Below are 259207 nucleotides of genomic sequence, written 5' to 3' on the forward strand. Positions count from 1 at the left end.
AAGTGCCTGCTCTGGAGACCCGGGAGGCAGAACTCAGCAGCAAACCTCCTGACAGGTTTCTCCCAGTGGGAAGGTTTGCTGGTGTCCATGAGGAATCCTCACAGACAAGCCGTTTTTTCACATTACTAAAAAAAAAACAATCATGAGAGCATCAGAAGCAGTAATGTATAAATTCCAGGTTTAAACCCTCCTGTAAACGGTGAAGACTTACTGCTTGGGTTGTTGCATTTTTCCTGGGATGACATAGTAAGTAAACTGAAGATGACACACACGTGCCTCACTTCACAACCAGATGATGCTCACTTCTGCGGAGCGTGGCACGCTGCCTGGGTCACTGGGCGAGCACACGTGGCACGATGTCTGCAAAACGCTCTACTCAGATTGGACCCACTTGGTAGGAGGGACTGAGAATTCTTCCTTCCCTCAAAATGTCCTCACCTCGCTTGCTTCTACCTGCCGGACCAATATATTAGCACTAGGTTCAGAAACTTTCCATGTGTCCCCTACAGCAATTGTGGACGATCTGTCTGCTCAGTGCCACCAGTCAGACGCTCACCATGCCTGGTGTCACAGTGTCCTTCACAGAACTGGGGTCTGCGGCTGCACCCAATTGCACCTGAGGGCCCTGAGGCTTCTACATGTAATAACAGGCAGGAAAATAAACGGCAGCTCTGAATGACATGGGTCAGCACCCCTCTTTGGACAAGTCCAGGAGAGGAGAGGTCCCCAAGGTAAGGGAAGAGGTCCACAAAAGCCCTCACCCGCTCCCAGTGCCCTGGCATCTCCACAGTCCCTTTTCTTCAGGTCCAACTCCTTTTCCTGCACTGATGTGGGATAGAGTGCACCCTCAGCAAGTTCGCCAACGACACCAAGTTGTGTGGTGCCGTCGACACGCTGGAAGGGAGGGATGCCATCCAGAGGGACCTTGACAGGCTGGAGAGGTGGGCCCGTGCCAACCTCATGAAGTTCAACCAGGCCAAGTGCAAGGTCCTGCACGTGGGTTGGGGCAATCCCAGGCACAAATCCAGGCTGGGCGGGGAATGGATTGAGAGCAGCCCTGAGGAGAAGGACTTGGGAGTGCTGGTGGATGAGAAGCTCAACATGAGCCGGCAATGCGCCCTTGCTGCCCAGAAGGCCAACCGCATCCTGGGCTGCATCAAGAGAAGCGTGGCCAGTAGGTCGAGGGAGGTGATTCTCCCCCTCTACTCTGCCCTGGTGAGACCCCACCTGGAGTACTGTGTCCAGTTCTGGAGCCCCCAGCACAAGAAGGACATGGACCAGTTGGAGAAGGTCCAGAGGAGGGCCACGAAGATGATAAAAGGGCTGGAGCACCTCTCTTATGAGCACAGGCTGAGAGAGTTGGGGCTGTTCAGCCTGGAGAAGAGGAGGCTCCGGGGAGACCTGATAGCGGTCTTCCAGTACCTCAAGGGGGCCTACAAGAAAGATGGGGATAGGCTGTTTAGTAGGGCCTGTTGCGATAGGACGAGAGGTAATGGTTTTAAAAGAGAGGGGGGTAGATTTAGATTAGAAATTAGGAAAAAATTTTTTACCATGCGGGTTATAGAACACTGGAACAGGTTGCCCAGAAAGGTGGTGGAGGCCCCATCTCCGGAAGCGTTCAAGGCCAGGCTGGATGAGGCTCTGAGCAACCTGACCTAGTCAGGGATGTCCCTGCTCCTTGCAGGGGGGTTGGACTAGATGACCTTTGAAGGTCCCTTCCAACCCTAACCATTCTATGATTCTATGATTCTATGTTGGGGCAATTCATGTATCACCTATACACGAGGTGATGCATGCAGCACACTTAGCTGTCCACACATGCCCTCAGGTCGGGCCAGGACAGATCCCATCCTGGAGATCTCCATGACTCTTGCTCTGGAAATGCTGGCGACGCTCCTTTCCAGAGATGTCTAAGGATGACAGAGCCTCAAGAGCCTGAGCTCCCTGGGTCTCTCCTCCAGGGTCAACATCCTTGCGTGGTGGAGGAATCCATGCTTCACGGAACAGCAAGGATCCTCTCTGCAGCACTCAGGACTGGGCAGCAGTGCTGGCTAGAAGAGCACTCCTGGTCTCAGCTGCTCGGTGTTTAGCAGGAGGCACCTCAGCTCAGGTCAGCTCAGATTTCAGGGTGACATTTTTTCTTCATTAGCTGAGGTCTTGACTGTACTTTAGTTGTTAGTGAGAGTTCAATAGCTGGAGCTTGCTACATGTAAATGGAAGGGACAATGCCGAATGTCTCACAGCTCCCAGCTCATGTCCAGCCGTCCCTGCAGGAAGCCTGGGACACAGGAATGCTTCAGACTCCTCCACGGCAGGGGACTAAAGGAACAGGGACTGGTGCTTACAGGAAGTAGAGACGGTGCTTGGAGGAAAAGCTGTGCCATGTAGCCAACAAGCACAGCGCCTGTCCCCAGGAGGCAGAGCAGAATGGATGCTGCGCAAGATCCCCTGCCCTGGGAGCACAGCAGCTCTGAGGGTACAAGAAATGTGGCCACAGCCTCCCTCGTGGGAACAGATGGAAGGAGGCACAGACCTGCTCTGGCTGGAGCTTTGCAGCTCCCCAGGCGTGGTCTGAGCCTTGGGACATCAGTGGAACCTGTGGCTCAGTGGTGATTGCTGATGGGGAAGGTGCAGAGCAACATTCAGACCTGCTGAGTCTGAATGAGACTTTCTGTTAGACCCACGGACTTCTGATCTCATCTCTGGGCGAGATCTGAAATGGAGAGGCCTGGTTCTCAGCAGGGTCCCCTGAAGAGACCCGAGCAGCCACGTTATGTCCCAAGCAGAGGAAGGAGCGGTGCCAGAACAGCAGAGTGTCTGCCCTGCCTGAGCCAGGTATGGTCTCAGCTTCAGTCCTCCACCACCGTTACCCTGGGTTTCTTGCTGTGTGCCTACATCCGCCACAACAGGCTGATAAAATTGGCTAATATTCATAACTCAGAAACAGAAATCAGCACTCGCCCTTGCTTTCCCACAGAGGAATTCTGGCAGACTTTGACCAGAGGTTTGGGTGGGTTTGAAGTCCATGTGCTCTCCATGAGCATGCACGACAGGTACAGGGTGCAGCCAAAAAGTGACAGCAAAGGAAGGGAGAACAAAGAAAAAGATATCATTCTGCAAATCTGTACATCCACTGAGCATTTCAAATACTGTGCATGGCTCTGGTCAGATCATCTCCAAGGCAGAAATAGAAAAAGCAGAGAAAAAGGCACCAGTGCAGACTGCAAAATGGAGCAGACTCCGCTTGGAGGAGGCTGAACAGGGCTGGCCCTGTCAGCTTGGAAAGGGCGGCTGAGGTAGATGTGATACCAGTCTGTAAAGCTGGAGTGACAAGCAGGGATTGGCCTCTCAGTGTGTTTCACAAGGAGTAGGGGCTGTCACGGAGCAACAAGACGGCAGACTTCAGAAAAAAAAGAGATTTAGGTACAACAGGTCTTTAACTGGTGCGACTCAGGGCCACGGGATGCTGAGGAAGATATAGAGACTTTAAAAAGAGATCAGACAAATACAGAGGGTAGGAATATTGATTGTGATTGAAACTGTAGTCCAGCACCATATGCAGAGAGGCAAGGCTGTTGGTGAGCACGGCTCTGGGACAGCTGGGACAACAGAGAGATCCCTCACTGGGATGCTCCATTTTCCCTTGCCCTTTCGAAGGAGTCTCAGCCAGTCACAGGGGTGCGGGGTCGTGGTGCCAGGCTGTTCAAACTCCGCTTCGCCTGTGCCGTGGTGCTCATGGTCCGTGCTACCAGCACTTCAACCAGCATGAAATTCTCCTCTGAAAAACGGTGACTGCAAGAGACAGCACATCCTGCCTGGCCCACACGCTCTATAAACCAGGAGCTCTACACACACTAATAGCTCTGCTGGGAGATTTACAGGCAGCTGAATCCCATTACGGCCTCCCATTCCCACCAGTGCCTGCAGTCTGATTAGGAGATGCTGGGTTACCTGTTGGATGATTGCCTCCCATGGACATCACGCTGCTTCGCGGCTGCATGGGTGAGCTGGGTGGCCCTTGGGGTGATGGACATGGTACGCAGATGTGTGCAGGCAATAGTTCGACATGCGGATAGAGGCAGTGCGTGTGTACAGTAAATGACTGTGTGTGTGTGTTTGCACAAGCAGGCTTCGTGCAGAGCCGGTAGCAAGCTGAACGTTATAAATCCTAGAAGGAGTTCACACAATTAATGATTTTCATGAGATGCAATTTATAGACCTCTCCCTTGATGTTTTAGGAGGATGTAAATATAGGAAAACAGCCCATAACTTAAAGGCAGGAATGTGCTAATTAAGTGTGCAAAAGGAATGCTAATTAGGAGACGGTGAGCAGGAAGGGCACAGCCATGGTGTGACCTAGGAAGCCTCCCTGAGTCCCTCCATCCTGCCCGGGAGATGCGGTCGCTGCCTGGGGCAGCTGCTCCAGGGGGCTCCAAAGCCGGTTCACCACCGGGCTGCTCCAGTCCTACTCAGGACTCCTCTCCAGCAATTGCAACTTGCAAGGACAGAAGCTCCATTTGGGGAGAGGGAGCGGGGAACGCTGTGGTACATACTTGGCCTTTGCAAATCCAGAAGATGGGTCCCTTCCTTAGGGTCATGGGGATTGCACTGCTGTGGGTTAAGCCACATCCCCACAAGCAGCACCAGCTTCACCCTCACCAGCTGTGGTAGGATGCTGGAGAGCTGGTGCAGCTTGTCATGGTAGGAGAAGAAAAAAGTGGGTAGACGGAGGGACTCCTTGGGTGCTGCGCTCGCAGCTGGCCTCAAAGCGATGTCACCCAGGGCAGGGCATCATTGAGCTTTGTCCCAGGGGAACGGCTGTCTGAGGGACGGGGCTGGCAAAATGAGGGTGGATAATGCTAGCCACAGCCCAAAATGTCTTCCCAGTCTGACCCTCTCACCCTGAGTTCTCTCAGGTCAACCAGGATTTACTCCTTTATTCTGGACAAACAGACCGAGGGGCTTTTCCCTCATTACATACAGGGAGTCTGTCCCGGAGGAAGGCAATTAGCGCTGGTGGCTGCTCATCCCCACAGCAGCTCAAGGAGGAGGCGACATCCCCTTGCCGGAGAGAGGAGATGCGAGGCCAGAGCAGGCACCGCAGCCGTCCCCGGGCTGGTCCTGGCTTGTTAAAAGAGGGAAGCGCAGAGCTGCATGAGCACTTGGCTGCCTGCTGATTGCACCAGGCTCCCCATCCTCTCGCTAATTACCAAATAAAGCTGGCGATGGTGAGGCATCCACAAGCTGAGCTGCAAGAGCTGATTGCAGCCTGGCTCTGTTAAAGTAAAGGGAATAAATGTCAGGGGGAGGTTCAGTTTCCCAGGATCTCAGAAGTGCTGTTTTTCCTTCTATTACAATGTGTGAACAATGGTCAAGAGTCTCGCTTCTCCATCCACAGCCCTCCCAAACGAAAGGGATTACAAGTGTATCTTTAATATCACAGTGACCTGGCAGCAAATCGACAGATTTAATTTGGTGACAAGATGAGTGGCACCAGAATTCTCCCATCTCCCCAGAAAATGAAAAATAGTTTCTGCCTGCTACTAGTAAATATTGCTAGTAAGTGAATAAAAATTCAGAAGGGAAAAAGCAATTTTCCTTCTGCTCATATTGTGCTTAGTTCTCAATACACTTCATGTGAGAGGCTCCCTTGGCTGATGGATTCCTCCTAGATTATATCATGCCTTTAAATTTATATGCCCCAGCTCTTTAAAAGACTGTTTGCCAAGGCCTTTGCATTCCATGTTAGTCTGGTAACTGCTGACATTTGAAAGATGCCCTCGAAGACAAATCCAAAATATTTTTTTAAGTAAGAAAAGGAGACAGACCTAGCAGGTAGAGGGAGATTAAAGATTTAGTCAACAGCTGAAATCAAAGTTTTCTTGAAGTGGTAATGTCAGAAAAAGTTTACAAGGCCTAATAGAGGGCTCGCGTGTCATGAAAACCCAAATTAAGTTTGTTTTTTTTCCTCCTAGAACTTCACATGAATTTTTCAGGGCTCTGTCTTCTCTCAAACAGCATAGCAGCCAGCCAACACACATCCCAGCGAGAGCCGGCAAAGGCAGTGGCTCTGCCAGGATTGGATGTAGCGGTCAGGAGGAAGCCTGCTTGAGCTAAAATCCCCATCCCTCCAACGAACAAAGGAAAGTCCCACATGTGGCCGCTGAATTTGTATTAATTATCTGCTTAGAAAGGCTGTTATCTACCATCAAACACGGGAAAGGCACAGCAAATTGTCAGCGCTCCTCATGCTTTGAGTCAACGTCTTTGTAGCCCAAGGCTGCAGTCCCACAAACCATCTTTTGCCGTTGTCATCTCTGGTGCGGGGCTCCAGCACTGAAATCAGATTACGCTTCGCCCCAGGAGCTTTTATGTTAAAGGATGGAGACAACCAGGACTCAAAACCACCTCCCACGACCTCTGCTGAGCCTGTCGGGCAGGCCAGGCAGACAGCAGGGGCAGCACCCTCGCCCTGCCACCAAGGGATGCTGCACGTCCCCTGGCACCGCTCGCGTGGCTCTGCAGGCAGGGCAACAGCACGAGAGGCGACACATGGGACAACAGGGTAAATGTACGTGCTGCTCTCGCTGGGCCGAGGGCATGGGCCTGCTGGCAATGAGGGGAAGGGCTGGTCACCCATCTGCTGAGGGGAGCTGGGCTAAGCCTGCCCTCATGAGCGGTTCTGTGGGCAGCTGAGATACTGGTGTGCTGGTGTGTCCTTGGGCGTGCAGCTGGAAGATGGATGTGACCCTGAGTCTGTGCTGCCTGCTTCCAGCAGTGGGTGATGTTCAGTCTAGGCTGCCCCTGCGATACCCCTCTGCTGTGGGCCAGCCCCATTACCAGAACCATAGTAGAGCTCTGCCTCACCTCCTGCACAGAGCATCTCTGCACATGTGGTCCCATCCCTTGGAGACACCAGCACTTCACTCACCCCCTTAGACCACCGACCATGGTCTCCATACACCCAACACAACCGTGGCCACAGGACACCCAAACTTTGGCTCATTCCTCATCTCTCCTCTGCAGCAAAGCTCTGCCTTCCCAGTGCACCACACCCTGGTCACCTCCTTCTCCCACCCCATCCGGTTTGCTGGTCCCACAGCAAGAGGGAGTCCGTGGAGGGTTGAGCGTCAACGAGCAGCACCAGGCTGTGCGGTGTCATGGGGCTGCCATACAAACACGCCCCCGGACAGCAGCAGAGAAGAGAAATTGAGTCTGTGTCTTCACCTACTTAATAAAGAGATATAAAAAGCAAATCAGGAGCTTTTCACACCTGTGATCTCTATGCTGAAAATTGCCACCAGAAGGTGTGCTTCTAACCCTTGACTAAAAACCTCATTAGCAGCAGTGCTTAATTACTGTTGCTCTCCTGCCTTGGCCTGAGCTGTCCAGTAGAAAATGTGAAAGGTTTTTCTACTCAAGATGAATGAATCTAATCCAAAAATTACAGTTTAAGGAGAAATTCCAAATCTGAGTAACGTGTCCTGACCTGGATCTCCATGACAATTTGACCAATTTTAGTCAAACTTTGCAAGAAACTTCTAATTAGCTTCCAGAGGCACACTCATTAGTATTTAGAGCAATGCAGTTGGGTGAAAAGCTAAAAATAAGACCTCCATGGAAACATCTTTTAGCCCTTGTGGTGAAGGGACATGACACTGGTATTGCATGTCATATTCTGCTGCATGGGGTCTATTGGGCAGGGTGGTGGATGTCATGGCAAAAACTGGTGTGAGACAATATTCTAAACACAAGGTTACCCGAGCCCACCACTGGATCTGTCTGCCCAACCAAGAGGCTCTGATCCCTGCAAAGCCAGGTACCACTTGAACCCCTGGCATGAGTCCTACAGGTCCCACTGCGCATCCTCTTCTCCGAAAGGGAACATCTGCCCTTCAGGTATGGTGACACTTGCCTCTGACATGTGCTGAGCTCTGCCTTGGGGCTGGGGGAGAGGTTTCCTCCACAGGTTTCCTCCCACCTTCCTGCACCCATCCCCTCCAGATGATGAATTCCCGCTCACAGCAGTTATCACCATCCTGGGTGTTCACTTAAAAGCAAAAGATCAAGAGAACAGCTCGTTGCCAGCATGGAGAGATCAGTGCTGCCATGCTCTAAGCAAAGGCATTGGGCAATCAGCACTCTCCCACATAAGAGGTGCTGTGAATTGGTTTTAGTTTCTGTATTCATTTGTTGGTATTTATTTCAGAAGGGAAATAATTGTGTTACTTGACTAGGAAGTCACAGGATGGCAAACTCATGTCTGCCCTGAGCAGGAGACAGCTGTGGTGCTGACGAGCAGTACCTGATCCTAACTACTTTTAACAAAGCCATTACTTTTAAAACTCAGCAAGCCTATTCGTGTAATTCCCTATTATGCTCAAAGGGCTGACACTCCCAGGGTTGGATGATGTCCACTGAGGGCTGCTGCCTAGTCAGCACTTGTCTTCCACAATTGTCAGAAGGATAGGAAAATTTTGGTATGGCCTTTGGGGCGAGCAGCTTGCCATCCCCACCTTCCCCAGGCCCTTGGTATCAGGACCTCCAGCCCAAGGACATTCAGAGCAGTGATTTACTGCAGGCTGTGGAAGTTTATTCATCACCTGCCCTCCAGCCTCCCTGAACCACTTGTTTCCAGATTATAGTGTTCCCACTCTCAGTCTGTGGTGTTTAAATCAGTGGCAATGTTCACTGCAGACATGGAGATCCATCCAGAGGGATCGGGTGGCCTTTCCCCCAAGCACCTCAGTCTGCAGAAGAACCCGCCTTTCATCTCCAAACAAACACCTCTAGTGCAGTCTGCACTGTATTGCTATCAGATACAGAATCACAGAATGGTTTGGGTTGGAAGGGACCTTCAAAAGTCATCTAGTCCAACCCCCCTGCAAGCAGCAGGGACATCTCCAACCAGATCAGGTTGCTCAGAGCCCTGGCCAACCTGGCCTGGAATGTTTCCAGGGATGGGGCATCCACCACCTCTCTGGGCAACCTGGGCCAGTGTGCCACCAACTTCAGTTTAAATTTTTTTCCTAATATCTAGTCTAAATCTCTCTCCCTCTATTTTAAAACCATTACCCCTTGTCGTGTCACAACAGGCCCTGCTGAAGAGTCTCTCCCCACCTTTCCTGCAGCCCCCTTTGGGCACTGGAAGGCCACTCTCAGGTCTCCCCGGAGCCTCCTCTTCTCCAGGCTGAACAGCCCCAGCTCTCCCAGCCTGGCCTCACAGCAGAGCTGCTCCAGCCCTCTCAGCATCTGTGTGGCCTCCTCTGGACCCTCTCCAACTGGTCCATGTCTTTCTGATGTTGGGGGCTCCAGAGCTGGATGCAGTGCTGCAGGGGGAGTCTCACCAGAGCAGAGCAGAGGGGCAGAATCCCCTCCCTCAACGTGCTGGCCACGCTGCTGGGGATGCAGCCCAGGATGCAGTTGGCTTTCTGGGCCACAAGCACACATTGCCGGCTCATGTTGAGCTTCTCATCTACCAGCACTCCCAAGTCCTTCTCCTCAGGGCTGGTCTCGATCCATCTGACCCTGCAGAAGAGACAGGCCTTTGCTACTTGGTAAAGGTGCAGAATAGCCCTAGGAGAGGGACAGGGGCAGAGTCCAAACTAGAAAACACGTGGGACAGCCAAGTCGGGGTCACAGAACGCCAGAAGTAACCCCATGAGCTGTGCACCCAAGGGCACCTTTCACCTGCTCACAGCACTCCGCAGGATGGGTGCCCTTGACCAGACACATGCCAAGCCCAGAGGACACTTCATTCCAGCAAAGCCAGAACCAGCCACATCAGGGTTAGAAACAGGAGGCTTGAATAGAAGACTTCAGGAGTGCTGCATCTCCAGCCCCAGTTGCATGCTGGACCTGCCAGCAATTTGACTGGGAGATGATGTGCCGGGCTCATGCACAATCAGATAGCCTCTTGCTGCTACCCTGAACCTCTTTCACTGGCACCATGGAGTGGACCATGTTGTCCTCACCACATCAAAGGCAGTGGCAGGCAGCTGAGTGTGGCCAAGGCTGCACTAGCTGAACTTCTGACAAACAATTTTTGGTGCCACCTAGTCGTTTCTCTGCCAGCAACCCCAACCCTCCTCCTTCCAGTTTCTTTTGGGCTGGTGAAATGGAGCTGCCCCACTGCCGTTTCTTTCTTTCTGCAGCTGGGTAATTGCCAGTGACATTTTTTAAATCACTTCAGGGTGGTTTGATGAAACAAAGTAGATGGAAATCAAATTTCAAGTAACTGGTAGGAAATTGAAAAGAAAAATGTTTATGGAACAATTTTCTTTGCTTCCTCAAATGGTGGAAATTGTTACTGCCACTCATAAGTTATTGATTTCAATTTGCCCTGTTCTCTTTTCAGGGTTGCAGGCTCTTGAGGAGCAGGGGCTCTCAGTGGAGGCATGACCCAGAAGTGCTCCGGCTTGCTGGCGATGGACAGCAATTCTCCCGGCATCAGGAAATCCTCTGCCTTTGGGAGGTGTTCAGTCCTTCCACATCGGTCCAAGGGGGCTTTTGTCTGGACGCTCTGATATAGTCAGTCCCATGAAAAGGATTTATTGATGGGAAAAACGCACACAGGGTGGGAACAGGTTGGTCATGGGATGTGTAGTGACTGGTTAGCTCGGATGTGAGGTACCCAGCAGGAGGGTGGTAGGGACGGTAATTACCAGAAAGTGGCTCAAGGACTTAGTTACAGAAGGAGAACATCTCCAGCAGGGAAGCGAATTGCAAGCAGAATTGGATGGTAAGAACAAAAAAAAATTGACAGAAAAATGGCAGCGAAAACAGGGATTTTTTTAATTAGAGGGCATAATTCCATAATCAAGTATGAGGACATGTTTGGCCAGATGCCCATCCTCTTCTGTGATGCAGTGGAGGCAGCTATTAGAAGTAAAAAAACCCGATAGATAGCAAAATTAAGTGTAGGGGGGGAAACAGATAACCATTGATTTTGAATTAGAAGTTATGAAGTACAGAAAATTGATATGAGGAGCTACACTCATCAGTTAAAAGTGCGTGACTGACTGAGTGAATGAATGAGAGTGAGAAGGCAACTGAAATGCTCTGTGAACAAGAAATAAGTGCTGCAGAATTTTTCTTTATAGACATGTCCAAACTCTTGATAGAGCAGAAATGCAATAAAAGTTCGGGGCTGTCCTTGTGTCTGTATCACAAGAGGACGCTGAAAAACTCACCAGCATTTTTAAGATGAAGGATGGCATTAAACGGCATGGAATGGGGATATCGGGAGAAGCTCAGGAGCATCCCCAGCAAATTTTTGACCATTGGGAAAGCTGCAGCTGGGTGAGTCTTCTTCTGAGCATCAGACATGGACAAAGCCAAGGGAACCTGATACAGGAGTCGCTTGAAAGGAAGGTAGAGAACTAATGCAAATCAATATGGGTTTATGGAAAACAGGTCTTGTCAGCCTTCATTTCATTCACAGAGGAGATTACGTGTGTGGATGATAAAAGTAACTGAATAGAGGTGATATACTCCAGCTTGGGGAACGCGCCTGGCTTGGTGCTGCATGGCTGATTAAGAACGAGCACTCAGCTGCGTCAGGGAGAAACACGTGCAACAGACTGAGGCTCGGGTGAGAGCTCAGACAGCAGTTGCTGATGGGGAGCTGTCATTAAATCTGTGTTTCTCATAATGTTTTGTAGCAGGAGGCTTAAAGTAGTCAATATTTTCATCAATGACTTGAACATACATATTAAAAATTCATTCATAAAAAATCTGTGGCTGACGCAAAGAATGGAGAGATTGATAAATCACATCTTGGCAGGGTTGGAGAGGGACTAGGACTGCCCAGGAAACTGGACCCTCTCTCCTAAATCAAGGGGTCCTACAGGTCTGCACATAGGGCTCTGCAGATCGCCTGGGGATGGTCATGAGCATGTGCAGGGCCCCCTGTACTGTTCTTGCGTCAGCTTGGGGATGGAGAGAGGAGGGCGGTGGTTTCACCTCTGAGCCCAGTACAGCCAAAAGCGATGTGCGTGTGTTCTGGTTTTGTTAGTGAGGGGGGGCCTAAGGTGGTAGCTTCTGTAGGAAACTGCTAGAAGTCGCTCCCCTTTGTTCAGTGGACTCGGCCGGGCCTAGGGCGGACCCGCTGCTGGCCAAGGCCGAGCCAATTGGTAGCAGAATGTCCCGTGATAACGCCTCTGCGATAACGTATTTAAGTAGGGGAAAACAGGAAAAAGAGGAGAGGAGAAGATGTGACGCAGCTGAGCGGGGGGCAGAGAGGGGGAGGCGCGAGCCTCATGGGCCTTGCAGGCCTCACCCTCTGGCCTCCTGCCGGGCAGCCGACTGGGCCCAACTCGGCCCGGCCTGGCTGCAAGAAGTGGAGAGGAGATGAGAAGTGAATAAGATGTAAAAAGGATCCTGAGAGGCGTATGCCAGCCTGTTGTGAGGAACGGCTGCAGACGCCAAGGTCAGTTCAGAAGGAGGGGGAGGAGTAATATGGCTCCTGGCCAAGATTCCTCTGCAACTCGTGGTGAAGACCATGGTGGAGCGGGTTGTCCCCCTGCAGCCCATGGAGGTCCACGGAGGGGCAGAGATCCACCTGCAGCTCGTGGAGGACCCCACGCCAGAGCAGGTGGAGGCCTGAAGGAGGCTGTGGCCCGTGGAGGGCCCGCTGGGACAGCTGTTCTAGAGGGACTGCACCCCGTGGAAGAGATGACCCACGCCGGAGCAGTTTCACGAAGGACTGTGGCCCGTGGGAGGGACCCCACGCTGGAGCAGAGGAGGAATGCGAGGAGTTCTTCCCCTGACGATGATACAGCGGCGTAAAACAACGCGTGATGAACTGACCGCGACCCCCATTCCCTTCCCCCCCCCCCGTGCCGCTCGGGAGGGGAAGGTAGTAGAGATAATGTTAAGCCCGGGAAGAGGGAGGGGTGGGGGGAGGTTATCTTGTTCCCTGTCTCATTCTCCTGCTAATTTTAGAAAATAAATGAATAGTTTTCCCCAAGTCGAGTCTGTTTTGCCCGTGACGGTAACTTTAAGGATTTCTCCCCGTCCTTATCTCAAACCTTGAGCCGTTTTTCTTATATCATCTCCCCCTGTTCTCTCGGAGGGTGGGGGGAGCGGGAGAGAGACTGCGTAGTCTGGTCCTGATCAGGGCTGAACTACGACAGCGTGTCACACCCAGCCTGCCTGTGTGGACTGGAGGCCAGCCAGTGATGAGATGGATGGGGAAATGAGGGGCTTGAAAGAGTTCAACACATCTGTCTTGACAAATAAGTATTCTGCAGGCTGATTTAATCATCCCACATAAGCACCTTCCTGTGGAGAAAACACTTGGTGCTGGAAAGAGCTTTAACTAGAGAGAAATGTCCTGGTGAGCAGGGAGAGGTGGTAGGTGCTCACATCCCCATGGGGAGCGCTGCCTTCCTCAGGTCTCCACGTCTCCTGGACTAGGATGATGTCCTGGGGATGCTTGAACTGAAGGCAAGTGACACATCTCCGTACGAGGTGACATGTGACCCATACGAGCTGTGATGTGCTGAGACTGGAGACCAGGCAGCTACAAGGATCCTTGGTTGGACTTTTTTGTCACTTGTTTCTTCTTTTAGGTCAGGGATCTGTTGGGTCAAAAGCAATACCTGGAGGGGACACCTGGGAGAGCTCGAGAGCAGCAGGATCTCTGGGACCACCACATCTCTCTGCAAGCCGGTCAGCATCCTAAAGGCCCATGACGTGAGGCTGCGTCGGTCTCAGGCTGGGCTGAGAGTGTCAGCTTGCGACTGTCATCTCCAGATAGACATGACAAACAGGATTTCCCTGACAACCTGGAAAACAATCTCTCCGTTATGGACAGGGCATGCTGGTGGCCCCTGTTCAGAGGGAGAGAAATGCACTTGCCAAATATTTGCAGAAAGCACTGCTAGCAGGGCACTTTCTATCTTTTCAGCTCCCAGCAGCCTTGTCTCCTACAGCAAACAGTGAGCATTCAGAAAAATAGCTCTGCTGCAGCCTCCTTCAGGGAGCAGTACCGGCATGCAACAGGTCTTCCTGCTCTTCACAGGCCCAGCTTCCCTGCAAGGGTGGAAGGATGACATGGGAGGCTGGTCCCCACCTTCCCGTGGGGCAGCATCTCTGGCAGCATCCACGCTGGAGGTCTGCCCAGGCCCATCTCTGGGTATGCTCAACAGATCTCGCCGCTCCTCCCAGCAGTATCACACCAGCCAGGGATTTAAACCTGGTGCTCCTTGAGAGCAGCAGCCTCTCCAGACGTCCCATTCCAGCCAAGGAGCCTGAGCTTCCCTGGGCATTTTGGGGATGTTCCAGCCATGTAAGCCAAGAAACCTCCCAGCTGTCCCCAGCACCTTCCTTGAAGCATTTATCAAAGCAGCAAAACAGACTGTGGAAGCTTGTGGTCAGAGGGATTTCTACTGGGAAAAAAAAACCCTTCCACAGCCCTCAGACCCTCTGAACTTCACAGTGAAAGCTGGAAAGGTTGACCTTTGGAAGTAGACTCCAGGTGGACTTGGACAAGGCTACAGAAAAAAGACAACAAAACATATTTAGGCACAGTCAGTGCTGGTATCACTTCTTGTGACGACACACTGATGGGATCGAAGAGGTGTTTGGCCTTTAGACAACCACATTCAGAAAACAGGAGTCCTGCAGCAAGGGTACCTCTGCCACGAAGGAAACTGCATGCCCCTCCATGCTCTGACAGCAAACATGGATTGTTGAAAACTTCCATTGTGGTTTAAACCAGACAAATGGAGCCACTAGAGGAAAGTGGCTGAGCTTAGCTCATTCTGGAGAACGCCAGGCTAAGACAGGAGCCTGGAGCAGCTCAGCCGTGAAGAGAGGCCGGACAGCCTGGGGGTTGCCTCTCCCTTCTTGGGAGAGGCAACTCTTGCCTTTGGAGAAGGGAGAGGCAAGAGGGACATGGTGATATGATAAATGATCTCGAAAATATCAGTTGGCAGCATCTGTTCTTCCTGCCTCGTGATCCAGGGATTTCCAGTGAAACTGGAAATCAGCAGCTCCCATGGGAAGAGGCAACACTGCTGCAGGAGGTGCATGTGGGCCTCCTCAGTACCAGAAGACAGTTTGGTCTTGGAATTTAGCAAGACTGAAGCCGATTTTGTACATTTACACAGATAACGAGATTATTCACGTGCTGCTGAGCACAGTGATTCCGGCAGAGACTTTTTGCTTGGTACCTTGGGAGGAAGCCAGCCGCCAGCTCTTAGAAACCAGAGTCATTCCACATGTGCGACCCCTGATGCTGCATCTTCTCCTGCAGGGTCTGGTGGTGCCCCTGTCAGCTCTGGAGATGATGAGATCTGACCAGTCCACGCTCTGATGTGTGCAATGACCGGTCAGGATGTACACCACCTGCAAAGCAACCAGGGTGAGAGGCGTCCTGCGCGCCATGGAACACACCAAGCCTGCCTCTGGGTCCAGGCTCTCACTGGATTTTGGGTCAAAGGCTCCATTCAGCTGAAGCATTTTAGAGCAGAGGCTCGGATGTGAACGATGAGACTTGCTCCTTTGGCAATTAGAAAGCCGTGTGGCACCAGAGATGACCCCACCTGTAGACGGCTTCTGTATAACGGTCTCCTCACAGCCAAGCCCAGCAACTCCCATCCACAGGCACCAAGCCTCTGGGGTTTGCTCCAGGCTGGCCAGGAGAAGCAGGAGGAGCACGCAACTGTCAGCAGCGTCTCCCGGGCACTGCGCTGATTGCTCCCAGACTGTGACAAACAAGTCAATAAACTCAAATTAAATTATAAAGCCGTAACAAACAGCAGGGTCAGTGCCTGCTCTCGCAGACATGGGGTGGGTTAATGGAGGTTCCCATCCCCCGAGCCCAGCGGCAAGGAGACCTGCCACCAATCGGCATTACCTTTCAGAAAAAAAAGGTGAGAGACAAACCCAGTGTGCCGTGCACTGGAGCACAGGGCACCAAAATGCCCTTCAGGCTCCTGAGGAGCAGAGATGGCATTTGCAGGAGGGGAATGCTCAAACTTTGTCACACAGAGCCAGCTGGAGCTGGAGCTACCATAACCCTCCCCGGCAGGATGGGCCACAGGCAGGGCCGTGCAAAGGGCTCAGGGTGCTCCAGAAGTGTGGATGGAGAGTGGCCACCCTCCTTCTGCTCCACTCCCCTCCACAGAGAACAGGGAGACTCCTGAGTAATAAACTTCTTTTATGATAAAATGCCAGTTTGTTGCTTCACCTGGAGCATCTTTGGCTTAAGGGTTTGTTATTCTGGTCCCTCCTGGCCAAGAATGTTTGTTCTTGGTCTTGACTGATCTCTTTTTTCCCTACGAGCATTAAGACCTCCAGCAGCAGTGGCCAGATGGCTGCTGGTGATGTCTAATTCCTCAAGCTGGTCTGTGCCTGTTCTGGTTTTGTTAGTGAGGGGGGGCCTAAGGTGGCAGCTTCTGTAGGAAACTGCTAGAAGTCGCTCCCCTTTGTTCAGTGGACTCGGCCGGGCCTAGGGCAGACCCGCTGCTGGCCAAGGCCAAGCCAATTGGTAGCAGAATGTCCCATGATAACGCCTCTGCGATAACGTATTTAAGTAGGGGAAAACAGGAAAAAAAGGAGGAGAAGATGTGAAGCAGCTGAGCGGGGGGCAGAGAGGGGGAAGCGCGAGCCTTGTGGGCCTTGCAGGCCTCACCCTCTGGCCTCCCGCCGGGCAGCCGACTGGGCCCAACTCGGCCCGGCCTGGCTGCGAGAAGTGGAGAGGAGATGAGAAGTGAATAAGATGTAAAAAGGATCCTGAGAGACGTCTGCCAGCCTGTTGTGAGGAACGGCTGCAGGCACCGAGGTCAGTGCAGAAGGAGGGGGAGGAGTAACATGGCTCCTGGCCAAGATTCCTCTGCAACTCGTGGTGACGACCATGGTGGAGCGGGTTGTCCCCCTGCAGCCCATGGAGGTCCACGGAGGGGCAGAGATCCACCTGCAGCCTGTGGAGGACCCCACGCCGGAGCAGGTGGAGGCCTGAAGGAGGCTGTGGCCCATGGAGGGCCCGCTGGGACAGCTGTTCTAGAGGGACTGCACCCCGTGGAAGAGATGACCCACGCCGGAGCAGTTTCACAAAGGACTGTGGCCCGTGGGAGGGACCCCACGCTGGAGCAGAGGAGGAATGCGAGGAGTTCTTCCCCTGACGATGATACAGCGGCGTAAAACAACGCGTGATGAACTGACCGCAACCCCCATTCCCTTTTCCCCCCCCTGTGCTGCTCGGGAGGGGAAGGTAGTAGAGATAATGTTAGGGCCGGGAAGAGGGAGGGGTGGGGGGAGGTTATCTTGTTCCCTGTCTCATTCTCCTGCTAGTTTTAGAAATAAATGAATAGTTTTCCCCAAGTCGAGTCTGTTTTGCCCATGACGGTAACTTTAAGGATTTCTCCCCCTCCTTATCTCAAACCTTGAGCTGTTTTTCTTATATCATCTCCTCCTATTCTCTCGGAGGGTGGGGGGAGCGAGAGACAGACTGTGTAGTCTCGTCCTGACCGGGCCTGAACTATGACAGTGCCCAAGGTTATATTTATGCCTGCTGACGTTTGAGACGTTCCTGAGCCCATCAGGACTCCTGGGAAGCAGCTGACCTGTGCCTGCACAGCCCCAGCTCCGAGGCAGGTTTCCCAGCCAGGCTGGACCATGATGATCCGGAAGTCTCCAGCCCTGGGGGTTGACCCCTTGTGGGACGTGCTGGAGCGTGGCTGTGTCCAGTCCCATGGAAAAAAATGCCCCTTTCATGAGTTTGCCTGCCCATGGTTATGGCTCCCAGAGTCAGTTTTGTTGAAGACTTCAGGATCCTTGGCCCCTCCACCCCCATACATGGTTCTCCTACTCCATCCTTGCCTCCAGCCCAGCTCTGCCATAATCTTCATCATCTCTGTCTAGTGTCAGTCCCGTTTTTGTCCTCCTGCAGTGTCCCCCTTTCTCACTCCCTTCTGCCTTTAGTCTGACCTGTAGTTCTGGAGCTGCGTTTAGGCAGTTCTGTGTCAGCAACTGCCCTGGCCTGGCGGGTCACAGGTACACCGCTGGAGCTAAATCCAGCACCGCCAAAAGCCGCTGAGACCAAGGCACACACATGGGCAACCTGCTCCCTTGTGTGGTTGCTCAGACTCTCTTGGGCTACTGGCAAGTTTTATTTTCTAGTTCAGTAGCATCTAACGCACGTCTAGTTCTCCTCCCAGGTGGAACCTCGTTGCCTGCTGTGCAGTAATTTACATGCTAATGCACGGGTGCATACACAGCTTCCTCATTGCCTGAGTCCCAGCTCTGACAGTCCGGTGTTTTGCTTGCCTCTCCCTGTTTCAAGAGCAAGGAGAGGAATTTGCTCTGAGGCCTGGGGCCGGTTTGGGCTACACCGCATTTGAAGCTGCGAAGTCCAAGCCATGCCTGCATCACATCTCTGCCTCACACACCTCACGCACCCCGCCTGGGCACCGTGTGAATAACTCATCGCGTGCACTGGTCCTCCTCCCTTTCTGTTCTCGAATTAGCCATGAGCAGATTGCGCCTTTCTCGAATGAATTTGTTACTTGGAGCCGTTCCTGCGAACAGTTCTTCGGCTGTAGTTCGTTTGCAAGCAGCAAATAGCTACAAATACAAATGCCGTTTCGCTGGCCTCACTGCACTCACTCCAGCTCCGAGGCTGCAGCTGAGGGACGTCACACCTTCCCACCCATAGGATGCTGCCCCAGGAGATGCTGCTCCTGCTCCTGCACCTTGGGCTCAGACCAGTGCTGGGGACACGCAGAGAGGAGCATCCCCCGCAGTGCTGCTGCGCTTTCAGTCAAAGGATCATGGGCAGCATAAATCCACTAACGAGCCTCCAAACACCATGCCAGCTTGACAAGCCTTCTCAGCCCACTCCCAGATGGGCGCATTCAAGGAAAGTGCGTTTATGGGCAGGGAATGGAGTGCCAGTGCATCCCGCTGGGTGCAGAGCGACGGCAGAGGGTGTCCAGAGGTGCTGCTCAGGGGTGCCTTGCCTGCAAAGTGCCTAAACCCAGCAGACCTCATCAGAGATCTCAGGTAGGCTCATCGCTGATGAAGTGGGGCTTCATTTTTTCCTCCCCGTGCACCAAACAACAGCAGTTACACCTTTCGTGAAAGTTCGGGGAAAAGGAATATCCGCTTGTCCCTCTGCATCGCCTTTTTACAAGCAGGATATGCTGGCCATGCCTGGGTCCCGTGCAATGGCGTCCTGCACGACTGTGGGCAGGAGGTGAAGCTGCCCCGGAGAGCCGCAGACGAGGGGTCCCCAGTTGGGGTGCAGGCTGCTGCTGAGCATGCTGTGAGGCTACACACCTTCTGCTGCACCGGTGGGTGATAAAATTAATCTTTTCTCAATATAATGTGTTTTCTTCATGACTCACTAAAGGAGCAAAAACCATCGTCATAATAATGCACTAACCTGTATATTTATTTCCGATATCTGACCTATCAGGCAACCGCTGAATTACTTCTCTAATTAGTTTTCCCATTCGTGAAGGATATGACCTTACTCTCCGGAGAGAAACATACAAATGAGAAACTATTTCTTGAAGGCAATACCATGAAAGTAACAGTCATATCAAGGATAAACAGAGATACAAAGTTCTGTTACTACAGCAGAAATAAAAACATTTGCTTTCAAGACTTAACAAATTTTCTCCATTTCCAAAATGGGAAAAATATAAAAAAGAATATGAATATAGTGTGCTCTCACTCCCAGTCTGGGCTATGTAAGTCAGTGTGGTCAAGAGGGAGTACTTAACTGCGACTTCTTTCACAAATGCGTTTCTTAAATGCAAAGAAATCCCCAAATTGCATGTCCCACTCATATCTTGCAGCTTGAAGTTGTTTGGGCTCAGCCGTGTGGCAGGACCATGCGGCAGGGCCGTGCCAGCACCAGCAGCGGTCCCCACCCCAACAGGCACCCTCCTGGTTGCTGTGGCTGACCTCGAGGGACAACCAGAGAAAACTTCTGAAGGCAAAGACTCACACAGACCGCTTTCCCCTTCTCCCGCAATGAACATCTCGCTTTCCAGGCCTGCTGAGCACCCACACACCTCATGTTACCGGGTCTTCCGCTCTACAGACAGGTTGCAGCATCTCTTCTGCAGGGGGACCTGGAGGAGACCGCTCCCTGAGTGGCTGCACCAGCACAGGTACCGCGTGTGACGGGGCAGCACTTCTTCACCCCTTCCCTTGAACCATCCTCACATCAGATGTTATTTTGTGCCAGGTAGCAAGGCACTGCAGTGGGAATGGCTGTGCACCTGGGAGGATGGGGACCGGGACACCACGACTGCTTCCTGTGAATATTCGGGTGTTTGTTACTCTTGGGACAGCTTTATCAAGGAGTCTCCGAACAGGCTCCATCATAGAATCATAGAATCATAGAATCATAGAACGGTTTGGGTTGGAAGGGACCTTCAAAGATCATCTAGTCCAACCCCGCTGCAAGGAGCAGGGACATCCCCAACTAGATAAAGTTGCTCATCCCTCACCCAATCTGTGCTGCAGCACAGAGCTTTCTTGAATGGGGAAAGGGGAGAGCACTGCCTCCATTTGCTGTCTGGGACCTGCTCTCACCCAGCCCCCAGAGCTCGGGGACGTTTGCAGAGGTACAAAAAGCCTCTGCTCCCACGTGACGACATGGGGAGGACCAAGCTGGCACTCACATGGTCTGCCGGGAGGGCAGAGTGTCAGCCTCCCTTTTCCACACTGAGAAAATAACGCCTTTGCTGAGGAGACAGGACAAACCCCTTCCCCAGCCGGGTTGTCCCCTCACTCCTCCCAGCAAGGATGCCTGCACCATGTCATGCGCCACGGCCATCAGCAGCAGAAGGCATTCACTGTCCAGCTTTGAGACACAGCCACTGTGGGGGTGAATTTGTGTTTCCATGGGAGCTGGACATCACAGGGAAGCCATCTCCGGAGAAGAGGCAGGAATAGGGTCTATTCGTTTGTGCCTGAGAGCAGGCTCATTGCCAAGGCAGCAGTGTCACGGCTGGGGTCAATTATTCAGTCTGCTTCTGCACCATGGTCCCATGCTCCATCCGTGAACCGCACAGGGAAATCGCAGTGTCCAGCATCTTGCAGGAAGGGCCCCATGGGAGCACCATGGATGCTCAACCCAGGTCTGTCCTTTCCGCTTTGCATTGCTTCTGCCAGCCAAGGAATTTCCCAGAAAGTGGATAGACTTCCGCTGGACCTTGCAGAGAACCAAAACCCAACTTTTCCCTGATGCTTCTCAGGACACGAGACACAACTGGGACCTGCAGCCCCAACATAACAGCAGGAGCACCCAGCCCCTCTCTGGATCGTCCCTTGTGTCACAGATGCCCCATCAACTCGCAGGTTGGCACCCTCTGACAGCTCCAGCAGACAGACATCATCAGCTGCATTTTTTTCAGGGAAGCAGGCTCAGCAGAGCCACGTGGCTTCAGCACAGCACATCAGCTGAGGATGCTGTCAGGATGCGGTCACCCGCCTTTGTCTTTCTTGTGCCTTCCCAGTCCTGTCCCTCGTGGCACGTTTGCTTAGTGTTTAGATTCACCTTTCCATGGGCCTGCAGGGATGTGTGGAGACCCTTTTGTGGAGGATGCTCTCCAGAGAAAGCCCTGTACTCATCATAGATGAAGAAATTCAAGCCTGCTCCCACCTCCTGCCTACATGTCTGGTGTGTGTCCTGTCATGTCATGTCATGCCATGTCATGTGTCTCCCATGTCAGGAGCAAAGGCACCATGAGATCTGTCTCTGGGACAACCTGCAGGTACCACAGGAGATGAGGACTCTCTCCTACCTGGTAGCCCTCAAAGCAATGATCCTAGGACCCGTCCCAGCTTCCCCAGGCTCCCTTACTCCCCTGGCAGCCCAGTACCACTCAGCTCATCATCTTCCCTCACCGCCCTGCCCAGCGTGACCTGGGATAACTCCCTGCTGAAGGACCCGGATGATGCCATAAGCGAGACCCAAACCCAGAGAGCTGGCACGTCCCCACTTCTCCTTCCCTCCAGCAATCTGCATGCCCTCAGGGTCTGCCAAGGGCAGGGGTCTGGAGGGATTTTCCACACAGCTCTCCAGAGACCAAAACGCCATGTGTGGGCTGAGTGAGGAGAGCACAGTCCAGGCACCTGAAACTAAACTGAGAGCATCAGGGTGAGCAGATGAGCATCAGTAGCGCGATGGGGGATGGCTGGGTGAGTAGCACGCAGCAGAGGTGCAAAGGAGCCGGCCCAGCTCCAGACCACACAGCTCGCTGCCCTCTCTGCTTTTGCGAGCTCTGACATCCCTGCCGGGTAGCGTTTTATTGAGGTGTAAATAAAACAGTCCTGCAGCCTAGACACACGGCTGTTCTGATGCCACCTTTGAACCTTTCTTAGTGGCATGGCCTGGTAGCCCCTGCTTCTACCGGGAAGATATTGCGCAGGCTGGAACATGTTCCAAGCGCTGTAATTGCCCAATAAAATGATGTTTCTTCACCATCCAGTTGAATTAGTGTCTGCAATATGTTTGAAAGCTTTATAGCCCGGTTAATTGTAAGGCAGTAACAGGAAGGGGCATTATGGCTTTAGAGAACACAAGTTGCATCTGTATTTAATGATATTAAACCATAAGAAGCCTCCGTTCGAACAAAGCGATGGCTGCTGTAGTGCCTATAAAAGCGACAATCACCATGCTCAGCAGAGACGCTGAGCCAGGGTGCAGCAGGAGCAGGGACACTGGTGGCTGGGGCAAGGACATGGCACGGCTCCTGTGGCCATTCCCGGCGCGTGCGGCTGAGAGCACGCGTCCCTGCGCCCCAAAGACCTACCAGGCGTGCCACACCACTCGCCTGCTCCAGCAGCCTGTTTCATCACACAGGCTGTTACCGCACAATCCCTCAGCCAAAGATGCTCCATGGCCCACCACCCCCATCCTGGCCACCAGACAGCTCCCACCCTCGCTGCAGGCTCTTGCCATCACCCTGCCTATGCAGGGACCTGGGTCCTCCCCACTGCTGGAAACAGTGGGCTCCAGACTTCATCTCACGGCCTGGTGAGGCTGCAGTAGCTGCTCTGTGAGTGGGAACTAAGGCGTGAGTATTCCTGAGTGAGGTGTGGGCTCTTTGCTTTGGTTAGGAGGATGGGGAGGGTCCAGGGCAGCAGAGCACTGAAAACAGCCCATGATGTTTCTCATGGGCTCAGCAAGGTCCTCACTTGGCGCCTGCAGATAGCGCTTCTTGGGAACCTCTCCTTTCTCCAGTCACATTTCAGCCAAGGTCAGGAGGATCTGGGTAACCTCTGGACCCCAGGCCATTTCCCAGCTCCCCAGCTGAGGATGAAGAAACATCTCCTGGAGTCAGCATCAGACGACATGAGGGTCTTGAGGGGCTTTACAGCTTCTCCCATCCCCCAGAGGCTGTCTGGAGAAATATCTGGTCTCATTCTTGTGCTAGCAGGCAGAGATTTTATCTGGATCATGGATCCTCCCATCATGGATCCCTGCACCAGAGAGTACAGTTCACCAGGCAGGGCCACAGATCCAGCACAGCTCCTGATGACAAGGACAGCCCTAGTCAGGGGCAGGTGGGGCAGAAGGACCCACCAAGCAGGGCAGCAGTGTCTATGGCTGATGGCAGACAATACGTGGTCACTTCATTGGGTCTTGACAATCCGTCCCATCCTGCTGTACACACCTGGGTGTGCACCCACCTGTCCAGCCACCGTGCACCCCAGCGCTTGGACACACTGGGGTCCTACCAGAGCAGGAGGGCCTGGGAGCTGTCTCAGGACCTGTGGTGGCCTGCTCCTCTACAGGCTTGACCGTTGCTGGAGGAAGCATGAGGCTTTGGACACCCGCAGGTTGCTGTGGTGTCCCAGAGACCAGAACCTGCTGATGGTGTCTATTTGTGATAAGCCTGGCTCACCTGGCCTGAATCATGAGCTTTCCTCCAACAGGACTTCAACAAGCAGAGGACCAAGAGCCAAGAGTCAAGGTCTGGCCAAGAGCATCGACTGGATGGAAACCCAGGAGAGCACCAGTCTCTGCAGAGCAAAAGCATTGTCGTCTTTCTTTGGGTGCAAAGGGTGAGTATTCAGCACCTGCACAAACAAGCGACACACAGGTGACAATCCTGTGACTCCATCAGCTTTTGTGTTTGCAGGGATGTTGGCCGTCGAGATTAATTCAACATGCAGGCAGGGAAGTGAGATGCCAGTGGCTTCATTTAGAATTAGATATGCAATCAATGGAAAATTAATATAATTAAGTTTCAAATTGTCATTTAATAAAACACCTTTTTGCAAGTGGAATGTTAAGCGGGCATAAACGCCGAGACGCTGCTCGAACGCGCTGCTTCCGGCCTGGGAAGCGTTTGCACCCGGGAAGTGCACACACATCCCCACCTTCACCACTGCAATTCGTTAGGCAGATTCTAATTATGTATTTATAGTTTACAGAAGTTTCAGCTAATTACATGATGCCACTCAGAAACCTGCTGCAAGGCCTTGTGTGCTGTTAATGAGGCATTGGTTGTTACCGAATTACCCGCAGCTGTGTTTCGGAGAGCGTTTAGCGGATCTGCTGAGGAGCGCAAGCCTCAAATCTCCTCGCCTGACATGTTAACGGCACACAGGGACGTTTCCATTTACAGCACCGCCAGAAAGTGGAATGGAAAAGATCCTGATTGCTGGTTTATGTCATGGATTTGGAGAGAAACTGCCCCGATTTTCCAAAGCGAGGTGCATAGGCTGAGGCCGGAGCCCAGCAATGAGAGGACAGAGATGGAACACCACCAGAGCCTAAGTGCTCCCCAAACTGCTACGTGACCCATTCCCAGAGGGTTTCCTCGGGCCGTGGAGCAAGTGCTGGCATTTTGGATGAGTGGGCACCACGGGGGATGTGCAGGAGGAGGCTGGAGGTGGACGGGGGCACGCAGCTTCAAGGGGATGAGGACACAGGTGCAGGCGAGGGCAGGGGATGCAGAGGAACGGCTGTGGCCCCAGCAGTCCCCATGCAACCCAAACACAGGGTTTAGGTCACATCACTGGCTCTCCACTGATGCAGCGGGGCAGAGACCCAAGGCTCCCCAACAGCTCCCCAGCAGAAGATTGTCCAGGACACCAAATCTGCCAGACTGAGCTGTTCTTGCTCTTTTTGTTGTTTCTGGTCTGATTCATCCCAGTGTCTGCTTCCACCAGTGGCTCTTCTCTAAGTGCTGTCCTGCTTATCCAAATACCTGTCTCTTACCAGCACCCTTCTCCCAAAACCAGGACTCCTGCACCACAGGTGGGTCACCTTGCAACCTGTCCCCTTACCTCAAAGCGTAAGGCAGGTTTTTCAGCTACTCTGCCCTTCCTGCAGCTCTTTTCTGCTCATCTTCCAGTTGATCAACACCCATACCAAAGCAGGGATGCTGTCCTTGGCTGGAGGATCCAGACACCTGCTCGTTAGAGAGGAATATGGCCGAACGCGGTAACGGACTTTGCATGGAGCTGAGCAGCTGCACAGTGAGGAAGTGAAGTTAATGAGCAGTAATTGGTTGCTTGGAAAAATGCAATATTGGATGTCTCTTGCACAGAATGTGCATGGCCCTGAGCTGACGGGAAGGCACCTCAGAGCATGCGAGTAGGAACATAAACCCGCAGGGGTCCTGGCAGAGGGGGATCGGTGCCGTAACGCAGTCAGTGTTTCTGAGATACGTGATTCAGAGCCCCGTTTGGAGCCCGTCTACGCATCACACACCCCCGGCCCCGCTGCGTGCCGTGGGACCCAGCGGCAGCAGGAACCGGGCCCTCAGCAGCTTCCAGAAGGGCAACGAAAACAGAAACTGAGACTCGGGGAAGCATCACCATTGCTGTGGGTTCATTGTCCTGATCCCAGAAAGAGTTGCAGATGAACATGTTATTAGGTTAAATAAGAACAAAATTAATTCCAGAAAATGTTTTTAAATTTACCACATAATTAAGCTATTAATTCAATGGTCTGTATTATCTGGGTCGGAAATTCATGTGGGTCCTCACCTCATTCCCTTTATCGAACAACGCGCTCATCATACGCAGTCATTATGCATTTTCATAAACATTTGATGAACAATAACTGTGAGAAACATAAAATATTGGTTTTGTCCTTCAGCTGCAATGACCATATGGAGACGCGTTTTGCACTGGAGTCAGCAGTTGCAGTACGTCCCCGCTGATAACAGCTCTTGCTGTTTTTACTGTTTACAGCACAAATGCAGCCCTTTATGGGCGGAAGAAGGATTTAATCCGCAGGGTCTTTGCAATGATTTGTAAGAGATGCTGTGCCCACATTCCTCTGTGATTCAGTGCGAGCTATAATTACTCAGTATTCTGGACAGCTCTCTTACAAGATGTCAATTTATGTGTAATCGGAGCAAACGCGGCTGCTGGGGACGTCTCAGGCCTCTCCCCATACGCACACGTGCGCGGTTTCCTTAGATTTGGAAAGAAAATATTTTACAAGGTGAAGGAGTGAGGTCTCGCCCTGGAAGCACAGCTGCTGGAGGGCTAGTGGCCGAACGAGCACGCGGTCTCATTGGTGCCCAAGGCATCCGTCACGTAAGTTGCTGACTTGCACAAGCACCTCGTTCTGCTTGTGCAGGATGGGGACCGAGATGTTCTCTTGGCGTCCCCTCACTTCAGCTGCCCTGTGTTTGTTCCTGCTCCTTGACTGACGTGGAAGGGACGCTGGTCGTGCACTGGTGAGGAGGGGAGGTTTGTGTTGTGGTGGGTGATTGCCATCACGCAGCAAGGCTGGTGCACATACAGGGTGCTGCAGGATGGCTGTTGGCCCCAGGAGGGGTGGCCAGCTCTGGTTTCTTCTGGCAGCAGGCTCAGCTCAGGGTTGCATCAGGCTGGGCAGTCCCAGTGCTGGGGGCTGCTTGGGGTCCATCCCAGCTTCTCCAGTCCCCTGCTGCAGTTCAGCTCCCGCTGCCCCAGGATGTCCCGGGGCAGGGACACTCTTTTGCTGCCCGTAGCACCCTCCACTCCAGCTGGGTTTTACCGCAAGCCTGAAGCACAGAGCTGGGAGCCTTCCCCAGCGGTCTCCTGTGGCAGCAGTGCCAGGACCCACTGTCTGCAGAAGCACTTGAAAAGATAACAGCCTCAAATAACAGCCGTCCCTTGAAGGGGCTTTTCCCCATGTCCCAGAGCATCCCAGGGTCTGAGGCAGAGCAGCTTCATCTAGAGGACCAGACTGGACCCAACACCTCCATTCTCTTCCGAGCCTGAGGAGGGATGCAGTTTGCACCAGAGCTGCTGCATGAAGCAGGGGAGGCAGGAGGGTAACCGAAATCACAGCCAAATGTGCCACCACCTGTCCCCCCTCTCAACAAAATGCCCAGCTCTCCTGCCCAAAGGAGACTCGGGAGCAGAAAATCACGCGGCAGGAGCACCAGGCTGCAGCAGAAGTGCCTGCAAAATTCAGAGATGGATGTCCCAGGGCTTGGATGCGTCTGGCTCATCCTGTGAAGCATTAATAAAGTTTCTCCCAGGGCAGGACACAGATTCAGACACAACACTTCCCCTTCAGCGCCGAGTCCCAGGCCGATGTCGGCCCCGCATGGATTTATGGCTCCCTGCACTCATAAATGTCGGCACCGCCGGTGATGGATGTGGGAGCTGGGAAGCGCTCCCCCCTCAACTTCAGGAGATTTCTTTTTTTTTTTTACAACAGCTATAAACCAGCTGCTGATTAGTGACGGGTCTTAAAACTTTAGGCAAAAGCTGTTGAAATCAGCTTTCAGTGCTAAGCTTCTCTGAAAGAAGAGCAGCTTAGCTTTTCCCTTTTGAGGTCACAGCTGTGACGTGTGGCACTCCAAGCCAGAGCCATCGCAACGGCAGGTCTGGGCAGCCCTCGCAGCCCCCCGGGTCAGGGAGTGACCCTGCCCTGTGCTACCCTCCCTGATGGCACAAGCAGATGTCCCCAAATGGGGCCATGCCTGTGGCCTCAGGTTATCGCTCTGGGCTGGCATGATCCCCATCAGGATTGGCCATTGCTCCCTAGCCCCGACCCAGTGGTCCCCGATGATGGGCAGCACCAGCAAGGATGTGGGGTGAGAAGGGTGGTGCTGGGAGGACCTTCCCACTAGGATAGTCCTGACGGCCCCAAGGACATGACAGGGCCAGCGGTGGCCATTGTTTCTGGCTGTGTCAGTTCAGTGAGCGGGTTGTTCCCATTGTTTTTCCTCATGAGTTCATTGAGTACCATTGACTGCAGAGGCCACAACTTTGTTTCCTGTTGATACAGAACATGGCTTCACGTTTTGGGATAAGAAATTGTCTTCTGGTGCCTCTGACTCCTCACCACTCCTGGCTTCCTTCCATCTTACAGCCACTAGGTGACTCCTTGTCATCCATCACCATTGATCTTTTCATGACTGCTAGCATGGTGCTGCACCCGCAGCCTCAGCCGGGCTGCCACAGCCCCTTCAGACCTGTCTTGGTTTGTGCACCTCTGCCTCCTTGACTTAAAAGGTTTTGCAGAATATATAGTACTCCCCACCTGCTGCGTCCAGCTCTGGATCCCCCAACATCAGAAGGATGTGGACCTGTGGGAGCAAGTCCAGAGGAGACCACGGAGATGATCAGAGGGCTGGAGCAGCTCTGCTGTGAGGCCAGGCTGAGAGAGCTGGGGCTGTTCAGCCTGGAGAAGAGGAGGCTCTGGGGAGACCTGAGAGCGGCCTCCCAGTACCTACAGGAAAGATGGGGAGAAACTCTTCAGCAGGGCCTGGTGTGACAGGATGAGGGGTGATGGTTTTAAAATAGAAGGAAGCAGATTCAGACTGGACATAAGGAAGAAATTTCTTACACTGAGGGTGGTGGAGCACTGGCCCAGGTTGCCCAGAGAGGTGGTGGATGCCCCATCCCTGGAAACGTTCAAGGCCAGGCTGGACGGGGCTCTGAGCAACCTGATCTGGTTGGAGATGTCCCTGCTCCTGGCAGGGGGTTGAACTGGAAGGGCTTTAAAGGTCCCTTCCCACCCAAACCATTCTGTGAGTCTACGACAGTCTCTTTTCCCACATTACATTGTTAAAGGTAGCAGATGGATGGATGGATGGATGGAAGGATGGACAGACTGAGTCTGGCTAGAAGGCAAATTGGCATTTTGGGCACACTTCTTCTAGGTTATAACCAGTCTGCAACCCACCTCTCTTCCATTCATAGAATCATAGAATCTTTATGTTTGGAAAAGACCGCCAAGATTATCAAGTCCAACCATCAGCCTAACACCACCATGCCTACTAAACCATGTCCTGGAGTGCAACGTCTACACATTCTTTGAACACCTAAATTCTCATTCCCCCTTCCCGTCACCCTTCAGGGCTGAGCAGACCATGGGGAAGGCACTCGTGCTCAGACCTGGGAGGTCCCCACCGCTCTCTCCAGCAGGAAGGAGGCTCCATTTTCCCGCAGGATTGCTGCACGGACCATCTGTCCCACACCAGGGCTGGGCACGTTCCCTCCCTGTCTGCTGCTTCTCTCAGGAACAGAAGTCAGTGAAGATTTATCACAGCACTAAACCTCAAATTGAGCACATTTGAAAGAAGAACAATTTATTCATCAAAAATATAGCTTCATTTTATCTGCAATTATCCTCAAGTTAAGGCCTCATTCAGCAAGCCGTTGGCTGAATAAACAGCAACTTTTTATATCTAAACCATTTCATTTTGACATTCCACCACAAAAATAAATACAGGAGGACATAGCCTACCCAGAGAACATTTGGAAAGTTCCCTGGTGGTTTTTTCTGCCAGAGAGTGGTGGGACTGGGGAGGTGGCGGCGGTGGAGGGGGCAGAACTTGCAGTCTTGCTTCTGACCGATATGGAAGAACGGGTTGGGCGTCATGTGGGGGACAGCAGTCACAAACAGCGTGGTTCGTTGGTTTTGACACTAAAAGAAAGAGAGCATCCAAAACAAAGACAGTTGGCTGCACAAACACAAACTCAATGAACTCGTGGGGATCCTTCACCACCAGCAAGAGCCCTTGGGGAAGGCATCCTAAGGAAAAAAAAGAAATAAAGGAGTGTGGAAAGTCACTAAAAGAGAGTATATTAGGTGCACAGCAACTAAACATCCTGATGCAGAGGAACCACGGGACAACAGTAAAAAACCAATATTGCTGCATCAGGGCTGCTTTAGTGTTCTGAAAATCAAAAAGGAATCCTATAAAAATGGGAATGAGGGCGTAAGGATGAGTGTAAAGGGAAAGCCCAAGCGCAGGGGAGAAAGGCTAAGGAGCCAAGTGGGTTACAGCCAGTGAGAGGTATAAAAAGCAACAAAAGAAGTTCCAGAAATACACTGGAAGTGTAATGGAGAGAAAAGAGAGTCGGCACTCATGTCTTGTGATGGAGAAAAGAAGAAAAGAGATTACACAGAGAAACAAACGGTGCTTTCCTCACCACGGTTTTTGCAGCGTAAGGCTGTAACCGGTGTCTAGGGCAATAATTGTGAGCAAGGGGGTAGGAGCTGGGGTCAGCATCAGGAAGGAAGCAGTTACGGGATGCAGAGATAAGCTCAACGGATATGAGCAGTCAGAGGTCAAGAGAAATTACTCCGGAAAATTTAAGCAATCTCCGAACTATTAGCAGTAGTTGGTGACAAATTTTGAAGGCTCGAGAGATTCCAGAGAAGCACAGAAGTCTATCTGTAAAAGAAAAAAATAGAAAAAAAAAATTTTAAAGGAGGTGAAGAAGTTGGGGAGTTACAGATCAGCCAGCCTGGCTTCAGTTCCTTGAAAAATTTTGGAATAAATTATTGAGCAATCCATTTTTTAACACCTAGAGGACAATAATATGATAAAAATAAAGAGTAAAACCCAGGCAACACAGTTTTATTGAGAACGAATTTTGTCAGGGCGATCTAATTTCCCTTTCTGCCAGGGTAATTGGTCTGGCGGAGGAGGAGGCAGCAGTGGATGTGGTGTATCTTAGGCAAAGCCTCCGGTGCTGTCCTGTGTGGCGTTCTCATAAACAAGGCGGGGAAATACAACCTGAGCGAGATCCCCGGGCGGGGGGCAAAGCTGACTGCAAATTGATGCTCGAAGCGAAGTCAGCCGCATTTTACCAGCGGGCTGCGAGGGGCTGGCTGGGTCCGGCCCGCGGTGGGCTGGGCACCTCTTCTCTCCCGCAGCACGGCCAGTGGGCACATCAACACCTGGGTGGGTCCCCAGAGCCACCGGGGATCCCCAGTCCCCAGCAGGCACTCGGCAGTGCCCTGTTAAATATAGATATAGATATATAAATTCAGATGGAAATAATCTAGTATTATTTTTTAATTATGGTTCTTGCACTAAATTAAAAATTCAGTTCTCCCTTCAGCCTCACTCGCAATGGCTTTTAAGCAATGATTGGCGACAGCTTGAACTCCGTCTGCCAGCTCAGCCCTGGGGCAGCATGCGAGGACCCGCTCTCCGCGGCAGTGTTGGTGCTACAACCCCAAGCAAAGACAGGTGATGCTGCGTGGTGGACCTCCCAGTTTAAACCTGTCTGACACAAAACAACAGGAACCATCCACCCCCACAGGGAGCTGAGGGTGAGCTCCAGCCCCGTCGCCTCATCAGGCAGGTGCTTTCCAGAAGGACCCCCAAAAGCTCTTCTCTGGGCAGCCCCAACCAACAAGTGTTCGAGTCCACCCTGCAAACTTTGCTTCCCTGTCTCCACCACCACTGAAAATACTCCCTTCTCAGAACAAAATTTTGAAAAAAAAACAAAATTACACAATCTTGGAGTTTAGCATCGTGCATGCAGCCCCTCCACTTGAAGAGGCTTGACAGTTTGGACCAGGAGGAAGGTGTGATGCTGCAATGTTTCTTTGAAGGGGGAAAAAAAAAAAAAGGAAAGAAAAAAGGATGGCTTCTATTTTTAGAGGTTTTAGCAGCCAAATTGTGTCAGGCCGTCTGTGCTCTGCTGAGGAACACACAGCATTGGGCACAGCCAAGAAGAGTTTTCTCACAGAGCAAAATGTCACAATAAAACCAGGCTTAACCAGAATCCCAGCACCCTTCACAGAAAAAATGCCAAATTTTGGACAATGTGTGTATTGTGTATCATCTTTTTTGTTACCGTAATCCAGTAATGGGTGGAGAAATGTGGCACAGGTCCTGAACAGTTGTTTTCTTTGGGAACATGCCACGTTCCCCGTTGATGCCCTCTGGTGAGGCTGAACAGCCAAAAGGAGGTCTGGGGGACCAACCCCCACCACCACCCGGTTTGGGCCTTCATTGCTGTCCATGCTCTGCAACTGGAAATGCTTTCAAAACAAAAAAAAAAACCACCAAAAAAAAAAAAAACAAAAACAAAAACAAAGAAAGGGTGTGGAACCATCTTCTTATTTCTCTCTGTTTCCTGGTCTTGGACATCTGCCGCATCTTTCCAGGGCGCAGCAGTCTCATTACCGACTCACAGAACCACTGAGGCCGGAGGAGACAGCCAAGGGCAACCCCCTGCTCAGGCAGGATGACCTAGGGCAGGCTGCTCAGAGCCGTGTTCCATTGGGTTTTTAACGTCTCCAAGGATGGAGAGCGCTGCTTCTCTCACTGCAAGCTCCAATGGCTGAATCATCTTCACAGCTCTTCGTTGGACTCAGTCCAGCACACTGACATCTGTCTTGTACTGAGGAGCCCACAAGTGGGTGCAGCACTCCAGATGTCACCTCACTGGTCTTTAAAATAAAACTAGTTCTCCAATAATTGTTTGCATCAGAGGGCAAGGCTGTGGGAGCTGCACTTGTCCTGGAGAGAAGCTCATAACCACAGCTGTCTCTGCCTCTGCCCGGCCATCAGCACGGGGCCAGGCTGGCCGATTGGCACACTGTGGCGTGGCCAAGGGGACCCTTGACCCTGGAAAAAGGCAGCACCCTCAGCCTGGGCCAGCCCAAGAGTGGTCCTGTGGGCACAAGGAGGGAGCAGGCGACAAGCACGGGCTGCGCAGTGCCAGCCGGCAGCTGCTGTGCAAGGCACATGGTGCCTGCGGAGGTTTTGCCAAGCCTGTCCTTGGTATCGACTCCCAGGCATATCCCGCGGAGAATTTATTGCTTCAGATCCCTCATAAATGCCAAGTCTATGTGTGATGGATGGGCTGGGAGCTCCTCCCAGGACTGCTCTCCGCAGCAGCTTCAGTGACTGTCCTCAGAAGCAGCAATAAAATGCCATTTCTGCTTGGGACGAGACGAGGCACACAGAGAGGGGCCTGGCAAGGGGCACTTTGGGGGGTGCCCTGTGTCAGCCAGATACCCCAAGGCCATCACAGCTTGTCCCCAGGTGCAGGGCTGATCGATTAATCTTGGTCTTGCTGGGCACTGCCCCAAAAACATCACAGCCACCTTCTCCAGACCTCCACCATGAACACTCCCCAACAAACACCCCTCACCCTGTGAGTATCCCTCACACACACTCCCATGGGTAAACGCGCACACACACACTCTTGCGCACAGCCCCACACCTCGCACACCCACGCACATAACGACGCTGGTGGAGCTGGCTGATGACGTGCTGGGGAGGGGGCTTGTTCACTTAGCTGGATGTGAACAGGGACGGACCTGGGTGCCCCAGCCCGCCTCCCCTCTCCCAGCACCCTGCAGGAGCCCCGCGTGCCACCCAGCGAGGAAGAGTAGCTGAGGAGCAGATACAGCCACCACAGGGCAGCCTGGCATCTCGGTGGCACCTGGTACACCTCCATTTAGGGCTTCTTGGGGTGTCTGCTGAGTCCCTGCCACCTCGCGACCGCAGGCCGGGGTGGAAGGAGAATTTTGCCTCTGGGAGAGCCAAACGCACCATCGCCCCGTGCTGCAGGGCAGCGCTCTGGCTGGAGGACCGGACACCCGGATGCCTTGGATGGAGCACAGCTGGAGCAGAGATGAGTTTTTGAGGAGAATCGGAGGGCCCGCAGTGCTGTACTAGGGAGAGGGGAGGGACAGCTGAGACAGGGACTGGAGGAGCCTGAGGGATGAATTCATGGGAGCAACCACTTCAAGAGCAGCCCAGTGCCTGGGCTGGGGGATGAAGGCCACGGAGAGAAAGTGGAACAGGGAGCAGGACCAGCCCCGCGGTGGCTGCCTGAGCACGGGATGGCCGCACGTCCCGGCGGCCGGAGCCCCCGCAGCCTTCGGTAAAGCACCCAGCGAGTCTCCGGCAAGGAACCCGGGCCCTGCCCCGGGCGGGCGGAGCGGCCAGCCTTGCCCGGCGGGAGTCACCCGGCAGGGAAACGGGAGTGGAACCGGCGGGCACGGGGGTCTGCGCGGGGCCGTGCCCGGCGGGAGAGCAGGGGATGCTGCGGGGAGCCGGGCGGCGCTGCCGCATCCCCGCCACCCCCGGTACCGGCACCGGCACCGGCACCGCCGCCACTGGGCGGAGCCGCAGCGCCACCTAGCGGCGGCGAGGCGCTACAGCCGGCCCCCCGCCCCCCCCCCCCCCCCCCAATCCCAGCACCCCCCGGCCCGCCCCGCCGGCCAGGACCCCTGCCGTTCCCGTGCGCTGCCCCAAAGCCGTGCCCAAACGCGTCCTGCGGGCGGTGGGACCCACGGGCGCCAGGAACACCGACCGATGGCCACGGCTGCCTGGCCGTTCCACCGTCTCTGCTCCCTGCGTTCACCTCGCGATGGGTGAGCAGCTCTGAGCAGCACTTTTCTGGCCAGACGCAGGCCCTGGTGCAGCTTTGGCATCTGGGCATCCCCTGGATGAAGGAAGTGGGCCGGCGGAGCAGGGAACAAGAGACCTTCACAGGCAGATTCATGGAATCACAGAATGGTTTGGGTGGGAAGGGACCTTTAACGGCCACCCAGTCCAACCCCCCTGCCAGGAGCAGGGACATCTGCAACCAGATCAGGTTGCTCAGAGCCCTGGCCAACCTGGCCTTGAACGTTTCCAGGGATGGGGCATCCACCACCTCTCTGGGCAACCTGGGCCAGTGTTCCACCAACCTCAGTGGAAAACATCTCTTCCTGATGTCCAGTCTGAATCTACTCTCTTTTGGTTTAAAACCATCACCCTTCGTCCTGTCACACCAGGCCCTGCTGAAAAGTCTGTCCCCACCTTTCCTGCAGCCCCCTTTGGGCACTGGGAGCCGCTCTCAGGTCTCCCCAGAGCCTCCTCTTCTCCAGGCTGAACAGCCCCAGCTCTCTCAGCCTGGCCTCACAGCAGAGCTGCTCCAGCCCTCTCAGCATCTGCGTGGCCTCCTCTGGACCCTCTCCAACAGCTCCACGTCCTTCTGATGTTGGGGGCTCCAGAGCTGGACGCAGTGCTGCGGGCGGGGTCTCACCAGGGCAGAGTAGAGGAGCAGAATCCCCTCCCTCGACCTGCTGGCCACACTGCTTTGGGTGCAGCCCAGGATGCGGTTGGCCTTCTGGACTGCAAGTCCTCATGGCAGGCTCATGTTGAGCTTCTCGTCCACCATCACTCCCCAGTCCCTCTCCTCAGGGCTGCTCTCGATCCAAGGTTGTTGGCGCTGTATTTCTGTTTCTGGGTAAGCAACACAAACTTGTTCTCTCCAAGATCCAGGGGAAAGGAGGTGCCGTGATGCTCACTGGAGGAAAGGAGCTGAGAGCAATCCCACACGAGATGTGCTGATGGCAACCCCAAACTTACCTTAGAGCAGTTTCATCTCTCATCTTCAGTCTGCTTTTTCTCACCTTGAACTAGCTGCCTTGCACGTAAAATAAATCAAATAAAAACATATTTTTAGCAATGCAAAAAAGGCTTAAATGCTTGCAATGGCCCAGGTCCAATTTCCTTTCACAGCTGCTCCTCTGAGGGTGAATTTGGTCTGCCTTTGGCCCCAGCAGCTGGACTTTTCATGGAGGAGGTGACTCGGTCACTGTGGAGTTCTGTGGGTTCCCTTCTGCCGCACAGGAACCAGCACAGCCCATGAAGGTCCTTCTGCAGAGCTCCTCAAGCCTTGCAGGGATCGGCTGCCTTCTTCTCTTGGCAAGACCTGAGTGCAAGAAGACACAGGAGAGAGATGCAGTCACACCAGTTTTCCGGCGTGTACCTTGCTAAAAGCAACCTCACCTGCATCCAAGAGCCAGCTTGCAATGCACGGATGTGTTGAGTGGTGCTTTGCTTTTAACTGTCCGTAACCAGAGCTTGCAATGAGATCCCAGCACCCCGTTTCCACCGGGCGGTTTGTCTGAGCTGTGTCCGGGTTGATCTCATGCAGCGATGGACGGACACCATCACCTGTGCACAAGCAGCCAGAGGAGCAAAGCCCGCCGGCCACCCGTGCGCTGGTGAGGGAGTAGGGCGGGGTGATGGGACAGCCATCCCTAGGAGACACAAGGTTGCTGCAATGTCTGTTTCTGGAATATCCACAGCTCCAGGAACGAGAAAACCTGGAAAAGCCCAGAGAAAGTAATCTGTTGTGGTGGTAACATCACCTCTTACACTGGCAGAACATGACCAGCCAGAGCAGAGCTGCAGAGTGGCTCTCCGAAGCACAGGAGCAAAAACGTCAGCAAGAGGAACAAACTTTGCTGGCTCTGTTTGCCAAATCCTGCCTGGATTTTGTCCAACTTTGCACTTTAGGGCTGCAATTTTCCATCATTGAGCCTTTTTCGTTCCAAGTTTCAGCGCAAGCAGTCACAGCCAGAGGGACGAGGAGCGCTGAAGCTGGGGTAGCCAGAGGAAAGCTGGGGAGGCGCGGTGCCCTTCGTCAGAGCAGCAGATGAGCCTTCAGCGAGCTCACTTTTTCCAGCTGTATCAGCAACTCTAATGAAAGAAAATGACTTTGTTTGGCCTGCACTAAGAAAAAAAAAAAAAAGAAAAAAACATCAGTCACTCCAGTGGAAAGCTGTCACGTCACCAGCTTGTGGAATAGGGACTTGGAGTGTTGCCTTCTCCTGTCCCCAGGAAAAATTATTCCAGTTCTCATACAGCCAGAGTGTGAGTTTTGGTGGTGGCTGCCAGCACTGTTGTCCTGGGTCTGGTGTCCTCTCACCATCCCCGGTGGGAGCATCCTCCAGACCCCTGGGGTGGGCTCCATGCTGGGGTCTCCCTCGTCCTGCGGCCCTGGGGTGGCTGTCACAGCTGCGGGACAACGGGAACGGGACTCAGGGGTGGCAGAGCCCTGGGGGTCTCTGGCATCTCCAGGTCAGCCTCCCCCTTGGAGGAGCATTAGATCAAGCCGCAGTTTGAATGCCTCCAAGGATGAATGCTCCCTTCAATGCTTCCTCGAGAAAAAAAAATAAGAAATTACGTATAAAAATCCAACCAGAAGTAATTTGAGTGTGCAACCACCAGAGTGAAAGATGGGATTCAGCCTTGGAAAAAGCAGCACTTTGGGGCAGTAAAATGCATCTTGAAGTGACACCAGCCATGTAGCCTGTTTTTCACAGGCCACGTTCATCACATGGGACGGGCAGAGCAGGGGGGCGTCAGGCTGGGGGGGAAGGATGCCATCATCCACACACTTTGCTCCATCTGGTGCCAAAACCTGAAGGCAGGCATCAAGTGAGGTAAGGGAAAGAGGCAGAGAAATGTCGCCCTGGAGGCACACCTCAGTTCTGCCCTTGCTCTCCTGGGGGCTGCAAAAGCAAATTGCAAGAGTACCCCTCTGGGAAGCAAAGAGCTGGTTGGAGAGAGGGGCACAGATGTGATGGCTACGTAGAAGGTGTAAAGGATGAAAAAAAAGTATGAGTAGCACCTATGGATTACTATCTCCAACACCTACGGGTGTGAGAGATGCAGAAGTGGATGAACCCTCTTTGAGCATCCCCTGGCCCTGCAGTGCTGGGATCGCAGAAGAGGAGGACCGGAGACAACGGCGGGTACAGAGTCTGGGCGGGAGCGGATGGGGACGGAGCGCAGTGCCTGGCTGATCTGCCAGATGATGAGCGGCTTGCACGCTGCTGCTGGCTGCGCTGGCTGGGGAGGGAGGCAGGCACAGCCAGCGTTGGCAGCCAGCAGCCTCGGTCACTTTTCCCTTTTTCTCCTTAATTTGTCCCAAAAGGCTCCTGGCCTCCCCTTCTCTGGCTGTGTCTGGATGTCAGAGAGGGCGCAGTGCTGGTAGGAGGACAGGGGACCTCAGGGCTTGGCAAGCCACTCACTCCTGGCGCAGGAGGCTGAGCCCAGAGAGGTGAAACGACCCCAGAAAAGTCAATCTGTTTTAAATTCTTTCTTTTTTTTTTTTTTTTCTATTTTCAGCCTTTATTTTCTTGCATTTGGAGGGGAGCATCAGCCCCTTTCCCTGGGTGCTCTGCGTCTTGGGGCAAACAGCTTGGTGCTTCCCTAGGACAGAAGAATTAGGAAAAGCGTGACATTTCCTACAAAGTATTTGCCTGTGAAAAGGAGGAAGGCAGGAAAACAATACAAAAATAAAGAAAACAGAACAAATTTTCCCCTTTCCCTACGGACATCTCAGGAGCACAAGAGGAAAAGGAACATTTTTCCTTCCACTTTGTTCCACTGGAAGAGAAGTCTGCATGCCACTCAGTGTTACCTGCTCTCAATGAAATAATGGGGTGGTTTAGCCCTCGTCATCACACAGTTGCTCGCTCACCCTCCCCCTCCCCAGAGGGATGGGGGAGAGAAATTGGGAAGAAAGGAAAACTCATGGATTGAGATAAAAACAGTTTACTAAAATAGCAAAGAAAAACTACAGTAATAACAGAATATAAGGATATTAAAATATACAAAATATACAACATGAACAATGTACAATTTCTCACCACCCCATGTCCCAATGACCGATACAGCCCGTCCCGAGCAGCGATCGCAGAAACGACACCGAGCAGCAAGCAAAGGAGCAAAAGCGAGCCAGCAAGGCAGGGGGAATGATGGCAGCAAGCAAGAGAGAGAGAAAGGTGGAATATGGATGCAAAGGATGTGTGCCAAGGATGGAAAAAGATGCCCGAATGGATGCCCTCTCCCATGAGCAACCCCCACTTCTATACTGAGCGTGACATTCATGGCATGGAATGCTCTCTTTGGCCAGTTTGGGTCAATTATTCTGTCTGTCTTTCACCCAGCTTCCTGCATCTGCACGTTAACGAGACTTCAATGAGACTTGGAAAGTCAGACAGTGTCCCTGGTCTCATTAACAACAACTCGTATCATCAGTGTGTTCATCAACATTCTTCACTCATGAAATCCCAAACACACCGGCTACGGAGAGGAAAATTAACTCCATCCCTGCTGACACCAGGACAAATACACAGAGAGGTAAGAAGTAAAAATAAGTGATGCTTGGAAAAAGACAAGTACCAATGGGGTGCTGCAAGCTGGGAATCGACCCGTCCCCCACACAAGCCCGACACCCGCCTGCGGAGCGGAGCCGGCTCCGGGCAGCGGACAGCAAGACTCTGCAGCCAGAGGGGTTTCGCTGGGGCTGCAGCAGCCCTCAGATCGATGAGATTGTGCTGCAAGATATCTCTGCTTCCCGAGGCACAATAATTAAGAGCTTATTTTAGAAGGATGAGCCACAGCATTAATCAATAAGGAACAGCCAGGTTCTCAAGGGTAAGGGAGCTTGAGTTGATCTGCCTCAGCCATGAGAGCACTGCTGGTCCCGAATCTGCTGATGTCTGGTTGCCTTCACATCGCTGCAGGGAGCCCTGCCCCGAGCCCCCGGCACATCGGGCTCCCGCCCCTGGGGATCTTCGGCTCAGCTCAGGGTGGGGACCCCGGCTCCGTGGGCCTGGCCAGGGGATGCTCCTTGCAGGCAAGGAGGAGTAGAGGGGCTCCCTAGCAGCATCACCTGGGAGGAAGCTGAGAGGTTTGGGAAGATGCTCGCTGGTGAGCTGTCATCGGAGGCAACCGGCCCCAGGGGCTGGCAGCCCTGGGCACACATCTCCCTGGGTTCACCTCTCAGCAGCAGCTCTTGATGGGAGTCAGGAGAGGCTCCCGCTCTCCCTGCCCAGGGCTTCACCCGTCTCCTGGGGTCTCGCACCCCTGTTTGGCCAGGGAAGCAGAGCTGAGCAGCCCCTTCCTGCTGCCCAGCCCTGCCTCTGCCCCAGAGCGCTCCTCTCCCTCGCCCTCCCCTCCCCGCTGCTTTCCCAGGAACGCTCACCCAGCACGAGGTGTTTAAATCATTCACAAAGGGCTAAAATAGAACTGGCTCCCTTCCAGGCACTCTGGCATCCAGGCTCCGTAAACAACCCACCCGCCAAGGGAGGCAGCTTGGAAAAAAAGGCTTTTTATGTCTATTCCCTAGACCCCACTTCCACAGAAACCTTCCGGCGTGATCCTTTCTCAGCTCTAAGTGCAGCAAAATCGTTTCAAGCATTCACTGACCTTCCTTTTCCCCAGGCGCGCTCTCTGGGAACGTCTCACATGACCCACTTCTACTCGTGGGTGGAAAACCAGAGGGATCCTCTGCACAAAAAAAAAAAAAAAGATTTGATGTGGGAAGTCTGATGTCCCTTTTCCTGCCTTGGATATTTCCTAGGTGCCCTTTCAGAGGCAACCTCCTTTTTTTATAGCTGTGACCTTTACAGGGATAAGAATTCACTGGGGTGTTTTCTCACGGCTGCTGAGCCACACCAGGGCTGCAGGAGCTCAGAGGGGAGAGCCAAGAGCACATTTATTTCTCAGGCTGCAAGAGATTCACTGAAAATCATTTGGATGCAAATGGAAAATGCCAGGGATTGCAGCCCAGCCCAGCTTCCGGAATCCTGACCGCGCTGGAGGAGCAAGGTCGGAAATGGCCAGATCGGCTGCAAGCGGAGCCCCCAGCCCGCAGCATCTCTTCCACCGGCGGTGCCTGTGGCAGATCTCCCTGCTCTCGCCGGGGCTCCAGACCTGCAGAGACACCCCAGGAGGGTGAGAAGCACTGTCCCCACTTCCACCTTCTCGCAGGTTTTGCTGGTGGATCGGCGGCAGACAGCTGCCCCTGATCCAGGGAGGGCTGTGGCACCCAGCCTGCTCCAAGGGCCGCAGAACCGGATGCCAGCTGAGGGTCCACATGGTTCCCCACACCCCACCCACGGGCTGGGAGAGGGGCAGATGTCCCTCCCTGGCCATGGGTGGAAGCGGTTTGGTGGCACTGGTGCTGGGCATGAGCTGGGCGTATGATCAGCACAGAAAATAGCCAACGGAGGAGGATCTGAATCAGCCCTCTCCAGGGAAACCGCAGAGGATGGGTGCTGGGAGCAAAGGGCGGCTGGTGCGGCGGGGGCTGCTGGAGCAGGCAGGGCTCAAGGGCTGGCAGAGCCAGGGGACAGTGAGGATCAGGCCTCAGTCCCAAGGATGGAGCTGGGCTGGAGGAAGACAATCCCTGCGTCCCAGCACAGCGCAGCAGCCCTCTGGCCCCATGCCTGTGCCCGCTTCTGCCGAAAGGCGGGAGGAGCGGTTTTCTTCTCACAGCTCTCCCTCCCAGATGCCGTGAGCGGCTGCTGTTGCTTGTTGCCATCTGTTATTTTCACCGTGTCAAAAACGTCTCTCTGCCGAGCGCTGGCCCATGAAATACGCGTGCTGTGGCCTCCCTCTTTCCAAACTGCCATCTCCTCCCGCGCTAAATCCCCCTCTCCCCTGTTCGTCTCGTATTCAGATTTGTTTCTTTACATCTCATGGCTTCCCAAGCCATTGGTAACAGCCTCTCCCAGCGGCGTGGGTACATTCATGATGTGAGCCCCTGTGCCGTGGGCTGGACCGGGCTTCCCACGTTACGCATGGGCCAGCTGTGGCATCTACTTGGACGTGGTGGGGTACAGGGACAGTGACCTAAAGGGGATAAAGTCCCACGCCACAGGGCAGGGTTTGTCACGGTCCCCTCAGCAGCCTCCAGCATCCCTCGGTGGTCTCCCAGCCATCAGCGGGTTGCCAGCTCAGGGATCCCCTCTGCTTTGGGAGCCACCATCCCAAGACAAACACCACCAGATCTCGCTCCTACCAAAATGTGGCTTTTTTACTTGTCATCTTTGTGTTCAGATCTGAGACTACAGTTTCTCTGGAAACTCAGACCTGGTTGTACACCACAAATCCCCCGTCCCAGCCTGGGGGCTCCACCGATGTCACAGGGCCACCAGCTCTGCCGGCGCAACACGCAATGCTTGGAAGCTTTCCCCTGCTAAAGGCAGGTGAATATTTCCTGGGAGTGACTGGTGCTGTTAGAGCCTTTCCAGGGAATTTTCTCTGTGGCACCCGGGTGAGAAACGAGCTCCTTGCCACGGCAGGAGGATCTGGTTGTGACCATTGATTAACAGTGGCACCACTAAGGCTTAAAAAGGAGCAAAAGTTTTAGCTGATTACAAGTTTTTAATTGCAGCAAGTAGCATCTGCTCCTCAGGCTTTAATGCGACTCGGTGCAACGCTGGCTTTTTTGTCTTCAACGAGAGTTTCAGCTGCAGCCTGAGCCTTCATGTGTGCCAGCTCATCGCAGCAAGGAACTTCGGAAGGATTATTTCATTCTGAAGAGCATGAAGGAATTCATGTGGAGCAGGAAATATTTTGAAGGAAATGGATGCTTTTTCATAGCCCACTTTTTACCCAGCTCTGTTAAGGGCCCATGCCACTGCCTGGCTTTCACCATGGAAGGACAGGACATCCCAGAAGGAAACCTTGCAAACGAGCTCAAGCATGCTCTGCGGTCTCGCCACTAATTGCAGCAATGCCAATCCTGGTGTGCAGGGAAAAAATATTTTCTGTAACTGATTTTTCCTGTACCCATGGCCCTGTGGCAGATGTACCTCATCCGGATGGGGTGAGATTTTTGCGGTGGTTACAGTTTGCTGGACTGGGGGTTGCTTTGGAAAATAAAAATTTTTCATGGCAGCTGCTGGAGCCGTCTCAAAGCTGCGGGCTCTTCCTCTCCAACCCACTCAGGACGCGGTTTCCCACCTCAGCACACCCCGCGGGCCTCTGGCCGCCTGCTCCACCCCTGCCCAAACCGGCGCTGCCTGCGCTGAGCATCCCCGGGCGCGAGGTGTCACTGGGGAGCTGGGACTGGGCGGGTCCGCGCCAGGGCAGAGCCGCTGCAGCGGCGGGGCTGGGAAAGGGGGCATGGGGGGGGACAGGGTCACGGGGAGGGCATGGTGCCATCCAGAGGCACCTGGACAGGCTGGAGAGGTGGGCCCGTGCAAACATCATGGAGTTCAACCAGGCCAAGGGCAAGGTCCTGCACGTGGGTCGGGACAATCCCAGGCACAAATCCAGGCTGGGGGAGAATGGACTGGGGGGTGCTGGTGGACGAGAAGCTCAACATGAGCTGACAATTTGTGGTCACAGCCGAGAAGGCCAACCGCACCCTGGGCTGCATCCCCAGCAGCGTGGCCAGCAGGTCGAGGGAGGGGATTCTGCTCCTCTACTCTGCCCTGGTGAGACCCCACCTGCAGCGCTGTGTCCAGCTCTGGAGCCCCCAACATCAGAAGGACGTGGAGCTGTTGGAGAGGGTCCAGAGGAGGCCATGCAGATGCTGACAGGGCTGGAGCAGCTCTGCTGTGAGGCCGGGCTGAGAGAGCTGGGGCTGTTCAGCCTGGAGAAGAAGAGGCTCTGGGGAGACCTGAGAGCGGCTCCCAGTGCCCAAAGGGGGCTGCAGGAAAGGTGGGGACAGACTCTTCAGCAGGGCCTGGTGTGACAGGATGAGGGGTGATGGTTTTAAAATAGAGGGAGGTAGAGTCAAATTGGATATTAGGAAAAAAAGTTTTATGCTGAGGGTGGTGGAACCCTGGCAGAGGTTGCCCAGAGAGGAGGTGGATGCCCCATCCCTGGAAACATTCCAGGCCAGGTTGGCCGGGGCTCTGAGCAACCTGATCTGGTTGGAGATGTCCCTGCTCCGTGCAGGAGGGTTGGACTGGATGGCTGTTAAAGGTCCCTTCCCACCCAAACCATTCCATGATTCTGTGTGGGCATGGAGCAGGGATGCAGCCATGGTCCTCGCTACTGCAAAATGGAAGGGAGGTCCCTGCTCTCTGCTCCCCGGGCCAAGAGTCGGGAGCATACCTGGCTGCAGGGTGCCAGGGAGGTGCTGGGTGATCTCTGGAGTTCAATCCTGGGTGTGCCTGTCAGGAACAGCTCAGGCCGGGAACCTCCCACGGCTCTGCCCGCCCTCTCCACGGCGGGGGTCCACGGGGCAGGCAAAGCCCACCTGCCCCAGCCCACACCGAGGGGGCTGGTCCGCTGGCTCCAGCCTCCCCAAGCACCCGCCGCCCTGACCGAGCGGGTGAGGAGTCAGCTGAAACCCCCAAACCGTCTGTGCGCAGACCGCGAGGACCGAGCACAGGGGCTTCCAACAACATCTCTCCCATAACAGGTCCCGAGGGTCTGAGACGGGTCCCCCAAGGGTTTCCCGGCTCTGTGGGCCGGACACGCCACAGCCTGCCCCAGAGCTGGCCACGCGGGGACAGGGACCCTTTGGGGGTTCCCTTTGAGGCTGCTCTGAGAGGTCAGGGACCCTTTGGCCCTCTAGAGTTGTCCCGGGTGCTCCCCTCAGGGCCCTTCTGGTGGGACGGGGACCACTTCAGCGCCCCCTTGAGGGGGCCCCCATGGGGGTCCCCAAACGGCGTGGGGCTCCCTTCGCTCCCCCCTCCCAGAATTGCTCCAAGGGGATAGGGTGCCTTTCAAGCCCCACCCGGGGCTCCCTTCGGGGTATCCCCGCCCCGTCCCCGGGATGGGATGCGCCCCCCCCAGGGTGGGTTGGCACCCGAGGGGGTGGAGGAATGGCACCAGACTGGGGGGGTGGGTGCTGCGCCGGGGTGGGTGGTCCCGGAGCCGGGGCGGAGCGGCGGCTGTTTCGGCGGGGAGAGCCCGGCGGGGCGGTACCGGACGGGCGCTATTTAAAGCGGGGTGTGGGGGCAGCGCGGAAGGGGCGGCCCCGTCGTGGCCATGGCTCCGCTGAGCGCGGCCCGGGCGCTGCGCGCCGCTGCCGCCCTCCCCTCCTCCCGCCTGGGCCCCCCCAGCTCCGCGCCCCGCGGGACCGCTCCACCGCCGGCCGCGGGCAGAGGGGCCCGGCCGGTGCTTCCTCCGCGGGGAGGGGGGCCGCCGCCGCCCCCCCGTCCTCCTCCTCCTCCCGCCGTGGACTTCGGGGACCCGCGGGAGGCGTTCCGCAGCAAGAGCAGCGGCGAGCTGCTGCGTGGGCTGCTGGTGCTGGGGCTCTGCGCCGTGGGGCCGCTGGTGGAGCACAACCGGGAGGTGGGTGCGGGGGGGGGGGCACCGGGGCCGGGGTCCTGGGCAGGGAGGGTCTCACTCCGGATGGGGTCCCGGGGGGCCTGCCCGCTCTGGGGGGTACCGGTCCTGGGTACGGGGGGTTCGCTCCGGGGGTGCCGGTCCCGGGAGAGGCATGTCTGCTCCGGGGGATGCTGGGGCCGGGCGGGGAGGGGGGGGTTTCGCTCCAGAGGGTGCCGGTCCCGGAGGGGTGCCCACTCCTGGCGGGGTCCCGGACCAGGGGGAGCTGCCTGCTCCAGAGGGTCCCGGTCCTGCGGAGGGGTGGGTCCCGCTCCGGGTGAGGGTGCCGGGCAGGGGGGCGTCTCACTCCGGGTGGAGTCCCGGTCCTGGACCGCGGGGAGCTGCCCGCTCCAGGGGGTATCGGTCCCGGGCAGCTGGGGTCCCGAGCCTGGGGGGTGGGTGCTGCCGGCGGAGCCCTGAGTCGCCGCTGTCCCGCAGCTGCTGCAGCTGTGCCAGCGGGTGCTGGGGCAGGCGCTGTTCGAGCGGCTGATGAAGATGACCTTCTACGGGCAGTTCGTGGCCGGGGAGGACCAGGAGGCCATCAAACCCCTCATCCAGCGGAACCAGGCGTTCGGCGTGGGCGCCGTGCTGGATTACAGCGTGGAGAAGGACCTCACCGCCGAGGAGGCCGAGCGCAAGCAGCTGGAGTGAGCGCGGGGCTGGGCCGCGCCGTGCGGGGCGGTGGGAGGGCGCGGCGGGCGGTGGCGGGCCTTGGCCGCTCTGCTATTGGCTGCGCCTGCCCGGCCCCCCGCGCCCATTGGCTGCGGAGCCGGTGTTGCGCTGTGTCACGGCCCCGCCTCCCGCGGAGGCGCTTCACTCCCCCCTCCCCCATCCGCCCGGGCGTCCCCACTTCCCCCCTCGCCCACACAGGGGTGCTGCCCCCCATTTCCCCTGCCGGGGTGCTGCCCCTCCCCACTCCCCTGTATACATTGGTTTTAGCCCCCCCTTATTCCTCCTTCCCCATGGGGTGCTGCCCCTCCATCCCACTTTCCCTTTCTCCCTCCCCACTGGGCTGCTGCCCCTCTCCACCCCTCTGCACCCACTGGGCTGCTGTCCCCCCATTCTTCCTTCACTCCCACACTGGGGTGCCGCCCCCCCCATTCCTCCCCCGGGATGCTGCCCCCTCAATCCCCACACCCCACTATGCCCACATTGGGGTGCTGCCCCCCCGGGTCGCACAGCCTTCCTGCATTTCCCTCCCCTCCTCCCCCACCATCCCGGGCAGCCTTCCCTGCCTCCCACCTGCTGCCAAGAGCAGGCCTGTGCCCAAAGCCACCGGTAACTTTCCACTCTCGGAGCTCCAGCTTGGATCGATGGGCTGCTGGCCGGCGCTCCGCAGTCACCGGGGTGGGTGGCGTGTATGTGACCCCCATCCAGGACAAGGGTGGTCTTGCTGGAGGGCGCAGGCTGGGGATGCAGCACTGCATGGGGCAAAGCTGTGACAGCCCCGTGTCCCTGCCTGCAGCTGGGGACGCAGGCCAGCTGTCACGCGCTTGTCAGGCAGTGTTGAAAATGCTGTGGAAATGGCTTTTTGGGGTGATTTGCAAGTGGGGTTTCGGGTGGGTGCAGTGATGCAGGTGCTGCTGCTGGAGTCCTCCTAGCCAGCGCCCGGAGCCTTATCTCCACTCTCCACCCCACCCAGGCGCTGCTTATCAGGGTGCCCCTGCTCACCGCGCCGGGGTGACACCGCTGCTGGAAATCCCCGTCGGCACGAAGGGCCTGCCTGGGAGTGCTGGTGTGGGAGCTGCATCCCAGCCCCTGGCAGATCGAGCTGCAAACTGTTTTTTTTTGTTGTTGTTGTTTTTTAACGTAAAAGCTTCTAAACACCCTCCTTGCAGCCCATGGGGTGGTGGCTCTTTTGAAGGTGCGGAGCAGGGGTGGTTTTGGAGTGGCTGGTTTCTTCCCTGGGCACGCAGCTGTGGGCCAGGGACGTTGCTCAGCATCCCCGTGGGGCTGAGCTGGCGGGGCTGGCGCTCCTGGGCCGGCCTTGCTGCCTTCCTTGGGCTGGCTGCGCCTGTGCCAAGCCTTGCCAAGTGCCAAGGGTTTTTTGGCTCTGCCTGCACCTCTGTCCTGCCTGCTCACGGTGCTTTGTGAGCTCTAGATCACTCAAGGATGTCCCGGAGCGGGGACAAGGCCCAGGGCTGGCATCGGAGGGGATGTATGGGAGCCAAGCGCTGCTTCAGGTCTGTTTGGGGCAAAACCCCAAATGATCAGTGCTTCTGCCAGGGACTGTGCGTGGGTGAGGGGTGGGCGGTGCAGGGCTTGCGGCTGCTGGACTTGGGAGCTGCTTCCCTCTCTGGTGCAAGTGCTTCAGGGGAAGCAGAGGTACAAACCACATGCAGCTGATGAGTTTGGTGGTGGTTTTTTGTGGATGTTTTGTTGGTGAGCAGGGAAATGCCCTTTCCTTCCCAGCAACGGGCCATGGCCGCTCCTCGTCACAGGTTTTTTCTGGTTGGGAGCAGCAATGCAAAGCAGGCGCTGGCTTATCCTGCCGGCTGCAGGCTCAGCCCTGCCCGGGCTGGTGTTCCGCGCTCTGCCAGCTTGTCCCAAGGCTGAAGGCTGCTGGCTGCTGCCAGCTCGCAGGGACACGGCTGGAGAAAGGCATCCTGCTGGCCGCAGAACCTGGATGTCACTCCGCTCCCAGGGCAGTGCCGGGGCTGAGGGTTTTGGGATGGGTGCAGCCCTGGGTGGGCTGTGAGGAGGAGGCAGCACTGTGGCTGGGCAGGGGCTTCTACTCCCTGTGGGTTGAAACAAGGACCCCCCCCCATAGTAGAGGTGGTTGTGGTCCCATGGTAGCCTCAGGGCCATTGCTGGCCCATGGGCATCCCAAGCCAGGAGATGGGGATGGCCAATCCTGCCCCAATTGCTGTCAGACCCCCTGAATGGCTCTGCCATGTGGCACATCAGCTTCGCTATCTCTGGAGATCTGTCGTGTGGACAGCCAGTTTCTGCCCCAGCGTGGGATGACCATTCAGACTTCCAGAGCCCCCGCCTCCCCTCCTTCTGCTGCCACCCATGCCCGGTGCTCTGGCTGCATGTCCCCGGCATCACGGCAGGGTTTCTCTTCAGTGTGAAGCTGTGTCCTGAGGCCCTGCGGTGGCCCTGGGCTGCTGCGTGTTGGCAGCTTGCACATGGGGCAAGCATGAAGGACGCTCTTCTGCTGAGAGCTTTGCTTTGCTCCTACCTGCAGGGTTTTAAGCACCACCCATAGCTCTGGTCCGGGCTTCACATGGCCATGTGAAAGATGATCAGAGGGCTGGAGCAGCTCTCCTGTGAGGCCAGGCTGAGAGAGCTGGGGCTGTTCAGCCTGGAGAAGAGGAGGCTCCGGGGAGACCTTAGAGCAGCCTCCCAGTGCCTAAATAGGGCCTACAAGAAAGATGGGGAGGGACTGTTTAGTAGGGCCTGGTGTGACAGGAGGAGGAGTAGCAGTTTCAAAATGGAGGTAGATTTAGATTAGATACCAGGAAAAAATTTTTTACACTGAGGTTGGTGGAACACAGGAGCAGGTTGCCCAGAGAGGCAGTGGATGCCCCATCCCTAGAAACATCCCAGGCCAGGTTGGACGAGGCTCTGAGCAACCTGATGTGGTTGGAGATGTCCCTGCACCTTGCAGGGGGGGTTGGAGTGGATGGGCTTTGAAGGTCCCTTCCCACCCAAACCGTTCTGTGATTCCATGAGTTTTTCCTGGGCTGTGGTAGTTCAGGAAGAGCTTCTTGCTGGTGTTCCCTCATCCCGTGTGCTGATGAGAAAAGCAAACGCACTTGCAGCACCCTCCAGGGTAAGATGGATTATTGCCTACTTATTTCTGACAGAGGGACCTTTCCTTCTCATGAGGCGGTTTATCAAAAACTTCCCAAAAAGCCCAGTCTGCCGCATCAGCTGGATCACCCTTCCCAGCAATCCAGTGAGCTGGGTTAAGTGGCGCTTGGCGTAGGAATGGCCTTGCTGGCCAGGACTGATACTGTGAAGAAAGCAGGTGATGTGCAGGAAGCGCATTTCTTCAGCTGGAAGGAGCTTCCTTCATCTCGCTTGCTGCAGAAGAGTAATGCCAGCGCCATGGCACTGCTTCGAACGCCCCGGGGAGGATGGGCTCCGTGCAGTCATGCAGCAGGAATGCTGCTGGAAAGGGCGTGTTTGTCTTTGGGAGCACAAACAGCTTTGAGCTGAAGGGTGCCGTGCGCTGGTTTGGGTCCCGTGCTTTGGCTGTGCCCTGGCCTCTCGGCGGTAGGATGCGAGGCGTGCGGTGGGGCTCAGAGCTGGCCTGCGGTGGGGGCCTGCCCGCCCGACCTGTCTCTCTCAACGTGTCCTCGGAGTCGCAGCAGCGTGTGCAGCTGCGGCCTCCCCCTGCGCCATGCTGCCTGCTCTGAGGAGACCTTCCATCCCGTGCAGGCTTTGCTGTCACGGCCTGTCCTGGGCTGTACGCTGTCTCCTCCTTCCTTTCCTCTACCCTCTGTACTCGGGGCGGAAACCTTCCTGAGCTGTTCTCAGGGGAGCAAAAGCGCAGAGCAGAGCCTGCCCAGCATGGTGCCTGCTGCTCCTGCCCCGGCTCACGCCAGCCTTTGCTGCGCTTTGAGCAACGGGAGGCCGTTCCTGGCTCCGGGGAGCGGGAGGGAAGGGCTTGTCTCCACTTGTTTGTACTTCCAGCAGCCCCTAATCCCTGTCACAGGGTTTCTGTGGAGGACAACGTGTCCTGGGACTGCACCACGTGCCCCTCCGCTCTCTTGCGTGCGATTCCGGGTGGCTTTGCTGCTTTCCTCGCAGCATGCCTTCCCCATGGTTGGCACGGCCAGCGCTGGGACAGTGGCTCCAAGGCAGGGATGTCCCAGAGGAGGAGGTGGCTCTGCCGTCACCCGTGGCTGTTCTCCGGGGGCTGGCAGTCCTGGGTGAGACCCCGGGTGGGGGGCTGGATTCAGGGTGTCGGCAGGAAGGCTTATTGCTCCAGCTGAAGGAGGATCTCGTGACTTGGCTGGCATCCCCAGGCCATGAGAGCCCCGTTATCTGTGTGGCAAAGAACTCGGGCTTGAAATTACATCCGTGGTAAGCCCGGGCTTCAGCTCCGGTTGTGTTTGTAAGTTGTTGGCTAACAGCAGGGGGCAGCCAAGCTGCAGCAGGGCATCCTGCGGCGTGAGGGGCCCGGGGCCTGGGCCTGGCCCGAACGCCAGCGGCCTTGCTTGGCATTCTGGCCGCTCGTGCCTGCGAGGTAGGGGATGGCGTTGGGTGAGGCTTGGTGCTGCCGCTGCGAGGGCTGTGGGCTGGCGCGGTGTGAGAGAGGGCACCCAGCCCCACCAGGGCTGAGCTCGTCCTTGCCGTGGGGCGAGCTGTCGGAGAGCGGCTGGGACAGAGCATTGTCCCTGCGCTGCCTCAAGGGCTCCAGGTAGCACTTGCACCTGGACATGGAAAGGCCATTGCCTTCCACGAGTGGGCTTGGGGCGTCTGACCTGCCGGCGGAGCTCGTGCTGAGCAGCATTTGATCCGTTGGTGATGGGATGGTGAGGGAAGAGCAGGGTCCAGCGCCAGGCTGGCAGTGGGGGAGCCTCAGAGCTGCCCTGGTCACCAGCGTGGGGTTGCAGGGGGTTGCTGACCTGGCCCTTATCTTCCCTGTTTCTCTTCTTAGCTCCTGCACCTCTGCAGCCGAGAAGGAGACGGGAGGTGAGTGACCCAGCCTCTCCTGCTGACAGGAGACAGCCACAAGGTCCAGCTGATCCAGGCACTGCAGGCCTGGCCTGGGGGAAGGACCCAGCTCCCACAGCCTCAAAACACGAGCTGGAGGAGGAACCACCTTGGTTCCTGGCCAACCCTGCTCCTTGGCAAAGGCTCAGCCTCTGCTCGGGCAACGCAGCAAGCAGGGCGCCATGCAGCCCTTGGGGGCTCTTTTGAGGTCCAAGATGGAGCCCCGCTCCCCTGCACCTGCAGCAGAAGCTCCTGGGGAGGCTTGCAGGAGCCCGACAGGATGGCCTGGCCCATCTCTGTCCTCTTCTACTCCAGGAGCAGAACAAAGGGAGAAGCAATACCGAGCTCATCAGGAATTTGCGGATCGCCACGGTGGGGTCATCAGCGCCCGCACGTATTTCTACGCTGACGAGGCCAAGTGCGACCAGCACATGGAGACTTTCCTCCGCTGCATCGACGCCTCAAGTAAGTGTTCTGTGCGTCCTGCGCAGCCCCACTGCACCTGGGGGCTGCGGGGACCCTGCAGCACACCACCACACCTCGGGTCCCTCCCTTCTGCCTGTCGGGCTAGCTCTGTCTGTGTGGCTCCATCCAGGTGGCAGCTCGGAGGACGGCTTCTCAGCCATCAAGCTGACTGCGCTGGGCAGACCTCAGTTCCTGGTGAGTGCCGGGGCTGTGACCAGGGTGAGGTGGGTCAGAGCCAGGGCCATGGGTAAGGCATCCGCGGGGGCTTTGGGGGGCCAGGCTTGCTTGCAGTGACGTTTCTGCTGATGGCACACCAACCCTGTGTGCCCAAGACCACCCTGGAGACCTTGCCTCAACTTTTGGGGGTGCATGAAGAGCTCAGAAGTTTAAAAGTCCCAGCATGAGGGTGTTGGGGCTCTGTGCTGTTGGCTTGGCCCCTGCTTGGCCAAGGAGCCCCACTATAGGGTCAGGGTCTCCCTCAGGTGGGTATGGTCTTGCAAAGCTCCGAGCCGGCTGATCTGCAGCCCGGGTGTCTCATCTCGAGATCTGTCCCCACAGCTGCAGTTCTCAGATGTGCTGGTGAAGTGGCGGAGGTTCTTCCACCAAATGGCCGCGGAGCAGGGCCAGGCTGAGCGGGCAGTGCTGGAGATGAAGCTGGAGGCGGAGAAGCTGCAGGTGAGGGAGGAGGCTGTGCTACCGGGCGATGTGCCACTGCAGGTGGCCATAGAGCTCTTGGAGCAGCAAGACCCCTGCAGCCCCTTGGTGCTGATGCTCCTTTTGGTGGCAGGAGGCCCTGGCCAACCTCGGCATTGCAACCAAGGTGGAGAGCCAGCACTGGTTCACGGGCGAAGACCTGGGCATGAGAGGGTAAGCTGCCTGTGACCAAGGGGTGCTGCGGGATGTGATGCTGGGGGACCTTTTCCCTGTTCCTGGGCAGCAGCAAGGGAAGGTCTCCAAAGGCAGCACTGGCTCAGCACAGCGACCTAGCACAGGGGAGACTGGGGTGGAGGTGACATGACAGGTCAGGGTGGTACATGCCATGTGCCCCGCTTGCTGGTGGGGGTCAGGAGCTGGTGAAGACCCCCCTGCCTATGCAAGGCACCAGTACAGACCTGGATCTCTGCTCCCAGCACTGTGGACCTGTTGGACTGGAACAGCCTGATCAACAGCCACACCAAGCTCTCCAAGCTGCTGCTGGTCCCCAATATGCAGGTGGGTACCCATCCGTGCTACCTCCAGAGTGGCCCTGCAGGGAGGACACTGGGAGTCTGGAGGAGCAGGGTGTAGGTCCACTGCCCCGGGCCCTGCCCAGTAGCTTGCTGGTGGCTGTGGTGCGGGGCTGGCATCTGTGCTGCCGCAGCCTGACTGTGCTGTGAACCTACTGTGGGCAGCTGCCAAGCTGGCGGGGTGGGCGCTCTGCACATGCCGTGCTGCCCAGTGGATGGAGGGGAGCTGGGGTGGGCAGCAGCCCTCGGGATGGGCTTCCCTCAGGGGGTGTTTCTGTCTCCCGTGGGCAGGGCTGGCCGCAGGCAGGGTGACACAAGCTTTTCTTGTTTCAGACTGGGCAGCTTGAGCCCCTCCTCTCCCGCTTTACCGAGGAGGAGGACCTGCAGATGAAGCGGATGCTGCAGCGGATGGATGTCCTTGCCAAGGTAAGGGGGCGCTGGGGCTGGGGGAGCCAGGCATAGGCACTGCTGCGAGGGGGCAGACGCGTAGCAGGTGGCTCCGTGAGCCCACCATGCGCATCATTCACCCTTCAGAGAGCCACGGAGAAGGGCGTCAGGCTGATGGTGGACGCAGAGCAGAGCTACTTCCAGCCAGCCATCAGCCGCCTCACCCTGGAGATGCAGCGCCGCTTCAACAGGGATCGCGCGATCATCTTCAACACCTATCAGTGCTACCTGAAGGTGAGGTCTGGCAGAAGGCTGGGCAGGAGGGACCTGCTGGAGCAGCTGGACAGAGACGTTGGCTCCTCGAGCCATGGCGATGCAATGGCACAGCTCTGGGGCTGGCTGCCTGAAGGTGCAGGGCAGAGGTGGCACTGGTGCAGTGACCTTGTGCCATCTCTTTTGTCTGGTCCCAGGAGGCTTACGACAATGTGACGGTGGATGTAGAGCTGTCACGCCGGGAGGGCTGGCACTTTGGCACCAAGCTGGTCCGTGGCGCCTACATGGAGCAGGAGCGGAAGAGGGCAGCCCAGATTGGCTACGAGGATCCCATCAACCCCACCTATGAGAAGACCAACGAGATGTACCACAAGTAGGGGACAGCCTCAGCCACACTCCTCCCTCCCGCCCCAGTGGGCACAGGCTTGAGCGGCCTTGCCATGTGGCCCTGTACTGTCTTGCAGGTGCCTGAACTATATCCTGGAGGAGATCAAGCACAACCGGAAGGCCAGCATGATGGTGGCATCTCACAATGAGGACACAGTGAAGTTCACCCTCCGCAGGTGGGTGCCGGGGAGGCAGTGGGGCATGGCAGGGACTGGGGGCCCAGCAGAGCTGCCCTGAGATGTGCTGTGGCTTGTCAGGCATCCTCTGTGCTGACCTGGTGGGATCCCAGCTCCCATCCGGTTCTCAGGGGCCCATGGTAGCCCACAGCTGCAGAGCTGGTCCAGTTTCCCCAATCCAGAGGCCATTTGGAAAACAAATCCTTCAAGGCCTCGCATCCCAGTGTCTGTGTGGGACGTGGTCAGTGCCATGCTCTCATACTCAGAGATGATCCCAGCTCCTCTGGTGGGATGCGCTGCCTCTGTTTCAGCTCTTCCCTAATGCTGGGGCTTGGCTCACAGGATGGCGGAGCTTGGGATCCATCCCTCGGAGAAGAAGGTGTGCTTCGGTCAGCTGCTGGGCATGTGTGACCAGATCACCTTCCCCCTGGGTGAGTGCTGGGAGCAGGGTGGGGGGCTTAGCAAATGTGCTCCTGCCCCACCTGGACACATGGGGTCCCCCCGAGGGGCTGCTCTGGGGGCTGAGGGACGGATGGAGCCAGGCTGGGGCTCTGCGGGAGCAGTACTGGCCGAGAACGATGCCTTGCCACCTCTTCCTGAGCTGCGTGGAGCACTGTGACCTCGCGTGGGGCTCGGTGAGGATGTAGATGAGCCCAGCTCAGGTCAGGGACTGATTCCCCCTTCCCACGCCGGTATCCAGAGCAGAGACCTGAGGCCAGGAGAGCAGCAGGAAGCAGACCGGGCAGTTGTCCAGCGTGGACACTGCTCTGTCCTGGAGTTCCCCTTGCAAGCGGGGTTTGGCTGCCTGTCTGCAACCTCCCCTGGTCATGCTGGAAAAATGTGTTAACTTGATGTTTCTGGTTGAATGCTTCTCAGATTGGCCTGCCCCTGGCTGCCGACACTCCCAGGGCTCCTGGTGATCTCGGCCTGTTCCCCCTGGCATGTTCCCAAGCTTCCAGTGCTGAGCTGGGGCGGGATGCGATGCCCCTTCCTCTGCCCGGGGAAGGGTCAGCCTCATCCGGCCAGGGCTGCTCCCAGGCTTCCCCTCCCTGGCGCTCGGCTGCAGCCTCAGCCATGGAAGCCCTCCTGTCTGCCATCCCTTGCTCCGTCGGCACAGCCAAGGGTTGTGGGAGAGCTGGGACGAAAGGGAGGCTTTTTTTCCTCCCTCCTCCCCCACTTTTTCTTTTTTCTTTCTCTTCTTCTCTTTTTCCTCTCTTCTGGTTTGTTTTTTTTTTCTCTTCTTTCTTTTTATTTTTTTATTTTCCTTTCTGCATACTTTTCTGATCAGCCTCTCTCCTTCCAGGCCAAGCCGGCTTCCCCGTCTACAAGTACGTGCCTTATGGCCCTGTGAAGGAGGTGCTGCCCTACCTGTCCCGAAGGGCCCAGGAGAACAGGGGCTTCATGCAGAGGGTGAACCAGGAGCGGGACCTTCTCTGGAGGGAGGTCAAGAGGCGGCTCCTCACAGGGACCCTCTTCAGCCCCAACCACTAACCCCAACCTGGCATCCGGCCCAGGGAGCTCCTGTGCCTTCAGCTGTCGCCACTACTGCCGTTCTCCGTCCCAGATCTGCTGCAGTTTTCCCCCCACCCCACACCCTTTGCCCTGGGAGGGGATGTGCTCTTGTTGCTGTTTGAACCACATGCACCTTTCGGAGGTCACTGCTGTAGGGTGCCCCTGGCACTGCCCAGAGTGATGTCCCTCTGCTGTCCTGGGGCCTCGGAGCCGTGCTTGCCCTGGGCTGGCTTGGGGGAGATGCTGGGGGTCCGCTGCTGGCCCCTCCCCGTGCCTTGGTGAACGCAGCCCTGGGGTTTTCCCCTTGCAGGATTGCACGGGGAACTTTGGCCGCCTGCGTTGTGCGGTGGGCTCGGGTCCGGGGCTGGCTGGGCGGCCTGGGGACAAGCTGGCCTCTGCCAGGGCTGAGGCTTGGTCTCGTCTGGCTCTGTGGAGGCAGAGGCCCCTGTGAGCCACTACCTGGCTGCTTACCAGCTTTGCATGGGCTGGGGCTGTGCAGGATCAGGTTCTCCTCCCGTCCCACCCGAGTATGGGGTTGTCCACCCTGGGGCACACGTCCAGCGGGGCAGAAGCGCTGAAGGGAGCTGGCCGGCTCCCTCCCCGCACTGTTCCTCCCTCACCCATGGACCAGGTCTGCGCCCGACCACGGCTCGTCTCAGCTCTACACTGGATTTGCAGAGAACGGTGATAATTAAATCGTCGCTGTTCGTGCTCCCGTCTCTCTCTTGGAGTTACTGGGCAGCTGGCTCTCCCCTGGCTGGTGCTTCGCTGCCCTGGTCTCAAAGCGGGGGTCAGTGCCTGCTCTCGGCCCCCTCTGCCCACTCGCTTTGGCTTGAGTCAGGGCTTGGGGAAGGAGTAAGGCCAGGCTTCCCTGGGCCTGGAGAAGGTGTGAGCTGTCTGGGATGGGCTGGGAGATCTGGGAGCCCTGCAGCATCCTGCGATGTGGGGTGTAGCAGCTGTAGGAGAGCCTCTCTCCACCCCAGATTCTGCTGTTAGGGGATTTAAAAGCGGTGCTGGTGCAGGCTGCAGCCGGGCTCCTGGTATTCCAGGGAGGAGAGACGATGTGTTCTGGCACCAGGCTGCCTTTCCAGCCACGCGAGATGCTGCGGTGAGGGCCTGGGCTCTGCTGAGGCTGGACCCAGGGCTGCAGCATTCCACAAAGAAGGCTGTTGTTGCGGGAGCAGATGTTGCAACCTCCATGCCACAGCTTCATGCAGAAAGGATGGCTCTGTGGGGTGTCTCTGCAGCACGTGTGCCCCCATTTGTGGGGGCTGCGTAAGGGATCAGGGTGGGGGGTGTTGCCTCCAGGGCCCTGGCTGCCCTTGAAATCCTCCAAATCTCTGTGTTCCCAGCAACTCTTACCCACGCGCAGCCAGAAAACGGCAACCCCTCCTTTCATTTCTGGGTGCATTGACCCAAACAAAGCCTCTTGACATCTCAGGCTTTCCCTGCTGTCCTCCACTTTTAGCTCTTGCTGCCGGAAGCTGCTTGTCCCGAAGGAAGAGGAGGTGTGAAACGGTGGCAGGGACGCTGGTGGCTGGGGCTGCAGCGCGCTTGCTGCTTGCGAGGACGCTGGCTGCAGCAGCAGGGCGAGTTGGAAGGGGAAAGCACCCGCATCCTCGCAGCAACTGTCTTGGCAGCCTTGTGCTCCGTGGCCACGAGCAGCCCCAGTGCGTGTGTGAGAGGAGGCAGGATGGGGGCGAGCCCCTCGTATTGTATGACTTCCCCCCCCTGGACCTTGTCCTGCCATGCAGTCCTGCCTGCTGAAACAGCTGCAGGGAGTTTTGAACCATTGACAAAACAACATATTTTACAGAGCACTGCAAATCCTCCCCACAGCATCCTCGGCAGCCTTCTCCCGCCTTCTCTTCCAAAGGACCGGCTTATCTCCCAGGCTACAGCCCAACCCCTGCCCTGGCGTGGGCCGGACCTCGTGGACCAGCACAGGAGATGCTGTCCTCAGAAAGAGAAAACTATTTGCAGAAGGCAAGGAAATGGCTGAAAAAGCAAACACGGCCTTGCCCAAAGCCATGGCGTGGGAAAGGTGTGGCAGTGCAAGCCTGTCCTGGTGCATTGGCAGCGGGGTAGAGGAGCACCAGTGGGGCAGTGATAGAGAGAGCGGGATGGGAAGGGAATGCTGGGTGTGGAAGCAGCTGGAGCAAAGCCACAGCTTCAGGTGGGTACGGCTGCCAGGGGAGGTGTGGGGATGCCACCACCAAGCCCAGCTTCCTGCCTAACTTTGGATTTATCCCCCTTTCCCAGACAGACAGGGATGCTGAGCTCAGCCCAGGCTGAGGGTTGTCCCAAGGGAGCTCCTCGCACCTCGGCCAGGCTGCCATGGCCTTCGCGTTCCCGCCCCAGCCATGGAGGCACCCTCCAGACGAGTCCTGTGAGCAGGGGGGGAAAGGGGGGGGACAGGGATGTAGAGGCAGTGGTAACTGGGCAAGAAATGCTGCTGGTGAACACCTCAAGGGAACTGGGAACACTGGAAAGGTGCCAGGGCTACCCAGTGGTCACAAGCCCATTTGGAAGCTCAGGTCCAAAAAGGAACATCTGTGGGTCATTCTGGGTGAAGCCCTGGATCTTTCCTCTGCGCCAAGGATGCTGCCACTGGGACGTTGGCCACAACCTGCTGACGCAGGGAACGGGCAAAAGGCTATCTCGGGCCCAGTCACTGCCATCTGAGTCTCGCCAGCCCGATGCCAACATCACTCAGCGGGAAGGAGGAATGTGCTTGGCTTTGCCTTCGTGCCGCAGAGGGTCCCGGCTGCTCTCCGCTGCTCCTTCACGTGTGCGAGAGCCCCGGGGCACCTGGGCTCACTGGACCAGGGCGTTATCAGCCAGGACTGCCGAAACAGCAGGTTGTCAGTGGCTTCCGGGGTGCTCTCCAAAAGCTGGTACACAGAACGCACGCTTGCAGGGTGCAGTCCTGTGAATTCAAAACCGCCTGTGCGCTTTGCACAAGCCACTGCCTGTGGCTGGGCACTGGGAGGTCATTGAGATGCTTGCAGTCACGTTTATGTTATGGAGATGTAACTGTAAAAAAGAATAATTCCCACCGGTAAGGCCACCAGGGACTTCCCATTGGCAATCTCTTCTCTGAGCAGGAGAGAAACCTTTCCTGCACATCAGCTACCTGTACTGCAACACCAAAGGATGCTGGCGGTGAGAACCCACCACATTAATTTGTTCTTTGCTCGGTGAAAGGATCCCAGGGCTGGGAAGGTGCTCTGTACACCACCTAGGACTCCTGAATCCTCTCCAGAAGGACGCTGGCCCAGCTCCTGCCTGGCCCAGCTCCTGCCTGCTGTGATGGAGGCTCCACGTCCACAGGAAACCCCTGGAGGTGTGTGGCCCTCAGACCCAGCTCCATGGGAGATGCGCGCTGTCCCTATGCCCTTCCACGGCTCCTTGGATGCAGCCAGCGCTCGGCAGGAAACTGATGCAACTGTTGAGCTGCATTTCTGCTGTTTGGGTGTCCTCCATCCGTGCTTTCACTATACAGTTATTGGATGTCCCCAGACCTCAGATAAGCTTGAGCCATCTCTTGCAGTGACCACTAAGCCAAAAAGCCAGCAGACACAGATTGGTGGCCAAGGAGGCCCTGGGCCTATTCAGTATCGCTGCAGTGTCAGGCTGAGAACGCTTATCAACCTAATTGTCCCATGGGGCTTGAGGTGTGGGACCGCTGTGTGGGACCAGTGTGTACTGCTAATTCCCAGCTGTGTCCTTGTGGTGGGTTAACCAGCAGCTCCTTGTCCAGGCTCTGCTACCTCATGGACCACTTGGCTCTCACGGGGCCCCGTGCAGGTCCCAACAGGTTGGCCCAGGGGCTGTTGGGCACTTGGGACTGCTGGACACACGGAGATGCCAGACCACCAGGACAGCCAGACCACCAGCATAGCTGGAGCTCAGGACTCTCACACGCCTGGGGCTGCCAGACCCCCAGGACAGATGGAGCCTGGGGCTGCTGGACCTGTAAGACAGCCCAACCCAGCTTTTGGAGACCCAGGGCTGTTCAGCTCCTGGAGCTGCTGGACCCCTGGGACAGCCATGCTAGGCTGCCAGGGATTCCCAGAGGACCTAGAGCTGCCAAATCATGATGACAGCCAAAGCCTGGTGCTGCCAGACGCCAGGATCATTCAAACAGGCAGTGCACCCTTGCAGCCCAGAAGGCCAACCATATCGTGGGCTGTATCCAAAGCAGCGTGGCCAGCAGGTCGAGGGAGGGGATCCTGCCCCTCTGCTCTGCCCTGGTGAGACCCCCCTGCAGTGCTGCGTCCATCTCTGGAGCCCCCAACACAAGAAGGACATGGACCAGTTGGAGAGGGTCCAGAGGAGGCCACGCAGATGCTGAGAGGGCTGGAGCAGCTCTGTTGTGAGGCCAGGCTGAGAGAGCTGGGGCTGTTCAGCCTGGAGAAGAGGAGGCTCCAGGGAGACCTGAGAGCGGCTCCCAGTGCCCAAAGGGGGCTGCAGGAAAGGTGGGGACAGACTCTTCAGCAGGGCCTGGTGTGAAAGAACGAGGGGTGATGGTTTTAAAATAGAGGGAGGCAGATTCAGACTGGACATCAGGAAGAGATGTTTTACACTGAGGGTGGTGGAGCACTGGCCCAGGTTGCCCAGAGAGGCGGTGGATGCCCCATCCCTGGAAACGTTCCAGGCCAGGTTGGCCGGGGCTCTGAGCAACCTGATCAGGTTGGAGATGTCCCTGCTCCTGGCAGGGGGGTTGGACTGGGTGGCCGTTACAGGTCCCTTCCAACCCAAACCGTTCCGTGATTCCATGCCAAACCCCAGAGCCATTGGACCCCCGGGCTGAACTGGAAGCCAGGCTGCCTTTCCCCCCCGCCTCCCCGGTTCGGCGGGGCTGCCCGCTCGGTAGAGACCCCCGGGACCGGTGGGGCGGAGCTGGCCCACGGCTGGGGGGGGGCGTGGGGGGCGGTGGGCCCCGCCGCCAGCCAGGAAATTCCGGCTCGGTTCCCCTGACGGCGGGGCCCCTCCCGCAGTTGCCGAAAGGGGCGCGGGGGAGGCGGCGAAACGATCGTCCCGAAGCTTCCGCCCGCCGAGCAGCGGCCGGGGCAGGGCGGGTACCGGGCACGGCGGAGCCGGGAGGGGGATAGGGAGGGCGGCCGGCCCCGTATGGGATGGGCCGGGTTAAGCCGGGCCCCGCCGCTCCGACGGCCATGGCGGCCCGTGGGTTGCGACCGCCCCGCCGCGCCCGGGCCGGAGCCGCCGTGCTGCTGCCGGTACCGGTGCTGCTGCTGCTGCTGAGCCGCGGAGCCGGGCAGGAGCTGAGCCCCCGCGGCCGGAACGTCTGCAGGGCCGGCGGGTAAAGGAACAGCGGGGCGGGCAGGTGTGGAGGGGCGGGACGGGACCCCCTAGCCCACGGGACGGGGGGCGGTGGGGGGGGGACACGACACGGGGACACGGACACGCGAGACGCGCCGCTCCCCTCCCGGGCCAGCCGCCAAGACAAAGTCGGGCTTGTGCGGGGCTAAGGCGGGGCGAGGAGGGGGGAGCTGAGCACGGGGGAAGGGACACGGAGCGAGGCCCGAACGGGACCGGGGTTGGGGGGTCCGGTCCCGATGCCCGGGTGCGTTGCGGGGAGCCGGTCCTGGGCACAGCGGGGCCGGTTCTGTTGTGAGAAGCCGGTCCTGCACCCCCCGGGACCGGTTCTGTTGCGGGGAACCGGTGCTCGGTGGCTCCGGGAATCGGGTTGCACTGTGGGGGGCGGGGGGGGGGGGCAATCCTGCACCCCACCCCGGGGCCGGTCCCGCCACCCGGCCTGGGCTGGCAGGATGCAGGATGCTCCGGGTATCCTGATGGAGCCGCCCCGGGCTTCTTGGGATGGGGGAGCTGGGCAAGGAACCTCGAGTTTGGCTGCAGAAAGGTGGGTGCTGGCACTGCCCCGAGTGTGGGAGGGTCACATCCTGCCTGCCCGACTCGGGGCAGGGCCCCGGGAGCTGACACTGCCTTGTCCCCGCTCCCAGCGCTCGCCGTGAAACTTTGCAGAGCATCACCTGGGGCCAAGCTTCTCCGCAGCACTCGGGCTTGGTCTTGGCCAGGCTGACCCCAGGAAAAAGGGGTGAGGGGGGAGTGGAGAGCACCCACAGCCGCTCCCTCCCGGATCCCCTGGCCTCGGTGGGGGGCCCAGGCCATCAATGCACCTTTACATCTTGCCCCTGTGAGGTCAGACGAGTCCACAAGGAAAACGTGCTGACAGCGAGAGGGGCTGCATAATGGCTCCATTCAGCAGGGCCGCAGGGCGCTGGTGCCCCCTCCTCAAATTACAGGCTGAGTTTTCCAGAGGAGGCATTTCATGAGCCAGAGCGGCCGCAGCTCCCGGCCCTGGGCTGTTCCTTGGCAGGGGAGGACACGGGAAGCGATCCCTCCTCGACTGCCCGTGAGCCGTCGAGCTGCTTCCCAGCAAAACTGCCACCACATCCGTGGGGGTGGCAGAAGGGACGCGAGCAGCGTGTCCCCCTTGCCCCATTCCCAGCATTCTGCCCCGTATGCTGGTGCTGGGGTGCCTGGGTGCTCCCCCTCACACAGCACCCACCCCCCCGCTCTCCCCACTGGATGGAGACGGGGGGACACTGTGCCTGGCGCCGCAGGGCTCAGGCTCACTCCCGGTGCCACCTGTGGGGAGAGACTGGCAACAGGACGGGGTGGGCAGGTGGTGGTGGCCGTCCACCCGAGGTGGCCTGGGAGCCAGACAAGGCGGGGAGGGGATGCTCCTTAGAAAGCTGAGATGATGTTTGCATCATTTTCCATCCCTCACCTTTCTGCAAACCCTTCTTCCCTTCCCACCTGCGCGCCTGGTACCCACCCCGTCTTTACCACGCTGCTCCCCTCAGTGTGGAGGGGATGTCCATGTGTCACTGTCCAAACCCACCTTGGTGGCCCCAAAAACCCCAGGGATGCCAGCTGCGGGTTTCAGAGGGCTGAAGAGGAGGATTCTGCTTCCTGCAACCTCCTGAGACCCGGCTAGCAAGCAGCAATAGAAGGAACTCTTTAGGGCAGAAGAAAAGGGCATATGTGGGGCTATTTGGGGGCTATTTGGTGTTATTTGTGTACTGAAATGCAGCTTGCTCCTGAATTTGAGGCTCTTTTATAACCAGTTACAATTGGCACGTCCCTCTGCGAAGCTGCCCTTCTGGATGCAGGCTGAGCACCCTGTGCGGGTGGCATTGCTTTGTCTCTCTCCTGCTCTCACCAGTGCTCTCTTTTGGTAATCTTGGGGTTTTTAACTTCTTTTTCTTTTCTTTCTCTACCTGAAGGGTTTCCAGTTAGGTACGTGATCCTACTCCTGCCTGCGCCAGGGCATCTCTGCCTTTGCCCACACCCCGAGGCTGGGGTCGGGTGCCGGTGGTCCCAACAGCCCCATGTGCCGCACAGGGGGAGCCAGGTGGCACTGAGTGACAGGGGACATGGAGGAAGCAGGAGCTGCACGCTGGGTGATGCTGGGGAGGAGCAGCGGGATGGGGAGCACTGGGGGTGGCTGGGGAAGGTGACGGCAATGCTCTGGGCACTGTGTGCCCGCAGGCCTCCTCTGTGGCTCTGTCCGGCGGGCTGACAGCGGGGAGGTCTCGCGTGAGACCAAGGGCAGCAGCTCCCACCCCAGCCCCAGGGTCTCTCTCCTCCTTTTGGGGTTGTGAGCCCTCTCCTCATTGTTTGGGGGGGGGGCTGCATTGGTCTGGATGGGGCAGCCATCCCTCCTGCCTCAGGAGCCCTCCCCATAGCCATAGGTAAAGGGGACGTGCGTCAGGGAGCAATTCGGGATATTAATCCCACAAGAAAAATATTCTGCCTCCGTAGAAACCCCCAGAGCGTTTGCAGAGGTCCCACTGATGCTCGGTGTGAGTGGGCTGTGGCCATGTGCTTGGGGCAGTGCTGGCGTCGAGTGCTTATCCCTGCGGATCGTGGCTCTGCCCGCATCCCTGCTCCTTTTCCTCCACATCAGCAAGGCTCCCAAGCCCCGGCCGCATCTTGGAGGCAGCTTTTCTTTCTTCCTTTTCCCAGTGTTTGTCATGCTTTGAAGAAAAGAAAAAGAAAGAGAAGATGTATTTGCACTGTGCATGTCTGCAGTGGCGTGTCCGCATGGGTTGGGAGCGAGCTTTTAAGCAGGTCTCCCAGTTACCCCAGTTCCAGTGGTTGCACGGCACGTGGAGCAAGCCCTCTCTGAAGGAGCTGAGACCATGGCACATGTTTTAGACCCGCACCCTGATGGGTGCCTGTCACCTCTGGGGCCAGCACTGGCCCTATGCGGGGCTGGCTGCGCTCCGGTACCAGTCCATGTGCCACACTGGAAGCACCAGTTACCCAGTGCCGCATCCCAGCTGCCTCTCCCTGCAATGGCAGCAAGTTGCTTTGCTGTCAAAGCCGCTGATGAACGAGGCCAGGGCTGAGCGGAGGGGCACGGGACGCCGTGGTGGGCAGAGTGAAAGAGAGATTAGCTATGCGCCCTTGCGGCCCAGAAGGCCAACCGCATCCTGGGCTGCATCAAGAGGAGCGTGGCCAGCAGGTCGAGGGAGGTGATTCTGCCCCTCTACTCTGCCCTGGTGAGACCCCACCTGGAGTACTGTGTCCAGTTCTGGAGTCCCCAACACAAGAAGGACATGGACCAGTTGGAGAAGGTCCAGAGGAGGGCCACGAAGATGATCAGAGGGCTGGAGCACCTCTCCTATGAGGACAGGCTGAGAGAGTTGGGGCTGTTCAGCCTGGAGAAGAGGAGGCTCCAGGGAGACCTGATAGCGGTCTTCCAATACCTCAAGGGGGCCTACAAGAAAGATGGGGAGAAGCTGTTCAGTAGGGCCTGTTGTGATAGAACAAGGGGTAATGGGTTTAAATTAGAAGGAGGTAGGTTTAGATTAGATATTAGAAAAAAATTTTTTACAATGAGAGTTGTAGAGCACTGGAACAGGTTGCCCAGAGAGGTGGTGGATGCCCCATCCCTGGAATCGTTCAAGGCCAGGCTGGATGAGGCTCTGAGCAACCTGATCTAGTCAGGGATGTCCCTGCTTCTTGCAGTGGGGTTGGACTAGATGACCGTTGAAGGTCCCTTCCAACTCTAACTATTCTATGATTCTATCAGGGGAAAGATAAGCACGAATCCTGCATTCGGCGAGGCAGTGGGTGGGCCGGGGTCCCGGATGGCTTGTAGCAGGGGAAGGATTTTTCCCTCCTGTCGCCATGGTTCAGCCGTTCCCAGCTCCTTGCTGTCAGCTCAGGGCTTTCGTCACGGGTGATGCCCATTTTGGTGGCCAGACAAAGCTGTTCAAGGGAGAAGGTTTCCCATTGCAAACCTGCCGTGGTTTCATCTAAAAACCACCAAACGTTGCACTTCTAAAGGGCGGAGCGGTGAAAGCAACCCCAGGTGGGACAGTGGTGGCTTTCACCACGCTGTGGTGGGGGTCAGGGCACCGCAGACCCTTCCCCACCTGCGCCCGAGCATACCAGCACAGCTGGCGAGGCTTTTTGGGGAGGGCAGAAAAGCCTTGTCCCCAGCCCACCTGGTCCTCGGGGAGGTGTGCTGGTGGTTGACCCCCCCACCTTTGCCGCTAACACCATGCATCCCCTTGCGCGCTTGGCCAGAGCAGAGCCCCTCACTTGAGCCCCGGGGGTCCCCGCACGGGGGGTTACACGCCGGCTGCCATCACAGCGTCTTGCAGCCGCTTCGGCGGGCTGAATAGATGGAGCTATTTCGGGCTCCGGCTGCAAGGCATTTTTTCCAGGCCTCGAATCATTTTTGTGGTTCTTTTCTGCCTCCTTTCCAATTTTTCACCATCCACTGCAAAAAGGGGGACGCAACGCTCCCGGCTCGGCCGTGCGGGTGCTGCTGGCCGAGGGGCCACGGCAGGAGCTGCATCCAGACTCCGCGGTACCCGCGTTTGGCCAGGGGGCTGCTGGCAGCTCCCTCCCCGGCCCCAGGACAAGGCAGTCTGGCAGCCAGACGCGGTCCTGTGACTGCGCTGGGTTTCGAGCGAATACTTCCTTGCTGTCTCCTCCTCCTCTTCTGCATTTGTTACATATAAAGAGGAAAATAGGAAAAAAAAAAAAAAAAAGAACAAGAAAAATGCATTCCAGGCTGCACTGCTGGACCAGCCCGTGTGAAGTTTTCCTTGACTGCGGAGTCCGCTCGGGCTGTTTGTGACCCTCCAGCATCGCTCCTGTTGCCAGCGGGGTGCGGGTGGTGCGGGTCACCCCAGGCATGAGTGCGTCGCTCCAGGGATGAGCAGGGTTCCCCTGCTGCAGGGGTTCCTGCGGGCATTGCCCACATCTGGGTTGCAGCATCACTTGGGGGGAGTCATCGAACAAGGGCGGGTGAGGTGTCCCTGCTTAGCCCCCGTGTGTCCCATCACAGTGGGGCGTTGAGCGTCTCTGGCTGAGCCTCTGAGGAGGTGTGAGACCCCATGCTGGAATTGGGCAGGGTCAAACTTGGGCCAAAATCCACTTTGGCTGGTGATCCCGTGCGTGGTGCTCCCTTGGAGGTGCTGGCACTCCAGGACACCTGAGGGTCAGGGGCGCATCCCAGCCACCTGCGGTTGGCATTGCCCGGGTCCGGGGTGGGGGATGTCCTGCGGGAGCTGGCTGTGCTCCAGCCATCCCGGTGGGATGGTTCCAGCTGCCTTTAGGGTGTCGGAGGCCACCGAACCTTTCAGGCCGTGTTCGGTCTTTCCGCAGCAGCCAGCCGGACCCCTGTAACATTCAGAGCCTTCCCTTTTTATCCAGCTTTTGGGGGTCTTTGGGATTTTTTTTTTTTTTTACAATAACGGTTTCAAATATGACTTCCGTTGTTTCATCGCTCCGGATTAACGAGAAGAACGGGTCCCGTCCTTGCTCCCGGCATCGCCTCGCCTGGCTGGCAGGGCATCTCAGGCTGGTGCCCGTAGGAGCCCCCCGCAAATCTGTGCTCCCTGCGCAGCGGAGGAAGAGCCAACAGCTCTCCTTGCCCCGTGGGAGCCCAGCAGCTCCCGTCCAGGGTTCGACTGCCCAGAGTGAGACCTCTCCCCGTCATGGCATCAGTACTTCCGGCAGCTTTTTGGGAAGGACCAGGACTTTCTAAGGGATTTAACTGTTTGTGGTGTTTCCTTTTTTTTTTTCCCCCTGCAGCTCTATGATGCTCGTGTGCTGCCCGGGATGGAAGCAACAAGGGAGCGAGTGTTTGATAGGTAAGCACAGGGGTTTCGCTTCGTTGGATGCTGCTCATCTGCCCATCGTTTGCTGAGCCCTCCTGGCCTCACCGCCGCTGTCAGGGGCAACCCAGATGTGCCCTGTGGCCGGGACCCTCCAACCCGGGACCTCTGCCCACAGCCGGGCTCCCCGCGGATGCTGGAGGGCATCTTGCTTCCCTGCAGTGCTGGAACAGGTGCTCGGCCCCAGTGTTGGGGTGCTGGGGTACCCTCTGCCCCCACAGTGATGCCCCAGGGATGCCCCAGCCCCCAGTGGGCTCCTCCATGGGGAACATCGCCCGTGCTCCCAGGCTGGGGGGAGGTTTCTCTCTGTGCCGGTCAGATTTGGGTCTAGGAATTTGGGGGTGCTGCTCTGGGAGCCAAGGGATAGTGAGGTGTCCCCCAGGGTGAAGCGCGGGGACAGGGAAGGTGCAGCAGCAGGGATGGGACCCAGAGAGCTCCCAAGCGTGGGGAGCCAAGCCAGGACCGCCGGCGGAGGAGAAGCTGCCGGGACCAGGCGCGTGTCTGTCGTGGGGACGTGGTTCGGGAGAGGCTGCTGGGGCAGGGGCTGCCGAGCCGGCAGGCAGGGCAACCACACCAGGCGTTACAGCTCTTACCGGCAGCCACGGCACGCCCGACATGGATGCTCAGTGTGAAGCCCAGCTGACGCCGCGCTGCGGGTGGCTGTCGGGGGTCCTGCCCTGCTCCTCACAGCAGACTTGCCTTGCCCCAGGAGAGCCGGAGGAGCTCTGCCTGCCGGGCCGGGGCGCCAGCAGTTTGCAGCCGACGGCGAACACCACGTAACCAACTAACCCACCGTGCATGAGCTCTCGTAACCGCTCGCTGCATGCGTTGGGAACAGGACGCGGTCCCTTCGGCGTGCTGGCAGGACAGGGTCTGCCAGAACAGCACGGGGAAGGATGGTCCCACCAGCGAGCTGGCCCTGTCTCCTCGCCCCACCCGAGCCCCCCGACCTGCTCTAACCCTTAGACTCACTGCTCCTAACCTGTGTAATCTGTCTATTTTAGGGGTTTCTATAGTATCCATCACCGTAGGTCTAAGAACTCCCAGGTAAGGTGGATGGGGTGGGTGGTCTGCTCTCCCTCTCTCGATGGCTAAGGAGGCTTGTCCAGGGCCACACGGGATCTGCCTGCGCCTGCTGCCCCGCCGTGCCGCCTGCCCCGCTCCGTGAACTGGCCCCAGTGACCGGGTCCCCTCAGCAGGAGAGGGGCTAGTGGCCTTTGGGGGCTGGTGGCCCACGTGGGAGAGGCGGTGGTGGGGGTGGTGGTGGTAAGGAGGGGGACCGTGCTCATGGCCGCCTGCGATTCCCCTGCCCCACGTCCCCGTTCTTCTCCACCGGTGCCTGCACGCAGCCCCTGCCTGGAGCTGCCTCTGTGGCGATGCGGAGCTGAGCGAGGGGTGCAGCCGGGGGCCGGGCCGGGGATGGGCTGGGCGGCAGGAGGCTGGTGGCATTTTTCCGGCGAGGATCCCACTCGGCCTGCCCGGCTGCCTGCCAGGCCGGTGTCAGTGCCACAGCTCGGCAGCGCCCAGAGCGTCACCCTGCTGTGTGGAGCTGGGAGGGTTTTGTGGGGGAGCAGGGACGAGCCCGCTGCCCCTCGCGCTGATGCCTGCCATCTGTCCATCTGTCCAGCCCTGTGCGAAGGGAACTTCACCTGCAAGGAGAACGAGGTGTGCGTTAGGCCCGGCGAGTGCCGTTGCCGCCATGGCTACTTCGGCGCCAACTGCGACACCAGTGAGTACCGGCGGGCGCCCGGGGGTGCGCCGGGGCGGTCCTGGGGTGCTGGCTCGTCTTGGGGTGACTTTCCGGAAGCAGAGTGTCAGGGATGGGGCTGCAGATGCTCCTGCTCTGCCCTTGCCTGTCCCCCTGGTTTGTCCCCAGGGCATTGTCCCTTTGGAGGGCTCTCGTATGAGATCCGGGGCGCTGGGAGGAGCGGGGGGAGCGGTTGTCCAGAGGTGCTGTTGGGACTGGGGGGGTCTCCACCAGTGCCGGGTGCTGGGGCTGACGGCTCTGCCCGCAGAGTGTCCCCGGCAGTTCTGGGGTCCCGACTGCAAGGAGATGTGCAGCTGCCACCCCAACGGGCAGTGCGAGGACGTGACGGGCCAGTGTACCTGCAACCCCAACCGCTGGGGTCCCAAATGCGAAAACATCTGCCTCTGCAAGCACGGCAAGTGCGACCAGAAGACGGGCAAATGCACCTGCGAGCCCAACTGGTGGGGACCCCAGTGCTCCAGCTCCTGCTATTGCAGCCACAACTCCCAGTGCGACCAGCAGACGGGCAACTGCCTGTGCCAGCCCGGCTGGTGGGGCCGCGGGTGCAACAACCAGTGTTCCTGCAACAACTCGCCCTGCGAGCAGTTCACGGGGCGCTGCCAGTGCCGGGAGCGGACGTTTGGTCTCCGCTGCGACCGTTACTGCCAGTGCTACAAGGGCAAGTGCAACCAGGTGGATGGGACCTGCACGTGCGAGCCGGGCTATCGGGGGAAGTACTGCCGTGAGCCGTGCCCGGCTGGCTTCTACGGCCAAGGCTGCAGGAGACGGTGAGTGGCCAGACCCTGCTGGGCCTGATCCGGCACCGTGGGCTCAGTCGGAGACGGTGACGGGCTTTTTGAGGATGCTGCATTGGGTGACGGGTGCCTCCTCACCCCTCGCAGGTGCGGGCAGTGCAAGAGCCTGCAGCCGTGCACGGTGGTGGACGGGCGCTGCCTGACCTGCGAGGCGGGCTGGAACGGCACCAAGTGCGACCAGCCCTGCTCGCCCGGCTTCTACGGAGAGGGCTGCGAGAAGCTCTGTCCCCCCTGCAAGGATGGCCACACCTGCAACCACATCAACGGCAAATGCTCCCATTGCAACCCGGGCTGGATTGGAGACCGGTGAGCGTGGCTGGCTGCAGGCTGGGGCCCCGGCCGAGCCATGCCCAGCCTCCCTGCACCGGGGACCAGGGGTGGCTGTGGGTTTCTGCAGCCAAGAGGGGAGGGCAGGGATGGGCTGAGGCCGCTGGCATGGCCATGGGACCAGAGGGAGCCTGCGGGACCCCTGCCCCATGCTGGGTGCTGGCGGTGGGGCTCAGCTCTCAAGCTGGGATGCTTTCCCGCGGGCTTTTGTGCCTGGGATTGGTTCTGGGGCTTTGCAGCACCCAAACGGGGCTGGGAACACCCGGGCCCATCTCCCTGCCTGCGGGCAGAGGGGCGGGGGGGTGCCAGAGCTCCCCAGGAGCCGTGGGTGCTCCAGCCCTGCCCTCATCCCTCCTCAGGTGTGAAACCAAGTGCCGGAACGGGACGTACGGGGAAAACTGCGCCTTCGTCTGCAGCGACTGCGTCAACGGCCAGTGCCACTTTGAGACCGGACGGTGCCTCTGCCACCCTGGCTCCCACGGCACCTAGTAAGTGAGCCAGAATTCGGGGCGCACTCGGGGCATGGGTGCTGCTCGGGCACCTCCAGCCCCCTTGGGTCCTACGCAGTTCCCAGCCGGGAGGTTTCCTGCGGTGGAAGTGCCCGCAGGCAATAATTCGGATGATTTTGGGAGTGGAGGGGGAAGGATACACTTGTGGAGCCGTTAATGGTGAGGTAACACTGCGAGAGAGGGGTTTTGCTTTAGGAAATGCCTATTTGGCAAAAACAAATGCCGTCGACAAAATGGTGGTTTGGTTTTGTTTAAGTGCGGGGTGGAATTTCTAGCCGAAAGGAGAGAGAAAACCACATCCCAGAATAGCAGATAGCCTCACGGGCATGGCATCCACGGGGTGCTCCTGCTGCGAGCTGCGGCTCCGGCCGGGGTCTTCCTCACCCCTGGGGTCTTCCTCTCCCTTTCCCCCAGCCCAGGGAAGGGGCACGAGGGATGTCGACGTCCTGCTCGCATGCCCTGGTGGCTTTTTCCCCATGTGGGATTGAAATGCTGTCGGAAAGGCGAGGAAAGCGTTTCCCACCCAGCGCGGGTGTGTGACCGGTCCCCCAAACCCTGCCCAGATTTTCCCAGCAGCGAGCTGTGAGGGCGATGGCAGTGACCGGGTGGCGGAGCCAGCATCCTGCCCGCACCAGCCTTTCGCTCCGGCCGTGTAACAGGGAACGCTTGCCCTTCAAGCGGAGTTTTTTGGGGGGGGCTTTACCAAGTGCTCATGCTGCCGGAACAGCCAGCTGGGCACCAGCACCGGCTCAGGATGTCCGGCCTGGGCATTGCTGCCACCTTCGGTAGCGAAGTTCTGGTGTGGTGACGCCTTCAGCCTGGTGCCGGAGGGCAGCGTGTGAATTAAACTGTTCCGAGGCCCCAGCGCGACACGTGTGCCGTACGGGTGCACGCTGGGTGGGACGGGGATTTTATGCTCAGGCAGATCCCTGTGGCTATGTGCAAACCAGTGTTTTTGCTAGCAGCGTATAATTTTGCTAAAAAGGGGTTGGTTTCTGGGAGGAAGGCAGGAGTGATGTCGTCGCTGTGCAGGGGCGTCCTCTTGGCTCTGCGTCGGGAGGGTGCTAAAGGGAAGACTTGTAAAACGTTTGTGGTGTGCACAAAGCAGTTTGTCTCCTCACCGTTCCCAGAGGTGTCGGGGCCCTCTTGGAAAAAAAAAAACCCACTCCCTCCCACTCTCCAAAAGTCCCAGCCTAGGGCAGAAACGTGGGTCTAAATATTGGGATGAGGGGTTTGGGTTGCTGGGAGAATATTGCAGCTCCTGTCCCGCTGCGTGTGCTGCCCCGGCACAGCTGCTCGCAGCAGGGGCTCAGCGCCCATCCCGGCGGGCACGCGGCGTCTGGCGGGCACGTGGCCAGGCCGCGGCGGCTCTTTGCAAGTTGGCGGAGCGTTAAATGGGCTGAGCCGCCTCCAGGCACGCTGCTGAGGGCTGGGGGCAGCTGCGTTCCCGGGGGAGCGGGTTTGGGCTGAGGCCCGCTGTCTCCTTACGGCTGCAGCCGCTCTGGCCGGGATGCTGCCGCCGGTGAGCAGCTGGTACAGGGTTTGGTGCCCAGCAGCATCACTGGCATCCCTCAAATCCAGTTGGGTCCTGCACCGCCGCGCCCGTCCTGCCACTGGTCCCACTGCCACCAGCTGCTTTGGCGTCTGCCCGGTGCGCGTTTTCTGTGCTCGAGCCCTTGACACTTGTGGGCCGGTGCCTGTTCGTGCGTGCGCCCATCTCCTTGACGCTGGGCTTAGCCGAACCGCGAGTGTCTGCCCTGACGGAGCGGATGCCTCAGGGCTGCTCAGTTAAGATTTTTTTCTTCTTGGAGGTCAAAAAAAATAGAAATAAAATCAATCTGGGCACTTTCCCAGCTCGTGGCTGCCATGGAGGGGCCCAGGGTGCCACGTCACGTCACTGCTGAGCTGAGCTGGAAATCCTGCACGTGATGCTGGGGTGTCGTTAGATGTGACTGCTGGGTTAATGACCTTTCCTAATTGCTGTGCCTAATTGCGAAGCCCCAAAAGCATCCGAGCTCCACCTGGGCCAAATCCACTGAGCGACGGGTGAAGGCTTTTGCTCCCTGGGATTAGGGGGTCCCGCAAGGTGCGAGGCGGCCGTGTTGGAGCAGCCTGAGGAAGCATCCCCCACTTTTCTCCTAAGCACAGAGGCTTTGGGAGCAGGCGGCAGCTAGGGTGGTGAGGGCTCTCACGGGGTCCCTTCCCTCCAGCTGTAACCTGACGTGCCCGCCCGGCCGCTACGGAGCCAACTGCGCCGAAGCCTGCAGCTGCCACGATGGCGCCTGCGACCCGCTGACAGGGGCCTGCCACATGGGTGAGTGCCAGCGGGCATGGGTTGGGGTGCGGGGCTCTGGCGTGGGGTGGCCGGGGTTGACCGCAGGTTTTGCCTTGCAGAGGCCAACCAGCGGATGGGGGTGATCGGGGCAGGAGCCCTCCTGGCGCTGCTGCTCATCCTCCTGCTCTCCCTGCTCTGCTGCTGCTGCGTCTGCCGCAAGAAGGACGAAGCCCGTGGGTGAGTGCCAGCGGCAGGCGGGCTCTCGCTGGGCTCTGCCGCGAAGCCAGAACAGAGCGGGGAGCTGCCAGTGTGGGGGCGGCTGGGGACATCGGTGCCCAGTGCGGGGCTGGGACCAGTGAGGGGGATGCAGGGACTGCAGCAGGGCAGCGGCGCTGTGGGGAAACTGAGGCAGAGCAGTGCTGCCTGCCTCGCACCGTGTGCCCTGCAGGTCCCCAGGGTCTGAGTGGGTCCCGCTGCAGCCTCAGGGCAGCACCCAGCTGGGGGGCTGATAGAGGGGCTGGGTGTGAGCCCTGCCTGTGGACCCTCTTCTCCCACCTCTCTTTCGTGATCCATCGCTTCGTGAAGTCCCACCAGGTTGCCTCCAGTCTCTGAGGAGCTGGAGCTGCTCTGCAAAGGGAACCCTCAAATGGGGGGGCATCGAGACATGGCTAGGACCCCTAAAACAGCCCCTGGGCCACGGGATGGGGAGGGGTGATGGGCTGTGGCACTGCCAGCTGTCCCACGTGGGGACATTCGGGCCAGGGAGGGTGAGTTCCTGCAGCAAGGTCGGGATGCCAACAGTGTTTTGGCAGCTCCGGGTGACATCTCACCAGGGGAACAGGGATGGGGACAGCCCCATTGCAGGGGAGACGAAGGCTTGTGCCGCTCAGCAAGGGAAGAGTGGGCGGCAGGAGCTCCTCCGGCTGCGGAGAAAGCCTACCCTTGTGCCACCAGCTGCTGCACGGGAATTTTCCGGAAGCCTCCCCTTGCAGCCCTGCCAGCTCAATCCCAGCCCGGCACATCTGGCGTGGAGAGCCCAGGGGCTGCGTGTAATTATCCCGCGGATAAAAGCACAAACGCAGCCTCACGTGGTGAGGAGAGGGTGGGAAATAGCTCCAAATGGATTCCTCTCTGCCAGCATGCCTGGACCCCCTCAATGTCCCCGAACAGCTGGGCCACTCGCGGTGCCATCCCAGAAGTGGTCCCTTGCTGGAGCAGCCCGAGGGACCACAGTGGCAGTGGGCATGTCACAGATTGCTTGGCATTGCGCACGCTGCTCGCTGCTGTGGCTGCAGATAATTGCTTGAACCCTCGGCCCCGGGAGGCTTCAAAACCAGAGAACAAATAAAGAGAAGCCACGTGTTTGTTTTGGGGTTGGGATGATTTTTTTTTTTTTTTTTTTTTTAAAGGTTTGGGGTCTTGGCCTGGCATTGCAGGCATTTTGGGGCCGGGCTGGCAATGGCTGTGGCTGGAGCTGGTCCTACTGCTATCCCCTGGCACTGCTCTGCATCCCAGCACGGTGCGAGCTGGTGCCCAGGGCTGGCACCAGCCTCCGTGGATCCCTGACCCTCCAGACCCTGGGCATCCCCTGCCCCAAGCTGCCCCAGCCTCTGCCCCGTGGCGTTTGCAGCACCCCCGAGCACCTGACTCTCTCTCGCCCCATGAAGGCCGTGCCCACCGCGGGGCAGGTGTGGGTGCCTCTCTGATGGGACCGTCGCCTTCTCTTGCAGCTCCTGCCAGGACCCAGCAGCAGCCAAGAAGCCACCAAGACGCTTGTGTGGGCGTTTCAGTCGGATCGGCATGAAGCTCCCACGCATCCCCCTGCGCCGCCAGAAGCTGCCCAAGGTCGTGGGTAAGGTGCTGGGGTTTGGGTTTGCAGGGGGCTGCTGACACCTGGCAAAGCCCCCGACCTGGAGCTGGCAGGGTGTTGGGGACCCCCTGCGTCCAGGCAGCTGTGGGGTGCTGTCCCCTGCACGCTGCAAACCTTCCCTGCGCTCATCCCGGCATGAGGAGCTGGGGACGTGCTGCCTCGGAGAGGACCATGTTGAGTAAACCAGGGGGCAAAGGCAGTGCTCCCCACCCTGCACCGGCGTGGGACTCAGCCCCATGCCCTCCTTTCCTGAGCCCAGCTCCCTGGGCGTGCGATGCTGGGGGGGTGCCCCGAGCGGCCACATCCTGCTGCGCAGTGGCTCGGCGTGAGGCCAAATTCCCCATCCCGGGTGAGACATGGAGGTGGCCCCTGTCCCTACGTCCCGTGCCCAAGCTCCAGCGTCACAGCGAGGGGGCCAACGCCTCGCTTTGTGGGGCACAGAGAGGCCCTGCCCTAGAGCAGCATGCGCCCGGGCCAGAGAAACATTCCTGCTGCAAGGATAACAGAGGCCGTGTTTGTGTAAGGGGCCGGGCAGGGCTCGGGGAGGACAGAGGGTGGCTGTGTGCGCGAGGGCAGGGGCGGCTCAAGGAGGCTCCCTGCGCCTTCGCAGCGCCGGCCTGGAGGCGGCTGGCACCCACCCAGCGGCTCTGTGTAAACAGGGCCCCGGGAAGGGCTGAAGATGCGGCACCAGTGCTGGAGGGATGCTTGGAAGGGGCTCGGGCCGTGGTGGGGTTGGTGCTGTTTCCTGCGCCTGGTTGTGGGGTGTTATTTCGCCGGGGGGAAAGGCTTTGGTTGGGGTTTGCCTTGCATTCATCGTGATACCATGCGCAGCAGAGCAGCGTGGGTTTCAGCAGCTCCCAGTCACTCTGGTGCATGGTCCGGCCGTGCCTCCAGCCCCCACTGGGTCTGGGGACCCCCGGGCGAGAGAGGCCTGCCAGGGCTGCACCTGCGGCAGCTGCATCCCCATCACGCCTGGTGACCGCGGTGCCGCGCCAGCGCCCAGCTCCACCTGGAAGCCATGGTGGCACAAGCCTGCCTGTTCCCCGTGGTGGTCCTGCCCCAGCGGGAGGGTCCAGGGGTGTGAAATGCCTCATCCCAAGTGCCAGGTCAGCGCAGGAGGTGGGGGGATGTTGCGGTGAAGCTATTGCTGGCTGAAGCCAAGGGCGCCCAGTAGATGGTTGCTGTGGATCTGCTTGCGTGCCTGCAGAGCTGTCGCCTTTGGCCACGCGCTCACTGGCACCGGGGGGGTTTTCCCCTCTGGGCTCAAACGTGATCATGGTCACCACTGGTGAGCACAAGCCCACACATGGTAGCCCCTTCCCAGATGGGAAAGCAGGTCTTGGAGCCCCACCAATGCTCATTGGGTGCCTAGACCCCCAGGTGCCCCTCCTTGAAAGCTGCTTCCCAACCTTGGCGCCAGCTCCAGATCCGCAGCGTCTCCCCGGGGCTTGCACCCAAGAAATCCAGGGATTGCGCCCAAGCCGGCAGCCCGCGCGGCTGCATGCTGGGCTGACACGAGCGGGCGTGGTGCCGGGGTTTGGGCATCCCTCTGTGCGTGGGTTTCGGAGGGTGTGCTCTCGGGTTGTCAGCGGTACCAGTGTGGGTCTCAGTCGCGTGTCGTCCTGCGATGCCAGGGCCAACTCGAGTTCCGCACTGTGCCCCAGCGCCAGGAGCTCGGGATGAGCGAGAGGGGACTGCCGGGGGGCTCTGGGGCCCTTCTGCCACTCGTCACTGCTTCATCCGGGCTGTTGGTGAGCCGCTGCGCAGGCAGGGCTGGGGTTGGCACCTTGACGCTGTGGCCCCGGGAGGTTTCGGGGAGTAGCAGCAGGAGGGGACCCGTGGGAAGCATCCACGTTTTACCAAGCCCAGTCAGCCCATGGGCCGGGAGAGGTAAATGCCGGGGGATCACGCAGGAGCCCCCGAGCCCAGCTCCAGGTGCACTGCACCTCCTCTTTTTCTCCTTTGGCCGTGTCCTGGGTCTCAGTCAAGTCCCAGCGATGCCTTGTAGCCGTGAGTCCCAGCCGCTTGTCACGCCTCCGCTCAGGAAGCGTCTCCCTTCATCCGCTTCCAGCCAGCTGCTTCTAATTTTCCCTTTTTGGTTTTTATCACAAGGCAAGCCATGTTGAAACTGCTGCTTCCTCCTCTCCAGGCCGTTTGCTCTTTAAATATTGCTGCTTTTTTTTTTTTTTTTTTTCCCCTTTCTCCAAGAAGCCAAACTATGCAAGGGAGGGCAAGCGTGCGTCGCTGCCGTTGTTTTAATGACCCTGCATCTCTGGAGCCGGATTCCCTAATAAAGAATAAACGTTCCGGTGAGCATCCCAGTAACACGCAGTTATTTTCTCATAAAACAGGGACGTGGTGCAAGAATCAAACAGTCCAAGCAGGAAATTGCAGTGCGGCTCAGATGCTGGGGACGTACAGGCAAAGACTACAGATACCTGGAAATAGCGATGTGCAGCTGCTGTGCAGGGGGGCTGCAGCCTCTCCCAGTCCAGACTTCATTGCACAGCATTTTTTTTCTTTTTTCTTTTTTTTTTTAACTGTTGAAACTGAAAACATTTGTAACTTCCTCTCTGGTGTTTTTTCTCTTGCACTCGGCTTCTCTGCGGGCGGCCCCTGCGGCGGAGGAGGCAGCGGCGGGGCGAGGGGGGATGCTGCTCCTCAGCGTTGGGACGGAAGAAGCTGGCAAAGGGACTGAAAAGTGGCAGAATTGGGGAAAAAAAGGGTGATGCGCATCCCCCTGCCATAGGCATCGCTCCTTCCTCTTCCTTTTGAAAAGCAGAAGGAAAAGGAAAATGCGAACAGTGATGCTGAAATTAGGGCAATTAAAGCCAGCATTTCTTTTCCTGGGACAGAGACAGACACAGCGCCGGGATTTTCTTTGCAGGGTAGCCGGGCAGGATTGCGAGGCTCAGGTATGAGCACCGGGACGCTCGCCAGGTCCTCCTGGGACCCAGAGTTGTGGATGGCTCATCCCTCTGCTGTGTGCATCCTTGATTTGGGAGCTGGAGCCCCGCCGTGGAGAGGGGGGACAGATGGGGGTGTGAGGCTTGTGCAGACTGCGCTGTCTGCAGCCACTCGTCCCCACGCACGGGGGGGATGCTGGGCACCACCAGCCCGGGTGAGCACTGACAGCCGTTCCCTGCCCTCGCAGTGGCCCACCACGACCTGGAGAACACCCTGAACTGCAGCTTCATTGAGCCCCCGTCTGTGGTGGAGCAGCCTTCACCATCCTGGTCATCCCGCGGTTCCTTCTCCTCCTTCGACACGACGGACGAGGGGCCAGTGTACTGCGTCCCCCATGAAGGTGAGCAGGGGGACAGGGTGCTTCCCTGGGGGACTTTGGGGTCTGCTTGGTGGAGAGGCATCACCTTTGGGCGGTGAGGACCATGTTACCTCGGCTCCTCATGCCCCAGGATAGGATGTGGGGTGAAGCGGGTGGGACACCATGCCACCGCGCTGTGGGAGCATCTCAGGCCTTCGGTCCCTGGGCACCTCATCTTGGTCCCTGGGCACGTATCTGCCTGACGCTCCTGTGCTCTCTTCCCACAGAGAGCATGGGTGACAACAGGGACAGGGGGACACCTGCCAGCCCTGGGGACAAGCTGATGGCCCTGGCCGGCGGGGAGGAAGCAGGCGAGTACACCTTCCTGAAGGAGACGGGCTCTGTCCGAGCCTTCCCAGCTGACAGCAGTGAGATGCCCCTACTCAAGTCCTCAGACAGCGAGCGCTCCTCCTGCGGCTCGGGCTCAGCCGGTGCTGTGCTCTACGCCCGGGTCGCCCGACTCTCCAAGCAGTCCAAGGAGGAGGAGGATGCCACCACAGAGCCCCGCAGCCCTGGGAAGCCGCCATCTCCGGAGAGGACCAAACCCCGTCCCCCAGACCCAGCCACGAAACCCAAAGTCTCCTGGATCCACGGCAGGTACAATTCCAGCCAGTCCAATTCCCTGCCAGCACCCAGCCGCTCCCCGGAGCGAGCGGCCGCCCAGTCCAGCAGCCCCGAGCAAGGCCAGGGCTTGGCCAAGAGGAAGAGGAGCCCGAGCGAGACGTCAGCTGGCGTGCAGGGCAGAGCAGAGGAGAAGGGCGGCATGCGGGGCAAGGAGAAGGTGCAGAAGCAACCCAAGGAACCTGGTGTCCCTGAGGGCAAAGCCAGCCTCCCCGGGGAGCCCCAGTCGCCCTCCAAGCCCAAGCAGAGGAACAAAGCTGGCTCGGAGCCAACGGAGAGCATCAATGGGGCGGTGCAGAACGCCTTCCGAAAGATGGGCGCCTTCCAGCCGGAGCGACGGGCAGGGGACAACAGGGATGCTCCCCGCAGCCCCAGTGCCAGCAAAGCCCGCTCTGAACCCCTCCATCCCCAGCTGGCCTCCGAGCTGGCCGCCCAGCTGAAGGAAAAGACTCAGAGCCTCAACAAGGGGGACGGAGGCAACCGGGCAAATGGGGTGGGCACCCAGCGGGAGAAGCCCACCCCTCCGCAGAAAGCCAAGCGCTCGGCGGCCGCCAGTGGCCAGAAGACCAGCAAGCCCTTGCTGCCCACCTCTCCTCACCTGCAAAAACTGATCCCTGGGGCGGCCGAGCCGGTGGCTGGAGAGCCCAGGCGGGTGGAGAAGCCAAGCACCGTCAGCTGCCAGGACCAGGCTCTCCCCAACGAGCAGGCGGCCAAGAAAACCCCCATTAAAAAGCCTCCCAGGAAGAAGAGCCGAGAAGCCAACCTGGAGCCGCACAGAGCAGCTGCTGTGCCTGCTCAGGCAGTGCAGTGACCGGGAGCCGGGCACCAGCCCCGCGCCAGCTGACCACGCACCGGAAGGAAGGACGTTTGCCGGCACGGCCAGTGGATGTGGAAGCCTGGCCTGGGCAGGGGGCACTGGAAGAGCCTCGAGCCTCCATTTTCCCTGCCTCCATCTCTCTCATCCCCCTTTTTCCTTTAGCCTCCCCCACTTCAGGACCTGGTCCTCCCCATCCATGCCCTGCTGCCTGCTCCCTGCCCAGGTCTGGCAGCTGGCCCTCCCCGCACGGGGCAGGACCACAGCGAGCCAGCCCAGCCACCAGCCCAGGGGCCTGTGCGTGGCGTATCTCCCCTACTTTTTTGTAGCAGTATTATCGATCGCATAAGCAGCGCTTGTTGTACTAGACGTACCCACGGTATATTCTGCAGTAACGGAGCCGCTCACTTCCTGTGCCCCACTCTGGTCTGTCGGGCTCGCGGTGCGTGGGAGAGGGAGGGTGCTGATGCTCGGCGCCCAGGGCATTGCCAGGGACGTGCCCCGCATCCGTCACGGGCAGAAAACCCCATGCCCCAGCGCCCTGGGCTCCAGGCACGGTTCTCCATTGCCAGTCCTGCCACAGCCGTGCTCGGCATGGAGTCGAGCTGGTTTCGACCAATGCCACCCTCCCCTCCGCCCTGGGGTTGCTTCTGGCCAGGACGAAAGCACTATTTATGGCCGGAGCCGGACGCCCTTCAGGCTCCCTCGTCCCATCCAGCGAAGTTGGAGGGATTAGTTGGTACGACAGAGCCTGGCACCTCTGCAGAGCGCTTTCCTAATAAAAATGTATTTCTTCCGTAGCTGGGTGCCGTCTCTCTGTGCCCCAGGCTCCCCGTGGGCAGGCAACGTGCTGGACATCGCCTGATCTTTCTCGGGTGCGTGGTCCTGTCCTGAGCAGGATGCAGTGGGGAGATGGATGACCTTGCAGCAGGTACGAGCAAGTACCTGGAGGAGCCGGAGAGGGGCCCACAGGAGCCAAAAGCGCTGGTGCCTGCTGTTGAGCCATCTTGAGCTCTACCCACGATATGGGTGATGGTGGCCCAGGAGAGGGCCTCCGGACCAAAAGGCCAACTGCAGGACAGTCTCTGAGGTGACGGGGGCAACTGGTGGACACCAGGATGGGATGAGACCACCTGGAACCAGGACTGCAGCCAGCCCAGCACGGCACGTGTGAGTGGATGAGGCTCCAGCACGCTCCCTGGCATCACTCAGCAGCACGGAGCTGGAGACAGTGCAGCATCTGATACTGGCTGGAGAAGCATCATCTGAAGAAAAAAAAGGATTTGGACATCACACTTATCAGTGTTGCTTACCAGACTCCTGGCCACCTTTCAAAGTTCCATCATGCTCCCGCCTCTTTCCTTCAGGTTTTACTTAGGAAGATGAAGGATGATGGCTAAAACTGCTCCTGGGACATCACACAGTGCAGTAATGAGAGGTGATGAATCAGCTCCATGTCACCAAAGCCAAAACAGACAAAATCAGTAGAAAAATGGGTGCAGTGAGCCTCTGAGACGTGGGATAGCATGGAAGACCTGCTCTTTCCACCACAGAGGCCACTGGAGAAGCAGAAGAGGCTTCCAAGGGGCTCAGAAAGGTCTGGGAGAAGGAAAGGAGTCAAATTCCGATGATAAAAATGCAAAAATAAACACAATTAGAGAGGAAAGAAGTTGCCACAGACGTGACATGGCCCTGTATGAATCTCTTCACATCAGCGCTAAAGAGCATTTGGGGACAACCAGCTGTGACGCTCACGATGGGGACGCAGGAGAGTGAATTTGGGAATAGCCCCAGCCTCCTCTCGGGACACTTCCTCACTGGTGCTGGCAGCAAAGCTGGGACTGGTTCCCCAGGAAGGCTGGGCACTGTAAGCTCACCCATGTCCCCAGGCTGTCCTGGGACAGCAGAGCTTCACCCAGGCATGAGCCCATCCGCAGGCTCTGACCACAGCCCCAGCGAGCCAGAGGAGAGCTTGCACGTGAGCAGCCTTACAGGTAAACGCAGAAATCCCACGTCACAGGCACTGGCGCGCATCCTGGCAGTCACACGTCACGTCAGAGTGGCCGTGCTGTTATCTGGCTGAGCCTTGAGACCTTCCAAGGATGGAGATTTCCCCAGCTCCTGGTGACTGCCCCAGGGCTGTGCCGCTCTCCTGGGGAAGAATTTTCTTCTGAGGTCAAACCTGACCCTCCCAAGCTGCAGTTGGTGGCAGTTGTCCCCCATCATATCATCTGGCACCGCCAAGAAGGGTTCAACTCCATCATCTTTGTTGATGGCTGCTTTCGGTCTCCCTTCACCTCCCCATGGCCAGGCTAACCCAGCCCTCTCCACCTATCCTGGCACCATGTGCACCAGCTCCATGACCATGTTGGTAGCCCATCTCCGGGCCTCTCCAGTTTCTTTGCATCCTCCTTGAACTGAGAGGTGCACATCAGGACCACACTGCGTGGAGAGGCAGCAGCTTCCTTCAGGTGGCTGCCCATGCCCTTCCCAGTGTCTCCCACTATGGGTTTTGCCTTACTGTGGAGGAGAGCAACGACAAGCTGATGTTCAACCTGAGGTCCACCGTAGCCTCCAGGTTCTTTTCAGCAGGGTCCTTCCAGCTCAGATGGGTCAGGTTCTTCTCCAAAAAATGTCCTATGATGCCACAGGCCATCACTATCACAATGGATGAGGCACTGCGACACCTAAGCATCGTGAAGGGCTGACTTCTCTGCATAATGTGACGATAAATCTCTTTTCTAAGCATCCTGCCAGGGCCGGAAGGCTTTACTCCCACCACTGCACTGTGGTTATCTCTGACTGACGGCACCCTGTGAGTCCCACCAGTCAGTGGACTTTGTTTAGGTGTCCACAAATCTCTAAACAGGGGCCAAGGAGAAGCAGTGCATGAGGCTGACAGGAGATGCTGTGATGGAGCAGGACCTGCCAGCGGCCACCATCCCTCCTCTCCATCGGGACCTTGTCCAGGGGAAGCAGAAGAGCAGGGAGGCCCTCGTGGCCTCCACCAACACTGTAACACTGGTCTTCTTCCCATTTCATCCCAATTTCCCGAACCGAAGAAGGAGCCGTTGGGTTGGACAACAGCGCGTTTGTTTTGGCTTGGCTGGTGAACAGCGATAAAAGCGAATTCATTGCCAACAATTCATTTCCTATTTCAGGCCCTACCAAAAATAAACTCGGAAGGGAAACTCCAATGAGAATGAAACACGCATAAGACAACAGGCTCCCAAAATTATAGAAGGAAATTTCTCTCTCAGTGCTCTCTGGGAGGGGGAATGGCGGTGCCAGGGATGTTTCATGCTGGAGGGGGACCCACCAGCACTGCTGCACAAGCAAGGGTAAGCGACAGGGGTGTAAATATACACTCAGCTATGCTTAACGTAGGGTCTTTGCGTGGGTACATGCCACGTATGGGGAGATTCCTCCTTTGCCCCCAGAAGTGGGTGTCACGGTCCCCGGCTGCCTTTCCTGGGGACAGCTGGATCCAGGGACAGCCATCAATGTATGTATATACTCCAGGAGTGTGTGTGTGTATATATATATATATATATGTAAAAAAATATAATATATATACACACATACACACAAAAATATATACTCCAGGAGTCTATACGTGTATATGTATATATTTTACTACATATATATATACACTCACACACACACAAAAGAATACATTTATATATATGTGCACATGTACACACACTCCAGGAGTAAAATTTTTTAATATGTGTGTATATATATATTTATTTTCATATATATACACGCACTGTCTCCTATATCCTTCTGGAGTACACAGTATATAGACTTATAAATATATAAGTACACATATGTACGCTTACATATTTTATATATATACACACTTAGATACTTTATATACTTCTATTTATTTTATATACGTCCATGCAGAACGGTGTGTGTACACATATACACACAGATGTCTGTGAGCCCCAGGAGCTGAGGGTGAGCGTGGCCGGGCTGGGTGAGCCTGCCCCAGCCCGCAGCACGCAGGTGCTGCCCCGTCACCGCCAGCCACCCGCCCACCCCCCGCACCCTGTCCGCAGCGCAGGCCTTTGCAACGTTGAATGCGACCAGTGCTGTGCTGGGTGTCTGCCATGTTGTCCCCACTGATGGGCACCTGAGGCTGGGTGCAGTCACGCTCCTCCGCCCCGTCCTCTGCAGTGGCGCGTCTCCTGGGCTGAGCCAGAGGGTGGCCTTTGAACTGGAGCCGTGCCCTCAGCTCCTCGGGGTCTCCAGGGGACCCTCCGCAAGCCCCTGGCCCTCCGACCCGAGGGACGGCGGTACAGGTGAATGCACCGTTTTAGCAGGACGTCGGCTCCATTTTAAGACTCTCCCTCACGCAGTGGAGTGGCAGAAGCACTTGCGTGTGATCTGGGCACCAGTGAATCCCCGGCCGTGATGAATCGCACAGAGCAAAGGGACGAGACTTGGCGGCTGCAGCACTGGGCCACAAATGCATTTCTAGCACACAGAGCCATATCGAAGCAGATCCCAGAGCTTGACCCTTTATTCCAGCCTCTAGAGCTTTTGGGAAAAAAAAAAAAATCCCTATTTTTGCCTTACGGAAAGAACACGTACACTCACATCGAGCAGGAGAGGAAGGTTAATTAGGCAGAAGAACGGCAGAGGTATCCGCAGAGCCGCTGCCTCGTTTACCCTGCGCCTGTGTGGGCCTGGCCATGCGCTGTGATGCGCCCGGCCTGTTCAGTCTGCGCACGAGCGCAAGTCATGGCCGAATGTCATCGCTGCACCGGGCTCCGGGTGTCGTGAGGAGCCCCGTGATCGGCCTGGCTGCGGCAGCGGAGACCGGCCACACACCGCAGAGCCGCACGGGGTGCAGGGGCGACGGGTCAGGGCGCAGGGTGGAACAGGCGCCTTGTCCGCAGGCGGGGAGCAGCAGCCGCCTCGGAGGTGCTGGGGTTCAGCCCCCTGGGGTGTTTGAGGAGCCTGAAAATCTCCTTCGGGGAAGAGAGAGAGGCCCGAAGCGGCCCCCTGCTAGCGTGATGACTGCGGGGCACAGCAAGATGGACGCCCCAGAGCAGCTCTTAGCCCAGAAGACCCCACAAGTTTTGGTCACCACCCTCCCCAAAAGTCAGGCTGCTGAAACAGAGGGGGCACAGCTAGCAAACGGGCAGCCCCAGGCCGAGGGATGGAGGGGGCTGGCTGCAGCCTGCTGCGTGCATCCGCTGCACCCCTTGCATCCTGCTGTACCCTTGCATGCTTTACAATCCGTGCATTCCATGCAACCCTTGCATCCATTGCAACCTCTGCAGCCCGCTGCATCCCACTGCATCTCTTCCAGCCTACTGCAACTCTTGCATTCCTTGCATTCTTTGCAGCCCACTGCATCCTTTGCATCCCACTGTACCCCTGCCTGCTTTGCATCCCTTGCAGGCCTTGCATCCACTGCAACCCTTGCATCCTTTGCAACCCACTGCAACCATTACATCCTTCGCAGCCTGCTGCATCCCTTGCAGCCTACTGCAACCTTTGCATCCCTTGCATTCACTGCATTCCTTGCACCCTTTGCATCCCTTGCAGCCTTTCACCCCTTGCAGGCTGTGGCCTCTGCCTATAACTCCCAGCCAAGCCCACCTCTTTCTCCTCTCCCTTGCCTCCGTCCCCGGTATGAAGCACCGTGCAGTGACCTGAGAGCACCCGCCGCAGCCAGCTGGGAGCCCCTCCAGCCGCGTACAGGGGAAGCAGCTCCTGTCCCTCGCTCAGAGCGAGCCCGGGGCGGCGCAGGCAGGACCAGGGTGTCCGCGGGGTGGCATAGACCTATGGCCCCATGTCAAACAGACCTTCTGGCAATTCTGCCCTGGGGGAAGTGGGGACACAGGGAGCTCCTGGGCTGCTGAGCCACAGATGTGAATTTGCCCTTGCTGAGCATCTGCCTCTCGTCCTGGGGCAGGACGTGCAGTCAGGACTCACGTGGGCCGTGTCTCCTCCAAGTCCCTATGGATGCTCAGCTCAGCCAGTGGAAGCCCAGCCATGTTTTCCGACGTGTTTCCGATCATGCATCCTCCTCCCAGCAGGTCAAAGCCAGCTTTGCCCGCTCGGTAGCCCTTGCGCTGCTGGCTACCTCAGCGGTCAGTCGGCGGTCAGTCAGGAAGAGGACACGGAGGTTTCGCCCAGCACCGCCGAGAACTGGTGGCCACCTCACTCCAGATCTTATTTTAGCTGCAGCTCAGGAGTGAAATTCCCATTCATGTATTCAGCTCTGGAGGCCAGAGCAGGGGAGACACATTTACTCCGCAGTGTTTAAATTGGAATAAATCTGGTGGGCCCGAGGCTGTCAGGCTCCAGCGGTCCCAGCCTCATGCTCCCCTCGCCCAACGTGCGCGAGGCTGAGGTCAGACACAAGGGTTAAAGTGGCCCAAAAAAGGAGGGGAGGAGGCTGGGGACATGCGATGAGGCCACCGTGGTGGGTGCCCACGCACCCAGTGCATGACCGAGAGAGGGGACTGGTGCTGGACTCCCTTCCCCAGGGTCGCAGCTGGGCTGGTGCAGCTCTTGGAAATTCCAAGGAGGAGCTGGAGGAGACTCGAGGAAACCATCCAAACCGAGCCGGGTGAGGGCAGGATCTGGCCCCAAGGAGAGGAGCCACCCCAAGACCCAGACCCATGGGGAAACTGGGTGCTCTGAGAGCACCCTGGCTCCATCCCTTGCCCCAGTACCGCCATAAGCACTGGCTCCGGCACGGCTGACCCAATCTTCAGCCACGTCGCTGAGAGCAGAGCTCTCCGGCAGGATGCACTCGGGCTCCGGTCCAAGCCCCAGAGGATCCTGCCTTGTCCCTGGCCCCGCGGTAAAAGCAATAAATCCACATTTGGTGCAAAAGCTGCTATGCATCAGCCTCTTTCGGTGACAGCTGGCTGTCTGGTGAAACCACGCTCGCCAAAGACTGAGCCGCCAACCAGGGAAGCTCCCGGCTCCAGAGTGGTGACTCAGAGCCATGGTGACGTGGCGGCCATCTCACAGGGACACCAGGCTCGGGCAGCTGTCTCCTGCGGATGGGTTTGTGCTCGGGTTTCTCTGGGGAATTATTCCTCATCGCAATGCGCTCCGGTTGCAAAAACAAGCTGTCCTGCTCTGTGCACGCGGGCATCCAGCTCCTGCTGCCACCTCTGCTCGACTCAGGGTCCAGCAAGGCCATAAAAATGCTGGTTTTCCAGCATTTCTGTACGTGCAAGCATGCCCTTTGGGGGGAAAGTAACATCCAGGCTTTGCTTCCCTAAATGTGCACTGGACACCTTTGCAAACCTCTCCATCCTGGGAGAAATTTTCCCTGCAAGTGAGTGCAAGAAGCCAGAACCCCATGGGGAACCCTTCGCTCAGGGGCAAAGCGAGCAGCTTCGGTTGGAAACGGAGTCCCTTTGGCCCTTTGGATGTCCCTTCACGTCCCACACTGGGCCACGGGCTCTGTCCTGCAGCGTATGCTTGTCCCCCTGCTTCTCACCACCCAGCAGCGTGAGGAGAGGAAAGCCCCATGGTTGGTTTTGGGAGGCTTGAGAAGCAGCAACGGGCCAGGATCGGCCCCTGGGTTTCCTCTGTGGTGACACAAGGAGCATCCTCCTCTCCCGGTACAGAGCCCCACAACCATGAGCACCCAAATGTGGCCTTATCCTGCCCGGGCGGGCGCATGAGCCAGTTGCAGCCAGAGCAGGATGATGTGGTAGGATCCGAGCCCCTCTCACCCAGACAAGATCCACGGTGGGGTGACAGGGTGGGGAAGGAGCTTTCTCACTCCGTTTGTCCCTCCGTCGTTCAATCCAGGCCAGGTGAAGGCTCTTCCTGGACATCAGAGCCAGCTGCGGGGCTGTTTCTGCTCTTAGGTCCCCGTGTCCAGGCGCTGTGATTTCCTGGGTGCTCGCAGGTCCTGGGGAGCGCAGGAAGGGCTGTGCTCCCTGCGCCTGTGCTGCGCCACCTGAGCTGCTCGTGGCACTGCTGTGGGAACTGTCACCCGGGCACGTACTCCCCACACCCCAGGAGCCTTCTGCACGTTCCAGCTCAGGTGTGCTCCCTGCCTGCACCGTCTGGGCCCGTACGGAGCATGGGACACAGCCCCGACCCCATGCCTGCCACCCACCCACCTCCCCCACGCTTGCAGGCCCAGCCTGGCCTTGCAGGCTGTCCCCAGCAATTCAGTTCGCTCAGCCCAAAGCACCGGCGTGCCCCTCGCCCCTCTGTCCCCACAGCACTCACGGGGTCCCAGCAGGGAGCCCCATCCCCCAGCTCCAGCTCCATCCTCCGCGGCCAGCTCACCCCGCATCCCCCCCAGCATCCCAGCCCAGCAATGGAGGTGGTGCAAGGCCCACACAAACCAGGGCCAGCCACCTCATGGCACACACGCCAGCTTGGATAGCTGCGCCAGATACCCCAAAACGCCCAACCTCTGTGGGCCCCAGCCCGCCAGCCTGCGGAAGGCAGCGCCCGGAGCTGCCCAGGCTAATGAGAAGCGCATGGGACCCACATCTGGTAGCGATTGAGCGGGGACCAGCGCTGGGAAGGGAGGAAGCGCAGACTTCCTGCAGCACAAAGGAAGGTAGAGGAATGTCCGTGATGGAGCGGAGGCCCCTGTGTCCCCCCTCCCTCCATCAGCTCAGCCGTGACACTTTTGGTAGAGGTGCAAAGGCACCGGATTGGGCCTTGCTCCTTTGCCAGCACCTCTGGAGCTTGTGCTGGGGAATGTGCCCGGACTGACCCCTTCCCTCTCCCTGGCTGCCCCCCTTTCCGCTCGCAGCTCCCCGCGGGCGCTGCACAGGGCTCACAGCCGTGCCGGCTCTCCAAGCCCCAGGCATGGTCTTCTCCACTCCAGTCTGCTGCTGCGCAGGGTCAAGGTCAAGACCCTGCTGCTCAGTGTCTGGGGTCAAGACCACCCTCCCTGTGCCCTGACAACGCCACGCTTGAACTCCCCCTGGAAACGGCCTTGGGAAGAGAGCAGGAGCCCCAGCAAGGCAGCGGAGGTGGCAGGGTCAAGGCTCCGTGCCGTGGCATGGGGATGTGACGCTCAGAGGGGCCGAGGCGGGTTGCACCGCGCTCCTGGCCAGTGCAGGCAGCCGTATCGGGGTCAGGCAGCTTGCCAGGTCCTGTGCCAGCACAGGTGAAGCCTTGGCCACAGTACACGAGCGTCCATGGCCGCCGAAGGGATTTCGGGTTGGAATGCCCTGGGACAGCGAAACCCTGGGACAGCGAAACCCTGGCTTCAGGTGACACCAGGATAAAGATTTATGAAAAGCTGCTGTCAAATCTTCAAGCCAGAGGATGGCAAAACGTCGGGGATGTTTTTTTCCTGGTCTTCCGTATCGCTCCAGCCGGAGCTGAGCAGCACAGCTAATAGTTTTTAACAAAAAGCCCCTTTTTTTCTGTTCCCCAGCAGCTCAGCAGGCTGCAGCCGCCCAGGCTCTGCCTTTGGCAGCTCCAGCGGGGCAAAGGCCTCACGGCAGCTCCCAGGGATGGGGCTGGGGTGATTCGCCTGGTCAAAAGACGGAGCGGCCATTGCACAGGGACACTGCCGCCAGAAGCAGGCGGGGGTGGGCAGGACGGACAGACACGGCAGGGTTAACGCTGCAAGGCAGCAGCCTGAGCAGCCCAGAGGCAGAGGGATCTTCGAGCAGCCATTTGGGATTTGGGGATCCTTGGGTGGAAATCCAAGGCAACAAACAAGGCGGGGAAAAAAAGGGGCAATTTATATTCAGGGATGCTTTGGGGTGCAATGATATTGATATTGATATTGATATTGATATTCAGGGATGCTTTGGGGATGCCCCATTTGCCAGGGATGCTCCATCTCCTTCTCCAGCGTGGCCATTTCCACTCCCTCCGAGCCAGCAGTGTGGCGTTTGCAGGCTTTGAAGCCATGTTAAAACCGGTACTTTTATGGCGGTTTTTTTTAATATATTTGGGTGGATCTTTTATGGCATTTTTTAATACATTTTGGTGGCTCTTTCGTTTTGCTCATTCAAGCCAGAAGCCGTTTCACACCTGCCACAGACACGAATCCGTGCCTCGGGCCCCGCTGAACGCCACCCGCCGGACCCCCGCCCCTGGGACCCCCGCCCCTGGGACCCCCGCCCCTGGGACCCCTGCCCGGGACACCTCGGCCCCGCAGGGCGGGGCGAAAAGGGGCGGGGACATGGGCGGGGCGGTGTGGAGGGCGTGGCTATGCGGAAGGGGCGGGGCTACCGCGGCGAGGGGAAGCGAGGCGGGGCCAGGGCGCGCAGGCGCATGCGCGCGGCGCGGCGGGGCCATGGAGCGGTTCGGTGGCGGGGCCGGGGGGTACGAGGCGGCGGCGGCGGCGGAGCAGCTGTCCCGGCAGCAGGAGCGGCACTACCGGCTGCTGTCCGAGCTGCAGGCGCTGGTGAAGGCGCTGCCCAGGTGAGCGAAGCGCGGTGGGGTGGAGCGGGGCGGGGAGCGGGGAGGAAGGCCCGGCGGCGGGGCCGGGAGCGGCGCTGACCGGTGCGGTCTCCGGTGCCGGCAGCCCCTGCCAGCAGCGCCTCTCCTACACGACGCTGAGCGACCTGGCGCTGGCGCTGCTGGACGGAACCGTCTTCGAGATCGTGCAGGGCCTGCTGGAGATCCAGCACCTCACCGAGAAGAACCTCTACAGCCAGCGCCTGCAGCTGCACAGCGAGCACCGCGGTGCGCCGGCGGGCCCGGGGCGGGGCAGGCCCGGGGCGGCACGGAGGGTGGACAGGGCTGGGGGGGAGCGGGACAGGGCTGGGGTCACCGAGTGGCGACAGGGCCTGGGGTGGGGGGGGACAGGACCCGGGGGCGGGAGGTCAGGGCTGGGGGCGGATCGAGGGGGAGGCCAGGACGCGGGACGGGGGGATGGCAGGCCCGGGAGGGGGACACGGCTTGGGGGGGGCACCGGGGGAGGGCAGGCCTGAAGCACCGGGGAGAGGTGGGGAGGGCGGCTGGAAGTGGGTATTGGGATTGCGGGGAGCAGGCCTGGAGCACCGTGGGGGGGGGGCGAATAGGCCCAGGACACCGAAGGGGAGGGACACACGGAGGGGGCACAGCCCAGGAGCACCCCTGGGACACTGGGGGAGGTGGTGGGGACACTGTGGGGGAGCAGATTTTGGGGGCGCTGGGGCGGAGGTGGGGTGGGCACTGGAGGTGGTGGGGACACTGCGGAGGGGAGGCAGGAGGGTGATGCTGCGGGGGCAGGTTGTGGGGACAGGGATGGAGGGGCTGTGGAAGCGGCGTGCCCTGACCCACAGCCTGTCCCCGTCACAGGGCTGAAGCAGGAGCTCTTCCACCGGCACAAAGAGGCCCAGCAGTGCTGCAGGCCCCACAACCTGCCACTCCTCTGTGCCGCCCAGCAGCGGGAGATGGAGGTGAGGGAGAAAGGGGGGTGTCCTCTGGTGTGGAGGTTGTGTCCCCTCCCCAAGGGGTTCACAGCCCTTTGCTGCAGGACCCCTGTTGCATCGCGTGAGCGTTACAGAGGGTTTTATTTCCGCGCTGCCGCAGCCTTGGAAGCTGCCAGCCATTCTGTCTGGTCTTGCTAGCACAGCCCTAGGTTCCCCACCCCAACTTGGGGGTCTCCTTCTCTAACTGTGCCCCTTGTCCCCGCAAAGAGTCAGGGGCCCAAGCTCTTGCCATCTAGGATAGCTGGGCTCCAGGTGTGGTCTGGGAATCGTGGGAAGTTCAAGAGCCCACTCCAGAAGAGTGATGCCTTCCACAGTGCTTTAACGATTCTTCATTATACGATGGGCTGAAGCCTGTAGACAGATAGAGAGCAAGCGATACAAAACGTATCGTAGAAGGTACGTGAAATCTGCCGTTACTTCATAGCAAGCAGAAAGCAGAGAATGCTCAAAAAATGACATTTTACTTTGTAGCACTAATAAGGAGCACATACCTTGAGATACGTGAGCATGGAAATAGTTTCTGCAAGCATTCCAAGGCATTTGGAGAGAGGCGCTTCAGCAGGAGCGGCAGGTTCAGTCCCAAAGGACTTATCTGTATGGTAGTGGCAAGATAGAGGCGGTTTTATAAGGTAAAGGAAAAGTTACCTTTATTGATGGAGTTTAAATGTAGGGGGAAAGTTACTTTACTCCACGTAGGGCAAACAGATAACTGTTTAAATACAGGCTCCTTCCTGACCTTTACCCCAACAAACACCGCGTCAGTACTTGCTGTTGGATCTTTTGTATTTCCAAATCCCTTGTTCCCTATCGAGGTGAAGGCCAAGCTGAACCTCCTGTGAGCTGTCCCTCTTGCTTCTGTCTCTCAGTAACTTCCACCTGCAGCAGGTAATGAGCTACACTGCCTGTTTTAAAGGGTTGCCAATATTGTTTTCACTCATTTAGTAGACCACATGTCATTTCTCCCTGTCTTACATGATGTGCAGCTTCTTCCTACTTCCTTCCCCCTTTCCTCTGTCTTTCTCTTCTCTGTTCCCCTGCTGGGTGTTACGTGAGTTACTTCTTCCCTTTTTTATCCTCTGATATTTCTGCTGCAGAGCATTTTGGGAATCGATCAGTCATCTCTGTGATGATTGGTACATGTCTAATCGAAGCTCCCGTCTGTCGTTAAAGGTCTCAAAGAGAGAGCTTGGGACTGGGCTCCCAGCAGAGGTAATACAAGATGCAGTTTTTTAGCTGCCTGGCTTCCTATTGGAACCCATAGCATTTCAAAAAGCTTTGCCCATCATACAGAGTTGTGAGTCACCAGAGCTGAAGCAGAAGCTTGTGTTTCAGCCTTACTTTTCTCCAAGATTTTGGCACTTTTCTGTAGCCCAGAATTAGATGTCAACCCTAAACAGTATGTAGGCACTCTAATTTCTCCCCCCTCCCACCCCACAAAGGAAGTCACTCCTCCAGCATAGTAAGTGGAGGAGACAATGGTGTGGTGCCTCCTCCCTCCCCCAGGGCAGCCAGGAGGAAGGAAAGCCTTTGGGGAAGGAGAGATTTGAATCCTTCATGTCTTCCACAAAGAGCATGAACCTCTAGACTGAAGGAACGTGTAAGGACAGAGCTTCCTTAGGTTCGTTAGCATCCCATAGTGAAGGAGGCAATTAGCCCTTCTGCCTCGCCTTTCATTGAGGCTTAAGTTGTCTTGACTTTCTTCACATTTATTCTAATAAGGTGCTGCCCCAAGCATTATCTGTGAGCAGCTGACGTACGGTAATCTTTTGGTGGATCACAGTCCTGCATCCTCCTCAATAGCTTGTAGTTCTGCAAAGCTTTCCCAAGCCTAGGGACATAATTAAAAATGTAAGATGCTAATTGACTACTGTACATCCAAGAAAGGTAACATGCAGTGGCTCCTGCTCCATGTGAGTAAGAATTGCTCTTGGTTTCAGTCAGGCCTTTTGCGGGCACCTGCTCATATGTCTGTGCTGCAGACAAACCTCGGCTCTCTTCCAGACTGTTCAGGATTGAGACCTCTGTCATTCAAATTCTAGCTTTTCCCCAGGACTTGTAGCAGTGCACAGGCTTTCGGCTCCCCTCTCGAACTGATCTGCACCGGCCCTGTACACCACCAGCCGCTGGTGTAGGAAATCCCCGACTTTGCGAGTTCTCCCTTTCTGCGCAGCGAGGATAACTTACCCCGTGAATATCTCCGGCTACGTGCCCGCCTCTGTTGACTGTGTTACAAAGTCAAATGTCACTACTTGTGCCATTTATTTATCACAAGAGAAGGAGCTTTCCTTTCTATTTAGATGGGATTTGGTGCTTCCAGACTCCCTGTGGCTCACAAGAGAAGTCTGTTGCTCAGTGTGGGTTGTACTGCCTGAGCGTGGCCACCACTTCTGATTTCCAGCGTGCCTTTGTCATAGCAGATTGCCGTCGTGCTCCATGTCTCCTCCTGAGGCCATGCAGAGGTTTCTCAGTCGAGCTCTAGGCAGGTGTTGGCAAGGCAGGAGGGACTGTGTTCTCCTGGCTGGCCCCAGTTTGCCAAGTCCTCATCTGGTAATGTTCCCAGTCTGCCAAAACTGAGCCCCAGCACGCTGGTCACAAGCAAGACTTCAGCTTTTGTTGTCAGTACAAAATAAACTGGCTTTCCAGTTGCAAAGTTAGGGGTTTGAGGAGTTTCCCTTCTTTGGTGAATAAATGGAATCTGGCTGTGATTTATTTACAGCTCTAGCTCTGTGTGGTAGTGTCCAGGGAACGTGGAGGCGCAGGGAGGCGTCCGAGCTGGCAGCTGGGTGAGCTTCAGTGGCTGGTGTTACTCCTCCAAGTCTTTCTCCAGCCTCACCAGTGCTGTGAGGGGTGTGCGGTTCTTGGACCGCTGCGTTTTGAGCCCATGCTGCTGGAGTTCTCGGCCGTAGCCCGCTGCTCAGACATTGGCTCCTTGGGAAGAGTCATTCAGATATTGAGCTGTTGCCTGTGGAAGGCAGACTTTCCACTTTTTTTTTTTCCATCGACTGTTATCTTTTTCAGGCTGTGGAGCAACGAATTCGAGAGGAGCAGCGAATGATGGACGAGAAGATAGTCTTGGAGCTGGACCAAAAAGTGATAGACCAGCAGAGCACTCTGGAGAAGGCTGGGGTGTCTGGTTTCTACATCACCACCAACCCCCAGGTTGGTGTTTAGGCAGGGAGTATAAGATCTGACAGTACTCTCGTGATAATATCTTTATTTAAAAAAAAAAAAATGCCCTTAATGAGTTCTGAATCACTAGGCCAGAAAGAATGATCTGTCCTTTGTCTCGTCAGCTGATGGCTTATGTGCCCTGGGCAGACTAATACCGGGTTTGTAATGAAGGAGCAGAAACTCATTAGACAGGGCAACATCCCCAGCTTTCTGCAATGTTTTTCCCAGTGTGGAGGGAAGGAACGCTTTGCCAACAGCCTGCAGTCCTGTGACTCTTGAAGGGGTCTGAATAATACTGAAATAAGTGGCTGCGTAGGTTTATCGCTTTTGTGCCTAGCTTAGCTGTACAGATTGCCTTCAAGAAGTCTCTTTGTTAGGTGTCTCGTTAATTTTTGCATGTGACTTACTGGAGATGATTATCTCAGACTGTGATTAGAAAATTGTTCTTGGTTTCCCCAGTGCACCCGTTCTTAAAACTTGTGAGCAATTGCCTGGGTTTTTCTCTGTTGTCTTAACACCACCACAGGAATGAACAAATACAACTTCCAAAGTCACATTGTAACGTCACGGAAGTTTGCAGAGAATGCAGAAACAGGCTTTTCTTCACTCTGTTTTTTCAGCTGATTAAATTTCACTTTGATAAAGACCTACTAGTGAGAAAAGACAGCTTAAAGCAAGTTAAACAGGCGTTTTCTGAACCCCGTACGATTCCTGGTTGGTAGCCTTGAACAAGCCTGTTGTTTTTCCTGTTCTGCTGTTCCTCATCTGTGTGATGCAAGCAGCTCTTTCTCTCCCCTCCTGCCCCTGCCTGTTAGGTTATTTTTGTAAGCAGTGACTCTTAACGGGGTTCCTATTTGCGGGTGTTTATTTATGTTTGCCTTTACAATAGCTGGCAAACCAGAGCCAGACCTTGGCTTGTACCTCTGAACGCCACCATCATGTAAGAAATCACTGCTGGAATCTGTTCTCCATGTTTCCCATCAGCTGATGTCTTTCCCCCCAGTCTGTTGTGTAAAACGCCTGCTTATGCAGTTGATACATTTTTACCAAAGCAGATTTATTTTTTTAATTTCCATAATGTAATGTCTGCAAGCCTGAGTCACGGAACGGGGTTCGCTGAATTAGCTACTCCACCATGTAGTCTGTGCTAAATGCCTTGGGAGCCAAGTGTGAGTAAAGAACAAGCAGATGGTAAAGAAACCATGAGCTGATGGTGGTGACTGCAGCAGGCTGTGGTCTCCACTTGATTGCCGTCATGGACAAGGGAGGTTTTGAAGGGGAATGAGGTACCTGGAGGGACTTTGATGCGCCCACACAGCAGTGTGTGGCACGTGCCTTCGAGAGCACCCAGGGCGATCCCTCCTGCGTCCTGCCCTTCTGTGCTGGAAAAGGACCCGAGCGCTGGAGATGCTGCTGAAGGACGAGAGGAGGGAGCCGTGCCGACCCGGAGCAGCTCCTCCAGGCCGTGTGGCTGTGCCCGCACGAGGGGCCGCTGCTGCCCTGCTCTCAGAGGCTGCTCCCGAGGGGAAACCCGCAGAACTGGCTGGCCTTGCTGCGTTCATCGCTAAAGCACAGTCAAGGAGAGCAAACCTTTCTGAATCCTTAAGGAATCGTAAAGCCCTGGGATTCTTAAGCCAGCTACCGTTTGCAGCAGATCTCCAGATGGTAGTGCCTTGTATTTTATAGACGCGCTTAAACAGGATGAAGCCTTTGTTTCATAGCTGCATGTTTTTTCTTTTGTTCCCTGAAGATTAGTAGCTCTTGAGTGGGTGGTACAAACCAGTCCTTTCTGCTTCCTGCAGCAGGGAATGGGATCATCTTCTCACAAAAACGTTCTCTCTTCCTTTGCAGGAACTGACTTTACAGATGAATTTACTGGAACTGATTCGGAAGTTACAACAGAAGGAATCTGAGTCCGAGAAGGCTTTTTCCTGAATGAGCGTATTTGCTGTTTACTCTCCAGAGTTTTCTCCTGAATCCCTCTAAAGAATTGACTGTTAATGTGTTTGCATTATATTGTGTCAGGAGGAGGCTCCTGGCCGTAGAAGAAATAGCTGAGGCCCTTAGATAACCCTAGAGCTGGGAGAAGCAGAGCCCTGGAGCAGGGAGGTGGTTGGGGAGCATCAGACTGCCTCTGCAGTCCTCAGAGCAAGGTGCGTTCTACATGTCTTGCTAAGACGAGAGATGGCAGCGTTTATCTGCCGCGTTCAGCCCGCGGTGGTGGTGGGGCCGTTTACTAAGCCGGGGAAGACAGGACCAGGCACCGAGGCGGCAAACCCAACCCAGCCGTATACAGGTGAGCCCTGTGTTCAGGTGAATCCAGCTGAGTGGTGAGCAGTGTGATCTCCTCTTCCAGTTCGAGAGGTGGAGCCAGCATCTCTGCCAGGGAATGGGAGAGGCGAGCAGCTGCCGGATCGGACAGGGCAGAAAAGTGGACTCTGCGTTGGGTGCTGCCCCGCTGTGGCAGATGGTTGGCAGGTGGGGAGAAAAGGTCCAAGAAGGCGTTTCTGTGTGTGTTGAGGCAGAAGGAGCCTCTTAAACAGGCAGATCCTTCCCAGAGAGACCTCTAGACAGGTAACGGCATTTGCTTTAGTAAAGGAATATTTCAGACCTCTGCCCCCTGTCGCTGGACTGTGACGTTGGCAGTCCCACCCAACTTGGATAGCAGAGAAGGCTTGACAGCTTTTGCTTTGTTAACTTTACACCAGTTCCTAAATTGAGAGAAATAAAATATTCTGTCCTGCTTTCCATGGCTGCCGCTTTCTAAACATCAGTGATTGGTGTTGCGGTTGTGTCTCTGCTTGATGAGCATGAGGGGTGCTCTAGATTAAAGCTGGGGGCAGGGGGGGACACCTTGAGCGTTTCAGACCTTTCAGGGCTGAGCTGATGACCCCAGGAGCCCAAGTCACACCCCTCAGACTCGGGATGTAGGAGTGGGGGCATTTGCTGAGAACTTGGCGAAAGCTTGCTTCAGGTGTGTAAGAAATATGTTGGTGCCGGGAGGTGCGCAGCGCTGGCTGCCTGGGATGCAGGATGGTGCGAGGCGGAGTCTGTAACCTGCTGTGTTCCTCACGGCTGAAATTCAAGCAGGAGAAGCTGTTGGGGATGGCTCAAAGACTGGGGCCATCGTGTGTTGAAGGCCTTTAATTACACCAGGTCACTGTTAAGGGCTTTCTGGCATTCCCAGAGCAAGCCTTGTGTTTGGGAGACATCTGCGTGTTCCTGTTTGCTCTTGTCCGCTGTTACTGCAGCGATCTCTTCACGCCAGAAGGACAGCACAGCATTAGAACACTCAGTATGCTGTTAATTACTGAGGCTGGGAAATGGGTCATAAGATCACAGCATCACAGAACAGTTTGGGCGGGAAGGGAGCATTAAAGGCCATCCAGTCCAACCCCCCTGCCAGGAGCAGGGACATCTCCAACCAGATCAGGTTGCTCAGAGCCCCGTCCAACCTGGCCTGGAATGTTTCCAGGGATGGGGCACCCACCATCTTCTGATGTTGGGGGCTCCAGAGCTGGACGCAGTACTGCGGGGGGTTCAGTACCCCTTGCCCAAGGTACTGGGAGCCCAGTTCACACGAAAGCCGATCACTGAAGTGAGAGTGAGCACCAGCTGTAGAGTTGGAGAACCAGCGAAAGTAAGGAAAGCAGCAGAAGTGTTGGAGGAGCTTGTGGGTGGCCTTTTGGTGGGGCAAGGTGGTGGTAGAATAGTTGCCTGTTACTGTAGACAAACACAGATCAGCAGCTACAAGGACCAGGGACTTTGCAAATTCAGGGCTGAGGCACACCCCAGTTTCCAACATGAGTGGGTTTTTCCTCCCCATGCGCTACTGTGGTTCGGCAGCTGGAGACAAGAGGTTCGGCTTTTGTGGGATCTCCACCTCCTGCAGGAAAATCCCCAGCTGGAAAGTGGGCTGCTGTGGGCCCTGCCCCACTGCAGGATCCCCTGAACCACCTTGAATTGTGTTGCCACTTGACCTTCAGCTGGGAGCCCTGCACTCGACTCCCAAAATGGCCAGGAGCAGAGTGGGCAACGTTCACCTCTGGAGACACCTTCATCCTGCCTGTGAGGAGATGTGCAGATGCAGTAGGCTCTGGTGCTGACCGGGTGAAGGAGGGATCCGTGTTCCTCTGTGCAGCCAGAGCTGTTAGGAAATTGCTTCCTGAGGTGATTGTGAGGAAGGTAGGGATGAATGATGGGCCCTGTTGCAGGAAAGGAGACCAACTGCCTGGTAACGCTGCCTCCCAGAAGGACCCCCCTTCTTCGACACGAGCTCTCTTGCACAGCTGGAGCAGTGGCAGAGCCAGCGTGGGGCTGGGGACGCTCAGGGCCACCCGTGGGCAGCAAATGCAGCAGCTCAGGATTGCTGCCGGTGGGTTCAGCCCTGCTTTGCTGCCCTGTGCTGCAGAGTGGAGCCCACCTTGGTCCAGAGCTTCCCAGGAGCTGCTCACTGGCGTCTCTGGTGGGGGCAGCTGGTGCCAGGGACCATGGTGGGCTGCTCCAGCACTGCGATGACAACAACTTCCCGCTCCTGCCATCTGCTTGCAGATGGCTCTGCCAGGCAGCTATCCAAGCTGAAATTTTCCGTGCCTGCCGTCAGGTTGTGTTTCAGAGAGGCTTTCTGCACGAGGTGGAGAGTGGGAGGGGGGTCAGACGGGGTTAACTGGTGGAAAAGGTTGTTTTCAGGGAATAAAATGCCTGGAGTAGCTCACCATCCGGAGCATTTGGTCAGCACGACTTCAGTGGAGGAAAACTTGCTCAGCCCCCTCACGAAGCTGGGTGGTACGGCACTGCGCACACACGGATATTTTTCCAAGCAGGTGCCTTTGTGTCACTAGAGGGTGACGCCTTCCTACAGAGCTGGCTGTGCCCGTGCCACTGCAGCGGTGGTCTTGCTGGTGACGGCCAGGCTGGGGTCAGACGTGGTGGTCCAAAGGAGCTGTGAAGGATTCCTGTATCTCAGCTGGCTCAGCTCCTTGGTTCGCCCAGCTGCACAGCCCCCATGCTCTCGACCGGTGCCCCAGGAAAGCCTGGTTGGCCTTCGCTCAGAAGTGATGTTTGGGCTGATGACTGCTGGGCCCAGCTTCAGCGCTCAGTAGCCATCAGAAAACCGAATGAGGTGTTAGGAAAGGAGCAGGTAAGAAAATTGAAAACGTTTTGCTGTTGTGACGTCGCTGGTGTACCAGTACCCAAACACAGGTCCCTTCAGCCTGAGAAGGGTGGCAGCAGGAACGGGCTCTGCAAAGGCCCTGGGGACATCAGAGGTCTGGACTCCTCTGTCTGAAAATGAGGTGTCTGAGAGGGGACACGGTAGAGATAAAACGTAGTGAGGGACTGCGCTCCTGTCAAATACAAGAGCTGGGATGTTACAGAAAGCCCCCCCACCTGTAAAAGGCAGGTTTGGGGAGGGGGGGGGGGCAGGCAGCAGGTGACTGTTTGGGCAACTCCTTGCTACAGAGGGGGCTGGAGAAGGAGGAGGTTTCTGTTGGATCAAGAGATGCCGAGGCACTTCTGGAAAAGAAACACCTTTCGACTTGACGATGGCAAGAGGTGACTCCCCTTCCCCAAGCTGCAGGTGCTCGGAGCCAGGCGGAAGCAGGACGCACCTCTGCTCAGGTTTTGAGCTCTTGCCCAGGCACCAGCTTTCTAGGTTGCCCAGAGAGGCGGTGGATGCCCCATCCCTGGAAACGTTCCAGGCCAGGTTGGCTGGGGCTCTGAGCAACCTGATCTGGTTGGAGATGTCCCTGCTCCTGGCAGGGGGGTTGGGCTGGGTGGCCGTTAAAAGTCCCTTCCCACTCAAACTGCTCTGTGATTCTTTGCTCCTGGGCGGCAGGACGGGAGCTGGACAGGCCCATTGAGGAGCTCACCTTCATCCAGCTGCTTTCCCCTGCACCTCTGCTTCCTCGTGACAAACACCTGAGCACGGAGAAGGTCCCTGTGCCTCACAGCGTAGGAGGCAGAGGCAGATTTCCCCTTGGAAGAGCCCAGGAGGAGAGGAGGGGGCTCTCAGCCCTTGGCTCCATCCAGAGCTGCGTCCAGTGGCCAAGATTCGGGTACCTGCTCCATCTTCCACTGGTCCCTTCGGGCGTGGCAGGGCTGCGGCGCCCGAGCCCAGCACCTCGACACCGTGGGGGCCCAGTGGGGTGGGGGGATCCAGCTTCCAGCGACGAGGCCGTGGGGACCGCGACCAACCGGCCACATTGCCAAAAAAATCCGTCACCCCCTCCGCGGGGCCCGGGGGAGGCCCCCGTGTTAACCCCGACTTTTTGCTCCCGGCTCCGGCGGGGAAGGGCAGCGGCCGGGGCTTCCTTTGCGGCACAACCGTCTGCCGCTCCCCGCAGCCGCTGCACCGGGCCCCCGCCCTTCCGCCGGGGCCTGGGAGGCGGAGCCGGGCCGGGAGGCGGTGGCGGCGCGGAGCAGGTGGGGGCCGGGGCCGGGGACGGGTCCAGGAGCGGGGACGGGTCCAGAAGCGGGGCCGCTGGCGGAGCCCGCGGCTGCGCCCACGCAGGTGAGCGGGGCCCGACCGGAGCGGGGCCGGGACCGGGGCGTGGGATGCTCCCACTCGGGGGAACTGGAGCTGGTCGTCCCCGTCCCCCTCCCCCCCCGCGAGAACCGGCATCGCAGTGGGGCCGAGCAGGGGTGAAACTTTCCCCTCTCCCCACGCAGGGATGGATCCGAAGGCTGAACACCCTGGCCCGGGGGTCCCCACCCGTGACCACCTCCTCCAGCACCCCAAACTGGGATGGGATACTCGGTTGCTTGGTGGGCGTCGAGCTCCACGCCCTGCCCGGCTGGTGGGTGCGTGGGGTCGGGAACCCCGATACTGGGACAGTGATGCAGGCGGTGATCGGGGCTGGGGTCGGGGGGTGGGCTCCACCAGCACGCTTGGTGCCAGCAGGCCTGTTGTCCCCCATGGGCCAGCATCATGTCAGCTCGCAGAGGCTTTTCCAGGACCTTTTGACCTCCGAGAGGGATGGACCCCAGCAGCAGGCTGTGCCGAGTGGCAGGAGCCCTCTGAGCAGGACCCGTGGTTTGGGGATGCAGGGAGACACTGGCATGGGGAGGAAGGGGAGAGCATCCCCAAAATGGCAGACCGTGAGGCAGCACCTGATGGTTCCCAGAGCTGGTTCTCTGGCTCTCCTGGCAGCCGGGGCTTGGTCCCAGGGCGCTGGATGTGTTTCCGTCTGCCCGGGGATGCCCACGTCCTCACTGGAGCCGCTCTGGCCTTCCTGCCGCACACCTCCGCGCCACTCCTGGGCTTTCCCGGGGAAGCAGCAAGATGCTGGGAGCGGGGAGATGCTGCCTGGCCCCTTGGTGGGCTCCCGGCACTCCCTGGAGAAGGTCAGGTGGATGTTGAGTAAGGTGGAGGGGAAGCAGCAGACACCTTCCGCAGGGACAGGGCAGCCTGGTTTGGGCTTTAACGCAGCTCTGTTTTACAAAGGAGAACCTGGGAGACGTTGCCTCCCGCCTGGTGCACAAGGACAGGCCCCTGCGCAGGGTGGCTGGCTGTCCCGTGCCACCGCCCTGGACGAGGACGCGCTCCGGCGCTGAGCCCCACAATGGCTGAGGAGCAAGGGACACCTTGAACGTGCCCCGGTGGCTTTTCCAGCCTGTCCCCACTGCCCAATACCTCCCTGCAGCAGGGGATGCTCACATTTTCCTGCTCCTCTGCCAGGGCTCTGGGCAGGGTCTTGCCGCTGTGGACCCCTCACCCTGCCAGAGGGCAGGGCCCACTGTCTCCAGGATGGCAAGATGGCTGCCTCGCTCTGCCGACCTGACCCGCTTCTGCCAGAAACTCAACCGGGTGAAGACCTTGGAGGATGACATGATGGAGACGTCCTTCAACAGATGCCTTTCCACCATCGACTTGACACTGCTGGGCATCGGGGGCATGGTGGGCTCCGGGCTGTACGTCCTCACGGGCACCGTGGCCAAGGAGATCGCCGGCCCCGCCGTCATCATCTCCTTCATCATTGCTGGCTTTGCCTCGCTCCTGGCTGCTCTCTGCTATGCCGAGTTTGGAGCTCGTGTACCCAAGACAGGCTCTGCCTACATGTTCACCTACGTGTCCGTGGGTGAGATCTGGGCCTTCCTCATCGGCTGGAACGTGCTGCTGGAGTACGTGATCGGGGGAGCTGCGGTGGCCAGGGCCTGGAGTGGCTACCTGGACTCCATCTTCAACCACAAGATAAAGAACTTCACCGAGACCCACGTGGGCAGCTGGCAGGTGCCGTTCCTGGCCCGCTACCCTGACTTTCTGGCAGCTGCCATCCTGCTGGTAGCCACCGCCTTCATCTCCTTTGGGGCCAAAGTGTCTTCCTGGCTCAACCACGTCTTCTCGGCCATCAGCATGGGTGTCATCCTCTTCATTCTCGTCATGGGCTTTGTCCTCGCGCAGCCCAAGAACTGGAGTGCCCAGGAGGGTGGCTTTGCCCCATACGGGCTGTCAGGCATCATGGCCGGCACAGCCACCTGCTTCTATGCCTTCGTGGGCTTCGACGTCATCGCAGCCTCCAGTGAAGAGGCCAGGAACCCGCAGCGGGCTGTCCCCAGGGCCATCGCTTTCTCCCTGGGGCTGGCCACCGGGGCCTACATCCTGGTGTCGGTGGTGCTGACGCTGATGGTGCCCTGGCACACACTGGACCCCGACTCTGCCCTGGCAGATGCGTTTTACAGGAGGGGCTACGCCTGGGCGGGGTTCCTGGTGGCAGCTGGCTCCATCTGTGGTGAGTTCAGGCAGTGGTGGTGGGAGCTGCCTGCACTGCTCGCGACGGGGGCTGGGAACCGGGGTGGTTTGGGTCTGATGTGATCCTCCTTCTTCTTCCTCATCCCTCAGCGATGAACACAGTCCTGCTGAGCAACCTCTTTTCCCTGCCGCGCATCGTCTACGCCATGGCGGAGGACGGGCTCTTCTTCCAAGTCTTCTCCCGAGTCCATCCCCGCACACAAGTGCCTGTTGTTGGCATTGTGGTCTTTGGGCTGCTCATGGCCCTGTTAGCCCTTGTCTTTGACCTGGAGGCTCTGGTGCAGTTCCTGTCCATCGGCACACTGCTGGCCTACACCTTTGTGGCCGCAAGCATCATTGTCCTGCGCTTCCAGCAGCAGAAGGTGGACGCCCCTGCGCCAGTGGCTGGTGGCCGGCCCAGCCCCGAGCCCCATGAGGGTCCGTCCACCGGTGAGCTGAAGGAGTATGAGTCCTTCTCCGACAAGCTTCAGCTGGTGGACAGGGACAAGAGCAAAGAGCACCGAGAGCCGGGGCAGCTGAAGGCAGCTTTTGAGCCCTACCTGGAGTTCCTCAGTGACTTCTACCCAGGCGAGGTGGTCACGGTGGCTGTGGTGACCCTGATGGTGTCCGCCATCTGCCTCTGCTCCATCTTGGTGTTCGGCAACACCCACCTCCACCTGCCCACCTGGAGCTACTCCCTGCTGGTGGTCCTCTTCAGCCTGGGCTTCCTGCTCAGCCTCCTCCTCATCTGGGCACACGAGCAGCAGCGTGGCACGCAGACCTTCCAGGTATGCCCAGGGGCCAAGTCCCTCTGCCAGGGTCGGTGGGGTGGGAGCAGCTCTGATGGACCATGGGAGGCCCCAGTCACCCTGGCCTGATGACAGCACTGCAACTGCTGAAGGAGAAGGAGGAGGAAGAGGTGTCAGCAGGCACTGGGTGTGGGGAGGTGCTGGTTCACGTGGTGTCGCTCTGCACAGTCATCGGTCCCTGGGAGAGGACATCCCCAGCAGCTGTCTCCATCCCGCAGGATTGCTCCTGCCCGCCCTGGGCTCCCTCCTCCACATCCCCACAGCCCCCGCTCCCCTCCTGCCTTTGGTCTGCTCTCCAGCTGTGTGGTGGAGCTCTCTTCTTCAGTCTCCAAATCACTTTTGTGCCCTTCCTGCTCCCCCCTCTCTGGTTTCCAGCCCACCCATGCCGCGGTGCGGCTGTGTGGACGGTAACACCGGTGGTCACAACACCTTCCTGCCATGCCCCTGCCCGGGCTCCTCCAGTGAGGACCACGTTGGCCCTGGTTGCGCTGGGGGCTTGTTTGCTCCCTATGACGGTGCCTCTGGGCTGTTTGCAGAGCCCATGCCCACCCTGCCCGCCTGGCTCCCAGCTCCCCAAACTGGCCATTTTTCCTTTTGACTGTCTTTGTCCTGGTGAAGAAAAGGTCGTCTTCAGAAAGCCCAGGGTGAAAGGCACTTTGTCCCTCGTGTTTACCAGTGCTGGCTTTCGTCTCTGTGGTTTTGGGAACGGTCTCACCACCCCCCGGCTCTGTTTCTCCCGCAGATCCCCCTGGTGCCCCTCTCCCCAGCGCTGAGTATCATCCTCAACATCTATCTGATGCTGAAGCTCAGCTCCATGACGTGGCTCCGCTTCGCCGTCTGGCTGCTCGTAGGTGAGTGCTCCCTGGGAAGGCGGCGGCTGCTGCGGGCAGAGGGGCACCGGGCCGGCCTCAGCACCAGCCGGCGGCTTTGGCAGCTCTTTTTCCCCAGTGATGGGTTTATAAACACGTCGCACCCCTTTCTGCCTCCGATTCCCCTTCAGAGATGCGAGCTGAGGTCTCCCAGTGTCTCCCTGGCCCTCTCTCATTCCCAGAGGGTTTTGGTCCTTGAGGAGGGGCACTGGGGGCCGGGGTTGCCCCTTTTGCTCTTTAACATGCTGCAGGATCCTTTTCCACCTGCACGCAGCTGGTTTCCGCCCGGTGAGGTGGCTTGCGCTGCTCCGCTGGGATGCCAGCGCAGCGGTGCCAGCCGCCAGCCCCTGCCCCAGCCGCTGCTCCCCTGTGCCCCGCTGCAGGCCTGCTCGTCTACTTTGGTTACGGCATCTGGCACAGCAAGGAGAACCTGCGGGAGCCTGGGCCGCAGCGCGTCACTGCTCGCTACGTGGTGTTCCCCAGCGGCAGCCTGGAGGAGAGGGTGCAGGCCGTCCAGCCCAGCTCGCAGCCCGCCGCCGGGCTGCCGGATGCCGACACCGAAGATTGCAAGAGATGACACCGCGGGGGGACGGGGGCACCTGGCTGTGGGAGCGTCTGCCTCCCTCCCCATGGCGAGGCCAGAAACCCCCTCTCCTCCTCCCAGTCTCTTCAGCCACAGGGCTGCCAGAGATGTCGAGGATGCTCGCTGTCCCCCACCACCTCCCCGCAGAGCGTGGCGGGGGCTGGCTCCATCCCTTCCTGTCCCCAGCGCTCAGAACCGTGTCTCAGCCCAGCGCCTGGCCTGCTCGCCGGGAGCCACGTCCTCGCCGCCTTCCCCTGGCACACCTGGGCACCGAGCAGCGGATCTCCTTTCTGCTGGCCCGGCCACACAGCCAGGGACGCAGAGGGGTGCAGTGGGGTGCAGAGGGTCCCCAGGGACTGGGGCAGGCAGCCCAGCACTGTTCACCCTGGCTGCAGCCCTGCCTGCAGAAGGAGGCAGCGGCCAAACGTGCGTTTCCGCCGGCATCCCTGCCATCCCGGGGCTGCTCTCTGAACGGCTGGGGCTGAGCAGGGGGCTGAGAGGGGGCTGGGAACAGGACACGAAGAAAGGCTCCTAGCGAATGGCTAGGCAGGTCCCCTGGGAACGCCGGTGGGCGCTGGCACAGCAGAAGCCCAACCACATCTTCCTCGTCGCTGGCATCAGCTCTTTTGGAGGGGCTGGGGGCCGTGCCTGGCTGCAAGGTCCTGTGTGGTCCCACTGGGGCCAGGCTCTTGCCCCAGCCCGTGCTCAGGACCCCAGATTTGTTGCCTTGTTACCCAGAGGTCCCCAGCAGCATCCCCAGACTGGGCTGCCAGGAGCCGGCCCTCCCCCACGCTGCACCCCCGCAGCACAGCCCCAGGGTGAGGGGCTCAGGTGCTCCCATGGTGCCCATCCCAGGCTCTCAGCAACCGAGGACGGGCTCTGCGGGTGCTTTTCGGTGTCCCCTCCCCAGCAAGCATCCTCATGCTCTGTGGCGTCCTGGTGGGGGTCCCCAGCAGCACCGCTGTTGCCCATGGGTAGCCTGAAGTGGAAAGGAAAGTTGTTTTGGTAAGTTTGGAAGAAATACACGGAAAGCAATCAGGTGAGCTCGAGGTTGCTGAACTGCCAGGCTTTGCAGTGTGGACACCCTGCTCCCCGCAGCTGCGCTGGATGCAACGCCGTCCGCATCCTGCGAGGAGCCGGGGACCATGGGCAGGCCAGACCCATTGCTTCTCACTGGCCAGGCCGTGGGGTGGCCCGGAGGGTCCATGGTGGGGTCTCTGTACGACACGCAAGCTCCCCGGTGAACCCCTCTGTCTGCCAGCACTGCTCCGCATCCCGCCTCGCCCCTGCGCTGCGCCGCCGCCGCCTGAGCGGCACGTCCCCGCCGTGCTGTGGCCCTGCTTGACACCTCTGTGTAGTGGCTTGTGAGCGACGGGCTGACTTGGTCACCCGCATAAATACTGGTTCTGTGATGGCTCTGGGTGTCTGTGCTGTGTGTCCCCGTGGGGAAGGTGCTCACTGAGCTGATGCTTGGAAAAGCCCGGAGAGCTTGGGGACAGGGAGAGCTGTGCCACCCGCTGCCACCCTGCAGCCACGTTCCTCCCGCGCTTTGCCAGCGCAGCAGAGCGCAGTGCCCGTGGCGCACAGACCCTGCCGGGGCCGCTCCCGGGCATCCATGCTGGTAGCCCTGCTTCCCAGCCACCAACGCGTGCTTCTGGGGCTGGGCTGGCGCAGCGCCTGGCCGGGGCCACCAGGCAGCACCAAGAGTGGCTTTGCTCCGCTGGTACGGGCATTTCGGTCACGAGGCCGGGCTCCAGACAGGCCCACCGAAACTGGGAGCCCCCCAGGGGCCTGCAGAGCTGTGCAAAGGCAGCCTGGAGCTCGAGCTTTACGGCTACATAAAATAGTCACCAAGACGGGCCTGACCCTTTGTCAAAGCAAGGCTGATGCTGAGCAGCGCGGGGACAGGTTCCCACAGCTGCCGAGGGTACGAGCTGAATGCAGGGAGAACTTGTGAACCAGGGCAAACAATGGGAATTACAGCGTGAGTCACTTGAGGTAACCCGCAGCCACCTCCGGCCACGCTGCTGTCACTCGCTAGGGAAGTCTCCTTCCCGTGATAACCATGTCAGTCTTTATTTTAAAAATTAACCATTCCAGAGCTAGCTGGGGAGGCAGGCAGACTTAACTCTCCTTCTCGACTGTTGGCTTTTAACTTCTGGTATAAGCCCGTTGGCAGCAGCAGAAATGCGAGCAGAAAGAACCACAGTGAGGTATCAGAAGTGAAGGAGCCCAGCGCAGGGCTGGGGAGGAGCAGTCGAAGTCCTGACGGAGCAGGGACAGGGTGAGGTTCCAGACCCTCTTCTGGTCTCCTTGGGAAGAAAGGCAACAGAAACTGCATCGCAAAATACGCCACAGCCCAGCGAGGGCTCTCGGTCAGCATTTTAAACTGGCAAAGACCTAAGAGTTGTCAAATGCAGCTCATAACCATAGACATTTAATCTATTTAAAATGTTAATTTGTAAAAAAAAAAAAAAATGCAGAAGAATTACTGCTGGGCTGCACCATAAAAAGCAACCGTGGATACGGGGCACCCCCAGCACCAGCCTGGGAGAGGCAGGGAGCGATGGGGATGCAGCTGGCAGGGAATTAAAGGATTGAAACATAATTAACGGCAGCCTGGGAAGCAAGCATGCCCTTGCAAGCACGTGTGTGCGTTGTTTTTCTGTTTGGTTTTTTTTTTTTTTTTTTTTTAAATAGGATTATAAATTGGTCTGCTCATCTGTGCCATACACCAGCCTATTGCAGGGACGTGCCCTGCGCAAGCGCAGACCATGTATGAATTGATTTTAAATTGTCTGCCGTTAAGGCACACACAAAAAAAATGGGTTTCTGAGCAGCCATTGCCACCAAGGGAGCCTGCCTACAAGGATTTGTTCCTGAAAAGTGTATCAGCAGGGAAAAAAAATATCCAAACCAAACACCGTCAGCAGTGCTTTAAGATGGCAGCCTGTAATTGTAGGAGAAAAAAAAAATTTAAAAAAAAAAAACAAACCCACCCGTTCCCCTCTCTGTACCCTTCCAGACACCCCGTGTGCAGCTGACAAAACCGCGTTCCGTGGTGGGCAGGGAGGCAGGGAGGCAGCAGCTTGCTGCTTTACCACAGCCGATATTGCACCGATCTGCCATAGGAGCATCTTTCTCCAAATTAGTTTAAAAAAAAAAAAAAATCTTATTTTCTGGGGGCACATGGAAATGGTCTAATCAGCCCAGCGGGACCACGTGGAAATCGCTGTAATTAAAACACATCGGTGAGGTATGTAGCTCAGCGGCATGACGCCGGCACGGGGGCGCCGGGAGCCTGGACGGGCTTTAGGGGCCACGGGGCCTGAGCAGCCCCAGCACACATGTTCTCGGCTGGGCTGAGAGGGTTAGCGGGATTCCTGGCGGATAATCCCCCACTCACAACCTGGGAGCGGGCAGGCAGCAGCCAGGGACAGCGAGAGCCTCAGCAGCGATGCTGCTGGACTGGGAGGACTGGTAGAGGAGCTGGTTTGCTGTGCCCCGGGAGGACAGTTCCCACAAGGCGGGTGCAAGGGGACAAGGAGAAACGCAACAGAAGACCGGGAATAACACGGGATTTGTAGTAGGGAGCAAATCGATGCTACCCACCATCATTTCGACAGTCGAGACGCCAAAGCAGCCTGTGTCCCTTCTCCCCTAGCCCCCAGCCCCAGCTCAGGGAGGGGGTGCACCCAGCCCAGCCCCAGAGGTGGCCAAATGGGACCAAGCCTATTTGAGGCTTCAGGGATGGGCAGGCTCTTGCACGGCAAAGCACAGGGGCGTGGGAGTCGCAGCTGCATCCCGACACGCCCTCAGAGACAGTTTAATCACGGATGCTAGGCTGAAATAAGCAGGCACTGACCCACGGGAGTACTTGAGCCCTGTCAATGCTCCAGGGAGAAAAGGGAAGCCCTGAGCACTGGAAGAGAGCAGTGGGGCTGGCGCCCAGGGGAGAGCAGCTCAATGGCCTAATTAAATCTCTTCCCAGCCTCGTCTTTCTAAATTATCCCTCCTCCTCCCCACCCCAGCTCTGAAAGCAGCACAGAGGAGCTGCAGGGCTCATGTCAGGCTGGCTGTAAGTAATCCTCTCATTATCCCCTGCAATGCGCCCCTCCTCCTCCTGCAGCTACAGCCGGAGGATGAGGAAAGCACCACGCTTCGTCCCCGAGGCGCCCGCAGTGGGGTTTCTGCCCCTTCTGCCAGCCAGAGAAGGGCAGGGCTTTAAAAGATGGCACACACGCTGGGTGCCGGTGTCCCCTCGGAGAGCCGAGTGCCGAGCACAGGGGTATCCAAAGCGTTACAGGAGCGCTCCTGCTCGCGTTTCAGAAGGATTTCAGCAGCCTGTGTCTCAGCCATCCCTGCAACCAGGCTGCTTTGGTCCACAGCTCTTCCCTGTCTCGCCACATGGTGCAGACATTTTCTACCGAGTTGTAGAAGCATTTGCAGGAAGGATGCGGTCCCACCCCAGCAGCAGAGGCTTCCTTCTGACAGCAGACAGGCCAGGCTCCCACCACCTAGCCACAACAGTAAGGAGGATAAATGCCCACCACATATGCAGGAGACAAGGCGAGAAGCAATGGACCTAAACCGTCACGAGGGAGGTTTAGGCAAGAGACTAGAAACCCTTCCTCACAGCGGTGACAGCTTTGCCTGAGAGGTTATGAAACGTCTGTCAGAGGCTGTTGGGAATGGGCTGCAGTGAGCTGCTACTCGTCTGGAGCAAGGATAGCTGGTTTCTCATGGTCCCACCCGCCCGGGCTTCCCTCGCTGGACTGGAAGCAGTTCAGGGCAGCACCAAACCCCGTGGGCCCCGAGCCTGGCTGGGACAAGAGCCAAGACACGTTTGTGCACAGCAGCACGCTCAATATTGTAAAAGGGATGAAAGTGTTCATGAAAAACTTGTGTCGGGCGTGGGGGGAAAGCTAAGAGTTATGCCGCAGGCTCCGCAGCCCAGCCCTGCCTCCAAATAATAATTAGTAGTTACGGTAGCTAAACCTTTTGTGGTCACCTACGTAACTCACACCAGCAGAGTTTCACATGAGATCAGGCCATGAGCTTCCCTGGAGCGTCAATGCTCGTTTTTCAGAAACAATCAGGCAACTGGAGAAGTCCCAGAGCACTGCAGGAAAACAAGCTGGCCGATCCTTCAAAAAGGTGAAGGGGTGCGAGGAAGTTCCAGGCCTCAAAAGGACACTGATCAAAATGAGATCTGCTCAAGACTGAAGGAAAAAAATACCATCAGTGGCAATGAACGCAGATTTGTGTAACCGCTGTGCTTTGGCAGGGTCACGAGCTTGGAAAGGGCCAGCAGTGCTGCTATACTATAGCGCCTTCCGCAAGGCATCCAACCCTACCTGGCAGTTTAGTAATGAAACCAAAAAGGACCAATGTTGAAATAACAATCAGACCAAAAAAAAAAAAACAACAACAAAAAAAGGCTCAGTACTGGAAATGACACCATGAACAGGGACTCAGCAAATCTTCTGACGAGTTATTCCAAGATTAGTTCCTAACCTGTAAGAAAACACAACTGAGTCTGGAGGAAAGAGGAAGAGTGATACCAGCTGGGGAGGCTGTCAGGGAAATAGGGCGTAACTGATATTTCAGTGTAACGGGACTACAGCTCCAGTAGAACTCTCCATGTGTTAATTCCTCATAACCTTTCGTAGCAGCTGTCAAAGCACAACAAATTCCTACAACTCTGCACACAAAACGTCCTGCAGGCTAGCTCCAGCTGCTTTCCCCCCCCTGCTCCTGAAGCTCCCTGGGAGGGCAAATCACAGAATCACAGAACAGTTTGGGTGAGAAGGGACCTGTAACGACCACCCAGTCCAACCCCCCTGCCAGGAGCAGGGACATCTCCAACCAGATCAGGTTGCTCACAGCCCCGGCCAACCTGGCCTGGAATGTTTCCAGGGATGGGGCATCCACCGCCTCTCTGGGCGACCTGTGCCAGTGCTCCACCACCCTCAGTGCAAAACAGCCCTTCCTTATGTCCAGTCTGAATCTACCTCCCTCTATTTTAAAACCATCACCCCTTGTCCTGTCACACCAGGCCCTGCTCAAGAGTCTCTCCCCACCTTTCCTGCAGCCCCCTTTAGGCACTGGGAGCTGCTCTAAGGTCTCCCCAGAGCCTCTTCTTCTCCAGGCTGAGCAGCCCCAGCTCTCCCAGCCTGGCCTCACAGCAGAGCTGCTCCAGCCCTCTCAGCATCTGCGTGGCCTCCTCTGGACCCTCTCCAACTGGTCCATGTCCTTCTGATGTTGGGGGCTCCAGAACTGGACACAGTACTCCAGGTGTGGAGTCTCACCAGAGCAGAGCAGAGGGGCAGAATCCCCTCCCTCGACCTGCTGGCCACGCTGCTGGGGATGCAGCCCAGGACGTGGTTGGCCTTCTGGGCTGTAAGCACCCATTTCTGGCTCATGTTGAGCTTCTCATCCACCAGCACCCCAAGTCCTTCTCCTCAGGGCTGCTCTCAATCCATTCTCCACCCAGCCTGGATTTGTGCCTGGGATTGCCCCAACCCACGTGCAGGACCTTGCACTTGGCCTGGTTGAACTTCATGAGGTTCACCTCATCAAATCCTGCCTGCGCAATCCCAGCTGCGCACAGAGCAGGCCAGTGCTCAGTTTTCCTCATGCTCCCACCAAACTCGCCAGACAAGTGAATTTTCAACACATATATCCCAGTTACATTACCCCATAACACACTGCTGGCTCACCTGGTATTTTCAGGTTCCCAAATGGTACATCAATACATTTATTAAGCTTAATTCTCACAAGAAAAAAAACCACCTAGCTCTGAACTCCAGTGACTAAAGTATCAGCGTATGTGTCAAGGCAGTGGCAAATGGATCTTCTCCAGTAACACCTGCAGGTGAATAAGGACAGACTTGGTGTATAAGAATTCTTCACTCACCTTATTTTTAATGCAATTTTAACTTGCATCTCTTCTTTGCAGATCACAGAAAAGACTACAGGCAAAGAATGTAACAGAAACAATAAGTGGTGACTAAATATTTTTAAATGTCAGTACTTACACTGATTTAAATTAAGCCCCGTAACAGTTTCTGTGTTCGATGCATGAACTTTTCATTTAGAGATCGAGGGGGTGTCAGGATGGTCCTGAAATTTCCAGAAACAACCCATATTTACAGACCTTACAACATGCAAGAGACCTCTTCAAATGGTGTGAACAGACAGGCATGAGTGCAAGGCACAGACATCATTTATTAGATACACAACCGTTAAATAATTTGCACATTTCTAGGACAGACTCCATTAGGTAAGTGATCATTGCATAGACTTATTTTCAAACAAAGTGGCGAAGCCTCATCTTCTGCTGAGAACCAACACTAAGTACAATTTCACTGGGAGGCACATTTATTAGGTAAATGAAATACAAAAGTGAGGAAGGGGATTATAACGCTTCTGTTCTAGAAAAAAAAGCGTAAGGCAAAACGCAGGGCACCAGCCAGCTACTCTGGAAGGAGACTGGCAGAAGGTGTCTTAGATTTTGGCCCCCGCCTTCACAAGCTGCCTCCTCGGAGAGGTGTCACCACTGCCTTACAGGAGAGCACTGCCTGGATATCCCCAGCCCTTATCAGCTGGTGCGTCAGTGAAAGAGGAGATCAAAATCAGCACCCACTGACAAGGCAGGGACAGACCAGGCTCGCCTGGCTGGAGCCACAGCAGCCACGGCACGTGACGTTCCACCAGACAAATGTCCCTGCACACAAAGATGCTGATTAAAAAGGAGCCCCTGGACTCTCATCCATGGGGATGCTCTTGCATGTGCTGGAAGAGACTCAGAGCTGGTCGCAGCAGAAATCTTAATGCAAAAAGACAGAAAAACTTCCAAGTGTCAGCAACAACCAAGTTGCCAATGTTTGCACAGCTCCTGCCTTAGTGCTGCGCTGGCACGTCCTTGTGTCATGGCCTTGGTGAGTGGTTCTGGGGCGTTGGGCAGAGGTGCTGAAGAAGCAGCCCCAAAGAGACTCATGTTAAGCCACTGCGTCCTAAGGAGTTACCCACCACTCTGGGCTGAGTCCAAAGCTCAGCCTTCGACTGACTTTTCGTCTGCAACTTTGTGTTTCCACCATGTCTGAGAAGAAGATTTGGGAAAAGTGTTTTCACAGCATCACACAGCTCTGCAAGGTCTTTGTTCACAGGAATGTCTTACAGGGCAAAATCACTACAGGTAAGTAAGCATGAGGTAGGATTTACCATCCCACAGGAAAGAGGTATTGCAACATATTCTGTGCTCTCTCAACCCAAACACAGAATTCTCACACAAGATTGGCAGATCCAGGGCTGTTAGCCAATGCCACCATGTTATAGGCAGGTATGAGATTCAACAAGCAGCAGCACCCTGCTGCCACGGCAAGAAGCAAAAGAGCTAAAGTGGTGGTGAAGCAACACAGAAATCAAAGGAACTTACGGGTTTTCATGCAAGCTCCTCACTGCACTGCCAAAAGACAGCGAGCTAAAGTGCATAAAGGTGGAAAATGCCCTGTCAAAAACAAGCAAACAAAGACCTGGAGAGAAATTCAGGACAATGCCAGGATGGACAGTAAGCCCAGAAGAACAATCTACAGGAAGAGAAGTTAAAACAGCTGGGGAGGAAGAGGTACAAGGGACAGGCACTGAATGACAGAGGGAGGCTCAACACTTCAGGGATCATCAGCTCTCTCTTGAAGGCAGATGTCTGGATGGTTCGTGGCAAAAGGTCATAAAGAAGAATATCCACCGATTCAACGCTGGTTCCTACAAGACAACCCTTTCCGCTGAGCTCACCATCACAGCCTCCCTACATAGTCCACGGTGACACAGCCAATCCAGAGCGGTGCAAGCCTCCCCATCCTAAAGCAGACCTGTACGCTTCAGTGTGTTCATTTTGCCTTAAATACTATCGATTAAACCTCCACCTTCTGTGAGCAGATCTTGTGCAATCACCTCAGCCATAGTCACTGACATTGTATAAGAGCTAGGCAAGACAAACCCCTCCTCAACAAACAGCTCTGAGTAACTGTCTTCTCTTTTTAGAAATTAAAAGTAGTTGCTAGCTGATTGATCCACACAGAATTAGGTGGAGACAGAGCCTCTGTTCCAGAAGTGATGCTTTTTGGCAGGCCGAGACCTGCCTGGTGACAGAGGGCTGCCTTCTCAGATCTGGCCCTGCTCACAAATGGGGTAGATGTTCCCATGGAAGTTTTTGTACCACGTAAGGGCCATGTAGTTTAATCAGAAACGGGACAGAAATCTTTCCAAAACTATGTGTATTGTCAAAGCAGAGAGCTCAAGCTTCCCAGGGTATTTCCAAATTCACAGGTGGACAGATTCTTCCCAGTGCTCAGCACCTTTGCACTGAGAGCTGAGCCCTTCTTTCTCCACGCTCTGCTGCTGCTCGAAGCTGAGCAACGGCCAGCTCCATGCATTCATGCACCCTGGTGCTGCCGCAAACACACAAAGCGGGGCCTGGGACGGGCATACAGACATATCTGTGTTTTGAAGTTAGGGACCGTTCCCTGTCCTCACCGGGCAGCAACGCCAGAGCCAGAATCCCTCTGGCAGCCCTTTGTCATTCATACACCACACACACAACCTCCTCCCTCCCTTCCCCCTCCTTTCTGGTGTAACACTTACTGGCAAGCCCAGGATCTCTACGCCAGTGCCAGAATTTGCCTGCAGAGCTTTCAGGACCCCGCAGCAGCCTTTGCTCTGCACGGGATTACTGCTCATCTGCAGTCAGAAAAGAAACAGCAGGAGGGTATGTGACATGGGGTTTTTTTTTGTATGATCCTTGATGGTACCAGTGGTCCCCAGTGAGTGAGATACCAGCGCAGTTTACGTCAAGTATCAGCAGCTGCTCTCAAGCAGCCAGCCCAGCACCACGCGCTGTGCCGAGCTGGATGCCACTGCTGCAGGATAGGATGCCATCCACGCTGCAGGACACAGCAGGACAGGCTGCAGTTCGCACAGTGGCAGGGTCACAGAAATCTCTGTTCACTGAGGAAACTGCTGGATATAAGCTCTCTGTGCTAATGCGAGCATAGGACAACCATGGAAGCATGGGAGGAGGCAGGCTGGGGCAAGCAGCCCCCTGATCTTGCCATGGATTTATTCTACGAGGTTCCAGTCCAGGACATATATGCATCAGTGATATTTAAATACGCACAAGAGGCTCCAATACCTTCCTAGGAAAGTTACTCACGTTAACTCTTTTCTGAGTCTTGTTTTCTTTCAGGCCAGCTGCAATGTGCAGAGCTCCTTCCACCAAAACACGGTTCTTGCTGAAGACAGATAAAATGCATGCTTCAGATGCTGAGTTGCAGGTTTTCCACATCCCCGTCGCTCAGGCAAAGGATATGCCACCTGCTTCATCCAGCACTGAAAACACATTACATCCAGAGGAAATTTAGGGCAGCTCCCTGCAACTAAACAATTGTACTGGGGAGGCTGGAAGTGGTGAGGAGTTACCAGATCCCACAGGCTGACAGAGGGGATGCTGACACAGGTCCACGCCCCCCGCAGCGAGGCTGACCATGTTTATTTCCAACAGGTACAGACACAAATATATGCAACACATGCACACAGCTGGCCACACAGATCAACACAGACAGAAACACTCAACATTCACACCTTGTCCCTCTCTTTTCCCATGGTTATTACTCCCCAGAGCACCTGGATCCCTTCCCTCACCCTCGCTTCCTCTCCTAAACATCCCCTAACAGGCCTTGTGGAATCCCCCAAATGCTCTTCCCCCAGGTCCTCCCACATCCCACAGCCACTTGGCAGTGACCCCAAGTTTACAGGAAGGAACTGGGATCTGGGATGGACCAGCAGCGCTAGTATTTTGCAGCACGCCCTCTGCCTTACGCATCTACTGCTCTCTGTAGGTAGGAGATCCAAATGTTTGCTGCAGGTTTTGCCCACCACTGCAAAACGGGAGAAAACGTGCCGCAGGACCGGAGTCTGACTCACCTAATGCTGAGCTCTTCCAGCACATTGTTGGCTTTAGCAGCCTCCCCAAGGCAGCTGCTCCATTGTTGCCAAAGCCGTTGCAGGAAACATCCAGCACCTCGAGGAATATGTTTGCCTGTGATGTGACATAAACACACAACTGAAAATCTCCCTACTAGCTGATAGGGAGAAATATCCTTTCTTCAGACTACAGTCCTTTCTACTGTCCAAAAAGCAGCGGGAGGCTTGCTGCACCAGCACTAGCACGGCACATGTGATTTGCATTGTATGAGAGGTGAAATTCAATTATCTTAGTGGCCCCTTTCAGCCTATGAGGCTGGAAGAGCTGTTTCTTATTTTAATGAGAATCTATTTTCTTTTAGTACAGTAAAAACTGTATATGGAATACAAAAAAGTTCTGTATTGATTTATGAATTGGAAGTGAAATTAAACAATTCAAAATGTTCATTATAGAAATTTTTACTCTAAATAGGGAAAGAACTAGAAATAGAGAAATGAAAACATATGCAATATGCCAAGAGACAATGGATGATTTTACTGTCTTACTTCCAAGGTCTGTATGATCCCAGATCACAGACGGCTGTTGGACAGGCAAGGGCACAAGGCAAACAGCACATCATGGCATTCATGCTCGTTTAAATAGATAAAGCTTCATGTGAGTTCTCAGAATTCAAAAACAGGAGTGAAAACATCTCCTACCCCCAAGCCTTTGGCCAAGGCAGCTGCCCCCTGGCTATGGAAATGGTTCCAGCTGATTTTAAGTTCCTTTAATGCAATGTTTTCTGCTATTGCTGTTCCAACCATTTCACCTAAGAAAAAAAAATACATGAAGCCAAACAGTTTAAGAGTTAAAAGGATTAAGTTTAAGAGTTAAAAGGAAGCTCAGGTTAGTTTAGGTATTTCTTTGCAACCATCTGTATTACCTCTAGGCAGGCAATTAAAACTACAATATGTTATTTTCTTCCATACCTCACTTACCAGAAGCTGCCAGACAATAAAGTGAGACTGCCGCATCACAAAGCCAGGGTCTGCTGCTCACGCATGGAGATCCGAGTGGAGATCTGACCACGCAGGCTCATTATCCAGCCTGATGCAACTCTGAAAACTGAAAGTGGACACCGAGCAACCAGATAGCTTCACGCAGTCTCTCACCCTTCCCCAGCTCTGGCCTCCAGCCAGCTGAAGCCTGCTCCTCTGCTCAGCTGGCAGAGAAGCCAGCTCTGCTGTCCCCTTAACCCCTCCCAGAACTCCTGTGCCATTATAAAATCTGAACAGGTTTCCTCAGCAAGCGTTCTGCCAGTTTCCAAGGGGGCAGGAAAGAAATGAGGCTGTGCAACCAGCACAGAAGAAAAGGAAGCCATCGCCATGCTTGAAGACCAGAAGCCTAGGGAGAGCTGTTTGACTGTAAAGGCAGCAGGAGGTGAGCAGGATAGAGGTGGAGAGAAAAGCAGCCATTGCAGACTTCAAAAGTAAAAATTAGGAAAAAAAGCGGAATAAATCTGCGAAGGAACCAAGTGAATGGCTAGTGTGTTCCTGGTGGCGAGAAGAGATGAGTATTATGGATGTTTTGTCTCTTGTGAGCCAGAGAAGCCCACTGAAGACATAGAGGATCTTTGTCCTGGTGTCAGCAGGGATGGAGTTAATTTTCCTCTCCGTAGCCGGTGTGTTTTGGATTTCATGTGTGAAGAATGTTGATAAAAACACTCTGCTGATACGAGTTGTTGTTAATGAGACCAAGGACACTGTTGGGCTTTCCAAGTCTCATTAAAGTCTCATTAACGTGCAGATGCCAGAAGCTGGGCAAAAGACAGACAGAATAATTGATCCAAACTGGCCAAAGAGAGCATTCCATGCCATAAACGTCATGCTCAGTGTATAAGTGGGGGTTGCCCATGGGAGGGGGCATTCTTTTCGGGCATTCTTTTCTGGCATCCATTCCATTTGGGTATCCATTCGGGCACCCTTGGCATCCTTTTCTTCTCTCTTGCTTGCTGGCATCGTTCCCTCTCCCTTGCTGGCTTGCTCTGCCCCCTTTGCTTGCTGCTCGGTGTTGTTCCTGTGATCGCTGCTCGGGACGGGCTGCATCAGTCATTCGGACATCGGGTGGTGAGAAATTGTACACTGTTCATTTTGTATATTTTGTATATATTAATCTCCTTACATCCTGTTAGCTTTGTAGTTTTTAGTATTTTAAGTAAACTGTTTTTATCTCAACCCACGAGTTTTCCTTTCCTCCCAATTTCTCTCCCCCGTCCCACTGGGTAGGGGGAGGGTGAGTGAGAAACTGTGTGGTGATCTGGGCTAAACCACCAGAGTCTTCAAGGAGGAGGCTACAGCAGGTGAGACGTGTGATGATTAAGGGTTATGAAGCTGAATGGAGAGAAGATGGTGGATTTTTCATGAAAGACACAACCAGGGGAGAATGTGGATCTGACAGACAGGATGGGATGCAGCACAGGACAGTAAAAATTCAGTATCTCCCTTTTTGAATGTGTACCATCACAAAGACTGTTGGAAGTAGAGGAATTTGCAGCACAGTTGTAAGGTGAGACCAGGAGTAAGGAGAAGATCTGTGAATCTTCATCCTGGAGACAGTAGCAGAACACACGGCTGGGGCTGCCCAAGGACAGCTGTAGGTGGAGAAGATGAAGCGTGTGCTGGTAAGGTGCAAAAAGGAGATGAGCATAAAGGCTGAAAAGTCCAGGATGAGAAAGGATATCACGAAGAGCGTTCTGCAGAAGTGGACAGTCAGGAAGAAAGGATGGGGGAGTTCAGCCCAGCACAAGTGCACCTGGTGAAACCAGTACAGACTAAGGCCCAGAGAGCAATAACCAGAATTCATCACATCACACTGCATCACAGCAGCACTGTGATGCAAGGATGTATCAATTAAATAACAGTGTGCTTAACAATCAAGAGCCCAAGAAAAAGCAGTACGCATTAAAAAGGTTGAGACCAACAGGAACATGGAACAGAAACAGCCAAAGTCATTAGCAAAGGAAGTCTCCAAACCACAAGCTGTCCAGCTGTCAAAGTATCAGGGAAGCACAACCGCCTGCTTGTTCCGCTCTCACGCCCTCCCCTTGGCACCTGCAATCATCTCTTGGTGACAGGGAGCTAGACAGAAGGACTGCTGGCAAACTCCATTCTGCTTTTTTTTTTCCCTGCTGTTATTAATAATTTTACACACCTATGAAAACTGAAATAATGATCAAGAAAAAAAGCAAATGATAGTTCAGTGAAAGGAAGACCATCAGAACTTGGGAACTGGGAAGAACAGGGGAAAGAAACAGAAGAGGTAAAGCTTGCAATGCTGTAAGAAAAGGCAGAAAATGAAGATGAACAAATGATGATAGCTTCACACTGGTTTTGCCTACAAAGAGCCAAAAATCGTTTTCAGGAAACCGAAAACATTAACCAAACCTGCTCTCCAAAGGTCTGAGGCAGGCAAGCAACTCACTAAGCTGCATTGCTAACTGCCACAGCACCTCTCTGTGCAAGGTGCAGAGAGAGCACTTTACCTGCTTTGTCACCAAACATGTTGTCACTCAGATCCAGAATTTCCATTTTTCTGTTTGTTGCGATGGCATCTGCTAAATGCTTTGCTGCATGATCATCAAATTCATTTCCTAAGAGCTGGAGGGACACAACTGTAGTGTTTTCTAGAAGCACAGCAGAAAAGGCCTTAGCTCCTTCAATGCCTAATTTGTTGTCAGATAGATCCACAGCTAGGGAAAGAAAAAAACATCATCAGCTCATAAAATGACATCAGCACCTGCCCTCTTCGCTGCAATGACAGAAGTAGTGCCAGACTGGTAAAACAAGAATAGTGAACCTGGTATAACACAGTATTTCAGTAGGAACAACAGAACTTAATTTTTGAATTCACAACCTGTCCCCAAGATAGGCTCATCCACATTTTGCCACATGAATACAGGACATGAGACAAAAGTGCTCCTTCCACATCAGTGCTTCCCACTCCAGGCACAACTCACGCTCAGCTAAGTTATACCGAGTTTCTTGGTTCCTCGTCATGGCTTGAAAAGAAAAGAGTGTCGGCAGGGAGAGACAGCAAAGGTAAATGTAGAGCAGGAATGGATGTGAAGACAGATGCTGAGACCCAAATACAAAAGCATGAACTTCTCTGCCCACCTACACAGAGAATGAATTTTCCTAGCACAGAAGTAACAAAGCCCTAAACCTCTAATACTGAATCCAGCCACTAGAGAACAAAAATAAGGAAATCCCACGTTAACGGGGGTTTCACAGCACAGAACGTGTCCCCTTCATCCACGATGACTTCCCCACAAAGCCTGTGGGTTGCCTTCATTACACGAGAGCTGTGTTCTCAGCTGCCTAAACTGCCTCTGTTCTTTGTGGATAAAAGATATCCTTCAGTGCAGCAACCAGCACAACTTACTGCGAAATTCTGGCTGTAGCCCAGCAGAGGCCTGGAGACTCAGACATTGAAACAGAAGGTTAACGCAAGTGCTGCAAAATGTGACACGGAGACAGGAGAGGGGCTCCATGCGGACCTGCCTGGGTCTCTGCTCTGCGAACTTCACACAGAAGCACAGCACAGGGACTCCCAGATTGTCTCTGCACATAACGACCTCAGGATTGGCAGGGCTTGTTAGTGCTTGTGGGTACCTGCTGACACAACCAGCTGCATGCCGCTGAACTGCCTTCACTGCACCTCAGCTCTGCAGAGCCAGCGCAGGGCCCTGCCAAGTGTAACCCACAGCCCTGATAACCTCTCTCCGTATAACCGGGAATTGCTACTTAAATTATGAAAGGCAAGAAAATCAACCCTGGAAAAGGAGCGACAAAAACCATGATCTCTAGACACAACGCCGCCTGACTGAGACTTGAATTCAGGAAGTGCTGCTCTGCTGCTGCTCCCTGTAGTATCTGTAGCCTAATACATGTGAAATGTCCCTGGGCATAGCAGATGTGTGCTGCTGCTAGGACAGAGGCTTGCAGATTCGCTCTAGATGGGATTCTCTTCCACCTGTCCCTACTTAGAAGCCCCATTTTCTCAGATGTCAATCGTGGAAATTCAATTAGAAAGCCTTAAACATTATTAACCACAACTTCTGAACAGTCTGACTTTCAGGTGGATGTCTCTGATCCACAATCAAAGCAAACTCACTCTTTCCCTTGGCTTTTCAGCAGCTTCACAGGAATAACATTGGGCTGACTCCAGTTAGTGGCACCCTAACTTCACAAAAGTAAATGCTACAAAAACAAGTGGAGAAAGCTGATGAAGCAGCACAGTTTTAAACACTCACTGTTCAAACAGCACCCCAGTTCTGGTACCCTTTTCACACACACAGAGTCACTATGACAGCAAGACTAGTTAAATCCACAAAGAAGCCAGCACAATTTCCTCCTCTACAGCAATGCATCTACCAAAGAACGGCAGTCTGGAGACTACAAACCTGAAACGCAGCAGTTTTCTTTCAGCATCTCTGCAATTGCAGCTGTCCCTTCTCCCTGCAGCCAGTTGTCACTCAGGTCTAACTTGAGGACAAAGGTATCGACCATCAAGGAAAGAGCTAAAGCCTTGGAACCCTGCAACAACAAAAAAAACCAACCAGCCCACAACTGGTAATTTACAGTTTCACTGGGTTCACAAAGCTCTTCTGAATGTTTCTGTTTCAGCTCCCCTTAGCCTGGCAGGGCTTGGGGGGATTTCACAAAGCAATCAATGGAATTGTGCAAAAAGACCCCTTCCAAAATCATTTAAAGCGAGGCTGGAAAAGCAAACACTGAATATGGCCTAAGTTCAAGAGATTTAATTTCACTTATGTTACTCAAAAATTCATTTCCACTTCCATTAAAAATACTTCTGCTGTCTATCTCACGATGTAGAGGAAAAGGGAAAGGTTCTGACCCACCACGCCTGATGATGTCCCTCTCCAGACATTGCTTCTCCCTGGCAGTCTGTGAGCTCAGCCATCATAAACGCCCCTTCGGTTCACTTATGGCTGCTCTGAATCCTGACCGCAACATTTAAGAAGCTTCTATTGTGCCAACATCCCAGTCTGTTTCACGGGGAATTCTCAATTTCAAAAATATTTAGAATTAAACAGAAGTATGGCAATGACTTCATTATTGTTCAACAGATACTGCAAAATCTAATTATTTTCTTCAGCCTTGGATGTCAGATGCAGGAAAATTACCTGGAAGGGACCTCAGAGAGCTACTCCAGGTAAAATAAAACTTAACAGAACAAAACGGTTTAGCACCAAAAATTAGTATGAAAGGCTACGCCCTTTTCATAGTCCAAACAACACATTTCCAAAATGCCATGCCCACTGAAAACAGCTTTCAAGAGTGGGACTACCTGACACTAACCAGCGTGTGAACATACAAAAGGTTTATGATTTCTTCCTAAAAATATTAATTTAAAAAATGTGGAGTACCCCAGGCAAAATTCGCAACCCAAGGGGGAAGAGAGGTAATGACACATCTGCACATCCCACCTTCCTGCCTTCCCTCCCGCGCCCATGCAAGAACACAACTCCCATGCCCAAGCCCTGCAAAACAACCTGCTGACAGATCCCCACCGCTTGCCAAACACCAGACCTCGTGAGGAGCGCGGCTGGCCGCTGTACCTGCACTGCCAGCAAGGCAGGCAGGAAACAGCCCGGGACGTGTTCTTGACATAAAACTAGGGCTGCTCTGAAACCTGGCGGAGTTACAACAGCACCTGCGTTGGTGGGAAGGACAGAACGGTCAGTGCCGAGGTCGGGCTGTTGGCACTGGTTTCTGGTTCCGGCGAGGGCCCACCACTAAGCGTGACCGCAGGGTGACGGAGGGGCAGCCCTGGCCGGCTGGCGGGGTTCGCAGCCCCTCTGCTGGCCCGGCGCCCTGCGGCGGGTGACCCTCACGCAAGGTGACGGTGGTGCCGCCCCTCACCCGCGGGCCCAGGCCGCGGTGCCGCAGGCTGAGCGCGGGGCCGCCGTGTGCCGCAGCAGGCCGGAGGCTGGGGTCACGCCAGGTACCGGCTCTCTCCCGCCGGGCCGTCGCCTCCTCCTCGCCTGCGGGGAAAAAGCGGTGGGGAGAGCTTCGCCAGGTGCTCCCACGAAGCCTCGGCGGCCGCCGCCGTTGTTGATACTGTGCCGCCACCGCCACAGCGGGGCCGCGGCCCAGGCCAGGCCAGGCCAGGCCGCTGCCTCCCGGGCCCAGCGGGACAAGCCTGGCGTTCCCCTGCACCCGCCCCGAGGACACCGCCCGCGGAGGCCGGGCCGGAGCCAATCCCGACCCGCGGGGTCCCTTCACGCCGCACCTGAGCTCCCCATGTTCGGTCCGCACCGGTCCCGCCGCCGCCACCGCCCCCGCCGCCACCTTCGCCCCCAGCCCGCCGCGCTGCTGCCATGGCGACGGGGCGGGGCGGGGCACGGAGGGGCGGGGCGGGGGGCGTGGTTGTGCCGCGGAGGGGCGTGGGCGGGGCGGGGCGGGAGGCGCGGGGGGCCGGGGTCCGCAGTGCCGCCATGCCGGGCGCGGGGTCGGGCGGGCCGTGCGGGGGGCCGTGCGTCGCCCTGCTCGACTACAAGACGGCGAAGTTCGCCTTGACGCGGAACCGGCGGGTCGGGCTGCTGCACCGCCTGCTGCAGCTCGGCGTGTTGGCCTACCTGCTCGGGTAGGGCCGCCCCCCTCCCGCCGCGGCGAGCCGCCCCCCTCCCCACGGCATGGTCCTGCCGGAGGTGGCGGGAGCGGGCCGGGCCGAGAGGGGTCCCCTCAGCGCCCCTCGCCCTCCGCAGGTGGGCGCTGCTGGTGCGGAAGGGCTACCAGGACACCGACCCGGCCCCCCGCGCCGCCGTCGTCACCAAGCTGAAAGGGGCGGCGGTGGCCGAGGTGGGGGGCGCGGGCCGGCGGCTGTGGGACGCGGCGGACCTCGGCCGGGCCCCCCAGGTACGGCCCGGGGTGGGGGGCTGGCAAAGGCTGCGGCAAAACCCCTCGGGAAGGGAAAGGCGATGTTAACTTTGTAAATGTCAAAGCCAAAAAAAAAAAAAACCAAAAAACCAAAATGCATCAGTTGTTCTGCTGCCGACGAGTGTGGCGGTGCAGACCCCCTGCTGAAGGTGCCTTCTTGCCTCATAGGGAGAAAATGCGCTTTTTCTGGTGACCAATTTCATCGCTACAGTGCAAGCCCAGGGCACCTGTCCCGAGGTGAGTGAGCTGTGCTGCTTCCCGGCCCGGTGGTGGGCTGGGATTTGTGAAGCCAGTCAGTGCCGCTGCTCTGTAGCTATGCAGGAACTCGCAAAAAACCCGCGTGAGACCAGATGGAAGGGAAAAAGGGATTTTTATTCCAAATGAAACTGATTCCCCTCATTGTCATTGCTCCATAGATCTTGCTCGCTCGTTTGCACTTGCTCTGTCATACCTGCATGAACCAAGCTGTGCATCCAAGCAGAAGGGACACGGTGTGTTGGGTGAGGGGTGGTGACACTGTGTGATCTTCACAGGCTTTCCTGCTGCCGTTGGCAAAGGCTGCTCTGGGGAGGCTGAGCTGCGTTACCCCGCTGCTGTTCCATCTCTGGCATCAGTACTGCTGCCCCCAACTAATCTATCTGTTACCTGTGTTCCTTCTTGAATCTCGCATGTATTTTTGGTTTCTTGACTTGCTGTTCCATTCTCTTACCTCTGTTCTGCCATTTTTCCTGATGATTTTGTGTCAGGTTTCCTTTATAACTCTCTGCTGCAGGACTAGTATCCTCCCCCTTTTAGTGTCCTGTTTTTAGGAGGAACAGAGCACAAGGTCTAGGGGGTTTTCCCGTCAGCCAGCACTTAGTGGTGTATGTTCTCTGGGAGAAATTGTCCCCTTAAGCCTGGATTCAGGCCAGCTCCCATCTGAACTCTCCCCGGCTGGACCCTGCGTGGCAGACAGGAGCAAATATCTTTTAAGCTAAACCGCTGCTGGCACCTTGTCCCTGCGCCGAGCACCACTTGTCCTAACAGTCCCGTTGGTTTGTGCTGCACCCGGCCTGATCTTGCTTCCCAGCTTGCCCTGTGCTGCGCTGCCAGGCTGGGCTGCTCTCCAAATGCAGCCCGCAGGCTGCGGAAGAGGAAGAGCAACTTCAATTTGGGGTCAGAGAGAATGGTCCTAATGATTGCTCTTTCAAATGGTGAGAACTCCTAAAGTACTGATAGCTACAGGAATGTCTCCGGGGAAGACATGTGCCACAGAGCACGTCGGGGCTCTCTCACAGGCGGTCGCGGGCATCTCTGGATGCTTATTTTTGCAGGGTGCAAGCCAAGGATACAAAGAGCAGAGCGTTTCATCCCGTTGCAGTGCTGTGATGTGGCTGGATGCCTGGCACTGCATCCACCCTGTGCAGCTCTCCAGTATCTCCGTTGCTGGCTTTGGGACTGCAGCTGACATTCGTGTTTGGAACTGTAGACATTTAACAGTGGCAGCTTTTGACTTTGCAGGAAATATTCTGTGCTGGCGGAGCAGGGAAAGGTCCAGCCAGGGTCAGAGGCAGCACCCAAACGCAGGACAAGCAGTTTTAGCAGTTGATGTCTGTGTTAAGCTCAGATCTGTGGCTGAGCTGTGGCTTATCTCTTAGGGAGTCCTTTCAATGTTGATCTCAAATATTTTGAGTGGTTGGAAACCCTCTGCTTCTATTTGCAAGGAGCTCTGAAGGTTAATGAAGATGATCAGAATAGACCTGGAGACAGAAAGCATTAGTCACTGATGCATCCCCTGTGTCCAGATGCAAGCTCTGGGGCTAAGGGACCATCTTCACTTAAATTCTGGTCTTCAGCGCAGCCCGTTATGCTCAGCCCTTACAGGTCCAGATGCTGCTAATGGACGCACACATGAGCAGCACTGGTCCCAGCCCTAAGCAGCACAGGACCGTGTCCTGAGGGGATGAGTGGGGTGTTTGATTTTGGGAGAAGCGTCATCCTTCTTTGCTCACGTGTGATGTTACTGGTGATTTGCTTTCCAGGAAACCTTCTTGACCAGGTTTTAGGTTTTCTGTAACGCCATCACAGATTTCAGTACCTGAATTTCTCCCCAGCTGCCATTGTCTCTCTGTGTTTGAATGGGAGCTTCTTGCTGCTGCAGGCAGTCTGGTGGGTCCAGAGTGAGAGTGAAGCTGTCTGTGTCTCCTGTAGAATTTGTGTTACGCTGTATTTAGGGTCTCTTCAGCCCTTTCATGGAGGAATTTTGGTGGTGCTTTACAAGGTGCTTAATGGGCTTTGCCGTTAAGGCTCTCCCAAACTCAGCTGTGCTTGTTCCTGGTCCTGGATGAAAGGTCCAGGCTAGCTGCTGAGGTTTCCTCTGCTGCCGAGGCACAGGAGGCGAGTGCCCCGGAGAGCATGGAGATAGGTGGGAAGGATTGCCTCTTGGACACCCCTCTGTCCTCGCTGGCTGGAGGCTGCCCAGGTCCTGGACGTGGCAGATGCCGTAAGCACCTGGGACGTGCACGGAGGAACGGGAGCAGCAGCACAGCAATGTGGGTGAGTGACACGTGGCCTCGGGCAGCTGTGCAGGGCACTAACAGCGCTTCTCTCTGTCTCCCTCAGAGCCCCTCTGTTCTCAACGCGGTGTGCGTGGAAGATGCAGACTGTCCCACGGGAAACCCAGTGGTTCATGGCAATGGTATTGGGTGTTTTGCTAAAAAAACTGTAAAATTCCTTATGTTTGTTAGGAAACAGGTCCACAAGGTGCCTGACTGTCTGAGTTCGGTGGTTTTTGTAAGTGTGCACAGAAGCACTCTCCAGCCATTTATTCCTGGCAAAACCTTACAGTGACTTCTTACAGCCGGACGAGCAGGTGCTGCCGGCACAAGGCATCATCACAGCAAATACAAGCGTACTTTGTTTCTGACATTGGCTGCTGGAATTGCCACCACTGTTGCGGTGTGATTGACAGCTTTTCCTTTTGTAATAAAACCTGGCTTTTGTTTCATGCTGATTAATGTTAGCAGCCCATGTGAGTTCTGCTGAAAAAGGGGATTTCAGCTCTAGGAGGTCAGTTGCCAAAACTTTTTGTGTGGGATTGCTGCAACTCCCTTCCAGAGATGCATGTTCCCATTCAGCATCCACGGGGCAGGAGAGGCCGTGCTGGACAGACAGGTGCTGATAGCAGCAAGCAGCTTCTTGTCTTTGTGAAACAGCTCCTGTCATTCGGCCTCGAGGGAAGGTTTCACAGGGAAGTTGTTGAGTGGGGAAAACACTGAAGGTGATTCCAGGGTCATCTTTGTGGTCTGGGTTTTGAGAAGGGTAGAACAAGCCAGTGGCTAGGGCACTGTCCCGGGAGGGGAGGTGCAGAGAAGACATTTTAAAAAGGAACAGTAAATTCTATACACTGTTTCATTTCTAGGGATAAGAACTGGGAAATGTGTAATGTTCAACACCACCCATTCCACCTGTGAGATCTACGGCTGGTGTCCTGTGGAGAATAACACCCTGCCCAGGTATAGCAGAGGCTCAGAGGACAGCAGGCGTCGGAGAGCTTCGGTTGCTTCTCTCTGTGCTCTGTGTAACTGGGGGCCTGATCATACTTGTCCGGGGGACAGCCAGGCTCAGGGAGATCTTTGGCATTGATCTACCAGTCAGTTAAGCCCAGGGAACTTTACACAAGAGTGTTTCTTGAAACTCTTTGTTGTAGCCAAAGTCTTGGGGTTGTGGAAGAGACTGCAGAATGAAGGGAGTGGGAACATGCCTTGGTTGCTGTGCAAAACTTGAGTTTGATGGTGGTTGTTTTCCAGGAAACCTCTACTGGCTGAGGCGGAGAATTTCACTCTTTTTATAAAAAACACTGTCCACTTCACCAAATTTAACTTCTCCAAGTAAGTATGACGTTCCTCCAGCCAGACTGTTCTGCAACTTAGTCAAGCCTCTGCGCTGAGCTTGTCTGCCTGGGGGTTGTGCAGCTGAGACATCCAAGAAGCCGTGTGCTGTCCAGGATGAGTGGTGGCTTGGGCAGTTACGGTTCAGGACGGTGTGTTCAGGAGGATGCCAGTTGCTTTGGTGGCACGTGTGTTTCCAGACATAAGAGCAATGGGATGGGGAGCCCCTGGATGGAGGGACTCCTGTGCTCCCACCTGTCTAGACCACTACAAACAGAGCATGACAAGGCCAGTTATTCCCTAGATCTCATTTTACCCCATATACTTTTGCATTTTAGTCCCTGCAAAAGGGCTGCAGTGGCCTGACAGCCCCAGGCGTGCTGACTGTGCTGCCTTAGTCTGGCAGGAGACATGGCTTGAGGCGGCTGAGCTGCCCCTGCTGTCACCCAGCCAGTGGTACCTCAGGCTGGGTCACCACATCGCACAGCGGTGGGAGCCTGGGTGCCAGGAGAGAAAGGAGAAGCACAAAGTCAGAGGTGGAGGAGAGCAGCTGGGAGAGGAAGGACCATAAGGTGCTGTAAAGGATAATAACTCCACATGTGATTCTTCCGGGCCAGTTTCCCTCTGCGCTCTCTCCAGCTGAGGCTTTAGGAGAGGCAGAAACTACCTTCTTCCAAAGCAGGAGTGTTGGTGGTCCCACCCCAGCAGGAGGGTCTCCTTTTCGGTCCTGCAGCGGGCTCCGTGTCCTCCCACACCCCTCTGCACCCCTGACAGCTCCATCTCTCTCTCCTGTCTCAGGTGCAATACTTTGCAAACTAATGACCCCACCTATTTCAAGAACTGCACATATGATCCATTCTTCAACCCCTTCTGCCCCGTCTTCTGTGTCCGTGACATGGTGGAAGCAGCTGGAGAGACTTTTGAGGACCTCGCACTGCTGGTATTTGCTTTTTCTTTGAAAGTACGGAAGATGACTGCAGACTTCCCAAGGGTGTGGGCAGGGGGCACGGGACCCCTGAAATGCTGAAAGGAATTATGTGATCTCTCTGTGTGATCTTTGAACACCTGAACAGGAAAGCACTCGGCAAATCTCCAGTCTCGTGCTTTTCCTGGAATAAAATGTGTTTGGCAGGGGGGGATCATCGTAGTTCGTATTGAGTGGGACTGTGACCTGGATCGCTCTGCTGCCCAGTGCCAGCCGCGGTACTCCTTCCGCCTGCAGGACAGGAGGTACAACTTCAGGTGAGGATGTGGGGACGGTGGCCACACAGGTCTGTGGGATGAGTTCACTGCCATCATCTGAGCTCTCGGCTTTCCTGAGCGATGCTGTGGAAGGAGCAGCAGGGACGCTGGGGCGTGGAAACTCGACGCAGGGTCTGTCAGCAGCGGGGTGCGGTGGCAGTTCCCGCACCTTGTAGTTCTGCTCTGTTTGGAGCTGTGCAAGGTGTTACCTGCCTGAGGGCAGGGACATGTGGCTGGCCACGCCTGTTCTGACCCCAAACTGGCCACACTGGAAGCTGCGTGGTCCTGTTGACCCCAGGCTGGGTGCTGAGCGGATGCTGATGCCCCGCTGCTGAAGCCAAGCTAGTGAGCGATGGCACCACGTGCACCACCGATGTCGCAGCCCGCCAGAGGACAGACGGTGCGCACAGGCGTGTGGTAGCTCCAGCGATCGTACAGCGCTGGCAGCCCTCTTCCCTCGCTGCCTGTGCAGAGCTGCTGTGGCTTTCTGAGCCACATCCAATGTCTCCCGCAGAACTGCCTCCTACTACTGGGGCTCCCAGCGGCAGCTCTACCGGAACCTGCTGAAACTCTATGGCATCCGCTTCGACGTCTCCATGCGTGGCCAGGTACCGTCTCCTTTGCAGACTCCGCAGGCGCTGTCCTGGCTGCCTTGTGACCAGAGCTGACTCCTCACACCACTCCCTGCTGCTCTCTCCTGCAGCCAGTCCCACGGCTTCCTGCTGGCATCGCTTCTCCCCGCTCTCTGAGCTCTTCCCCTCTTTCCAGAGCTTTCCAAGCAAAGGAAGAAAAAAATAATCTCTCCCATTTGAAGGGAAACTTCTTGGTAATGCCCTGAGCAGGGAGGTTTCCCTTGTTGAGGATCTGACGTGGAAGTTGTGAGGTGCTGGGCAGAGGGGCTGTTGACGTCTCTGAGGCTCCCATGGTGGGACTACCCTGGCAAAGATCAACCTGAACTTTTCTGAACCTGGACAATTAATTCCTTCTTGATTAATTGTACCCTTGGGGAGAATCCCACGGGCGGGATCATGGCTGATGCTACTCTGTGTGCAGCATCACTGACAAATTCAATACTCACCTGTGCAAGTTGGGGCCTGTGCTGAGAGGGCTTGCCACCCTAAGAGATGTCCACAGCTGATCTGTTGTGCTTGGCAGTGGCCTTTTCACACACATTGGAAGGGGTGCAGCACTTTGGGGTGATGAGACCAGGTCTGGGAGGTGTGGAGCAGGAGAGCGTAGCCAGAAGAGCGGTGGGAACCCAAAATTCTCTTTCCTTGGATATACCAGACTCGTTTGAGGGGAAAGGGACACATCACATCAAGGCCCATGTTTGCTGTTTGTGGGGGTGTAGTTCCGTGGGTGGCAGCTCCTAGAGTCCTGCAGCAGGAGGGAGGCTCCTGTTCCTGCAGGAGTAGCTGGGTGACAGTAACCTCTGCTGCCACCGAGTCATGAGCACCGTAACCTCTGCTGCCACCGAGTCCCTTCTTTGGCTTTTGAGTCAAGGCAGTAGCAGTCAGGTTCCTACAGCTGGGCACGGGGAAATGACCACAGTTTCCTCCAACATCTCCCCTTTCCCTAGACAGCTGGCTTTCAGCACGCTGCGCAGCAGGGCTTGTCCCACAGTCCTCTCACCGCTCTCTGCCCACTGTCTTCCCCCTCCACCCACTGTTTCTCACCAGGCTGGGAAGTTCAGCATAATTCCTGCTGCTGTGAGCTTTGGCACTGGCATCGCATTCTTTGGTGCTGTGAGTATTCCAGATATGCTCTTTTCCTCCGAACTGTGCGTTGGGATTTGCCTCTGAGCTGTGGTTTCCCCTGCCTGCCTGGGCACAAGGCTTCCTGGGTGCTGCTGGCCTGGAAGGGGAGATCAGCTGGCAGGGTGTTAGCTCCCGGTCTGGCAGGGTGTTAGCTCCTGGTTGTGATCCTTAGCAGTAAGGATGCTGCCGGAGCACTGTCAGGGAGGCAGTGGAGGCCGGGTGTTTTTGTTGACCCTGGGAAGGCACACCGCTGGGGAATTGCTGGCGGGTCTGCTCCGGCTCTCTGGGCCAGCTGGAGAGAGCACCTCCTCTGTGTGGTTCTCCCCGGACTCTAAAGGGAGCCAGAGTCTGGCTCTGGCATGGATATGACATTGTGGCCATGGAGATGGGGCAGCCCCTGGCAGAGCACTTCTGCAGCTCAGCAGAGTAATGGGGAGCCTGGGCTCCCCCACCTGCCCCCTTTCCTCCCAGACGTGCTCACCCGGTCCCTTACACGGCCACAACAGCGGCTCTCTGCCGGACCAGCCCTGACCCCGCGTCTGTGCAGCCCGGATGATCATATCTAACCTGTGCCGCAGGATGGGTTGGAGAGGGTGTGGTGGGTGCTGGGCAGAGAACCTGGTGCTCCTGCAGGAAGTTTCGCTGCCGGCTGCCCTGGTGTGTTTGTCTGTCTCCAGGCCACGGTGCTCTGTGACCTGGTTCTGCTCTACCTGGATGCGAAGGCTGACTTCTATTGGCAGGAGAAGTTTGAGGAGGTAAGAATGGGGCCGCTTTGGAGAGCTGAGGCTGGAGTGAAGTTTTGTGACCAGGTTTATCTTCTGTGCCTTGGTTAAACTTGATTCACAAGATCTCAGAAAACCTCGGTGGAGTTGTTGTTAATCTCTTGGGCTCAGTGACTGTTCTGAGCTGAACCTGCCGGGTTTAAGTCTTGCGAGTTTAACGACAGCAAGCGGCTGCGTGGAAGAGGGACCCAGGGGGTGCTCAGGCTGCAGGGAAAGCTGCAGGACCTCCACTGCTGTCAGACAACAAGGATTCCCGGGGGGGACTTCACCTTAGAAACCTGGCCCAGTCCCCACATTTATTCACCCTCTTCTGAACCGGATCTGGCCAAGCTCTGTGTGGAGAGAGGGCAGCTCTTCAGAGCACGCCCTGACGCTGTGTCGGTGCTGACGCTGCGGTTCAGTGATAAGTTTCCTTGCCTGCGTGACTCCGGCTTTGGCACTGCCCAGCCCGGCTGAGCTGGGGCGTCACAGGGTGTGGGCTGGGCAGGAGGGCTGCAGTCCTACCAGTCCCAGCTCACCTCATCTCCAGCTTTATCTGGCCAAGTTTTACAAACCTCTGAAGACAGAGAACCCCCAGCTCCTGATGAGCTGCCCCAGGGCTGCACTGTCCTTCTAGGGGGAAAATAAATTGTTCTTAGCACCTGATGTCCCATCACACGTGGAGTGGGGGGCCTCAAACAGTGAATGCAAGTGCATGGGACTGAGCAGAGCAGTGCAGGCCCGCCTGCCTGGGCTGTCCCCTTGTCTCTAAGATACTAAAGATGCCCCTGTTCCTTTTGCAGGCAAAACCCCCTAAAGGTAAGACCGAGGCCACAGCCTAGGGATGTCAGGAACACTCTGTCACAAGCACCCTTTGCTCCGGAGCAACCTCCAGGTAGATGCGATGGGGGCATGGCTGCAGCCTACGTGGAGGTGGCCCAGTTCTGGCCCAGGTGTGCGCTGCTGGGATTAGGGTCTGTCTTTCCTGGAGCAAGACTTGCGTTAAGCACAGAGCCATCCCGTCTGCAGCTCCCAGCACCGGCTTTGAGCACAAGAGGCTAAAGCACTTTGTGCTCCTTCACGTTCCAGATGGCCCTGGGCCTTGATTTCCCATGAAAACCAGGGATGCAGTGGAATAAACTGCTTCAGACAGCGGGAGAGGGCTCTGCGCTGTTTCTAGCCCTAGGGGTGGCCACGAAGTCGTTGTGGTGCCACTTTTGTGTCTCGCAGCCCCCCCGCATCCTTCCAGCTGGGGTGGCGTCATGTGAGCATCCCAGATCCTTGTGCGCTCCGCAGGGAGCCGCAGGGCCACTCCATGTGTGTCCCCCTCCCTCCCTTCTGCTGTGCTCAGGGAGAGTTTGGGAGCTGAGCTCATGGTGGCAGTCCTGGGCTGGTGCTTGCGTGCGGGGGGGGCAGGGGCTCCTGTGCCCTCCCCATTCCTGCCTCCTCCCGGGGCCCATGCTCAGCGAGGACAAGCGCAGCCCTGGGGTGAGCCTGAGCATCTTGGGTGCTTGAACCCCATCTCCCACCTGCCCCTGGGCTGCTCTAGGGACCCTGCAAGCCCCTGGGCTGCCCGGCTTGGAAATGCAGTGTGTAGAGGCGCAGCAGGGGTGCAGATACCTTTTAATGCTCCCTGCCAGGACTGACTGCAGAGATGGAGGGGTCCCACAGCATCACCCCCACTTGGCTGCCTGCACCCCCCTGCCCCGGCTGGCCCCCACCACCCTCCTTGAACTGCTGCAAGTAGAACTGTGTCGCCAGTTGCTTGGTCATGGTCCTCAGCGCGAAGAAGGCAGCCACGATCTCTGCCACAAGGAAGGCCAGAAGCAGGCTGTGCACGAGCGTCTCCAGCGGTAGACAGATGATGCGGCTGTCTGTCAGCAGGAACAGCAGGAGGGGGAGCTGGATCAGGAAGGAGAGGAGGAGGAACCCGGCCAGCTCCGGCACCTGCAGGAGCAGAGCCTGCTGAGCTGGGGTGCAGAGGCCATTGATGGTGTTGAGGGGACCCTCCTGCTGGGGTCTTGCACCAGCTGCTCTGCTGGCCTCAGCACCCAGGAACCGGGGACATCCCTGCCACTCGGAGCTCTGCCCGCATGTAGTGGGATGCTGTCACACCCAGTATGGGAGTGTTGCAGCCACACAGCAGGACAGCACCCAGGTCCCTTCGTTCCCTGCCTCCCAGCCCTGCCTGCACCCACAATTCCCTCCCAGGATGGCTGCAGGCAGGACTCCAGGAGTGCCAGGCACTCGTGTCCTGGGCGAGGGGACATCCAGCTTAGCCACAGCCACTTCAAGCTGGGCCGTCCTGCGCCGAGGACTGGGGACTTGCAGCCAGGGCAGAGCAAGGGCGCTTACCTTCTCCTGCAGGTTCCCCATGTAGCCCAGGTAGAGGCGGGAGCCCTCAGCCAGCGAGAGGATGAGGAACGCAGTGACCAGCAGGAACTGGTAGTGCCAGGGCAGCAGGTGGTACTGCAACAGGGGCACAGCCTCGTCCCAGCCAGCCCCAACCCCTGCACCCCATGCCCAGCTCTCCTTGCCCGGCTCCCTGTCACCTGCACCCCATGCCCTGCTCCCCATGCCTTGTGCCCCGCACCCCATGCCCACCTTCCACCTGTACTGGTGCCCAGCCCTGCCCACTCTGCCCTCCCTGCCAGGAAAGTTCAGCAGCTGTTCACACCATTTCCGTTTCTGGGAGCCAGGGGTGAGCCATCTTTTCTCGTGGGGGACAGGGCATCTTGCTTATGTGTTTGGGGACCCATTAATTTTGCAAAGGCTCCCCTCTCCCTGCTCGCCTCCCCACCGCGTGCCCCACGGGATGGTACCTTCAGCTGCAGCATCGTCCCCTCAGCCAGGCACCAGACTGGGAAGTAGTAGACGTTGAAGTAGAGCATCATCTGGAGGGGCAGGCTGGCCAGCACCTTGGGGCTACGCGGGGCAGGCAGAGGTGGGCAGGGCTGCCCAGCACCCCCGGGATCTCGCTGCCCAGAGGGAGCCCCAGCCTCGCGGCTCGCGGATGGGAGCGCAATGGTCCTCGCTGCGCCTCGGGGGACAGCTGGGTAGCAAAAATGGCTGTTGGCAGTAAATGCGCTTTATTTTTGCTCCCCCTCTCCAGTGGGTGGGTGCAGAGACCTTTTGGGTGCTCCCGGCTCAGAGGCACCTGGGTGCTTTGGTGACGTGCTGAGCAGGCTCACAGTGATGAAGTGACAGCAAAACCTCCCCAAACCCCTCTGCGTCCAAACTGTGCCGGCCATACCTGGGTGGTAGGAGAGGGCAGCGCCGCTGTCCCGCGTCTTGTTGTTGGTGAAGAGGGAGCCACTGAACGCCGCCAAGCCCCAGCGGAGGTTGGGGCGCAGAGGGGTGTGCGCGGCCATGGCCAGCGGCCGAGTTGCGCTCGCCTCAGCCCAGCTCAGCTGGGATTAGGCAGAATGTAATTAATGGGATGGCAGGTCGGGGTAATGCACAGGGCCGCCCGGCCATTGGCTCCTCAGGGACAGGGCTGCTGAGCTGGGATGAGGATGTGGGGGAGGAAAATTCCCCCTGGGACGCCAACCCCACACAGGAGCCACACAGATCCAGAGCACCTCCCCTTTGCAGCAGCGCGTGGGATGAGCAGCAGGTTGTGCCCATTGCTGTGACAGGGACGCGGTGGTGTCCCCAGCCTGTGCACCCCACGGGCAGCGCCCTGCTCCAGCAGCCCCGCTCCCAGCCAGGTTTTATCAGCGTCATCATTGCTCAGAACTCCCTGGCAGATGGGGGTGCCCAGGGAGGAGATGGTGCTCTTTGCCAGAAACGCTTCTTCAAAGCCTGCAGACTCATGGAGCGTTTTACACGTCACCATGAGCTTCCCCGCTAACGGGCCGCCCCCGTGGGTCTCCACGCTGCTCAGCGTCCCCGGGCCCCATCCAGACTCGGCGGTCCCGTGGAGGGCAAGGGGGATGATGTGTGCGAGAGGGTGGTAGAGCCGGAGGTGAATGGCAGGGAAAGGGGATGGTGCTGTGGGGCCTCCACGGTTAATCCTACCCAACAGGCACGGTCTCATCTCACGATCTTCAGCCTCAACCCATCCCAGAAGTTGCATCAGAGCAGCTGCTGCCAATATTGGGAGAGAGCATTGTAAATGTGGTCCTTAGGGGCCAGGCACTGGCAAGGGACACGAGAAACCAAATAAAAAAAAAAAAAGATTCTTCTGCTTGATAAAGCCAAAACGAAGCTGCAAAGCTCATTGCCATGTGCTGCCAAAAAAAATCCATCTGGGGCTGGAAGCGTGGTTAGAGCCGTGCACGACTGGCTGAAGTCCACCAAAGGCTTCCACGCACAAGGAGCTGGTCTCTCAAGGGAGGTCCGTGCTGTGAGCACACACAGGTCCTTTCTCTAGCCCTTCCGAGCAGTAGTCACACCACAAGCTGCTCCCCCATCCTTGCATTACTGGGAAAAAAAACCCCAAACTTATGCAAACTTATTTCACAGCAAATGTAACCAAATGTGGAAAAAATACACCCTGCTGTAAGCACTGGCCTGTTATTGGATAAGGACACTGAGCTAAGGGAGGACAATGGATGAGCAGAAAGGCCCATGAGGTCCTGCTGGTCTATTTGGCTGTGCCTGGACAAGACACCTGAAGATGCCACTGGTGAGAAGACAACATCCACTGCATCAGGGAGGGTGTTTAACCACAGCCTGTAATGCCAAACACCTCCCAGCCTCAGAAGTGACGCTGGGAAGGCTTGCCTGGAGATGGTTGGCCACCACCATTCAGCTTGGACTTGGTTCTCAGGTGTGCAGGACATGGGGCGAGATGCAAGCAGGGCGACAGGCAAAGCATCTGAGGAGTGGGAGCTGGTGGACAGCCCGGAGTCTGGGAGCATCACGTCTGTTGAGCAACCCGGGTGAGCAACACAGAAGACACCTGGGCAATCTGGTGAAGTTAAACGTGGCAGGGCAGCGCAGCTGGGGACCACTAACAAGCTACATGTGCCCCAGCTGGGTTTAGCCGATGGTGCTCATTCCCATGGGAACAGGCAGTTTCTTAAGAAGAGCTGGAAACTTTCTGCCCTGGCATGGGAGGTTGCAAGATGTGTCTGGAGACAACCTAGCCTTGCCCAGCTCCAGGACATGCTTGCTACCAGTAAGCAGTTGCTGAGATGCTGGACAAGGGGTCTCAGGTCCAACACCATGCGGCACCAGCACAGATGAGCAATGCCTGCAGGTCGGTGTCCAGATGCCCAGCCGTGCCGGCAGCCCTGCCCATGACCTACTCTAAGGAAACTCACAGTGGGGACCACGGTTCCTTATGCCATGGGGTGATGTTCCCAGCCCTGGATGGGCTCCTCTATAAAAAGGGGGAATGGGACTTGTTCCCCACACTGCAACCATAAGTTGGAGCAGAAGGTCTCTGCATGGTCTCCAGCTCCATGAACATGGGGGTAATGCCCACTGTGTGCGGCTCATGCCTGACACTGGATGAGGCCCCAGCAGAGGTGAAGGAGTCGAAGGGCATCTTCCTAAAAAACGAAGCGCCCTGCCCATCCGCCCAGGAGGACTGCAGAGGATGCCAACCTTTGGGTGAGCAGGAGGATGGAGGCTGTGGAAAAGCTCAGCCAAGCTGTGCTGGGGGAGCACGTGGGGCATGGGAGATGCCATCCCCAGCATCCCCAGGCACCCCCAGCAGAAGCAGAGTCCGACCATCCCAACAGCAAGACATGGCAAACGCACAGGGCCAGGGCAGCAGGCTGGGCAGCGGCCTCCACCCGGGCAGCGTGCGCGGGCCCGGCCCCTCTGCAAGAGCCCTGCCCGGGGCACCAAAAGCTGAGCAGCCCCAGCCACCTCTGCCCTCAGAGAAAGCCCTCACCTGCACCACACTGGGGACGGGGACATCGCCATTTGCGTTTTGGGACCCAAGATGAGACCAGCAAGTTCACATCTCTTTATGGATCCAGCAGATACACAACGCTTCGAGAAGAGGACCCTGTTCATCGCTGTGTGTTGGAGCATGCACATCCCTGCTTACCATCCCCTCTGGTCACGCCACCCAGGAAAAATCTTGCAGTGAAACCAGAAGAGACCAGCCAGAGATGTGACATACGACTGATGATGTTTCTACCCAGCAAACATCAGAAAGTCTGGAAATAAATACAGGTGAGCTGGACAGAAGTGGGAAGCCATGACAGGAGAGGCGCTTGCACCACCCGACTGACCTCCAGAGGTGACCCAAGGCCTTGGAAGGAATCAGAGATGATCCAGATCCCAAGAATATTACTGCTTTAATTCATAGGGGTGAATCAAAATAAAAATATAAATGCTCTTGCTTTGGGCTCAGGGTAAAACACTGCTGGGGAAGAAACCTCCCCCAGGAGAGAGCACTGGAGCCCCTCCAAGGGGAGATCTCGCCCCGCGGCTCTGCTGGGCTGATGGACACAGGGCTGTGGGCTGGCCAGCTCCACTCCTGAGCTAGAGACACGGCTCTTCTTCCAGCAAGGGGCAGAAAAGATGACAGCGGAGTACCGCCATGGAAAGCCGAGATGGGAAATGCAGCTCTGTCACTAGGCGACAGGAGGGATGAGTGATGAAGGCTGGAGGACAGCCAGAAATACTCCTCCGGCTACTATCCCATCAGTAACTTCTCAGCAGCAGCGCTAATCCTGCGCTGCGTTAAGGAGAGAGACATCACAAGGCTGGCTGGAAGGACGGCCTCCCAGCCTGGGGGCTGTAGTCCGGCTGTCGCACCCCTCCAGGGAGCTCCCGCTCCACAGCCTGGGGACTGACCGAGAGCCGCCAGCGCCCCAGCCCAAACCGAGCCTTGAGAGACGGGGAGCAGCGCTCCAGTCCCTTGTCTGCTCTGGGCCGGGGAGACGCTGCAGGTGCTGGGATGGGGACGGATGATCTCCAGAGCCCTCGGCTTGGGCAGGGACCAACCTCTGCTGGGGAGGGGTTGGATGGGGAGTCAGCGGACCCCAGCCCTGGAGATGGGAGAGGGCGAAACACAAACACAGAGATCACCCAGCATGGCCCCATCTCCCTGGCCCCCCCAGATGCTCCCCAGAGCAGGTGGACACGGGGAGAGCTGTGGCAAGTGCTGCAGCCGTGCAGAGAGGGAGCGACGTCAGACTCTGCGGGGATGCACATCAGAGCTCTGCCAGGAGCGAAGAGGATTTGGGAAGGGGCAACGTGCTTGAGAGCACCAGGAGCAACGAAAGGCACTCGTGCTGCTTACAGGGCGAGGGATGTGCTTGGGGCAGACCTGCCTGGGAACTCCCAGCCCATCGGCAGCATCCTCAGCCACATGGCACCTGTGCCCGCGGCCAGTGCCAAACCCTGCTCTCTAGGGCTGCTTTTCCAGCGCAACAGCAGAGCCCAGCCCAGCCGGCACCAGGGCAGAGGAGCCGTCAGCAGTCTGCTGGGACGGTGTGCACGCAGTGACAGGCGCTGGGTTCATCCAAGTCTGCAAGGGAAATGACTCCACCGCGGTGCTCCCGCATGGCCAGGGAGCTGCCACCCCGTCTGCGCAGCATCAGGAGGGCACAGCCACCAGCAGCATTAGGAGCCTTTCCCAGTTAGCCAGGACATATCTCCGGTTCTAAAAAAGAAAAAAAAAGAAACCAGCAGCACTGTGAGATGCTTCCCAGCGTGCGTAAGCAAATGTGCTCGGTGCGCCTGGGCGCTGCCCTCAGCGCCAGTCTGGTCATCAGTCACCGTCCCAGCCTGGGCAGGACTGCAGTGCCCCTTCCTCTGCCCTCACTCACATGTTGCTAAAATTTTCCAAAAACCCACGTGCAGATCTCCAGTTCCATATAAAACTGAGCTCAAATAGTATTTTTTTTAACGTAAACCAAGCCCTTCTGGCATTCAGCTGAAATTTCGGGGAAAGCCAGCAAACAGCAAGCATTTCCCCAGCTGAGCGGGGTCCCAGCCAAAAGGCTGCAGCCCGTTCCCGGCAGATCATCTGTGCACCAGCACCCCGCAAAGCAGATGTAGCACCCATGCCCACCCGCCCCCGGAGTGGCTCCTGCCACCCCCAGCCCCACCACCCAGCACAGTGGCATCGCCCCACTGCAGGGCAGGAGGGGCTGCAAACAAGGCCGCAGCCGTAGCCGGTGTCCCCACACGGTAACCAGGGACATGGCGCAAGCAGGGGGCTGGCTGTCCCTCCTGCCCAGCGCACCCGGGACCCCAAACCAAACGTACTTGCCGTGACGGACAAACAGCCTAAAAGGTGCGAAAGCAGGAGGAGACAGAGAGAGAAAAGACGTGTAGGTTTAGGTGATCCAGCTTCCCCCAGGCTCGTCGAGCCGTGCCACGGAGGCCAGCAGCTCCCCCCACCGCCAGGCTGCCCATGAGATGCCACCTCCCTCCCAGCTGCAAACTGTGCGGCCAGCAACCATTTCCCGATGGGCTGGAGATGGGGGGCACGACCATGCCCCAGTCACTGGTGGCTGGGTGGACCCTCCACATTCTCCCCTTCCCAGAAGCCGGCTCTCAGGGCTGGGAGTGCTTCTCTCCCTGAGCTTTTCATACAATCATAGAATCATAGAATGGTTAGGGTTGGAAGGGACCTTCAAAGGTCATCTAGTCCAACCCCCCTGTTTTGGAAAAGTCTGCTTTTATTCCAGATGTGGAAACACCCCAGGGACAGGGACCCACAATACCCCCACAGCTCTGATTCCCCCTTTAAAGCTCCTTGTTCTGCACCCACCCTTTGCACGCAGGGGTACGCTCTTTCCTGCACAAAGTCTCAAAAGGAAAGCAAGGGGAGAAAAATGCCCTTTGCCTACAAGCTACGCCCCAGGGAACCAGAGGCTGAGACACCAAGGGGCGGCGTCCTGGCACTGTCACTCTCCAGGCTTTGCTCTCACAGAGCGTTGCGTGCAGGCAGCACAGCCAGCCCCGCTCTGCGGGTCCCTCACTCCACTGGGTGTGCAGGCACCACAGCATCAGGCAGCACTGCCCCGGTGATGTACCAGCGCCCGGTAGCAGTGAGCATCACTGTCCCATTGACCTGTGCAAGGATTTGGATCCTGGTGTTTAGGACAAACCCACTGCGTGTGGGGTGCCAGACCGGGACGCAGCTGAGAGGCAACATTGCGGGATGGAAGGGAGATGTGAGAAGGGTACAGAGTGGGGACCGGTGGAAAAGAGCTGCTCAGTGCCCAGAGGGGTCCTGCCTCGGGGTGCTCAACCCTGCCCTGCCCCCCACAGCTGTGCTCAGCCCCCGTGCCACTTCCCACCACATATCTACTTACTCCACATTGCGCTTTCGGATGGTCCTGCCAGCAGCCAGGACCTCAGCCACCTTGGACACAATAGGGTCGTAGTTCACGCTGGCCACAGCCACCACCTCGTCGCTCCTAGGGCCAGCAGAGCAGAGGGGTTAGGGCAGCCCCAGGTGGCCATGGCTCTGTCACCCAAAAATAAAATGCTGGAGAAAAGCAGGAAGCAAAGAGAAAAACCCACTCCAGGGTCAGGACCCGTCCCAAGGCATGAGCACCATGGGGACTGTGCCAGCGGTGTGGGACAAGGGACAGGAGAAAGCTCAGGGCTGGCGCTGCAGGTTGGCCCCACCATGGTCTCACTGGTGCTGGCATGGGGAGCATCCCTAGGGCACCCAGGTAGTGGAGACAGCTCTGGGCACCCTGGCATCTATGGGAAAGCACCAGCCAAGTGGATCTGATGATGGAGAGAAACCTGGCCATCAGCAAGGATGCCCAGTGGTTGCTGCCATCCAGGGGGTCCCATTCCAAGGGAGCAGAGAGGCGGTCAGGATTTCCCTCTGGGGCACTTGGTTGTGCTGCTCCACATCTCCTTCCTGATCCCCACCTCCAAGCGAGCATAGCGCCCACGTCCGAGCTGCTCCGCAGGCATGCTCCTCCCAAAGCATCGGGACAGCTGGGGTGTCCAATGCCAGGGTCCCACTGGCCTCAGTGACAAAACCTCTGTGTGTATTGGGATGTCCAGCAGCACGTCCCAGTCCGGCTGACCATCATCCACCAGGATGCCAGTGCTGGTAGCATAAAGCAACCTCAAAGGCTGAATGGGTATCAAAGGAAGCGGAAGGGAAGAGAATGTAAAAATGCTGGAGAAGCTTTAGCTAAAGGTCACAAGGCAAACAAGAAGGGGCTCTTCTGCTTTGAGTTTTGCAGAGGTCAACCTAAGCGCAAATCTTAAAAGAGTGAACCCAAAAGATGACTCATAAACAGGTAACTGAATAGAAAATGATGTAAAGATCAGAGAAGGTGCATGGGTAAGATACTGTTGAGTAGTTGAAGAGTAGGCTCCAGCACTGGGTGCTGTTCCATGGGAACAGTTGCTGGAAGGGTGAGCTGCCGCATCTCCAGGAGCTCTGGAACAAGACTTGGCTGCCATTGGAAATCCCATCTCAAGCGTCCTTAGTTCACTGCAGAGATGCGTACCTGCAGCAGAGGGGATTTCTGACAGCCAGCGGCTCTTGCCTCCAGCACATGAGATAAGAATAAGGAGTGACAGACAGATGTTGATGAGCAGTACGTTCACACTGGAAAACAGGCAGCTGTGGCAGGCAGTGAGGGTAATTAACCATCCGAGAAGATGACCAAGCATGTGTGTGTTCAGCTGAACTGCCTGCTGGGCTGTCACCTCCGAGGGCTGCTGCTGTGATTTAGGAGATCTCTTTGCTCTCTGAGCCTGCAGATTCTCTGCTGTGATACTTGATGTCCCAATGGATATAAACGAGGTCCTCCACTCTCCCCAGGACAGGACCACATTCCCTAGGGATGTAACTCCAATTATATGTGCAGGGACTCATGAGTTTTCTTTATGGAAGACAGCTAGTCTCCTTCCAAGGCACCTGACGTCACTGTAGTGCAAATTCTCTCTTCTCCTGTTGCCCCAAGGTCAGAAACACAAACTGCCAATGAGAACCCTGTCCCACCATGAACCACAGGGGAGAGTCTACAGGCAGTTGTTTCCATCGCACAGGGCCTTGGCTGCTTTGCCGTTACTCGATGCTTCCGGTGCACAGCACACAATGGTGCTGAGGCTGGGAGGCTCTACACCACCTTCATACCACACCACACCACACCACCTTGAGGCTTCAGTGATTTCCCCTGTGTTTGGTTTCCTGAGCACAGCCAGCTCCCAGCTGGGAAACACAAAGTGGTTGGAGAGACCTGTCCATCAAAGCCAGGGGGGAGATGTGCTGTTCTGAGGGAGTGAATAACCAAGGCATGCAAGGGAAAGGAAAGGAAGATGTAATCTCACCAGCTGCCCACCAACTCAGCCTCCAGCACAGTGCCCAATAGGATAAGCCACGATGGTGGATGCAGCCCAAACATTTCCATCAGCAAGACATGGAGCCGCTGGTCCTTTTGCAAAATAACTCCTGCTGGTGAGCGGGAGCATCCCACATCAGCAGTGGCTTTTCAACATTTTGCCTGACAGATGGGGAAGCCACAAGGAATCCCTCTTTTTCAAAAGGTCTTTAGAGGCAACAAGAGTGCCCTTCCTGAACCTGGGGTTTGGAGCAATCAGAAGTCTTGGCGTAAAGGCCAAGAAGGTAGAGCACTGTGGATGAGCACCATAGCGACATGGTCTTCCCTTCCTCTGCAGGGTTCAATGCAATGGAAATGGGGAACCATGAAGAAGATAACCATAGCAATTCCCTGGATCTCCCAAGATCTCCAAGGTCTTAGGGGTGGGATGACATCAGTCTGTTCTGGCTGAGGTGCTGTGGTGAACATGGTGTCCCATGGGGACATCTGCAGAGCACCGTCCCGTACACTTCCTGGCACAGGGCCTCGCGCTGACCCGTCCACAGCTCTGAACGGCAATAGGTAAACAGCTTTCTTCTTCAAAATCTGGGGGAAAAAAGAGCCTTATTGTGAAAGTCATTGCTGAGGACAGGCTCCAGGAGTGGGAACCACCAGCGGTTCACACAACAACCAGGACAGCGGACACCAGGAGGAGAAGAGTCCATACCATTGGGTGGGCACAGCAGAAGGAAGCAGTAGGGGATGGTTGATTTGGGACAGTGTCCTCAGTCCCAAAGCATTTGCACCAACCAGAAGAAATGTCACCAAACAAGAAAAAGAGGACGAAATGCTCCTGGTGGCCTCTCACAGAAGCAGAGACAGGGACTTGCTTACGGCTGAGGAAAGCAGTGGGAGATGCACTGGCCGGCCCCCCGCCAGCCAGCGCTCCCCCAGTACCTCCGGCTCTCAGTGTGGGATGCCATTCCGGTACCCAAAAGCCATCTCTGGGAGCCCCTCCTGGGTGGCAGTGCTCAGCGGTGGACCCCTGCTGTCCACCCGCCAGGGAGCTGCTGCCCATCAAGACCAGCTTTCCTGCGTGCTGACGGATCTGCCCAGGCACCGCCAGCAGCCTGCTGAGCGTGAGGCCACTGCGCAGAACAGGGACTGTGCACCTTGCTGGGGGCTTTCCTTCTGAACTGGCTCCACAGATGTTTAATTAAAGCAATCTGACATTTCCTTTCTAATTAGGGTTGGGATAAATAGCTAAATGCCCTGGTATGGAAAGGACGAACAGAGGGTTCAAAGAAGATTATGTGCTGGAAAGAACTGTGTGCCAGCACAGCCCGTGGCTGCCCGGCCCCTTGACGCTGCACTCGCTGCACCCAGCGAGGCCGGGGGACCTGGGATGGGGCGACACAAGGGCTGCAGAGTGGCGTCGCGGGGCCTGCAGGGCGTGAGTAGGCTCTGTGGCCATTGATCTCAGATTGGGATGGGACAAAGGCAACAAAAGAATAAACAGCAGCAAATATTTTGGGGATAAATTCATGGTGCGTGGTCTTGCTGGTCTAAACAGTCAGCGTGGCTGAAGAACAGCAGAGGCAGCATGTCCCAGCGGTCAACGCATCCCAGGAAAAGATTCCCAGACAGGCTCCCAGCCTCGGGGAGAGCTGGGTTTCACTACAGGTGTAACGAAAGCTCCGGAGCTCTCGCTAACCTGCACAGCTTGTTAACAGGCAGAAGAGTTTTTTGAGCTTATTTTGTCAAACCAGAAGCAGAAATGGTGGTGCCTGAGCTCCTGGTCCAGCCCTGGTCACAAATCACTAACACAGAGGTGAAATGGGAAGGAAACTGTTGATGGAACTGCCAGCAACAAATTAACAGAAGCCATTATCTGCTCTCAGATATTATGTGAACGGATAAAGTCCCTACATCTGGCAGAGACATCAGGTCCAAAGACAAGTTTAACTTGCTTTATGCTTAGCACATCCTTTCTCTGGGGCCTTTTATTCACGTCCTGCAACCTCATTGTCCAGGGAGGAACAAAACCAACTTACAGAAGCTCTGGCAAAAATATTTTACAGCCTAGCAGAAAAAGCTCAGATGAATGCCTGTGTAGGAACGCGGAGAAGAGAAACACTTACTTGGTATAAAACGCCACAAACTTCAGTTCATCTAAATCTCCCTGAATGACAACGTCATCGAATCCTTCCCCGTGGCCTGGAGGGCAGAGAAGAAGTGGATTCAGCAACAGCTCCTCTGGATCCAGCTCTGGCCCCTAAGATGAAGTGTTTCAATCCAGAGCTACATGAAGAGCATCCTGCAGTCACCAAGAGAGCAGCACCAGAAGATGAGGGTATCAGAAAGCATCCCTTCTTTTTCAGACGAGTGCAAGTTCAGGAAGACTGTGTCTGCTCATGCTGGGCCATCCCTCCCCCCTGCACCCCACAGCCATGAGCAGACAGGCTTTGGAGGAGATGCCAAAACCCTGAGAAGCCAGGAAGGGAACCAGAACCCGAGGCAGAGCTTGGGGTGTCGGATTCACAGTGAGGGAGGTGGCTGTGGCTTCTCTGTCCCAGGACACCTCCAGCAGCACAAACTCTACGGCAGGCTGCGGAGCCCCTTACCCGCGTATCGGATGCTCTTCCCGAACATAGCAGTCCACAAATACGGGACCGTGCTGATCTCCATTCCATGGGCCAGCATGTTCAGCGCGGCTATACGGCCTGGAAGAGAGAAGCAGCAGAATAAGCAGGGAAGCTCCACGCCAGGCAAGCATTGTGGTCTGCCCTCAGGTTGCAGCACAGCATCGATGTGCTCATGAGCCTGCTTCAACCCAGCTTCTGCAACTGCAACAGGGCTGAGAGCTTGCTGAGCTCCCACCACAAATGTGGATGGGATGGATAAACCCACCGAGGGCACGGAGATGGTTAGGGTGCTGTCCCCGCCACAGAGCACGTCTGGACCAGCACGAGACAGGGCTATGTCCAAAGGCTAACTCTGGAGGCGTGGTTCCAAAACTTCTCACCCAGGGCACCCATCCAGAGGTCAAGCTCCCCATGGGGTTGTGGCCTTGGAAAACTTGAGGGCAGCCGATCACACCAAGTTTTCCATGCTTGCTGGCACGAAGAGGAGAAAAATCTCCGCTCTCCAGCACTCTCCTGAGCCAGCCCGGAAGCCTGGGCAGCCCAGGTGGGCCCCAGCTGACATTAGGATGTGAGCTGCTAAGTGTCCTGACTGGGCTCCCACAGCGACTGCAGATGCCAGGGAGCACACGGCGTATGGGAAAGCTTGAGCCTGGGCACCTCTCTGTTTGTAACAAGGCATTGTTAGGCAATGCACATCGAGAAGGCTGGCAAGCGAAGGCAGATCAAACAGGATAAAATATACATGCTTCAAAACGTCTAAAACAACTACCCAGTTTCCCTGTTGGCAGTCGTCTCATTCTCTCACTAGAGGGCTTGGAAATTTCCTGGGGATCTGGAAACGGCTCTTTTCGGTAAGCAATTTGCTGCTGCAAAGCGAAGGGACTGAAAGCACCTACCATGCATATGGGCCATCTGCCAGTGAGGGACGTTCACCTTCTTGTTATTCCTCAAGGCCAGCGGGAACGTGACAGCGTCACCAGCTGCGAAGACTCCGGGGATGTTGGTTTGCATCATCTGCAGGGGGGAAGCAGGAGCGTGCGTTGGTGGGGTTTGCACCCAACACAAACCGAAACAGGGAACCGCTCTAGAGCTGCCACGGTCTCTGGGAACACAGGGACAACATCTGCTTGGCTGTGGGCCACCCCACTGGGATTTGATTTAGCGTTCTTCACTTTCAAAGTCGGCAACGCAGGCAGGGACCTCCAGCATCCCTCTGCCAGAGGGTTACTCCGTAAAAAGAGACACAGACTGGTGTCCTGGAGCCCCTCTTAGAAGACCAGGGTCTGTCAGTGAGAGCTTGGCTTATTCCTCGCTCGCAGCACACACCACCCATCAGCACCAACAGCACTCCCAGAGGAGTGGAGGTGGGGAGGGGGGGAGGAAAGATGAGATCCTTTGGGATCCTTGAAAAGGTGGATCTTTCTCCATTTCTTTCCCCCCTCAAAATATCCACACCATTCCGGAACAGCTCAGAGCTAGGCCCCATCCAGGGCTGGGATTTGCAAACCCCTCACTTGCAGGGGGGGTCCCAGGTGCTTCAGTGTGACGCTCCCAGAATCTTGGCGGATGAAATGCCCCGAGGAGCCCCAGGGAAGCTCATCTTGGAGAAGAGCAGACTCAGCTCCTCCTGCTTTTCCCTCAGGCAGGGGGCTGCCCCCAGCCTCACCTTGTTGACCACAATGAAACCTTTGGAGTCGATGTTGACGCCACTCTGCTTGAGAAAGCCCGTCGCTGGGACTGCGCCTGCGGGAGAAGGCAAGAGCTGCTGGCGCGGTAGCCAGGCATCCCCACAGCCCCGGGAGCTGGCCCCGAGGCCAGCAGATCTCCCTGTGCTCGACGAGCCGTCTGCCCCAAGGGGCTGCTCTGGGAGAGGGGAGCAGAGCCAGGCACCCGACACAGCCCCACTGCATCCGCCCTCCACACCTCCGAGGTCCCTACCATTCCCCAAGCCGTCAGTGCACCGGTGTAATCTGCCCACCACCTTTTCCTAATGCTTGAAGATAATTGTCAATCCACTTATCTTTTACAGATATTTTGAAAAAAAATGTATTTAAAAAGGAGCCCTCAGCTTTCCAGACAGAGCTTCTCTGCCTCCTCCACAATCTGTACCTCTTCTTCACCTTTCATTTTCAATTTTTTTCCTCTAGCCTTCACAAATCGGAGTAGTCAATAAAACAACAAAAGCAGAATTAAACTAATTTGGTGATTCTTCCTGTCCACACCATTTTGAAAATTTACAGACTGAGAAAGGGACTTCTTTTCCCCCAAGTGTAAGGGAGAAAAATACCCCTGTCTACAGCATCACCAATTAAAAAAAAAAAATGGAGGAAAAAAATCCAGTTTAGGAAGGCTTGAAAAAAACAACTTGCAAGGATGAAATTGGTTTGAATAGGGTTTTTTTTTTTCTGGAAAAACCAAAGCCATTACTATTTTCCAAATACATTTTCAGTTGCAGTTTGGGGCTGAGGCTCTAAAAAGCCCTTTTGCAGCCCTGCTACGCAGACTCACGCGTGGCAGTTGAGCAGGGCTGGCACATCACTTTCAGCACCCCCAGCTCCCCAGCCCCAGTGACCCATCGCTGCCACATCGCCTCCAGCTTCTCCTCCGCCGAGCAAAGCACCACCAGCCCGCCGGGCGCTGTGCCCGCAGCACCGGCCCCTTACCAACACCAACGACACACACGTCAGCGCGCAGGACCTTCCCGCTCTTCAGCACAACCTCCTTCAGCTGCATGAGAGACGGGGACATCACAGTTATTTCAGGGACAAAAAAACCCAAACCCTGTAGCGACAGCAAGCCAAGCTGGCAGCTTGCTTCATTTTTGACATGCCAATTGACCATAATTCCTTACAATGGCAGCAGGAGGAAAATGGGAGCAATGAAACCACGCAACATCACGCTGGAGTACATTTGCTCCTTGGGGCTAAATCCAGGAATATGAATTTCAGGGGACAGGGAAGAGCAGAGGGCAGCAACAAAGGGAGCCCCCCTTGGAGGGGGATGCCACAGCGGTGCCCCCAGGGAGCCCCTGCCCACACCCTACCTTGCCCTCCTGCTCCCGCAGCTCCAAGACCTCTGTCTGCATGTAGAACTTCACCCTGTTGCTCTCGAACATCTGGAGGGGGGACACAGGACAGAGCAGGGGACATCAGGACCCCAAACCACTCCTGTTTCTGGTGTCCCTGTGCCCCCTGCAGTGCCCTGCCCACCCTCCAGGCTTGCCCTGTCCCACGCTGCAAAGGGGGTCGGCACAACCTCTGTCCCCAACACTTGTCCAGAAGAAAGTGCTGTACAGCACGCGGACCACGAGAGGGAAGATGCAGCCCATTCTTTCTTTCTAGTGACTGCTGCCATCACAGCTTAATCAATAAATGTCAAATAACAAGTTAATTAGTGCAATAAGTGAAACAAGCAGAACCCGCTCTGTCACCAAAACCACCCCCCAGATAGGAAAGCGAGGTCACCTTCATGACAGTGCGGCCAACCCTCTCCCCAAAGAACTTCTTGAAGGGGACTTCCTCCAGCTCCACTAAGGACACCGAGTGGGCCCTCTCCGCGAGGTAGGCGGCCACCTCCATCCCTGGGGGAAGGAACAGGTCCAAGTGGCCACGGGAAGCCCCCCAGCACTGCCCTGCATCCCGAGCAGTGGAGTAGCGGCCTCGCATACTCCTGGTCTGGGAGGTTGGAGCTGCTCTACTGGGAGATCTGGGGTGCCACCAGACCTGGTGGCCACGCCATTTCAGGTGAGATTTATGATTTATGGCAATTTATTCTTACACACCGGTTTCAAAGACCGAAGGAAGGCACCAACCATGGTGAAGTTCCAGAGTGCCTCAGGAAGCACTTGGGGCGATGGACCTCAGATGAGGGAAACCTTCCTCATCTGGGATTGTCTCAGCAAGGGTAAGGAGCTGCGGGCTGAAAACAGCCCTTGTGACTAGCTGTTTTCTCCAATCAGAACAGGACAGTTTTGGTGCTGGCAATTGCATGAGAATCTTCACCAAGACATTTTCTATTTACTGGAATTTTTTTGGAAACGGATCTTTTCGATGATGTGAAGTTTGCAATTGGCACCTCACACCACATTCTTTTCTGTAGATGATTGAACCACTAAAACAGGATTTTTTTAAAAAAAAAAAAAAAGAAAAATGAATACTGAACATTTTATCTATATATTGCCTGACTGATAGCCACTTACGCTGAAGGCTTGCAGGACCCACAATAATTTTGTTAGAATCATATAAAGCAAAAAGAAAAAGTACCAAAGAAACTACAAGATTTTCTCTGTGCATTTTAAAAATTCACCACTCTGATAAAAAGTCAAAGAGAAACAAACCCACAGGCTTTCACGTACCAACAAGATCCTCCCAACTGAAGTCAAATCTAGACACACCAGATTTGAAACCACTCTAGCACCAGTACTGGGCTTGCTGTAGGCTTTTCAGACTCAGATAGTAATATCCGTGTCCAGGCAAGCTGAACGGCCCAGCCTCTTCAGTAAAGGAGATGTCCTTACCACCCACCCGGAGCTGTAGGTCAGACCACTCCGAGGTCCAGTTTGGGGGGGTTACCTCTAACTGGGCAGTGACAAACTGGGCGAGGGACTGGGACCGGCTGCAGGACTACATGGACAGCCGAGACTCGGACACCCGCAGAGTGAGCACTCACCCAGGAAGGATGCTCCCACGATCACCACGTTCTTGCTTGTGGCCAGCTTCACGACACGGTTGGCATCTTCGGGCGTCCGGATGTTGAAAACGTTTTCCACCTCCTTGCCTTTGCAACTGAGAGCTTTAGGCCTGAAAAACACAGACTGAGGGTGATACAGGTGCTTTTCTTGACCCCGCGGTGGCAATTGGGACTGCAGACTCCCTTTCTGGCCTCCAGCAGCATCTCAGCCTTTCCTTTTTTCACCTTTCTCTGGACTGGAGACATAAATAACCCAAATGCTGGTGTACAAGGGCCAGAGCATGACCACGAATGCCAGCACAACAGGGCAGCTCGGTGGCCGCCCTCAAGCCCATCCGCGTGCTGGGGTACCCGCAGGGCTGGGGTGAGCTCCCCTCTGGGGCGACGCAGCACAGCGCAGGACGAGAACTGCTTCGCAAGCTTGTGCTTAACTGCTGGCATGTCATAAAATTTTCAGAAGCTTGGTGGGACACAGGAAACTTGCTCTGTCCTCCAGCAGATGCTTTGCAGCCAGATATTGAAAGCTGCATAAGCCTCCGCAGATGCGGGTTCCGCTATCCGTTCCTAGGGGCACGCTGCTGATGCTGCAGCAGTTTAACCATGCACTACCCGTGCCCTTACTGGAGCCTATATATTCTTAATATCTGGCCCCTTCGTACCCAGCGCACATCTGGAATTGGGACAGACGACGCTAAATAATTAAGGTACCTTAAAAACATTTATCTGGTGTACCTGCAGCTTGTGCATAAGGATTTTGAAATTATTGCCAAAGGCTTGATCCTCTTTTGAACCTCATTAGGCAGCTGGTGCAGATGGCACTTTGGCTGCAGCACTGCAGGCCCCAGCACCAGCCGTTTGGTGTTCTCGGTGGCACACAGGGTTGCAACGGGAGTCCAGCTGCTCTACAGCATCCTTTCCCTGGATGATAAAATTTGCAGGGGCTGCGCTTCTCCAACTTTGTTTTGTGCTTTGGTGTGAGAAGCACGAGGAAGGGAGCCAGGATGCCTCATTTTCATCCTAAAGTTCCAATTTTGACAAATCTCCTATTGAAAACAAACCGACCCCCTAATTCCAGGGCGCTAGGGACGACGCGGGTCCCGGGCGATGCTCTGCGCCCCAGCAGCTGTCCGGAGCAGGACAGGCACATCGCTACTGCCTGTCCCTACCGCTGGACCAGGATTCGGTCTTGGAAACTTCCCTCCTGGAGGCAAGCCTCACAAAGGGGTCAGCATGGGGCAACAGCAGCACCTAGGTAAGGCTGCAACAGAGAGGCATTAAGCTTTCATTGTCGAGAAACATCTTAAAGGAAATGAAAATTCAGATGGATGAATTATCTGATTGTCAGGGTTGAGTATTATTGAAGAGTGAAAAGAAGAGCAACGTGGCAAAAATGACCTCTAAAAAACCACAGGATACTTCCACTCTGGAGGCTTTTGTTAAAGAAAATACTTTGAAGGTCCTGGGCATTAATTTTAATATTCTAAGAGGATTAACTCAGTGGGAACATCCAGAGTCTCTCCCATACGCCCTAGAGCCAGGCCCTAGGGAACAGCACAGCGCTACGGTGCTGCTGGCAAATTCTTCACCTTTTCAAATCTCAGTTTTTCATCAGTTTCTTTGACATCAAACAGCCCACACACCCCAGCTACTTCAGTGGGTGCTTTTTGTTAACACTCTGGACCTTAACACTGGCCATGAAAGACTCCAGGCAGCCAGTCCCACAGCCATCCTGCCAACCCCATGTCTGGTGGTTCCCTGCTTTCTGGGGGACTCGCAGGTGACACAGAGGCTTTTCAGCTTTGGCTGAGCAGACATAACCAGCACAGCTTCATAGAGACCAAGACGTAGATGTATATGATATGGATATATATCACATCAATAAAGATAAGGATGATCCAGCTATAGATATAGATATATACAGACATATCTAATAGGTGCTCCGTGCCTTTTCTGCAAACACTCTTGCAAACCAATTCAGTGTCCAAAATCAACCGCCATATTTGACCCCTTATCCCCAGGCACAAGCTCCTCACATTCTCCCATAAAACGTTTTTTATTGATCTTTAAAATGTTCGTAGCTTACATGTTTCCAGTCGCTATCAGCAGCTTGTTGTATTCCATCTTAAATCCATCCTTGAACACGGCTGTCTTGTTCTTGATATCCACAGCCGCAACCTGAAATCATTCCTAAACAATGTTAAGGGATGAAATCCCGGACACTCACTGAGCTCCCAGCCCAACCCGCTTTGATGATAGGTTTTAGTGCCCGGTGTTCCTGTCTGCAGCTCAGCCAGTTCAGGCCTTAGGTATTCCTAGCTGCCTTTTCACAAATCCTTGAAGATCTCCCAGTATAAACAAAATAATGAGGAGAAATGTTTCAGCCGTCGCTGTCTGCGCTGCTTGCAGGCTGATTACCCTGCTCAGAGGCCAGCTGGTCACCTGAGATCCATGTGAGGATGCTCGCAAACAGCAGGTAAGAAATGATGTTTGCACCAGCTGTCCTTCCTACCATGGGAGGAATGGCATAAACTGTGGTTTTGAACAACCACGGGCGACCTGCGCTCTGCAGCGTAAAAAGGGAGCTGGGGACACCCAACATTTCTGCAATGGCGTCCGGTGGGCCAACAACAGCGATAGCCACCACGTTTCCTAAGCACAGCCTTTGCCTACCAGTGCTGGCAGCAGACGGCCCGCAGACATGCACAGGACTCTCCCTACCTGCATCTCGGTCAGGACTTCGATGTCGTAGGTGCGGAAGAACTCCTTGGGACGCAGGGCGATCTGCTCCGGATGGGAATCCATTGACTGCAAAAAAAGATGTTTTTCTGTCAACAACTGCGGGTTGGACAGGCAAGTGGAGAAAAGCCTGTTACAAGTCAGCGGTAGTCTTAAGTCAGTTCTTATGGCATGGCTTAAGGGAGTTGCTCTACAGGGGCTGGAATCAAAGCCTGTTCAAATAAAAGTCGTCACAAGATGCTGGACTGGTCTCTGGCTCCTTCTCTGCCTGCTCAGACGTTGTAACACACACAAGCTCACAGAAGCCAAAGAAAAGCCCCATTATTTGGAAAACAACCAGCTGCCAGGGGAAATGGAAGCTAGAAGAGCAATAAGAACCATCAGCATTAACACAGCGAGGGCAACACTTTCAAAAGCACCCAAGTTATTCAGCCCAAGTCCACTCAAAAGCTGAAGCCAGGGCATGTGGCCCATACCTGCTTATCTTTAGCTGCAGGATAAAGGTTCTTGTTCTTCCAGCCTTCCCTGGTCGCTTAGGTGAGACCAACATTGTCTTTACCCACAGGGTTAAGCTCACATTTGAGCCTGAGTTCACCTGTCCTCCTAACTCTGTGCACACAAGCTCAAATGTAGGCTGAGGACAAGCTGAGCACCGAGTGACCCGCATGCAGGCTGCTGCATGCTCCAGCACATCCCTCTCTGCCTGCAGCACAGTGGAGATGGGCATGGCCATGCACATAGAATCATAGAATCTTTAAGGTTGGAAAAGACCTCCAAGATCATCAAGTCCAAGACCTCCTAGATCATCAACCTAATACCATCATGCCTACTAAACCATGTCCCAAAGTGCCACATCTACCGTTCTTTGAACACCTCTGGGGATGGTGACTTCACCACTTCCTTGGGCAGCCTGTTCCCCTGCTTGACTGCTCTTTCAGTAAAGAAATGTTTCCTAATATCCAATCTAAACCTCCCCTGCCACAACTTGAGGCCATTTCCTCTTGTCCTAGAGGGATGAGATGTGGGCTTCTCTCAGAAAACCTCTCGAACAGCAGTCTTTCTTGTGCACCCTCCTAGCACCACTGATCTGAAGGCCACTGGCCCTGGTCAAGCCCTGCAACTTCTCCCTGGAGGTGGCTCAGTTGGGGGCCAGGATGAGCCCTGCAGGACACTCCCATACCCTGACTTGAGAGAATGCTGTACTCAGAAGAAACCCTTATCTTAGGACTTGAGGCAGGTGCAGGGTCATAGAGGTTTTACTGCAGATTCTTTAATCACCCAATGTTTGACCCCACAGCTCGGGAGCGGTGGCCCCCACGCCCACCTGCAGGGAGGGCAGTGGAGGGTAGCACACAACCACCACGGTTTTTGCCACTGCCCCATGCTCCAGAGACGGTAACTGGGATGTTGCAGCACACCAGGGAGCAGGTCGTGGTCCAAAGGGGACAAAGCGGAACAATCCGGCAGGACCTCAGGGCAGATTGAGAACAGGAATGCTGCAGTTTCAAGAGACAAGAAGTCTGCTGCTTACAGCTTTACGTGCTCCTCGTTTAATGAGTCTTTCTAGGGTTATTCCCACTCACAACAGGATCAAGAAAAATCCCCTTTTTTTTCTAGCCTGTTCCTGAAAATTCTGCCTTCTTTTCCACGGGCTTTGTGCACCTTCCAAAAGCAACTACAGTCAGAGGTGTTTAGTGGAGAGTTTAACAAACTATGCAAGACATCTCTGGCACGTGAGATGTTCTTACTATTTAACAGAGAGTCAAAAAGGCAAAGACTCACACAGCGGAGGTAAGTGTTTTGGAGAGCTGCCCAGCTGGGAGGGGGACCACAAGCTTCTCCAAGCTCCCCAGCACAACCTCTGTGACTCTTGAGTGCAGGTTTCAGCCAGCTGCTCCTCACCCCAAGCAGGTCTTGTCCAAGTGCAGAAATGGCTTGAATTCTCTCAAAAAACCACATGTGTATTTGCCTGCCTTTGAAAATCACTTTGCCTTGGGACTGGAAGCAGAGTTAGACGCTGCAGTTGTAGAGCACCAGCCCCCATAGATAAGCATCTCTGACATCAAGGGGAATACATACACCACTTGTTCTTGTGTTATCTCCAAGATTCAAGATCAAATGCTGCTGTCCAACCTGAGTTGCTGTCTGATATCAAGTAAGGGTCACAGATCAGTAATAAAAAATGTCTTTAGAAGATCATCCTGTGTCTACAAATTGGTATGCAAAATGGGATGTGTGCCAGAAAAAGTTATCTTTGCACTGCGATCAAGTTACCAAGTTGTGATGATGACTGATAATCACCATACGGTGTTCAGTTTTGAGTCCCTCAGTACAAGAAGGACGTTGAGTTGCTGGAGTGTGTCCAGAGAAGGGCAACGAAGCTGGTGAAGGGTCTGGAGCACCAGTCTGATGAGGAGTGGCTGAGGAAACTGGGGTTGTTCAGTCTGGAGAAGAGGAGACTGAAGGGAGACCTCATCACTCTCTACAACTGCCTGGAAGGAGATTGTAGCAAGGTGGGTGTTGGTCTCTTCTCCCAAGTAATAAGTGATAGAATGAGAGGAAATGGCCTCACGTTGCGGCAGGGGAGGTTTAGATTGCATATTAGAAAAAATTTCTTCACTGAAGGGGTTATCAAGCATGGGAACAGGCTGCCCAGGGAAGTAGTGCAGTCACCATCCCCAGAGGTGTTCAAAAAACATGTAGACGTGGCACTTCGGGACATGGTTTAGTAGGCATGGTGGTATTGGGTTGACGGTTGGACTTGATGATCTTAGCGGTCTTTTCCTTTATTATTCTATAATTGTGGCATAGAGCATCACTGGGTAGTAAGAACCACGCACTAATAAAAATCCTGGGAGGTAATACAATATTTTCACATGTCCCATTTCCTTGCCATAAAGATTTTGATCCAGAAACATAATAAGAAGATCCATCAAGGTACAAGCTGGCCAAGACAGCTATTGCTAGAGCTATGAAGAATACCATTGTTCTGTGCTGGAGTACTCTTAGTTCAGAGTTTGAACAACTCCTCTTTTGTGTTTCATATTTCAGTCCCAACAGAAAAGAAAATTCAAGGGAAAACAGAGACAGGACAAACAAGGAAGAAGAAACATGCTGCTGCAACGAATAACAATGGGGAAAGGTCCTAGGACAAATTTTAAAACCAGGGAGAAATGAGCCATACCCAAAGTGATACAAACCTTACTGAGCTTTGGTCTGTCATAGGGCAAGTGTCTGTCCATCGTGCACATCACGATCCTGTCTGAGAAACCCTCCTGGCGCAAGGTCTCTGCACAGACCAGTCCCGCTGCCCCTGAGGGAGAAGGAAGACCAGTGGCAGCCGTACGTATGGGGCATCTGAAGGTCTGAACCTTTTACTCCTAAACCCCATCGGGGCTGACTCCACTAGCCCTGCCCTTATTTCACGACCCTTCCCAAGTCAAGTAGCTTGCACGGGAGGCCAGTCAGGGTGGATGCACCAGCAGGAGGGACCGTCTGTCTGCGGAGCACGACATTAATCCTCTGCGGGACTCTTATGCCCCTGAACTCACACAAACCCACAAAGAGCACACCTGAGGAGTGCTGCCAACACCCACACACCTCTCACAAGCTCAGGGGCACCAGTGGCTGCTCAGACGCTTGCACTCCCCTGGTCAGAGAAGGGTCTTGCAGCTTCCCCTCTGCACCCTCAGCTCCTGGAGAATTTACAGCCGAACACAGGAGCAGGGAGCCCTCCCTTCTTCACGGCTGAAGTGTGGGTTGCGTGCTTCACTGTAGAGGATTTTGCATGCAATTTCTTTGAGGTTTTTTTTTGTTTGCTTGTTTTTAAACATATAAAAAAGGCCAAGTCAAACAAAAAGCTTCCTTGGGGCTTCCCTCTGCAGCCAGGCAGCTTCATGGGCATGTCCCTTCTTCCTCGGTCAAACTGGTGAGACTTGAGAGCTCAGGTGAGAAGTCCCGAGTCTCTTCTCAACCAGGGAAGCCTCACTTAGTGATGGGCGTTGTAAGGGCCATGGTTTCTGTGATACCAATGAAAGAAGATGGACCTGGGCAGTATCATGGTTTGGTCCATCAAAAAAAATGCTCCTGTTGATGGAGGCGGAGGAGAGTAGAAGAAGAGACTGGTGGGTGAACATCCTGTGCACATCGCCTGGAGCATGCTGAGCCAGGACTGGTGCTGCACTGATGCCAGGATGACCCTCACATGAGCAAGGGGAACAACCCATGTGCCAAGAGCAGCTGTTCCCTCCCAGCCCCTTGCCCAACATTGGACAGCTTGTGTCCTCCTTCCACCCTCCGTTTCACCACGACACGGTCCAGCCTAGCATCCAACCCATTCCAGAAACAGGCAGAGTCAGTAGATGGGATTCACTCAATCAGGCTTTCTACAAAATTTGCATTACACAAGTGGAGCTGGGACAAGAGATAAGAAAAGGTAGCTTGGTGGTTTTACTATTTCATGCAGAGATTTGATATTTTCTGGGAAGATGGAAAAATTTCTCCACAGACCAGAGGCACAGGGCACCTTTGGGCCATTAGTGTGTAGGACAAAAAGGCTCAGGTCTGGTCTGGTCTGACCCTTTGCACAGGGAGGGATGCAGGAGGGGTGACAGAAGGTGCACAGCACACAGACAGCCTGCTCTCCACACCCCCGCCTGGGAGGGGACACACATGGTGTCCCAGCACATGCCACCTGATACCTGCACCGATGATCAGCACATTGGTACTGCTCAGGTTATAGTTGCTCAATGAGATGCATTTTGCCATCATCTTTGTCCTCCTCTGTGTCTGAAGAGCCTATCCCGCCAACAACAAGAAGAAAAGTCATTATCTTTTCTCAGCTTTAACCTGGGTAGCCAGGCAGGAATGGGGACAACAACACTATTGTCATAAAACAGCATGGATAGGAAGGAAACAACTGCATCCTTGTACCCACCAAGGACTCCAAACCCATCCAGAGCACTGCCCCCTCACAAGGTACAAAAGACAAATAAATCCATTATCTTCTGCAAATTCATCCAGGTACACAGAGCTAGGGGGGAAAAAAAAATAGAAAAAGCAGCCCACAGGTGTCATTGTGCAATTCTGCAACCAACAGGTGAGATGGAAATGCAGAAATCCTATCAGGAACTTTATCCTGCACATGAGCAGAGCTTGTATACCGCAGGTTGCCCAGAGAGGTGGTGAATGCCCCATCCTTGGAAACATTCCAGGCCAGGTTGGCCAGGGCTCTGAGCAACCTGATCAGGTTGGAGATGTCCCTGCTCCTGGCAGGGGGGTTGGACTGGATGGCCATTAAAGGTCCCTTCCAACCCAAACTCTTCTGTGATTCTGTATCCAAAGAAGGAGATGGGCCTGTCCAACACTCCAGAGCACACCCAAGGACCTATGCCATTTTAGCCCTGCTGCACAGACCCCTTGTCACCAGCCATCAGAGGCCAAAATCCATTTCTGGTAGAGGAAACAGGGTCAACCCTCTTCATCACATCCCTAATGAGCTGGAGTGCTGCCATTCAGGTGACCTCTCTGGACCTAACACAAGTGCTGTAAGGTCTGGCTGGTTCTGAGCTGCTGGATTCACACATGCATACGTGCAAACATGCATCAGATGAAGGCTTTTCAAGGAAAGAAAGATGGCAGTGGCCTGAATGGGCTTCACTCTGCATCCCGTCTGGGGGTGAGAGCTCTCCCTGCCCGCACACCAGGTTCCTCTCCAGCAAAAGTAGCTGATGTCCAGGCTCAAGAGGGAGCACAGATCACCTCTGTCATCGCCCTGCCACATTCAGCCCCAGCAGACAAGGCCAAAAGGCTGGTGGAAGAGGCCTGTTTCCATGGGCCAACTAAATTAAAAGTTGCTCTGAGCTCGAGGAAACATAGGACAAGTTCAGAACAAACACCCAGTGAGACCTCCTGAATCCATGGACACCCCAGCTCAGGTGGCCAGCAGCTGCAGGGAAGCTGGGGGAGCACAGACAGGATGGGAAGGAGTCACAGCACCTCTGCCCTGCTCCACTCCTGCCTCTGTACGAGCGTCAGGCTGTTGCTTGGGCAGGAGCAGGCTGGGCAGACCTTTGGTTTGCCTGTGTTGGCTGCTCATGCATCCTTCTGTTCAGGATCGCTTCCCCTGCCAGAGGGCCCACAGAGAGCCATTTTCCCCTCACCCCCATGCACACAGAGCAAAAAGCAAAAGCGTGGGCCTTGATTTTGGGATGCCAGTGGCCTCTCACCTGCTTGCTTGCTCGGATGTACACCTTCTCCTTCTCAATCTTCACCTGGGGGTGACAGAACAGCAGCGGTTTGCAGGACAATGAGTGCCTCTGGTGTGACGATGGTGATTACTCCCTCTGTGCAACAGCTAACGAACGGAGCAGTGATCTCACCAGGCCTCCTGCAGGCTGTGGCAGGATTCGTCCCAGCCTGGGGCTGTGGGATGTTTCCTGTCTCGTATCAACTCTGCCCCCATGCTCAGTGTAAAACCTCATTTCTATCTCAGGCTCAGGGCTGGTTTCTCAGTCCCACCCCACTCCTGCACAAGAGACCTCCCAAACCGTGCACCTGCAGCCTCCAGTTCCCAGGAGGTGTCTGATGCCCACAGGCGGGTGCAAGGGGAGCTGCAGGGAGGAAGGAGGGCTGGGTGAGGTGCTGCTCTCCAATAGCCACGCCAGCATGTGCTTGGAAAATGTTTCCTCCACGCACACTTATCCCAATGCAAACAGCCATTTTGCAGATGATACCAGGCTGTGTGGTGCCGTTGACACGCTGGAGGCGATGGTGCCATCCAGAGGGACCTGGACAGGCTGCAGAGGTGGGCCTGTGCCATCCTCATGGAGTTCAACAAGGCCAAGGGCAAGGTCCTGCACCTGGGTCAGGGCAATCCCAGGCACAAATCCAGGCTGGGTGGAGAATGGATGGAGAGCAGCCCTGAGGAGAAGGACTTGGGGAGCTGGTGGACGAGAAGCTCAACATGAGCCGGCAATGCGCCCTTGCTGCCCAGAAGGCCAACCGCATCCTGGGCTGCATCAAGAGAAGCGTGGCCAGCAGGTCGAGGGAGGTGATTCTCCCCCTCTACTCTGCCCTGGTGAGACCCCACCTGGAGTACTGTGTCCAGTTCTGGAGCCCCCAACACAAGAAGGACATGGACCAGTTGGAGAGGGTCCAGAGGAGGCCACACAGATGATGGGAGGGCTGGAGCAGCTCTGCTGTGAGGCCAGGCTGAGAGAGCTGGGGCTGTTCAGCCTGGAGAAGAGAAGGCTCCGGGGAGACCTGAGAGCGGCCTCCCAGTGCCCAAAGGGGGCTGCAGGAAAGGTGGGGACAGACTGTTCAGCAGGGCCTGTTGTGACAGGACAAGGGGTGATGATTTTAAACTAAAACAGAGTAGATTTAGATTGGACATAAGGAAGAAATTTTTTACAATGAGGGTGGTGAGGCACTGGCCCAGGTTGCCCAGAGAGGGGGTGGATGCGCTATCATTGGAAGCGGTCAAAGGGAAGTTGGATGGGGCTTTAAGCAATGCGATCTGGTTGGAGATGTCCCTGCTCCTGGCAGGGGGGTTGGACTGGATGGCCATTAAAGGTCCCTTCCAACCCAAACTGTTCTGTGATTCTGTGATTCCTGCTGCTGCAGGAATGAAAGTCTCACCTGGAACCTGGGTAAGCTGTCCAAGCCAGGAAAGTCCTCTATGTCACCTGTGCTGATGCTGAAGCAAGCTCCATGCCAAGGACAGCGGACTCTTCCTTTGGACAAAACCCCTGCAGGAAACACAGCAGAGCAGAGTTGGTGCTGCCCTGCAGCTGCCTCCCATCCTCCCTGCCCGCTGAGACGGAGCTGCCATGACCTGGCTGGGCAGGGATGGCGGAGGCCAGGTCTCCCTCCTGCCGTCCCGATGATGGTGGTCTCCTTGACTTCTTCACAACGTGAACGCTGCTGCTGGGTGAGGCTTACCTCCTGAAGGCTGAAGGTTACTGCCCAGGGCTTCCTGCACTGGCAGGGGCGGTGCCACTCCATGCAGAGCAGCTTCAAAGTTCAGACTCTGAGAGTGTGTCCCCATGACACTCCTTCTTTACGCACAGGTGTCACCTCTCCTACAGCTGTTGACAGCCTACATGGCAGCTGCCGTGGACCTAGATGGTCAACGCCATCTGGGCTACATGATGTGGAGTTCTCTTAACGTGTGCATGGGAACAGTCCAGCTGTTTGGGTGAATGATGAACACAGTTACCAACTGGGAGTTGTATGGGGGATCCCATCCAAAACACCCTCGCTGGCCGTGCCCTTCCAGCGCCTTTGAGCACAGCTCCAAAGCTGTCGGCTCTGCCTGGAATGTGATCTCGCTCTCCGGCAGGGCCGGGGGCCGCAGGCTCCAGGGTCTCGCAGGCACCTGCACAAGCCCCAGCGGCACCCAGAGCAAGCAGCGCCTCAGGGAGAGCATCACCTGTTTAGAGCGAGGGTGTTTCGGAACAGATCCTGAGACAGCAATGAGCCTGCACACCGCCAGGAAGGCACGGGGCATGCCCAAAGCCACAAGGTCACTCCTTGCAAGTGTTTGCTCAGAGGCAAACCTTGGACTTTGGCTTTCCCTGCCTGAAAGAGCTGGCTCACGCCAGGGCAGAGCGAACGGCGACAATTTGTCCATGCTGGACTGGTCCTGAGCTTGCAGTGCCACGGCTCATCACCCACCACACAGGGGGACGCGGGGGCACGATCCCTGTCCCTGCGTAGGGACTTGCCTGAAGCTCAAGCTGAGAAAATGCTATTTTTAAAGTGCTAAGACGGGAAACCACTGCACCTCGTCCCACTTCAATCAGCAGCATTTTTTTTTTGCTACTGAAAGGATCCCATCAACCCAAAGAGCTTCCTCCTTCTGCCACCAAGAGGATTTTGATGAACAGAGAGCTGTGGTTTTGTGGGGTTTTTTAAGACTGGATGGCCTGAAAAATCGTAAGGTGATTTATTTTTCCCTTTAAGACACTTTTTAAATTCCTCAGCGGCTGGGAACTAAACAGCACACTATGAAAAGCCTCATAAAAATAGGCTTTGCGTGGGGACAGTGAGCTGCAGGTGTTTCGTACCATCCAAGACAAGTTCAGCTCCAACTGAAGGAGGAAGCAGAAGTTGAATTTAACGGTGCCTGTGCCGTTTTGCTCAAGTCACCCAAAGAAGCCCCAGCCCTGTGACCAGCAGTGGCAACCTCAGGTCACCAGCAAACCAGAGCTGTGGCAAAGTGACCCCAAGAAGGTTTGAGCACCCCAGCTTCCTGCCCTTGCCCTCCCCCAGCAAGAAGATGCCAAGATGATGCTGAGCGCGCGGCATGGCACCGCCACATGCCCGTCAGCACAGCTGGATGAACACTGGGCTGTCTTGCCAACGCTATGATGCCCTTTGGTCCTCTCTGAGGACGTGGTGCAGACTGACCTTTGACCAGTGGTGCCCCATAGTGGGGACATTTGTGTCCCATGGCGTGGAACTCGCCACTCTCCTTGATAAGCAGAGCCTTCCCGCAGCCCAGGTCCACTTCGCGCATCCTGGGATGAGAGGAGCACAGAAAACACAGCAGAGCATCAGCCTGGCAGGGGATGCCAAGCCCTTGCCCTGCACCCCAGCCCTTGTCACGCCAGGCTCCCCTGCTCCTTCAAGCTGCTCAGCACCAGCTCCAGGTGACTTACAGCTGTGGGTCACTCCTGTCACTGAACCGGCTTTAGAGGCGGCCTTGCTGCTCCCAGCCTGGGGCACATCCAAGCTGGGCCATTGAGTGGCAGCTTCTTCAGCCATCACTGTGCCAAGAGGTGGCCCAGCTGCTCAGAAGCGGCTGGTGGTCTCCAACCAAGGCCAGGGGGACACAATAAAGCTTTTCAGCATGTAGTAGGAGCAAGAAAACAAACAGGTTTTACTGCAACATCACCTCCCCTCCTGGCCCCAGTGGCTCAGCAGGCCCCTGCCACGCTTGTGAACACAAATACAACATTTCTGAGACCTGAAAACCAGGAGGGGTAGTTCTGACCCTGTGACTCAGGCCTTGGGGTTGGACTCCCTGCGCCTCAGAGGGTCGTGATCTGGTCCTGGCCACATCCCAGGGTCAACAACATGGGTCACCTTTTCCTGATAAACCCCTCAGGACAGCAGACACCTATGTGTGACCTCCTCGCTGTTTCCCTCAGCAGCTTTGGCAGAGTAAAGCTGCCTGCGACCTGCTCACCTGCCCTGCTTGCCCACCTGATTTCCAGGGAACCAGGCGCAGAATGCAGAGCTGCTGTTCTCTGGAAGCTTTCCCTCTTCCAGCTGGAAAGCCTGTCCCCACACAACTCGATGTTTATCTGGAAATTCTGGTTTTTCCCATTGCACAAACTGGACCATCTCTACAGTGAGCCTGCCACCTTGCATTCGGCGTACCGACTACACCGCTGTGCACCCAGCAAACACCATCATCTACCTGGACTTGTGCAAAGCTTTTGACACTGTCCCGCACGACATTCTTCTCTCTAAACCAGAGAGACATGGGTTTGATGGACAGACCACTCGGTGGATAAGGAGTTGGCTGGATGGCCGCACTCAGAGAGTGGTGGTCAACGGCTCAATGTCACGAGTGGTGTCCCTCAGGGGTCCGTGTTGGGCCCGGCCCTGTTCAACATCTTTGTTGGCGACATGGACAGTGGGATAGAGTGCACCCTCAGCAAGTTCGCCGATGACACCAAGTGTGGTGCCGTTGACATGCTGGAGGGGAGGGATGCCATCCAGAGGGACCTGGACAGGCTGCAGAGGTGGGCCTGTGCCAACCTCATGGAGTTCAACAAGGCCAAGGGCAAGGTCCTGCACCTGGGTCAGGGCAATCCCAGGCACAAATCCAGGCTGGGCGGAGAATGGATGGAGAGCAGCCCTGAGGAGAAGGACTTGGGGAGCTGGTGGACGAGAAGCTCAACATGAGCCGGCAATGCGCCCTTGCTGCCCAGAAGGCCAACCGCATCCTGGGCTGCATCAAGAGAAGCGTGGCCAGCAGGTCGAGGGAGGTGATTCTCCCCCTCCCACTCTGCCCTGGTGAGACCCCACCTGGAGTACTGTGTCCAGTTCTGGAGCCCCCAACACAAGAAGGACATGGACCAGTTGGAGAAGGTCCAGAGGAGGGCCACAAAGATGATAAAAGGGCTGGAGCACCTCTCTTATGAGGCCAGGCTGAGAGAGCTGGGGCTGTTCAGCCTGGAGAAGAGAAGGCTCCGGGGAGACCTGATAGCGGTCTTCCAGTACCTCAAGAGGGCCTACAAGAAAGATGGGGAGAGGCCTGTTGTGATAGGACAAGGAGTAATGGTTTTAAAATAGAAGGGGGTAGATTTAGATTGGATATTAGGAAAAAAATTTTTACAATGAGGGTTATAGAACACTGGAACAGGTTGCCCAGCGAGGTGGTGGAAGCCCCATCCCTGGAAACGTTCAAGGCCAGGCTGGATGAGGCTCTGAGCAACCTGATCTGGTTGGGGATGTCTCTGCTCCTTGCAGGGAGGTTGGACTAGATGACCTTTGAAGGTCCCTTCCAACTCTAACCATTCTATGATTCTATGATTCTATGAGCTCAAGAAAGCTACTGGTTGTGTGTGATCCCTGAATGCCATTCATGCGTGATAGGTCCCAGGGTCTCAGAAGAACGGGGCTCACTTTGCATGCTCATGCCTCTTTGGGTAACCTCCCAACATCCCAAGTGCTGTCCCATCACTTGCACCGAGGCTAGAGAGACGTTTGTCCCGCTCTCTGCTTCACTGCCATGGAGATGAGACCAGAGCTCAGTCCACTGGCACCTCGGTAACACCTTGGACAAGACTTCAGGCAGGTGCCTGCTCCACCTGCATCAACTGTCCCACTAGAGTAACGGCAAATGCTCGATTTCCTTGCCATCTCGGGTGAAAACAGCAGTAGATCTCATCGTACCTGCCCTTGGGAGCCGTTTAATGCCTGTAGATTGCAGCCCCACTCCTGAGAGACACAGCTCTGCTCCCTCCCTGTGTAGGACACTTGGCCCTTGGAGGTCCCTCCGTCAGCACAGTACAAGTCCTGCCACATTCCTCAGCTCTGCACTGCCTCAGATAAAAGCTGCAGTTAAATGACAACCATAACTCTATGGGAAGATAAGATAAGATAAGTCTAAGGGTTTACGAGTTACCCAAGGAACTGTGTGATCTGAGAGAGTCAAAAACAAGACCTGGTGTCTTCAAGGCAGCTCACAGCCACCTGCCAGGCTCCCGACCCCACAGTCTTTCCAGAGCGAGCAAGGGGATGATTTACACCTCACTGCTCCCCGCTGAGCTATTTACTCCATTGGGAATTTGTCCTGTTGCCCCACTCCACTCCCCACTTGGAAAGCACCAGTGAGAACTCAGCTCTGGCCTGCAAAGGACCTTTGCTCAGGAGCTGAGGGAGCGCTGGGGGCTATTTTGTGTCTGCAGCTCATTGACCTTTTTCCAGTCAGGCTGTGCCAGAGTTTATCCTCCAGTGTCTTTTACTGGTTCTGCTGAGATCATCTTGGTTCCAGTAAGATGAGAGTGGTGGAGGACTGGCCCATGTTGCCCAGAGAGGTGGTGGATGACCCATCCCTGGAAACATCCCAGGCCAGGCTGGACGGGGCTCTGAGCAACCTGATGTGGTTGGAGATGTCCCTGCTCCTTGCAGCGGGGTTGGGCTAGGTTGGGCTTTACAGGTCCCTTCTCACCCAAACCATTCCATGATTCTGAGATAGAAAGGGTGGGCAGAAAGAGGACCTTGTGCTTGCAGACTCCACTAACACAATGTAGAGATGCCTGAACCCTTGTGCCAGTGCACGCTGCCGCTGTGCCCGTGCACGTCTCTGACCAACACACTCCTTCAGAGAAGCAGCCCAGAAGATCCCTCCGGACATCAGAGCAAGCAGGGACTCCTCTGGTCCGGCCCGTTGCTTACACAAGCCGTGGGAGCTTCTCACAGCACATCTCTTTTGAGCTAGACTCAGTTTGACAGGGAAAAAGCTGTTCTCAACATAAAACATGTAGTGATGGCAAGCCTGTTGCCATATTTGGTAGTGTGTTTCAGTAGCTGAAAGCAAACACACGGCTGAAGCGTGAGCCCCGTTTCCAGACCAATGCTGGTTTCCAGTCCTGCCTTTAGCCGAGCAGCTCCCTGCTACAGCCGCCTGCAGCCAGGCACATTCTCAAGGACTGCAGCCAGCTCCCTGCTCACCTTCTCAGCATCCTTTCACCTCCTACACTGCACGCTTTCCAGTCAATGGATCTATTGCAGCTCTAATTTTCCAACGTCCCTCTTGCGCCGGGGCACTAAGGCAGAGCACACTCTTACGAGCACCCCAAACGCCAAGTCAGCAGAAGCTGCCTCGGTGAACACTCGGTGTTCAGCCGTTTGGCTACATCTTGACTCTGGAACAGGACCCTCTCTGTGCAACCAGTATTTCCCAGGACAGCCTCCCCTTTTTGCTCTGCTCCAGTTTCAAGGCAATCCCACTCACTGCCTGTGCTCTGCCCCAGGTCCTCTCCTCCCCAGCCTTGGGAAGGAGGCAGTGGGTTGCCCATCACCTCCCAGAAGCAGCCCTGCAGCCACTCTGCTTGCCTTCCAGTCCAGCGCATCGCTACTGACTCCTCAGCCCCACCTCTTACAGGAGGAGGCCACTTGCCTCCAGGTCCCAGTGGCCCTCCAGCTTCTCGGAGCTGCAGCAGGGCTTGCAGAACCAGCCACATCTTGTCACATGAAGATTTAATCCGACAGAGTCTGGTGTATCCCTTCGTAGAATGGTTTAATAGGTAAATGGTCTAATGGTGAATTCGCATCACAATGAAAAAAAATCCAGTTTATTCCTGGATGAACTTACCTAACGAGAAGACTTTATAGCCCAGGAAGCCCTTAAGTTAAGCACAAAGTAGCCTGTACTGCATGGATTACTCTAGAATATTATCACAAGCAAAAGTTCAATTTAAAGCAAATAGCTGCCAGACTCCTGCCGTGTCCCACACACCTGACCTCACCGCCTCACTGGAATGAAAGCTATTTGGAACTACATTTTCTTTCACACAAGGAGAGAGCCCACTGAGATGCTGGCCATCAGACTAACCAAACATGCTGCAGAAAAGAAACATCAGCCTATAGAGCTCAGTGACCAGGACAGGCACTTTTTAGACTTCAGAAAACTCTTAAATCAGGGTAGAGAAACTGTAGACAACTGAAGTGTGTTGCCATTAGCAAAAAAAAAATTGGAAAAGTGTATCCTTGGTGAAAAAGCAAATTGAAAGAGATGAGCTCAACTAGAAGAGGAAGGCACTGCAGAAGTGATGGAGCACGCAATCTGCCCCATCATCCCCAGCCATGCGCATATAAATTTACAAAATTTGTTAGGGTTATCTAACACAAGCTGAGCAAAGCCTGTTGAGAAATTCTGCTACAGAACATCACATCTTTCTAAGACGAGTCTCAGGGTGGATCATGCAGGGAACCACAGATTTTCTGGTAAAAAACAGTTGGCACTTGTCCATGATGTCATTTTTTTAAGATGGTTTTAAGATGAACAACAACAAAAAATTATCATCTCCAGAAACACTAAAGAACAAGATAGGGGGTTCTCTTTGGATTATAAGGTCTCTCAAGTTCTACCTGCAAACATTTTAGGCACTCACTGTCCATTCTCCAGGTCCTTCACATGGCACACAGATGCTTCCACCACATCCTTTGGGTTGTGGTAGGGATTGCTGGCGATGGGATGCTCCTCAAGATGATAATGCCGGGCAGTCCCGTTGACTTTGTAGATCAGGGGGCTGGCTTTCCCATTGGGTGACATCTCCTCCTTGCTTCTCTCCTTCTCAGGTATGACAACTTCAATTTTCACTTCAACTGCAGGAACAAACAGAAATCTTCATTAAAATGAAGTCAGAGGTTTTCCTGGAGTTTTGCCTTTCCCTTCTTCCATGGACTTTGAAAAGGCTGACAGACATCAGAACAGACATTTTTGGTTGGCTTTCATATCAAACTCAGCTTGATTACCCGAGCCCGTTATTCCATTGTTCTTCCTTCACCTTTGCAAGTGTGCAGTACCTATTCCTGCAAGCAGACATTAGTCATTGGTGCAAAACAACCCCTCAGTCACAAATCCTCTCCTCTTTAGTAGAAAACAGCTTCAGGCAGCTCAATGCGAGGCATGCCAAGGCCTCCAGGGCTCAGAGAGACTTCAAAAAAACCTTTAATTGTTTGTAGGTAACATTAACCGAAAGAGAAAGCCAACACTGCATGGTGTATAAAGCTGCTTCATTAGATGGAGACCAATTAATAAGGAACTAGAAATACCCAAAATTATTTCTGTGTGAGTTTTTCAGCACAGAGTGAATCTTCAGTGTTAAGGGAGAAGAGTAGGGGCTGTTTGTTTTACTGAGTTGTACACCTTTGAGGAGCTTTGACAACAAAAGCATCCCTGGCCTGGAGACCAGGGGATCAGGCTGAGGGACAAGTGAGAGCTGCTTGTGCCAGCCCAGGACATCCCCCTCACCATCAGAGGGGACAGTAGAGCCACAGGGTCCGCTCGGCCCCACCACCACCCTGGGTGCTGTCACGGGGCAGTGATGGAACAAGGCAGCCCCTGGCACGGCACAGCTGTCCCTCCATCCCACCCCGGCCTCCCACTGCCTCCATCAGGATGTGCTGCCGGTCCTGCCCTGCCCACGCAGGGGTGGAGTGGGAGCACAGGGGCTCTCCTCGGCCGCCCAGGTGAAGATGTGCAGATGTTCATCCAAGCTCCATGAAGGGCAGCGCTCACCCAACCTTGCTGGGCACCCACCCAGCCATGCCCCCCCATCCACTGCCCCATGCCCAGGGGAGCAGGCTGAGATATGAGCATCAGCAGAAGCCAGTGATGAGCTCTGACATCATAAAGTGAGAAACATCTCTCCTGGGGACTTCATAAAATGAAAGCCATTAATATTTATAATAAACCTCAAGGGAGCTCTAGAGCGAGCCGGGGGGCAAATGCCAGCGACTAAAGAAGTATCTCAAGCAAATAGGAGATGGCTGCGCTTTCCCCATCTTGTAAACGTCATGAACAGGAAAAGCTGTTGTGATGGTTTAGCCCTGGTCACCACACAGTTTCTCTCTCACCCTCCCCCTACCCAGTGGGACAGGAGAAACTGGGAAGAAAGGAAAACTCGTGGGTTGAGATGAAGACAGTTTACTAGAATAGCATAGGAAAACTACAGTAATAACAGAATATAAGGATATTAAAATATACAAAATATACAAAATGAACAATGCACAATTTCTCACCACCTGATGTCCCAGTGACCAACACAGCCCATCCCGAGCAGCGATCACGGAAACAACACCAAGCAGCAAGCAAGGAGTGAAAGCGAGCCAGCAAGGCAGGGGGAAGGATGGCAGCAAACGAGACAGATGCCAAGAAGACAGATACCCGCCCTGGCCAACCCCCACTTCTATACTGAGCATGACGTTTATGGCATGGAATACTCTCTTTGGCCAGTTTGGATCAATTATTCTGTCTGTCTTTTGCCCAGCTTCCCGCATCTGCACATCAGCGAGACTTGGAAAGCCGGACAGTGTCCTTGGTCTCATTCACAACAACTCATATCATCAGGGTGTTTACGAACATCCTTCACTCATGAAATCCCAAACACACCGGCTACTGAGAGAAAAATTAACTCCATCCCTGCCGAAACCAGGACAGCTGTGCAAAAGATAAAAATTAAAGCTCACGATGTAAACAAGTTAAGGAAAGAGGGGAACAACGTGGCCCATAAGAGCGGGACGAGCCCTGCAGCACATAAAGGGTGCTGGGTCTTCCCCGTGCAAGCCCATCGAGAGGAGGATGGATAAAAAGGTCGAGGGGACAGTCGTTCATTTTGGAAGGGGGAAAAGCAAGCGGCCATGGCCATCCAGGCACTGGAGGCAGGCGGCTCTTTCAAGAGGCCTGCGAGTTTCCGCTCTCTGTCCCGGCTCAGCAGGGCAGCGGATGGGGTGGCTTTCACCAAAGTCCCAAATCCTCACACTCACCAGGGGAAGGACTCACCAGGGACTCTGACAGACAGATCCAGTAAAGCAATTTTCCATGTATCCATGCTGAACCAGCAGAAAACACAAACTTCTGTTGTATTATTGCAGCCGCCAGCTGAAGGAGTTACTGCAAACTAACAGGCCCAGTACCATGCATTAAAAAAATGAAGTTGCTATGAATAAATGTATTCCTGGAGCTCTACAGGAGCAGCCCAGCTCCCTGCAGGTACTCAGCAAAGAGGCCACTTGCCATACACACCATTTTCCTATGGTGTTTGGAAAAGCAGCATGGATTTTCCAGGACAGAGTTAGGAAATATAACAAACTCCCATTGCCAGTCCCTGTGAAATACCTTCAGGAGGATAATTTCATGTGATAACACAGTGGACCAGACATTGATCTGGCACAAATGCGCCGTGCGTCCTTGCAGCCAGACCCTGGAGCCAGGCAGCACGATGCTGCCACCGCCGACCGCGATCACAGCGTGGGATGAGAGCAGGCTGGCATGGGCAAAGCCAGTGGCTCCGAGTCCTAACGGTGACGTTGATGCCCGTGAATTCAGCTGGCAGGGCACAAATCACATCTCCAATTTGGCCCGATACCCCAGAGCTTTGTTTTCCAAACTACACTTGGGTCAGATGAGCACCCGGAGTGCGTGCAGATCCATGGGCGTATCACCCTGCGGGGCTGAAGATGGAAATTTAGCTCTGAGCTCTTCAGTCAGAAAAACCTACGCAAAAAGCAGCAGGTGTCTCTCTGGCAGCAGTACGGGACAGCGTTCCCAGCTGTCCCTGCTTGGCACTCACTGACACTGCTGCACAAACGTCCAGAGGAAACGAAAAAGAGGCATAAAGTCTTCCTCCCAATTTAGGCCCACACTTCACCACTTGTCTCTGTGGTGGGCAACTCCCACTTGCCTCTTCCTGAACCTTTATCCCCGCTTCTCCTCCTAGTCCCCCCAGGCCCTGCGTGTGTGTTCCTCTGGCCAGAGACCTGAATTCCCGAGGGATGATCCCTCCAGGAATCTGGGGCTCAGTGGCACCTTTGCTGATCCAGCAAACTGCTTCAATTGCCATCAGGGAAAATGACATTTAAATGAAATATTTATAAACCCAAGTTTAATTCTGAAATCCGATTGGAACAGTGTGCTGGGTCCAGCGCACTTTAACCCTTCCACAGTAATTTTCTGTAACTGCTAGGAGAGGTTCCTGACCTCAAAGCAAACCGTTTGGAAAGTTTTAGGCATGTGCCTACAAAGCTGTGTGGTGGCCGACTCCTCGGGGACCAGCTAAGGCCACCACTGTCCCACAGCAGCACTGCCCGGGCCATGGCTGGTGGGAAGAAGCATGGTGGCTGCAGCTCCCAGGGCAGAGCAACCGCTGCTCTCCACGCACGTATACGTATGCATCTAGAGAAGACTGGATAGGTACAGGTATAGCTATAGGTATAGCTATAGGTACAGGGATAGGCATATGCCTGCATGCCCTGTGCCACCAGCATCACTTATACATACATGTGGTTTGTGTGTTCATCTACATTTTTAATACATATGTATTTTTTTATCTCTCTATATATACACACACAGACACATGGACATGAACGACCAAGAGGCCAGGGCTGGAAGTATTTTATAATAGACAAAAAGCAGATGAAACATTGAGCATTAGCAGGTGCCAATACCACACATCCACGTACACATCAGCACTGCCAGCTCTCAGCAGTCAAAAATCCTGAGTCAGCTCCCCAAAATCATAGAATTGCTTAAAACAGGGACTCTTGTCAAGATGATAGATTCTGACCCAATTTTATTTATTTCCTCCCAGATTTTCAGCCTTCAGGTCGGAGCACTGCCAGGACTCCCATGCACACACCCAGGAGCTGCATCCTAACTCCATTTATCGTGGTTGGCTCATGGTTTTTGGTTTTTTTTCCACACTGTGCCCACGATGCCTTTGTGCCTCATGTCATTAACACCTGCCAGTCAGTCATTAACACCACATTGCATCTCCTGTAAATCCATTCCTCCTCCATCACTACTCACAGCCTTGTAGGGCACGCCAAAGCCTCCCCTGTTTTAGGCAGACAGGAGACACGAGGCTGGAAATGCTGGCACCGACCCCCGGGCAGGGTGCTGGCAGGCGCAGGGGGGTGGCTGGGCTGTAGCGCAGGGCCATGATCATTATTTTTAAAAATTAGGGCAATTAAATGACCCAAGACTTCTTTACCACAGGTTCCCAGTATGGCTCAGTGCCCTTCTAGAGGCTAAATTTAAATCAGGAGTATCAGGCCGTTTAAAGAATCATACTTAAAATGGGAGAAACAAGGAAAATAGGAAGTCAACACCGTGGTGCAGGGGAAGAGAGAATTGGCATGAGCCAAGAGTTGGCTTGAATTTGGGGGGTCTGGCAAGGTGACGGTGCCCGGCCATAGGGGTTGGAGGAGCGGGGCCAGCAGAGGGGAGAGCTGTGTGTCTGCCCCCCCAGCCACGAAACTCTGCAATGCCTCGAGGTTTGTTGCTTAGGGCCTGGGGGCACAGGGCACGCAAGCACAGGGAACAGCCTTGTACCAGCTGTACGGGGTGAACAGCTCCGAGAGCAGTGGCAACCAGAAAGGCACCACGGGTAGTGGTGATGGAGGGACCGGCACTGCCTCTTAACTGCAAACCTCAGTGACTTCAGGTGGTCTCAAAGACACTCCAAGACATTTCTATCAAAAATGACAGAGCTAACAACAAAACCATCATGCCAAACGTGCCCGGCTCTACCTTCCCTCTCTGGGTGACCTGTTCAGCAAACGCCACACTCCCAAAAACCAGGAGGCAGGGCTTGCCAGTCAAGCCTGGGGGCACCCTCAGGGCCACGCTGAAGACACACAGCCTGCAGCATCCTTGCGGAGGGGAGACGTTCCCCGCTCAGAGCCAAATGCATCCTCTGCGTAAGGGCAAAGCTGACCCGCAGACATGCCATGCTGTGCTGGAGCTGCTGCCCTGCCTCACCATCCAGCGCTGAAGAAGAAAAATAATCACGGCTTCACAGCCACACTCCCACACCTGGTGCAGAGACAGCGCTGCTGCAGCTCTCACCAAACTGTCACCAGCACACCACGGTTTCCTTCTCCCATCTCTCCTGGAGCAGGCGCTGGGATGCCACGCAGGTTGCCAGCTGGCAACTCAGTGCATGTGCATCACACACCCAGAGAAAAAAAATGGAGGGAAAAAAAAAAATACGCAGTGATTGAAAACAGGGCCTTCAGAAGAGGATTCGGCGTCACGGGATTGCAGCACTAGAGATAACAGAAAATTACTTCACCGCTTGAACATAAGCTCTTAATTAAGCACTTAAATATCAGGGTTGGGCACTGCAGCGGCAGCCAGACTGTGGGGCTGACCTCCTGCACAGCCAGCACAGTCATTACCACCGCGGGACCCACTCCTCAGCGCTCCTCCGTGACTATCCGTACTCCTCCGTGACCATCACAGCAGCATGGGTGCCATGTCCAGGTTACCTGGAGAAATGCTGAGGGTGCTCAGGAGCACCTTATATCGGTCGGATATAAGAAGATGGAGCAGGCACAAACCTCTGGTACATCTTTCAGCAGTGCCCAAATAAACTCGGTTGACTCCAGGCTGCATTTGAAATATTCCCTTCATAGCAAAACAGCACTGATGGAGAAAGCAGCTCTGTTCTGTCCCTGTACAGTTTGCTTCTCATCTGTACGGGGCATGGGCAGATTTTTTTAGAAAGAGGAAAGTCCACTGTGCAGCCCTGATGATGCACAGTTCCCACAAGAAAGCAGAATGACAAATGTCATAAAAAGGCTGTGAACCTTCTTCACCAGAACAGTCAGCCTCTGCAAATGCATCTGCTCACCTCGCCGCGTTCGCAGGGTTCATGGCCACCGTGATGAAGGGGCTGGGGAGGGGCTCATCAAAAGCTGTTGAAGACTGCTGATCAAAACCAGAGCACGTGCTACAGGACGGCATTCTCATTCACTTGGCCCTGCTATGCAAATAGAGCTGCACATGACAATCTGCAGTTCGGGAAACATGCCTGCAGAGCGCTTTTCTTCCTGCACCAGTCCAAGATGAAACACATTTTCTGCTGATGGTATACAGAATGAAGTAGAACTGCCAGCACAGTTTGTTCCAAGTTCAGTTAATGAAGGCATTTATTCCTGGATGTGTTCTCACTCCTTAAACATTTCAAGGTTGAGTTTTCCACAAAAGAAAATTTACAGTTCAACAGTGAAGGTGAAGACGCACATTTGAGCACAGTGTCCAACGCCATGTTACCTCGGCACTGCAGGGACCCGTAAAACATTCACAGTGCTGGTCAAGGGCCGAAAACCACCTTTATTTTCTCATTGTGCCTTGCAAAGCAAAAGCAGAGGCCCTCAGCCAGTGGATGTTTGGTGAGTCCCAGGCACGACTTTTCTTGTCGTTCTGACCTTTTGAGTCCTTCAACCTGAAATCCCTACTGCCTGAGGTAATGAGGGTAGATTCAGGGGAGGTAGATTCAGACTGGACATAAGGAAGAGATGTTTTACACTGAGGGTGGTGGAGCACTGGCCCAGGTTGCCCAGAAAGGTGGTGGATGCCCCATACCTGGAAACGTTCCAGGCCAGGCTGGACGGGGCTCTGAGCAACCTGATCTGGTTGGAGATGTCCCTGCTCCTTGCAGGGGGGTTGGGCTGGGTGGCCTTGAAAGGTCCCTTCCAACCCAAACCATTCTATGATTCTATGAAGACAAATCGCCAATAAAGTTCCCCAAAAGATATTTCTCCACCCACAAAGGCTACACGTGGATGCTGACTGATCTGATAGATCAGCGCGACTGCCTCCTTCCCCTTGCCCTTGGGCATGAGCAGGTAAGAAGGACAGGGTCATTCTTCAGCCCCCTCTTTGGTGGCCAAAACAAGCTGCAGGGCAGGACCTCTCCTCAAAGGCAGCTTTGGCAATGCTGACCACACCAGCCCCCAGGCACCGTCAGTCCCTGGGGGACTGGCACCAGGTTGGTGCTGGTGCTGCCGGGTATGACGAGCCACGGCGACCACGCCATGCCTGCTCACGCCCACGCTGCAGACGAGTGCTCAGAACAAGTCGTAACACTGACACTTCCACACCAGCCCTCCCTTGGCCAGCCAGTGTGCCCGCGCAGCCGGCACCGCAGCCCCTTCCTCTCCTACCTGCGCCCACCTTCACCAAACCGCAAAGGCGTGGGCTCCCAGCCCACCCAGCCCAGCCACGGTGTGAGTGTGCAGGGCAAGTGGAATGTCCTCCATGTCCAGGTGCCTACAGTTGCTTTTCCCACTGGCGGCAGCACGCGTGGACAAGCTTCGCCGAGAAAATAAAATCCAGAAAGTGGAGCACCCGCAGGACCTGGCCTGGGTGATGGGACTGAGAAAGCACCCTTCCAGCAGGGACAAGTAAGGGCAAAGCTGCAGCATCAACGAAGGCGCTTGGAGCCACACATCCGTACGGGGATGGCTGTCACACAAACCCGCGCTGGGGCTCGAGGGGGCTAGTTCTGCCCCACACACTGCGAGAAGGCAGGAGCAGGGAGGGCAGTGGGGGTACAAGGAGATGAGATGGGGAAAGGGGTGCCAGTCGGTGTTTGGATGGGGTTGCAGGGTGTGGGCTGAGCTCTCCCCCCACCTGCCCACAGCCCCCCAGGCACCGCTGCAGCCCCCACACAGCTCCCTGCCCAGAAGCAAGAGTGCCAAGGAATTTGGGGGGATTAACAGGCCAGTAATCCTCCCTGCGGGAGCCGAGAATTAACATTCCCCCCGGCCTGCGTCCGCCGCAGCTGACCTACATCTCCCCACGAGGACAGTGGGATGGGGGCTTGGCGCCAGAGGGCTGTCACCTGGTTTGGGCTTGGAGAAGCATCCTCCCATGGCGCCGGCCGGGACAGGCAGCAAGGACGGGGACAGCAGGCAGGTCAGCGAGGACGAGGGCACATCCTCGCATGACAAACCGCCTGCTCACGTTGTCCCGGGCTCCAGGCGTTGTTCGCAACCTGCATCGGGTAGAAAAGCTCCGTGAGAAGCGGCACGGGCAGGGACGTGGGTGCTGCGGGGAGGGGAAGGAAAGCTGCGAGCGGCGCTGCAGGCGGGAGCTGGGCCGCACGAGCACAACGGGCACACGGGAGCACGGGGGCAAATCACGCTCAGCCCCGCGTGCCCCCGACACCCGAGTGACAGGGGGAGAACATGGCGCTGAGGTCACCATGCCGGGAGTCACTGGTAAATGCAGTTTTGAAGTTTACAAATGCAATCATCCTTTCAAAGTTTACATTTGCAAAATCCCTCCTGTCATTTATGTTCAGATTTTAATAACTTTCCAAAACCCTGCCCTTGGGAATTAAATCTCTAAGCACATAGATCGCAGCCCAAATACAATTACTAAACCATTAATACATTTCAGTCAGGATTTTTTCTTTTAAGTAAGAAGAAAAAATGGAAAAAATAAATCTACCTTACTGACTGGTCCTGCAAGTTCCCCCTTTCCAGTAACACTCACTCCTGCAGAAATCCCATTCGCTTTGGAACAATTATTTATTTGAGCAAGTTTCAATGCCAGGTCACTTTGCACCAAAACTCAATTTTTTATGCTACTGACTCAAGGGGTTTTTTATGTTTAAGTGGGACAGGCAAACAGTCCACTTCAAATTGTGTTTGTCTCATTAGCTTTGACTGATAGTGCGCTCTGATTTGGCAGAGACTAAAAATTAGGAACAAACTTTCCAGTTGTATTTCTTGACTGAAAACAGCAAAGATTCGTACAGCCCAACTGGCAATAAAATAGAACATTTATTTAATTTTACCCATTCATACCTGTACTTGAACTCATCTTCTATAGTTTCGCCATTTACTTTTTACAAAGGGTTTCGGTCTGGGCAGGAAGGTAAAACCATTTCCAAAGGATATTTTAACACAAAGTAGGCTTTTCTGCTTAGGGCCTTTCCCATGAGAAGAAAATGCAGAAGTGCCAGGAGACAAACACCAAGGCCTGCAATTTCTCCCCTTTACTTGAGCACTAACTCGAAATATCCAGGTGCATCCCTCCGTTTCCCGCTCTATCCCTCCAAAACGCGCACACTCCTTCCCACGCACCTTCAGACCCCCTTCTGCTGTGCGTGGCGCGGCCTCCACCAAGCCCCAGGTGCATGGCACGAGCGCCTTCAAAGCCTGAAGCACGCTCAGTAAGTAATCCAGGCTGCAGAGGCTCCGGAGACCCCTGCCTTGTCACATGGCGCAAAGTGGACGCGTGCCATTATCAAACCAGAGGGGTACCGGTGTGGGACAGACTATTAACAGAACAAAAACCGCACCAGCTTGCCTGTGGATCACAAAGTGTGCGGAGCCACCGAACACGCTCATTCGCAAAGGGGGAACATTAAATGGAGCAGGGAAGAGTCAGGGGCTCTTCCAGCAAGAGCATCCAAGGAAAGCAGCACACCAACATCTATGCAAGAGCCAATGCAAAAAAAAAATGCCGTGTAAGAAGGTGCACAAATGCAGAGGAAGATTTGGGAGCGCGGGGGAAAACCGCAGCAGAGAACACACACACAGTAACTGCTGCATGGCCCTTCAACAAAACTCGCAGGACGAAAGGGAAAATGGCTTTGTGTCAGCCATTGATATATCAGCAACACAGGAGAATAATTTAGCCTAAAACATATAACAACATACCACGCAAAGGCTGGCAATAAGGGAGGCGGGAGGCGAGGGTCTGAAAGGAGCAGGTGATGGGGGATGAGCTGGGTGGGACATCCAGGACAGCCTCAGCATCAAGCCGGAAGGGAAAGTAAAACCGCACCTAAGCGAGTTCAGACCAAAGTGAGATGCCGCTGTGAGCAGAACACGCCAATGAGACAGCGTGAGCTGCATGGAGAGCAAAGAGAAAGCTGAAACAAACACTGTCACCCACCCAGAGGCCGGGCTTTCTTCTGGAAGGCAACCAACCTACTCCACGTTCTGCGAGAGCCGACTCCCACAGCTGACTCCCGAGCAACCAAACGCCCTGCTAAGCCCGAGCAGCTGTTTGCTGTGGGTTTCTCACAGCAGAACATGGATGCTGTGCCGGCAGGAGAAGGCCACGCTCCAGGTAGGTGGTGCCCAAGCCCTCAGGGTGCTGTGCACGTGGGGAGCATGGCAGGGACCCCCAACCACCCGGGCAGGCAGGCGGTGGGACAGATGGCTGAAGGGTGGCTCCTGAATGTGCCTCACCAGAGGATGCCTGGATCTTCTCCAAACCCCTCCAGAGATGCTGATCTGTCGTGGGACTGGTTTCCAGCTGGTCTGGCTGGTTTTACCAGGGACTTTGGGGGGATGTCATAGCTCCTGTCCCTGAGTATCAGTCATTTGTTTGAGATGCCTTTGCTTTGTCTGGATCTTAACGTTGGCAATCTGCAGCCATCCCCTCAGGCCCACGTCACACCTCCTACTTTCCCCACTGATGATCACCCTGGGCCCTTTGGAAGCTCCAGCTGACTGAGCCACCCACAACCTTCTAGAGCAGAGCACAGAGCACTGGGCATTCCTCCTCCACTCCTGGAGTCAACCAGGCAAAAGCAAGATGGTTCTTGGTAGGAATCCAGCTGATGTTACTGGCGAAGCTGTCGGGCTGCCCACAGCCCGAGCACTAGCAAGCACACAGAGATGTTTCAGAAAGTCACCTGAGACCCAGCTGGTTGCAGAAAGGCACCGGGCTACTCTGCCAGACCAACCCATGAGACTCGGGCTAAACCACAACACACCGCTAGCAGCATCCCAAGGTACCGATGCGGAGCTGGCATGACAGAGTCCTGCAGGAGTCACAGCCAAAATCCCCTCTCTGTTAGGAAAGGGAAATGAGCTCATATACAACATGATGTAACTGAACCCAGGATCATCCACAGAACCTTGCTAGCTCCCAAAGGGTAATGCACCGGCCTACTCAAGGTCAGGCAGGTGATGTCCATGCCTCAGTAAAACAGTTCATAACCTGTTCCCTGAATAAAACACTCTGTGCTTCACCACTGCACACACCACCTCCAGCACCCACTCGAAGAGAGTGTCAAGGAGAGGGTTATCAAAACAGGAGGCAATTGTTGCGGTGCTGAGGAACATACTGCCGTATATATGAGGGACAGCCTACCAACATACCCCATCTCTGAACGCTCCCATAAGAACGGGGAATCGGCCCTGCCGCAGGCTGTCTGCGAAGCAGGACTCCAGCGTCACCCACAGGGAGCATGGCCCGAGAGCACGCCGCCACAGAAACCACCCTGCTCCCACACAGGACAAATGTGGAAAATAATCCAATAGGAGATTAGGAAGCAACCCAGCGCTGCTAGCCCCAAGCACTTCCACTGCACAGAAGTAAAACTGCGATATTGCAACATCAAGCCTTCGCTGCAGGTAAGGGAGGTCAGACCAGCAGGAGCAGGCGGCTCAGCCCAGACGTCCCCTCTCTGTCAGTGGCCAACGGCACTCGCACACCACGAGCAGCCAAGAACAAGGCAGGCAAGCGGTGACACTTCAGCCCACATTCCCAGCCAGGTTAGGGCAGCCTGTGCGTGGATCAGGACGCAGAGACTGCACCGTTTTTGAGAGAGGGCGCAGAGCAGACCGCGCTAGGACTAGTGCTGTGTTTACCTCTCTGCCTGCTGCTGAGCCCCGGGCTCCCATTTCAACCAAATGCTCTGCTGTGACTCCAAAAGCTTTGCCAAGCGATAATGTGGTATGTAAGTACACAGTACAGAGTAGGCATAATCAGTATTTTTCCCCTAAGCATTAGTTTGTGGTTACTGAAACAGTGTCATTTTGTCACCTGTCCACCAAGGTTCGTCACACCCAGCCACAACGCTTCACAGCCAGCATCTCTTTTGCTGCTGAGACTAATTCTGTCTGCCTAGAAACCAGCACGTCTGAGCACTGCGCCATGCCCAGTGACACCAGCATCTCACAGATATCCTGGTGTGCAACTCAAGCTAGCTCCAGCTGGAGATGTCAGCTGAGGACCTCCTGTATGGAACACTGAGCACCGACACACTCATGACACTGTTCATGTCCTTGTCCTCATGTGGTTTGTCCTCTCTGCACAGATCTCCACCACTGCTGAACTCTCTGATTTCTTTGCAGTGCTCTGCAGGAGGCCCTGGAGGAAACCTGTGGGGGATTCTAGGAGGAAATCTGGGAAATCGCCTGCAAGATCTTTGAGGAGGTTTCTGAGGAGCCACTGGAATTCACAGTGACCAAGTGGGATATCTGGGACCTGCTCCATTCCCAAGGAGATTACTTCTGTCCCTTGACTGACACCACCAGTCTGGAGGAAAAGGGCTCCAAAGAAAGCCAAGGTATGCGCGAGTGAGAATAAGGAAGATCTCTTCTAGGACAGACACCAGGATCTGAAAGCAGAGGTCAGGAAGAGACACCTCCTAAGGAAGCCATTACCTCAGGATGAGGAAGAGAGCGTCCCCAAGGCTGAGGAAGAACTTCTCAGTCTGGAGGACTGAAGAAAACCACAATGGAGAAGGCAGGCAGCGTGAGCCCCTGGGGCACCTGTTTCCCAATAAGAGTGGGATAAAGGGACGTGACACCACTCGGCAGCCTTTAATGCAGCGAGGGCAACATGGTAGCCCCAGTGCAGTTGCAGTTATGATCATGCTGGCCTTCATCTCCCATCAGGATGGCACCTCTTGCTCTGCACCTTCTGCCCAGGCAGCTCCACGTCACTCCTCTGCCATTCAAAGGTCTCCTCCATGACATGCACGCTGCATGACCCTGGCACTTTGGAGAGGTTGGGAGCCCAATGCCACCCTCAGGTGCCCATAGCAGGAGGTCCCGCAGCCATCAACAACAGGCACCATGGGCTGCACTTCAGCCTTGCAGGCAACGGGCTGAACCCCACGCCTGAGAGCACTGCACTGAACAGCCACTGTGTAGCCACAGGATTGTTGGAAAAATTTAGGCTGGAAGAGGTCTCTGGTGGTCATCTGATCCAATCCAGCCCTGAGTAGGGCAAGATACCAACCTGGATCTAACTTTAATCCTGCTTTAAGCTTTGGAGAATGGATCCAATGCCATTTGTGACATGAGAAGACGCACTAACACCTGGGGTTCCCCAAGGGTACCAGGCCTTTTCAGATGGGTATCAGTGGAGAAGGCTGAGATTCAATGGTCTACAAAGAACAAGGAAATCCATTCTTGGCAGTTGGAGACCACTCCAGAGCTCCCCATCCACATCTCTTCCATTGCCTGATGCAGCACCCATTAGAAAAGCAAAGTGGAGGTGTTCAAAGATGTTCACTCCCTCAGCACTATGGAGCACCCAATGGTCTTCTGCAGGAACTGAGAATGACACCTTTTCTCCCAGGCCTCTCACTTCTGGAGTATTTTGCCTCACTTATAAGCCCCTGAGATTCCTCCAGGGGAGGGAGGGCAGGGATTGGGCCGTGCTGGTGTCCCCCGGAGCCATGGCAGCCCCGGGGGGCTGGGTGGCAAGTCTGGCTCACCTGCTCAGGGCACAGTTGATTGCCAGTTCTGGGGTCAGGAAGGAGTTTTTCCCTCGGGCAGATCGGCGCAGGTCCCTGGGGGTTTTTCACCTTCCTGTGCAGCATTGAGCACAGCGCCTTGCCAGTGCTCCTTGGGGCCATTTCTGGCCAGCAATTCCCTGCTGTCCCAGGACCAGGAGTCCAGCTGTGCCCTCCTTCCCTCCGCCTCTCTTCCCTGCAGCAGCTTTGTTTTTCTAGTTTTCAGTCATTTGTAGCGTAGGTCTTCTAAGGCAATGTCCTGCAGCTCCACGCTCAACAGGAGCTGCTGGGTTTTAACTGCCTCTGCATACAATAAAATTTTCTTTTTATTGTATCTCGGTTCTGTCGTCTGCAAACATATGCCTATTTCTGCCTCAAGAACTTTGTCCTTAGAAGCATTATCAGTTACAGCAGATAATTTTTGGACTCACAGTGATGTTATCACCCTTTGAAGAACTCGGTACTTTTTTCTCAGGACATCCTTCATGGATGTCTCTGAAGGCTCCATGTCAGAGCACAGCAGAGTCGTTTCTTTCCTGCCCAGTATAAGGATCCCCAAAACGGGTGTCACTAACACTCTTGTGCTCCACACGCTTAGATCTCGCTGGCCACTACAACGCTCCTAGGTCTGAGAGAAGGTCCTATGGCCAAGCAATGGAGGCATCTCTCCTCGGTGATACCATCCCAACAGACACCTGGAGTTTTAGGAAGATTCCTGATGTCTATCAATAATGGCCTTTTTCTACCATATTTACTGTCCAGGTGAGAGATTCTGGCCAGTTGTCGCACACAGCTGGTTTTCCATCCAAACTCTTTATTCTGGACAGAATCGATCTTCAAAGACAAGAAAGCAAAACTTTCCTATTTATAAAGCTGGACACACACTGCCCCACGCTCCTCGTGTTCCTCACCTACCAGCACACACCAGGCACGCCAAGCACGCCAAGGAATGGAGGATGCACGGCAGCTCCACATCTCCTGGAAGACTTTATCTTCTGCAAACAGCCTCGCCTGCTCTGCCGAGCAACGACCACCTGCGCTTTCCAGCCAGTGAGATCTGGCTCTGCAGGCTGCGCCCCCCGAGCAGAAGCAAGAGAGCAGGGGGCGGCGGGCGGCTCAGAGCATCTGCTGGCTCTCTCTGTACTTGCAGGGAGGAGTTGGCTCTGACTCTGGTCCCCGCTGTGGAAAAAAACAACCCTTGATCCCCAACCGTACCCTATCCACCGCAGAGCTGCCTCCTTGCCAATTCTCCGGACATGCACAATATTGTCTCTAACACAAGGCCCAGCGGGAACCATGGAGCAGTCCCAGCAGTAGACCCATTTTGGACACACCCTACAAACAAAACGAAGCACAGACCTTGCTGCGGCCGTGCCAACGCGTCCCACAAAGGAGACCGGGCTTTGGTCCTTGGGTGCAGGACACGTCCCCTGCCCGCTGAGTCCCAAACTTCACCAGGGCCCAGAGCTCTTGTTTCACCCATCTCCTCACGCCACGTGATGGCACCCAGCAGCGGACCCCGTCTCCCAGTCCCACCATCATGCCACACATCGCCCCATAGGGCTCCATCCCAGCCGGGCACACACCCACCCTGACCCACCATGTACCCATAGTGCCAGCCCCCATGCACCAGGTGCTCACTTCTCAGCACTAGGAGAAACAGGCTGCCTGTTTCTCTCATTTTTCTGGGAACCTGCTCTAGTTCAACTCCCACAGGGACTGCCAGAGCTATGCAGTGGGCCACCATCCTCCACCAGGTTCTCCCACGCCTGGCACAGCAATGTCACTCCTCCACCCGCTGCACCACCCTGGCACGGCCAGGCTGCCACAGCCCACGGCCATGAGGAAAAAGCCGCCAACCCAGCGTGAGGAGCTCAGTTCCCTGCAAGGTCTGGCTCAGCAGAGTCGAGCGCCCCATCTCCAGGATAACCTGGCTCTGCTGCCAAGGAAAGCAGGTCTCTCCTCCGAACGCAGGACTCCGAACACAGCCCAGGCGTGGCTGGAGCATCAGGGGTCCCGGGGCTCTTCCCCACGCCCACAGACCCCGCTGGGTGCTCTGTGTTATCGAGGCGAGGTGCAGCAGCCCCGCTCTGACCCCGGGAAGGTTCACCCGTCACCAGAAAAGCCTGGGAAGAGCCAGTGGGAAGACAACCAAGTCACACAAAGGAAGTGTGACAGGGGACGACGTTTGCAGAACTTCTATTGTTTAAGTAATTTGGGGGTGGAAATAGACGGATCTCCATCCTGAAGCCGAGGTATCACTTTTTTTCAGGAATTGCACTACAAAGGATGCCAGCAGGCTCCAACAACGCCTCCGGCCCCAGCTCCCAGCGCTGGCACAGATCGGCCTCCCGGCATAGGGTGCCCAATTGGGGGGAAAACACCCTCATTACTGTAACTGCCACCTGTCCCTTCATCTCCAGGATGAGAGACACTGTCACGCTGCTCGCGGGGACATGCCCTGCACCGCTGCCCGTCCCATGCCCACGCAGCCGATGAGCCAAACTGAAGGGGGCCGGCGCACAGGAACCCCAGTCTCTCCCTGGCACCCCAGTCTTTACCTCTCCAGCTCTTCACTCCCTTTTTTTGCCCCTGCATAGCTCTCCTGCCAGCTCCCCCTCCCCTCTGCCCAACCCTCCTGTTCCCAGTTCCCTGCCAGTTCCATACCCATCCCGACCCTCCTGCCTGGCCCCCGCTCCAAGGGTCCAGCGACGCTGACGCTGCCGGAGTTGGCTTTGCCAGGGAAATGGTCCCAAGAAACAGAAGCAAAACTCACGCTGTGAAATGCCGAGAGCAGTTCCCAGCCCCGCCGACGGACTGCACGGCCCCGTCTCACTGAGGACAGGACACGTCCTGGCATATGTCACCTTGTCACCTTGTCACTGGGAGTTTGCGCCGGTGGCAGCACAGAGAGCTGCACAGCTCCCCAGAGAAGCGCAGAGGGAAGACTGTGTCAGACTACAATCAGCCACGATTGTTTTGCTGGCTGCTGCTTCAGCGATTTTATAGGCTCCAGGTTAAAGGCTCATTCGGCAGCGCCGTCATTGCCACCCCTCCAAACGCATCCTCCGCAAGCCGGATTGAAAATATTCCGACATTAATAATTAAACACTTCAGATATCAAAGGTGCACCAATAAAAAGCGCAAATGCTGAAAATTCTTCCCAGATGCAGCCTGCTTGATGCACAAATCAAAACATTTCAGGATAGAAAAAGAGTTTTAATTCTCAATCGCTCTGTTACCGGCAGCCACGTCCTCCTCTTGCTGGTTATCACCACCGGTTCCCGACTGCACAAGAGAAAACCGCGTTCCCTACCGGAGCTGCAAGCGGTGCGGGAGGAGTTTATGACGGCGCGGTTTTCCAAGACGAACAGCTAAAGCACACGACCGCCAAATTTTTCCTTCCCCCTGCCAGGAATCGGATGGGACCGGGCGGTTACCCACGCTTTCGCTGTTCCCCGCGCCCTCATGAGAAGACAGAATTGCACCCGCAAATATCGCTCAGGCTGCCTGCGGTCTGCCCGTGCCCCAGCCACCGGGCTGTGAAACCAGGTGGGATGACAGTCCCCAAAATGGGGACAAACTTGGAGGACATGGGGGGGCAGGGCCCCCAAAACCAGGGCTTGGGGAGAAACACAGCCTTTCCTTGGCAGCAATTGTAGCCCGGGGTTTGGTTTTTTTTGTTGTTTTGTTTTTTTTTTTTAGCTTTGATTTCTTAAGCATTTTTTTTTCTTTTTGCAGCTTTGATTTCTTAAGCCTTTTTTCTTTTTTTTCCAGCTTTGATTTTTTTTAAGAAATCGCCGCATCTCAAGAGAGAGGCGAGCGCAAGCGCCCCTCCCCCACACGGCTGCGGTGCCCACAGACCACCTCTCCCCGTGGGCCGAGGCCGCTCCACCGCCCCACGGGCCGCCGAGACCCCCGGGACCCCCGCGCTCGCTCCCGCCCCGCCCTGCCCGGAGGCGCGGGTGCGGCCCCGCACCAGGAGCCCCTCTCTCCCCCCGGTACCTGCGCAGCAGCGGGGCCGGGCCCGGCTGCGGGAGCGGAGCGGGGGTCCCGCCGGCCCCGGGCCCGCCAAGGGACGGGGTTTGCTCCCTTCGGTCCCGCCTGCAGCCGGGGCTGTTCCTGCCCCCGGGAATGACCCGGCCCTGCCCGGGCCGCTTTGCATTCTCCGCGCGGACTCGCTCGGCTCCCCCCGCGAACGGGGATCTCCTGCCCGCATTTCCACTCTCCCCAGTGAACTCTTTTCCCTTTCCATCACGCCCTGCTCGGCAGCACCTCTGCGTGCCTTCTCGTATCGCGCGCCCCAAGTATCTCCTTTTCCAGGACTTTAAAGACCGCCCCGGATCCGTGAAGGTTTTTTTATTCCCCGAGCACGGCTCGCTGCTGTCTTATGACCTGGTACCCGAGGTTTTCCAGGCCGTTGCTCCCCGCTCCAAAGGAGGTGACAGACTGAACTGGGCTGTTCAGCTGCGGTTTTCACTACCCACGGACAGGGCCTGCAGACATAAGAGCTCCAAGAAACTCATCCCACGGGATGCGGCGCTGCTGGCAGTGGGGACGCGTGGCAGCTGACGGTCACCTCCGTTTCCCTACCTGGCACATGGGAGTTTTGCCCTCTGCTGTGGAAAACTGCTCCCACACTGCCACCAAGCAAAGAGCAAGGATTGGGGCTTGGAAGGAGGCAATAAACCGCGTTGTGGGGAATTATCCTGACAGCAAGTTTTTTCGGCGGGCCGGGGGCGGTCGGCTCAGCTGATGCTACAAGCATACAAAATGTGGGGCTGTTCTGCTGGACCTCGCAATGCCGAGCGCATCGCTCCAGGAGAGGGACGGTGAGACGCCACCAGCACCGTGGGGCCGCGCTGCCCAGGAAACAGCGGGAGATACAGCTCTGCCTGCAGCGGGGTAACTGGGCCAGGGCAAGGACCTGTGACGGCAGGGCCAGCCCTGAGGGATGGCTGTGAGTCTCCCCTTCCCCACAAATTCCGTAGAGCTGCTGGGCAGCACGTGTCCCCGTTGTCACGTTCAAGAGCAGCCTTGGGCTCTGGGCACTGAATCCGTCACCCTGACGGCATTCCCACGTTGGGCACTGCCTGGACTGCAGGGTCGGTCACTAAAATGTCCTCGTTCCCCCTTGGCCAGGGCAGAGGGAGCCCTGAATGTCGCTGGCAGGTCCTGCCCCTCCTGCCCGGCTCCTGGGGTGCCCAGGGCACCCTGGGGTGCATGGCAGGGTGCTCAGCCATCTCTGGGTGCTGTGTCCCAAGGGGGACAGCGGTCCCTCACTGCGGGGCTGACAGGGCCACGCCAGCGGCACCAAGCACCTGCCCACCGTGCTGCCCAGAAATGACAACCCACAGCCCTGCATCTCCCACCACCCCCAAATTAACGCCTCCTCCCCAAGCCACTGCAGCAGGGTCGGGGACAGACTGGTCCCCCCATGCAGCCTGGGGCAGGCAAAGCCACGTCCCTCCTGGCCCGGGCACACGCGGGGCTGGCAGGAAAGGGAATGCAGAATGGGGAGAGGGTGAAGGGCAGGCACTGGGGTGACCCCGTAACCCAGTGAGGGACCCTCTGGCACCCTCAGATCTGCTTTCCAGGCTGGATCCAAGCCTCTGCTGCACTGTTCCTTTGGGAAAAAAAGCTTGCATCTCCCTGCCCTGCCTTCCCTAGGGAAGGAAATCCCAGCACAGAGGGAGAGATGGGGAGAAGGGGAAAGGGAAGGCAACATGGGAGAGGGGTTGTGAGAACAGAGCAGCCCAGGGGCGAAAGCCTGGTGCAGGCGGGGGAGAAAGCTGGGTGCAAGCCACGCCACAGGCAGGAAAAGGAGTGCCCATTGAGGCATGAAGGCACTTTGACACCAGGTTAGCCCTGACATTACCCGGCGCTTTCGATTTCTTGGGAAGTGATGGAGCCCTGAGATGGCTGAAAGAGACCACGGAGCAGCAGCCCACAGTCGACAGCCCCGGCAAGTTCCACGTCCTCATTAAGACTTCAAGGGGCAAAACATTTGCAGTGTCAGTGTCTCTGGATGACAACGTACGGGAGCTTAAGGTCAAGCTGAACACACAGGACCCCTCCCTGAACCCCAACACGGGAATGCTGCTCTACAACAACAAACAGATGGAGGATGACCTGACCCTGCGACACTGCGAAATCACACCAAACAACTTTTTGCACCATACACTAATATGTAAGTGCAGGGTGGCCCGTGGGAGGTGGGTGAGGATCCATCTGGAGGTGGGAGAGGGGGAGTGGGTGCTGGTCGGGGTGCTGCCGAGGAGGGACCCTGGCCAGGACGCAGGCAGGAAGGAAGGGGCAAGACAGCTGTGGCTGCATGTGCACCAGGGAGCTGCCGGGGTACGCTTGCACTGGAAGGTGGGAGGAAGATGAGGGCTCTGGGATGCACCTATGCAGGAGGAAGGCAGGAGGGAGAGGAAGGACTCTGTTCCTGGAAGCTGAGCAAGAAATCTTCTCTCTGCCTGGCAGCAGGGTGGGATGGAGAGGCAGAGGCTGGGAGCGTGTTCTCAGCCCCACAGTGCAGTGCCCTGGGACGGGCAGTTGGGTGGGATTCCTGGTGCTCGGCAGCTTGGTGCACACGGGCACAAACCATCAGGAAGGGGTTTCACAGCAAAGGTGTGAAGAAGAGGGAGAGGACAGGCAGAGGAGGGGATATTCCTCTGGACACAACTTGGCTCCTGAGCTCTCTGCTTTCTGTTGCTGTTACAGTGCTAGGTGGTGGTGAAGCTGTCAAACCTGAATTTTCAGGTAAGGTTGTGCCCTGGTCCTCACTGACAACCTGGTGCAGCGAGGTGGGTGCAGCTGCACGGTGGTGAGCACAGGACTTCAGCTTACTGCGTAGTGATGAGCACGGCCCTGCCATGGTTCCTGGAGGAGGACGTCGGAGTGGCGGTAGATGTGGGAGCACACGATGGTACACAAGGGGACCAGCGCAGCTAATGGGATGGCAAATGTTGGGTGAAGGCTGCTTGAGGATGGCTTCTTCTCCCAGAGATGAGGCAGAAATTACAATGTCTCCCTGTTGTTCCAGGCACAGGCACAACCCCAAGGAAACTCATGATAGGCCCTCTCAAATCTAAATCTCTGACAGACGAGGCCTCAGGGAGCACAAAGGTGAGGTCTCGCAGGACACGATGCCTGAGGCTGGGGTGCCGGAGTGAAGAAGGCACAGCTGCAGCACGCAGGCTCACAGCCAGCCCTGCAGATGGGGGCGTCTGGTGCTGCCCATCAACAGGTGGCAGGAGCTGGTGGGCACTGCCCTCGGTCCCAGCAGCGGGACCTCACGCTGCCGGCAGGGCACAGCTCCCGCACCAGCCTGCTTCCTCCCCACAGGAGCGGGGCCAGCACGACCCCTGATGCGGCAATGTTGCTCACGCTCTCAGAAGACATCTCCTCCTGCCTCCAGCAGGCAAGTGCAGCTGAAGGGGAGAAACACCGCTTGTGAGTGCTCTCCCCTGTGTTCCCCGCTGCGGGAGAGCTATCGCTGGCCGAAACCAGGCTCCCCACTGCAGGGAAGCTGCTCGTGATGCTCAGGGGAGGTAAGGGTCTTGCCAGTCCTGTGGCACTGTGGCACCCAAAGGAAATGGCACAGCAGGGAGCCTGGGACTGACCCTAACTGTCACCTGGAAGGCTGGGTGCGCCCTCAAAACTTGTTATTAGCAGCGATTCTTCATCCTCCAGAGGAGTCTGGTCCCTTTTGCTCCACTAACTCGGGACATGCTGCCCCAGTTTTCAAGTCCATGGGTAAACAAACTTCACTTGTTCACATTCTAAATTTATTCTGGCTGCTGACACACCATGGCAGAGAGGGAACAGCCCAGGCTTTACTTACACAAAAATCAGCAGCCAACAACATTTTCTCTCTGAGGAAACAGAAACTTCCCTATCTGGAATTCCCATTTGCAAAATACATCCTAAAAATCAGTGGGTGAAACACGTGGTTTGGAGCTCCAGGAGCTGCTCTGTGTGTCCACCCATTATCTTTCCTGCAGATGCATGGGAGATGCACAGATTGAGCGATGCTTCCTCCCCCATGGCATCTATCCAGGTGGGGCCAAGTGTTCTCGTTGTTGTGCCTGTGCGCAGGATTTCTCTTGGGCACCGCTACAGGGGTTGGCGTCAAAGGGGTCATGAGCTGGGCTTGTTTTGGATCCCAGGGCAGAGTTGCCAGTCAGTGATTTTTCTGGCTTCTTCAGTGACGTGAGTGATGCCTTTCTGGGCACCAGCCAGCAGTTGCTGATCCCCTGCTGCTGCTTGCGAAGCTCTGAGCTCCAACGCCGAGCTGCACCGTGCTTCACCCAGCACACCTTCTGCAACCAGTACCCAGTGCACAGCACCTCACTGAGTCTCAAACTGGCCACGCTTGTGTTGCAGGATCTTCCAGAAGTGAGACAGTAGATAATTCAAGACTTTGTGAAGTACCGCACCGAGTACTGGTAAAAGCTGTCAGGAGAAGTGGGAAGACCTTCCAAAAGCTCCATCCCTGGTAGCATGAGCCTGTCATTTCTCCCACCTGCAGACCCCAGTTCCCCAGTGCAGGCATCTTCCAGTGATGGAAGGCCTCGGCTTTGAGGTGAAGTCGTGAGTAACCATCACCTACAGATATGCCACCTGGACCAGGCACCTGAGCAAGGCTGACCAGAAAATGTGGGTGCTCGTCGGACCCCTCTTCCACATCGAAGTGCAATCTGGGGTCGTGCAGGCGGTGCATTGCCCCACTTCATCTGCCTGGCAGGTACAGCAGCCACAGAGACCTGAGTCCCCCAAGCCACCATCTCAACTTGTCCCCCACTGGGGACATTTCCAGCTCCTTGAAGACCTCTTCCCAGACAGGGCCAAATTCTCACTTCCCTCCGAGGTCTTCTGTACTCTCTTGTGTTCTGCTTTGCTCTGGCATCCTTCATCCTTCTCTCACTTTCTGTCAAGCCTTCGCAGTGGTCCCTTCCCCAGCTCCCACTCCATACCCCCACCCCCTCCTGGCCCACCCTCTCCTCCCAGCTGCTATGGATGAGCCCCAGGCACTACCCCAGCGCAGCTGCAGCTTCCCTGCAGATTCTCTCAGCTCTTTGCATCTATGGAAGCTGTGGATGGCAATGGCCATCCCTGCTCTGCTCCACTGGGACAGGAGCTGGCCAGCTGCACCCACCCACAGGCTGGATCACTCTGAGATGGGATGCAATGGGTCAGAGCTGGCCCAGCCAGAAGAATAAGTGGAATGAAATCATCAGTTTTCACCCAGGCAACATGAGGAGCCGCAAGGCTTGGATCTTGGTCCTCTGCCCTGCAGTGCTCTTAACGAGCCACTGTTCATGAGCAGAGAAGGAACATCAGCACCCACAGCTGGGCTGCAGAGCATGCAGAGGAGTCCCAGTTCGCCATGCGGGGAGCCCTGACACAGGCACTGGGCGTGCTGGCCGAGGGACTCTTCCTGGCAAATCCACATCCTCTTCCCAAACAGAGCATGCTGCAAAAGGAGTTTCTTGTTGCATGGCTCCATCTCCCGCCTAGGGCCTGGCAAGCACAGCCGTGTCAGCCGAAAGGTGTCTCTACGCACTCTTCACTGACACAGCTGTGCTAAGCAAAATGCTGTAATTTTATTAATCTGTCAAGTTAATAGCAAAGTGTGCTCCAGAGATAACCCGGGTGACTGAGTGTCAGCAGAGATCTCTGACCTAGCCATCCCTAGGGATGTCACTTTGTGATGTTCAGGCTGCCCTGGTGACCAAAAACTAGAGTGATTCATCACACAGCAACCATCTGCCTCCCTGGTATGTGGTGGTGCGGCGCTTGTACGCAGGATGCTGCATGGGTGCAATCTGACAATGTTCATGGTCCCAAGCTGCCACCTTCAGATTTGCAGTTTTCTGAGCCAGCAGGAAGACTGCCAAAGGCCTGCAAGTCACTGCTGAACCCCAAAAGCCCAGGGCACACACGGGACCTAAAGCAGAGCATGTCATTGTGTGTGGACGTGTGTCTCCTTTCTGCTGCTAAAGCCATAAAGAGGAGCAGGCTGCCTGAGAGGGTGCCAGGACGACTAAACAGAACCTTGTTTTCTTTGCTGTCTCTTGCAGAACACAAAAATACCAGCCTGTGCTCCATCGCCCATTTTAAATCTGGGAAGATGACCTTGGAGAGACTGACCAGACTGATCACTTACTCTGCTGTCCTGGAGAATCCCAGCTTCTCACTGCTTGGGGTGCTTTGGAGGAGGTTACGTTCAACCTTAAATTCATTCCTTATGCACTCCTCAGTGCTGATCTTCCAGCAGCTCTGTGCTGCAAACACACCTCTTCACCTCTACCTGATCCCAGATGACAACTCTGTGAAGCAGATGAGATGGAGGGAGCTTGACCAGGTCAAAAAAGGATGACATTTGGGGTGGCTGCAGTAGCAGGGACTGGATTTGACAAGCAGAGATGCCTCCCAGTGTTTCTGCCATCAGCCTCTGATTCACACATGGCATGACAACACATAACTGACTCACACACGGTCCTATGCCCCCATCTCCCACCGCAGGACAACATCCTTGCTCCTGCCTCCCTGACTCTCCTCTTTCACAGATGCCTCCAGAAATCGTTGTCTGTCTTTTTGTCTGGGACAGCATGTCCTAGCACAAGCGAAGCCCCGGCACAGGATGCTCTGCAACAGGGGGCAGATGCAGAACTCGCTGGCCGCTGCCAGGCACAGCAATGGGTGCCTGCGTACCAGCCGTTCTCCTCCCATGTGCACGCCCTTGCCCCTTTTCACTGAGCGATGGTGCACTACCCTGCCGCCCGGGCCCTGAAGCACAGCGCTGCTGGTGATACACGTCCAGCTGTCTGTTCTGACCCTCTTCTTGACTTTCTGAGAGCTACCGCCAGTTCACAGCTCTTTATTTTTTTCCTCTCTCAAAAGCAATGCTTGATATTCACAGGCCATTGAAAAACAAGAAATAAACTGGAATTCAAAGCTTATTCCCAAGCCTCCACCGTTCAACCCTCTGTTCTTCAGCTGCATTTACAAGGTGAGCTGTACAAACTCCTTGGTGATAATGCCTGAAGTAAGTGGAATTGTTCCCTTTTCTTTTTTTCCTCAGTGAAACAGAAAATACAAGAAGTCTCTGTCTTCAGCCATATTCTGCTACCAGCATCTGTCTTACTGGGTGTCAGAGTCAGAGGTGCAGGGGGCTGCCCTCATTAGAAGTGGCAAAGGTATTTCATGATATGCGTTCCCAGAAAGTGCACGGAGCACAAGCCCAGAGGGGCTGCCTTTGTTTTTCCTTATGGCAGAAATCCTACTGTGGGACTTGTTGGAATTACCATAGCTGTATATCAAGAAGGAATTTCCAAGGTGTTGACTCAGGTGTGGTCCCAAGTCCTCCATCTTCATCTTCTCTGCAGTGAGTTTCCTTCAGCTTAGCAGCAGGACTGGAGGGAGACCTTCTCTCTGTGCCATGATGTGACACGACTCCATCTGAGGACATCTGATTTTGAGTACCAAGCCCTGTGGCAATCAGATTGCAACGTCTGGCAAAATCTGGGAAGACTTGGTCAATTAGTCCTTGTGGTTACTTGTTTTACACAGGAGTTTGTGACATCCTGAGAGCAGCTGATGACGGTCCAACGGCACATTCATAGCTGGTTATGAAAAACTCCTTTCACGAGTGTGCATGGCACCATGATAATGAAAAGGAAATCAGAGAAACTTAGGTTGGATGGCCCCTCAGGAGGGTGCTGGTCCAACCTGCCGCTCAAGGACGTGGGTTTTAAAGTTGGATTAAGGTGCTCAAGGCCATGTCCAATTAAGGTTAAATATCTCCAAGGATGGAGATACCACAGCCTCTCTGGGTCTCTAGTCCAGTGTTGTAACACCCTCATTGTGATTTTTTTTACCTATTATCTAATTAGAGTTTCCCTTGCTGCAGCCTGTTCCCGTTTCCTCTCGTCTCATCACTGTGTACCTCCAGGAGGCTGGCTCTGTCGTTTCTTTAGTGCCCCTTCACATAGTTAAAGACAGGGATTAGTTCTCCCCGTGGCTTCCTCTTCATGTCGAACAAACCCAATTGCCTCTGCTTGCATACTCTGCCCACAGCTAGCCTTGCTCCAGGATGTCCATGTCTGTCTTGTACTGGGAAGACCTAAACTGGACCCAGTGCCCAAACGTGGTCTCACAAGTGCTGAACAGAACAAAGGAATACCTGACCTCACTTGTGATGGCTGTGCTTATTCATCATCCCCCCTTGCAGCTAAAACCCCGCTGCCGAGCTGAGCGTAGGCCCAGACAGCCAGGTTCTTCAGCATAATTGAGAGACAGTCTTAAAGGCGTGAATCACGAGGTGGGGTTTGATTTTACCGCTTCCTGGAACACCCAGTAACTGGGCACTCTGCCTTGAAGAGCAGTTGCAAAGATGACAGAACCAAGCTCTTGGTAGTGTCAGGTAAAAGTCATAAGTTTTTATGAACTTCCCACTGGGAAGTTCAGGCCAAATATTAGGAAAAAAATATCATTCAGTGGGAATGCAGCCATCAGAGAAAATTAGAAGGTGGTGAATCTCTGCTTTTTGAGGTTTTCAGTCCTGTCGAGCAGAGCTGCAATTGACACTGGTCCATCTTTGAGAGGCAGGTTAGATAAGACACTCCAGAGGTCCCTTCCAACTGAAATTTGTGATGGTAGCAGCATAGCAGAGCCCTGACCTGTGCATCTTCCCTTATCTTTCCTCCAGCTGGTATGGCCAGGATACACAGGATGATGTATCCCCATGGTGCGAGAGACTGAACTTGCTTCTTACCTTTACAGTCACACTTGCCATTTTGCTACAAGAGTCCGAAGGAACAGCAGCTCTTTGTCGAGATCTACATCAGGAACATGGCAGAGGAAATTGGGCTCCTTATGATAGACACACACAATGGCACCATGGTCTGCAGGGCATCACTGAGATCAGGTAGGAACAGCAGGTCCATCAAGTGGCTCACTCACCTTAGTAAAAGCAGATGTGCACCACCCAAGCAGACCTCAGACACTTCATGGTCACAGTCATCCACACGCCCTGCAGGGAAAGCAAACCCAATGCAGCCATTGGCCACTGAAGAACTGGCCATCTGAAACGACACCCCAGTGTCAGAAAACCGGAGCTTCAGATTTAATGTGGAGCTTCAGATGCTGGGGTTTAAGAGAGTGTGACAGCATTACCAGCATCTCTGTTCTCTTGGCTACTGTTTGCATAGAAATCTGACTTATTTTTTAAAGTCCATTAATATAACAAACACCCACAGACGTGCTAGTGCAACCACTGTGCAATGCAGAGGAGGTAAGAAGAATACCAAAATTTTAGTGAAAAGCAACATCTTGAAAAACTACATGTTCCAGCCAGCACTACTCTTCCCGATTTGCTGGGTGTGACACCAGTGTGTGAAACAACACCCAGAGCACACAGGACTCGGGCAAGGCCAGGCGGACCAGAGCCTGCCGCCACCACGCGTCTCTGCTCATAGCGGCATCATGAACGTGGCACACAGCAAGCCTGATGATGATGTGGGGACTGCTCTCTTGAGGCATCAAGAGACCATTGCTTACAGCTGTTCTGCTTTAGGGCTGACTGTACTGACCTGGTCAGGTTGGATGGGCCTTTGAGCTACCTGCTCTGGTGAAAGATGGCCCTGCCCACAGTAGGGGAGTTGGACTAAGTGATCTTTAAAGGTCCATCCAACCCAAACCATCCTCTGATTCTACAAGCAGATGCCTGTCTGGGTGTGACAGGAACAAGAGACGTTGGTTCCCAGTCCAGTGCCAGTACCTCGGACCTATCTGCCTCCTCACAACAGGGCCTCTGCCTCTCCAGAAGCTCCAGGCAGCTGCTAGCAGAGGAGGTCCCATCACAACAGGTAACCTCCAGCTCAGCCACCCCATTCTCAGTGTCCATGGGCATCTCTCGCAGCTGGAAGAGGGGAACTGCTTTACCACACGGCACTGTCTGCAAAGGCGTGTTCTCATGCGCAAGCCACAGCAAGCCACAGCCGTTGATGTGAACCCAGATCAACATCAAACCTTCCCCTCGTTTTCCGCCAGCTTAGTTTAGCCAAATGACCAAAATTCACCGAAGGAGCAAACGAGCAGCCTGACACCAGCAGCAGCCGGGTGAAGGAGCCCCTCCCAGAGAAACCATGAAAAATAGCACAGATAAAAGATACAGGTTAATGCATCTTCAGGGAAAGTCCGACTCAATAGCAGGCACTTTATGTTCAAAAGAAAGTCAGAAGATTGTTTTTAAATCACGTTCTTGATATCCATAAAGTCAGGTCCTTTCTGGATCCTGTGGATGCCTCCAGCAATGGCATCCAGCAATGCGGGAGGAGCAGTCTGCTCCAGTGCCCAGTACCTCAGAAGAGATTTTTTGTGTCAAGCTCAGGTGAAATTCAGCCTTGCCTAAAAAAACCCAGCAACTTTGGAAGCGCAGAGGAGCTTCCAGGGAGTGTTGAGTGCAATGGTGCACATCCCATGCTCCAGGGCTTTGTGGGGTGGAAACGAGACTGTGGCTTTAAGTAGTGCTTTGTATTTATTCTTTCTCTTGAACGCTTGGAGAGCACGTCGCCGCTGAAACATGCTGTGAGCGTGTGTCTGCTCCGTTAGGGGTCAAGGACCTTCAGTGCAACCAGGGATAATACAAAAAAGGAGGAAGCTGGGAACAAGACCATGCAGGGACGCAGACCTGACTGCCAAGTGATAAAGGAGGCAGCGAACGGCACCAGACATTAAGGCTTGCAGTAATTCATGGGCTCTCCAGAAACCACGCCAAGGCTGGCCCTTCCAGCAGGATCAGCCCGGGCTTTTGCAACTGCTGAGCAGCATCCCCTCTCCGCGTGAACCAGGGAGACCCTGGACACGGGCTGGGAACCGACCCACGGGGCTGGGAACGGACCCGCAGCAACAGGAAGGGGAACCAGCAGGAACAAAGTGGGGGAAGGCAGGAGGGGCTGTGAAACGGGTGGCTCAGGTATAAACTGAGGCCGGTTTGGCTGAGCGCTGTGCTGGTCACCGCAGGCCGTCCAATCTTTTTGTCTTTTCGTATCAAATGCTTTCATAACTATTTCTCCACATCCTCTCACTCTCGGTCCTGCGCAAGCATGTGCCGCAGTGACTCCGTGCCAGCTCCCGGGGAGACCTGCGTGTGCATCAGGGGATTTGTGTCACCAGTTGGTGTCCCAGCGCAGCCACTGGAGTGAATGGGGGTCTTCAACCTCCAGCCATGGGGGGGGACACATAATCTGTCCCCAAAACTGGGAGGACTGGTGCAAGGCGAAAGAGGGCTGAGGCCCAGACAGGGGTGCCAGCAGCTGGGGGGCCGTGTTGGTGCTCGGGGTACCCACGGGTGTGCGTGTGCCGCACGAGTGACCTCCTGCTTCTGCCACCCCACATGAGGGGACGTGGCTGGCGCCTGGGGTGGGTCCTGCGTCCGTCCGTGTCTCTGGGACCCACGCTCAGCTTCGCCGCCGGTTAAGTCCACAAAGGGGCAAAGCGGCGGCCACATCCCCCAGCCTGGGCACGGACCCCGGCTTCCCGGGCGCCGGTGGGGTCCCGGCGGGGGGAGCCCCGCCGTTCGATCCCTGCACGGCGCACGGGATCGCTCTTCCACCGGGCTGCGGGGGTGGATTTTGTGCAGCTGGCCGCCATCGCTACCCACGCGCAACGGCCGTGAGCGCCGCGGCCGCCCGCGGCAGGCAGCACCGGAAATGGTGGCGGGGCGGGGCGGGGCGGGGCGGGGCGGGAGGGGGCCACGCCAGGGGCGGGGCGCGGCAGGACGCGGCCTCTCATTGGTGGCAGGTGCCCGCGGAGGAGGCGAGGCCGCTCTCTGATTGGTGTTCTCGCTGCGTGGGCGAGGCGGTGCCGCTCTCGCGGGAAGCGGGAGCAGCGCGGGAGATTCCTCCTCCGGCGGCGGCAGGGATGGGGCTGCGGGGCGGAGGGGACAGCGCGGGAGCGCGGCGCGGGCGGCGGGCGGGCGGGCCCCGGGAGCCGGGAGGGGCTGAGGGCGCGGCGCCTGGCAGGGACGATGGCCCCGCGCTGTCCGCTCTCAAGCGGCTGGAGCGATCGCAGCACACGGACCGGCTGGACGCGCTCTTCGGCTTCGAGCGGCCGGCGGAGCCCGGCGAACGGACGGGCTGGCTCATCAACATGCACCCGGTACGGGCCGGCGGGGTGGGGGCAGCAGGCAGCCCTGCTAGGGCCCGGGGGGGTCCCGGGGGGAGACCCCCGGCAGGGCCCGGAGGAGGAGAGGTCCCAGGGGTGACCCTTGGCCCGAGGGAGGGAGGGGGGTCCCAGGGAGCGGCTCCGATAGGGCCCAGGAGTCCCACGGAGAGACCGTTGGTAGGGCTGGGGGAGGGGGCCTCTATGTGGGGACCCCTGGTAGGGCCCAGGTGGAGGGAGTCCCACGGAGAGACCGTTGGTAGGGCTGGGAGAGGGGGCCTCTATGTGGGGACCCCTGGTAGAGCCCAGGTGGAGGGAGTCCCACAGAGGGGGCCCTGGTAGGGTGGGGGGAGCGGTCTCATGGAGGGACCCCAGTGAGTCGCTGGTGCCCGTGGGCAGACGGAGGTGCTGGACGAGGACCGGCGGTCAGTGAGCGCTGTGGACTACTACTTCATCCAGGAGGACGGGAGCCGCTTCAAGGTGGGTGCTTGGGGTGGGGCAGGTGGGGCACAGGGTCCCACGAGGGGAACTGTCATCATCATCTATCTGCTCTCTCCTAGGTGGCCCTGCCCTACAAGCCCTACTTCTATGTCGCCACCCAGAAGGTGAGGAGGGGACCCGGGGGGGGGCTGAGGTCCCCAGGGAAGGGGACAGCAGGTCCCTGGGGAGCTGGAGGCCTCCTGTTTTGGGACGGTCTTCTCCTGAGGGACGGAGTCGCACTGCTCAGCCCCGGGGTCTCTTGGCAGGGCTGCGAGCGGGAAGTGTCCTCCTTCCTCTCCAAGAAGTTCCAAGGGAAGATTGCGAAGCTGGAAACTGTCCCCAAAGAAGACTTGGACCTGGTTTGTATTTCTCTGCCCTCTGTGTTCTCAAGTAGTGGGTTGTTTTTTTTTTTTTTTTTGGACCTTGCGCAGCTCTAATGAAGTAGGAAGGGACTGAGTAGTAAAGGGAAACAGTGTGGGTGGCTTCAGTCTCCTAGTGCTGCTTGTGATGCCTAGCAGAACCGGGTTAGTTATGGCTAACTTCTTATCGGTAGTAATTACATTTCTCTCCTTGAGCATATCAGCTGTGTCACAGTATGTTCAAGACATTTAGTTGCAGGAATTAAAGAAGGATTGGAGGAGGACAGGGTTTTGTGGGAGGGGGGATGCTGTTCACGCTTGTCCTGTTCTTATTCCTTTTCCTTGGGTGAATCCTGCTGGTAGTGCTGCCCGCATGGGCAGTGGGGCTGGCTGGGCCCTTCCTGTGCAGCTCTTGCTCTCCTCTCTGAGGTGCCCACTGGAGTCTCTTCTCCGTGCTTGACTCTCTGTTGCAGTTTAGCCCCACTTGGGACTGAGCTGCGTAGTCTCTCTCATTCTCCCTGCCCTCCAAGGGAATAGGGAGAGATAATATAACAAAAAAAAAAAAAAAGCCTAAGGTTTGAGATAAGGACAAGGAGAGATCATTGAAGTTACCATTACAGGCAAAACAGACTCGACTTGGGCAAAGCTCTTTGTTTATTAGTAAAACCAAAGCAGAAGAATGTGGAAGAAAGCAAAACAACTTCCCCCCTACCCCTCCCTCTTCTAAGACTTAACTTAATTTCAGTTATCTCTGTCTCCTTCTCCCCCTGAGCAGCACAGGGGGAAGAGGGAATCGGGGTTATGGTCAGTTCATCACATGTCGCTTTGTGCCACTCCTTCCTCCTCGGGGGAAGAACTCCTCACATTCCTCCCCTGCTGCAGCGTGGGGTCCCTCCCACGGGCTGCAGTCCTCCGTGAAACTGCTCCGGCATGGGTCATCTCTTCCACGGGGTGCAGTCCCTCCAGAACAGCTGTCCCAGCGGGCCCTCCATGGGCCACAGCCGCCTTCAGGCCTCCACCTGCCCCAGCGTGGGGTCCTCCACAGGCTGCAGGGGGATCTCTGCTCCTCCATGGGCCTCCATGGACCGCAGGGGCACAGCCGGCCTCACCATGGGCTGCACCACGGGCTGCAGGGGAATCTTGGCCAGGAGCTGCATTACTGCTCCCCCTCCTTCTGCACTGCCCTTGGCGTCTGCAGCAGTTCCTCTCACAGGAAATCCTTCACAACAGGCTGTCAGTTGCCTCTCACGGTCTCTTTACATCTCATCTCCTCTCCATTTCTCTCAGCTGGGCTGGGCCAAGTCGGGCCCAGTCACTGCGCGGTGGGAGGCCAGAGGGTGAGGCCTGCAAGGTCCACAAGGCTCGTGCCTCCCCCTCTCTGCCCCCAGCTTCTGCTTCTTCACTTTTTTTTTTTTTTTTTTAATTTTCCCCTTATCACAGAGGTGTTATCCCTGTCACCAATTGTCTTGTCCCTGGCCAGCAATGGGTTTGCCCTAGGCCCGACCGAGTCCACCAGACAAAGGGGAAACTTCTAGCAGCTTCTTGCAGAAGCCGCCGCTGTAGCCCCCCCTGCTACACAAAACCAGCATGCTCTCCCACCCATTGGCACCTCTTTTTTTGGCCAGTTCTTTCACCTGCATCAGCCTAGTCTGCCTCCCCATCCCTCTCTTATGGTGGCCATCCCCCAGTTCTCGCCCTCCTTGAGCCAGCATTGTCTTGCTGCTTTGCAGCCGAACCACTTGGTGGGTCTGAAGAGGAACTACATCAAGCTGGCCTTCAACACGGTGGACGACTTGGTGAAGGTGCGGAAGGAAATCTCTCCTGCTGTGAGGAAGAACAGAGAGCGGGATCAGACAAGCGACGTCTACACAGCCATGCTGTCCAGGTGGGAGCTCTCCTTAGGGCAGCCAGCAGTCCCTCATGTTAATAATTGGGGTCACTTGGTTATTTCTTAGCTGTCCTCAGGAAGGGATTGTCCTGCCTGGGGTCTGACCCCAGCTGTGGTTCTCTGCCCCCCATCCCCGAGGTGATTCCTCCAGCTCCCTGCTGTGCATCGAGAGGCCGCAGAGCCTCTGGATTGGGATGTGCTGTGGTGGTGCCTCTGCCTGATGCTCACATGGCTTCCCTGGCCCCCGAGAAAGGGTATGGAGAGGCACTGGGCAACCTTACTTCTGGCTGTGACTGAAGAGAGAAAAAAACAACAAACATTTTCTATCTGAATAAAAAGCCAGGCACTTGTTTACAAGATTGGAAACCCAGTTGCAGACAGAAAAAAACCCAGCGACTTTGTTTTCAAAGTAAACCAGAATATACACATGGAAAATTTGCCCCTTTGGTTTCCGGGCCCTGAAGGCTGGTTTTAGTTGAAACTTGAGAATCAAGCAAGACGAGCGCTCCCTGCTCACCTGGAAGGTGTCCTGTCCCCATGCAAAGTGCTGGCCTCGTTATGCTTAGATTCATTACTGTACTTGTAAACCCAGTGCCGTAAGAACCATTCGTTTTACAGGGACGGGTGGATTTTTGTCTGCCTTTACCTCTGAGCAGACAAGTTTGTTTCTCAAATGTGCGAAAAGGTGAATTTAGACAGGAGCGACGGGACTGACAGCACGTGCAGGGAAGGCCTCTGCAGCAGAGGATGTTTGCGTGGCAGGGTGTGCCATCTCTCCTCTCCTGCCGCCGGGAGTCACTGGCACCGCGTGGCTGTCCCTCGGCCCGAGCCTGCTGAGCTGTGCATGCGGGTAAGAGGGCTGCTTCGCTCTGCTCCCCGCAGCATGCTGAGCGGAGGCAGCCTGAGCACAGGCGATGAAGGGCCCTCCAGAAAGGTTGCCAGCCAGATGGACAACATTGTGGATATGCGGGAGTATGACGTACCCTACCACGTTCGCCTCTCCATCGACCTGAAGATCCACGTGGTGAGTAAGGAACAGGGAAGCTGGAAGAGCTTTGCTTTCCTGCTGCCATACTGCTGAAGCGCAGGCAGTGCGGAAACGTTTTCTCCCCAGGACCTTTGTAAAGGTGTTGGGGATAATGAGTTTGTATGTAAAGCTTACTCCTGTACTGCTGGGCCTTCTCCTTAGTGACACACAGAAAGGTTCAATGATTGATGCCCAGCCACAGTTTGAGCCTTTTTTCTGGGCTGCATTTAATTCGTGCAGCTCTGTCCCCAGCAGCCAGATGCAAGGAGCTGGCCCCGCAGTAAGGCACTGCCCGCCCTCCTCTCTTGACAGGCTCACTGGTACAACGTGCGGTACCGGGGCAGCACCTATCCCCCTGAAATCACCCGCCGAGACGACCTCGTGGAGCGACCGGTGAGCGTTGGTTGGGAGGCGTCAGTCTGTCCACACGTGTGGCTGGTGTGTCTGCCCCGAGGAGCTGGTGGCTGATAAGCTGCTGGTGTCACACTGGTGTGCAGGGGGAAAGCTTTGTTTTTGGGCTTGGGCAGTGATTTTTGGGTTGATAAAGCAGTAGAATGATTCCTAGGGATGGTCTGGTTCACTTGCTGGGCTAGCGCTGGGCTTAATGGGAATTGCTCTTTAACTTCAAGTCAGCTTTAGAATGTTTTCTAATGGGTTTGGTGCTGCCCAGGATCCTGTTGTGCTTGCGTTTGACATTGAAACTACCAAACTCCCTTTGAAGTTTCCTGATGCAGAGACAGACCAGATCATGATGATCTCCTACATGATTGATGGGCAGGTAAGGGACAGCAGAGTGGTTTCCTCCATGCTCCAGCAGTGACGCCGGGGAGCAGGCGAGCGTTTCACCTCTGACATGGCTCACTGCAGGCTTGCCTTGCTGCTGGCCGCTTGGTGCGTGGCTGTGGAAATGAAATTGAAGTCTGAATGATGCGTTAGATATTTAGTTTTGTGGTACTCAGCTCAGATGGCTGATGCTCCTCTGAGGGAGCAGTAGTAACCTGGAGAGCACAGGGACAACCCTGCTGTCTCACATTGTCTCCCTGTGGCCTCCTTAGCTGATGGCCAGTGATAGTTCAGCAAATAACTCCCAAACAGTTGTTCCCCCTTGACAGAAGCTCTGGCTTTCCAGAGGAAAACGTCCCATCATTTTGACAGCGTTTTTGGGTTGTCTGCAAGCCAAGTCCTCCTAACTGCCTCCTTGTCACCTCCCTAGGGCTACCTGATCACAAACAGGGAGATCGTCTCTGAGGATATTGAAGACTTTGAGTTTACTCCCAAGCCAGAGTATGAGGGTCCGTTTTGTGTCTTTAATGAACCAGATGAAGTAAGTCAGTTCTGCCCAGCAGACCTTCTACCTGCCTGGGGCTCTTGTTGGCCAAGGAGAGCTAATTGCTTGGTGGGCTGCCTCGCTGGGGGATGCAGTGGATCTGGCGGGGCTGGTCATGCTTTCATTTTTTGGTAATAAGGGTAAGAGAGGTCAGATTTGGGCTAGGGGAGAGGAGAGGGGGAGGATGCAGTAAATTGTATGGTATCCACCACCTCTCCATGGAGGAGATGAGGTTTTTTTATGTATGTATCTTTTCTACTCTTCTGTTTCATCCTAGGCTCATTTGATCCAGAGGTGGTTTGAACATGTCCAGGAGACCAAACCCACCATCATTGTCACGTACAATGGAGACTTCTTTGACTGGTAAGATCTGGAATGAAAACTAAGCTGGCAAGGTGTCACCTGGGCTGTGGGGCAGGGTCAGGTCCCAGCCTCAACGTCCTTCCATAGCTCACGCTGTGGGGACAGTGTGATCCATGCCAACTGTCTGGCCAGCCTGAGCACCTCACCAAATCCTGTGGTGGTTGTCTTGGAAGGATGAGCTTCCGTAGGCTCCCATGTGCTTGGCTGAGCCCTTTAAACCCTTGGTGTGTGGATGAGCCTGGTCTTGGGAGAGCACGGAGAGGGTCAAAAGAGACCTGGAGGATGTTGGAGAGGGGCGCGGGCCAGCCTTTGGGAAGCAAGGGGAGAGGGACCATGCACCTCCATCTCCTGGTGCAGCTTTGCTTCTTGGGTTATGTTGCAATTCTGCCCTGCAGGAAGTTTTTCTTGTGGCCAGATATCACAAATAAATTGCAAGAAAAATGATTTCAGTAGTTTGTAACAAAGCAGTTGTGAAACTGTTGTCAGAGATGAAAGGAAGTGGCTGTTCTGTTCCTTCTCTTCATGTTGCCTGTTTCTCCAGGCCCTTTGTGGAAGCAAGAGCAGCAGCTCATGGAATTAATATGTATCAGGAAATTGGGTTTCAGAAGGACAGCCAGGGAGAGTACAAAGCATCCCAGTGCATCCACATGGACTGTCTAAGGTACCAAATCCTCCCTCTCTCCCATACAACTGCATCTTTATCTCTTGAATTTATATAAAATACCTGTGCTTGTATTTGGATACTGTCCTCCTCCTGTCTGGTGGAAGCTTTTGTGTGTTGCCCCTCCCTAGGCTGGCTTGATAGTCCATTTCTGACTGACTGTGCTGCTTCCCCTTGGCGTGCTGCTTCCCCTTGGCATGCTGCACACGGCAGAAGCTGCCATGCCCTCCTCATGAAGGCACTGTCAGGGCTGTCTCTCTCCCTGCTGGTGGCTGTCCTCGGTTGTTTGAGGTCTGATCTGGGGGAGCGCAGAAAAGGTGGGATAAGGTCAGGCCACTGGAGTGGGGAAGGGACTGTATCCTCACCCCACAGTCTCCTGGTACAGCCAGGAGAGTAAAGAAGAGATGGAAGTGTCGTAGTTCAGCCCCGATCAGGACCAGATTATGCATTCTCTCTCTCACTCCCCCCACCCTCCAAGGGAATAGGAGGAGATGATATAAGAAAAACGGCTCGAGGTTTGAGATAAGGATGGGGAGAAATCCTTAAAGTTACCGTTACGGGCAAAACAGACTCGACTTGGGGAAAACTATTCATTTATTTCTAAAACTAGCAGGAGAACGAGACAGGGAACAAGATAACTTCCCCCCACCCCTCCCTCTTCCTAGGCTTAACATTATCTCTACCACCTTCCCCCCCGAGTGGCACAGCAGGGAAGAGGGAATGGGGGTTGTGGTCACTTCATCACACGTTGTTTCATGCCACTGCTTCATCGTTGGGGGAAGAACTCCTCGCATTCCTCCCCTGCTCCAGCGTGGGGTCACTCCCACGGGCTATAGTCCTTCATGAAACCGCTCCGGCGTGGGTCATCTCTTCCACGGGGTGCAGTCCCTCCAGAACGGCTGCCTCAGCCGGGCCTCCACGAGCCACAGCCTCCTTCAGGCATCCGCCTGCCCCGGCTGGGGTCCTTCACAGGCTCCAGGGGGATCTCTGCTCCTCTGTGGGCTCCACGGGCTGCAGGGGGACAACCTGCTCCACCATGGTTGTCACCACGGGCTGCAGGGGAATCTTGGCCAGGAGCTGCATTACTGCTCCCCCTCCTTCTGAACTGACCTTGGCGTCTGCAGCCGTTCCTCACAACAGGCCGGCAGACGCCTCTCAGGATCTTTTCTTACATCTCATTCACATCTCATCTCCTCTCCACTTCTCGCAGCCAGGCCGGGCCGAGTTGGGCCCAGTCACTGCGCGGTGGGAGGCCAGAGGGTGAGGCCTGCAAGGCCCACAAGGTTCGTGCCTCCCTCTCTCTGCCCCTGCTCAGCTGCTTCACATCTTCTCCCTCTTTTTTTTTTTTTTTTTTTTTTTTTTTTTTTTCTTTCTGTTTTCCCCTTCTCAAATACGTTATGGCAGAGGCGTTATCACAGGACATTCTGCTACCAATTGGCTCGGCCTTGGCCAGCAGCGGGTCCGCCCTAGGCCCGGCCGAGTCCACTGAACAAAGGGGAAACTTCTAGCAGTTTCCTACAGAAGCTACCACCTTAGGCCCCCCCTCACTAACAAAACCAGAACAGGAAGAAAGAGAGAAGTTGGGGTTTTTATGTGAGTGTCCTCCACTGGAGCAGCATCTGGACTTTAGAGAGCGTCTGACTGTCCTTGCATTCCTGGTAGTGTCTTCTCCAGCAGTGAAATGTTTATCTTAAAGCCACTGAAGGAGTTAGAAGGTGGTAATTCTGAGCAGTGGTGATGATACAGATAGTGGGCTTTGTCCTGGTCGGGATGTAAGTGCATTGGTAGAGGTGCAGGATAGCTAAAGCTCGGCAGCGCTGGGATGCTCGGCTGTCCTTGCTGAGAGGTCCCCTTTGCAATCAAGGTCCCGTTTGCAAGCCTGAGCCCATTTTTGAAGGGCAGGGCTGGTTTCTCTACACAAACCAGTATTTTCATGGTTCTGTCCAGGTGGGTAAAGAGAGACAGCTACCTCCCCGTGGGAAGTCACAACCTGAAAGCAGCAGCTAAAGCAAAGCTGGGTTACGATCCAGTGGAGCTGGACCCTGAAGAGATGTGCCGGATGGCTACCGAGGAGCCTCAGGTATTCCCTCCCTGTGCTGTATCTCCTCTGAGCAATTGAAAAACAAGCCTGGAGCGGCTGCAATTTAATTGAACCTTTAAGTTAAAGTGTTACAAAATGTTTTTTCTCGATGCAGTGGGTTTTGATAAATTAACTCAATCTGTCTCCCCAGATTACTGATGCCTTAGGAACACTTGAACTTGTAGGGAGAAAGAACAAGATTTCTGCGAAGTGGCACTAGCACGGCATTGCACTGTGTATTTTCTGTATTTATTTACATCGGTGCAAGGTGGCAGGCGCCATTGAAGTCAGAAACACCACAAAGAGCCATGACTTGCTGGAGGGACAAGAAATAGGCTTAGTGCTCCAGGTGTGGCAGGCAGGGCTTGTCTGCTGAAGCCCTGGAGCAGCCTCCTGATTCCCAAGCGGTGGCATCTGTGCCGTGAGCTCATCCTCCTCATTTCTTCTCATTCCAAGCTGACGTATTACTGTGTATTTAGAGCTGGAGCGTGGGGTCCTCAGGAGCAGATTATTCTTTACAACCTAGGATATGGAGGAATATACCTTTCCCTTCTTTCCGCTGATACAAGCGTGTCTAGCAGGAAGCAATGACAGATTATTGTCACTGAGCTGCTCTGTCATGTGTGGTTGGGATTAATTTGCCTCTCACCCTTTCTGAACAGACCTTGGCCACCTATTCAGTGTCTGACGCAGTTGCTACCTATTACATGTACATGAAGTACGTGCATCCTTTCATTTTTGCCTTGTGCACCATCATTCCCATGGAGCCTGATGAGGTGGGTACACTCCTGAAATGATCATTTCTTTGCTGGGCAAAGAGCCACATCTCCCGTGCTGCAGGGATGTTCTGGCCACAGACCTGATTCCCACTGCCCGGATGTTTTCCCATCCATGTCAGGGAGGGAGAATGGGTCTGGAAGCTCCTCCTTTCTCTCCACAGCCCTGGGGTGTTTTGAGAGGGGTGCCTAAGAACAAGAGACCTGAGGGCTGTCAGTACAGGGCTGGAGCGAGAAAGTGTGACTGATGCTTCATGCTCAGGCAGGTTTACTTGCAGTTGTAGTCATACAAAGCTGGGTCTCCTGATGGCTGTTGTCAGCTGTAGGGAGGGTGGTTAGGAAGCTGTCCATGCCAAGCATGTAGGAAACATCCTTCTGTCCCCACCTGGTTTAGCTTGCAAAGGCTCTTGACAGTGGAGTAGTGTCAGGAGATGATGGCAGCAGAGGTCTGGAGGTCTTTGCACTGTCCATAGCCTGCTTTCCTGGCCAAAATGAAGGAGTCAGTATTGGTTTCTCGCTTGTTCCCATGATCCTTGCTGTGGGCTGCAGCACTGCCCGCTGTGCAGTCACACGTATGTCACCAGCTGAAGCTGCTGGTGTGGCTGTAAGGCCAGTCCAGTCCCAGAAGCGCTGGTACAATGCTTCTTGCTGAATCAGGATGTTTTGGGTTGGAAGGGACCTTCAAAGATCATCCAGTCCAACCCCCTTGCCATGGGGGGCCATCTTCAACTAGATCAGGTTTCTCAAAGCCCCCCATCCAACGTGACCTTGAACACTTCCAATGATGGGACATCCACAACTTCTCTGGGCAGCTTGTTCCAGTGCCTCACCACCCTCATAGTAAAGAATTTCTTCCATATGTCTAATCTGAATCTCCTCTTTTTGAGTCTAAAACTGGCTTTGTTTCTCCTGCAGGTGTTGAGAAAAGGATCTGGGACACTGTGCGAGGCACTGCTGATGGTTCAGGCCTATCATGCCAACATCATCTTCCCCAACAAGCAGGAGCAGGAATTCAACAAGCTTACAGAAGATGGCCACGTGCTGGACTCAGAGACGTACGTGGGAGGCCATGTGGAAGCACTGGAATCCGGGGTCTTCCGCAGTGACATCCCCTGCCGCTTCAAAATGGTAAGGGGCCACATAGCCAACCCCTGTCTTCATGGAGAGTGGTGGTGAGGAATAACCCTCTGCTGGTGTTAACTTCCCCTGCGTGTCCCTGCTGGGCTTGGGCAGTACCAGTCGTACTTCAGGAGACCTTGAGCACCTGAAGCTGCGTGGAGCTGGGCTGGGAAGGGGTGGGAGAAAACCTGCAAGTGGCTATGTGTGCATTCCTGGGAGAACAAGTGTCGTATGTGTCACATACTGGAAGAAAGCCAGACCTTGTGGACAGCAAGGGAGAGTGGTGAAGTGGGGTTTGGGGTTCAGTTTAGAACCAGTGGTTCTTGGAAGATAAGCCTCTGTCCTCCCTCTGTCCTGCTCCCACCCAACTAAGCTTCTTCCAAACCCTCCCTAGATGTCTTTCACCTGTCTCTGGTTCACATTGCTATCTCCATCGCCTCCCGCTTGCCCTGCTTCACACCGGCATTGTGCTTGTGGACTTTTAAATTTTCAGAGGTGGCTTCACTCTTTGCCGTGCAAGGCATCACACCTAGTGTGGGACATTTTGGTGGATGTCATCTAGTGAGTGATCGGGGGTGAGCACACACTGGGTGTATGAAAGGATCTGGACTAAGTTTGAATCTTTGGACCACTGCAGCAGCCGGCATGCGACCATGAGAGGTGCTGCGCTACCACGCACAAATGCAACCAGCTGCTCATTAGCTGCCCTTGACTCTTCCCTTTGTTGCTTTTTAAATTTTTTGGCCTGGGATCAGTGGTCTGGACCCCGTCTGTGCCTCAACATGCTGCCCTGCGCTGCAGTGCCGTGCTTAGAGCTCCCCAAGTCAGGCAGGGACACAGGCAGCAGGGCAGGAGCTGCCAGCCTGCAGCCGGGGACAGCCACCCACAGTCTCCGTCCCCACACCCTGCAGAATCCTGCTGCCTTCGACTTCCTGGTGCAGCAAGTGGAGAAGACGCTGCGGCACGCCATTGAGGAGGAGGAGGGTTTGCCATTGGACCAAGTCACCAACTTCCAGGAGGTATGTTGCCTGCGGCATGACTGGGTTTGGCAGGAGGGCTGAGCTGCAAGGCTGGGGCTGTAGCTTTAAAGTGCCTGTTCATGTTCGCTTTATGCTCTATGAAGAGAGACCAAGCAGCCCGTCTGTGGGCACCTACAGAGCAGATGGTGTTACGGGATGTTATAAGCAGCCGCTGCCTCCAGCGGCCACAGCCAGGACCCCCTGTCCAGCTGCTGGAGCCCAGCCTGGGGATCTGGGGTCTCTGCCCCAGCTGAGGGATGTGGTTCCTGCTTTTCCCTTTGCAGGTTCAGCCAGGAGCAAAGCTCCGAGAGAGCTGGGAAGGGATTTAGCGAGAAGACAGACCCCTCAGATATCCCAAATATTCATGTTCCTCATGTTCCCCGCCAATAAGAATATTGGCTACAAAGCGCAGGTCTCCCCTCTCCACAGCTGGGTCTAGAGTTTCTTGGAGAGCATCATCGGTTAGTGACTGGGGTCTTTGCTCTTGTCTCTATCAGCCTATTTGCACTGGAAAGATCCTTGATCAAGTAACCTTTGGGAAGTATGTGCTCTCACCTTCCACGTGCCCCTGAGATAAAGCCCACCTTGCAGTTCCAAAATGAAACCTAAAGTATCAGTGGTTGAGGAGTCCTTGATACTGCTCCTGTGGCCCTTTAAATCCTTCCCCAGAGTCAGTGGCAGGTGTCAAGGACCAAATTCAACAAGTCTCATTTGTCTCATTAACTCCTTCCTGTCTGAATTTCACACCTCTTTCTCGCTACAGGTTTGTGATGAAATCAAGGTCAAGCTGAATTCCCTGAAGGATGTTCCGAACAGAATTGAGTGTCCCCTTATCTACCACCTAGACGTAGGGGCCATGTACCCCAACATCATTCTGACCAACAGGTTGCAGGTGAGTAACACTGCCCTCATCTCTCCTGATTTGCCTTTCAGATGACCTTGGTGGTCCCTCTGATTGGATCCTCTTAACAGCAAGGGCTGAACTTCTGCTTGGGGCAGGAGGCTCAGATAGGGCTGGGTGTGAAACTCAGTCAAGCTGCCATGAATGCCAGGCCTGCAGAGGCTGAGCTACAACTTTAGCTAGGACTCCTCCCCCAAAAACCGGCTGGTTTTGTGTTCCCAAAAGGCTCTGGAAAGGAGAACTTGCTGAGTACCATCTCTGATGTTCACAACCGTGCTCCTCTGCCACCCAGCACCTTTTCTGGCCTGGGTCGTCGTTTGGAGAGCTGTCCCCTCTAACGCCCGTGTATCTCTTACTTGCATCCAGCCCTCAGCCATGGTGGATGAGGCCACGTGCGCTGCCTGTGACTTCAACAAGCCGGGTGCCAACTGTCAGCGCCGGATGACATGGCAGTGGAGAGGAGAGTTCAGTAAGTACAGTAAGGACCCTACAGTCCAACCCACAGAGATGGAGACAATTCCTGCTTCTCCCTGTGGGAAACTAATAGCTGGCCTTCTCCACAGTGCCGGCCAGCCGCAGCGAGTATCACCGCATCCAGCAGCAGCTGGAGTCGGAGAAGTTCCCTCCCCTGTCCCCCGAGGGAGCACCCCGCGCTTTCCACGAGCTCTCCCAGGAAGAACAGGCCAAATATGAGAAAAAACGTCTGGCAGGTAAAAAAAAAAAAACCAACAAAAAAAAAACAAAAAACCAACGTCACAATCTGGAGCGGTGTTTTGCAGCCTAGACTGGGAGCAGTGCTTACCCATAACGGCCTCTCTTACGGCTGTGGGGTTAGTTCAGACTGAGTCCAGTCTCAGACCGTGCTTGGGCAGACCTCCAGGATCCCAGCAGGCTCCTGTGTGCTTCACAAAGAGTGGCCAGGCACCGGTGCCTGTGTCAGTGTTTCTCCTTTTGTTTGTTGAGTGCCATGGATTTGCGCTGAAACACGAATGGCTCTGTTTTTTGGAAGGCTGCTAATTACAGCCCCTTAATGAAAGGGAAACATGACGTTATCCCATCACCCGGGGCGATGCTGTTCAGCAGAACCATCCAGCTGGCTGGAGGCAGAGCCTGGGTTTGTGGATGGGCCATACGTGCATCACGATGAGTTTATTTCCCCTACCTGTCCCTGCTTCTCCATAATGAGGTGCTGCTGCTCTCCGTGCTGGTCTTTTCCTTCCCCTCCCTTTGCAGTAGGATTATCTCCCTGTTCACCCATGCCTGATGCTTAGATGTCTCCCTGTCCATACTGTGCCCATCCCTCTCTCCGTAGCAGGGCTCCCATTCCTGAGAAGCTCCCTCTGCTTCTTCCCTTGACTAGATTACTGCCGCAAGGCGTACAAGAAGATCCACGTCACCAAGGTGGAGGAACGAGTCACCACCATCTGCCAGCGAGAGAACTCTTTCTACGTGGACACAGTGCGAGCTTTCAGGGACCGTCGCTACGAGTTCAAGGGGCTGCACAAGGTACCGAGTTCAGCTTCTGGTTTAACTTGTCTTGCCAAGGTTGGGCACCTCTCGTCTCATTGAAAACCCAAGCCCTAAAGGATTGTTCTGTTCTGCCTTTGTATTTGAGAAGGACATGGTGGACCTCCTGGCAGCTCTGGCTTCTCACTGACAGATCTTCAATGGCTGCTGTCACAGCATTTGTTGCCTCTGCGGTGCTGTCAGAAACAAAGTTGCATCTCCAGTTTTCACTGGGTTTAGCAAATCCTCAGCTAATCTCTGTTCTGATAGGTCTGATCTGGCCAGATTCAGTCTGGGCCATTCCTCTTACCTGGAGAAAAGAGATGAGCTGGGAAGCAAGGTCTAGACCTTGAGTTTAGGAGGACAGTTGAGTTCTCTGCTGGTTGAGGTTTGTGCTAGAGGAGGCCAGGCCATGTTATTCCTGGAGTGTATTGAAGGCAATGACGAGGCCCTGGGACTCCACCTCTGGTGGAGTTAATTAACGAGCCATTTGCTTTGTGGTTATGCCCAGCTTCCTCTTCTGCCATGAATCACAGAGCTGGCTGAGAGCTTTTTCTACATAGGCGGTTCTGCTGTGTAGTCAGACATCACTGGTTGCTGCAGGCAGTTTATTTGGTTGTTGCCTGCGGGTGTGTGGTGCAGCGCAGCTGATGCAGGCAGGCAGCGCTGCTGGCATTGGTTGAATTCCGATCGTCACCATCAGAGTTGCAGTTGGTGCTGCAGGTCCCTTTATGTGGCAAAGTGCCTTTGGCCAACTCCTCTGCTGCAAAAGAAAAAGGAGTGTTTAGCTCCTGCTACTGATCTTGGCAAAGATACTGTTCTAGAGTTGTACTGATATACTAGGACTAAGTGGGAACCAGCTGGATACCACCACCAGCAGCGGGGAATGTGATCATCCTGACTCTGCCTGTGGCTTGCAGGTGTGGAAGAAGAAGCTGGCTGCAGCTGTGGAGACAGGAGATGCCTCTGAAGTGAAGCGCTGCAAGAACATGGAAATCCTGTATGACTCCCTGCAGCTGGCCCACAAGTGCATCCTCAACTCTTTCTATGGCTATGTCATGCGGAAAGGGTGAGTGTCCCCCTGGGCAACGCTGGGGTCCTCTGGAGAGGAGGACTGGGATGGTCCTAGGGAGGCTGGCACTTGCTTCACCTGCTTCTGAAGCACGAGGATAAAAGTGGGTGCTGCCTGTGACACTCTCCTCTTGCTTCTACCAGTGACTCCTCATCCTGGAGATTCCTGCCAGACATTAAGTGTTGGGAATCTTGTCTGTTAGTGGGTTTCCAGCTTTTCTGAAGCATCATAACTAGGGCAAGGAGAACAACTTACCAAGGGCCGGTGTTGATGTGTTTCTTGCCCTTCTTCCTCTGGAGGTCCTCCTGTCCTTTCCATAGCTGGGTTTGGGAGGGAGCACTTCACGCTCCTCACTTTGACTTCTCTGCTCGCAGAGCTCGCTGGTACTCCATGGAAATGGCTGGCATTGTCTGCTTCACGGGAGCGAATATCATCACCCAGGCCAGGGAACTAATCGAGCAGATTGGGTGAGTGTGTGCTGAGAAAGGTCTGTCTGCATCTGGAACAGATGTGGGAGCGTGTTAAACACTTGAGCTTTCAGCAGTTAATGTTGAAGGTTCAGATTTCTGACACTGCTGTGGTTATTCTGGTGCATTGTGAGGATTTGCTGTGCAGAAGGGACTGGAGGAGTAGATGCAACAGGCTGCCTCTGCCTTTTTGGGGGACACGGAGCTGATCCTCAGCTGTCATCACGCTCCTCCTGACAGTGACCTTCCTTCCTTAGGAGACCTCTGGAACTGGATACTGATGGGATTTGGTGTGTCCTCCCCAACAGCTTCCCAGAGAACTTTGTCATCAAGTCAACCAATGCCAAGAAGCCAAAGGTGACAATCTCCTACCCAGGTGCCATGCTGAACATCCTGGTGAAGGTGAGTCCTGCACCTACCCAGGTCAGCTCTGCCGTCTGGGAAAAGGAGGTGGAGGACTGACAAGGGAGGAGGGCCTCTGTTCATCTCCGCTCCCCATGTAGCAAGCGGGATGCTGGGGCTGATGGCTCTGCTTGCTCTCTGTGCCAGAGAGCACCCGAGCAGAGTGAGAGGCTCCGATGTGCCTGCAGCCGAGAGGGCGGTGTGTAAAAGGCTGGAGCTGGTGCGTACGCACCTATGCAAGCAGGGAGTTCAGACTAGACCAAGGTCCAAACCCATCCTCTGCTTGCTCCAGCTTCTGTAAGACAAAAGAATATAATTTTAGGGTCTAAAGCACTTTTTTTCTCAACAGGCAGGTCAGATGTTTTGATTTTTTTTTTTTTTTTTTTTGAGTCCTAAATTGTGCTGTAGCTTTCAGAGGGGTGCTCAGTGATCCCTTTGGGTGGGGTGTGCCCTGGCGTAACCAGCACAGCTGTTGAGTGAAGCTGTTGTCCTGGGGCTGTGCCCATAGGAAGGCTTCACCAATGATCAGTACCAGGAACTGCAGGACCCAGCCTCTCTCACCTACATCACACGCTCGGAGAACAGCATATTTTTTGAAGTGGATGGGCCATACCTGGCCATGATCCTCCCAGCTTCCAAGGAGGAGGGCAAGAAGCTGAAGAAAAGGTGAGATTTCAAAGCTTGAAATATTATCGCTTCCCCTGGGTAACAGATTGAGGGTCTCTTTCTGTTGGTGCATGTGGGACACGCCGGTCCTTGCACCCCGTGCTGGCAGCATGCTTGATTCACTGGCTTTAAAAGGAAAGTTCCTTACACCAGATCATCTTCAAATCCAGCTATGCACTTGCCTCCCGTGCCATACTGTGGCAATACATTTTAGAAGATAACAGCAAAACAACATTTGTCCAACTTGGTAAACAGATGCCATCTCCCTGTTTGGCTCTGAGGTCTGCAGAACTCTGACTTTCCTTCTGAGGACTTCTAACACTGCCTATATTCAACCTACTCTGTTTACACTCACCAGTTCCTGCCTTCCCATCTCTCAGGAGTTCACAGACCTCCAGTAATGCTTCTCCTAGATGTTCCCCCTTCCTTCTCAGTCTGGAAGAAGGAACAGATTTTGCCTCCTAAATAGGAATGCAAGCTACTAGAGGGGTGCCCACAGACCTGGGTCTGGCTCCAAGAAATGCTGTTGCTGCCCTCCAGCACCCTCTGTCCTTACATAGATCTCTGCTTCTTTGTGCTTAATGCTCCGTTGGATGAGCTCCAGCATCCGCTGTCTCCTGTCAGTGCCCTTCTGAAGCAGTGAGTCACTGCCACAGGAGTCAAGGTGATGCCGAGCACCAAGCGAGCTCACAGGACTCTTATTTCAGGGCCTCTTGGTTTCTTGTAGTTTGGGGATGTTAGCAAATGCATCCGAAACAGCCTGGAGGTAGCTGGCAGGCAGGCAGGCACCATTGTCACTGGAGGAAGAGAAGGCTGTGCCCATAGGAAGGTTGTCAGGTGGGAGAAGGGCTGGCCGAGTGATGTAGATTTGAGTATCCCCTCTTTTCTCTTTCGGGAGCTGATGTTCCCATCAGGTTTTTCTCAAGACATACAAATAATTGGCAGGGCTGTAAAATGCAAAAAAAAAAAAAAAAGTAAAAGAAAAGAAGAGAGGGAGGAGTGTTCCTATAGTCATGTTGTAGCTACATCTGGTTTTCTCTGAACCCGTTTGCCAGCATCTGAGCTGACAAAGTTTCCTTCTTCTCTGTGAACCTCTTCCTGATATCTTCCTCCATTTCCCTTCCCAGGCTCTCACCTCTTGCGCTTTACTTGTGTGCAATTAAGATCATTCTCCTTCGTACAGACAAGTCGGGGCACAAGCTGACATGTTTTTGCAGACCAGGTTGTAGAGAGTAGATGTAGATGTTCTGAGATCGCCCTAGCACCCAGCACTGCGGCTCTGTTGAATGTGGGGAAAAAGCACCCTGGCCTGAGGGACACCACGGGGTGCTGGGGGATGTGTCCCTTGGCACAGGCCAGATTTTGCCCATGCTGTGTCTCCTAGATATGCGGTATTCAACGAGGACGGATCCCTGGCCGAGCTGAAGGGATTTGAGGTGAAGCGTCGGGGAGAGCTGCAGCTAGTGAAGATATTCCAGTCTTCTGTATTTGAAGCCTTTCTGAAAGGCAGCACGCTGGAGGAGGTCTATGCTTCTGCGGCCAAGGTGGCTGATTACTGGCTGGATGTGCTCTACAGCAAGGTAAGTGTAGCTCAGCATGTCTGTGCTCCTGAGGTGGAGCTGGAGAAGAAGCGTCAGAGCTGGTCGAGCACTGTGGGGAGGGTGGACTTCGCTTGCACGGAGTAGGTGGTCCACTGTGTCTCTGGTCACGTCCATCTTATTTCTGCTGCTTTGGTTCTCTAGGGCTGCAGTTTAGTATCTTTTTAGTGCAAGGACTCTTCATTTAGCTGTAACCGTGGGTGAATGGTGTCCTTCTCCAGTCATCTCCTTCATGGAGCTGGTCTGGTGGCCCTTGTGCCCCAAGGACATTGGCTAAGGCAACGAGGCAGAGAAGGACAGAGCCGCTTGCCTGTGGAGTGTTCTATGAGGAGCACAGAGACATCAGCTAAACAGTAACTGGGGAGAGCAGAGAAAACAAGAAACTGGGAGGTGAGAGGGACCGAGAGCCTGGCTGGGTCCTTCCATTTTGCAGTGACTTTGTACAACAAGTTCTTGGTGAGCCCAGCTGCTTTGTGTGTGCAGCACAAAGCAGTGCTGCCACAGCCCAGCCGTGGCATAAACCGATGCAAGCCTCAAACCCGCACTCTGCCTTCTCAGCAGGTCACGCTGGCAGCTGCAACAGGGAGCAATTCCCTGTAAAAAGCCACACCAATTGGACATAGGTGCTCCCCATATCTGACAGCAGCAAGGTTTGATCATTTGGTTCTTGCTAGCTTTGAATTTTTTTCCTCCCTTTCAGGCTGCCAACATGCCTGATTCGGAGCTGTTTGAGCTGATCTCAGAGAACCGGTCCATGTCACGCAAGCTGGAGGACTACGGGGAGCAGAAGTCCACCTCTATCAGCACTGCCAAGCGCCTGGCAGAGTTCCTGGGGGACCAGATGGTGAAGGATGCAGGGCTGAGCTGCCGCTTCATCATTTCCAAGAAACCAGAAGGGTCTCCGGTCACCGAGAGGTAACCCCATCTTGAGGGGCTAGGGCTTTTGACAGCATGGGGGCAACCAAGAGGGGAAGGGTAGGAGGTGAGCGAGCTGGTGTGGTGTGGCTGAGTGCTCGCCTGTCTGCTGGCTCAGACCCTGACAAGACTGGTAATAGGTAATGCCACACAGTCACTGCGTGGTGGCCTCACTGGGGTGGGAGGAGAAGCCTGGAGGATCTCTGCAGGCTGGGAAGGGGATCATGTGCTGCCAAGACCTTGCTCTGCGTGGCTTAATAAGTGCTTCCCTGCCTTCCCCAGGGCTATCCCTCTTGCCATCTTCCAAGCTGAGCCCAGCGTGCGCAAACACTACCTCCGAAAATGGCTGAAGAGCCCCTTGCTGCAGGACTTCAACATCCGTGCGGTGAGTGGAGGCATCCCTACGGATGGCTCTGGCTCTGGAACCAGGGCTTGTCCCTTCAGAGGTGTGACCTGCACAGTAGCTGCTTGCACTCGCAAAGAGGGGTGCTGGCTGTGGGGGTCCTGGGGAGAGGCTTGTTCCTATCTGGTGGCCTTCTGCTCAGCTTTCTTCACTACCCACTGCTCTACCCTCTTCACAGATCCTGGACTGGGACTATTACATCGAGAGACTGGGCAGCACCATCCAGAAAATCATCACCATTCCCGCAGCCCTGCAGCAGGTACAGGGCAGTGGTGGGGCAGGAAGGGGGGCTTTGGTCGGGGGACTCAGCGTGATTTAGAGATCCTCTCCAGGTAAAGAACCCAGTGCCGCGGGTCCGGCACCCAGACTGGCTACACAAGAAACTCCTGGAGAAGAACGATGTGTACAAACAGAAAAAAATCAATGAGCTCTTCACTTCAGAAGGCAAGAGACAGGTAGAGAGGATGAGGGAAAGGTGCTGGCTGTGCTGGTGGGGCACTTCTCCTGCAACCCATGTCCTCCTGCTGTCCTTACTTCCCTCAGATCCTCGCCAACCAGCCCCCAGAGGAGACACCCAGCTCACAGATTGGTGACATAGAGGACTTTAGGGTTGCCAAGAGCCTTCAGCCACTGGTTCCCATTACAAATAAGCGGAAGCGAGTCCCTGCAGCAGAGGAAAGCCAACAGATGTCCCAGTACCTGGAGCTATCCCAGTCCTGGCGAGAGATCCTGGGTCCACCTCCACCCCTGGGCACCACCAAGGTAGGTGAAACAGAGTGGGCAGGAGATGCCCTGGGGCTTTTCTCATCCACCCAAGCAGCTTGGGTGCTGCCAGGAGTGAGTTGTGGGTCACCTGAAACCCTCTGCAGACCCATAGCTAAGGGCTACAAGGAGAAATATAACCAGGTGGAGAAAAGCAGGGCCATGGTGGCTTCACAGCTGAGGCAGGAATATGATGCGGGGCTGGGGGATGGAAGGCTCAGCTGTTTGGCATGGTGTTGTGGAGCTGGGAAGCCTGTGATGGTTTTTGGCTCTACTCATGTGTGCTGTCACCTCACTTAGGAAGAGCGGCTGGTCTGGCTGCGGTACCACCAGAAGAAGTGGGAGCTGCAGGCTCGGCAGCGGCGGGAGCGGCGGAAAAGGCGGCGTCTGGAGGATGGTGAGGTGACAGCAGGTCCAGGAGTTGTCCGTGATGCCCTCTCCAAAGGGCTGAGCAGCTACCTGCGCAGGACAGCACGCAGCATCCTCGACTTGCCCTGGCAGATAGTGCAGGTACAAGGGACCTGCCACCGAGGGCAGCCTGGGGTGTAAGCCTCGTCTGTGGTCAAATGGTGAAGTTCAGGGACTGCTGACCCCAACACTGCTCTGGTGTTAACCCTCAGGAGGCCAGACGACTGCAAAGCCTCAGGTTCACACACATCTGTATGGAAGCAGGAGCCCATGTGGTCATTCTTGGTGGTGAATCTGGGACGTGTGTGTAGATCTGCTGGTGGGGCAGCTCCAGTTCAGCCCATGAGCAGCACTGCACAGCAGTCAAAGAACCACAAAAACACTGACTGAGGTTGGAGGCAGCCCTGCCGTCCATCTGGTCCCACCCCCTCCTCAGGCAGGGCCACTCAGACGCAGTTGCCCAGGACAGTGTCCAGATGGCTTTTGAGTCCAAGGATGGAGACTGCACAACCTCCCTGGGCAACCTGTGGCAGGGCTCGGTCACCCTCACAGGGAAAAAGTGTTTCCTGATGTGCAGAGAGAACCTCCTGTGTGCTGGTTTGTGCCCAGTGCCTCTGGTCCTGCTGCTGGGCACCACTGGGAGAGGCAGGCTCCATCCTCTCTGCACTTCCCCTCAGATTTTTATAGACATTGATGAGATCCCCTGGAGCTTCCTCTGCTCCAGGCTGGCCAGGCCCAGCCCTTGTCACCCACTTCACCTTCTAGAAAGGCCTGGTTCAAGCACAACCTTGAGATGGGACTTGGCTGGTCCAGGACATCAGGGGGACTGGGCTGACATCATCAGCTTGAGTTTGTTGGCCAACCTTAGCCAGCGAGTTTTTTCCATGGTGCCCTGGGACAGTAACAGGACATGGGGACTCCAACACTGAGAGCGATGACTCTTTATGCCCCCACTCTCTTTGTGGCCACCAGCTGGCCATATAGATCTGCAAAGCACTCCATGGCTTAGGTGTAAGCACTAGTAACGTCTTGGACCTTCTCGCTAACTTTGTATCCCTGTGTCCTGCAGATCGCCGAGACCAGCCAGCCTGGGCTGTTCAGGCTGTGGGCAGTGATCGGGAGTGACCTGCACTGCATCAGGCTCAGCATCCCCCGGGTCTTCTACGTCAACCAGCGCGTCCCGAAGCTGGAGGAGGGAGCAGCCTACAGGAGGGTGAGGGCCTGGCCTTTCTGGAAGGGGAAACAGCTGCTTGCATTGAGATAAGGCGTTTCACCTCTGCTGCAAGCAGATATTACGTGCGTCTGCCTTGCAGGGCCTCACTCTCCCGCTCCACGGATATACCTCGTCCAGTCCCCAGTCCCTTTGCTAATCCCAGCCTGCCCAGAAAGCGAGTTCTCTGTTGTGGGGATTTGCAATGTGCGTGAGCACAAACCACTGGTTTCCTTAGGAGAGAGGAGCACCAGGAGCTGGGCTGGCTCAGACCGTAGCTCCTCGCAGCCCTCAGAAGCGCCCCGGCTCCTGGCAGCAGTGCCGCACGGCGTGATGTTTCCCTTGTCTTGGCAGGTGAACAGGATCCTGCCGCGCTCAAACTTAGTTTACAACCTATATGAATACTCTGTCCCTGAAGATATGTACCAAGAGCATATCAACGAAATCAACGCCGACCTCTCTGCTCCGGACATTGAGGGAGTGTACGAGACGCAGGTGACTCCTCCGGGTGCTTGTTTGTAAGGATTGCTGTGCGGTAGCTCGTTAGTCTGAGTGCCAGTGGCACAAGAGGACACCTGACACTTAAAAACTCAAACACTTGGTGAGACACCAACAATCAGAGACCCTGCACAGCACAGTACCGGGGAATATACCCGTGTTCATGTGGGCGGAGATGTCAAGTGTCAGCACATGGTTTAAGGGCTGTCACAGAAAGGGGCTTCAGTTTATTTGCAGTTAGGAAACTTTGGGGAAAGAAGGCAAAGAAGCAGAAAGTGTGATCTTCCTCTAAACCAAACCAGAACCAGCCTGCTGGTGTTTGAACCAGAAAAGGTAAGGGATATTTAGAGTAACAATGGGGGAAAACCCAACATGTGTGGAGCGGTACGTGGGTTTGGGTGCCCTGCCCTCTAAAATGAGGTAACAAGGAAGAACAGATTTAGAAAGAAGAACAGGATACAACTTGAAAATTCAGGAAGAGCAAGAACAACCTAAACAAAGTTCAGTACAAAGCAATCAAGCCAAAACTTATTTTACCAGGGCTATTAATGCTGAAAGCCTGAAAATAAAGACAGAAAACTGAGATGCCTGCTTCTAATGAGGACACTGACTTGTTCAGCAGCTGAAAGCCTAGTGACAGGAATTTAATCCAGAAGATGTCATAGTGTCAGGACCTGACTTGTAGGGAAGTGACAGAGAAAGTTGCACCATTGTGACAGTGGAGTGATGTGTTAAAAGCATAAAGGCACGTGAATTTTCTGCTAAAATGCAACGTAGAATTGTGGATCAAAAGTCTTTGCCTGAGTAAGACAAGCTTGGTGTGAGCAGTGGTGCCATTAGCTACAAAATGCTTTGTGAGATGCAAGAGGCTGCAAGGGCAAAGAGAGCATCATGAAGTTGGGAGGGTACAGCAACTGGAGTTGTAGGTGTAGCCTGGGAAGCGTTACAGTGCGGCATGACTACATGAACCATTTTTAGCAACCTTAAATTTCTACTTTTAGAAAACTTGGATAAAGATCCCGCAAGGCACAAGTCTTAGTTTAGTAAGCAGCACCCTAAACTTATTTCAAATCATTCCACCAAAGTTGCTAGCGTGTACACAAACCCATCGTATCTGTAGGAGATCTTTCAGTAGCAAACCTGAGTCCTCTCCACTACCACACTGTTTAAGTGAGACTAGGTAAAATCAAGAAGCAGCTAGCTAAGAGGAAATTAAAATTTGCAACTGAAATAAAGCAAGGGGCATGGAGATTTTTTAAAGATATAAAAGAAAGCAAGCTGATCATGGGATTGTACCATTTGTTGTGCAAGGGGAGGCTGAGCAAGCTGGGATGGTTCAGCCTGGAGGAGAAGAGGTTCAGGAGACCTTGATGGGAAAAGTAGATGAGAGGAGCCAGTCTCTTCTCAGTGGTGCCCAGGGAGAGAATGGGAAACATGGACAATTCTGTGTAAATATCAGAAAAAAAACTTCTGCAAGGGCAGTTGAGCGGGTTGCCCAGAGGGTTGTGGAGTTTCCATCCTTGGAGACACAGAGAACCCAGTTGGATACAGTCCTGGTCAAGGAAAGATCTGTCTTGATCTTTAAACATCCGTAGTGCAGTTCTGAGCACGATCTCCAAAAAATTTAGTAGGACTAACACAGGAGGATGACAAGGAGGATGTGAGGGAGGTAACAACTTCCTTGCAGGGATGGGGCTTGAGGACACAGGAATGCTTCAGCTTGCTAAAGAGATCTGAAAGTTGGGTGTACTAGGGAGCTATAAAATCAAAACTGGCGTGAGGGCAGCATGATGAGACAAGGAATGTTTATTTCTTCTCACTATTTTGGGAGTAGGTCCCACAGCAAATCATTCAGGAGGAGTCTTCTGCAGCACTGCAGTTTACAGCTGTATGGTTAAAAAAAGGAGGCAAACCAGTGGTGGATCTCACACTGTGCCAATTGTCTGGTGGTTCAGATGAAGCCCTTGTCTCGCGGGAGTGCCAAACCAGAAGCAGCAAAGCTGCAAGATTGCCCAGATATTGCTCCACATGTCCTCCAAAGTACCTGCTGCCACCTTTGATGTGGGGATCAGAGGCTAGATAGGAACAGATTTGAATTAAGATACCTGTTCTGTATCTCCAGCACACACAATGATACCAAACTCATGCCGGAGGCACAGGTTTGTGCCACCTGTGGTTTTTAAGCCAGGTTGTTCTAGGTCTGAAAGCCCCAAGAGGAGCGTGGTAGCAGGACACTATTCCACCACATCTCTCCCCATTGTTACAGGTACCGCTTCTCCTCCGTGCCTTGATCCACCTGGGCTGTGTGTGCATGGTCAGCAGGCAACTTGTCCGGCACCTGGCAGGGCGAGAGGCTGAAACTTTTGACATTGAGCACCTGGAGATGCGCTCGCTGGCCCAGTTCACTTACCTGGAGCCAGGTGAGGCACCCTGGGAGATGGGCTCGTGGGGCACCTGGGACCTGTAGGTACCACTGATGCTCTGTGCTCTGTGTCCCTAGGAAGTATTCGCCACATCTACCTCTACCACAGCGTCCAGGGCAGCAAGGCGCTCTTGGGCCTCTTCATCCCCTCGCAGCGCAAAGCTGCTGTCTTTGTGCTGGACAAGGTAAGGTGGGACTTCGGAGGCTGAGAAATTGAGGGTACTGGCACTAACAGCCCAGAAGGCCAACGGCATCCTGGGCTGCATCAAGAGGAGCGTGGCCAGCAGGTTGAGGGAGGGGATTTTGCCCCTCTACTCCACTCTGGTGAGACCACACCCCCCCTCCCCCCCCCCCCCCCGCAGCACTGCATCCAGTTCTGGAGCCCCCAACAACAGAAGGACGTGGAGCTGTTGGAGAGGGTCCAGAGGAGGCCACACAGATGCTGAGAGGGCTGGAGCAGCTCTGCTGTGAGGCCAGGCTGAGAGAGCTGGGGCTGTTCAGCCTGGAGAAGAGGAGGCTCCAGGGAGACCTGAGAGCGATCTTCCAGTACCTCAAGGGGGCCTACAAGAAAGATGGGGAGAGCCTGTTCAGTAGGGCCTGTTGTGACAGGACGAGGGGAAATGGTTTTAAAGTAGAAGGAGGTAGATTTAGATTAGATATTAGGAAAATTTTTTTTTTTTTAAACACTGAAGGTGGTGGAGCACTGTCCCAGGTTGCCCAGAGAGGCGGTGGATGCCCCATCCCTGGAAACGTTCCAGGCCAGGTTGGCCGGGGCTGTGAGCAACCTGATCTGGTTGGAGATGTCCCTGCTCCTGGCAGGGGGGTTGGACTGGATGACCGTTTCAGGTCCCTTCCCACCCAAACCCTTATGTGATTATATGATGGGGGTCAGGCAGCAGGAGGTTTCTCCACTCATCACACATCCCTTCCACGTGTTGGTAGGGTTTGGTGGAAGTCACCTCATGATACGGAGAGGCGAGACCCCACTGGGTCTGTGCAGCCTGTGTTCCCTCTTCCCCTGGCTCTGACCTGGTTCCCCTTGGGCATAGGTACACAGCAACCAGATGCCGAATCTCACCACCCTCTTCTTGGCGGAGCGCAATGCACTGCTGGAAAAGGCGGGCGAAGAGCTGCTGCCCCCAGACAGGCACACCTTCGAAGTGCGTGCCGAGACCGACCCCAAGGCCGTCTACAGAGCCATCCAGCGGCTACTGCTGGGCTACAAGGTGAGGTGACAATGCAAGGAAGGTCCCTGTGGGACTTTGTCCATGCAGACATGTGGGAAGAAGAGGATGCTTGTGGAAGGTGCTGGTGCACCAGTTCCAACAGTGCCTGCATGTAGCTGCTGGCCTGAAGGTCAAGGGTAGCCATGGGTGTTGCTCAAGGGCTGTGTCTTGCTTGCGGTGGCTTGCCTAGGGCAGTGCTGGCAGCAAAGCCACCGCAGTATCTCCCCATCCCTGCGCTTAGCTGGAGAGCTGGTTGCATGCAGCTGGGTGCTTCAGAAGTGCAAGGGTGTGCTTGTCCCCACCGTGGGAACCTGCTGAGGGGACGGGGCACCCGGCACTACCGATTCTCTGAGCAGAAGCACTCACTGGAGAAGTGCACTGGCACACATCCTCTCCTTCACATAGGACGAGCGCCGGGGCCCCACACTGGTCGCTGTGCAGTCTAACTGGGACCTGAAACGGCTGGCGAGCGGGATCCCCATCATTGAGGAGTTCCCTTTGGTCCCCATCCGGCTGGTAGATGACATCAACTACTCAGTCCTGGATTGGCAGCGCCACGCCGCCCGCCGCATGATCCGCCACTACCTCAACCTGGACACCTGCCTCTCCCAGGCTTTCGAGATGAGCAGGTGCCTGGGATGGCCGCATTCCCCTGGGGCTGCCATGCCCTTGATGGGACCATGGGAAGCTGCCCCCTCCCTTGAGGGGACAGGTGGGGGTCCCTGACTTTGCAGCTGTGCTCACCCTGATGACCGTTCACCCCTCTGTGTCCCAGGTACTACCACATCCCTATCGGGAACCTCCCCAACGACATTTCCACCTTCGGCTCCGACCTGTTCTTCTCACGCCACCTCCGGCGTCACAACCACTTGCTGTGGCTCTCGCCCACAGCCCGCCCAGACCTGGGGGGAAAGGAGGCTGACGACAACCGCCTGGTCATGGAGTTTGATGAAAGAGCCTCTGTGGAGATAAACAACCCTGGCTGCTACTCCACAGGTGAGGAGGGAGTAGGGTGGCAGCGCTGAGCGGGGGCAGAGCTGGATCCCGCTCTGCGAGCCCTGCAGAGGGATGGGTGCTGTCTCTGAAGAGTCTCTGTGTTGACAGTAGTCACCAGCAGCTTTGGCTTTTCAGCAGTGACCTGGGCAAGGTGCCTGCAAGGGGCATGTCCTGGGGCAGGGGGTCTCACCTGCAATATGTGCAGGCATCCAAACATGGCTTCTTTCCCAATTTGTGGCTACTGACACCAGCCCTCAAAAGACCACCTGCAGTGTGTCAGCCCAAGGACAGACTGGCTCACCTGGTCATTGCTGGTGACCCTAGGACAGGACTTTCTCAGAGGCAGAAACAGCTTGAGTGGTATCAGTTGTTCTGCGCTCCTCTGCTTCGGCTTCCAGAAAAAAACTAGTTCTCCCCAGGGGGTATTAGGTCCAAGCCTTCTTGGAAGACAAGGGCCAGTCAAGACAGTCAGGCGTGTGAAAGCATCTCCCCGCTTGGTGTGGCAGCACCTATAGATCACCAGTGTCCCTGTGAAAAGCACTTCTGGCAGAGGGGTGGGGAGAGTGTCTGTGTCAGCCCTTGGCCCTGCCTGCCTGCTGAGAGGCTGTGTTTGCTGTTAGTGTGTCTGGAGCTGGACATCCAGAGCCTGGCCGTAAACACGGTGTTGCAGTCCCACCACATAAATGACATGGAAGGAGGCTCCAGCATGAGCATCAGCTTTGACGTGATTCAGCAGGCGTCCCTAGAAGACATGGTGACAGGGAACCAAGCTGCCAACATCCCAGCCAGCTATGATGAAACTGCCCTCTGCTCCAACACTTTCAGGTACAGCTCTGGGAGCATCTGGTCTCCATCCTGGCAGGTCCCCTTGGGGACCCTGCCTCTCATTCCCTGGCTTTGTCAGACTTGTGCCAGCAATGGGACTTGTGGGGGTTCTCCAAATATAAATTCGGGTCTCGAGGGCAGGGCAGCTTTTGAAGATCCTGGGTTCAGAACTGCCTGGTGGCTCAGGCAGCAGATGTATGAGGGTGTTGGTAAACACTTTGCCCTTTCCTGTTTCTCCTTTCTTCATGCCCCACCAGGGTACAGAGGCACATATTTACCCTGTGGCTCACACATCTCTGCTCTGGCAGAGCTCCCACTCCAAATTCTCCCGTGTATCCAAAAACACATCCCTATCTGGAAGGGGGAGGGGTCGCTCGTGGATGGTGGGGTGATGCTGGTCTCTGCTCGCTGGCAGGATCCTGAAGAGCATGGTGGTGAGCTGGGTGAAGGAGATCACGCAGTATCACAACGTCTATGCAGACAACCAGGTCATTCACTTTTACCGCTGGCTCCGCTCTCCTTCCTCCCTGCTCTATGATCCGGCACTGCACCACACACTCCACAACATGATGAAGAAGCTTTTCCTGCAGTAAGTGAGACCTGGAGCTGCCAGGCTGGTAAGCGGGGAAGGGACAGGCATGGTGTTGGTGACCAGGATGCTGTTGGCACCTGCCACTCCTCTCTGCCACACCTCCCAGAGAGATGGGCAGCAGATTGGACCTCCTGTAGTGTTTGGGTGAGCTGCCTTGCTGACATGTTTGCCTCCTGGCTGTGCTGGATCAGCATGTTCTCCATGGGTTGCATCTGCTCCTTGGGCTTTGCCTTCCTGCCTGCTGATTCCTACTTGTGTGCCATACCTGCAGGTTGGTGGCTGAGTTCAAGCGTCTGGGCTCCTCGGTGGTTTACGCCAACTTCAACCGGATCATTCTGTGCACCAAGAAGCGGCGCATCGAGGACGCCATCAGCTACATGGAGTACATCATCAACAGGTGGGGTGCACTTGCCAAGCTGGGCTGGGAGATGAGGCTTCCCAGTGACAGAGCTGAGGCAGGGCTCCGGGCTAGGAAGGAGGATGCTAATTTTTTGCCCTTTGATGGGCCTCGACACTGAATTTCAATTTTTTTGGCAAAGCTACTGCAGGGACAAGGCTGCTCAGTTCTCTTGCTGTCATGCCTGGAGTAGGGGTCTGTCCCTTAGCTGTCCTCTGTAGGTCATATTCCAAGAATACTCATAGGGTTCAATCCAGAAGAGACCTTCAGGAGAACTTGAGGTGCACAGCACCACATCTCCTGGCTGGCTCTCAGCATCCCAGCAATGGTACAGGCACAGGGAGCCATGACTCCTCGGGCCCAGCTGCCCTGCCGTTCCCTCTCTTGCCAGCATGACCTCCTCCCTGCAATGTCCCATGGAAAAGACTCTGAACTAGGGACAATGCTGATGCTGTGGGTGACTGCAGTCTCTTCCCCCCAGCATCCACTCCAAGGAGATCTTCCACTCTCTGACTATCTCCTTCTCCCGCTGCTGGGAGTTCTTGCTCTGGATGGATCCAGCAAATTATGGAGGTATCAAGGGAAAAGTGGATTCTCATGTCCACTACAGGAAGGTAAGACCTGGGAAGCGCTTAGTCCCCAGAAGCAGGGTTCTGGGGGTTGAGCTGAGCGGGGAGGCGTTGTCTGGACACAAGGCACTGCTGTGATATCACTGGCTCCTCCAGAAGGACACCAGCAAGAGGCAAGTGTTGGAGGAGGGGGACAGTGAGGAAGAGGAGGAGGAGGAGGTGACGGCAGGAGCAGAAGAAGACGAGGAGGAAGGGGAGCTGAACATGGAGGACCTGCTGGAGAACAGCTGGAACATCGTGCAGTTCCTACCCCAAGCTGCCTCCTGCCAGAGCTACTTCCTGATGATCGTGTCTGGTGAGCTGCCCAGGGAGGGGACGAGGTCACCTGTGCCTCCCTGGTGCCAGGGGAGCCTGCAGTAGGATGGCTGCTGGTGCAGGCTGGAGCTGGAGCCTTGCCTATGTCTCCCCAGCCTACATTGTGGCCGTATACCACAGCATGAAGGAGGAGCTGCGGCGCAATGCCCCCGGGAGCACCCCTGTCAAGAGGAGGAGCACCAGCCAGGTGTCCCAGGAGGCGCTGGGGGAGATGGGGGCTATGCCTGGTGGGTACTGGGCCACAGGGCAGCCCTGCTGTGAGCAGGGAGGCGCTCACCTTGCTGTCCCCATATGCCACCATACAGCTCAAATGCTCTCTGCTCTCATGCTCTCTAGGCATGATCACCTTCTCACAGGATTATGTGGCCAATGAGCTCACCCAGAGCTTCTTCACCATCACCCAGAAGATCCAGAAGAAGATGGCTGGTTCTCGTAATGCCACTGAGCCTTCAGACATGTTCCCGCTGCTGCCTGGCTCCTACTTGCCGCTCAACAACCCAGCTCTGGAGTTCGTCAAATATGTTTGCAAGGTCAGCGGGGTGGGCCAGCCCCCTTTTCTGAAGGTTTGTAGTCAGGGCTCAAATTCTGGTCCATGGCCATGGTTCAGATTTGCTGCAGCTTTCCTCCAGGAGTGATCTACAAACACTTTGTCTTGCCCTGCATCCGTACAAGGTCACCAGGATATGAGCTGTCCTGGTGAGGACACTCTCTTTGCTGGTAGGCTCATCTGGCTCTTGCTCTTGTAGGTCCTTTCTCTGGATGCCAACATCACCAACCAGGTGAACAAACTGCGCCGGGACCTGCTGCGCCTCATCGAGGTGGGCGAGTTCTCAGAAGAAGCCCAGTTTCGGGACCCTTGCCGCTCCTACGTGCTCCCTGAAGTCATCTGCAGGAATTGTAACTTCTGCAGGGACCTGGACCTGTGCAAGGACCCTGCTCTCTCCCAGGTGCAGCCTCTTTCCTGGGGACACCAGAGGCCCCAGCCTGGCAGTGCTAGAGGCTGCTCTGTCACATTACCTGTCTTTTCTCCCACCCCCTTTGCATGGTAGCTCTGCTTGCTGCTGGTGATCAGCCTCACTGAAAGGTCATTTTCTGTTCCTTTTCTAGCTGCTTGCGACAGGTCTGAGCATCCCTTGGCTTTGGCTGATGCTCCATCCTCTCCAGAAACAGGTTACACCACCGCGGTGCTGGGCCCTCTTGGTGCTCACCTCCCTCCTCTTTGCCCTTAGGACGGGTCAGTGCTGCCCAGCTGGGTCTGCTCCAACTGCCAGGCGCAGTATGACTCCCACGTCATCGAAACAGCGCTGGTGGAAGCCCTGCAGAAGAAGCTGATGGCCTTTGTGCTGCAGGACCTGGTGAGCATGAGGTTCCCCTGCTTTGCCCATCCCCCTGGCTGGCTGAGGCCAGACACATTCACTTTGCCTCAGGGGAGTAGAGGGGCTTGGCCTCATCTCCTGGCTCACCTGAAACAACTTGGCCTGCAGGTGTGCAGGAAGTGCCAGGGCGTGAAGGAGGCACACATGCCCGTGTACTGCAGCTGTGCTGGAGACTTCGCGCTCACCATCTCCTCCCAGGTACGCCTGCAGGCTCCTGCCTAGTGCAGCCCTGTCCCAGCAGCTCCTAGAGGGAGGACAAAGAACCCTTCTGTGCCTTGTTCCTCTTCTGCCTCTTCTCTAACTCCATGTCCCGTGGGACCTCTGTCCATCCACCCCCCTGCAGCCCCCTGCCACCCAGGGGTGCTGGGTAGCCTTCTTCCATCCCTTTTTCTCCCCAGACCTTCATGGAGCACATCAACATCTTCCAGAATATCGCCCAGCACTACGGCATGGCTTCCCTGCTGGAAACCATTGAGTGGCTGCTGCGCACCAACCCCCAGCTTCAGCAATGAGGTGCTGGGCTGCTCCTCGTGTCTGTGCTGTGCCGTGTGGGGCACCAGGGCCCTGCTCGCACATCTCCAAGAGAGCAGTTGTGGACCCCCTTGGCCATGGGCTGGACCCCAGAGGAGCTGTGCACCCTTCCTCCAGCAACAGAGGGGAAGGCAGGCGCTGGGAGGTGGCCTGGGCTGTCCTGTCCCCAGCTGCCTGCCTTGAGGCTCTGGGGGCACTGGGGGCTGGAGCTGTGCTCCCCAGGTCCCTGCTGGTCCCCAGCTATGGTTTAGTGTTGAATTTCTGTAAATAAATGGATTGTAGAAGGCAACTGTCATTTTTGGCGGGAGTAGGGAAGCGGGGGCTGAGGGAAGCACTGCTGAGGGATACCTGCAGTTGTGGGGAGCTGAGCTGTGTCCTTGTGGGGCTGGACCTGGCCCTGTCTGATCCATGCCTGCCCCGCACTGTCCCCTGCCACCTCCAGGGGCAGGGGCTGCCCGCGCTGCAGGGGCAGTGCCACAGCCGGGGGACAGGGGTGGGGCAAGGCAAGCAGCCCCAGCTCTCTCACCCTCCCCACCATGGCTGGGCCATGTGCACATCCCTGCCATGGCACTGCAGGGCTCGAGGATGGGGACACGGCGCCCCCACAACCCACGCTACGGTCCCAAAGCCATGAGCACAGCCCCGTCCTCACCCCTGCAGCAAGGCGGGTCTGGCTTGCCACCAGCCCTGGGCCACAGGCCCTTGCCAGAGATGCTGTTGGCATGGCCCCGCTGGCCTGGGAAGAGGCTGCGCAGGGAGCAGCTCTAGAGCCAGAGCAGAGGATCCCAAAGGACAGGAAGAGGCTGGGGCTGACTGAGGGGGACGGATGCCCGAGGCAGGGCGGAGCAGTGCTGGATCCTGGGTGGGATTTATCTGCTCCTGCAAGCGCAGAGGGCAGGCAAGGATCTGCAGGGACACTCCTCGCCCACCCCTGCAGACATGGGAGGGAGGGTCCCTGCCCTGTGCCTGACACCTGGTCCCCCATGCCTCACCCCGACCTGGCTGCTGGGGACCCTGGCATGGGCAGGAGCTCTCCAAGCTCCGGATCAGACGGGATCACATTGGATCGCCTGGGCTGGGCTCAGCCGGGCTCGACATCCGCGGGCTGAGGCAGCAGGTGCCCCTGGGCCTGGGGACAGAGGGCTAGGCCCGGCGCTCGTCCAGAGAGTGGCTGCTCCTGCTGCTGTCAGCAGTGACCAACCCTCCGGGCTGGGGGCAGCATGGCCAGGGCAGATCCTGCCGAGCCTGGAGGAAAGGGCTGGATGCTGGCCAGGCTGGGGGACACAGAGGTGCTTCCCTCCCTGCAGCCCCTCCGGAGCCCCTGGGCACAGTCCTGCCCCCTGCCCGCTGCTGCTGGGGACAGGGCTCTGGCAGGGTGACAGGCACTGGACTGCCCACTGGAAAGAGGGGAACCAGAGAGGGGCTGGGCTCTGGCAACAGCCTCCTCTCCCATCCCTCCCCGTGGGGACAGGGCCCGGGAAACCCAGGCTGCCAGCTGGGCAGGGCAGGGCAGAGGCTGCCAGCCTCCCCAGAGCGGGCAGGGTGTGCAGGCACAGCCCTGGGCCTGGGCTGCTGGAGATGCTCTCGGGCTGCGACCAGGACAAACGAGATACAAACAGTGGTTCTGGCCGGAGACACCAACGCTCCGCTTTTATTGCACGCACGGCCAGGCGGCAAGTGGTGGCTCCTTCCTGATCCAGCATCACACCTGCAGCCTTTCCGAGCAGGCAGTGTTTTGCACAGGGCAGAAGAGCCCCATGCGACTTAATGCATGGAGCTCCTTGAGGATCCCCTGCCAACCTGCTGCAGGGAAGAGAGGCAGAGGGAAGGAGGGCACAGCTGGACTCCTGGTCCTGTGACAGCAGGGAATTGCTGGCCAGAAATGGCCCCAAGGAGCACTGGCAAGGCGCTGGGCTCAATGCTGCACAGGAAGGTGAAAAACCCCCAGGGACCTGCGCCGATCTGCCCGAGGGAAAAACTCCTTCCTGACCCCAGAACTGGCAATCGGCTGTGCCCTGAGCACGTGAGCCAGACTTGCCACCCAGCCCCCCGGGGCTGCCATGGCTCCGGGGGACACCAGCACGGCCCAATCCCTGCCCTTCCTCCCCTGGAGGCATCTTAGGGGCTTACAAGCATGGACACCTGAGGTATATTTCTTCCTCTGACAGTTCTTGGTCATCCCAGAAAGCCACCAACGGTTCCTCCTGAGTAGCGCTCTGACCTGTTTGGTCTCCTTTGGAGGAAACTCTCCTCTGGGATCCACCCGACACTCCTCCCAGGCATGTCCTGGAGTCTTTTCACCTGTGCTTTACGGATGCGACATCCCAAGTAGCAGCCCCAGACTCCCCCAAGGATGCTACCCGATAAGTTTTTTTCCTTTGAAGGAAGCTCTCTCCTCTGGGATCCACCCGAGACTCCTCCCAGGCATCTTCCAGAGTCTTTTGACATCTCCTGTAGGGATCTGAGATCCCGAGTAGCAGCCCCACACTCCTCCAAGGAAGCTTCCCAGGTGTTTTTTCTGACTCCCTAGGGTACACCGGGAGATTTCTCCTGGAGTGACTCTTTGCCTCACCCGGGTCGCTGCGGGGGCAGACAAGGACTATCTAACTAACAAGGTATTCTTTTACTTCTGGTATGTTGGGTACTAGCATGATTTAGGCTACGTACTTCTGTAATGGTTAACTCTGGTATTCTGGGATAATGGGACCGATCTTCAGGGTAGAATAAGACCCATAACCCGCAGGAGACATCCTGCACTGGGCTATGTACACCAGGTAGCTAGCACCTGTGTATACATCTGGTTTCTGTTATATTGATACGTTGGGTGCTGGTACGTGTTAAGACCAGCACTTCTGCAGTAACGTATTCTGTGATAACGGTTTATTTTGGTTTTTGAGCTCAGGCTATGGACATAAGATTTTGAGTTGTGATTGCTGATCTGGAATTGTTCAATTATATGGCTACTATATATGTGGCAATGTTTAAACCCTCACCTTACCTCCCGTGTGTATGTTAAGTCCCTTTCGGTATTGATTTCTGGATATTCTCATAAGACATTTGGTGTTAGCTACTAGTTTGGACTTATTGAACCGCAGTGTCTGTGTGAATTGTATTGTTTGTGTGAGAAGACTGAACTGGATCCAAAGCGTGTGAGATCTTCTGTGTTGCATGGCGGAAATTTTATGTTGTGTGTGTGACCTTCTATGCTGTAAATGCCTGTGTTGTGAAAGCGTGAGTCCTGGGAATCCAAGCAAAACTGCTGCTGTGTGTGTGGCGTGAGGTCAGTCCAGCCACCCCTAGCCGCCCAGATTCTTCTGAGGTGGGCTAGAAAGCAAACATCGAATTTGGGCTGAAATTACTAAATTACCCCTGTATACAAAATTATGTTGCAGACCAACCCCTGTACAAGGCATTACTGTCTTTACAGATGGCTCTGGCAAATCAAGGAAAGCAGCCATGGGATGGAAACCATCCCCTGAGGCAGGATGGCAACATGAAGTAAAAATTGTTACGCAAGGCTCCACTCAAGTAATTGAGTTGGCTGCAGTAAACATGGCTTTGTTGAAATTTAAGGATGAGCCTGTTAATCTTGTCACAGATTCATTTTATGTAGCAGGGGTAGTAGTGAGACTTGATTATTCAATGATTAAGAATGTGGATAACTCTTTTTTAATGGCTGAGCTTCGCATGCTTTGGTCCTTAATAGATCAAAGAAAGCACAATTTCTATGTGATGCATGTTCGATCTCATACTGATTTACCTGGTCCTATAATGGAAGGTAATCAATTAGCAGATTTCTACACTATGTCTGCAATAGTTCCTAATCTATTTGAGCAAGCTAAATTGTCACATTCCTTTTATCATCAAAATGCTAGAGCACTTAAAAGACGTTTCCAGCTAACCACGACTCAGGCACGAAGTATTCTTGCAGCCTGTCCTGGTTGTCAACTCTTAGCCCCATTGCCTGCCGAGGAAGGAGTTAACCCACGTGGAATTAAAGGTAATGAGTTGTGGCAAGCAGATGTCACACACTTTGGAGAGTTTGGTAAAATGAAATATGTGCATGTAACAGTAAATACTTTTTCTGGGTATCTGTTGCTACCGCACACGCGGGAGAAAGAGCACGTGATGTTTGTAAACCTTGGCTAACCTGTTTTGCAATTTTAGGTGTTCCACGATGAGTGAAGCCTGACAATGGGCCTGCTTATAGCTCTGCCCACGTGTGAGTATTTTTACAACAATGGGGTATTGAACATGTCACAGGTATTCCTCATTCACCCACAGGTCAAGCAATTATTGAGCGAACTCACAGGATTTTGAAAGAACATCTCAATAAACAAAAAAGGGGGAATATGGGGTTGGAATCTCCACAGGAAAGGTTATGGAAATCAACTTATGTCCTTAATTTTTTGAATCAAGATGAGACGTATAAGTCAAAATATGAAAAACAACATGGGTTATCTGTACCTTTTCAGGGTAAACCATTGGTAGGGGTAAAGAATCCCAATTTCAGGACAATGGGAAGGACCAAAAGATTTAATAACTTGGGGTCAGGGATATGCTTGTGTTTCTACAGGTGATGGACTGCAATGGGTTCCATCGCGTTTTGTGCGACCCTATGTCTCGGCTTCATCGGAGGAGTCACAGGATTGCCTGCTGTCGGCTTGAATGTGCCTGACAGCAATGTCTGGCTGGTCCTTGCTAAAGCAACAAACACAAGTACCATGTGTCTTTCTATCGCTACACCAACTGCTCCTTTTCGTACCTGTTTGGTAGGTGTACCAGTGGCAAGTCAGGAATTAGATACTTTTTACAACGTCTCAGTGCAAAGTCCATGCAAAAAAACCAGGTATTCTTGAGCCTCTCTGGTGGCGACATGAGACACGGTGAAAAACCACCTCACAACCACAAGGCTGGTATAATACCTCACTAAACATGGTAAATGATTTTCCAGCCTTGCCAATTCAACCACAGGAATTAGACATTATGGGTACACTGAAAAGTCACATTTGTTTCTCTTTGAACTACACAGCTAAAATACACATGAATAGTTCTGGGTTTGATGTTTCACCACACAGAGAATTTTTTAAGAACTGGACTTGGTGTAATAACACCGCATCAAGTCAAATTATCCCTGGGATAGATGCTATTGGCCTTCCTGAAGATATTTTTTTGATTTGTGGAGATAGGGCATGGAAAGGTATTCCTGGGAAGGCTGTGGGAGGACCATGTGCTTTTGGCCGACTAACGCTATTTCATCCTAGCATTCCATCTCATAATTGGACATATCAACTCAGTCATCGTACAAGACGAGCTGGAAAAATGTTCCCAGAGAACTCTGATTCAAATGTAGAATTCTGGAATACAGCTGAAAGAATTTTTGGTTCTTTGATTGCATCCATAGGGACTGCACATGCATTAAATATGATTAACAAGTTAGGGTGTTGGCTTGCTAAAGAGAGCAATGCAACTAGTATCACTTTGCAAGGCTTGTTAACGGATGTTAACTCGATAAGGCGCGCTGTCTTACAGAACCGAGCAGCCATGGATTTTCTACTCTTAGCTCAAGGCCACGGATGTCAGGATTTCAAAGGCCTGTGTTGTATGAACCTTAGCGACCACTCAGGATCAATTCACGCGAGTATTGATCAATTGAAGACTTTGACCCTGCAATTGAAGTTACATTCAGAAGAGGATTTCTTTCGTTTTCTTCCATGGTTTGGGAACCTTGGGCTATGGCTTAAAAGACTTGTTATTTTATGCTTATTAGGGATATTTGTCTTTTTTCTAATTTGTGTCTATACTCCATGTTTTTTAACTTCTGTGCAGCGAATGATCGAGCTCAGTATTAACAAGGTTACGCTTTTGCATGTCAATGTAGCGCTTGCTTTGGACTTCTCAAACAAAAAAAAAAGGGGAAATGTAGTGGATGGGAATATGAGCAAGTGTATCGATGTGAGCGAATGTATCAATAAGAGCAAATGTACCGAAGTGAGTAAGGCGGATGGGAATATGGGTGAATGTATCAAAACGAACAGGATCTGAGCACAATGGACAAAGCTGAGAAGCAACGGTATGATGGACAAAATAAGAAGTACGTGATGAAGAACAACACTACAATGTCAGCCAGGAGCGTGAAGCTGATTGGACAAATAGTGGGGTGGTAGAGCTCGTGCAAATAGTTGCCCTATAGGAATAGAAATCGTAGACAGCGAGCATCTGGGTAAAGAGTATAAAACACTGCTTGTAAAAATAAACTTTGTCTCACTTGCACCAAGAATGAGTCCATGCTGTAATATGCCACACACTGCAATGCTCCTGAGACTCTTCCTGAGCTTTTATTTGTGCTTTCCAAGAAAAAGAGCCAGCTCCGCTTTCACCAAAAGAGACTGATGAGAATCAGACCTTGTCCCTGCCCACCTGGAGAACAGAGCACAGAGGGGCTGACTGTCGGCCCCAGCGGGTGGGGGGTTGCAAAGTGACTGCACAAGTGGTGTGGCCACCGTGGTAAAGGTAGTCCCGAGGCCTGAGAGCTTGCGGAGCTGGCCCCGGCCCTCCAAGTTGACTGACATGAACACCAGGATGAATTAAAGCAACGCTGGAGGTGCTGTGATTATCCAAAATAAAAACAAGTCACCTTCTGACTAGCACTTGCCCTTTCTTCAGGGATACTCCAACAGCAGATTTCTGGAGGAACAGCTGGATTTGCTAATTGACTGTTTTCTAGGCCAAGTTCACTCCACATCCACAGGTTCCCTCTGCTGCTCGTGAAACTTTGGTGCTGCTGCAGAGTCTCCATCCCTGACGGCGGCACAGGCACACGACAGCTCTTTGGCTGGGGACAAGGAAATTCCTGTGTCCCAGTCCTTTTCATGTGCTGGTGATGTCGCCCTGTCTCCAAGCCTCGCTCTGTGAAATGCTGCTCTGTGTTATGGCCCTGTTCTGTCACTGCTGATGCCCTTTAACACCCCTGGACACAGCTGGCCTCATCCTGCTGCTGGCGAACAACTGCAGCTTCTTCTCTGGAGGCTCCAACGTGGCTCTTTCTCAGGTTTCTCATCTGTAGAAATTGTATGTCTGTGTGTATCTGCCTTGTTTCTAGGCTGGCCCTACAAATGGGAACCACAACAACCATTCCATTGGACTGAGTCAGGTGAAGCCTAGGGTCTGGTCGCACCCGACTCAGCTCTAGCAGGAAGGCGATATCCCCTGGGGCCCAAGGCCAACTGAGTTTGGCTACTTCCTTTACCAAAACAGGGGAAACTGGCTTTATCGGGAGATGTGTGGGGTTCAAGGAGGAAACCTCAAGCTTCTAGCCTTGTTCTGCGCTCGCTGCCCCTTTGCTGAGCCATACAATGCCGATGTGACACAGATGGCTGTGGTCCGGGGCAGACAGGCTGCAGACCTGCCAGCAGAAGGACCCCGGGGGGGGCTGCTGTGCTCCGGGTGGAGCTGGCTGCACAGCCGGCCCTGCCTCTGCCGGCGGGGGGAGTACTGCAGACATGGGTGCTGTGACCTGTCGGCTGCCTTCCGCAGGTTAATGATTCACCGAGCACAATACAGCACTTTCTGCTGTGGGCACCCAAACTTCCCCATCAGGTGTAGAAGCTCACGGTCAGATCCAGCATACACAACGCCAAGCAAACCTGAAGCACGCAGGAATTTTTTCTCTTGTCAAGCTGCTTTGGTCCCTTCATCTCATTTCCAAAGAAATGAGAATACCACCAGCACACGGTTTACCTTGGGCACCAAAAGAAAGGAGACTGTGCTTTCCAGAAATGCCCCAAGCCTGTGACCTTTTCTGCTCTCCAGCTTGCCAGCCCCTGTGACTCCTGCCAAGCCCCTACACATGCTAAGTGGGTCCCTGCTGCTGAGCTGCTGCTCCTCCTGCTATTGCTTAATCCAGGTCCTGCTGACTCATCACTTGCCTGATCTTCACCTGCAAGGTCAGCAATATGAATCAGGCAGGTACTAGCTCCTGCTGGCAGAGCTGCTTCCTTTTCGGCAGTTCCCATAATTTGGAGGAAAGCGTTCACCAGGGCAATAAAACCAGGCACCTCCCAAGTACTGAGAATTGCCTAGGGGCTAAGGGAAAGCAGGAAATGGTGGGAATTTCCTCCTAGCATCAGCATCTGACCTCTTACAAGGAACCTGTGTGTCTTGGGGAGGTTTTGGAGTAGTTCTCATCTTTGTTTTTCTTCTGTCCTAGGGCTTTCTGTATTTTCTTATCGGCAGGGCTGTTTAACAGAGACCATGGTTGGTTATTGCTGGAAGCCACTGCAGAAGCCCAGCACATCGCCTTGCCAAGAGTGGAGATCAGCTGTCGGGTCCCCAGCTCAAGCAGGGTCATCCCGACTAGGCTGCCCAGGACCATCAGGGTGCTCCTTGGCCCTTTGAAAAGGCTTTGAGGAGGTTGCACTCCCAGCTGGGGACCCAGCACAGGAGGAGACTCCTGTGAGCTGCAGGATCCGCAGATGACCATGGAGCCCAAGCTGACTTCCCATCATTTCCACAGCCAAGACTTGCACGGAAAATATCTGATGGAGCCAGACTAGCTTCTGCACAGAGAGTCTGGCAATTGCAAGAGAGAAGATAATCCTCCCTTTTTAATCCCTTCCTCCATAAATCTATATTAGAAAATATATTCTAGAGGGATGGCCCTTTCCTTAAGGGGCTCCTGGTGCATGCCACATCCTGACCCCAGCACAGCCTTCCCAGGGTCTGTGGCCAGGTGCATGGGCCTGGCTGTGCAGGCAGAGCATGACCTGCCTGTCCATGCTGAGGGTGGGCTGAGAACCCACGGACGCTAGCGCAAGCCCAGCCTGAACCAGCGCTCTCCCCTAGAGCCAGGTCTGCAGGGTGCGGGTGAGTCAAGACCACCATCCTGGCCTCTGGTCCCAGGTGGCAGCCAGATGCCATGAAAGCAGCAAAATAGCCTGACTCCCACCACATCCCAGTGCCACCAGCTGATGGAAAGACTGAGCTCTTCTCCTGCCAGCGGACTGGAGCAGAAATGCTGGGGACACTCCTGGCTGCTGTGCGCTGAGGGTGCCCACAGAAGCATGATAGAATTGCCCCAGCATGGGGTCTTGGTGCTAAGGGAGGGGACCCGGGTGGGACAAAGCTGTGACACGGAGCTACGGCTTGACCCAGGCTCTCCTAGGCAGAGGCGGGTGACAGACATGGTGGCACCCAGGCGGAGGCCGTGTTGGCTGGTGGCTGGGGAGCGCCAGCTTATCTTGTCCTGGCATGGGGGGACTTGTGAGTCCATGGCAGAGTCCACAGCAGCCCTCAAGAATCTCCCCTGAGTCTGCAAGTTGGTTGAATTTATAACTTCAGCTCAAGATTCAGACAATATAAGGAAACAATTTTTTTATGCTGAGGGTGGTGGAACAGGTTGCCCAGAGAGGTGGTGGATGCCCCATCCCTGGAAACATTCCAGGCCAGGTTGGCTGGGGCTCTGAGCAACCTGATCTGGTTGGAGATGTCCCTGCTCCTTGCAGGGGGGTTGGACTGGGTGGGCTTTAACGCTCCCTTCCCACCCAAACCCTTCTGTGATTCTATAAGTGTGAAGTGACTGCATCACCCCTTCACTCACTCCAACTCTTATTTCAGCTTCCAGCCTTCACAAGAGATTTGCTTGCATAAAAGAGTTGTCTCTCTGCTCTGCCTTCCATGTCCAGAGCTCTGGATCCCCTGGATACCCTATTGAACAGGATGGACACGTGTTCATCCTTTCTTCTTTTTATCTCCACAAAGTTGTAAGTTCCAGCCTAGAGCAGTGGAAAGCAGAAAGGCGTGTATCCAGTACTGCAGCAATTCCGTATGCCCCACATGACAGTGTTCCATGGCGGTCCTTGAGCTACTCGGTGCTTACATGCAGGATCTGGCTGGGGTCACCCAGGGCTCTGCAAAGCCAACTCCCCTCCCTCCTTGCACTGTGAAAAGCTCAGGCTCCTCCAGCTCTGCCCTGGGCAGGGTAACAGCCCCTTCTCCAGAGAGGGCAGTGCCATGCCCCCACATCCATTGGTGCCTCTCCCGCAGGGACACGAGCAGGACACGGCTGGCAGCACGCACGGTTTGCACACTCACATGCCTGCAGGGAGCCAGCGCTGCCGGCTGGCTGGGGTGAAGAGCAAGGCTGGACATGGGGGCAGTGTTCCAGTGCGGGATGTCTGTCTTGTACTGGAGAGCCCCAAATGGGACAGGGCATGCAGAGCAGAGGGGGAGAATTGCTTCACCAGCCCACCCCTGCAGTCCTGCCCACCCAGCCTGGGACCCGCTGGCCACCCTCACCGCACAGGACCGTGGCTGCCGGCGTCTCTGCCAGAGCCCAGCACTCCCCCGCCACAGGCTCCGTGGTGCACGGGGTGCATGGGGCTGCATGGTGCTGCAGGGGGCTGCATGGCGCTGCGCGTTAGGGCAGGCAGCCCAGGGCTCAGCCCTGTGCTCTGGCCGGCCAGACCTGAGCCTCACCCCAGCAGCAGGGTTACAGAGCAGGGTGCTCTGTGGCATGGGGCCAGCCATGTCCCCCCCGTCAGCTGCTTGTGGGGATGAAGGCCGGAGCACCCGGTGTCCCTCCTTATCCCCAGTTATCTTCCAGACAAACCCAAACTGGGTCCTGAGTCCCTGACGTGCTCACACACTTGGCAGCCAAGACTGCGCCATGCTGCTAGCATGGGGCTCTCCCCGAGGGGCTGCAAGCACAGCCCCAGCATCGGGCAGCCCCGGGAGCACTGGGTGCACAGGGGGCAGGAGCGCAGCGCAGTGTGGCAGAGCCCGTGGCAGGAGGACTCCGTGGTTTCCAGTGGGGTGGCTGAAGGTGGGTTCCCCAGGGGCCAGGGTATCCCCCCCAGCAGAGACCTTCCCCAGCGCCAGCATGCCAGCCCCCATCCTGCTCAGTGCACACAGTCTCCAGGGTGGAAATGTCCTTCCATGGGACAGGGGCCATGTGAGCCTAGGGGTGGCCCTGCCAGGTGACACAGCAGCTGGGGGACCTTTGCGACACCTCAGCCGATGTCCCAGGCAGTGCGCAGCAGCCATGTCACAGATGCAGAGTGGACTCTGCACTGTCTGTGACGTTGACCTCTGTCCACCCTGTTAGGGAAACCCTGATAAGGTGAGATAAGGCTCTGCTGCCGAACCCGGGCTGTCGGCCCTCAGCTGCCCTGCAGTGCTCCCGGGCGCATGGGGCTCTGCAAGCTGTCCCCGTCCCGACTCTCTGGCATGCAGAACCCTAGCAGGGCAGAGCATCATCTTGGGCAAGTAAATAAACCCCAAGCTGGCTCTGGAAGCATGAGCTGCACTGGAGAAACGATGGTGGTTCTTTCAGCTTCCTTCCATCCCTTTCCAGCCCTGTCACGGCTCCTCCTTGATGAGGTGAAGCTGGACCCCAGCTGGCCACTTCCTAGTGCCGGTCCCCCTCTGGAATGCAGCAGCGATGCAGTGGGATGGGTGTTCCCGGACCCACCAGCCACCCTGAGCAACGTTGCCCCAGGGCACCGGGGCCCTCATGTGGGGTGAGCACTGCCCCATAGCCCAGCCATGCTCCTGGGGTATTTCCAGAGATCCCAGTTTCCAGGTGGGAAACATACCAGCACAGGCTGGGCCACCAGCAGGAAAACGGCACTGCAGGGACGGACCTGAGATCCCGCTGGGCACTGGGCTAGGCGCTAGTTGGGATGGGTCCTCACAGCAGAGGCCACCAGCAGCCGCAGTGACACTAGGCAGAGCCATGGAGGGGAGCACCGGGAGGACCGCGTCGCTGTGTCCTCACCAGCCTGGGCTCATCCAGGAAAGTTTGGGAGATCCTGTTAATGTTTGGAAGCACCTGCGGCGAAGGTGTGAGGGGAATGGAGCCTGGCTCTGCCTGGCGGTGTGCAGTGACAGAACAAGAGGCTGTGGGCACAAATGGGAACACAGGAGGTTCCCTCTGCACGTCAGGAAACACGGCTGTTCCGTGAAGGTCCAGTCCTGGCACAGGGCGCCCAGGAAAGCTGCAGGGTTGCCGTCCTTGGAGACACCCAACTCCTGGCCGGACGCGGCCTGGGCCGTGGGGCAGCTTCGGCCAGGGCTGGACGGGGCAATGGCCCCGTGACCTGCACAGCACACGGCGTCCGTGTGCAGGCGCGTGCCCGTGGCTCGGTACGCGGGGGGCACAGGTGCGCACCAGCTGGGTGTGCACACACCTGCCTGCACGGCCCGAGCTAGGCACGGGCTGGGGCTGCCGCACGGAGCTGTACCCGGCGGAGGCGGCTGTCCCGGGGCCGAGGGTGCGCAGAGTGCGGAGTGCCCCAGCCGAGACTGGGGGGGGGGGGGTGCACGGCCAGGGCTGGCGCGGGGGGCGCGGGGGCTGCTGGGTGTGACACGGAGGTGCACGGGATGGGGGCACCGGCTGCGCCCCGCCGCCTCCGCCCGCCTTTCCCGGGGAGGCGCGGCCCAATCAGCGCGGAGGTTTCGCCGCCGGGCGCGGGCTTAAAGACGGGCGCGAGATGGAGGCGGGGGAAGGTGCACGCGCGGCGCCGCGGGATGTGGGCGCGGGGGGTCCTGGCCTGCGCGGCGGTGTGCGCGTGCGCGCGCGCCTGGCCCGGCGGCGCCGTGTGCGCGCGGCGGGCGGCTGGCGCAGGGGGCGCGCGCTACGTGGCCTTCCTGAGCCCCGGCCCCGGCCCGGCCGCGCTGGTGGAGAGTGCTTGGGCCGGGCGCGGCCGCCTCCGCGCCTGCTGGGCTCGCCGCGACCCGCGCCTGGCCCGCGCCTTCCGCGCCCGCCGCCCGCCCGCCGCCCCCGCTGCCGCGCTGCGGCGGGACCTGGCCGCGCTCTGGCGGCGCCGCGCCGCCTGCGCCGACCCCGCGTCGCCGGGAGGGCGCGGCCGCCGCCGCCGGCGGGGCTGGACGCTGCCGGGCACGCTGTGGTGCGGGGCCGGTGACTCGGCTGGGAACGCCAACGAGCTGGATACGGGGGCGGACGGGCGCGGCGTCCCCCCCCCCCCCCCCGCCACCGGCGGAGCCGTGCTCACCGGCGCTGCCCGCAGGTCTCTTCCGCGGCCCCGACTGGTGCTGCCGGGAGCACGACCAGTGCTCGGCGCAGATAACGGCGCTGCCATTCAACTATGGCATCCGCAACTACCGCCTGCACACCGTCTCCCACTGCGACTGCAACACCAGGTGCGCTGGGGGGCCGGGGTGGGGGGACGCACACAGGGATGGGGGCCACTCACCGGCCCCAGCTGCCCCACAGGTTCCGGCAGTGCCTGCTGGCTCTCAATGACACCATCTCCAACATCATCGGCATCACCTTCTTCAACCTGCTGGAAGTGCCGTGCTTCGTGCTGGAGGAGAGCGAGGAGTGCATCCAGTGGCACTGGTGGGGAGGGTGAGTGCCCCGGGGGGGTGCAGCCCCACAGCTGAGTGCATCGGCCGCTGCGGCCCTGCGCGTGCCATGGCTGGCTGTCCCACTGGCTGCAGCGGGGCACAGCTTGGCTGTGGCAGGGCCTCACTGCATGTGACGTCTGTAGGTGCGAGTGTTACGGTGTGGTCCCCCTGGCCAGGATGGTGCAGCAGAGTCAGTACCACCACAGCCTGCCTGCGGAGGAGGCAGGCAGCCCTCCTGTGCAGCTCCTGCACAAGGGGAGGAAGCCTTCTCGAGCAGGGCACAAGCGGATCCGACAGGCACTGGGGCAAAACCCCAGGCTCCACCAGGCACGGAGGCCTGCAACAGCTCAACAGCCGTGGGGCCCAGGTACCTTGTCCCCTGCATCTGCTGGGGACAAGGCTGAGCCCACAACCAGGCACCCAGCAGCACAGCGGGGGCTGGAGCCCGGCCCCTCAACAGCAGTGGCCGTGTTGGAACAGGACCTTGCTGGAGGAGGGCGAGCACCGGGAGGAGCACAGCGAGGGCCTGGGGGCTCAGTGTACCCTGCCTGCACAGCCCGCCCTGGAGATGGCAGCGTCGGGTCCAACCCAGGCACAGAGCAGTGCAGAGCCACCCCTGTGTCTGCTGTGGAAGGGTGCAGGCAGCAAGGTGAGTTGGTGCTGGGGGCACAGTTTGGGACACAGCTGAGGTGTGCTGAGGCCTTACCCCACTGGGGTCATGGGCTGGGGGTGCCCCTCACCACCTCACTGTCCATAGGCCTGGGCAAGCTGTGCAGGTGCTACAAGTACCTGGATAAGTGTGAGCACCAGATCACACCCCACGAGGTGAAGTACGACCTGCACAACACGGACTCCCGAACGCTCTTCCACTGCAACTGCACTCGCAGGTGCGTGTCCACGAGGAAAATGCAGGGCTTTTCCCACCCTCAACAGGGCACTGTGTGCAGATGGTTTGGGGTCAGACAAGGTGGGACCCAGGGGGATGCCCCCCGGCCAGCTCACCGCTGCCCTCCTGTGCCTGCAGGCTGGCGCGGTTCCTGCGCAGGGTGAGGGACATCAGCGAGGTGGAGGTGGCTGTCCTGGCTGACCGCATTGCCACGGACTGCTTTGTTCTAGAGCCTCCTGCTGACTGCAGCCAGGCGGATGGGCCACAGCACAAGTAAGTGTGGGAGGGCAAGGGAACACTGCTTGAGTGGGGCTTCCCATCCTGCACGGGCAGGAGGGCTGTCCTGGGCGCTGCCCTGCACGCTTGGCATGAAGCTGGCATTGCAAGTGTTATTCCCTGCTCTGCTGCACCATGAGCAGGGCTGGGGTGGAAAGCAATGGCTGTCAGTGCTACAGCATTACACTGATGCTCACAGCTTTGCTTCTCTGGCAGCTGTACCGCAGCGCCTCGAGCTATGCTAGTACCTGCACAGCACCTCAAAAAGACCCTGAGGCGCTGGGGTCCTCTGCACATGACCTCCAAGGCTGAGCATCCAGACTGGAAGATATAGGACAGCGGTGGCACCTTCTATGAGCGATGCCTGCGGCTGGCCTGGAAGCAGAAGCTGAGGGCTCAGCACCCTGTGGTGCTCCGATGATGCCTGAGAAGCACTGCCTCGCATGGGGAGGAAGATGTGCTGTGCAGCGACTACGGAGTGGAGCTGTTTGATTCTAGTCCTTAAGACAAAGGCTGGTACTGAGCACAGCTGCTGGCATGACTGCATGGAGTGGGGGGGCAGGCAGAGGGATTGAGATGCCTCTGAAGGAGCTGTGACTACAGGGGAGTGGCTGTGGCTGCCGCATGTGAGCATCAAGGCAAGGAGAAAGGAATTGGAGGGTTTGGGAAAGAGGAGAGCCACCATCTTTCTTCCCTGTTGTGCCCTGGGGTGGGGGGGATACTCTGGGCATTGAATTGCTGAGGCAGGGGAGATGGTCCCCCACCCCGGATGTGTTTCCCTTCTGCTGGGGGGACTGGAGCAGTGTGGTGTGATCCTGGCCCCCTTCCACAGGCACGGTGGGAGTGGGTGCAGGGAGGGCTGAGGTCTATGCTGGCTCCCAGCCCTGCAGCAAGGTGGGGGGCAGCAGCCAAGGGGCAGGCCTTGTGTGCAGCAGAATATAAATAAAGGGTGGTCTGAGCATGCTGTGTGTGGTGCCTGCCCCCTGCAGTAAGCACAAAGCAGCTGGGGTGGGCAGGATGGTTTATTTTGTCACTTGCGCTAGGTCCAAGGCTGAGGCACAGTGGTAGCAGCAGGAAAGGAGCAAGCTTTGATCTCAGGGGTACCCTGGGGTGGTCCTCACACTATGTCTGTCACCATTGCCACCAGAGCCCTGCCCTGGCCTCCTGTCCCACCTCAGGTCTGAGGCCAGCACTCCTGCCCTAGGACTGAAGGGTCTTGCACTTGGAATTTCACAAGGGGCTCCCCCCCACCACACTGGGCTAAGCCTTGCCCTCCCCCTGTGACACCTCTCAGCCCTACCAGGGTCAGGGCAGCAGCTCAGGCTGGGGGGAACGGGGGGGGCCCTACCTGCCAGGCACACAACAGAGGTGAGGAGTCACTGCAATAAATACAGGAGGGGCAGGGTGTCTCAGCAGGAAAGTGGTAGAGGAAGGCACACAGCAAGCACGCTACAGGGACGAGGCTGCTGCATCAGTGGCCCATGGCACAGCTATGGCTGTCCAGCTCCTGGAGGCTGCTCCGCTCCTTTAGGGAGGTGCTGCAGCCCAGGGGGGCTGGTGGGGCTCATCCTCTGGCAGGGGTGGCCCTGGTCCCCACTCTCCCTCCGCCGGCCCAGGGCCTGGTCAGTCATCTCCAGGTGGAGTGCAGGCAGCAGGCCCAGGTTCCTGGGGTCGGCCCTGGCCAGGGTGTTGTCAGCAGAGATGCACTGGGGGTCACCCTGCTCCCACACAGTCTTGTAGAAGGAGCTACCTTCCTGACTGTTGGCTGCCCACCCTGGCTCCTTTGCTTTGGCTCCACAGTGTCCCGGCTCCTCCTGGGGCAGGTGGATGGTGGGGATGTCCCCAGGGACGCCTCTGTGGCTCTGGGGTGAAGGGCTGCGGCTTGTACCCCTGTCCCGGCTTGATGGCCGCAGGATAAGGCCCTGGAACTTGGCCAGGCTGGGACTTCGGCTCCGGTGCCGTTTCATCTTTCCTGGGCTGGGGCTACGGGATTTGGGGGCCAGCAGGACAAGCGTGCTGTCATCCTCCTCTTCTGAGCTGCTGCCGGAACTGTCTGTAGGGCTGCTGCCCTCCTCCGACCTGGGCAGGGAGATCTGCACCCCTGCATCAGCACTGCTAGCTGATCCTCACAGAGGGCTGTGGAGCACCACAGCAGCCCTGCACCCCTACACAGACCCCATCCCCCGCCTCCCTCAGCCCCTCACCCTCGCCTCTTGGCCGGGCTGACCTGGAAGGGCTCAGTCATGCCAGCGATGCTGCTGGAGCTGTTGCTGTAGTATCCCAGGATGTACTCGCCCTTCCCCTTAGGCAGCGCCTCCTCCAAGAACATCACCTGCCAGAGACAGCCAGTGGGCACCGGGGGTGGGCACAGGGGTGCCCCTATCCACCCCCGGCCCCAGCTGAGAGCAGAAATCCCCGACACCAGCACAGCAGGTCTGCGCAGGGCTCAGCACAAAGCAATAAGGAGGTGCCCTCCTGCCCCATCAAGGGCACAAAGGGGCTGCTGTCCTCTCCCGACAGGGCACATGCCCAGCGAGACAGCAGGGCTGGCCCCAGCTCACCTGTGCACACAGCTGCTTCTCCAGGCAGCGCTCTCCATCCTCACTCCTGGCCCAGACATACGACACGTAGTCTTTAGGGTGCCGAAAGCCCACCTGTGCAGATATACACAGGTGAGCAGGGGAACACCAGCTCAGCACTGTCACCTGGAGGTGACACTGTCACACTGGGCCTTCGCTCTCCTCTCACTCAGCCCCTCCCCTTTGCTCCCTCCCAGCAGTGCCCTGGCCCCCAGCCCCCCAGGAGTGCTGGGCTTTGGACCCTGTGGGGCCCTCAGAGCAGGAGGGAGAGAGAACTGCTGGATCCGGGCCTCCCATAACAGGGCCAAGTCCTGCTGCTAACTGCCAGGGCCAGCCAGGGGAAGGGAGAGCACAGGTCCATGCCATGCACCCATGTCCACTGGTGGAGGGTGGCTCAGGGGGGACCCTGTGGTGCTATGCAGTAGTGCTCCCCACTCCCTCCAGCCCCAGCAGCCCACAAGCCCCTACCCGGTAGAGTCCTATCCAGTCCCAGGAGCTCCGGTGGAAGCCAGCAGCCATCTTGTACCTGACAACTGCTTGCTCAGGCCTGCTCCATTCATCAGCCACATAAATCTCAACCAGGGGCTTGTCTGTCTTGGAAGCAAACTGTCAGAGACATGAACGTGGTGAGCAAGGGCATGCCAGGAAGAGCTGCCCCTGCTGCCCAGGGCACCCATCTAGGGCTGGGCCTCCTCACACATACACCACTGGCAGCCCCCAGCCACAGTGACAAGACAGCTGAGCTTGCCAAACAAAAATAAAATAAACCCCGCACACCCCATCATACACCACACACGCCAGCTGGGCATCTCACTGCTGTAGCTCTGCCTGTGTGCCTGGTGGCCCTGGACAGCACGCTCACCTGCACCGCAAAGGCAGCGGCTACCGGCTTGTGGTCACTGACAGTGTACTCCATGTGGCTGCAGTAGCAGAGCTGGCTCACCGACAGGACGCCCCGGCTGGGCCCGCGCCCACCCGCACCAAGCCCAACACTGGGAGACTTGATCTTCCAGAGGATGCGGTCAGTCCAGGCAGGTTTTCGCTTCTTGGCACTGCAGGGCACAGAGGGGCATCTCTTGCCTGGCAGGGAGCAGTGGGCTCCAGCCCAAACTGCCTCCCCCTGGCACTATGGCACACATGGGCAGGGGACGGCTTGTCTCAGCATACAGCTCAGTGCAGCTGCAGGGACAGACCTGCACCGGCATCAGCACAACCGCTGTGTTCCAGCCAGCTGTTCCCCAGCCCAACCCGTGCTCACCCCAGCACAGCTCCCCCCGTCCATCTGCACTGGTACCAGCACCCACCCTGGCTCCAACCCCCACCACTCCTGCATCCCTCAGCCATGCCACCCACTCCCAGGCCCAGCACACACTTGAGCTCTGCTCTCCTACCTGCTGTCGTACTTGTTGGTGCCCACGTCGAACTTGAAGGTAGGTGGGAAGTTCAGGGGTCCCTCCTGAAAGCCACTGAGGACAGGCCAGGTGGTCTTGGCAATGTTCAGCTATGGGAAAGAGCACAGGTCAGGGAGCACACCAGCCCCCATGGCCTGGCCCCTCTGCAAGACCCCCAAGACCTCTCCATCCCCAGCACACAGTCATCCCTGCCCCACTGCTGCCAGCCCCACACAGCTCTTGGGGTCTGTCCATGCCATGCGAGCAGCAAGTCCATAGACCCAGTGCCCCAAGCTCTTCCTAACACACCAAAATAGGAAACGTGTGCTTAGCTCCCATTCTGGGACTGTGCTGCCCCTTCCCCATAGATCCAGGAGAGCCAGGGCCCTCTGTGTCCCACAGCCGCACGGGTGGTTTTGGCAAGGGCCAAATGGCACTCAGGGCCCGACCGAGGCTCGGCAGCATGCCCATCCCTCTCACTTGATCCTTCTCCCAGAGCTGGCTCAGGATGTTGCTGTCGATGGCATACTTCACAAATCGGATGTCGAGGCTCTCAATGCGGAAGTTGAGGTCCCCAAACCAGAACACGAGGCTGTGGAGCGGAGGGAGGGCAATGGGCTGGAAGGGCTGAGGCTATCAGAGCCGGACAGCACAGCAGAGGGACAACATCCTCAGCCTGCAGCACCAGCGCTCTCAGAAGCACTAGTGCAGGTCAGCATGCAGCCAACAGCTGGGCCAGCTGCCAGCCCTGCCAGGATTCCTCAGGTAGGATGAAGCACCATCAACCAAATAGGCCCGACTTCCCTGGACAGAAACTGAGGGTGGAAATTTCCACCGTGACACACCTACTGGAGTCAGACCGCACAGCCAAGACACCGGTGCAGAGCCAGGCCTCCACCAGTTCCAAACCTCAACAGCGCCAGTACAGTAGGAGCTGTACCAGGCCTGCATGTGCCCCAGGAGAGACCAAGGACCCCTCTTAATACCCACCCCACCGTGCTGGGTCCCCACTGGGCCATGGGACAATTTTGCAGCTCTGCAGATAAGACCCCATCTCCAAGCTGTGCTGGGACTCAAGGGACAGACCCCAGACCCTATCTGGAGGCAGTGGTGAAGGACAGAGACTGTAGAGCCCTGGCCCAGACTGGGGAGCTAAGTAGTGGGGTACATACTCATGGTCCAGGATGCCACTGGCCACGTGCCCCTCAAACTGCTGCATGTGCAGTATGGTGGCAAAGTCCTCCTTGCGCTGCTCTGCCTTCTCCAGGTGCGCTGGCAGGTGACAGTTCAGGAAGCAGACCATGTGGCCGAAGATGGAGAGACGAACGCTCACCCCACCCTTGTTGCCCTGCACGAAGAGGATCCTGTGACTCCTCAGGAAGCCAGGCCCTTGCCGCCTCCCCCAGGGCCGTACTCACCCAATAGCCTCCCAGCCCCGTCCTCGTGCAGTCTGTCTGGATGTCCTGCAGGAAGGGGAGGTGGTAGTACTTGGCAAATACCAGTAGGATCACACCTTGCATCCGCACCGTGCTGACCTGGAATGGGAGCAGGGGCTGACGCAGGATGGTAGCCACAGCAGAACCCGTAGGGGCAGGGACAGCTCCCAACACCTCCAGGCCACAGGGGCAGGACCCTCGTCCTCTGCATGCCCCCCATTTGCAGAGGGCCAAGAGCACATTCCGTTCAGAGATCTATGCACACCCTCCCGAATACAGAGCTGAGAGAAGCCCAGTGACACTAAGGCTCATGTTCGCTCTGGTGCAAGTGCCCCAGGGAGCTGAACCTGCCCTGGGATGCGCAGGCTGCTGCCAGAAGCACAGGCTTGCTCCCACGTTCACCTCCTTGCCCTGGTGCAACGCAGCAGGCAACAAGAAGTTGGGGCAGCACCACAGGGGTAGCCAAAGGTGCAGGAAAGGGAGCAGAGTGGCACAAGCTAGCCAGCGCACTGGCAAGATGAGCCACTAGCCCTCAGGTCAGCCCCCACACGCGGCTTGCATGGCTGGAGTCTGTCCCTCCAGCTGGCTCTGCCACTGCACCTCCTCCCTCTGTCCCTCCAGCCCAACTCTCCCTCGCTGGGGCCCACCTGCCCAGCAGGCGGAGAGGGTCCCCTTTGGGACCTCCTTACCAGGACAAAGTGGAAGGGGCTCAGCACATCCATGAAGAGCTCGCTCCACTGATCTGTGAAGAGGGCATCCTTCAGGCGCTTGTTTATCTTAGAGTTCACCTCTTGCAGCCTGGGAGGAAAGGGACAGGTCCCTCAGCCACAACAGGAAGGTGTCTATGTCCCAGCTAGCGAGAGCTCCTCGGGAGAAACGCCAAGGCACCGTGCTGGGGAGCAGGGCCAGGGGGGGAAGGGCAGTTCGAGGGAGGACCCTGGGTTCAGAGCACAAACCAGCCATATCCTTGCTCCAGCAATGCTGGGCTGTGTGCTAGCAGAAGGCACAAGCGGCCCTGAACCCAGGAAGCCTTGGCTCTTTTTAAAACAGGAGCAGTTCAGCTGCACAGGGCTGGGCAGCAGTCTAAAGCCTGTCTCTACGTGCAAGAGGGGCTTACAGGACATTTCAGCTGCATTGGTCTTTACAGAGAAGCCAAGTCTCACCAGTAGTTCAGCACAGGGTGTCCAGATGCATCCTAGCCACCAGGCTCAGAGCAGCAGCAAACAGGTTAATAGTGCTCCTCCCGGCTCAGCAATTAGTGAAGAAAGGGAAGGAGAACATCCGCAGAGAACAGCAGAATCAGGAAGTGTCTTGCCCAAAAATATCAAGTGCTCGGGGCACAAAGACACGGGTCAGACGAAAGGACGCAGCCAGGCAGAGATGCCCTGGAGGTGAGGAGCAGCAGGACACCCTGCCCTGGCCAGGACACAGCCCCAGCAAGCCCCTTGCTGTCAGCTACACCCCCCTCCCCATCCATCCAGGCTCGGGTCCACCTCCACAGCCCTGCTCCGCTGCTGGTCTGCGGGGCTGAGAGGATCAGGAGCTTAGCTCGAACACAGCATCATAGCTCCAGCAGCCTCAGCCTCACACCGCTGCCTCCCCGGGGCGAGGAGGCTCCAGGGGAGTCCCTGGAGGCAGATCCAGCTCTTCTACCTCACACCCCCGGGGAGAGGCTGCTTCTCACTCCCTGTGCAAAGGCAGCATCTTCCTTGTCTCAGCAGGAATCCACATGCTGCATGGCAAACCTCGAGGGATCAGTTTTCCCTTAGACTCTGGCAGAGCTTGCCTTGCCAGCCACACCAATAAAACCTTACCACACCAACATGACACTGCCTTGCCAGCAGTTAAGTATTGCCAGGGGCACAGAGCCAATCCAGCTGTGAAAGAGCAGCAGATTTGCAGCCTTGAGGCCTGCATACCATGGGCAAAAGCTGAGATGAGGAAAATGCTCCCAGAGGACTCCTGCAGGTGAGTTAAATGCCTCTACAGACTTGACCCCAGGACCACCTGGGCTCCCGGCAAGAGCAGCGCTTGCCAAGGCCCAGCTCTGCACAGCACGGCTACAGGCTCTTTGAGTGCCCAAGACTACTCAGGACTCAAGGGTTTTGGTTCCTCTTAGTGCTCTCATTTTACCAGGAGCTGATTCTCTATCACTTTTTCTGATATTTTACTGCTTGTGATGCACACCCCTCCCTGCTCACCATGCCCCAGGGAGGCTGAGGCTGCAGCTCTTCCATTCCCCTTCCCCCTGGGCTGTGGGGACCCCCCAGAGAGGGATGTGGCGGGGCAGGGGAGGGGGCCCTGCACCTCACCCTCTTACCCAATGGCGATCATGTCTGCATCATTTGTCTCGCCCGTGTTGAGGTGCAGCAGGGATGTCACATCATTCGGGGGCATGGCTGTGCCCACATTCCAGGTGACCACTGTGATGCTTGGGAGGACAAAGGAAGAACAGGCTAACACCGGGGCTCATAGATGTTCCCTGACCCCCCTGTTCAGCCCCCAGCTCCACTAAGGAAGCTCTCTGCCTACAACAGAAGTGCCCACAGCTGAAGCTTAGCCAGGGCACATACACCAGGTCCTTAACTCCCGTTTGAAGGAAGATGGGTCCTTGCCTCTAAATTCCTCCAAGATCTGCACCTCAGAGCATGGCAAGCCCTGCTGTAACCCAAGCCCTGGTGAAATTGTAGAAACCAGCACAAAAAGCCCTCGTTTTCATCGCTGCTGACTGACACAGGCAGGCTAGCACAGCAGGCAGCCTGCGAGACAGGGTGTTCCCAGAAAACCATTTCCCCTCCCTTCTCCTGGAATCACACATCCCTTGGGCTCCTGGAGAAAAGGACCCAGTTTGCAGCCCCCAGAGCATGGCTGACCAGAGAGGCAGGGCATCGCATGCAACAGCGGCGCTGCAAGCCCTGCAGCAGTGTCCTTCACCAGTGCAAAGCTACCATCAGTCACACCACATCAATGCTGTTACGCAGTATGTGCCAGCGGCCTGCGGGCTCTTTCAGCAGCGCTAGGACGAGCCTCAGTCACAGGGGACACATTTCAACAGCGAGGGAGGGCAGTGCCACATCGTTTCCAGAGCCTAGGAACAGCAGGGGCAGATGGCACCTGCTCCACAGCCTATGCCTCCAACACGACACCCCGCACAGTGCCTGCTGCCCTGAATGCTGTCTGTGCAGGCAGCAGGCACCGGGCATCCTTCCCCCGCTCCCCCCCGCTTGCCCTTAGCCCCTCACCCCAAATCTCCTCCAGCTGAACACCATCCACAACCGGATGAAAGGGGCAGCTCCAGCCTGCAAGAGGCCTCGCTCGCTGCTTCACGGTAAGGGCAGCGGCAGCCTGGCATCGCTCCCTCCTGCTCTCCCCCCGCCACGAGACCCGCTCACCGGAACGAGCCATCCTGCGGGACCCTTCCCGAGCAGCAGAGCAGCACGTCGCAGGAGTCGCCAGAGCCCGGCAGGCCGAGGGACCTCCCGAAGAGGGAGAGCTCGTCTGGCTCCGGTTTGGAGAGGGCTGCGGGCTTGGACAGGCCCACCCTCCCGCCGGCGATGAACTCGCTGGAGACGGCTTTGGGCAGGCCGGCGGCCCGGGGCGAGGAGCGCGCCCAGGCCGCGATGTGGTCGCTGGACTCCGCCTTGGGGAGCATCTCGCTCCGGTCGGCGGGCAGAGCCTGCACGGGGCCGGCGCGCTCCGGCGCACCGGGCTCAGGGAAGGCGGGCAGCGTGGGGCGGGCCGGGGAGGCGCCCGGGCTGGGGGGCAACAGGGCCGGCAGCGGGAAGGCGCGGGGCCCGCCGGCCCCCTCAGTCTGGGCCCGGCCGGCGTCCGGCGTCAGGGCCTGGACAGCCCGGCCCGCGGCCCCGGGCCGCAGGCAGCCGTAGGGGAAGGGGTCGCAGGCGGCGTCCGGCCGGGAGCTCTTGCGGGCGCCCGGGACGCCGCCGCCGAGGAAAGGCGCCGCCGGGGCCCCGCCGTCGGGCTGGGGCCGGGCCGAGCCCCCGAGGCCGAGGGGCACCGGCCGCGCAGCGGGAGACGCGGCGGGCGCGGGGCCGCGGCGGAGCCCCGAGGCGGCGGCCGAGCCCTGGTCCGCGCTGCCGCGCCGGGCTGGCTCCATCGCCGGGAGACGGCGTACCAGTACCAGTACCAGTACCAGTACCAGTACCAGTACCAGTACCAGTACCAGTACCAGTACCAGTACCAGTACCAGTACCAGTACCAGTACCAGTACCAGTACCAGTACCAGTACCAGTACCAGTACCAGTACCAGTACCAGTACCAGGCCCGCCGCTGCCCTCACAGCCGCGCGCCGCCCCCCGCCACCTGCGCGCCGCCTTAAAGGCGCAGGAGCGGCAGCAGCAGCCCCGCCCCCCCCCGCGCGCACCTGCCACCGCCCCGCTCACGTGACGGCCTGCGCCCCGCCTCTTCGTCTCCCCCCGGGGGTCCGTGCGGGGCCGGCCCTGCGCGGTCACGGCGGCACGTGCGCATTTTCGCGTGTACGACTGTGTGCACGCACCCCTCGTTGCGCCCCGGCGTGGGGGCAACTGTCGTGTGTCGGTGCACGCGCGCGCGGACTGCAGCCGCACGTGTGCCAGGCCGCACCTGCGCACAGCGGTGCTGGCGCACGTGCATGCCGCTGTTCGCGCGGGAGGTGTGAAAGCGCGTGCGGGGTGCGCTTGCACGCGCCTGAGGGAGGCGGGGAAGCTGGTGACGCGGGGCACAGGGACGGCACAGGTCCCCGCACCGCGGCCTGGAGCGCGGTGTGGAAGGGGAGCACGGTGGCAGAGCAGCCGGCCCCCAGGCCTGGCGGGACGTGCCCGCGAGCACCGAGGAGCTGGCTCCCGTCGTCGCAAGGCCACTCCCAGCAACCTGTGATGGGTGACGGCAGCCAGGAGAGGAGCGGCGGAGAGCACTCGTGCCCGCTGTCTTCAGGAAGGACATGAAGGTGGACGTGGGGAAGCAGAGGCCGGTTGGGTGACGGCGCCGCTGGTCCTGGGAACCTCTGTCAGGCACGGGAACAAGACGGAGGTTTCCAGGAGGAGTCGGCACGGCTCCACCCGGGGGAGTCCCGCTTGGCCGACCTGACCGCCTCCTGCACAGCAGCGACTGGCCCGGCAGAGGGCAGAGCGGTGGACACGGTCCGCCCGGGCTCCGGGACGAGCTCTGACACCGTCTGCTGCCAGGTCCTCCCAGAAAGGCTCTTGGGGTGGGGGCTGGTTGAGCAGCTGCTGAGGTGGGCTGAACACCAGCTGAATGGTGGCCCGTAACTAGCGGTGCGCCCCAGGGGTCCGAACCAGGTTTAACTCTTTGTTACTGGCCGGGATGATGGGGCAGAGTGCACCCTCAGCACGTTGGTAGATGACAGCAAACTGAGAGGAGTGGCTGATACACCAGGGGGTCATGCAGCCCCCCGGAGAGACCTGGGTAGGCTGGAGAATGGGGCAGGAACCCCGTGAGGTTCAACCAGGAGAAGTGCAAAGTCCTGCCCCTGGAGAGGAATAACCCCAGGCACCAGGATGTGCTGGGGCCACCTGGCTGGGAAGCAGCTCTGCAGAAAAGGGCCCTGGGGGCACTGGTGGGCACCAGGCTGCTGGTGAGTTCATCGTGTCTGTGGGTCAAAGGAGATGAGCAGTGTCAGCAGGTCAAGGGATGTCGAGGAGGCACCGGCGAGCGCCCCCCCCCTGCCACCCCCGCAGCGCTGCGGCCAGCGCTGGGCTCCCAAGAGCAAGTCTAACGGACGTGGACAGACTGAGGGAGGCTGATGGAGGCGAACTGCATCGTCTTTCACACGAGGAGAGTGTGGAAGAGCTGAGACTGTGCAGCCTGGAACAGAGAAGGCTCAGGGGGATCTCGTCAATGTCTATAAAAATCTGAGGGGAAGCACAGAGAAGATGGAGCCTGGCTCTCCCAGTGGTGCCCAGCAGCATGACCAGAGGCACTGGGCACAAACCAGCACACAGGAGGTTCTCTCTGCACATCAGGAAGCACTTTTTCCCTGTGAGGGTGACCGAGCCCTGCCACAGGTTGCCAAGGGAGGTTCTGGGGTCTCCATCCTCAGGGACACCCAACACCCGACCAGACACTGTCCTGGGCAGCCGGCTCTGCCTTGAGCAGGGGCTTTGACCCAACGGACCCCAGAGCCGCCTCCAACCTCAGCCGCTCCGAGAGCCTGTCCCTGGGGTGGCCGTGCGTGTGTGCAGGCATTTGTGTGCAGCTGTGTGTGCGGTTCATGTGCGTGCATGCAGGGGTGCAGGCTGCTCCGTGCATGTGTAGCCGCGTGTGCGTGCCTACAGACGGGTGTATGCGGAGTGTGCGTGCACGCACTGTTGCACATGTGACTGCATGTGCTGGCGCATGTACGCGTCCATGCCCTGCTGCATGCACTGACATGCCTGGGCAGCGGCACACGGTGAACAGGCGTGTGCGGGTGACGTGCGGAAAGCAGACTCCACAATCTGTGAGATTGTAAAGTAGGTATGTTTATTTGGCGCCGGGCAGCACGGGGGGTAGTCCCGCCAAAATCGTGTGCACCTGGCGTGGCAATTCACTTTGAATTTTATACAACCAAGTGTTACATATACATGAAGTTAAAAAAACACGCCTATACATATGCATGAGCTATCCCCGCTCCGTATTAAAATTAGTTCCAAGAGGTCATTTAGGTATCAGGACTGTCCTTGTGCGGGAGGTGCAGGACTTCTCACTTCAGATAAAGAGTTCAAAGCACAAAGCAAGACCCCTCGGTTGGGAAATACAAGACTTCCCCCCTCGGGTAGTTTTTACAATAGCTAGTTAGCAAAGCATAAAGCGCCATTTGTATTAGCATGCACAGCAATAATCAATAAATGCCATATCTATTAAAGTTTCCTTAGCCCCTCTTCTCATTCCCTCCTTTTCTAGAGAATTAGTAAATTCTTTTACTATACCTAATTCTGGCACAATGTTTATTTATTTAGCACTTTCTCAAAGTATTGGTTAGACTCAAGCCTCTGTCGTAATTGGTTTTTCTTCCAATTACTATAGGAATTTCCCGTGCTCTGGAAACACCAGAAGCCACACCGAACTGTTATAAAAAGGATTATGAACAAAGTTATACTAGCGTCGTGATAATATAAGTTTTTGAGGCTGTACTTGTGTGACCCTCCATGTAGACTTGGGTGCTCTTTTTACCCTGGTGTGGTGTATCCAGGCACTCTCTTCTCTGATCTTGATTGCTGTGAAGGAGGTGAGGAGTACCTGGTACGGTCCTTCCCACTGTGGTTCCAGGGTTTTTTCTGCAAGAGACTTTACATATACATCATCTCCAGGTTGTATATTATGTACAGGTTCATCTAGACCTCTTCCCTGGGTCCCAATTACATGCTTTCTAATTTTATTGAGCTGTTTGCTCAATGCCACCATGTAGGAAGTCATAATTTCGTCCCCAATTTGCATAGATATCCCTTTTTGTATTCCATAGGGTCGACCATACAAAATTTCAAAGGGACTCAGTCCTTCCCTCGCCCTTGGTCTTGTTCGTATACGCAAAAGGGCTAAAGGGAGAGACTGAGGCCATGTCAGGTTTGCTTCTTGTCCCAATTTCACAATTTGCTGTTTGATTAAGTGATTCATTTTCTCCACTTGGCCACTCGACTGAGGGCGATACGGGGTATGAAGTTGCCAATCTATACCTAAATGGTGGCTGATTTGTTGCACTATTTTTGAGACAAAATGTGGTCCTCTGTCTGAGGATATGGTTGCCGGAACCCCAAAACGTGGTATTCTCTCTTGTACCAACACTTTAGTTACCTCCCGAGCCTTGGCTGTCCTAGTTGGGAACGCTTCTGGCCAACCTGAAAAGGTATCAGTTAATACCAGCAAATAGCGATACCCCCCTTTTCTTGGAAGTTCTGTAAAATCAACCTGCCATTGTTGTCCAGGCCCATTGCCCTTCCCAATCTGGCCCATTTCTGGTTTGGGAGTATTTTTTGGATTAGTCTGGAGGCAAAGGTCACACTGTTGAGTCACCTGTCTCACTGTGGTATATAAGTTTCTAGCCACGATTTCTCTTATCAAATGTTTATACAGAGCCTCTGTTCCCCAATGCCTTTTGCTATGTTCCTCCCGTATCAAGTGCCACAGTAAACAAGAGGGAATAATTAGTCTTCCCTGTGGGGTATAAGCCCACCCCTCTTCATTATATGACCCTTCTAAATCTGTAATAAGTTTCTGATCTTCTTTGGTATATTTTGGCTTACCTTGTAGGGAGATTTGTCTAACAGGAATTAGAGCCCCTTCTATTTTTACCTTCGTTTTGGCCACTTGTTTTGCCTCTCTGTCTGCCAGTTCATTCCCTTTTTCCAAATCTGAGCTCACTTTCTGGTGTGCCTTAATATGCATAATTGCCACTTTCTCAGGGAGCTGGACAGCTTCTACTAGCTTCAGAATTTCTTCTGCATGTTTGATATTTTTCCCTTGGGAGTTCAATAAGCCTCTTTCTTTTCAAATTGCTCCATGTGCGTGCACAACTCCGAAGGCATATTTTGAGTCCGTGTAAATGTTCACAGTTTTGCCCTGGGCCAACTCCAGGGCTCGGGTTAGGGCAATTATTTCTGCCTTCTGTGAGGAGGTGTTCATGGGCAAAGGCCCTGATTCTATTACCTCTTGACTGGTGGTGATGGCATATCCCGCGTGTCGATTGCCATTCGAGGCATAGCTGCTCCCGTCTGTGAACCAGTTTTCCCCGTTTTTTACGGGGCTATCCTTCAGGTCTGGGCGGCTTGCGTATGTTGCTTCGATGGTTTCTAAACAGTCATGATGATCACAGCTGCAACCGCCCGTAGGCATCCAGGCCAGCCCTTTGCAGTCGCGTCTAACTGCTTAGAGAGGTAGGCAACTGCCCATCGATCCTGTACCAATCTTACTCACATCTGGGAGTCCTAAGGCCGGGGCTGACATCAGAGCCTTTTTCAGTCACTCAAAAGCTTGTTCAGCCTCCTTATTCCATTCAAGGTGTTTCTGCTCAGTCGCTGTCAGTGCATACAGTCGTTTAACAAGCAGTCCATAATTGTAAATCCACAATCGACACCACCCTGTCATTCCCAGAAAAGTCCGTAACTCCTTTACTGTCTGGGGTTTCTGAGTTTGGCATATTGCCTCTTTGCGGGCCTGTCCCAAAGTTCTCTGCCCCGCACTAATTTCATAGCCCAAATAATTCACTTTGCGCTGCATTACCTGGGCCTTCTTCTTGGACACCCGGTATCCTTGGAGTCCTAAGAAGTTTAACAGACTCACCGTCCATGCCATACAGTCTTCCTCTGTCCTGGTGGCGATCAGGATATCATCTACATACTGCAACAATTTTCCTTTCTCAGACGGGGTTTCCCAGGATTCTAGGTCTTTCGCAAGCTGATTGCCGAAAACGGTAGGACTATTCTTAAATCCTTGCGACAACACCGTCCAAGTGAGCTGGGTCTTCCGACCACTCTTAGGATTTTCCCATTCGAATGCAAACAATTTTTGACTGGCTTCGTGGAGAGGGAGGCAAAAGAAAGCATCCTTCAAATCTAAGACAGTAAACCAAATTAGATCAGGTGTTAACGCAGTCAGCAGGGTATATGGATTGGCCACTACTGGGTAGAGGTCTTCAGTTATCTTATTCACTGCCCGTAAGTCTTGGACCACCCTATATGACCCATCGGGTTTCCGAACAGGTAATATAGGGGTATTGAATTCTGACTCACACTCCTTTAATAGTCCTAACTGTAGAAATTTTTCTATCACCGGCTGGATTCCTTCTCTATCTTCTTTCTTTAAGGGATATTGTTTAATTCTTACCGGTTGTTGGTCTTTCTTAACTTTAATTTTGACCGGTGGAGCATTTTTCGCTCTTCCCGGTACGTCGGTAGCCCATACCTCCAGGTACACTTGATTTAGGATTTCCTCGTTAATTTTTCCTTCTGAGGGAAGACTGGTTAAGGTTAGACTCAATATTTGAACGTATTGTTGATCTTTTACCTCCAGAGTAATTTCTCCTTTTTCAAATGTGATTTTTGCTCCCAATTGTTCCAACAAATCTCTTCCCAAAAGTGCTTTTGGGGAGTTGGGCATATATAAAAACTTGTGGATGCCCCATTGTTTTCCCAATTTGTATTTTAGAGGCTTAAAAAAATATGCCTTTTCACTTTGGCCAGTCGCCCCTTTTACCATAACATAATCATTTCCCAGGGGCATCAAGGCTTGATTCAAAACAGAGTATGTTGCCCCTGTATCTATTAAGAATTCTACTTTTTCTTGTTTTTCCCCTAGCTTAATTATAACCAGTGGATCCGCTAGGGTAGATCCCCCACGTTCCCGTCAGTCTTCCCCTACGTGGGCTATTGTTCTTCCTGTGTGAGCCCTTTGGCCCCCTTTCTTATTCTTTGGGCATTCCCTCTTCCAGTGACCAAAATTCTTACAGAAAGCACACTGATTTTTACCCACACGAGGCAGGTTCCATTTAATCCCTTTTTCCCTTTCCTCCCGCATGACAGCTATCAGCTTCTTTTGCCCTTGCCTATATTCTTCCTCTCTGTTACTAAACACTCTCCATGCTTCATCCAGCAGCACTTCTAAATTCCTGCTTTCTGTGGGGCGTAACTTCTGAAGTTTGCATCTTATATCTCCTGTGGATTGACCCAAGAATAGGGAGATTAACTGTTGTATTCCTACCTCTGACCCAGGATCCAGCGGTGTGCTACGGCGCATCACGTCCCTCAATCGATCCAGGAATTCAGATGGGGACTCGGAAGCGCTCTGTCTGATTGCATACAAAGCTGACCAATTTATAGTTTTGGGGATTGCCTTCTCCATTCCCTTTAAAAATCCATTCCTGGTACTCCTGCAATTTTTCTATATGTGCAGATCTATTAACATCCCACTTTGGATCTTGGAGGGGGAAATGTTCCTTAACGTTCCCTCCTGTAATTTTATAATGGTCTTTGGCCAGATTCCCTGCTGTTCTTAAAACTAGCTGCTTCTCTGTTTCAGTCAGATAGTCCAGTAATAATTGTATATCCTTCCAATCAGGATTATGTTGCTTTATAATAAATTGGAAATGCTTAGTTACGCTTACCGGGTCACTCCTATAATCTTTTGCAATCTTTTTCCACTCCCCTAGGTCAGCAGTAGAAAAGGGTACTTTAATTAACATCGTCCCACCATCCGGCCCCACCGCCTCCCGGAGAGGTGCTTGCAAAACTGTTGGAGCGGATTTCTTCCTAGTACGGGAAGATACGGGACTGTCCGGGGGAGGCGAAGCTCTGTCCGAGTCCACATCCCGTTCCTGTGGTCGAGG

The 259207-nt window shown here is 55.8% G+C and overlaps 11 protein-coding genes across 27 annotated transcripts; 7 read left to right on the plus strand and 4 right to left on the minus strand.

The window, feature by feature from the left end:
- Positions 1–44720: 44720 nt before the first annotated feature.
- On the plus strand, positions 44721–55866 carry PRODH (proline dehydrogenase 1). 2 transcript variants are annotated; one of them, XM_086761384.1, is made up of 14 exons: positions 44721–45026; positions 45498–45706; positions 50674–50708; positions 51045–51194; positions 51325–51389; positions 51753–51869; positions 51982–52061; positions 52325–52406; positions 52754–52846; positions 52955–53101; positions 53278–53453; positions 53545–53643; positions 53986–54074; positions 54947–55866. In XM_086761384.1, exons 1-14 carry the CDS (start codon positions 44721–44723, stop codon positions 55132–55134), a joined length of 1836 nt encoding a protein of 611 aa, XP_086617510.1. In that variant the 3' UTR covers positions 55135–55866. The 2 variants fall into 2 exon arrangements, with proteins under 2 accessions (XP_086617510.1, XP_086617511.1); XM_086761385.1 differs by lacking the exons at positions 44721–45026; positions 45498–45706 and adding an exon at positions 48703–50096.
- A 4355-nt stretch (positions 55867–60221) lies between these two features.
- Positions 60222–79450, plus strand: SCARF2 (scavenger receptor class F member 2). 3 transcript variants are annotated; one of them, XM_086761732.1, is made up of 12 exons: positions 60457–60481; positions 66265–66323; positions 67352–67394; positions 67975–68076; positions 68363–68882; positions 68997–69215; positions 69596–69724; positions 71956–72059; positions 72140–72257; positions 73751–73872; positions 77045–77197; positions 77443–79450. In XM_086761732.1, exons 5-12 carry the CDS (start codon positions 68401–68403, stop codon positions 78645–78647), a joined length of 2532 nt encoding a protein of 843 aa, XP_086617858.1. In that variant the 5' UTR covers positions 60457–60481; positions 66265–66323; positions 67352–67394; positions 67975–68076; positions 68363–68400; the 3' UTR covers positions 78648–79450. The 3 variants fall into 3 exon arrangements, with proteins under 3 accessions (XP_086617856.1, XP_086617858.1, XP_086617857.1); XM_086761730.1 differs by lacking the exon at positions 67352–67394 and having other exon boundaries at positions 60222–60481; XM_086761731.1 differs by lacking the exons at positions 60457–60481; positions 67352–67394 and adding an exon at positions 60483–60505.
- A 9467-nt stretch (positions 79451–88917) lies between these two features.
- On the plus strand, positions 88918–95962 carry DGCR6L (DiGeorge syndrome critical region gene 6 like). The gene is made up of 5 exons (XM_086761903.1): positions 88918–89048; positions 89152–89312; positions 89910–90010; positions 93062–93202; positions 95066–95962. Exons 1-5 carry the CDS (start codon positions 88921–88923, stop codon positions 95147–95149), a joined length of 615 nt encoding a protein of 204 aa, XP_086618029.1. The 5' UTR covers positions 88918–88920; the 3' UTR covers positions 95150–95962.
- Positions 95963–98178: 2216 nt separating this feature from the next.
- Positions 98179–104727, plus strand: SLC7A4 (solute carrier family 7 member 4). Of its 2 annotated transcripts, none has more exons than XM_086761347.1 (5): positions 98179–98354; positions 100893–101943; positions 102054–102730; positions 103494–103602; positions 104004–104727. In XM_086761347.1, the coding sequence occupies exons 1-5, from the start codon at positions 98220–98222 to the stop codon at positions 104195–104197; spliced, it is 2166 nt and encodes a 721-aa protein (XP_086617473.1). In that variant the 5' UTR covers positions 98179–98219; the 3' UTR covers positions 104198–104727. The 2 variants fall into 2 exon arrangements, with proteins under 2 accessions (XP_086617473.1, XP_086617475.1); XM_086761349.1 differs by lacking the exon at positions 98179–98354 and adding an exon at positions 99624–99725.
- A 3229-nt stretch (positions 104728–107956) lies between these two features.
- On the minus strand, positions 107957–122556 carry LOC147598661 (uncharacterized). Of its 9 annotated transcripts, none has more exons than XR_015260389.1 (10): positions 122481–122556; positions 121083–122232; positions 120628–120760; positions 118708–118914; positions 115187–115301; positions 114417–114495; positions 113849–113944; positions 110926–111074; positions 108857–109425; positions 107957–108720 (listed from the first exon to the last, which is right to left on the minus strand). XR_015260389.1 is itself a non-coding variant. In XM_086761129.1 (9 exons), the coding sequence occupies exons 3-9, from the start codon at positions 121149–121151 to the stop codon at positions 112719–112721; spliced, it is 993 nt and encodes a 330-aa protein (XP_086617255.1). In that variant the 5' UTR covers positions 121152–121250; positions 121778–122232; positions 122481–122556; the 3' UTR covers positions 112112–112718. The 9 variants fall into 9 exon arrangements, 7 of the variants coding, with proteins under 7 accessions (XP_086617259.1, XP_086617255.1, XP_086617257.1 ...); XR_015260388.1 differs by having other exon boundaries at positions 108857–109560; XM_086761129.1 differs by lacking the exons at positions 107957–108720; positions 108857–109425; positions 110926–111074 and adding an exon at positions 112112–113008 and having other exon boundaries at positions 113845–113944; positions 121083–121250; positions 121778–122232.
- A 129-nt stretch (positions 122557–122685) lies between these two features.
- On the plus strand, positions 122686–131914 carry P2RX6 (purinergic receptor P2X 6). The gene is made up of 12 exons (XM_086761794.1): positions 122686–122834; positions 122956–123106; positions 123296–123364; positions 125729–125804; positions 126528–126621; positions 126916–126996; positions 127795–127936; positions 128129–128238; positions 128753–128846; positions 129918–129983; positions 130673–130750; positions 131560–131914. Exons 1-12 carry the CDS (start codon positions 122686–122688, stop codon positions 131596–131598), a joined length of 1149 nt encoding a protein of 382 aa, XP_086617920.1. The 3' UTR covers positions 131599–131914.
- Positions 131915–132379: 465 nt separating this feature from the next.
- On the minus strand, positions 132380–134127 carry LOC147598662 (transmembrane protein 17B-like). Its single transcript, XM_086761795.1, has 4 exons — positions 133996–134127; positions 133579–133674; positions 133112–133225; positions 132380–132703 (listed from the first exon to the last, which is right to left on the minus strand). The coding sequence occupies exons 1-4, from the start codon at positions 134125–134127 to the stop codon at positions 132380–132382; spliced, it is 666 nt and encodes a 221-aa protein (XP_086617921.1).
- A 2872-nt stretch (positions 134128–136999) lies between these two features.
- AIFM3 (AIF family member 3) lies at positions 137000–184702 on the minus strand. Of its 4 annotated transcripts, none has more exons than XM_086761328.1 (20): positions 184577–184702; positions 174920–175072; positions 166679–166892; positions 161457–161566; positions 159684–159793; positions 158273–158317; positions 156746–156842; positions 155246–155358; positions 152028–152114; positions 151393–151484; positions 149289–149419; positions 148085–148200; positions 147664–147735; positions 147284–147347; positions 146287–146363; positions 145517–145634; positions 144600–144698; positions 144117–144192; positions 139993–140097; positions 137000–138329 (listed from the first exon to the last, which is right to left on the minus strand). In XM_086761328.1, exons 2-20 carry the CDS (start codon positions 174948–174950, stop codon positions 138290–138292), a joined length of 1797 nt encoding a protein of 598 aa, XP_086617454.1. In that variant the 5' UTR covers positions 174951–175072; positions 184577–184702; the 3' UTR covers positions 137000–138289. The 4 variants fall into 4 exon arrangements, with proteins under 4 accessions (XP_086617454.1, XP_086617456.1, XP_086617457.1 ...); XM_086761330.1 differs by lacking the exon at positions 184577–184702 and adding an exon at positions 183348–183533; XM_086761331.1 differs by lacking the exons at positions 155246–155358; positions 156746–156842.
- Positions 184703–196504: 11802 nt separating this feature from the next.
- On the plus strand, positions 196505–228235 carry POLE (DNA polymerase epsilon, catalytic subunit). 2 transcript variants are annotated; one of them, XM_086761902.1, is made up of 48 exons: positions 196505–196741; positions 197144–197224; positions 197305–197349; positions 197491–197583; positions 199314–199468; positions 200354–200495; positions 200811–200891; positions 201169–201276; positions 201712–201822; positions 202103–202188; positions 202730–202849; positions 204797–204929; positions 205592–205705; positions 206621–206833; positions 207736–207843; positions 208607–208735; positions 209111–209213; positions 209308–209454; positions 210105–210250; positions 211171–211319; positions 211697–211789; positions 212047–212191; positions 212700–212857; positions 214242–214437; positions 215156–215370; positions 215653–215755; positions 215916–216032; positions 216106–216228; positions 216317–216535; positions 216836–217045; positions 218013–218156; positions 218508–218648; positions 220918–221071; positions 221152–221258; positions 222123–222299; positions 222705–222928; positions 223075–223295; positions 223916–224120; positions 224536–224709; positions 224984–225109; positions 225591–225723; positions 225838–226033; positions 226149–226280; positions 226390–226583; positions 226800–227000; positions 227283–227408; positions 227538–227627; positions 227828–228235. In XM_086761902.1, exons 1-48 carry the CDS (start codon positions 196505–196507, stop codon positions 227939–227941), a joined length of 6939 nt encoding a protein of 2312 aa, XP_086618028.1. In that variant the 3' UTR covers positions 227942–228235. The 2 variants fall into 2 exon arrangements, with proteins under 2 accessions (XP_086618028.1, XP_086618027.1); XM_086761901.1 differs by having other exon boundaries at positions 215952–216032; positions 225835–226033.
- A 12253-nt stretch (positions 228236–240488) lies between these two features.
- On the plus strand, positions 240489–243451 carry PLA2G3 (phospholipase A2 group III). The gene is made up of 7 exons (XM_086761904.1): positions 240489–240907; positions 240987–241121; positions 241195–241329; positions 241472–241977; positions 242086–242215; positions 242353–242487; positions 242707–243451. Exons 1-7 carry the CDS (start codon positions 240489–240491, stop codon positions 242822–242824), a joined length of 1578 nt encoding a protein of 525 aa, XP_086618030.1. The 3' UTR covers positions 242825–243451.
- A 43-nt stretch (positions 243452–243494) lies between these two features.
- INPP5J (inositol polyphosphate-5-phosphatase J) lies at positions 243495–251626 on the minus strand. The gene is given in 13 exon segments (XM_086761905.1): positions 243495–244036; positions 244038–244583; positions 244718–244822; positions 245052–245144; positions 245538–245675; positions 245932–246121; positions 246461–246570; positions 246941–247052; positions 247633–247808; positions 247879–247995; positions 248586–248694; positions 250217–250327; positions 251289–251626. Coding segments are annotated over 13 exon segments (2142 nt in total). The 5' UTR covers positions 251549–251626; the 3' UTR covers positions 243495–243961.
- Between the last annotated feature and the right edge of the window lie 7581 nt (positions 251627–259207).

Source organism: Chlamydotis macqueenii, chromosome 17, assembly GCF_036417535.1.
Source record: "Chlamydotis macqueenii isolate bChlMac1 chromosome 17, bChlMac1.mat, whole genome shotgun sequence".
NCBI classification, from domain to species: Eukaryota; Metazoa; Chordata; class Aves; order Otidiformes; family Otididae; genus Chlamydotis; species Chlamydotis macqueenii.

What these genes read in the sequence shown, in the direction of transcription:
- SCARF2 (XM_086761730.1), top strand. Translation starts at nt 60,297, where the DNA reads ATGGGCCGGGTTAAGCCGGGCCCCGCCGCTCCGACGGCCATGGCGGCC. An exon ending in CCGGGCTGGATTGGAGACCG is followed by an intron (nt 69,216 to 69,595) that starts GTGAGCGTGGCT and finishes ATCCCTCCTCAG; the next exon opens with GTGTGAAACCAAGTGCCGGA. An exon ending in GACAGGGGCCTGCCACATGG is followed by an intron (nt 72,060 to 72,139) that starts GTGAGTGCCAGC and finishes TTTGCCTTGCAG; the next exon opens with AGGCCAACCAGCGGATGGGG.
- DGCR6L (XM_086761903.1), top strand. Translation starts at nt 88,921, where the DNA reads ATGGAGCGGTTCGGTGGCGGGGCCGGGGGGTACGAGGCGGCGGCGGCG. An exon ending in CTGGTGAAGGCGCTGCCCAG is followed by an intron (nt 89,049 to 89,151) that starts GTGAGCGAAGCG and finishes CGGTGCCGGCAG; the next exon opens with CCCCTGCCAGCAGCGCCTCT. An exon ending in CCCAGCAGCGGGAGATGGAG is followed by an intron (nt 90,011 to 93,061) that starts GTGAGGGAGAAA and finishes TATCTTTTTCAG; the next exon opens with GCTGTGGAGCAACGAATTCG.
- PRODH (XM_086761384.1), top strand. Translation starts at nt 44,721, where the DNA reads ATGGCTCCGCTGAGCGCGGCCCGGGCGCTGCGCGCCGCTGCCGCCCTC. An exon ending in CCGCTGCATCGACGCCTCAA is followed by an intron (nt 51,195 to 51,324) that starts GTAAGTGTTCTG and finishes GGCTCCATCCAG; the next exon opens with GTGGCAGCTCGGAGGACGGC. An exon ending in CCTATCAGTGCTACCTGAAG is followed by an intron (nt 53,102 to 53,277) that starts GTGAGGTCTGGC and finishes GTCTGGTCCCAG; the next exon opens with GAGGCTTACGACAATGTGAC.
- LOC147598662 (XM_086761795.1), bottom strand. Translation starts at nt 134,127, where the DNA reads ATGGCCGCGCACACCCCTCTGCGCCCCAACCTCCGCTGGGGCTTGGCG. An exon ending in ACCCAGGTATGGCCGGCACA is followed by an intron (nt 133,675 to 133,995) that starts GTTTGGACGCAG and finishes CGTAGCCCCAAG; the next exon opens with GTGCTGGCCAGCCTGCCCCT. An exon ending in TGGGGAACCTGCAGGAGAAG is followed by an intron (nt 132,704 to 133,111) that starts GTAAGCGCCCTT and finishes CTGCTCCTGCAG; the next exon opens with GTGCCGGAGCTGGCCGGGTT.
- PLA2G3 (XM_086761904.1), top strand. Translation starts at nt 240,489, where the DNA reads ATGTGGGCGCGGGGGGTCCTGGCCTGCGCGGCGGTGTGCGCGTGCGCG. An exon ending in CAGTGGCACTGGTGGGGAGG is followed by an intron (nt 241,330 to 241,471) that starts GTGAGTGCCCCG and finishes TGACGTCTGTAG; the next exon opens with GTGCGAGTGTTACGGTGTGG. An exon ending in CACTGCAACTGCACTCGCAG is followed by an intron (nt 242,216 to 242,352) that starts GTGCGTGTCCAC and finishes CTGTGCCTGCAG; the next exon opens with GCTGGCGCGGTTCCTGCGCA.
- POLE (XM_086761902.1), top strand. Translation starts at nt 196,505, where the DNA reads ATGGGGCTGCGGGGCGGAGGGGACAGCGCGGGAGCGCGGCGCGGGCGG. An exon ending in TGCTGAACATCCTGGTGAAG is followed by an intron (nt 212,192 to 212,699) that starts GTGAGTCCTGCA and finishes CTGTGCCCATAG; the next exon opens with GAAGGCTTCACCAATGATCA. An exon ending in TGCCCTGGCAGATAGTGCAG is followed by an intron (nt 217,046 to 218,012) that starts GTACAAGGGACC and finishes TGTGTCCTGCAG; the next exon opens with ATCGCCGAGACCAGCCAGCC.
- AIFM3 (XM_086761328.1), bottom strand. Translation starts at nt 174,950, where the DNA reads ATGGGAGGATGCTTCTCCAAGCCCAAACCAG. An exon ending in CGTGTGTGTCGTTGGTGTTG is followed by an intron (nt 146,364 to 147,283) that starts GTAAGGGGCCGG and finishes CTTCTCCCGCAG; the next exon opens with GCGCAGTCCCAGCGACGGGC. An exon ending in GAAGAGCATCCGATACGCGG is followed by an intron (nt 144,193 to 144,599) that starts GTAAGGGGCTCC and finishes TCTGCCCTCCAG; the next exon opens with GCCACGGGGAAGGATTCGAT.
- P2RX6 (XM_086761794.1), top strand. Translation starts at nt 122,686, where the DNA reads ATGCCGGGCGCGGGGTCGGGCGGGCCGTGCGGGGGGCCGTGCGTCGCC. An exon ending in GAGAATAACACCCTGCCCAG is followed by an intron (nt 126,622 to 126,915) that starts GTATAGCAGAGG and finishes GTTGTTTTCCAG; the next exon opens with GAAACCTCTACTGGCTGAGG. An exon ending in GACAGGAGGTACAACTTCAG is followed by an intron (nt 128,239 to 128,752) that starts GTGAGGATGTGG and finishes TGTCTCCCGCAG; the next exon opens with AACTGCCTCCTACTACTGGG.
- LOC147598661 (XM_086761129.1), bottom strand. Translation starts at nt 121,151, where the DNA reads ATGATGGCTGAGCTCACAGACTGCCAGGGAGAAGCAATGTCTGGAGAG. An exon ending in CATGTTTGGTGACAAAGCAG is followed by an intron (nt 115,302 to 118,707) that starts GTAAAGTGCTCT and finishes GTCACATCACAG; the next exon opens with GCAAACATATTCCTCGAGGT. An exon ending in AGACTCAGAAAAGAGTTAAC is followed by an intron (nt 113,945 to 114,416) that starts GTGAGTAACTTT and finishes TTCTGACTGCAG; the next exon opens with ATGAGCAGTAATCCCGTGCA.
- SLC7A4 (XM_086761347.1), top strand. Translation starts at nt 98,220, where the DNA reads ATGCTCTCGACCGGTGCCCCAGGAAAGCCTGGTTGGCCTTCGCTCAGA. An exon ending in AGGTGTTAGGAAAGGAGCAG is followed by an intron (nt 98,355 to 100,892) that starts GTAAGAAAATTG and finishes CTCCTCTGCCAG; the next exon opens with GGCTCTGGGCAGGGTCTTGC. An exon ending in CGCCGTCTGGCTGCTCGTAG is followed by an intron (nt 103,603 to 104,003) that starts GTGAGTGCTCCC and finishes GCCCCGCTGCAG; the next exon opens with GCCTGCTCGTCTACTTTGGT.